Raw genomic sequence first — 271982 nt, forward strand, 5'->3', positions numbered from 1 at the left:
CTAAAATACTGTGTTTTCATGAAGCAAGGAGTGACTGTGAATAATAAATAGATGAAACAACCAGAAGTGTGTTATCTCCATTAATAGCATTTTATTCTTCCACCAAAACCAGATAGTTTTGGTGCTTTTCTGGATTTTCTTTGGCTCTAATTTCAAGTTTGGTACTGCTTTGAAGAAAGATTAATTTTTGGTTTGTTTGGTTTTGTTTTCTTGCATAATATGCACCAACTTACAGGGAAGAGTTTCCATTTTGAAAATCTGCACTGAAAAAATTCCATTAGATACTGATGTGTCATTAGAAGATGTGGCAGTCCTGACAAACCTCTTTTCTGGAGCTGATACTGAAAACCTGTGCAAGGAGGTAAGAAATATTCCTGGCTCACCTGTGAAATAAACTCTAAATAACAACTTTGAATGAAAAAAGAGTTAACTCATAGATGTTACTGAGCCATCTGTAGTATAGGTATTTTCCCAGTTTGCATTGAAAATCCAAGGAAAATGGTTAAAACAGAAGAACTGACCAAGGGTTCATTCTTTAAATAAAAAGTTATGGTAACCTTACCTGGATCTTTATCTCTTGCTAAATAACCATAAGTTATACAGTGCTGTTTTCAAATGCTTTAACTAATGATTTGTTCCTTGTAAAATATTTTAGAGTACTTACAGTATTCTTTAGAATTTAAAACATGATAAGGGCTAAGTTGTTTTTCTTTTTCTTTTAAAGGCTGCTTTGTTGGCATTGCAAGAGAATGGACTCGAAGCCACTGCTGTAAAACAGGAACATTTTGTGAAATCATTGCAGACTGTAAAACCATCTTTAACCATAAAAGACTTGGAATTTTATGAAAAATTCTCTAATCAAGAATTAACCTCTTGAATCTATAAAGGAGTGGCATAAGTATTTTGAAATATATTACAAAGATTTTGAAAAGGTTTGCATCTTTCCTGCTTTTTAACACTGTACTTACTGTAGTTTTCAGGGAGTGTGAAATATAGTAAAGTGTCACTTTTAAAAAGTTCTGTAATTTAAATAATGAATAATAAATTAAAATCTCGTTTGCTTTGGGTAGGTTTGCATCTGATGAAACAAGTAATTGAAATACTTAGATAAAACACTCATGAACAGCTTAGTATTACTGTAGATTTCCTACTTTTAAGTACAAAAAATAGCATAATAAGAAAATTTTAAATGTGTTGTGAAGTCTCCAAAAGACAGCAAATACATAGAAAATAGAAAAGCCTTCAGGAAATTAAATAGGAAGAAGTCTCACTCTATATAAAATGTGTTTTATATGTGCCTGTCTAGGCTTACATTCTTACAGGCAGATTCCAAAATACAGTGGCAGTGAAAGGGTTGCCAGTGCTTAACTCCTTGGTGTAGGTCTGGAAGTCAGGGGTTTGGGGAGTAATTTTGGATTAGTTACTGCTTACTGTACAAACAGGATTTAGTAAGCAGATACCAAGTATGTAATCAACTCAAACTATATTTTCTTCTTTAGAAAAGGGAGTTTGTATAATGACAATTTCTGCAGAATTATTTTCCCCACCCCGCCATTTCTTGTCAATACATTTTTGTGGGTTGCCTTCTAAAATACACAGACACTTCTAAGGAAATTGGTATTACATGTATGTAAGTGTGCATTTTAACTTACTAGAGTAGGAAGGTTTTTGTTATTTTTTATTACCTTTTCTTTTTCCCAGTGAAAATGCTCAAGAACAAAATACACCACTGTCAAAGACAGTTCCTTATTTTAGCCAAGGTTCAGAAATTATAAGCCCATTAACAATTATTTCTTTCTCATAACAGGCACACTAGGGACTGCGCTGAGTGTGGTTTATAGTGAGATGGATCACAAAAGGAACTTCCAAGGCAGTCGGTGGCTGAGCAAGGCAAAAGGCATTAGTAAAGCTATTGTAACCTAGGAAATGGCTCAGATACAAACAACTGCCCTACAGCTTGGCTTTCATCACCAGTTTATAGAAAGGACCATCCTGTAGCTTGATTGGTAGCAACAAATGGACAGTGCTCATGACCTTCCCAAATACACAAAGGTTTCTCAGCAGCAGTGCTGAGAAAAAGTATGAAAACTGTTTTGCTTCCCAGTGTTTGAGAGTTTCCATTGGAATTGCTGCATGTCAGAGTTGTTACAGAAAGATGTTGCCAGCTCCTCCACGATGCTGCTGCTGAATTTCCACACCCGCTCCCTAGAAGGACCAGCTGAGCTCCTTGTGCCCTATCATGCATGTCTGTTCCTTGCTGCTGGGAGTAGCAGAACATGCAGTGCAGGCAGCCTCTCCTTCCTCTCACTGCTTTCCAGTGGGCAAGGGAGAAGGGGAGAAACCAATGGATGGAGTCACCTGCTCTCACCTCCAGCCTGCCCCTGGTAGTTTTGCTCAGAGAGGGATATTGGGAAATGATATTGGGAAGTGAGAGGAGCTGTGGAACACAGGACAGTGATGAGAACCTGGGCCTGGGTTGAGCTTTTGCTTCAGCGCGAGGGGACCCAGTGACACTGGGCTCCTCTTGTGGTCACTATAGGCAGCTCTCCGAGCTCTGGAGAGGCAGCTCTGTCATAACCGGGCGTTTGCCTAGATACCTGGAGGAGGGGACAGACAGGAGGACAAAGGAGAAGCAGAGAAGCCAGGTTGGAGTGCTGCAGGCACGGGGAGAGAAGGGCTGGCGCGGGACCGGCACAGGCTCTGTCCGGCCGCTCCCTCCGGCACCTGCAGGGGGCGCTGCCGGCCCGCGGGCCCGCTTCGCGCTGTGCTGCCCCTCAGGGCCCGCTCTGTCCGGCCGCCGGGGGGCGCGCTGTCCCCCCCTCAGGGCCCGCTCTGTCCGGCCGCCGGGGGGCGCGCTGTCCCCCCCTCAGGGCCCGCTCTGTCCGGCCGCCGGGGGGCGCGCTGTCCCCCCCTCAGGGCCCGCTCTGTCCGGCCGCCGGGGGGCGCGCTGTCCCCCGGGGGTGCGCTGTGCCGCCCCTCAGGGCTTTGGGCTCAAAGAGCGCGGGGCGGGTCCGGCCGGCACCTCCTGCCGCAGCCGGGGAGAGCTGAGAGCTGTCTGAGCCGCTCCGCAGCCGCTGCCAGCATGAGCAAGGGCATCTTGCACACGCTTAGAACGAAAAGAGAAGTGAGTTTGCCTGAGGGGTCGGGGCCGTGGTTACCCGCCCGCCGGGAGGGATGCGGGGGGCTCGGGCGGCTGCACCGGGGTTGACACTTGGTTTCCCGAGGAAATGGGACATGCGTAAGGTTGATGTGTTAAAAGTGAGGTGTGGAGAAGGGTAATGTAGAGGTAAAAGTGAAATTCACGTATTAAAAGTGAAATGCTGTAAAGAGTAATATAGAGGAAATATACAGGAACAGGTAATCCCTGTCTAGTTCTGTGTAACCCTTGCTCCCCTACTCGTGGGTCTGTAGCTGGGACATAAGATCTGCTCTTTTCTCTATTTTATTTTTCAGCTCATTCCCCTGGCCGGAATATTGTCCTTCGCAGCAGCTGGGGCGTTCTCTTTTTGTATCTATTCCCTTTTCCGCAAATCTGATGTGATGTAAGCAAAAACTTATTGCTTGGAGCTTACCCTAACTTGTTTTATTCAAACGAGTATTTGACTATCATGTTTTACACCCAGAAAAAAAAGAAATTGTGCCAGGTACATGTTCCAGAGTGCTGGGAGTACTGATAATGATTAAAGTATCTGCAGATTGTAAACAGTGAGGAAATTAATTAATTTGGAGTGTAGTCCAAGTTATTTCCTAACTTTTGATTTAATAATTATGGGGGTTTTGCTTTAGGTATAAGAAGTTTTAAATGTTACAATTAAGAATGTCATATAATCACATTGGTAGATGAGATGCACATATATTGCAACCAGGCTATTGACTTGTATATAAAGAGCAGTGTTTGATAGTATTCCAATGGCTTGGCTGATAACTGGAGCCAAATCCTACACTCTTAAAGGTTTTGGGAGTATATTTATTTATTTTAAAGTGATTGGAATAGGCATTTTAACTGTTAGGGTAAAAGTCCCTTGTGTCTTTATTCAGTTTTGATTTTTCAGCTTGCTTCTCACAATGGTATGTGAACAGTGCTGGCTTGCTTGGTGCTTTGGAAGCTGCAAAAAAAGCAAGCTATCATTGATTCCTATCCAGATTTTAAAATACAGTGCCCAAACCTGTAAACTTATGTTTTAGGGAACTGCTTACTAAGGTGAACAGTTCTACTGACAATAGGCTGCTCATATGAAAATGTGTTCAAGGACACACCTTAAAACATAATACCTGTTTTATCTTCTTTTAAAGCATTCACAAGATTGGCAGTTCAGAACCATGGGAAACTATTGATCCTGCCAAGCCTCAGAAGGTAATTTGTACATATAATATATGTATAAATAGCATAAATTTCCAACACAATGAATCACTTCTTTCAATGTGTGAGAACTAGTAAAATATGAACAAGAGAACAAGTGTAAAGTTGATGTGTATCTAGTTAAAAGTGGAAACAAATACTTCTTTGATTACTTTATGTCTTCACTGTATTAGCTAATGATAGGCATCTCTTACACTGTAGGTCTCATCTTAAATTCATACTGGACTTCTGGTTGTTGTCCTATGTCCATTCCCACCCCAAACATCCATTTACTCCATTCCATTGATAACAGTGGAAACTTGGAGTATAAGGAAGTGCTGTTTACTCTTAACTTGTTCCTGAATTACAGAATTGAGTAAGAATGTTTGAGTACTGTAGCCTGAAGGAAAAAGATCTTAATTTATTAGAGCACTTAGGATAAGGAAAAGTAAAGTTATTTGGCAGATTACTTAATTATTATCCAAGTGATTTTGTTCAACAAATTATTGTGTCATCTGTTGCATTTTTCTGAAAGGAAAATGTAAAGCCACTAGAACTTCTTCAGCAATAAGCTGGTGTTCGATATGGGGAGGTGTGGGAGTTGAGTAAATGCTCACTGGGATTTTCCTGACTTTCATATTTTCCATTTCTTCCAGCTGGTAACAATCAATCAGCAGTGGCAACCTATAAAAGAGCTGGAAGAGGTGAAAAAGCTGATGAAGTGAGAAGTTTCTGTTGCCTCCCAAAGGTACCCTATGAATCTAGTGGAATCATTTCTGCACAAACTTGACTACTGAAATCAGTGTGCGGAAATGCTTCTGCTACATTTTTAGGGTTCTCCCTACATTATTTGGCCTCTGGATGAGGAGTTTGATGTTGCTTTAGAAGCTGGCATACAGCATCCACATAGTCCAAAAATCTGAATCAAAATACTCATTTTCAATAAGCATTTGATGTAAATTTTTGAGTATTCAGATGGTGATTATGGATCAAAAAAGCCTTCATAGTTTTTGTAGAATTTCAGGATTTGTTTCAAAACACATCAGTTTTGCCATTTTATTAATTTTTAATAAAATAAATTCTAAATTTTTACATTTCATGTAAATTCAAAAGCCTTTCTAAATTGGGAATCCTGGTCTCCTTTCAGAGATACTGAACTTTCTGTTCTGTATTTCAGTGTTGTGTGGAGACTAAAGGCATAACCAGAGGATGTCTTTGTATGGCAGCATATGTGGTCATACAGTACACTTGCATTCCTTGTCTCTGTTAGATGTGGGAACAGATTAACAAAACTAATGTTGTGCTGCAAATATTGAAACTTACCCACTGAGGAGTCCAATAGGTTCTTTAACCTTTTTATTTAATTCTAATTGTATTTGAGACTGCAGATTTAGAACCTCAAAACCTAAGGGTTAAGCGTGGCTAGAAGGAAAATGAAAATCAGGTAAATATTGTTCATGATTAAATTTTTTTGAAGTTACTAGAATTAGGAAATCTGCATCATCCAAAACTACACAGTGTTAATTTCTTATCTTTGTGCAAGGTTGTTCAAGTGCAAGCTGCAATGTACTGCACAATTAACAATATTTTTAAAGATTTCTACGTGCTATTAGGTATATCTCTTTTATCAAATAGAAACTAGCTGATTAAAATTAGGAATGATTCCATGAAGAGGCAGTTCCTCTTTAAGCTTCTGTGTGTTTGATCATGGGTTGGCCAGGGAAAGAATGTAATGGGCAGGGTCCCAGTAAAATCATGAGACAGTAAGTGCATCCAATGGCAGAACAATCCTTTTGTAGATATTTTCTGTATGTGCCCGTTTCCAAGCAGTTTCTCAATCTGTTCCACAGTTTATTTCACAGTGGATGGTCAGAATTCATAATCCTTTGTGCGAGGAAGGGAGCAAAAGTGAAACAACTGCTAATTGGGAAAAGTCCCCTTAAATGAGTAATAGTCAAGTGCTTTAGGTCATTCTGCTGCAGCAAAGACAAGCTTCATTTAGAAAAGCTGTCTCCTTAATTCCAAGGTGGCTTGGCTTCAGAAGCTGTTTTCTTCAACTGAGAAAAAAAATAATCTAAATGTTGCATAAATATTTGTTTATCTAGTAAGGATGACTCAGCAGCATTTATGTTTTAGAGTGAGAGGAACTACTAGTCTTCAGAATAAGCTTGTGTTTAAGGAATGACATTACAAGAAGATTGAATATCACAGAACCACAAAAATACAGAGCTCTGAGGAATACAAGTTTTAAGTATTTTAAAACAGAATATTTTAAAATCTTTCTGTGTATTTCTACTGGACTGTAGCAAAAACAAAATGCCATGCTCCAAGTTGATGCATTAATTGTTCTTCAATAACTCACTTTTTTTAGCTGCAAATACTATGACCTAAGTATCTGTCAACATTGGAATAATAAATGTAAGTAAATTTTAGTTAATTTTTGTATTTAGCCACATTTCAGTGATGTTTCTAGTAGCACATTAAGCAGTGTGACTGCTGTCACACTGTGTGACTGCTGTCATAGGTTGTTGCTTATTTTATCATGTCCTGAAGCATAACAGCTGTGATAATAAATCTGTTTTCCTTTGTAAGCTGTTCTGTTTTTCTTTATTAATATGGATTTCTGGGGAGGATTTTCACACAATCGAAGAAATCAAAAAAATTTTTTTGGCAGTTCAAAAAGATTATGAATATTGTTAAAGCTGTTAGGGTTTTGTGTCTTTTCTGACTGTCCCTAAAAATGTCTCCTGCATAGAATATTTTTTCTTATAAGTGGCATACACCAAGAGCAATTACTGTGTCTCCCCAATCAGCTACTCAACATAAATCCATAAAGCAATGTACAAGTTATTTCCTTGTTCCGCAAACAGTAAAGATTCAACTGGTTGAATTTTATGAGAACAGTAAGGCTTCCCTGATCTGTGTCATGCAAACCCATGAGTCTTAATTCCATGAACAATTTAGAGGCTGTTGAAATTATTTAACAACTTTCTTATTTCTCACTATTTCCTTTGCTGTCTTTAGTCTCCTACTCCATTCTGCTCTTGATTTTGGTTTAGTTGATGTTGACTTTTTTTAACAATCACTATCTCTGCTCACCCTAGCTAGTACATTTACATGGAACTATATCACTTCCAAATTTCATATTAATTATGAAGTTTAATAAAAATGGTCACTAGTTTGTTAGAGTTTCCAGTATAGGTTGGAAGCCATTAGAAATGTGTTTTAATAGTTCTAATCACTATTAGAAATCCACCATTAGAATCTATGGTCATGCTTCTCTAAATTTTTCTATGTAGTCTATATGTAAATAGCTTTCTGGAAGAAGAGAAGAATAGAAGGCTGCTTTTTTGCAGTGTATATACAATGAATTGCTAATTTTTGTTATTACAATAGTTCTTCAAGGCCTTAAATCTGCAGATCTTGTGGTGGTGTGGCAGAGTGTGTTGGGGTTTTATGTTTCTTTGCATGTGATAGCCCCAGTGTCAGCATTTCTCCTTCTGCCACCCTGCATTTCTCTGCCACAAGGTGCTATCAGTGCAGTTCTGCACTGTCTGGTTCCTTCAGTGGTGGCTTTGTGCAGAAAACAGTAACTTACAGAGGGGGCTGATGCACCTGTTGAAGGAAATGGTTCATCCTGCAGTTGTTGTCTGCCTTAGTGCAGAAGGTGGCTGTCCCTAGGACTGGCTGTGGAAAACAAACAAGAGTAATGGGAATGATTCACTGAATCCAGCCAATATTTGGTGTTGGACACTTCTGGAAAAGCTTTCAGCTTAAATAAACACGGCACAGTTTTCCTTTGCTGTCTGAAGCCTTTGCTGTCCGGCACATCCACGTGCCATACAGGAGCACACAGACAATGAAATCCCATAAAAAGTGTAACCGAAATAGAAATCAAAGCACTACAGCTGGCTTGGCCTGGGCCACTGGGGTTGGTGGGTGTTGCCCCCCAGTGCTGATGTGAACAGGGAGGAGGCAGCTTGTGTGCCCACAGCTCTCTCCATGGGGCAGCAGCCATGGCAGTAATGGCCCCTGGGAAGCCGTGAGGCGACACCGCGTCCAGAGCACCTCGGCCTGTGCGCCGCGCCCTGGCCAAAGATCACACACCCTCACCAAGCTGTGCCAGCCCTATTTATGCTGGACCTTGCCCAGGTGAACAAGGGGTTTAGTTTAATTAGCATTTACTTTTAGATAATTTTGTTGTGCATACGTTCTGGCCAGAGCCATTACGGGGGAGGTGTTGCCCTTCAGGACTCACTCAGGATGTGGGATAGCCCCTCACAGCACGGGGAGCCTGGGGCTGGGACAGATTTCACCCTAACAAGGGAGAGCTGTCCTGCAGCATCACCACCGTGCCTGTGTGGGACTGAGGGCCATGTGAGCAAGGTGTGGGAGTGGGGTGGCAGAGCACTGCTTGGGAGCCCTGGAGACAGTTTGGGTACCAGGATATAGACCAGTGCTGGCCTTCACTGCCAGGTTACCAAATAGTTTAAATAAACCCTCATCTCTTACCAACAGGTGCATGACAAAGGGTTTGGTTTGGTGTTGGTTTTCACATTTAAGATTTCCAAGACTTCCTGGTGTGCCAGGCTGGCTCTGTGGCCTCTGTTCGGGGGTTGTGACACTGCACAGCTCTTTATCTGATGCTGCTGCTTCACAAACAAGGAAGTAAATGCAGAAAGTCCTGATCCCTGGTAGTAACAGAAAAATCTTATCAGTTTTCCAAAGAAAAGCAGTCATCTACTGCTAATAAATCACCAATTTACTGCATTAAAAGAAAGGGAAACATGTTCAAGCTGTTAAAACTGTTTCATTTAATGATGCATCTTTCCCTTCTGCTGTGACTTTTATAATTCAATAAATCCTAAATTTTTTTTGAAGACTGTTAGCACTGTGCTGCCCATGCTGTAGCAATATTAAATATGTTAGCATTGTGCTGCCATTACTGCGTTTAGTTTTCCTCTTGGCAAACTTTGAATGAAGCATGCTATGGTCAGAAAAAATTAATTCATCTTCAAGACTGCAATATCCACCTCACTCCCTAAAGCAGAAATCCAAATCCAAAGCACAATCCCAGTCACAATGACTTGCAGTTCTAGTCATTGCCTCATTGCCAAACTTTTGCCCATAATTTCCATGTTACAATAGCATGTTTTACAAAGTAGATGAAAAAACATCAGTTTGAAGTTAGGTGAATGTTTTATACTGATTTCAGGGAGGCATGAAATTAATACAGTAAAGTTTGCAGTGGTTGTGTATTTGTACTAGTATGTGTTTTTTGAAAATTCTCTCTCAAGAAAAATTAAAATGTTTCAGAACTGGGTATGTCTGTGCTCAAGTTCCTGTATTTTTATTAGTTCACAGAGGAGGCGTTTCCATTACACAAATCAGGGTGTTACAGGGAAGTTGGTGTTTGAGGATTTACTGTTGAGGGTGTCACTTCTCAGTAGGTGTAAAGGGCACAGGTGTACACCCTCTGCAATAAACAGAATTACCACCAAAGTCATAGGTGGATTCCCTCAATAAAGAACTGAAGTATTTGACCTTCCTGTCTGCTTTTAGAAATCCCCACACTTGTCTGGCTGGCAGTGCCACAGGTACAACCTGCATTCCTTAAGGAACAGTACAGCACAGGGTATTGCTGTAGCTACAGTACATTTGTTGAAAGGAAGTGTAATCATTTACAAAAAGCAAAGGCTAAATGAAGTTCTTTATCTACTGGGATTTTTTCTTCTTCATTAAACAGATAAAAGAAAGTATGGCAACCCAACAAAGAAGGGAGATGGGGGAAACGCCAATATTCTTTTTTCATACAGTAATGAAAGTCTTTGATGTGGGCTAGACAGGTAAAATATACCTTGTTTAGGAGAAAAGTGACTGTAAAACCGTCAGATGTCTTAGCTGAACTGCACAACAGATCACTTTGCAGTCTGTAAAGGAAATTGGTATTGATTTAATTTCTGACCACCACAATTTGCTCCAGGTACAGCAGTATGTTCCATACTTGGTTGCATGGTAGTGTGATGAAGTCCAATGTTTCCCAGTTGCTATCTGCACTACCCACATGACCTGGCTTTATATTTTCTTCTCTCCTTCCTTTTTTTGTACACAAACACACCTTGTATAATAAACAAAATATGAACTCTTAAAAAATAAAAAGAAATTTTTAAAAAGCCATGCAAACAACCTGCATGTATTAATACCCCTACTTAGCCATAGCAGCAGGTGGGCTGATTAGTAGTGTTTAATTTTGTTATTACTCCAACTCTGTGAGCAGCTTCCTTCTAGCTCTGGCAGCTAAAATTAGGAACTAGCTCTTCTCTTGATCCTCTCCTCAGTGCAATCTCAGATGTAATAAGTCTGTGGAAGAAAAATATTCTGCTTTCATTGCTGCTTTACAAAGACAGTTAATAGAGTTAATGTAACGAGATATCCTGCATAGCTATTCACATCTAAAACATATCTTCATTTACAGCTAAATGCCCATGAACCTTTAACATTTGATAAGCAGAGAGTTACTGTACTTTGATTTTTTTATTATATGACTTGAACTTTGCTCTGTGGCAAGTTGAGGAAGCTAGGTTGCTTGAAAACCATCCTCATTTATTCCATCTAGGTTCTGTTTCAAGCAAATAGAACGAAACCAGTGTGTAACTGGTTGGGCAATTTGTTTCCAGTTTAAGGTGTGTCTCTTCTGCAATAGCTTAGAAAATACAGAATTGCTTAATAGCTTCAAGTAATGAAAGAAGACTTTACTGGAAGGATGTTGTGGTCTGAGTTCATCAGCCTCCCTCATCTGTATTTTCTATCTCTGAAGTCTGTTCCACTAAATCCAAAACCACCACTGTACTAGCAATTCCAGAATGTAAACACAACAATATTTGTCATTTATAATTGTACCTGCCTAGTTTGAAACAAAATTGTTTCCCTCGGTTTATGTTTTTGATTGAAAGTGTCCTCTGATTCTTCAGAAAAAAGCACAGTCAGGAATGTTTCAGATGGAAGAATCTGTTGTCCTGGAAACATGAATTCAGCACCCCAAAGAAGGAATTCTTATTTTCATAGAAACAAAGGGCTTGCATGATAACTTACCTTGTTAGGTATTAATATTAATTAATATAATCTAATTACATTTCAGATATCTATAGCCTCAAATAATTTCTATTAATATGATTTTTTGCTTTTTTTTTTGTTTGTAACTGGAGGAAAGCACTGGAGCATGCATTCCATGTATTTACCCATATATGCCTTCAAGAAGTGTCTAAACTCCTTCCCAGTAATTGATCAGGCAGTCTGTGCTAGGTTTGTGCTTTTCCTTATTGCATCCATTAAAAAGTTAAATCCCCTGTAGCTTTTTTAGGAAAAAATAAGAGGGTTTGGTGAGGGTTTATTTTGAGGGGGCGGGAGTGTTTTGGAGTTGAGTTGCTGTTTCTTTACTGACTAATAAGACATTTCCAGGACGTGTAATAGAATATATTCCCTTGGCAGCGGGAAGTGCCCGTGGCTCTGCTCAGCTCAGAGCTCTTGGTGAACGCTGGGAGCGCTGCGCCATCGTCTGGAAAAGCCGGGAACGGCCTGGAAAGCTCCCAGGGGAGGAGAGCCTTTGTCCATACAGGTGTGTCATGCTTGTTCTCACAGGGGAAACAGGAGCATGAGAAATCTGTAAAAAAATGCAAAATAATTGTGTGCTACGTTGAACTATAGAGCACCATCATGTTCATGTTCATGTTCATGTTTCATCAATTTATTTAGGGATTTATTAAATAATTTCTTTGTGTGTGTGCTTTGGGAAAAGAAAGATTGCAGGGACTTGGGTGCTCTTAATGCACCTGGGATAAATGCAAATTTTTAGTCTGCTTGCCATCTGAGTCCTTTTGTTTATTCATCAGCTGAACTAAAAATCCCTGTGTGTATCAGGACTTAGTTTGCTATGTAAAAAAATGCAAAACACACTCAATACAGACAACACTGATGATTTATGTGCCCTCATGTACTGGCTGATAATGGTCCTGGAGAAACAACTTATCTTTTTACCATGTATAATAATAAGGCAATCATGAAACAGTCACCTTAAGGATAAAATTATACTTTTGCTTATGAAATGGCACTTTTTTTCCCCTATATAAATTGATGCCATAAAAAGTATAAATGCTTCATTGCTGTAATAAAGACAGTTATTTTATCCTGCATACTTAGCACCAGTTGCTTTCAAACTGTGCAATACCGAGAGAAAACAGAGATAAAAGAGCAAAAATACTCAAAAGAGCAAATATAATGATGAGGATATCATCATTTTACAGCTTTACACACAGAAGGCAGCTACACGTGTGTTTTAAGAGCAGATTGCTCTGGTGGCTGCAAAACAGAAAATGGAAAGGATCCATAATTATTCTAGTAGCTCCCAAAGTTGTGTCAGGTATTTCAGAGAATGAAGGAGCATGTAGGGTCCTTTCTAGAGCATTCAGCTGTGGAAAATAGAATAAGGGTAGACCAGCAGGGGATTTTCCAGCTCCAGAGCACAGACACTGTCAGTGCCCAGCACGCTTTGTTAGAGAGGGGAGGAGAGGATGAAACTGGAAAGGAAATTAAGAGTGGGGAATGTGGAGGACGTTTATATTTTTTTTATGGTAGAAAGGAAATCTAGAGGCTTTCAAATTAGGTCTTTCCTGTGAATTAGCAACTTGGTTAAAAGGCTTTATTTTTATTTTATTGATCAAAAAGGAAATGATCTTTGGGCAAAGGCAGGCCTGTATTTGAACAGCAGAGTTCTTGGGGTGTGTTCCACCCCTGGTGCAATGAGAGAAGCTCCTGGTGACCCTGAAAGCAGCAGTGCCCAGTGTGTGCGCTGGACATTATTAATGAAACTGTGGAGATGACAGAATATGGCAAGAAAACAGAGAGGGAAACTGAGAGCAGTGGCATAATGCAAAGAGTTGGTGAAAAATGAACATTGGAGATATGTGTGCTCACTCATGAGAAAACTGAATGTGTTTGGAGCAACCAGCAAGAAAAAAGACCTTGGCAATGCCCTTTTGGATAGAGGGAAGTGAGCTGGATACTTCCAGGGGTTGTCCCCTTCTCTTGAGATCCCAAGGGAACTTCTTCTCTGGCAATGGATTCATTTATTGGACTAGGAAGCTGCTGCAGAATGTACCATGTCTTTTACCCAAGCACTCACTTTTGTTCATTACACTTACAGTGATTTGTAGAGAGAAATAATGCTTTAACAGCCCTGCCTGTGCAGCATCAGTGCAGTGTCCTCATGAGATGCCACCAAAATACCTGAACAGAATCCTTGCCACTCATTACTTGATGGGTGTCTTCTGGGGCTTTTGCTTCTATGTCAGAAAATTACTTTTAAATGCCAGCCTTCTGCTTTTCTGAGTCACTCTGCCACTTGGGAGTGATTCTGCAAGAAATAGCAGATATGTACAGTAGTGAGATAATTGAAGACCAGATTCAAGTATGACATTTTAAATTGTAATTCTGCTGGTGAAGAAAGAAATGCTGCTGGTATTGAAAAGACAAAATGTCAACACAATTAAAAACAAAAACCAAACCACATAATTAAGCAAGGAAAACATTCAGAAACAAAATATGTCTCTGAAAATTTTCTTTTTAGGATAAGAACACTTCAGAAGGGAAGAGGAGGATGTGAGGGTTTGCAGTCTACTCATATGAAAATGTTTAATTGACTCATATGAGTAGGTTGTCATCAAAACTGTATCTGTGCTTCAGAAAAGGATGGGTGACAATCACAGATTTAGAAAGGAAAAGTGTGGACTTTCAGAAGTGGCAGAATTTTCTTGGGATTTCATCTGTTCAGTCAGCAAGAGTATTCCAGCACAGCTCTGGAAACCAGGGATGCTGGTTGTGGAAACCTGCTTGAATCTTGGAAGTTTTTTGTTTGGAAAGAAGTTCTGTCAAGTATATGCATTTTCATTTCAGGCAGAGGATTTGTAAGAAGGAAAAGAATAGTGTAAGAGTGTGTAAACTATCATAGCCACATTAAATAATCTGGCTTGGAAAAACAGGAGGCCTTATTTATAATAATGCCCCTTTCCTCTAAGCTGATACTGAAAACAATCTTGCAGTATCCATAAAAGCTTACTGATTATTTTATTCTTTATTCTCATTTTGTCTTCTGTTGCCTTTTCTCTGAACTTCCAGTCTACAGACCTTGGTAGCAAGGGCCCCTCAAAGGTGAATGTAGGGTTTCAGGAATGTTTTGCAAGTTGCTTCATGATAATCCTTCACCATGCTTTGTCAGCTTACACTTTCTGAAGTGCAGTTATTGCATGTGAAATCACAAGTCTTAAGTTGTTCTGACTAAACACAGACTTAATTAATTCTATGTATAGCATCTGCAAACTGAGTTGAAGCTGAGTGTTCAGACATTTCAAAACACAGCTGCCCTAAGAATCAGATTGCTGTAAGAATTCAAAGATGATGAGAGAGAGAAATACAAATAAATATTTTATAAGACAATGTGAAGTTTAATAATCGATTTAATAAAACCCACAATAGAACAACACACCTTTTTTCTTCAATTAAACAAATGTATAGTAAATTATTAAAAAACTGCAAATACAATACATGTCTACTGTACTTCAACATCGAATTACATCAACTGTAAACCCCAATTTAATTAAAACCCATTTGAGCATTAGTATGTGCAAAATACCTGTTGTTTGTGGTTTTTGCCAGTAAGTTTGAAAGGATGGGATGCACATTTTTAATGAACTGTGATATGGCTTAATTGATGGTAGTGTTTGTATTGCAGCATTACCTTCCCAAGCACAGTGCTGCTTTTCAGCTGCACACACTCCCATGCTGTACACCAGTGTTCCTGTTCCTTGCCCAAACAGATACAATCTGGTGTTATGTGCACTCTGTCCAGATTCTCAATGTGCTGTCAGCTTTCATCAATAAAAATTAATCATGTGATCCCTACCTCCAGAAAGAGGACAAGAAGCAAAAATTGTTACCTCCAAATCAGCCTTATGAAAATGTGAAACCCTAGCGAGTTTCAAAACAGAAAATAGCTGAAGTATTCACAGCTGAATATCACAATAACCATAACTGGCAAAAGCTTTCCTTTTTGATCCACACAGAGAACTACTTTCCATGTCAGTGGAAGTTCTGCATAAGGTGAAAGTACAGAATAAACAAAAAATACTTGAAGCCAAGTTCTTGCCATCTTCTGAACTTTGTACATCATGTTCTTGCTGCTCTTAGCTTCTTGAATGCCATTGACGTCAGAAGCAGGTTAAATCTGGCCTTGTAGGTGAATGATAGCTTAGTGTAAAGATTTATTATCTTGGGTACATTCAGAATACAGGGGTTCCACAATGAGGCCAAACACTTCCACTTTGTGGACTCTGAGCTGCCCAGATGAATACACAGTCTTTCAGGTTGCCTCCTCTCTGTAAATACAAAAGGGCCTTTCTGCCACTGTAGGTTGTTATGATATTGTTGTCCAACACCTTCAGGTTACAGAGCTTGCTTGGATTTTGCTTTCTCCATAAGCTAAGTAGTGGGAAATGCTGTCACAGTGGCACTCCTGTCAGGATGCTGCCACACTGTGCTTAAAGATGAAAGGTCAGAGATTGTGATGGATGGAATTGTGCATGTCTAAAACTTCTGCTCCCCACTTTCCTGTTGGATGCACATATCTGTAGATTGCATTTGAGAGTATTTCCAAGTCAAATAGCACTTCTATCATTTGACTTTTCTTTTAAAACAAAACAATCATGGAAAAAATTATCAATTACAGGACATTTATTAATTACAATTAGAACGCATGCTAATCAACTGGCCTTTTAATGTGAATCAAATGATGGTTTAGACATTCAAGATTATTAATAATAAATTCCTCTTACAAGTCAAAACTTTATAAAATAAATAACCTGTTTCTAATGTATAAATCCTATTCTAAAACACATTAAAGATAACTGATCACTTAAAACACTTTGGGTCCAGTGTTGGGTCTCTAGATAAATACCAGAAGTCTGGGCAAGGATCTTCCTGTCTGGATCTCTGAATGCCCAGATTAAAGCTAACTTTCTGGTCTGGGTACAGTAAATTCTGTAATTTACAGTCTCTCCAAAGAGACAGTTTCCACAAGAATTCAACTTAATGTACATGTTAATAATTTGAGATACTGTGTGAAAATTATTATTGCAAAAATACTGAAGAATGAATTTGGGGATCATGATATATTGTGCAACCCTGGTATGATCAGCTTTAGAGACTTTTGACTGAAATACTGAATGCCTGATTCTCCTTTTGGAGTGCAGGTACTTTGTGGTACGTAATGTTTAAAGGACAATATTGGACTGTAATTTGTGAGGTATCTGCAGAGCCACGTTCCAGTTTGTAAACAATAATCCAAACCCAGCTTTGTCTCAAAACCATAATAAATTGAATAGACCAGTACAACGGAGAGAGTGAAATAAATGTTCTATAGGGCAACCACTGCACTTTTTGCAGCACCGGTTCTCCCTGCTGCATGTCCCATGGTACAAATCCACATATTAATGGTTACTATTGGATAATTTTCATTTTGCATTTATTGCTCTCAGTCTTTGACTACACAAGGTAAAGAATAAGGCAGCAGTTCCCAAAACATATGAAATTAGGCACTGGAACTCTGACAATTCGCACAGGTTTTGCTCATTTCCTGTTTGTAGCTCTGAAGCTGGACAGAGCACTTGTACATTCCGAACGTGTTCAGCAGCAGCTGCCGGGCCTTGGACTGAACGTCCTCCCATTTAGATGAACTACCAGGAACTGCAAAATTAAGAAAAGAATTAATAAATTCACTCCTTGAGAAACCTGAGCAATGCAAATGTTCTCAAACTTATCACAGTGCCACCGTTGAGAATAATTTTTGCTCACACTTTATTAATTTAATATTGTTCTTGTGGTCACTGTGTACTCTCTCTTCATTTTACTCCTCTCTTGATAGAACTCTGTGTGTATTTGATACTATCCCCCCAAAAACCTGAGCTTTCCTACTCAGAACTAATATTCATAGTATAGTTGGATGTCTGAATCAGCACACATTTTGGGCAAAACATTTATTTTTCATGTGTTGATTGTTCCACATTAGAACTTCACCCTTTCTTTCCCTAAACATGTAAGAAAATTTCTGAGGAGAAATTTTTTTGTTGTTTTTTTTTCCCTGCTTTGGACGTTTTGGTATAAAAAATTTTATTTGCACAGTTCTCATTTACACTACGTCTTTCTTGGCCAAGGTATTCTATTCCTTGCTGTACAAAACCAGAGTTAGCAGATTTTCCTTCCCCAGAATGGTATTTTTTGGTTCAATTTAAATAACAATATGAAGAGGAAGTGGTGGGGTTTTTCCTAAACTTGGATTTAATTTAGAATTATGCTATCCAGCAGCTTACCTAGTTGCAAGTGGACTATGGCAGTTGTTTTCCCTGCAGTGAGAGACCAAACATTTAAATCTTCTATAGAATAAACATCCTCAATTTTCATCAAGTCTTCCTTGATGCGATCCACATTTAAGTGCCTTGGAACTCCTGTGATATCAAACATGAGATAAAATTAATTCTGTCTTCTGCAGAGTCTCAGTAGCCTTTAAAATGTTACAACAGATCTCAATGTCAAAGAAATTAGAATTTGTGCTGTTGGAGGTGATTAGTAACTTCCATGTTATCAACAGAAAACGATATGGAAATGGGCCAGTGAAGTCTGGTATGGATACAGAAGTTGTACAGGAATTGCAGAGCTGTCTCAGTGGAATCTGTCCTGTCCAGAATCCACACTCTGGCAACAGCAGCATTAGATATCATTTACAATGATGTACTTTTGTTGACAACTTCACTGCACTTCTAACCCTTAGTAACAGCTTAGGCTGGACTCCAGGATCAAAATCTGTTAAAAAAAAAAAAAAAAGAAAAGCTAGGACCTGTCTCCTGAAACTGCATTTCAGGTACCTGGGATCCTGTTCACAGGCTGCAGTAATCCATGTGCAGTGGTCAACACATAGGACTGTGTTTTACAGAGTGTCCTCTCTGCAAATCAGAGATCAAGTCCTTTTGGTATTTTCAGCAGCACATCTCTAACTTACCACCACATCCTTTTTCTGTACAAAGGGCAAAATCAAAATTTTAGATTATCAACTTGGGTCAAAAACTAATGCAAGTACTGAAAAAACTCTTTTTGAGTAGTTTTGATGCTACAGCAGCTTTTACTGCTTATCTTCTAGATTTATGGAGTTTATGTATACTGAGAGGAGTTCAGCAACTTGCTTCTCAGATTTCTTCAGACTTTTTGCATAACTTCTCTGAACCTGGTGCCTTACTGTCTCTTAAATTACATTATTTCCAGTACTGTCTCTTTTGAAAGTTCAGTGTCTAGGACTGCCTCACATGAAACAAAATTTTCCTTCTAATGGAGACCATCAAAAATGATTTAGCTGATAAATAACTAGCTAACTGTCTGGTATTTGTACAGCTTTCTTTTTCCCAAGAAAAATGGACTTAAATTCTCGTATCTACATCATACTTGTGATGGGCTTCCATTCTGCCTTATAAATCTATATTAAAAGCTAGAATCTCATTGCTTGTGTTGGACAGCTATTTAATTTTTTAATTTTGCATTCTTAGTATAATGAGGAAATGGAAGTTAATACCAAAAGTTGATACAACTTCAAGGGCCTTGGTGTTGCAGCAGCAGTTTCCAGTATAAATGCAAGTCCATTCTCTGGTGATTCTGAATTTGAATTGGAAAAGTTTCCTAGCATGCATAAAGCCCACATACCATCACTTTCAATGACTTAATTAATATGGAGACTTTTATGACAACTGGGATACCTATGCAAACAGCTACAACACAAAATATCTGGAATCTGATACTTCATCAATTTGTCTTATCAGTTTTCTTCAGCTAAATCTGTTGCCTTGGAGCTAATTGAAGATTCTGCAAATTTCATCATTTTTGCCTTCTCAGTAGACTTCTACTTTGTTAGATTTTTTTAAAATCTTATGTGACAGCAAAAGCACTTAACTGAAGATTCTGAGGTTTCTGATTTAAACTTGTTACATAATAAAAGTCGATGGTAATTCATGAGACAGTTAGGAATGTGCAGTTAAAACCTAGGATTTTTCTCCCAGCCCTAATATCTTCATTTTATAAAGTAATAGTACTAGATCAAGCAGTAATAGTTGCCATGTAAGCTGCGATAAAGCAAAGGATGCTGCTGACATGTTTCCCTCTATGTCACACAAGATAAGATCCTTCAGCCCATGTTCAGCTTTTTCTTCTCTTTTTTTTTCTGCATTTTACATCACTCTTAACTTGCAGCTTCCCCTATGGGAAGAGCAGATACACACAAGTAATACAAAGGCACTTGTGGGAAAAGGGAAGACAGGACTGGCATGAACCACATGTCCAGCTATTTGCCTGTGCTTGGTGCCTCCTTTTACCTGCATGCACATTCAGTTTGACTGTACAAGTAATAGAAGTGAGAGTGTAGAACTGAGTCTGGGCAAATGTTCACTTGATTCAGCTGAGAGTCACTGCAGACACACTAGAAAGTTCTGTACATTTCACATCTGCATCTCCTGATGGTAAAGAGTGTGCAGATACAGGACTTGTGTTGTTCTGGCCACAGTGAAAGATACCTAAAAACTGCTGCAATTTAGAGGAGCCATAAAGAACCACCAGACTAAAGCAGCACCAAGACAGACAGGTCTCCAGGTACAATCCACATAGAGATGGGGATTATGATGTCTAGAAATCTGGTATTTTCCATGTAAAGCACTGCAGATTGGGCACAGATCTTACCTTCCAGAATAATAACTCCCGTGTCACACAGAATTCGAACTGTTGTAAAAACCACCAGTATGGAAAACACATATGTACATATGGGATCAGCAATCTTGTATTCTGGCTGCAAAAGGGAAATTTCACAATGTCAAAGGATGTATGAAAACAAGATCACTTACAAAAATGTGACTCAGAAGACACAGTTACTTCTGGCTCCAAGTTTCCACGTTTGAATAGTTACAATATATATAGTAGAGACAGTCTTGCTTAATTTGCATGATGTACGAAGCTTATCATAAAATATCACTAAAAAGCTATTTTTAATAACTTATAAAAACAGGTCCCTTTTGACTTTAACCACCAGAGTGAACCGCCAAGATTCCCCGTGCCTCCAGGAGAGGCCTTTCCTTACCTTAAAGCGGATGATGTAGGCAGCTACAAGCACCCCAATGCTCTGCACCAGGTCCCCCAGGGCGTGCACAAAGGCTGCTCTCACTGCCAGGCTGCTGTGCCCGTGGCTGCTGTGCCCGTGGCTGCTGTGCCCGTGGCTGCTGTGCCCGTGGCTGCTGCCCTGGGCTGCGCTCGGAGAGCTCGGCTGAGGTACGTGAGAGTGAGCGTGGGAATGGGAGTGGGAGTGAAGGTGGCCAGATTGATTCAGCAAAAACCCCATTCTGAAAGGGAAAGGAGAGAAATGCTTCAAGAAACAGGCTTTAGGGTTTTTTGGGTGGGGAGGGTTTGTTAGGGTATTTTCATTTTAAACCAAATAATTGAAAAATAATACCTGGTGTAATTTCTTGTCTTATTTGGGAAAATTAAGAGGTCCAGCAAAATTACATCCCATGACAAAGTTACAGGCCATGACTGAATTAGCAGCTTATTGAGAATACATTAATGAGTGTTAATGGAGAGAGAGAGATCTTACATTAAGTTAACTGCAACACCGACGGCTGCTGTGATGAGCATGATATCACCATTTATTTCATAGTCCATATGGATTGTTCTCTGAACAGCCTCATACAACAGGAATGCCATAAGGATATAGACCAGCAGTACACTAATGATGGCTGACAGTACTTCTGCAAGCAGAAAGGAAAAACCATTATAAAAATGTGCCTCAGATCCATTTCTATTTCCAAATTAGAATGTGGACAGGGCCTCGTTTTAACTATTTTATCCATAAACAAACAAGTTGTGTGATAAATAAAACTTGTAAAATAGGATTAACCAACTGAGTTTCTTCTAATAAACTCCTTCACATGTCCCTGTCATCAGTATATACCTCAAATTACGTTTTCCCTGCTAACTTCTGCACAGGTAATGATCCTGACTTCTTCAGATACCCAGAACATTTGCCTGAGAATTCACAGGCAAAGGCCTTGTCCAGGGATGAGGAGGACAGGTGATCTCAAACATTACCAGCCTACCCACAAATAAGGGAAACCTTGATTTTAAGTGTCCAGTGTATTAAGCTGGGTTTATAAATTATTTTTATATATCCTTTTTTTTTTTAGTTAGGATGGAGAAGAAATGACAAAAAGTTAAAGAAATCAAACAGTATAAATTTGTCACACACTATACTCTTAAGCTCCTTGACATATGTGTTCATAAGTGTTATCTGAGGCAAATTTCAGTTACAAAGGCTTGCTTAGTGTAAGTTTCTGTATTGCTGTGATATGCTGTTCTAACATTATCTAGTATTTACCAAATACTATTATTTAACAAAAAGCATCAGGACTATTATTTTGGCATAAGAATTTTATCTGATCAGCAGGGACTTTCAAAAGGAAACACATATCTAAATAAAGATAAAAATTGCAAAACTAATAAAAACTAGTATTTCATTGTTCTGTGCTTTCTGCTGCCATTTACATCTGTCGAACGTGGTTACAGTTCTCTGTGAGATTCCTGCTGTTCAGATGGGAGTTAACAGGGCTAAATATTTTATAGGTTGGGACTTTTGTGCTGCCTCATTCCCCACTCATGAAATTGTGCTGGTAATAGTACACAAACCTGAGAAGGATGAGTCCACACTACAGTTTTAAGGTCCTACTATAAAGAAAATAGGTATTTCCAAATGGGCCACTAGATTGCTTTTATCATGAATGTACTTTTATCCTCCAGCTTCATATTCTGAAAACTATCGCCTGCAGCAGCTGAAACTTTAAAAAAAGGCAACACAGCTGGCAGAGAAAACATTAGTTAAAGACTGTCTCAGTTATAATCAAGTTAATACAGGGCTTTACAAAAAGCCCTGGGAAAGCCTTAATGCTTGCTCCATTGTATTGCATATAAATCTGCAGCCATGCCTGAGTAATCTGTAATCATTATGCATAATGCTCATTACTGTCACTTGCCAGATGGATCACTGGGATCTCAGCCTTCCTCTGTGAACTCAAAGATCAGAGGTGGAATTAATTTACTTGGAATTGTAATGGTTGTTCTTCCCCCTAGTTTCACACATGTTGTCCTGATTTATTCCCCAGTAAGGGCAAAATTCTGCCCTTGGCTGTACCATAGTTCTAAGAATACTCATCTGAGAATTGTCTCTCTTCTTCCTCTGCTTTCAATCTGTCAGCCTGAAGTACAACTTGGGTTACTGCAGATGTCTTCTCTAACACAGAAGTGTTTTAATTTTATTTATTATTACAGTTCTATCAGCATTTTAATGTCACCAAAATCAGTTGATCCATGCACTGAATTATTAATATCATTATGGGAGAAGAAACTCACACCAACACATTCAGCTGCTGGGTAGTGTGTCAGTGCCTGGATGAGGAACAGCACTACCAGGCAGTAACAAGGCTCTGAAAGTCAACTGTCATAATCTGAGATGATTTCAGAGCAACTTGAAAATCCTGGAAATAGCCACAGAAATGGAAATTATCTTTACAAAGCTGGCAGATTATTCAGGGCAACAGTCCTAAAAATACACAATACATTGCTTAGAAGGTTTTCCAGAATGTTTTAAAAACTTGTGAAGCCATAGCACATTAGCATTTACCAGAGAAATAATATAGTGTGCTTTTACAATCTAAACCCATATTTTCTGCATTGGAAACCAGTGTTTTCCTTGCAGTTTCTTCCAGAGTCACTGTCATGTCAGCATTGTAGATTTGTGCTGAGATCTTTCCCTTCTTGTGAAATGAACTGTGCACAGTCTCAGTGGACTGGCTGATTCTGTCATTACTAACATTGTCTCTGCAGCAATGGACGAATGCCAGGTTCCATATCTGTGCTTAAATCTGCTCAGTGTCTTGCTGAAAAGGAGGTATGGGGAAACTGAACTATTTTTGGCTTCAAGAATTTAATTCTTCTTTAACATGACTACAGTTTCCATTATTTTGTCTTCACTTTTCTAACCTATTCCTGAATCTGTCAGCTTCCTTTTCACAAATGAAAATGGAATAAAACTGAAGATGGAACTTATATATTATGTATTCAAACAGAATTCAAATAAATGAGAATTAGTGCTCACTTCCTTCTGGAATTTGACTAGACAACTAACAGGTCTGTTGCTTTTACAAAGTGAATATTAAGGGAATAATTGAAAATTCATCACTCTGCAAACAAAAATAATAACAATGAACAATATATTTGTTCATTAGAATGTTTTCATGACTACTGAATGGATGGATTATCTTAAAACTTAATGCAGAGCAGGTCAGTGATGACACAGTTCTTGCACATATTCCCAGCTTTAAAGAAATAAACCACATATTCTTCTGTGACAGATACCCAATCTGTACCCTACTTCTAACATCCTGACATGTTTTAACATCTCTCTTGTGAAGTTTAAACTATTGTTGAACTGATATTATTTGCTGACAAGCTTCTTACACATAGGTTACTTGGAAAAATGTGTTACAACAAGGATATACCCTAGAAACTGCTTTGTTCCATTGCCAGCACTCACTGATGTGTGAAACTGGGCCCTCAGGCCACAGCATTCAGACTGGGTGCCTAAAATCAGGCAAATAAATTTCACAAGTGTGATTTTTAAAAATACTGTATTTTGAATTTTGAACCATCAGATCTTCTGTACTTTGGGGGTCCCTGGCAAAGCCTTGACTCACTTCCTCTTCCTTCCAGCACAGAAACTCCTTCCCAGCCTCAGGCTCTCCTGCTGCTCATCCAGAGAGCTGCACTGCTGCTGCTCATGCAGGATGGCTGAAGTGGAAAGGAACCCCTGGAACCTGTGCAGTCCTGCTCAAAGGAGGGTCAGCCACAGCAGCTTGCTCAGGGCTGCTTCCAGGTGGGTTTCATCTATTTCCACTCCACAACCTGTTCTAATCTTTGACCACCTGCTGGCACTGGGAGCAGAAAAGGAGGAGCAATTGCTGCAGAACTGAGAGGCTGCTCCCTGTAGCTGCTCTTAGAGAGAAGAGCAGTACAGATTAATTTTATGGGCCACATCTGGCCCATGAACCACCACTGGATCAGTCTGGCTAGTTCATGACTAGTATTTTTCCTGGCAGTAAACTGGAAAGAAAAAAAACATACAGAAAATGAGGTGGCAGGAATGCTCAGGGATTTCTTCTTTCACATTAATTGAAAAGTCAGCAAAAATTTACAGAACTGAGAATATTTTAATGGTTAAGTAAGGTCCTATTATTTTTTTTAAGATAAACCCCTGTTTTCAGCTAGGCAGATTCAAGGTATTTGCTATTTGATTTTAGAAAAGTTACAAAGACATGTAAACTACCCAAATTATTTTGAAATAGGGTTAAAGTATGTATAAATGCTAACATCCTTCTGGAGAGTATGAGCAAATGCCAGGGGCATACCTGCAAGGTCAGGTTTCAGCATCAGAGGAGCTCCTATCACAAAATTAAAACTTCATGAAAGAAAAGTTTGTAATGGGAAATGCTGGCATTGCTAATGCTTTCTTGCTAGAGCCCCAAAGAGCTTAGCTAGTGTACAGAGTTATGCATTCATGCACTAGTGACTAACTGATGACAAATGACAAGGAGTGATGGAGTTGTTGAATTCTACTGCTGTTCTAGCAGCCAAAATAAGAATTGCAAATATTGACTACACAAGAATGAAATTCCTTGAAAAATGTATGCTATAGAGTGTTATAGAAAACAGGTAGAAAACTGGGACACTAGAAATTATCTATTTAATGAAAAAGATACTTTGAAGTTTTTGCTAAAATGTCTACAGACCTGCAGCTGGGTATTATATCCAGTTAGCAAAAACTGAAAACACCCTTTATCATCATTACATTTCCAAACATGAAGTAATAAATCCTGAAAATATTCTTCCAAGGGTTAGTCCATAATTCTGTTTAATACTTCTTTTTAGAGACACCTAAACTGAACAGAGGTTAAGTAACTTGCTGTATTTTGCAAACGATGGGGCATTTTGACCTCAGCTTTCTGTGGTTTGGGGAATGCAAGAGGAGTCCTGATTTATATGAGCTTTGGCAGGGCAGAGCTCTCTAATAATATGTTCTACATAACTTCTTAGCTGTGGATTAAAATGTAATTTTTCACATTGAATAGGACCATTTTCCGGTATCACAATTCTGCTGAAGTCAAAAGATTTTTTAACTCTTGGGCACTGGCAATAATCTGTTGTGAACAACCACGGGCTGACATGCACAGCTCCTGCACCATCAATGTCACCATGAATTCAATTCCCCGACCTTCCTCTTCAAGAAGGAAGATGAATCAAGCATTCAGAATTCAACTCAATCTGCTAAGTGCCAGTCCCACAGAAATGGAGGGACTTGCCCTGCTCCCAGTGAATGAAATTCTGCCATCAAACTTTTGGCTGAGTTTGGTTTTTTGGTTTTTTTAATCTATTCACTTGTAGCAATACAACCTAAGCAGTGCATCCCCAATGGCCAGTGACAGGACATTGAGAGTCAGTTAAAGCAACTCTTAGGCTTGTTGCTACTTTCTTTCTAGCTACCTGTTCTTCTAGAATTAGGTGCTCTTTACAGTCCTTGCTTCAAATACTCTTTACCAGCAGAATCTGATAGCTACATACCTAAGCGATGAAATCCAAAAGTGAATCTCTTTGTTGGAGATTTTGCAGACAGCCAGAGAGCGAGGAGGGTCAAAATAATACCACTAAGGTCAGTGAGCATGTGAAGTGCATCTGTCATAATTGCTAGACTGTTAGCAACATAGCCACCTGAAAACATAACAGGAAAAGTCAGGACATAAGACATTTTTAATTATTTTACACAATATCCTCTTGCACAGCTTACAGTTATTTCTTTTCAGAATAGTATATGAGAGCCCTTCTTATACCCACTAAACATGGAGGGGTGTTTGCCATTACAAGCAAAATGCCATGCTGTAATTTAAAGCTACCATAGTTAAAAGTGCAGTCAAGTGTGCTTTCTATTAAGAGTAACATAAAAAGGATTCACTCCTGTTTTCCTAACAGAGACTACTTGCATCATAATGTTTGCAAGATCAGGTCCAAAACAGTTTTGTATCTTTCCTCTTCATATTACTGCACATGTGTTTAATCAACTGATTCTTTTGTTAAACTACATCTGTTAAACACTCTGACATAACAGAACGGGAATAGAACTCCATAGATTCGATGACCATGAAATTTACCCTGTCACCTTTTTATTTTCATTACTTTATCATTTAGCGTTAATTATTCCCCATCCTGGCAGAAGTGTGGGAGTTCTTGCAATATCTATTGCAGACAATGACTTTCACTTGTACAGCATTTTTCTTTGTTATTGATTACCATAATTTTTCTTGTAATAATGAGCTGCATTGAGACAAATAACCTGAGATCAAAGGTTAATATCTTTGTTCCAATTCACTTGCTAGAGCTGCTGCTGGATGAGTGAGAGATTTAAACAATGCACCTCTCACCTAAGTATCCCTTATACAGAGGGGAATCAAGGACAGGCTGTGTTGTCTCCCATATGCTTGAAGGTAAGCCCATTATCTCAGAAAAGATCAAATCTTCAGTGTCAGCTCAGCTAATATTTGGTTTCTCTTTTTACCTTGAGATTGTCATGCAGCCTGTAAATTGTACTGAGCAAAGTGTGCATCTGGTGTGCCATTTGGCAGGCTTCAGGCTCCAACTAACATTTCAAATAAAGAAATCTTCATATACAATTAAAATTGTCTTAGTGAAGAGGCTGACCAGAGGAAATAGCAAAGGGGAATTCACAACTGGCTGATGGCTTTTAAGACTGGTCATAAAACCTTTGTGTGTGTGTGGCTGTGGGTGTTCTTATGTACACACCTGCAGAGAGAGCTACTCTCTCCTCCCAGCCAAACACAGAGCACAGCTGCCCTGCAGTACTGTTTGTGCTGTGGCCACCTATCAAATGCACTACATTTCACACAGCTCCTTTCCTCCAGCCCCTTTCTTCCATTGTTCAGAAGTTTCTATGTCAAATTCTTCTGAGGCTGAAATTCTCCAAAAGGCCATCGCAGCTCAAAAACAATGACTTTTTAAGATTTAGCAATTCAGCAGCTTTTTGAGTAAAATGAGTTATGCCTTTCCTTTCTGAATTAATTTGTGTTCTCTCATAACTTAAAAAAAATATTTAGAAAGTGCAACTCAACCTCTTTTATAGTCAACAAAGAAACAATAATTTATATGTAAGGACATTTAGTTCAGCACTTAACATATGTCATTATTTACAGTATATATGTTAATTCTTATGTATTATTTTGAGCATCACTTCATCCAAGATGAGTTAATTCCACTTCAGCTAGCCTCCCACTTTTAAAGATTTTCAAAACAAAAGTATGAGGAAGGAATTCAGATACTGAAGCTAAACATAATGCAGCATGTGGATTAAGAAAACATAATTGCCATTTAGAAAATCCTGAAATCAAAGGTTCTCTGTTTCTAAAGGTATCAGTTCATCACGTGGTTAAAGGTATTGCCTAGGGGCTGTTTAGATACAATTGGAAAAAAATACCTCTGTAACCTTTACAAATAGCTTGATGGCTCACCACTGTTTTCAGTGACCCATGAAGGACAGCAGTTCTCCTCATGGATGATCAATTAGAAATCTCTAAACAGAGCTGAAAACATCAAAACCCTGTGAGAAAAGCTAATTAGGACTTGCAATATGTTTTTCATTTCTTGATGCACAATGGTTTCCCCAAAGTGTAAATTGTTATCTAACTGGTCATCAAATGAAGCAGCAAACACTGAGATAGGCTGAAGTAATGAGTTTGGAGAGAATATGCCAATCAAGATCTCACAAAAAAAGCTGCTGAAACAAGATTTCCTTCATCTTGACATTGGTAACAGACACCATAAAGATTTTTACTGAAAAATGTAATTGTCTGATAGAATCTTCTGCCTTTCATTTAGAAACTCAAATCCGTCAAAGATCATAGAAAGAAGTCAGTTAAAATACCCTACACGATCAGAGTTTCCCAAATACCTGAGCTTCAGATCAATTAATAAAATTTGGAAATTTCAAACCAACCAAAGACAACACAGTACAGGGCTGGAGTGAAATAAATTAAATAGGTGGGACACTGAGCCAGGACTTGGGGGCTGTATCTCTAATTACTCTTCTGCTCATTATTACTCGCCCTGTGACAAGTCATTCAGGTCAAGATCCACAGAATTACAGAGATATCCAAACCCTCTATTTATTCTCTGTGGAAGATGGATGCCTGAATATTTGATGGGTCTGAACTTCAGTGCTCTGATTCTGTGTCCAAAGAACAAAATATGGCTGGGAACAGCACACCCAGAGCTGAGGAGGACGAGTCCACTGCACAGCACTAACACTCTGTGCAGACAAATCCAGCCTGCCCAAGCCCTCTGAGGGAAGAACAAAGATGATGTGACAGTGATCAGAGTATTTTTACTCTCAACATCTATTATTTCTAGAGCTCTCCCTGCACTAGCTATGGAGAGGTCTCCAACAGCATGAATTGGATCCACAGCCCCAAACAGAAACACTCCCAGTGACCTGAGCATCAACCTGCCAACAGCTCAGACATTATTCAGTATGAGGCCCTTCAGATAAACTAAATTCAGTGTACATCAGAACTCTGACACAATCAACTAACATCACTCTCATGTTAAAGGATGTCTAAGCCTAAAATACAACACTATTGCTTATCAAATTTACCTGAGTTCATGCTGAACCAAAATCTCATCCAGAGGAAAAACATGGAGCCAGGGGGCAAATGGAGGCATTCAGCCAAATCCCCACAGGTTTGACACATACTGCCTTAGCCATAATAAGCTGATGTATTGTGGCCTGTTATTAATGACCAGCCACACACTGAGACATGCTGAAAGGCAAAGCCACTTTTTTCCATTAACCCACATTCCTGAAATAAGGCCCCAAATAAAACTGCTGCAGACACAGGCAATATTATGGTCTCTCTCTGAAAAATGGAAAATCTGTTGTAGGGTTTTTTTCCCCCTACATCTGTGGGACAAACTGCAATAGCTGTCCTCTAGTAATTATTTTGTTCCCTATCCATCTTGCACAAGTTTGTCTTAAGAACACGATTCACAGTTGTCCTAGCAAAAGCATCCAAGAGCATGAGCTCACTTCACACAAGTACTCAATTGACTCAATTTGCAGAAGTCAGGAGGAGGATGTAGATCCCATGCTGCTGTTCTTCACTTCCAGAAAGTTTTTATGATTTGATTTTGTGTGTGTGCTTGAATTATGGCAAGTAATTAATCTGATTAGCTCTGATTCAGACTTGAATGTTGAAATTTAAGACATTTAAAAGCAATTAATTGCTATGGAGAGACCTGGCTCAACATACATATCAAGGTACTGGCACTGAGCAGTGTTCCTCACAACTCCAAATCAGGGGACAATGGATGAGAACATTAAAGCATTTTTCAGGAGGCTGATTCACACCCAACAGACACTTGCACTGCATGGCTGTATCCAAAACACAGATAGCAACAGGACACAGTAAGTGAACAGAGATTAACAGATAAATACTGAACTTTGTAAAAATGATAAGGCAAAGGCATTTTAAATCTTAAAAGGCATAATATTTAACAGCTAATCCATGCATCTCAAGGACACTCATACTTTATTTCAAGTCTATGCTGCTATAGCCTATTTGATAAAGCATAGTTGTATAATGTTGGTGTATAATGCACAGGTTCTCCTCATCCTTCATCCTACACAGCGTAGCCATTGGGAGGGAGCAATAAAAGCTGAACTTGAGAAATGGGTTAATTCTTCAACAATCAGGTGTTTATATTGGGAACTAATTTTCAGGTAAAACCCCGCTATACTTCTGCAAGTACTAACAAAAACCACAACTAATTTCATGCAACTACTTGGTATTCCTATATGTTGTAGCAGGAAGCATTAAAGTAATAGTCACTTTAAATGACTGTGCTCATATGATTTATGTCTGGATGGAGCACATGCTAGTCCAGAGCACAGCAGGACATCAAGAAGTTCTCAAGGGAGTGATGTCTCCACTGGATTGCTGTTGACAGCTCAGAACTTGTCTTTTTAGTTCTAAGTAATAGTGTGTGTTGCTGTATCTGGATAAAGATAAATACCCCCAAGTATTACTTCCATTATTATGGTAAATGTCACATTTAAAACTGTATTTTCCTCTTCTTCTCTTGCTGCAAGCACAGCAAGATTTTATGGCCGTTGATTTAAAAATATTGTGATTGAAATTGTTCATGCCACTTCTCCTTTGTTAAAAACAACTTTAAAACTTACAAGAAGAAATAAAATCCATTAGACAAAGAAAAATTTGTATATCTTATGCCACTCCGGGGAATTGATAAGAGATTCGGGTAAGGAAAGTTGCAAATTCTTTCAAGGAAAATACAGACGGACTTAATTCCCTCTCACTTCTGCACGTGCAGCTCATCTCTGTGGTCTCTCTAAAGGACTGATGGTTCAAGGCCAAGGCCAGAGCAGCCTAACGAGCTGTGAGGCACCGCAGGCCCCCGACTCACCTATGAGCTCCCCCGTCATGAAGAGGAGGTAGAGGAGGGCAGCGAGCGTCAGCCGCTTCTTCACCTTCCTCTGCTTGGAGCGCTCCCGCCGGCTGCTGCAGCCGCTGCAGGGGTCCGGCCGGCCGGCCCGGGCGCTGCGCAGGGCGATGTCCCGCTCCAGCAGGGACTCGTCGTCGGACGGCAGCCCCGGGGACGCCCCGTTCACCGGCGTCTCCGGGGCCGCCTCCGACCCGTCGTCCGCCACCACCACACGCAGCTTGTTAAACCTGGGGAAGTCCTCATCCCCCACCTCGTCCGAGAAGTCAAAGGCACTGGAGTCGTTCAGGAACAGAGGGTCCTCGCTCTTCCCTAGCAGGGACTTGATGCTCGCCCAGAGCCCGGCCCCAGCCATAGCGGCGGCGCTCGGGGGCCTCGCCGGGCGCGGCCGACTCGCCGCGGGCGGCTCCGCTGGCGCAGCTGTGCCCTCGCAGGCGGCGCCCCGACCGCTCGTCGTCCCGTCAGGGCATGTCCCCTACATCGCCCCGCCGGGCCCCGCGCAGGTCGGACGGAAAGGGGCGCGGGGCTCCGCCGCGGAGCGCCCCGGCACCGCCGGCCCGCAGCGCCGCCTCCGCGCCGGGCACCGCGCCGCGAGGCGCTGTCACCGCCCGAGCCCCGGTCACCCCGCGCAGCGCTCAGCCGGCGCGGCCCCGGTCACGCCGCGGCCGGGCAGGCGGCGCCCGGCGCGGGGCCGCCTCCCTGCCGGCGCAGGGGGAGCGCCGCCGCCGCCATGCGCGTCACATCCCTCCGCTCCGCGCTCCGCCGCGGCCGGGCAGCGCGCCGCCCTCGCAATCCCTGCGCGCTCCCGGGGCCGCCCCGCGTGCGGCGGCGGCCGCAGTTGGTGGGAGTCGCGTCCCCTGCGCGCCCGCGGACCCCGCCGGCACCGCGCCTGCGCCGCCCGCGCGGGACGGCCGCGGGTTCGAGTCCCGCCGCCGCCGCCCCGCCGCGCCCGCGCTGCCCGCGGAGCGGGGGGACGGCGCTGCGGGGCTCGGGGGGCGCAGGGGCCCGCCCGGAGCGGCGGCGGCACCCGCGCGTCCCTCGGGGTGGCCTGAGGGGCTGTTCCCGTCCCTCTGTGCCTTTGTGTTCAGCGGGTAAATGCCATGCGACGTAGAGGCTCAGAACTGCCAAAGCCATACAATGCAGGTATGGTGGTCCCTGATAGGCAGGAAGCTGTGTTCAGTACGCTGGAAGCCTGAACTGCATAGTTCCGTGCTCTGGCTTCAGATTTTGAACGGCAGAAGTTTGCATTGTATTGCTTTTGTCTTTCTCTTCTGTCACGGCACAGCTCTTTACATTGTTTTAGTAACTCTGTTAAGGTACAGTTGTAGGAAGTTTCAGATGCCTTTCTGCACATTCCTTAAAGGATGTAAGGAGAAACAAACCTCAGAGACCCTGCTGATGTATAATTCCTTTCATAGCTGTGCTCTAACACAATAGCAATTAGCTTCTTGCCTTTATTAATTTTTCTGAGAGGTTTTTCCTGCTCCTCATAGTCTGAGTATTTAAAATTTTCTTCTGAGTTTCAGCCTACACGTGTTCTGCATCAGTTTATACCTATAGCCAAATTCCATTACTGTCTTCAGTCAGTTTGCTAAGCCATAAACGTTTCTGGGAAATCATGCCTGTCAGAGAGAAAGTACATATCTTGCTTTGTTACTGGGTTGTAGGAAGTTACCAAGGGAAGACTTTAGGGCTGTACAGAAGTGCAGGATTTTGGAGAAGGGCACTCCTTTCCTGGCTAAAGGCTGATAGCAGATTCTGGTAGGCATCAGGGTAGTGCTGCAGGACAGGGAGTGAGCCCCTTCTTGGAACTGGCCCTGTGGGAAGGGAGTCCTGTGTGGTAAACTGGCCTTGGGTGGAGGTTGCTTATTGTTGTTCTCTTAATGATGTCCAAAAATAGACAAGTATGACGCTTTATCTGAGCTCCCTTGGCACTTTACAACGTGGCTGTTTTCCTGAGCATGAATCTCAGGTTATTTTTCAAGTGGCTAAAGTGCCATCTCCCGCCCTTTAACCCACCTCATGATTCCCCAGCATTGTCACCAGCACAGTTGTTCAGGGGCCAGACAACACACTGAGTCCCTGAAATGGGTCAGAATTAAACAGTGCATATTGGGAGGGTTTTGGATATATTTGTATGTGTAACTGAGACTGCTTACATGATCTCAGCTTGCACAGACATCCATATGACAAGGAGGGGACAGCGAACAGTGTGGGAGTCAGAACAAGCAGCCAAGGATGGGAACCAGTTAAGCCAGCCTTGCTGCCCAGGAAAGTGCTCCCAGCTGTGTTCCAGTTCACCCATTTTGGATGTTTCTGTTCTCTCTGCGTGATTTAACTCACTCTGTGTTTCAAGAGTTTCACCACTTGTACCAGCACAAAGTGAGTGAAGGACACACAGGCATGAGCAGCCAGGAGGCACCGAAAGAACTGCATTTAAAACTGTCTTAAAATGTTGGGCTTTACACTGGAGCTTTGCCACACCTACAGGAACAGAAAGTTCCAGCACTGAGGAAGGATATTTAGCTGGGGGGCTGACACAGTAAACCAGGGCACCAAGGTTTGCCAGCTCACCTTTTACTGAATAACTAAGACCAGATGTGTTATCAAGTCAAGAACCAGCTCATGCATTGGAAAGATGAGCCTCTGTTCTCTGAACAGAACTGTTTGTACCAGCTACACTCAATTTCTTCATTGTAACAGCCAAGGCTCCACTCTTTCTATAGTCGCATTTACTTAATGAGGACAGAGAGTCTCTGAGAGGTTATCTATTAATGTGAAGTATTTCCTTTTCATGTTGTCATCCCTGAAGTCCCGTGGCACCTCCAATGCTGATGGTTTAAAACATCCCATTTGCTATACAGTTCAAGCAAACTTAACTCCATTTTCACTCACACTTCTAGGCTGGGGTACGGTTACAATAGATATAACTGCTTAAATCAGTTGCAAGCAATAAAATCCAAAATGCCTATGTGACAGTGTTCATAAATGGTTTCTGAACACAGTTGCTACAGCATAAAATGAAACACAGTTATGTGGTGCTAACAGTATTACAAACATAGGCACTTGGGAAATAGTTACTGTGAAACAGAGGACATTTTGCAGAAGAAAAGGAACAAGAAAAGTTTTCTATCGTTCTCTTTTTTGGAACATTTGGGTTAACAAACAGTTAAATTTTAATTTGTCTAGAAAACCAGATAGCAGTTTTCTATTCCAATCCTTAGTCTATTTCTGCAAGACGTGGGAAGGCCTGGAACAGGCAAAGCAGGAGCACAAATCTGAAACTCCCACATCTCAAGTGAGACTATTTCAGAGTCATTATCTCACTTGTTCTTACTAGAAATTCCATCTGGAAACTGCAAAGTCTTTCCCAGTGAAACTTTTAACAAAAGTTGTGGGTTTTCCCCCTTACCAAAAGAAACTTTAAGTAAAATGGCTAACCAGTTGGAATTAAAAATTTGAGTCTCTTTGAGTTAGTTAACAACTTCCTCTTGTTGCTCCTTTAAAAAATCAGAAAAATGGGTCTTTAATCTGATGATGGAATAGTGACATAATTGTGAGCAAAAGTTAATTAGAATATGCATAAGAAGAAAAATGCAAATTAATTTGCAACAATCTTGCTGTTAGAAACGTTAGTTTTAAGGTTGACAGATCACCTCAAAAGCCCCTTTTTTGCCTCAATCTGTTTCTGAAAATCATTAGGGGGACTGCCTGAATTGAATTTAATCTTTAAGGTTTGGGTATATATTAAAATACAGCATTAAAATTTTTTTTCTGAGTGGTCCTTCAGTTTTTCTATAGTTGCACCTGCATTTCCTGAAAAGACCTTTATAGGTAAAAGAGGAAAAAACCCTTAAATCCTACCATACAAAACTGATTTTCATTAAAGAATATATATATATACTTGCAAGCTGGTCAGGGCAGGGTGCTGATAACACCAAGGTGGCAGTTTGATCCCCGTATGGGCCACTCACTTAAGAGCCAAGCCTAATGATCCCTCTGGGCCCCTTCCAACTCAGAACATCCTAAGATTCTGCATGAAGTGATTCTGCTCTTGCACACTGTTGGGGGGATGCAGAGACAGACACATACACAAAAGCTACAAGTACTATAAAGTCTTTTCACGGTTTCTGGCGAATGCAAATCTATAAAATACAAGAGCAAGGATGTCCCTAGGGAAGGGCACCGGCGGTGACAGTAGGTGTTTCCTATGCGGCAGCAGCTCCCTGGGCCGCGCTGTGCTGCTCCCGCCGGGCAGCCGCTGTCCCGGGCAGGCCGGGCCGGGGCCATCGCACCCCGCTCGCTCACGGCCCGGCACCACGGCGGGGTCTCCGCGGGGCCGGAACCCGCGCACGGCGAGGCTCGGCCCCGGCCCCGGCCCCAGCGGCTGCTCCCGGGGCCAGGCGGCTCCCGACCGCTCCGGGCGAGTCAGGCACCCCGGGGAGCGGCGTCAAGGAGCGCCCGGCACCGCCACTGACACCGCGCGAGCGGGCGGGCGCGGCCCCGCTGCCCGGCGCGGCCCCGCTGCCCGGCGCGGCCCCGCTGCCCGGCGCGGCCCCGCTGCCCGGCGCGGCCCCGCTGCCCGGCGCCATCGTCACTCCGCGTCACTTCCGTGCCCGGCGCGGCCCAGGCCCGGAGCGCGGCGGCGGCGGCGGCTCTATGGTGCGGCGGCGGCGGAGCGCGGGCCGGGGGGCGCCGGGCCGGCCCGCTCGGTGAGGGCAGCCGGACCCGCCTGCCGCGGGCTCGGGCGGCCCTGCCCGGCCGTGCCCTGCTCTGCCCTGCCTGAGGGCGCCGGGAGCGGCAGCGATGAGCGTGGCGGAGGGGAAGGAGGCGGCGGCCGCGGGTGACCCCGGGCGCTCGCTGGGTACGTGAGGGGAGCCCGGGCCGGGCGGGACGCGGGGAGAGCCGGGGAGAGGCGGGAGCCGCCGCCGGGCCCGGTCAGAGCGGAGCGCCCGCCGGGAGGCTCCCCCACAGCCGAGGTTACGGGCGGGCTCGCTCCCAGGGCAGGGGCTGCCTCCCGCAGCGATCTCCCCCGTCCGGGACCTGTGAAGGGTTTTATCTTCCACCAGAGGACAAAAAATAATTGTAGCGTGCCCCTACAAAACTTCCAGGATGTGAAGTTCAGTTCTTGGAGTTCAGCGTGGACTCTTCGTGTTTGGAGTGACAGGCGAAGACCTTTCATAGCCTGGCTTTCAGATTTTGAAAGCAAAGGTTGGGGGCTGTTAATGTTTAGGTACTCTTGATACATAGTTAGAACACTGATGTTACCCATTTTTTTCTTCAGTAGACTGGAATACTCAATTTTTTTTTAAAGATATATATGTAACAGTTATATTTCCCTCTTTCTATTCTGCTGCTGTGCACATAAAAGGGTTTACCAGGAAGCCTGTGATACAGGACTAAGAACAAGGAAGGAATAAAGAAGAGGAGGAAGACGAAAGTCAAGTTTAGTTGAAAAAGTGCGGAGAACTTTAATGTGATTTAATGCATTTCATTTTTTGAAAAGTAAAATATAGTTGCTCTAGGTGAAGCTTGAAGTGTGTGCTGACCTGTCACACTACACTCAGCCTTGCTGTTCTTTGGTGTAGGTCCCGGTGATGCGTCTCCAGATGAAGGAGTTGTAGAAGATCTGCCTTTAATAGATGAGAAGGCTGTGGAGCAGCTGACTCAAGGATTGATTTCCCACTATCTGCCTGATCTTCAGCGATCAAAATCAGCACTGCAGGAACTTACGTAAGCAGATTTTTGGAACCAGCTTCATACTTGGTTTGCTGCTCTTTTCAATATAATGTGCCAGCTCCCTTTAACTGGAGGTTAGTTTATCTGCATTTCTGTATCCTGACTCGAGCAGTCTGAATAATGCAGATCTGTGGGAGTAGCAGGGGGTGTGTAAGCTGCAGTGCAGCCTGTGAGCACTATGGCTGAAGAATGTGTAACACTAGAAGAGTAAAATCCCCTAAGCCAGGCAGAACAGAAGACCTAGATTTCTTAAATGATTATTCACTTCTGTAGTGGAAAAGTGTGCTAAAAGCTGGATTGATTTTGGTAGGAGACATGCAGTTTGTATTCAGGGAAGCTTGTAGTGAGATATATTATTTATTGTTCAGTCTCTAAACCATATTGCAAAACACTGGAAAAATACAAGTAGGGAGCTAAACAGATAAGAGTTCTTTGTACACTGATGTGCTGTTGGGAAGTGTGTATTGATACTGTTTTGGTTAAAAGTCTGTTTAAAGGGCTGGTTGAAAAGCAGATGTGGTGCTGTACTTTGGGTTTATGCATCTGTTTTTTGTTTTAGACAGAACCAAGTGGTACTGCTAGAAACATTAGAACAAGAAATTTCAAAATTCAAAGAGTGTAACTCCATCGTTGATATCAATGCTTTGGTAAGTATCACTAATGCCCTTTAAATTCTAGATTAGCATAGATCTTCTTGCTGAAGCATTCCTAGCAACTTGTGTCTTTTCCTTTTTCTTAATGACCTACAGAAGGAAAACCAGCTCAGATATTAGGGACAAACTGCTGGAGAGGGTGGGAAGCAGCATGTTTCCCTTAAATAGGAAGGGCAGTGGGAAGAGTGCAGGCTCAGGCAGGCAGCATTGGTGGCACTGGCTGTTCATAGCCAGCAGCCAAAGCAAATGTACACATTTTTTCAGTAGGATTGAGATTCCACCATGGGCTCTGTGCACCTCTCCAGACTAGCAGGAATGGTGCATGAAACACTCCTGTATGGTGCATAAAATTGTAATATTTTTGTTCTTTTTCATGAATCTTAACTCAGTAGATTACTATGTGCAAGTGTTGAGATGTAGTAGTTTTCTCTATTAATATATGTGATATGTAAATTTTATATATAAACTTGAACATGTTTGTTCCATTATCAAACTGTTCTGGTAATCACTGTTTTTGATTGCTATTTTACTGTGTAGCTTTAGAAAACAGCTGTTCTAACTTGACAGTCAATGCTTTAACAGTTATGGTTTTTAAGTTTTCAGAAGCTAAACACTATCACAACAAGTTAGTGAATATTAGAAATGAAATGATGATGCTGCATGAGAAGACATCAAAGTTAAAAGTAAGTGGGATAAATATTTTCACTTTCCAATACAGATACTTATGTATTATTGACTTCTAACTTTTATTTTGGATGCATGCCGAAAATTCTGATTAAAATATAATTTTATCTTAAAATTATGTTTTCAGTAGCTCCAAGCCATGTATGTTTTTAACCTTTCACTTGCTCCTAATGGTGCTCAAGCATCTTACACATCTGAACTACTCTTTCAGTGTAATCTTCATGTTTAGGTGGTGTAAGAATCATGCCTTGTTTTGTTGCTTTAGTCCACTCCATTCCAAGCAGTTCTCTTTGGTGTTTCAGTTTCATTTCAATGAAAACTAGATTGTCACCAATGTAAGAATTTCTCCTTTTGTTTAATGTACCATGAACAGTGGCATAAGTTCACTGGTTTCATGCTGTGTAGACAGCCTGGTTACATTCTGGCAAGATTAGTCAGTGTGTTCAACAAGAGAATTTTTTCTTGGAGGCAGTAAATTGCATGGTAAGAACCTTGTCAGGTATACCCAAAGGGTGACTTTTAGTGAGACTGAAGGGGCTCCAGTTTGTGTTTTCCCAGTGTGGATCACAAACTTCCCATTTCTGAACAGTAAGCTGAAAGTGGGAGGGATGAAGCAAAAAGGAACAGTTTATGCTACATTCAGTCATAAGGAGGGTGTGTTGGAGAGAGGCACAATGGGAGGGATTTTGTTTGTTGCTTCAAATTAAATATATCTGTAAAACTTACAGTTATTTTCTTGTCTTTTCTGTTTAGAAAAGGGCCCTTAAGCTGCAACAAAAGAGGCAGAAGGAAGAGTTGGAACGGGAGCAGCAACGTGAAAAGGAACTTGAAAGAGAGAAACAGTTAACAGCAAAACCTGCAAAGAGGACCTGAAAACAGAGCATGCAACAACTTGACTTGTCTGAATTAATGATTTCTACATTCACTGGAATTAAGGCAGAGTTTGCTTAAATTGGGCTACAGCTGTTGCTAGCAACAGTCTACTCTCTGGTATTATAAATTCCAGAATGGTAATAATAGAGTCGGTAACATTCACATTTTTTAATTTCAGCCATTCAAGTTGCCTTCTTTTGTAATGCTATGCAGTTTGATATTACAATGTAAGTTAATTTTTATATATATGTATATAGGAGAACTAGGCATCACAGTTTTAAGTATTTATCCATTTTAGTTGTCGTCTGTTCTTTTGGTGTTCAGAATTCTGAGAGATTTGATGGCTGGCACATGTTTTTCAGACAAAATGCAGAGAACTTTTTAAAGTTCAGTTGTCACACCAGACTTTAGCAGCTGCATTTTCACTGAAACTGCTTTGTTTCATGCAGTTGGGATCTGTCTTTGATCATAAATACTGATTTCTTGTGCAGCCTCAGTTTGATTCATCTCTAAAGAACTGAAGAAAATAGCAGTGTATTTTCTTAAAAGTTCACTTCATTGCAGAAATCTTTTTTTTTTCTTTTTTTTTTGTCATCAAGTAACTTAAGAACAGCTTTAAGGTAACTTCTGAATAAGTTCCTAAGTTCCCAGCTGAAATGATTGGCAGGGGAGAAGCAGAACACTAAAGATTGTCATAATTGATGTGTGCACTATGCAAAGATTTATGAATTTGTGCTTTCACAAACATTTAAGTCAAACCAGGAAACTTTTGCTTCTCTAATGGTTTATTAGGAAGACTTTTGTGGTCTAAGCATATTTTTGTGGGATTAGAAGTTGTAATTTCTTTATCTTGTGTGACAAAATAAAACATAAACAAAACTAAACTTTTCCACTTCATGTGAAATTCAGCCACTTGTGGGAAAACTACTGCATTTAGTGTTTTTTTCTTAACAAATGAATCATTTGCACTTCAGGGCTATCCAAGAGATTTTTTTAAGAGTCCTCACCCAGAATGATGATTATATTAGTGTCTATTGATGAGAAATTTGGAATGGAGGTTGATACCCATTTCTCTGAATGTAATTGCAGCACTTGGTGTGGACTGCCATTCAAATGAATGTACAAATTGTCTAGACTAGTGAAAGAGCTTTAAATTATTTGTTCCTACAGGCTAACAAACTAGTTATTTTATAACTGTGTCTCTTTTCCAGTATATCTGTGTTTCTTCTTAAGTAATAATGTAAATGATGTGTTTTGAAGTGAGATAAAAGGTAAGCTATGTAAAGTTTTCCTTAAAATATGTATAGGAATGTCTTACAGGGGCACAGTCCATTTTGTTTTCCTTCTGTTTTAGGTGACTCACACAGTGTGCACCTGCCTGGACTTTCTGTACTATCATTTTCTGAACTCCTAATTTCCTGTTCTTAATATCTGTTATCTTCTTCTGTGAAAGACATACTCTAAGTACCCAGGCATCATGCAAGGTAAACTGGGTTAATGTTTTGGGACAAGGAGAACAAACTGAAATGCTTTTAGTGAAGCAGTATTAGATTAAAACTTTCCCCAGGTATTTTTCCCTGAAGTTGACTCATGGCTGTTAATTGCCAGTGGATTGTTGGCCTCTGCTGTGGTTTGTATGTATTTCTAAGAGAAATGTAAAGAATTTCCACAGTCCATTTTTTGGAGCAGAATGTACATAACTAAATGTTGTCTAAGTATTTTATTTTGTAATGTAATTTCACAATCAAATTCTGGGAATTAAAATCGTTCTCATTAAACTATAACATGAAACTGGATGCCTCAGTATCCAAATCAGGATTGAATTCCTTTGATATTTCTTGATTTGTGTGCCCTCATAGAATCCAGTTTACTATATCAAGTCATATTCTCTCTCTCTGTCAAGAACTGTGTGGTTTTTTCCAAAGAACTGTGGTTTTTGTGGGATTTTGTTTTCTTTTGTTTCAAAAAAAATCATTAATTAAAACTAGAGAATTCTAAGAAATTCATAGAAATTTATACTTTTGAAATTTGGTACATTTCAGCATTTGGGATAATTTCCAGTCAAAGGAGTAAAAGCTGACAGTGGTGCTTACTTGAGGAATCACATGCATGTACATAAAAATGAGATTGATTAATTTTCCCATAAAAGCATGGTAAGATCTGGGTTTTCTGTGAATAAGGACCTAATTTTATTAAATGACATTTCTGTAGTAAAGGGGGAAATTAGTAAAAATGTATAGGATGAAGTTTGTTCCATTTACATAACTTCTATTAATGTGTTCTTAAATTACTTCAGTGAAAACTATAATTCATTATAGTTTGTTCTATAGTTTGTTCTACATCTATAGGATGTTCTACCAAATACTCTTGTAAGTCTTAATGCATAAAAGTAAATGCTGCATTGGATGAAATTAACAATACTGACGTATAAAAATATGTGCTTGCATCATCATGCACAGCCTGAGTGAGCAGTTCTGTTGCTGTGTACACTTAGTCATGCTTGATTTTATAAAAAGTTCCTTATGGAGTAGATAAATGTGGTAGTCTAGGGTTAGGGTTAGGCAGTGTGTGCCCATCCCTCACAGCAGCTCCCACCCTCTCATCCAGCCTGGACTTTGGAAAGGTTGAGGCAGTGCTTGTTCCCTACGGCTGCTGGAGGCCTCTGTGCTGCAGGTGAGGAGTTTCATCGTGTTTGCTTTGTGAGTTTCTGAATTATGGAATTCATCTGAGTAATTTTTTTAATTAAAACTGCAGTCTGTGGGGAAATATGCATGGGAGCTTAAAGAAAATACTGCAATGTTTAAAGGCAGTCTTAAAAATACATGTTTAAAAAAACAGGCCAACAATTTTCTCATGAACAGAGATGAGGATGAACCTCTTAGAACAAAAAATGTGGAAAAAAGGCTGCACTGTGATTATACAAAGGCAGCTGGAAACAGGAAGCTGAGAAACTCATAAAAATTATAAAATGGGCAGTTTGGATGTTTTAAAGGATAGAACTATAAACCCTGGGGCTTTTTTCTCTTTAGAGAAGTCTCTGTATTAACAAAAGGTCTGATCTTTATGACACCCTTTAAAAAGTACTGATTTGTGTCTTCTTTCAGTACATTTTCTGTCCAGTGAAACCCAGGAACTCTGGGTGTTAGCAGCTTTGAAAAGAGAGCCTATCACTGGGGGATGCACTCCATCAGAGCTCATTTATTATTAATTCTTGATCTGATCTAGTGTTTTGGTGTTATTTTACTAAGCTTAATAATTTTGCTGGTTCTCTATGTCTATGGAAAAGGGCTCCTAGATTATAGTTTAGGGCTGGCGCTCTCAGGTAAGAGAAAGAGATATTGAAGTATCGTTGCTCCCTCCATGAAAGTTCAGCTATTGCAGTATCCGTGCTCCCCCCATGGCCGGTACTGTATTAGCGGTGATTCTGCTGTCGGTAACGGCGATGTGAGTGACCCGTCCCGTGCCGTGCCGTGTGTGTCCGGGTGGGACTGCGCTGCTGCCTGGGACGGAGGCCAATGCCGAATGCACGGCTGGGTTACCGGGGATTGGCAGGGGGCCAGGTAAGGACTGGAGTTTCAAACTTTGGGAAGCACGGGTTTGGAGCTGCGGGTGCCACCGGTACCTGGCCCGAGCGGAACGCCCGGCTCAGCCGCTCGCGGGGGTTCCGCGACCACCACCGGCTGCGCCACCCGGCCCGGCCCGGCCCTGCCCTTCCCGGCCGGACGGCGGCCTTTGCCCGCGGCTGGGCAGCACCCGGAGCCCCGAGCTCCGCCCCGCCGCTCCCGGCACCGGCGCCGATCGCACACAAGGAGCGCGCTCGGCGCAAGGAGCGGTGAGTGCGGAGCGGGGAGCGGGCCCGGGGCGTCCGGGCTGCCGTGACGGACCGCGGGTGGCGGCTTGGGCCGAGCCGGGAGGCGGCGGGGGCCGTGCCGGTGGGCAGCCTGCGGGGGCCGTGCCGGTGGGCAGCCTGCGGGGAGCCTGCGGGCCGCAGCGGCCTCGCCTAGCGCGGAGCGGGTCGTGCCCCGGCCCCAGGGTCAGCGCCCTGCTCCCCCGCCGGGCCGGGTGCCCCCGCCTCGGGGCCGCGGAGCAGCAGCGGCCGCTGTGACCGCGGCTGAGGGCTCGCAGGTCTGGAGCCGGCCGGGAGCTGCCCCCGAGCTCGCACACGTGCATGGGTGGAGGGCTTCCACTGCTGATCTGGGCTATCTGCTAAAGAATAGTTGCAATGATCTGTACTTCTTGTCAGTAGGACTTGTCTAACTTTATTTGTTCCAACTTCCTTCAATAAACTGGTCCGATAAAGTGGGCAGTCTTGAGAAGCTTAGCATACGGTAGGTGCCCTGGAGAGGAAGAAATTGCAGTTGTACTGAGCAAGAACTCTGCAGGAACTGCCGTGCTTGGGTGACGTGTTTGTTTAGGCTCTAGTTGAGATACTGAGGTACTGAGCTCTCCTGCTCAGCCTTAACTATGATTTCTTTAAAGTGCCTTTTCTTCATTATTAAACAGGCTTATTCTAAAAACATGCAAATAGCCTTAGAGTGAAAGGGAAAAGAGATCTATAAACGTGCACATTTTAAATAGCTGCCTGCGCAGATGATAAACAGCCTTCTTAAATTAAACTAACTTCCCGTGGATTTGGGTGTTTTGTTCTGAATGGGGAGGGGATGAGAAGAAAATATTTGCATCATGTTTTGCATCTGCAAAACAAAATTAGTAAAATTTGTTTTACAGTGGATGTCTCTGAGATTTTTTCCCTCTGTGTCCTAAATTGTAACTATAAGGATTTAATAACGGGGCATATATTATAAAGAATTCATGATACACAGACATGAGGGATGTCAAGATAGCACATGAAGGTGCAGAATGAGTTGCTGAACTACATCTAGTGTAGTGGAGAATTTTTGAAGCTGACATTGGCAGATTTTCTTGAAAATATTTTAGGTTTCAGGTGTAATTTTGAAATTCCAGTCTGTAAGTAACATAAATGAGTAAATAAATGAAAAAGCTGTAATTCTTGCCTGATGACTTGAAGAATTTATTATTATAATTTTTGCCTTGAAAACTAACCCAGGCATTTAAATAGATACAAATTCTGTCTCCTGTAATTGTTACTGGTGCCTTTCCTTATCTCCTAGCTTCTCACTTAATGAAAGATGTCAGCAGTTGGAGCAGTGTTTTCCTGCTCCTGTCTCCGTTCTGGTTTGTGGCTGCTGAAACCAGGAATGCAGCAGATGAGCTCCTTACACACAGCAGCCAGGTGTGCTGTCAGGGATTATTATGAAGTTCTTGTGTTGGGCGGAGGCGCTGGTGGCATCTCCATGAGTGCTCGCATGAAGAGGAGAGTGGGGGCAGAAAATGTGGCTGTTGTTGAGCCAAGTAAGGTGAGTGTCCCTCTGCTCTGAAGCACTGTAAAGAATAAGCATTTTACATGTGACCAGATGGGTCTGATTCTCATCCCTCTCCAGCCCTACAAGTTTTTAACTCTGGAAAGTAAGCCAACTAACCATCTTTCAAAAGATTACATATTACACTTTCTTTTTTGTGAGATTGGTGCATCCCTGCAGCTTTGGAATGGAAAAATCTTGGTTGTTTATACAGCTTCTTTTGTTAAGAATAGTACAATGCTCAGAGCACATTGCTCCCATTTGGAGTGATGTGCCTTTAAGTCCCTTTAAACAGTTTTGAAATGTCCGTTTGAACTTTTGTTTCAGACTCATTACTATCAGCCCCTGTGGACCCTGGTTGGTGGTGGTGCAAAGCAGCTGGCAGCTTCTGCACGTCCCACAGAAAGTCTGATTCCTTCAGGTGTTGAGTGGATCAAATCTCAAGTTACAGCATTGAATCCAGATAAGAACTATGTCTGCCTGGAGAATGACATCAAGGTAATAATGAAAAAAAAAAAAGTTTTTTATTTTATGTCATGAGTTCTGTCCCTTCCCTGCAGATTCCCTTAGAACTGCCTATTGAGCAAGGCCTCCAGCATCTAGGAGGCTGGGAAATTCCAATTAGTCTTATATACTTGATCCTAATATCTTTTTCTAATAAAAACTGTGGTAGATAACTAGGTTAGAATAACATCAACTTAAAATACTATTATCATAAGCCTTTGCCCTGTTTATGGTGAATTGAAGAGAGAGAATATTTTTGCTCCAGATACCTGGGTCTGTGTATAACAGAGGCTGTGTGGGTAACTCATAATGCAGTTAGCATTTTAACTAGAATTTTTAGAGCCTAATTTATGCTACTGATGCTCCCTGTACCTCTTTCCTTGTGACTCTGTTGCTGTCAGGTAACTGAAATTTACTTTGATGTAATGCTTTGCTTTCTTTGTCTAAAATTCTTTTTATTCCTTACACAACAGGTATCTTACAAGTATCTGATAATTGCTCTTGGAATTAGTCTGCATTATGAAAAGGTATTTGTTTTACAGAATCATATATTTACTAATTTTAATAGCATCATGTACATTCATAAAAGTAAATGGCTTTTCAGAACTGTTTATACTGCAAGGTATTGAATGCTATGAGTTAGAGCTAGAAGGCAGACTAATGTCTTTACTCCTTCCACAGATCCCTGTGTAATAATCCAAATTACTCTTGGGAAAGCCTTTCATGATAACTTTGTTGCATCTCTGTAGCAATATCAGCAGATGGGGCAGTAAGCTAAATCCAGAGCTTTAAGGCAGCTGTAATAATGAGATAATAAGGTGTACTGACTGGAATCTGAGGCATCTCTGATGTACACAGAATGAGGAAAACAGAGCAGTCAGTACAATCTGACCTGCAAAATTAATTTGAGCTACCCTCACCTTTCTTAAAGGATGCACTTCAGAAGGAGCCAGCTAACAGGCTTGTGTTTAAATAGGCCCTGGGGCCCTTCCCTTTGAAATGTTTCCTGTACACTGCACACAGTGACACTCTGAGAAAAATGTTGGTGCAAGAATGACCACAGTGATATGTAGGAGGAGGAAAACACAAAGGCAAGATGTCTGAGCAATTTGACTCTTGTGGTTTTACCCTGACCTGAATATGATGTAGTACCTGACAATATATTTAAGTATCTGTTTGAAAAGCTTTCAAGATATATGTCAAGCAAGAGCTGGTGTCAGTTAGCTACAGTCACAAATAAGCTCTGGTGATTAGGTCAGTGGAATGAGGAGTTGCAGCATGTTCAGTGACCCTCCTCTCAGTCTTTATATCCATTGCTTCAGTACAAGCTGATAAAAATAAATTCAGTGTTCGCTAGTAGAAGCCATTAACACAGTTAATCACACTCTGTAATGCAAACTCATAGTAACTTTAAAACAAAAGTGGACACTTGAAAAAGGGAGATGGTTTCTCTTCATCAGCAGTGTATTCTGGTGCAGACTGGAACATCCCAAACACATGGCAGTGCATGTAACATGACTTCATATTCTCACCGAATTTCTGCAATCCATTATGTTGAAATGGATACCACTTCCTTTCTCACAATCACATGCTCAGGTCACGGTAGGAGTATTAGGGAAATAATTACTGGATGGAGATTGGTTAAAACAAAATCCTAGGCAAATACCGGTATCTGCAACTGACTACAGAAAAGTTTTATTCACCTTATACATTTTCATAAGGCTTTTTTTTAACATTATTTTTACTTGTGATGATGGGGCAGTGACTTTATATATTCTTACTCTGAATTTCAGTCAACAAAAACTTGGGACTGGGTCTGCACTGAAGACTTAGGCTCAGATGTTGCAGACCAATTTCACTAAATGTACATCTACAAAATCATATACTAAATTCTAAAGGAAATAACTGTTTTATTGCTAGGCCTATTTTTAAAAATACCAAGTAGCAAGTAAGTATGGACTTTCCTATTGATAGAAACTTCTTATGTAGTTATTTCTCAGTCTGTATTTAATACTTGTCAATGATGACAAAACTTTTGCCATCTGTACTTGAAACCTTGATTTCTCTTTTCCTAGATCAAAGGCTTGCCTGAAGGTTTTAAACACCCTAAAATAGGTTCCAATTATTCAGTCCAGACAGTAGAGAAAACATGGAGAGCTTTACAAGATTTTAAAGAAGGAAATGCTATCTTCACTTTTCCAAATACTCCAGTGAAGTGTGCAGGGGCTCCTCAGAAGATTATGTATTTAGCAGATGCATACTTGAGAAAAGTAAGTCTTTTACCCTCTCTGCCAGTGCTTTTCCTCACAGTTGGAAGGAAGGCTTGTTCTAAGGGTTTCATATTATCTTTAAAACAAATATAAAAGACATGAGGGTGCTGTGACTCAGGATTATTGAAGTGACTGAGTTGGTTTTTCATTTTTAATATGTAAGGAATGCAGGTAAATGGATTGTACATAAATATTTAGCAAATATTTAATACCAGAGAAACTTGTAGAATTCAGAAATTCAGTTCAGAATTTCATACTGAAAAAATGGCTTGCCCTGCATCTGGTGAGCAGCAGATACAACTGTTCTCAGCCTAATTTATTACTATAAATGTTGCACCAAAAGAATGCTGGCTAGTATTACATCACTCTTGTTACTTTAAGTACTTCATACCTGTTGCCATTTGTCTACTAGTCTGAAAAATGGTTATGCTTGCTCCTTGGGGTGCATTGTCTCAGCATCAGGAGGAGTCTTAGCCAGGCTGTTAAAGCAAGCTTAGTGGAAGCAAAAGACAACTTCAGCTTCATATGTGTTTAAGTTTCATGAGCTACCTGGCTGGGTGAGTACCTGAATTATGCACAGAAGTGAAGATTTTTGAAAGCTTTTTAACACTAAACTGCTTCAAGAATTTAACCTGCATACAGCAGTTCCTCAGTGCTTTGCAGCCACCTCTTCTCACGAGTTGTTTGTGTGAGGTATCTTCAGTACCTCATGCTGAAAGAGTCTACCTTCCAACATGCTGTGAAATATTAATTAAACATTCATTAATAATTGAACTGCATGAATAGTTCTATCAGCTCTTTAGTAGTGCAGCACAGTTCTTTTGTCTGTTCTTGTCACAGTTTCTTAATAGAAAAGGCTAATTGGATCTCCTCCTGCAGACAGGAAAACGTTCCAAAGCAAACATCATATTCAACACCTCACTTGGTGTGATTTTTGGTGTTAAGAAATATGCTGATGCATTGCTTGAAATAATAAAGGACAAGAACATTGTTGTTAACTACAAGCGCAACCTCATCGAAGTTCGAGCAGACAAGCAAGAAGCTGTGTTTGAAAAGTTGGACATACCTGGAGAGACTGAAATTTTTCAGGTCAGGAGCTTTCAGACCCTTCATTTGGTTCTGTTTCTTTTCCTTGTGTACTGCAAAGTAACTTTTACATTGTTAGAATACAGTCTGCCTTATTGTGCATTGCTCTTCCCCCTGAGAGTACTATCTATAACTTTAGCAGAATATTAAAAATTTTGAAACCAAGGTGGAGAGAAGAAAAAATGTCTCATAAATAATGCCTGGAGTCCTGTATGCCATGGGAATGTATCAGGTGTGTATGGAGGAAGGCAAATTGCTTCCAAATGGAGTTGCTTGATAAGGTTCATGTTCATTAAAGGATGCACTTGAAATTTGAGGGCAGATTTTCATTCTATATACTTGTGTTTAAAAATCCAAAACAAACACAAACCCAAGAAACCCTCTCTCCACACTCTATCGCCTTATACCAATAGGTAGTTTGTTCTGATGAACTAACCATTGTCTTTTCTTTCTGTTCAGTATGAAATGCTTCATGTCACACCCCCAATGGGGCCACCTGCTGTACTCATTGACAGTCCTGTCTCTGATGCAAGTGGCTGGGTGGATGTGGATAAGGAGACTCTACAACATAAAAAATATCCTAATGTCTTTGGTATTGGAGACTGCACCAACCTTCCAACATCAAAAACTGCTGCAGCTGTAGGTAAAGTGGCATGTGTATGTTTGTGTGTGTAGGTGACCAGAGTGGAGTCAGTAAGCTTTTTGTTTAGTTTGCTGTTCCTGAGGTCATGACTTCAATTTTGAGCTTTCCAAAAGACCAGAGGCTCCTGGGCCAACTAGCTACCTACAGACCATGTTGATGCCACTAACCCAACAATTCTGTTGTTCCAGATGCCTCACAGATTAGCTAATTCTACTTTTTGTGTTCATAGAATGTCACATAATGAATGACATGTTCTTGTATTACATCATCATTCAGTAATGAACCATTCTGCTTTATCTTAGCTCCTCATGCATGTGCCACCTAACTGATAAGTCACTATCAAAAAGTCACATGTTCTGGCCTTGTAGCCACAGGTTCCACAATTAAAACACTTTAAGTGTATGGTCTCACAACTGATAAAATGCAAATAAGAGCAGAAAAAACCCCAGGCTATACAGTCTGTTATTGATGTAATGAAAGGGTAGGGTACTTAACTCCAGTAAATGGGTCTACAGTTACAGCACTCAAAACGAAACACAACTTCAGTGTGCCAGAATGTCAGTATTTGATAAGACTGAGCAAGTATAATTTATCATAGCAGAATGGGCATAGGCTAAAAATATCAGCTCAAGTTTCATTAAGCTTTAACATGTTCGAAACAGTGAGGCCAAAGCATTAGTCCTTTTTTTTTTTTATCTGGGACAGTAAATTTACATTTAATTTCAATTGCAACTGAATTGTCCAACAAAATGCCTGGCTAATACTGCTTGCTTTAGTAATGACAATTGTTGGCTGAAATAGTCTTAGTACATTTCTATTTCTTTCTTATTTAGCTGCACAGTCTGGAGTCCTTGATAAAACCATTTCTCTGGTAATGAAGAACAAGTTGCCAGTTAAAAAGGTACTTACAGTTCTTGTCTTAGGGAGAAATTCTCTTGAATGTTTTCTCCCTTATGCAGGAAGTCTTGCACGCAGCTGAGTGTGTGAACCAGAAGGCAGGAAAGGCTTTGCCTCTGCAGTTGTGCTAAATGGTTACTTGCTGCATGTCAGAGTAGTAATGGAATTGCACAGTACATACTGCCATTGAAAGTATTACCTCCTTGAAGCCCTGACTTCTGACTTGAGAGAAGGTTAGAGGCTGATTAGTCAGCGTTTTCATCAGTGCCAGTGATTTACTTACACTGTTGAGGTAATACCTGCTCCAGAAAAACTCTTGCAAACTTGTTTCTCCTGCATAGGATATGATCTTCTAAGGAGGTAAACTGAAGCTTCTGTACGACAGCTGTTAAACCTAAATTATGTTCAAATTTGTCCTTGAACCTTTACTTTTATTTTACACATGGCTTCCTTGGGGGCACTAACCTGAATATCCTGCAATTCTCCGGAAGTTCTCACTGCAGTTCCCGTTGCCTTGTTGAAGCAAACACCAGCTCTCACCCAGATCTGCTGGTCACCAGTTCCACTGGTTACACTGACCAGCCATTAATGACATTATGCCCTGTTTTGTTCTAGGTTAGGTCTAATTTAAGCAATGTTAAGCAAATTAAAAAGTAAATTTGAAAGAGTGGCTTAATATTACAGGTAATAAACCAGAACTGGCTTAGCAGCTTTCCAGTTTTGCTGATATTTACACTGGAAATGCTGAAACCTCCTAGAAAGTTATTTTGAAATGTGAATGTTAGCCATGGCCTTTAGGCTTTGGTCAGAATGAGCAGTGGGTTTATTTCATTGCAGTATGATGGATACACATCCTGCCCACTAGTGACAGCCTACAACAAGGTGATTCTGGCAGAGTTTGATTACAATGGTCAGCCTTTGGAGACCTTTCCCATTGATCAGAGTAAGGAGAGAAGAACCATGTACCACATGAAAGCTGATATGATGCCTCTGCTCTATTGGAATGCACTACTTAAGTAAGTATTGAAAAAAACCCAATCAGGTATAGACACCTGTCCTGGTTTAGTTCCTTGCTGAAATACAAGCAAAGTACATCCTCAGCTGTGATCAGAGCAACACTCTAATGCTCATCTCTTCACAGTACAGTATCTTATAAGAAAAAACCCTTTCCCCAGGCCCTACTTTGATAGTATGTGAAAGAACTTTCTGTTTCCAGGGGATACTGGGGAGGACCAGCTCCTGTCAGGAAGATGATGCATCTGAGCTTGAAGTAACTGCTGCTTCTCAGCATTGGTCAAAACCTTCCAAAGAAGTGGACTGGTTTCACATGGGATCAGTACATATCTTCCCTCTTGGAATACCTGGCAGACATTTTTTTTATATCAAGCTTAGGTCAATAATTTACTTTTCCTCCTACTATAGATGAAAGCCTCTTTAGTGCTCTTTTCATGCTCTTTTATGTCAACTGAGGCCTTAAACTACTTCTGTATTTGCACAGGAATCTGACCTTGCCTTACCTTACAGATTACTACAGGAATTGCTACAACAATAAATACTTTCAAAGCTATTCTGCATGCAAAATTTTCTTCCTGAACCTAAAACTGATTTGTCTGCATCCAAAATCAATGCATGCACTGGATTTAACAGTTATTCAGTGCTAGTAAAATGGCCTGAAAGCCTCCAGTTCTCTTATTTTTGAAGAACATAAATCCTAATCTCTAAGCGTACCTGCTACGTAATTCTTAGAGGAATGCATGCTGAGTTTTGAAAGCAAAATAGTCAAAGCAGTGTGTGTATATAGATACACACACTCTCCTAGGATAGCTGAACCACTTCACATCAGTTCCACTATAATGTTTTAACCTGTGACACTAAGAACATCATGAAGAGTCACCTGAGAATGCCTACTAGACTGAAGCACAATTTAGGATCACAGACAAGGGGGAAGTGCTTTTTAATTGTGGCCATACAGAACTCAGTTTTCAAGGGAAAGGTTGAACAAAGTTGAATTTGGGAGTTGAGTCTTCACAGAAGCTGGAACTTTAGAGGCAGTCAGGTAGACAGCGTGGAGCAAACAGGAATTATCTTCACTCACCAAGAATCAGCAGCAGCTTATTTCTAAACAGAAAAATAGATGTGAACATATTTTGAGTTGCAGCTTCATACTTTCCAAAACAGGTTTTAAAAAGTTTGCCTTTGATTTGCAACATAACCTGGACATATACCTGGGTGTTAAGCAGTTCCTCAATCTTATTCTGGATCTGTCCATACACATCATTAAACAGCTCCTCCTTGGATTTTGTCCCATTCAAATGCACTTAAAGGAAGTAAAATAAGAGAACTATAATAATGTCTCTGTAAGCTTGCCAGATCCTCACTTAAAAAGCATGCACCTAGCTGGTATCAGAGAAATATACTCCCTCCACCTGCCTCACCTCCTCTCATGCATTTAACCAGGATGTAATGCACAGGTTTGAAAAGCAATCTCATAAAGTGCTTTTGTCATTAGACTTACCCACATCAACTCCAAGTTCTTCCATTATCTTCCTGTGCTTGATGTACATAGGCCAAACGTGGCCATCAAACAATCCAGGTGGATCCGGTACAGTGTAATTCCTTGAACTGTAAGGAATTGTAACAATTAAGGCATTGTTACTCACAAGTACTCCAATAACAATTCAGGGAAATGACAGATCCTTCATTGGGCATCTCTAAACATTTGCCTGAGCCCATTGACTCCAGTTTGGTTTCTGAGCTTATCAGAAGTTCGTAGTTAGCAAGAGCTGCAAGCATCAACTTACGCAACTAAACTGAAATTTGATGTGCAGGGCCAAAGTGATTAAAATGCAAAAAGAGTTCCCAAGACAGACTGATCTAAATATTGATCCATAAACTCTTAAAAGCTTTAGCAGAGCTTTGGGTAAATTAGCTGTCTTATTCCTCTTGAAATATAATTCAAGTTTTCATTTGCAGTAAGAACAGTGTGTGTGTGCAACAACACAGCCAAATGTAAAACCTCAGATAGTTTGAGACCTGGGAACTGTGTAACTGGAAAACCAGCATGAGAGAAAGCTTAGTGGAAGGTGTGTGCAGAAACTGAGTGTTACATGCATGACACAACAGCTTGGTGGGAAGTCAGAGGTCAGTTTGGTGAAGGAAGCTACAGTATTCTAACTCAGCAGCTATATTTGCCTCTATCCCATCTCATCTAAAAGCTTCAGAAAAACAAAGTCTTGAATGGCTAATACAAAAGTCTAAATTTTAAACTCTTTGAAAAAATTACTTGAATGAGTTAGATGGTATTGGGCTAGAAATCAGGCAAACTTACCTTCTTCTCCTTTTACACTCTTCATATGGAATGGAAAGAAAGTACCGATGGTGGAACACATCAATCAGTGGCCTGAAAGAGACACCTACTTGATTACACCTCAACTAATTAGTAGCAAGACCCAGAAAAGTAAAACTTTATCTATTTCCTGTACTTAGAGCCACCTTTAGACTTGTGACTCCTAAACTTGGCAGTAGTCAATGCCAGCTACTAACTCTGGGTTTAGAAATGTCTTTTCATTCCCTTGGAGGTTTGCCCATTACATAAAATAATGTAAAAATCAAAATGTATGACGGCACAATTGATTACCTGTAGGTGTAAAGTAGGAAGCCTTCAACAATAAGAATGTGGACTGTTTCATCTCCTCCCTCCTTATCTTCCAAGATCTGGGCATCCAGTGTGTTATTGATCCCATGAGAACGTTCAAATTTGACTGGGTTTTTAATCCAAGCATTTATGGTACTCATCATAGCTTCCATATCTAATGCACTAATCACTAAGACAAAAGAGACAACTCTCATTAAGCAGCAATTCAATATCATCTAGTGATAGAATCAGTACAAAGCAGTGCACATAAAGAATCAATATACTCTAAGATTTTGAGTTATGCTTTGCAAACACTAACAAAGGCTTACCATCATACTGTTTAAACCCATCTTCAACTTCGATCTCATCTTGGGGCTGAAACAGTAACAAGAAAAAAAAAAACAAACCTGCATGGTCAGGACAGCTACTGAGAAGTTCAATACCCGTTTCAAAGCAAAATTCAAGATCCAAACCCTGAAGCTTTCAAGGGGAATCTTAACCCTCCACCAGGTTCCTTTGCATGCAGATAAAAGGAGCGGTACGATAAAGCCGCGTGCTGCTCTATCTTCCCACGGACACGAGCGCGGAAGCCGTGGGGTCCCGCTCGGCGCAGCCTTATCCGGCCCCGCCGGGAGCGCAGAGCCGCGGGCAGGGCGGCGCAGGGCGGGCAGCGCGCCAGCAGCGCGGGCGGAAGCGCAGGGGGTCACCCCGCGCCCTGCCGCGGCCTGCAGGGGCCGGCGGCCCCGCTCACCTTGAAGAAGTCATCCTGGTGCACCACGCTGCAGTTGGGCAGGGCCCGCATCAGCCGGCGGGTCAGCGTGGTCTTGCCGCCGTTGGTGACCCTGCGGCGAGAGCGCGGCCGTCGGGAAGCGCCACGTGCGGCCGGTCCACCCCCCACCCCCACTGCGGCACCGGGAGGGGCCGGGACGAGAGACCCGCGCCCGTCCCGCGGCCCGAGCCGCCGTCCCCGCCCGGTCCCGGCTCTCACCCGCCGATGCCGATGATGATGTTCATGGCGCGTCCGGCGGCCGCCCGGCCCGACTCCTACTGCCTGTTTCTGAGGGGCGGGGGGGGGACCCGGTGTCTCCGGTACCGGCCGTCTAGGTGCCTGAGCCGGGACCCGGGCAGAGGGAAGGAAGGGGCCGGAGAAAGAGGAGAAGGTGGAGAGGGGAGAAGCCAAACGTCAACTGCTGGGCAGCGCCATGGTCGCTCAGAGCAGCAGCAGGGCCGGTCCGCGCCGCGCCGCGCGCTCCGCAAAGGGGGGCGGTGCCCGCGCGCGCGCGCCATGCCTTCGCGCTCCGCCGCGCCCATTGGGCGGCCGCCTCCGCCGCGCAGCCAATAGAAAGCGGCGTGACGCGAACGGCTCGCGGCGATTGGCTGGGGCGCGCTCACTCACGTCCGGCCGCGTTAAAGCGCGACCGCTCGGGGGCGCTCGACGGCCTCGCGCCGGGGAAGGGCGGAGGCGGGACCGGTGGGGGCGCGGCGCCCCCTGCTGGCTCCGGGCCGCGCGCTCCCCTCCCGTGAGGGCGGAGTTGCGGCAATGCCGGGTGCTCGGGCCGCCGGCGGCTGGGCCGGGCCCCGCTCCGGACACCGGCCCGGTTCTGCGGTGAGGAGCGGGGCCGCGCTGGGGCCGAGAGCGGCCGTGGCTCCGCGTGAGGGCGCGCGAGGCTCCTGAGGGAGCGGCGGGGCGGGAAGGCCGCGAGCGCGGGGGGCGCCCCCTGCCGCTGTCCCGGGCAGCCCCGCCAGCATCGCTGGGTCAAGGTCACGGCGCGTCCTCGGGCCCGGCCGCGGCCTCGGGAGGCTCGGGGAACACCGACGGCGAAAGCCACACCGAGGGATTCTGTCCTGCAGCCCTCTCTAAATGGCGGCAATTCCTGCTGCTCTCATAGGCTTTTCTTTGGCCGTCGTGTTTGCTCCTCTGCTGTGCCTGGGGAACTCTGCCTTTTCTTGTTAAGGCTTTTTTTCCTTCTGTAAAGGAGGGAAATTTATGATCATAGTTTTTTTTAGTAACAGTGAATTTCATAATTTACAAGCCACTTAATCCGTTCAACATGTTTACACTATTGGCGGTCGATGTGTTGCCAACCATTTGCTTGTTTTTCTTTATTTTTACTGGTTTTTCTGGTAAAACTGCAAGCAAACCTTAGTTGATTTCTCTTGCAGTTGTTTTAACTTCCAAATAGAGCACATACTTTGGTCTCTTGGCATTTCTTCTTATTTTAAGGACAACAGACACTTAGTTGAAAATAAATTTTTATTTTTAAGATTAAGGTAATTTAGCTCATTTTCATTTTTAAACAGAGGGACTGCCTTTGTGGTTTGGGAGGTTTTATGTGTGAGGAGGTTTTTTGGTGTTTCTTTATTTTTGGTTGGTCGGTTAGGTTTTGAAGAATTATTTTTTAAATATATGTCTACTTAGCTTTGGAAAGAAGGGTGTCCTCAGAGAGTACATCCCAATTTCTTAGGTTAAAAATCCTACACAGGTAGGATTCTAAAATCCTACATAGGTAAAATCTTATTCTCAGCTTTCTGCAAAGCTCCAGGAAGGTAGACCAGTATATAAATTAATGATACATAGTGGCATTATTATTATATAGTTTGAGGAATGCATCCCTGTAATCTGTATTTTACATACACTGGTAAAATCAGAATGCTATTTACAGGCAGCTAAGTTCACTCTACAGCATCTTTTAGCTGTTTTGGCCCCAAGGTTCTTCCAAATTCTTAATAATTGTTTTGTACTCTTCACCTTTTTACCAAGCAAGATGCACTCTCCAAGCTTCATTCTCAAAACTCATACAAGTTTTGCTGTCTTTTGCCACTCCTTGTCATTCAAATATGTAAACATACAACAGTTTGAGGCTTTTAACATGATGTTGATGTCAAGTGAGCAAAGGAGGGATAATGAACAAATTAGAAGCCTGGTGGTTTTAGAAAGGCACTTAGGCTGAAATACACTGCTCCTTGCATGAACTCGGTACTGACAGAGCTGGAATGAAGTGGGCCCAGCAGTAATCCCAGTTTAACACTGATTTAGGGCAGGGGGATGGCAGCCTGAGACAATATTCACTAACTGTACCCTCATTGTCCTGCACTAACAGCTCGAGGCAAGGATTTTGCATGATCTGACCTTGAGTCTGAAGGACAGTTGGGAAGAATAAATATGTTTAGTGATGTTATTTATCAACATTACCATGTGTCTCCCCTGTCAGGTTTTGGTTCGATTCGGGCCAATATTTTCTGTTGATATTTTACAAGTAAAATACAGCAAGACTTTGAATACTTTTTAATACACAGCAGTGGTAGAAGAAGTTGATTGTTACACTCAGGGAGGTTTATCGCAGCATTCCCAAAGCTCTGGGGCACTTTAAGTCCTGGGCTCCGGCAGGGCTGTGCATCCTGCCAGCACATCCAGGGCCGTGTCTGCGCGTGCTAGCCATTCCCAGGCCCTTTGTCTCCTGGCCTGGATGATACTGCTGCCATGGTGAAAAACAGAGGGAAAGAACAACAGGATATTGTCCCGTTCTGTTCTGCGTGCCAACTGTGACAAAATGTTGTTTTCTCCTTGCTTTGGGGATTCGTGTTGGCTTTTTCTTTTCTTGGGTGAGCCTGAAAACATTCAGATGTTTTTAAAATTCTTCTGGTTAGTGTGGAAACCTTGAGTCTCTGGGAGCAAGGTGGTGTCCCATGCCCTGGCACAAACGTTCCTGTCCTGGGGGATGATTCTCTGAGTCATGCAGAGGAAAAGAAGCGTTCTGATGTAAAAGACAACAGGAAGGCGTTCAGCACGCCGTGTGCCAGCAGGACACCTGCAGAGCTGCCGCAGGGTGGAAGTGAGCCACAGGCTGCATGGGGAGTGCTGAGAAAACTGCACGGCTGCACAAATCTGACGCCAGAGCAGGGCTCTATTTTTGGTCTCCTTTCTGCGTTTCTGACACCTGTAGGGACGCGTGAAGTGCACAGGAGACTTGTGCAGCACCTCCCGGAGCGGAGGAGCCGCCGCAGGGCATGGGAGCGCAGCGGAGCGTTCTTGCTTAGCCAACAGGACTAATTATAACCCAGGAATATGAACTGTAAATGTGCTGAAGCTGCCAAGACGGGAGCTGGGAGTGTGCCAGCGCTTGAATGAGGACACACCATCCTGTCAGGACTCTCCGGGAGCAGCAGGCAGCGCCGAGGTGCGCACGGAGCCCCACACTGGAGATGGACACGCACACGGGGGTACGGCAGGAGGACGGTAGGCGTTCGGCTGCTGCTTTGGGAAGGGCGGGGGTCCATCAGTCGCTCTGCTTTGCAAATAGGTGATCTCTGTGCACTGACACACTTAAGAAAAGCTTAGCTTTGATGTGGTCTCATTAACATGCAACAAACCCCAAAAATCCACAGTTAATGTGAAGTGCTGGCAAAAGCTTTGACTTGTGCTTGTCTTTATGGTTGTGTGAACCACTGTCCCTCCAGGTGGTGGGCATGAGGTGAAAAATGATAATTGAGGCAGATAATGAATTGTATTAAAACCACCTAGGACAAACTGGAATAATATAAGACATTCTGCAGAAATGTATCATATAGACTACTTAAAACAAAGGGGCACACATTGCATGCTTTGAAAGATAAATCGCAGAAATTTTAAAAATCTGCTTGAAGTGAGACATGATGAAATGTTAGAAAACCACAAAAGTGAAAGAAATAGATGTGGTAATTACATAATTGTGGGACTAATAAGAAATGCCTATGAAGGAGGAAATGCCTCTGAAGCTTATGCTGGTTTGCTGTGAAAGCTTTAGTGGGGGTTCAGAAAGACTGAATTGATGCAATTATACTGTTTAACTTCTGTTAAGCTGTAAACTTCAGAAAAACAACAAAAGTTTCTTTAAATGAACATGTTGTGATATTATTTTAATGATCTGGGGTATGAAAAATTTGATAGCAAAGGCTAGTCTATAACCCAAGGCTTGCTTTGAACAAAGATACATTAAAAAAAAAAAAGAAGTCAGTAACTACTAAAAGTTGGGCTGTCTCACGGTACTTAGAGTCAGTGAGTTTCCTGGTTGTGTCTCCAGTTCATGACTGCTATGTTAATACTTTATACATGTTTATATGTTCTGGGAAGCTGTTCTATGTTCTATGTTTATACATTCTGGGAAGCTCTAGGCTCTGATGCATGGTTTGCTTGCTGGTATGCAAGGCTCTTCTTTTCTCTTTTAAGGGCTATTTGGAATTGTAGAAGGCTCTTTGCTTTGAGCTTTTCCCTAAGTAGAGTAACTATATCATATGTAAGGCCTCAGTTTGTTAATGTTAGCAGATCAATCTGTTCAAAGCTGATTTCTTACAGAACAGTAAAGTTTCATGACTTAAATTACTTATAAAAATAATTCATAAGTAATGGTTACTTATAGTTATGAATGGTTCATAAGTACTCTCTGTAAATATGCAGGGTTCTTAACCCTGATTTCTGATGTGAACATAGTAATTTTAAATTGATGCTCCTCTTCTCTACAGGAATGTTTAAGAATGTAACAGGTTTGTTTTAGTCTTAGGAACTGCCTATTGCTCAATAACTGTTACAAAATTTTGATATATTTTAATATAAATTTAAATATTAATCTCTTTGCAGGTATATTTATCAGATGCATTCTGTGATCTCTACCAGTGACCCTGCACAAGCATTTCCTTTCTAAGCTCACTCTAGGAACTGCACTTGTCCTTGTACTGCTCGAACTCCCAGAGAACTACACTCAACAAGACCTTTTTACCTACTGAGAAATATAATGACTGAGTTCCTGGTTTGTTTTAACTGGTGCAATGGTGAACAGCCCCCACCGGTAGGTAGATGCACAACTGCCATCCTTTATTGGATTTGAAATTTTGTCTTCCAGTTACGTGGGAAACACTTTCATTACTGTTGTTTTGATTAGTTTGGGCAAAGCAATGCAAAAGCTAAAACCAGTCCTGTTAAGCTATGTTTGGACTGTGTTCTCTGCCAGAAACTTAGACAGTGTGACTGTTTGCTGTTCTCAGGCCCTGACTTTCCAGCAGTAAAGAAAGCTTTTGCTAGAATTCAATTAGCAGGAATAAAAGTGACTTTCATAGTGTCCTACTGCGAACAGTCTGACACTTCAGCCTGCTTGCCATGAGGTGTCATTTGGGGTCAGTCTTGGCTATCTATTTTTATCTTGGCTACTTGTTTCTGGCTGAAAGCTGCTGATGTTTTCTGAATAGAGCCCTAAGATATTTTATTTTCTCATAGAAGAGGCGCCGGAGACTGGACCGGAATATGATAGGAGAGCCCATGAACTTTGTGCACACCGCGCACGTCGGGGCTGGGGAGATGAGCAGTGACTATTCCTCAGTAAGTGTGCACCCCTTGAGGGGGGAGAGGCACACCTCTCCCCTCAGTAACCTGCAGAGCAGGTAGCTAATAAAATACTAGGTAATTATAACACAGAGAAAAATCTTGAGGGTTTTTTTTTTATTAATAGAGTAGCATCAGAACAGAACTGTCTTTTGGTTTGTAAATATGAGATACTGTGGGAGGTACACTGAGAATGAAATACTCATTTCCTCAGTATCTTTACATGCGATAAGAACCTTTTGGATGCAGATTCTATGGATGCACTTGATGCTAGAACCAAATCACCTTGAAATCAAAGCTGTGGAGGGTGAGGGATGTAAGAATAAGTGGATTTTGTATAGCAAAATGGATCCCAAAACTGCCTTAAAATAGTATTTAACAGTCCTGTCTTTAGTTATTATTTCGCCCTACTGTTGGGACTCAGCACTGCAAACATATGGCCCACCTGCCCTTTCAAATTGATGCCTTTAATAATTGCTCTGGCAACCAGAATTTATAAGATGTCTTCTAATAGGCTTTTTTTTTCCTAGGCTGTGTCAATTCAGGACCATATGAAGTCTAAAGGAGGCTACACAAATGGCACTTCTGCAACTGTTGAAATATAGAAAACTGAGAGAAGGCTGAAATCTGCTCTGTCTTATGAGGACCCCTTGGACTGTGCTTTCATATTCTCTAAAACCTTGTTGTCATGGAGTAGGGAGAGCACCTGAATTAAAAATAGGTCAGTAAAAGCTTTGGTGTTCTTTGCACAATATCATCTGAAGGACTTATTGTAAATTATCCTTAAAATGGTCCTTCATGGTAGTGTTGTAGTAACAATTGTAATTTGTCACTGTGGATGTCTTCCTAGCTCTGTCCCAAAAGCTTCTCAAAGCTTTCATATCAGTTGGAGGTCAGTATGAATTGTCTGGATTTTGGCATCTTTTTCTCCTCTCAGGAAATGCAGAGGATGTTTAATTCGAAGGTGTTGCATGATTTCTCTTCTTACATAAGCTAAACTGAGTTGCTAAGTATGACCTTGTAGCTGTCAGATAACTTTGGATCTGTTTTTTTGATGCTTTACAACCTAATGCATAAATCTTTGGTATTTTTAATGCCTTTTGATAGTGAATGAACTCTAATGTAGGATAGTTAGCTGAGTCTGCAAAACACAGTGAAACTTCTGCCTTGCCGAGATAACACTTTTGTATCTAAAAATGAAACTTTTGCAAACATTCTGACTCTTAGATGAGACTGAGAGCAAGAGCTGTGTCCCTCAGTGACTGGGCTGTCTCCCATCCATGCACACACACTGCTGTGACTGGCAGCTGTTACTGCAACACAGCTAATTGTACCTGCCAGTTAACTTCCAGTGGTGCTACAACGTGCTCACAAGTGTGTGTTAGTTGTGCTTGACTGCCATTGAATTTTAAACTAAACGCATTTAAGATCCCTTTCTATGTTACCTCCCTGTAACAGTAACCACACAAGGCTTCAAGGGGTATCTTGCTTGTCTTTCTGGCTCCTTAATTTCAAGATTGTCTGTTTTATATGAAATTAATCTTTTCTTGCATGTGGTGTAAGTGATACGGCCATGTGAAGGACACACATTTAAAGAAACTTGTGAAAAGTTGCAGGAGAGTATTAAATGGGAACAGCATTTTGCAGAGTTCCAGCACTTCATAAATATTTAAATAAATATCCATAAATATTTAGACATACTCAAACTACAGTTTATTACTTAGTTCTTATTCATCTTTCTATTAAGTGACATGACAAAACTGCTGAAGCAGAACTGGGTTTTTCTCTTACCCAATCACTGACAATTGTTCCCCAGCTCAAAATTCTGTATGACTGCCATTGTAGAAACAGGAAATCTGCTTGCTCTCATGGGATTAACTAATTATAAGTGTTTAAATTGCTGCCATATCAGCACAAGTTATGCTGGAAGTCAGCAAACTCTGCCCTTGCTCTCGGCAGAAGATCACTTACAAACTTTTCTCCATTAAAAAAAAAAATATATTATAGCAAATCTTTTAACTTGTATGATTCTGTTTATAGTTGTGATACTTCTTAAATCTAGGCTGCTAGCTTTCCTGAATTGTTAGGCTGCCTTTTCTGAGTATATTTGGGAACATAAAACATGAATGGTAGCTCTGTGTTTCTGAATAAGTTCAAAAAAACAGCTTTTCCCCTCCCCCCTATTTTATCTTTTAGTTCCAAAAAGGAAGAGAGAGTATTGCTTTCTGTAACAGTCAACAGCTGATCATAGCATTCTGTAACCACATAAGAGAAATTTAATATCCATGTCTTGCTAGATCCTTATTCTTGAATTAGAATGCACACCAGATATTAATATATTTTAAAATTAGCATCGTTAACTGTACATTTAGCTTTTACAAATTTTTTACATTTCTATCTTCTAACTTGAGATATATTCTAACAGCCTAGTTAAGATACAGAGTTTAAAGAATCTAAATCCTGTATTGTGTTGAGGAAGCAGAAAGTGGCCAAGTTGTTTGAAAGAATAGACTCTAATTAATCTGCTATTACACAGAATTAATGCATTCAGTCATCTATACCTGCCCAGAAAAAGTGGTGATAGGGCACTTGTCATGTAGAAAATGGGCTGTGTTTTGTTAACACTGTAAGAAAACACATTGAACAGGAGTTAGGGTTTCTTGAAGACCTATTCAGCAGATTTAAAATTAGTGCTAGAACTAGGAAAAAAGGAGTTGGTGAATATTTCAGTTCTTCTCTCTAAAAAGAAATGAACAGAAAAATTGTTATTAAACACTTAATTTAGAGAAAAATCCTGGTTTTGATCATGTAAACCAAGTAGCATTATCTGGTGTGAAAGTAACCTATTTTCATCAGGCTATATAGCATTATATAGGATCATAATAAAGTGTAAAATTAATAAAAAGAAATGTTTTGCTATTACATTAAAAGTGTCATTACTTTAAAAAATCTAACAAACATAACACATGTCTTAGGGCTTAGGTATTTTTTGTTCTATATTTAGAAACCTTATGTACTTGTAATCTGTCATGTAACTCATTATGAGCCTATCTTAGCTATAATAAACATTTTGAACTGGGCACTGGCACTCTTTTCATATAGTGGAAAATGTTGATACTTTCTCTGCACTGAAAATCTGTTGGTTAAGTGGATGGATCAGCATGGCTTGAGTTTTTATTGCACAGAATGAAATTTCTCCACTAGAGAGCACAATTTTACATCAAGTCTTCTCTGTTCTATGCAAGCTCTTACTCCGTTGTGGGGTTTGGTGGATTTTTGAGCTTGAGTGAAATAAAATACAGAAATAATAACAATTGATCAAACTTTTTAATCTACGTTGTAGGCTGTGAAGACCTTACATCAAGACAATCAAGAAACACTGCAGCTCTGACATGATGCCATTTTATGGTTTCCCTTTTTTAGTCAGAAGTAAAATAACTTGCAAGCAGAGCAGGATCAACTGGTTTTTATGTAGTCTGGCAGAATCTTAGCACGGTTTGCTTCCTTGGGAAAAAGAATTTGGGGGAGGTATTTTCAATTCTTGCTGTCTTATCCCTTGATGTTCCTGCTAGGCTTTACTGACTGTTCCATAATAGTGCAGGCACCTGTGGTCAGTATACAGAAAATGTATTTGTCTTTTTCACAGCCTAACATGTCTTTTTTATTTCCTGCAGAGCAGCTTTATACAATTACAGGGTGTCAGTGCTATGCTCCAAGTTGCCTGTGATATGATAACTTGCAACCCACACACGTGGCACTATTCCTTTGTACGCTTTTGCCATATTGGACTACCTGGTGCTGTTATAGCTTCCACTCTGTAGAGACAAAACATGTTGAGAGATTAATAAATACTTAATCTAACTATGCCAGTAAGAATAAGCACAATTCAACAGTGTTAAAATCCATGTTCATGAAATTCATTATATGCTACTAAATATAGTATCACTGGAAAAAGAGACTCCAATCTGTCAGTGAAAGATGATTAAATGGCTGCTCCTGACCATGCTTGGATTTACTTTGCTGTCAGCACTGTGACATTGCCTTGAAAAGCCAACAGTTGAAGATGAGAACAATCTTGTCTGCCTTTCATAATTGCTGTGGGACTACAGGAAGAAAACAGTGCTGCTTTACAGTGGTGCTAAGATATTCTCTGGTGAGTGCGTTCCTGTAAGGCTTCCAGATACTTTGTGGTTAATGCTTAAAATTCAAAATTTTAGCTGCTTACCTATAAAGGTGGAGTCCTGAGTGCCTAAAGAGATGCTCTACGTGGTTGGTGCCTGGACTTGTACAGATCAACTGCTCTTCCTTCAGACACAGAGATTTGTCTGACACAGAAGACACAAGGTACTCAGACCAGTAATTTTCCTGTTATATTTATGTGGTTACACTGTACACATAAAAGGTTTCTCATCCTCTGCAGAACAGGTCCTCTCTAACAACTGCTCTGTTGGACAGTTGTTTCCTCAACAGAGCATTAAGCTGTGGAATTAAACTTTTCCTCACACACAGCTCTAAGCCAGTCTTCCTTTGCTATGGGAAAGCATAAAATCCCCTTGTTATTGCTTAACTCTTCCTACTGCAGGGAAGGTATTGAAGAGCCAACAGGCTGATCAGGAGCTACAGAAAAAATGAGGTATGGAAGTGAGGGAGATTTAGCCACAGAGAGGCAATGTGGTGCACATTAATGAGGAAGGAGCAGAACATGCTCGTGTTGACGTTTCTTATCTGCAATGCACAAGACAGCTTTGATATCAGTTGGAAAATACCCATAATATATGCATAATTGGTATATGGAGGAAATTAGGCACTTAAATGCATGACTAAGCTGGGACTTTGAGACACAGATTGCCAATATAACTCTAATGAATGGCAGTATCCTCTTCCTGCAGTGGCTTACAAAGCTGTTTTCAGAAAGTACAGAGCCACCCACAAAGGTAGCTCTGCTTTCAGCAGTTGCAGACTGATGTCACATTTATGTTTGAAAGACAAGAGGGATTCTTCTCTTTTTTCTGCTGTATGTGAGGTTGTAGATGCTCTAAATGGCAAGCCTTGCTGCACCCACTGGAACAGTAGCCAAATAAAAACTAACATTAATACAAATTAGCAGTAGTAAAAGGGTATCTGCCTTTGGTCCACTGCAGTTCCAAAACTTCAGGGAAATGAAGTAGATCCAGCTGATACTCAGATTCCAGGTATTGGGAGGATATGGACAGGTTGGAGTGAAATGTCCTGAAGAATTCCTTGTGCCTGAGGAGGGCTGGGTGACAGTTTGATGGACTCTGCAGACTGAGATGCCAGAAGGTCACCATGGCTATACCAGATTTCCATTAATACTTTTTCTCCTGCTGTTGTGTAGAGAATGGAAAGATGAAACAGAATAGGGAAAGCACTTTGAGTAGACAGGGATGGTACTGGAACGTGTTCTTGTGCCAAAAAATCTCCCAGCTTGAGGTGCTTGATACTGAAGCGCAGCTCCTGTCTGCACCTGGGAGCTCAGAGAGGAACAAGCTCACAACTAAAGCTGTGTCCCTTCAGGGAGGATGAGGTACGGGGCACCCATGGCACGGTCTGCTTTGGCCTCTGCCCTGCCTAAACCCAGCTTATCAGGCATTGCAGGATGGCTACTGAACACCTTGTGGCTGTCACTTGCTCCATACATCCTGTTTGTGTGCATCCCATTAGCATGACCAGTTCCTAAAATGATACCCAAAACCTTAGTTTAAGTGGAAGTTCTCTTAACCTGCTTTTAATGTAAGAGAGTTGTAATGGCTGGACAAGAACCAGAGCTTTGAGGTGTCTGTTGAGACCTCTGCAATGAATTACTCATGAAATTAAGGCTACAAAACTGTGTTGAAACTGCTTTATTCAGTGAAACTTTGAAGTTTTTTTGTTGCTATTAAAACAATATGAAGGGGAAGAATATTCTAACAAATGTTAAGTTTCCTCTAATATTTGCATATGAATCCAAACTGAACAAAACCAAGGTTCTTATTACTAAGGGCCCATCCTAATTCAGAGGAAAAAAAAAACTTGAATCATGTATTTTACTGTTTTAATATATATGTCTTAATATATATGTATATACTTAAACCATCTTAAGTAATGTGTAAGGAAATAAGCCATTCTTTTAAACTGAAATTAGTATGATACTCTGGCATACTGAAAAGTTAAAAAATTGACTTAAAATCTACATTTAAATCATTGGAAGAGAATTGAATGTGCTTTTAAAGCTGACATTGGCTTGTACAAGTGGATGGCTAATTAATTTCGTATTTCTTCATCAAAGAGCTAGAAAAAGTGGTTACAGGATTCTTTTTATTTTATATATAATAGTGTATTTACATGCGTCTGACCTTGTTGGTGCTTAAGAAATAGATGTACATTTTACATAACTTACATGAGTGTGAAGGTGAATGAAGACTGCCCTAATAACCGGTATTTAGTGAGCTGTGCGTTATTAAGGATTCACAGATCTGACAAAACAATGGTATTTATTCCAGTCAGAAATCTATTTTTAAAATTGATCAAATATCTGCAAGTTTGAAAGTCTGGACTCAACATGAGCTGAAGCTGCAGATGAATGGTGAAAGAAATACCCTTTTAAATGCAGTCACCCACATTTACCCCTGCAGTCTCTACCACCAAGGAATATTAAAACCTGACTCAATGCCTTTGAGGGTGTGACTTAAGAATGTAATTCAAAAGTAAGGTTCACAGTGCTTCATTAATGCATGCTAATGGTGCCACATAATGGTATATGAGTCAGGCTTTCACTCATTTCTTTCATCTAGTTGAAACATTACCTTGAAAATACATTTCAATTAGTTATTCTCTCTGCTGCATAATATTCAGTGAACTAGGGTATGTCTTCCTTGCAGAAATTAATACTTACTGGTGTGCAGATAAGGCTGCTGGTACATGGGGAAAAGTTGCTGAACATGTGTTTGTATTAATAAATAGTTCTTAAGTGCTGTCCTTCGTATGTTTTGGATCAGTCTCTTGCCAGGAGATGCAGGTCCCACGGGGCTGTTGCACATGTCCCCATTGCTGCCATGTGTGCCTGTCTCACAGAGACTGCAGGCTTCAGCAACAATGTTTCCTGTACCCATTTCATCAAGAGGTTTCACTGTGTTATTTTGCTGTTTGCTTCCAGACTCCAGCCAAAAAGCTGTGAAAATATGAGGCACTGAAAGAATTAATAGGAAGAATAAAATGTTTTTTGGTCGAGCTATTTACTGAAAAGCCAAGAGGCTGTTCATTATGAAAAAACATAAATGCAATGTTAGAATTAGGAGAACAGCCCTGGAAATGATGCTATTTTGGATTTCTTTCCTTGTGAATGAAATTATTTGTGTTTAGAAGTGTGTGTAAGTGGTGGAAAACTGCTGAGGGAAGGAATTATTCATTATGCCCATGAAGAAGATTTCAATATATACATAGTATTTCTAACCCACACAGTCCCACTGGACTGCAGAATATGTGTTTAGTGTAAAAATGTTTTCACAGTATCTTTAAACAACCATCAAGGCAGGGGACATCAAACCAAACATACACTTTTGAGAGAGCAATTTCCTTTTATTCAGAAGAAATTGTATTCATTTCTCCTTGGCCCATTTTTATTTCCATCTGTAGACAGAGTAAAAATTGCTGTGTTTTCCTGGGGAACACAAGGAGAAGGATTAGTATGTGGCAGGACAGGACATGCTGCCATGGAATCTGGTCCTGGGAGCAGCTACGCACTTGTAATTCAAATTAAACACTTCTTCCATTCCCAAAATACAGTGCAATGTACATACCCATAGCCCATAGCTCATTACAGATCACAGAATGGGCAGATTTACTGAAGTAAATCAGTATTCATTTGTCATCCAGATCTTGTTAGACTCAGAAGAAGAGATAGTAGTTGGCGTAAAGTGTCACGGTTACTCTGACAACAGCACCAGAATAGAAACACACAGATGGACAACGTACTAGCCTGTTTTTTAAATACCAGTTCTGCATAGAATAATAATTATTAGCTGTGTCCTAGTGTGCCATTATCTGTTTAACTGTTTAAGCACATGAAATTGTTAGACACACTTTTGCAAGTCAGCAATTCTGCAACATGCACAAGCCTGTTCTGTTGCTGATATAATGATGAATTGCAGATTGTCACTGAGTGAAATAAAAAGCCTGTCCGTTACCATCAAAATATCAGTACTGATCATAACACTACTTATGTACAGGTATGTAAACATTACTCAGTTTTTACAGCAACAGAACAGCTTCTTGACAATTTGCCATAATGCAGTGGGGAACGTTCTCTGGAGATGTTCCATATGCCTTTGTCCTTAAATGCAGAGAGAGGGGGAAAACCATGCGCGCAGGAATCTCCTTCCTCAGTTGTAATAACTAATAAACACTTTGTGAGGAACTCAAAACTGAGTAACCCACTCAAGGCTTTGATTTACTGATGCTGAAGTTGACCTCAACTCTCCTACTCTCACGTCTCCCTTTCCCTCACACCTCGGCCGTCTCAGTCACAGCCACATTCCCTTCTTCCTACAACAATCTTTCTCGTCTTCACCCCTTCCTCCTCCCTGTGCTGGCTCTTGGGCAGGGGAAGGGGAAGGGGCAGGGGGCGGACCGCGGAACCAGGGCTGGAAAACCTCCATGAAAAAAGGGATCTTGGGCAACTTCCTTCGCTGGTAAATCACGGAGCTGCTTCAGCCCATCTCCTTCCTGGAAATCCCTGCTGGTTCCTACATCTGATGCATCACAGCCCTTTTAATACTTTCGAAACCTGGAAGACATCTCTGAAATGCGCTTGTTGGGTTGTTGGTTTTTTGGTGTTTTTTTGTTTGTTTGGTTGGTTGGTTTGGTTTTTTAAGAGCAAACAACGCAACTTCCTCAGTCTTGTGTTATAGGTCACACTGTTCTGTTTCTCATACTCGTTGCACTCACGTACTGCTATCCTCACCACACCACTCCCGCGAGGCGAAGCACTCGGGTTGCTTTGTGCGGGGAGACGTGAGGCAAACGCGGCCGTTTCCTGTTACTGTAGGGGCTCTGAGGAGTTTCAGTGAGCCCCTCGGTGCCTGCAACACTGGGAGCTGCTGGGCGGATACCGCTGACAGCCACGGAGCCCTGCGGACCGCAGCGAGCGAACGCACTCAGAGTGAGCACCGAGGCGCACACGGACACCGGGGGCGGGGACGCGCTGCCCCGAGCCCGCCCTGCTCCCGCAGCGCCGCCCCGCCCCGCCGGCAGCGCCGCCCCCACCCGCCGTGCCCGCGGCGTCCCGGGACCGGCCGGCAGCGGCGGCCGCCGAGGACGGAACAGGAAGTGGCGCCGCGCCGGGAGCCGGTGAAAGGCTCCGCGGGGCTGTGCGGAGCCCGAGCCCAGGGAGGCTCCTCCCCGAGCAGCCGGCGGAGGACGATGGGGGCGGCCGGGCTGCCGTGGGCCGCGCTGTGGGCCCTGCTGCTCCCGCTGGTAAGGACGGACGCGGGGCCGCGCTGCCGCGCCGGCCGGGCCCGAGCGGCGCCGCTGGGGCCGGCGCTGGCGGATGGCGCTGCTGTCGCTGCTGTTCGCTGCCGGCCCAGGGGCTCCCTGTCCTCGCCTTCTCCTCCGGGCTCGTTCCCGGGAGCTCGCCGGCCGCGGCGGGCACGGCCCGCGCAGCTCCCTTCTCCCGCGGCTCGGCCGGGCTGGGCTGGGCTCCCCCTGCCCCCGAGCTCCTCGGGGTCGGGCCGGAGTGTGGCCCGGGGGCTTTGGGCCTCCTGGGCGCGCCTCGGGCGAGGCCTCTCGGTTGCCCCCACCGGGCCCGGGGAGCTCAGGTCGAGCCAGCTCCGGTCACGCCTTGGGAGCTGAGATAACAAATCTCACGGGTGCCTTCGTGGATAAACACGGTGTTTAAATTCGGATGCGGGGAAGGGGGAAGCTCCTCGTGTGTGTGCGTGTGTATCCTGACTTGTCTCGTTCAGTTTTGGTTTCGGTGTGGCACACATTCGCAGCCTCTCCCTCTCCACAGGTGTACATTGCCGTGGAAATCTGGCTGACCACCTTCTGCCAAATGGGGTAGTGAAATGGGGAAGCCAGAAACCTCCATAATCTGCTTAGGCAGTATAAAGGACATGTATGCATTAAATGCTGTTCCATTAAATTGTTTTGTTGTTTGGTTTTGGAGTTTTTTTAACTTAATTTTTACAGAATTTATCTTGTTTTAGTAAGACAGGATGCAGAATACTTCTTTCCTGTGTAGGAAGTCCCCACTGGATATGTTCAGCAACAGGTGCCCAGCAGTCTCTTAGTACCTGTGGGGGCAGTAACTTGTCTCCCTGGCTTTTCCTGAGTCCCACGTAGCTGTCACTGGCGTGTTGGGGTTTGGCTTTGCCCTTTACCCCAATGGTTTGCTGCTGCTGACAAGGGAAGGGGCTTCTGCCCTCTTATAAGAGTCCAGGCCGTGTCCTGCCTCCTTCTTTACAGATGCAGTTGTAGCAGTGGTGAGCATTGGACCCGGTCATTCTGCCTCAGGGGCAGTATATTGACATGAATAGTGTGGGCAGTTGGGTTTGGGGAAGGGTCACTGCTGCTCTCTGGGCGTGGGCTCCTGTTCTCCTGGGTCACAGTGCCTGGAGGGAGGGAGAAGGGCTGTTTTGTGTGTGTCACAGGGCCACTGTCAGCACAACAACAAAATCATGGTTGTTCTGTTCATGGCTATTACCCCCCCCCCAACCTTTTTATGTTTCTGTGGGTTTTATGTTGTCACTTGCTACATACAGATTACCTTCTCCCTAGTCTGTACCTGTGAGTTTCTGTATGGGTTATTTAGGTACTAATTGTGATGGATGTTGTAAACATAAGGCTTGGTTTGGTCTCTGTCTCCTGGTTCATCTGATTTCCTGTGTTCTGTGTGGTGCAGTTACTGGGACACTCAGCAGTCAGCCCAGGGTTATATCACTGCAGTGACTGGGACACCTTTGGAAAATTAGGGATTAAGAGACAGAAAGAGACTTCTTCTCTATCAAAGATAAGAACTTTTACAACAAAAATTTAAAGATAAGGGAAGGAAATACGATGAGAGAACTACCTGTCAGAAATAGGAAGGAATTTGTTTGGAAGTTATTGGGAATTGTCTGAACCTGAAGGCAAAGGAGATGGTGATGCCCCTTAAGTAAGGACAGCTGTCATGCCTCTTCTCCATTGGAATGCTTTTATGCCAGAACAAATCAGCCTAGGGAAGCAGGTTGATCTTTTCAAGAGATGTTTTTGTGATCACACATTTAGTCTTGTTATTAAGTAACAAAATTGAAAATGTGCTTGGTGAGAAATGTGTGTGTACTGAGAGTAGGATTTGTTCAGTGGTACAGCTGACTGCAAGGCCACCTACCCAAACCTAGCCCTTGTCTGTTGTGAAAGGACACTGAAACCATTAGAAAGTAACAGGACTTTAGCTGGATGCAAGAGGGTTTCCCTGGAGATGTTCCAAGTGAGGCATATCATGTAGTGTTTCTTTTAATTTTTAACTTCTCAATGCTGTCTCTGGAGCTCAGCATGAGTAGGTGTGGCTGCACGTCACGCTCAGGTCCTGCCTCCCTCCACCTGATGAGGATGAATTGTGTGCCCTGATTAATCCCCAGAGCAGGGAAGCTTGCCAAACAAAACATGCATATCATGTAAGCAAGTAATCACTCCTTCTACGTGGATTTATCTTGTGTAGTGTTAACACTTGATTTCCTGGAACCCAGAAGACACTTCTTATTCTATTTGGTGAAGCAGAAAGAGCTTTTAATGGATGTTAACCTTTGGGGCTTCCACCTGTTAGAAGTCTTTACTGCTTTTAATTCACCATTAGCTTGTACTTCTAGGTGAATGCATTTAAGAGGGCAGCTTGATCATTTTTGTGCTGATCATAAATCACGGACCAATTGATTTCAGCTGACAGCTGAAGAGCTGTTCTGTGTTAAACAGTTAATGTGCTCAGGCCCTTTGACACAGTTCTCCCAGCAGATGTTCATGTGCTGAGGCCAATAGAATGGATTCCTCTGAAGAAGGGGTTTTGCTATTCAAACCAGGCAGACATAAACCTCTGAAACAATATCGTCACATGCCTTTATTTTCTCTCCAGCTCTCCCTTGCTGCAGAATACAGATCTTGTAGCTGCAGGAGAAATGCCTCTCTAGCACTGTTAATGCTTAGCATTGTGTATCTAACTGTTTGGGCTTCTCCCCCATACCCATGCCTACTTCTAGATTAATATGTTAGTGGTTTTTCTATACACATCTGAAATTTACAGCAAGATTTTTAAATTTTCTTTTTACTCTGATGATGCTTCTTGCTATTGAGGTCAGTTTCAAGACCAACAGTTGAAATAAGAACATCTTCCAGGTTTTTTATGGGTATACTTCTTTGAGATGCAAATAATGTTTATTTCTTTACACTGCTTTATAGCTGTAGCTGCATCTAATCTTTAGTCTGTTCATTTATCCACTTAGATACCTGACTTTTATTTATTCTTGGGGAGAAGTACACATTCCTAACATTACCACATGTTTTAAAATTCAGCTGTATTTGTAAATAAAAGGAGTCATTATGTGAGGGGCTCTAATCTTAAGAAATACCAGTATTTCCTTGACTACACAAATTCTTCTTAAGGTGGACTAGTTGGTCTCTTTGTGTTTACAATTATTTGTAAGTAACTTGACAAAAATATTTGGGGAATTGTCATATGATATATATATATATATATATATATATATACATATATATACATATATATATATATGTATATGTAATGCATATAATCCCCCACTTTTGTTAGTAGGGAAAATTCTAGAGTCTGTGAGGAAGGAAGACTCTAGAACTTCACCTGTTTTCCATGTACTCTTCTAATTGCTTTCCATGTAAAATTTTACACAAAAAGGCACAAGATATTCTGAAGTCATTTGCTTTGGTTTCTTGCTGGTATTCTGCTTGGTGACATGGACTGTACATATACATAAATACACTGTATTTGCAAAGAGGATAAGCAGCATTATACAGTAACTAGGTTCTTACTAGATTTCCAGCCTGCTCTTAAGCTCCCCCTCTCTCATGGAATCAGTTACTATGTAATATAATGAATTTAATAAATTTCTTTTCTACCAGGTCTTTCCCTTCATATGCTTTTTATTTGCATAACTGATGTTCTGAACTTGGTGGAACTCAGAACTCTGTGATCTCTTGCAGGTGGCTGCTGATGAGGGGATCCTGCACGCCTCTGGAAGTGGAGTGCCTCCAGTAACTAAGGATTATTGCATCATTTACAACTCCAATTGGGTATCTCTTCCAAAAACCTTAGACAATGCTGTAAGTAGCTTGTAGTCATACTCTCTAAGAAAACTAGAATGCAGTATAAATTTGAATCAGTTATAAATGGTCTTCAAAACTTTGAGTTAAATACGTGCTACACTGAATATTTGCTGTTTTGCTTCATGTTGTCCCCTTCCCCTCAAATCACCCCAAAAAAAAAAAATCTATAGTGAACATTTCTATCCTTGAAAGATTTGGCTTCTAGAGTTGACAAAGGGAATACTCTCTCTGTGCTTAGAACTAATTTTTGTATTTGTGTTTATTTATTTATGTGTTTATATATTCATTTTATCCTGTTAATTTTTTTCCCCTTTGGATGTTATCCTTATGTCTGAGTTCTGTATTTGGGAGTTAAATTTCTGTTTATTTGTTTAAAAAAATTGGTAAACTTCTGAAGCTTTTCTTATATTGGCTCATCAGTTTCATGTACTCTTTAATTGTCTTGAAAACAGGTGATTTTTCTGTGTAATCAGTTTCTCATATTTAAATTACAGTACCAACTACTGTGAAATTGCACTTAGAAATGCCCAGATTATTTCAGCTCTATGCTGCTTCAAGTGTTCCTCACTATTGCAGGCTGCAGAAACTGCTGCTGTGATTTTATATTCCTGAATTATTCTTTTCTGTTGCATCTCTTCCTGGCAAATCTCCAGTTGAAGAGCATAGCAATGTAGTCCTCTGGATGAATTTGTTTGTAATATCAAATTTCCTACTTTAATCGCATTCCTTTTGCCCCTCTTTCTCTGCAGACTTTCAGGGCTCTGGAAAACCTGACTTCTACAGTCCTCTGCAGTTCAGCTGAAGTTCCTTCTGGCTCAATGAAAGACAAAGCAGTTGTAGTGATGAGAGGAAACTGCACTTTCTTGGAGAAAGCAAGAATTGCACAAAGCTTGGGTGCTAAAATGCTTCTGATTGCCAGTAAATCTAGGCTGGTAAGTGACAACAAGCAGTTTTCTTCTCTACTGAAGCAGTGTCTTGCTTTGGTGCCATGCAGTGTTGTGCAGGGTAAGCTGAGAGAAGCCCCAAAAGCAGAGGAGCCTGAGCACGTGTGGGATTGCAGTGCAGTCATTTACCCTCCCCACAGAGCTGTGCTGCCTGGGTGTGCAGTGCTGGCTTAAATCAGCTCAGAGGAGCTGCAGAGCTGGATTTTTAAATGCTCCTTGGAGCTTCAAACATGTTTCTGAATGCAAATACTTGTCTTTATCATTCCCTAATTTAGTGCATTCTGAACTCCATGTAAACTTAGGTGATACTGTTTTGTAGATGTGTGTAATTAAAATAAGCTAGGAAAATGTAATCCAAAACTGGAAATCAAAAAAGGTCTTGTGAGATCTCATTGATTTTTGTTCTCCATTGCAGCTGCAAAATGTATGGACAGATATGTACAGTTCGTGAATTTGTGTGATCATCACCAAAAGTTCATCTTGTTTTAGAAGTGTAGAAATTAAAACCAGTTTTGATTATCCCTTGTAATACTATAAAAACACAACAGCAGTATGAATCCAAATGTGTTGCTATTATCACCTGTTGGATTTAAGTACATCTGTCTTTTTTAATCTTTGCAAAGGGTGATGAATGACCTTTTTGGTTTTTACCTTCCTACAAATACACTGAAATTGAAAGAATAATCTGCTTTTAGGGATCTAACCTACTTTGTAAATAGGCTCAACATACTTACCACTTACACTTTCTCTTTTAGTCTGCTATTTCGGATAACAAGACTGATTTTGAAGATGTGACTATTCCAGTTGCTCTCATAAGATACAATGACATAGTAGATATGCAGCTGGTAAGTAACAGAACTTCAGCATTTATGATTGTATAAACTTAGGTATTTGACCAAATAGTTTAGTTTCAGGTCAGGTCTGGATGTCTGCCTGATTTCAATGTGCTCAGATGCTGCTTTCATTCCTAACAGAGGATGGACATAGCTGTGAAAGTACTGGTCTTCCTAATTAGGTGAACAAGAGAGATTGATTAGAACACTGAGACTGGGAAACACAATACCTGACTGGAAATGGGGGACTTTAAAAGTTTCCTGCTCTACAAGATAAGCTGTCTTCCAGTAGACATGGATACAGCTGCAGGTGCCTGACACACATGAAGAGCTGTAGCCTGAGAGTGCAGAAGTTCTTTAGTGCAGAAGCTACAATAGCTGAGCTTATAGCTGCTGGCACCAGAGCTTTCAGGCAAGCAGCACCTGGGCAGGTTGGATCTTGAGGAAAGACTGAGAGTTTTTTGCCTTTGCCATTTGCTGTATAATGTGACAGCATTAGCTGAAGAGTGGTTAGGCTGTGTAGTTTGAGTTTCTGCTGGTGAGGTGCCAAATGCCTATTATTAAAATACAGCATTTGTGCTATCTCCTACACTTTATAGGCAGGAGAGTTTGTTTTTGGAGTATTTGGAGTTTATTTTCCTTGGCATGTAATATTAGGATAACAAAACATTGCACAGGGTTTTAAGGAAAACAGTATATTTTCATCAGTGTGGTTTTTTCTGTTGTTATTATATTGTTGTTTTTGGTTTTTTATTTAGTCTTGAATAGTTTTGCTAAGCAGGAGTTGTGTTGCCTGTTTTTCTGGGGATAGCAGAGGCTAGCACTGTGTAGTCTTAGCTTCTTGAGTTGAATTTGCAAGCTCACTTCACCATTTCTGCTCTTAACCTTCAGAGCTGCCATGGGAGGTTGTCTTAGGTGAGTATGCAAGCTGGAACTGCTGGATTGGCAGGACTTTGGCTGTTTGCTGCCGTCACTGCAGATAGGCACTGGCATGACTGAAGGTTTGTGCTGTCTCCAGACTGCCACAGCCTTGATAAGTGCTCCAGCTGGGTTCAGGCTGTCCTCTGTCTTCAGATTTGTTTCTTCAGTCAGATAGGTGTTGTTTGCTTGCTGGAGTGATTTTAGGATGCCCTCCTAACATGAAAGGGAACTAGAGCAGGTTAGGTCTGGGTCTTCTCTGCACTTCTTTATTGCCCAGTTATGCTTGGAGTGCTGTGATGTGGAATCACTTCTGTACAGCTGGGATAACTCAGCAAAGCACCTCTGCTGTAGGTTGGTGTGCCAGGTGATGTCTCCTACTGCTGCTGAATCAAATAATTCATTTTTGTCTTAGAATAAGACTGCCTTCATAAAAGTAGTGAGGAACACAGCCTAGACTACAAGTGATCTTTCCTGGTTCTGCTCTGCTTTTTTGCCAAAGCCTTCTGTCCTGTCACTGGCAGCTGTTATTTTGAATGATATGCACTGTTTGGAATCCAGCAGCCATTGTACACTTCCAGCTACAGTTGTATTTCTTGTTTAACTCTCTTTAAAGCTTCCAGCTTCCTCCTTTTTTTTTAGAAGAGAGAGACAACACCAGTCTGAGGGAAGTAGTTTGTATAAGCATTCTTTTTACTTGACAAGTAAATCATCTCTGTTAGCCTTCACCCTTAGAGCCAAGTCTGTTAAGAGTTTTGATAGCAATAGCAGAGTGTTACAAAGCTTTTAGTCAGTGCACAGCTCTCTTGCAGGTTTGTTACCTGATGCAGTCTGTTCCATTCTAGTGCTCCCTGTGGTGGAAGTTGAGACTTAGGAAGTTTTTAGTGAAGAGAGGAACAATAGGAGCAAAAGGAAACAATTGCCCTAGATTCTAATGTGAATTATACTTTGTAAGATTTATGAAACTTCAGGGAAAAACTGGATTAAGATATATTGGAATGGAATACTAAAATGTATAAGCCTCTTAGGATTTTTAGCCTCTTTTTGATTCTTTGTGGTGTGTGTTTGGGGTTTTGTGTGTATGTGGTTTGTTTTTTTGTTTGGCTTTTTTTACATAGAGGATGCTATAATTTGAATAGGTTTTTTTTTCCTTTAATGTTATGTTCCACTTCATACAACTACAGTGTTTCACTAGAATTTAATTTTATTCGTTGTTTTCTGAACTTCCATAACTTCAGGCAAAAGGAATGATTCTGACTTCTTTAGCCTGCAGAAAGGTTATTATCTGTAATTAGAAAATTTAGATGTTGAAATGATTCAGCTTTCTTCATCTGTGGCCACTGTATTCCATTCTACCACTGGCCTTCCCATTCAGCCTTTTTAGTGCCAGTTTGATCTTTCTGAAGCCAAACCCGTCTGGCATGTATTCTCCTTCTTGCTTTTATCTCACATGCAGACTGTAAACAAATCTGGGGTTTTTTTCTGCATCTCTGAAGTCTGTTCTCACTGCACAATTACTTTAGATGTCTGGACTTACTTTGACTGCAACAGCAAACTTGTCTTCCCTACTACTTTCCATTTCCTGTCAAATTATCATCCTTTTTTTATTTTTTAAATCTCATCTTTCAGTTAAATGGAAGCACCTTGGGTTTGCTTTCAGGATTTTTGTACGATTCAGTACCAGTTACATCTCCGTGTTCTCTCCCATTTTCTTTTGTGTACTTCAGCTGATTGTTTTTTTTTCCTTAGCTCTTAAATTTTTAAAATAGTGTGAAATTGCTTTCTTTTCTTTTGAATCCGTGTCTCAACACATGTTTGTGTTAAGCTGTTGGTAAATAACTTCCTGCCACCTCGAGCTGTCACTGGTGTTCTGTCTGAAGCCTCTTGTCAGGCTCTGAACTGGGTTCTGTGGGTTTGAGAGCCAGAGGTAGATCTGCTGGTACCCCAGTGGAACTGTGAGTGGTGTTTCAAGGTGGTTGAGTTAGGTGTGCTTTCCTGCAGAGCAGATGTCTTCAGTAGCACTTGGTGTATTTTGGGGAGGTGTTTGGGTTAGAGGCACAACTTCTGAGAAGTGTGGGAAGAATGCAAAGAGGTTCCATTTTCTCTTGTGGTATCTCCGGATTTGCACAGTAATAGATTTGTTTCCAAACCTGACCACCCTGAAAGGCAGCATGGGAAACATTGTGCAGTGAGTTAAAAACTTCCTCTCAGCATTGTGTAGATTAAGAGCAGGCAATCATGATGTACATCTTGTTGGAAAATAAGCAATATAATTTCTTCCCCTTATGAACCAACATGTGTGTTATATTTCAGGTGCTTGGAAATGAAGTTAATGTGACTCTGTATTCACCACCTTTGCCAGAGTTTGACTACAGTATGGTTGTCATCTTCCTAATTGCTGTGTTTACAGTGGCACTGGGAGGCTACTGGAGTGGAGTAGCAGAACTGTAAGTTGGTTAAATGGAAGTGCTTAAATTACATGGACTGCAGAGCTTGTGAAAGCTGTCACTATGATCAGTGAAAAATTATTTTCTTTTAGGTTGGTAGTTAAAAAATTAGGAGACCTAAGTGCAATTAGCTGCTTTGTCATTAAATGTTTGAGCACTGTAACCTTTGAAAAATCACCAGAGGACTTTGAGGAACCTCAAGCATAGATTGTAAAAATTCCTGAGGGATAATGCAGCTCTTGGGAGGAGGCATGAGTAAACATTTTGACAAATTACCAAACACTCTGTAACTAATATTATTCTCCAATATCCACAATAGAAATTAGGTAATTTTAGTTACACTTTCAAGTGCAGTGATTCAGGAGGTAAATACATACTGTTTGTAGTGTCTGCATTGGTAGGGATCTGTTCAGCTGCTCCATCCCAGCTGGCTGTGCAGCACTGCTGTCACTGGGAGCAGTGGGAAGCACAGTTTGGGTGTCTGGCTGGCTCCAGATAAAGTCCAGCCTGGCTTATCTGCTTCAGCTTTTTATTTTATCTGCTGGAGCAGCAGAGCTGGGGCAGCAGCAGCAGCTCTAGGACTGGGCAAGGACAAGGAGGCAGCAGCAGTCCCTGATCAGGGAGGAGGGATTGGCAGTGCACAATGTGGCAAAAGCAGAGGAAACTGGGGGTACTGGGGGTTTCTACTCTGTGCTTGAGGGGTGTGCAGCTCTAAGTTATTACTCTGAGGTTAAACTGGCTGTAGCTGGTCTTTGAGAGCATGGCATTATTCTGCAGTATTTCTTGGGTGGCTGTGTATGCTAAATGTGTTGCTACCTTCAGGGTCTCAGCGGTGTTCTGGTGCTTTGCTCCCCAGCACAACAAGGAGAGGATTGTATGTGATAACAACAGCTTCCTTTTTCCCACAGTTATGCAAATGAGCTGTTTTAAAGAGATTAAAGAAGTAGGAGGAGGGGAGGTGTGTGTGTTTCTTTTTTTAAAGGTTGGATCTGATTATGCTTCTTTTTCACCCTGCAGCGCTGCAGGGTGTGGCTGTACTGAATGCTAAAATAACAAAATGTGGTGCTGTCTCCCATATTAAAAATACCTAGATGTAATTTATTAAACTAGTTAAAGTGCTCTTTCATAAATCTGGGGCAAGCTTTTTTTTTTAAAAAAAAGCTGCTTATTCAAAGCATGTCTTCTGAGAAGGTGATTCATCTAACAAGGTGCCTTGCTCCTGTGGGTTGCTCTCTTTTGAAGGTAGCTGTTTCAGTGCTGAATTCAGCATTTGGCAGGTAAGTCTTGGGATTCCTCAGGAGCACACTATCTGATGGGCAATTTGCACCACGTCTGTACTAAAGAGTAGAAGGGCTCTCTGCTCAAAGAACAAACACAGCAATTTAAGTCTCTTTATTTTGCATGGTGAGGTGTAAATATGAAGTATGCACAGGAATCTTACTCCCAGTGAAAAATCCCCAGTTTTACCACCTCTCTTTCACTTACTCTGTAATTATGAGGTGTAAGAGTAAAAGAACTAGTACTTAGCACGTTTCATTCTCTAACATAAATGGGTTTTGCAGACACTTAATGTCTAGATGAGGTTTTAAGAGTGTGCAATACCTCTGGTTTTGACTTATTGTAGACATATTTATCAGATTCTCCACATTTAGCCCAATAAATTTTCTAATCAGAGGTGATGCATTAATTGAACTCAGTGTGTGCCTCCTGAAAAGCAGTTTAAGAGTGCAGTACTACTTTTCTTCACATGGGTCAGGTTTTTGGTTGGGGATGCTCCCTTAAAGTTGGCAATTACCACACCATTGGAAAGGAGCACAGTTAAGAATCTTTTCTTTGTGATCTGTGCTAGGTTGGAGGTGCTTATCTTTCTTAAAAATGGAGAGAAATTCAAACAAGAACCATACAGTTTTCTCTGGGTTTAAGTCTAATGATAATGTGCGGGACTAAACTGAAACCTTGTCAGTCTAAATGTTCTATAACCATCAATTCTGGTTGTAGCAAGACATTTTCATAATCTGTCATCTGAGGTAAATGTGTTTGTTGTTTTCTTTAAACAGTGAGAATCTGAAAGCAGTAGCAAGTCCAGGGGAGAGAGAGACACGATGGAAAAAGGAAGAAAATGTTACTTTCACCCCTGTAACAGTTATCTTGTTTGTTGTCATCTGTTGTGTCATGCTGGTCTTACTTTATTTCTTCTACAAATGGTTAGGTAAGAAACAATAAATAATCTCATTTGACTTACTTTTGTACATGATATTATGAAGTGTTTAAGTCTAAAAAGCTCGATTTCTAAACTAAAATGAATATAACTTTTTAAATTATTCTCTCCATACATGAGTTCAGGGTTGAAAGGATGCAGTTGCTACTTAAAGGAAAGGTTTCTTCAGCTGTCTTTCAAAGACTGCCTTGGCAGTGCTTGTTCTGAATGAGGTCATTGGGGGGGGGTGACTAATGATGAGCAAAAAAACAAAAATATTTATGTCAACATTCTTGGGAGGATGGCAGTCACAACCTAGTAGTGTTAAGAGTTTGCTTGATGGGAGCATTTTTTGCTAGTCGGGGCTTGGTGTTTGTTTTTAGTTTTTTGGATGGGAGCATTTTTTCTAGTTGGGGTTTGGTGTTTGGTTTTAGTTTTTTGGTGAGGATCTGGCCAGAAAGCAATTCTGACACCTCTGAGTCAAGTTTTTGCTTGATGAGAACTTTGTCATGGCAGAGACACTCAGAATTCAGCATTTTCTGTACTCAGGAGCTGACTGTGGTCTCCAGTGACTGTTGAGTACTGCTCTAAATGTTAGCAGTTTATAGTATGGAATTATAGAATCCTCAAGGTTGAGAGAGACATTGAAGATCATCCAGTCCGACTGTCTACTCAGTACTGTCACTGTAACCCTTAAACCACATCACCCAGTGCCAGTCAGACACCTCCTAAACACAAAATATCACATGTATGTTATTGTGTTTATTTGCTGTTTTCTATTTTTTGGTCCTGATTCCTGTCTTCATTGTTTTGATTTAGTTTATGTCATAATATCAGTCTTCTGCCTGGCATCTGCAATGAGCCTGTACAACTGTCTTGCAGCATTAATAGGAGAGATCCCATTTGGGCAGTGCAGGTATTGTGCACCTTTCACTTATTAAAAATGACAGGCTTCCTCTGGGTATTTTCTGGTTGCTACTCAAGGCAGCATGGAAATACAAGAACAGTTTGATGAATTATTTCCTGTATGGTTTTAGTGTGTGGGATAGTTACAAAAGACAATTACAAGTTGCTTTAATAAATATTAAAGGTATCTGTAGCATAATCAACAGTTAAAGTAGGTGTAGATTTGCTGCATTACCTTTATTTGAAAGCATTCTGTAATAAAATTTGAAAAACTCTGGTTGGCTGTCTGAGCTTGGTTTCACAAAATTCTGGTTGCCTGTCATGTGTGCTTATTGTGTTCATCAATAGGGTGCTCTGTAAGGGGAGGATCCTGCACATTTGACCCTGTTTGGAGCAAGTACTGTGCTACAGGCAGCAGAGGAGTTGGGTTGAGAACACCCTGTCAGCTTAAGGATGTATGATAGCAGGCATGTGTCTTGGCTGTTGCAGGCCTTCTCTTTTAATTCAATTATTTTCTTTTAGGATTACATGTTCCAGCAAAACCATTGAAGTGAGGCTTATTTTCCTTGCTATATTCTGCATAGCAGCAGCTGTTGTCTGGGCAGTATTTCGAAATGAAGACAGGTAAGTGGTGCATTCTACCTTAAGAGTAAGGTGAATAATTGGTGTTAATGAACTTCCCAGCATACAACTAATCCTGGAGTGCAGCACCCTTCTAAACTCCAGTGCCAATTTCAAAAAAAGTCATGGAAGTATTTTGAAGCTTAACGAGCATTGGAGTAATAGAGAACAAAGCAATGCAAATGAGCTGTGTGGTAATTTGAAGTTATAAAAAAACTATGAAGATGAGGAAGAACTAGCTTGATTGCTAATGATTGCCACAGAAGAGGTGTAGAATAAATAGCACAGGGAATAGCTCTGCTCAGCTGTAGCTACAACATCCCTGTGTTATCAACAGTGTTCCCAGCACAAATCCAAAACAGCCCTTACCAGCTATTGTGAAGAAAATGATCTATCCCAGCCCTTACCAGCACAGTTACCTGTTTATGATCAGAGGTTGTATAAATTGACCATCTTGAAACTAGGACTTTTGTGGTTTTGGTAGCAGTAATTCTGAAAAACTAATTAACGTCTTCCTTTCTGAGAAATTTTCCTTGCTATTTCCAGAAAAATCTAGATTCCAGCAGCAGTTTGAACAACCTGTAAAAATGTTTTGCGTTTTTTTTCAGGTGGGCTTGGATTTTGCAAGATATTTTGGGAGTTGCTTTCTGCCTAAACTTCATTAAAACACTGAAGATGCCCAACTTTAAGGTACTGTAAGTTGCTTAACTTAAGATAATATTCTACTGCCATGAACCTGCAAGTTTACTATCAGGAAGTACTGTCTTTTCAATATGCAAGAAATATGTTAAAAAACATAAACTATACCATTTTTAATAATTATTAAAAAAAAAATGAATCCTGTTCTAAATGTTATGCCAGATTAAAACACATGGTACTGCAATGGTTCCAGAATCTAGCTGTGTGATACTTGAAAACCTACAGTAATATTTTCTTCTCTTTTTTTGCCAGTCCTGTGTAATACTTCTAGGCCTCCTCCTTCTATATGATGTGTTTTTTGTCTTCATAACACCATTTATCACAAAGGTATGTCTGTGAATTTACTGTAAGAACAAAAATGTCTGCCCATTGGGAGAATATTTTTGTTTAACAGGTCAGTGTGTGCAGTGTTCAAGGTGAAAAAGCTGATTTCTAGTTTTCCCATGTAAGACAACAGCGGCCTAAATTTTTATGGCAATCACATGGTCAAAAGCAAACCATTCCCACTTCATGTGAGGGATAGTGTGATCATGAGAAATTACTGCCCTCCAGTTTTTGTCCTTCTTTTGCTTTAAACACCCATTTATTGGAATATGCTCTAGTACTTTCTGCAGTGATCACTTGCAGTGTGGTATGAACTGTGTGCAAGTGTAACCTGCTTTTATTTTGAAGCTGAAAGCTCATGGCAGAAAAAGCTGACATGTTTTTATCTAAAATTCCAGCTACATCTAGTGGACTTGTTGTTTGGGGTTTTTTTGACATTATTTTAGGCTGGACTACATGTTTTTATTGTCAAACAATGCAGTATAATACTGTACAATACCAGGGCATTCCCTTTGATATTCAGGATTTTTCCAATCCTGAATTGTAAGTGGAGGTACAAGCAGCTTTTGTCAATGTAGTATGAAAATTTTGGTTCATTAAACCACTAATTTTGAAAAATAACTTTAATTTCAGAATGGGGCAAGTATAATGGTTGAAGTTGCAGCTGGTCCCTTTGGAAACAGTGAAAAGGTATGAACAGTCATTGTAATAAGTGCAGCATTAAAGTACTGACTCTGTGTAGCTAATTCATAGTGTGCTTTTCAGCATAACTTTCTCACAAAATATAGCCAGCTTCTGCTATTTTCTTATAAGTATTAAATGCCTGTTGACTTGGGTTTGATCCTAGAGTGATGGAAACTTGGTGGATGTCCCTACTGAACGCTCAGCTCCCCATGAGAAAGTAAGGATTGTATTTCAGATACTGGATTTTTAAATTATTTCCTCTGAAAAGACTGTTCTTTTGGGGAAAACCTTACTGTCCAAATTTCTCTTTAGGGCCTGGATATCATTGATCAGTATTCTATAGTTAGGTTAATGATCAAGATTTGTTACTCCTGTTACATGGTTAAATATTGTTTTAACTTTTTTTTTTGTGTGATCATATTATTTGTAAATCTGAAATTCCAGCTTACCAGTTGTCTTAAGCTTTATCTACTTTCTATGTTGGTTTCTGGTTTTTACTTCAGGTTCTACCTATTTTGAAGTCTGCATTAACAATAAATTAATTATATTTACTGTTTATTAATGGTTTATTGTTTATTTACTGTTTATTAATAACTGTTTATTAATTCAAGCAACCAAAAATACCCAGAACACCAGAATGCTTTAGATGAGATTTATGTGGCTTCTGCAATAATGTTTTCCAGTTACCCGTGGTTATTAGAGTGCCTAGACTTGAACACTCTGCATCAACACTCTGTGACTTGCCCTTTTCATTGTTGGGTTTTGGAGACATCATTGTCCCAGGTGAGCAAATGGCTTTGGTAGCTAACTTATGAATAAATATTTTGGGTTTTATTCTTAGCTGGCTTGCAGAGTTTTTTCACAGGGTAATTACTGAATCAAGTGCAGCAGTTTGCCTTGATCAATCACTGCAGAATACAACAAAAGCCATAGGAGGAGAAGCTCACTATGCTGTAGAATAATTAAATAGTGAAAGGTTTTTCATTTTCTGTTGTACTGGATTGAGTAAACACAACTGTAGGTAAATCCAGTTGTCAGTATTAACTAAATATCACTAAAATCTCAGAAAGCAAATATTCTGTGACTTCGTAGGATTTTCATATCCTAGACTATGTAATTAGAGGTGAGGTAATGTAAAATATTTTGCCAGGTTTTTCCATCTTTCTCAGAAGAACTGAATTTGGCCGTAATTGGAGTCTTGAGCAAATTGCTTTAATCAAGAATGTGCAGACAAAATTGCTGAATGTTAAGACTGAGCATTAGAATCCTATTGAAGAAATTAAAAATAGGTTGTTACACTTCTGTGTTAGAAAGCTGAAAATAGCACAATGTAATTAGGTTGCTTGAAAACCCCAAACCTCTAATTCCAAGCTTGCTTGGCTCATGTTTCCATTATGTTTTTTTCTCCATTTACTGTAGAATTTCTTAGACTGGTTCTTGCCTTTACAGAAAAAATATTGGAAGAAGATAAAATACCAGAATGTGAAGTCTTACTATAAATTCTTTCATGCTGCTTTCATTTGGATAATTGGGAGGAAAAAAATCATGACTAAACATTTCATTAATCCTCTTCCTTTTTAATTTTTTTTCTCTTCAAGGCCTTCTGGTTGCCTATTGTCGAAGATTTGATGTTCAAACAAGATCATCTTCTATATACTACATTTCCTGCACAATAGGTAAATTGTGGTATTTCAGCATGCTTGATCTTCAGGGTAGCTTTTTTAAAATGGCAGATCTAAATGGTTTTCTTCAGGTAAGGTTCAATGTTGTCAAGAATCTCAGTAGAAACTCTTTTTAGTGTTCCTACTTGTACTTAAGTTGACTTTTTTATGGCAGTGAGTTGCTTGGAAATATAGAGCAACTTACTGTGTCTCTTCAGTTATATTAACAAGGAAAATACTGCTTAAAAAGAAATTGTCTTACTAATCTGAAAATTCTCCTGTTCCTGACTGTGTGTGTATGAATGTGTCTTTATAGCTTATGCTGTTGGCATGGTGCTGACTTTCATTGTTTTGGCACTGATGAAGATGGGGCAGCCTGCCCTCCTCTATCTTGTGCCATGTACACTCATCACGAGCTCCCTGGTTGCCTGGAGGCGCAAAGAGATGAAGAAATTTTGGAAAGGAAGCAATTACCAGGTAGGCTGGAGGCCTGGAGTATTCTATTTATTCTCTTGTTAATTCCTTTGAGTATATGCTTCTCTGAGAACTTGGTGATAGATCACCTGCAACCCAGTTTTTGCAAGTTTTCCTGTGATCTTCTGGAACTAATAAGGAAAAGTAGTCTTTACTCTTAGAAAATCTTAGTCTAGTGGTTGACATGGCAGAAGAAAGCTCAAGGGAGATGAAATAGCTGCTTCAGTCCTCAGGGAGGAAAAGTAATTTGTTCTATTTACTTTGAAATGTTTTCTTGTATTTTAACATTCCCCATCTATCATCTTGATGTGGTATAACATGAGTCACTGAACTAAGCATGCAGACTCCAAACTGCACTAGTTCTGTATTAGAGACAGTTCCAAAAAATTGGTGATCAACTAGAACTTGAGAAACTTTCCATGCATCACAGATGTCCTGCATTATCAGGATTGTATGGAGCATTCAGAAACAAAATAGCTGGGTTCTGTAACTGTTTCCTGTCACAGCACACACTGTGGGCACACTTGCTTGGATATTCTGTATGACCCCTTAGTTATGTCTAACACTGCCCAGGAATTGCAGTTTTTAAACTCTCACCTGTTGACATGCGCACGTTTTCCCTCATGAGATGTGCTGTAGTAACTGGGTGTGCCAGTAACCCTTGTGAGCCGGCATTTATCATCAGACAGAGCAGTCTCAAGGTTATTCTGTGTTTTGCTTGAGACCTAAGTTCAGTATTGTTTGAGTTTACCATCACCTATATCTAGGGCCTGTTGAACTTGGAGCTTGGATAGTCTGTTCTGGGAAAAGGTGGGTGTCATGTTCATGGTGGATAGAAGCAGCTCCTGCTTTTTCAGCATTGGAAAATTTAAGTGGATCAGTGGAAGTCAAGAGTAATTCTTGTAAAACTACAGGCACCAGCTCCTAAAGTATTATCAGCAAAATGCTACCTTTTATTGATCTAATACACCACACCTGCTTCAGCTGGAGGTTGGCCTAGGTGTGAAATTACTCAGATTTTCAGCTTTAACTAAATACTCTGTCTTTTTGTTTACAAAATCAACTCCTCCTTTCATATGTCCAGTGAATAGAAATGTTCCTCTGTAGGTCAGAATGAATTTGATTCACTGTGCATTTATACATAAATTGGTCACTATTTGCTCTTGTAAAATAAACAAAGTCACATTTATGAAGCCCAGTAACTCTGGGTTTGTTGTGGGGAAAACACTTTGCAATTTATTTTCCTCACTTGAGTTCTGAGTAAGATTGGCCTAAGTAAATTTGGCAGGTCTCCTTAGCAACAAAAATTTCTTGTACTTCTTGTAGCAAAACTCATACTTGAAAGAATTATGTTGCCATAGTAGTTATTTCATGTCCTTTCAACTGGTTTCTTGAAGGATTAAAACTACTGTGAACTTCAGCTTGTTTTGAGTTAGATTACTTCAATTCTAGCAGAATTTGAAATGTTGATTTCAACCCCCCACTCCACCACTGAGTTAGACTTGTCTGAGCCTGCAGTTGAGCTCTGTGTAACTTTACTAACTTCTATTTTTCTATAACTTTGTGAAGAATATTTTTCTATTTATTTTTTGTTCTCAGAGAGTATTATTGAAGTGTCACTCTTGAAAAGCTGAAGGGTTGATCTTTCTCATATGTTGTCCTTCTTATCTAAAACTGTATTTTGAACTGTCCTTACTTGACTTACAAACATGCAAAAAAATCCAAGCAAACAAACAAAACCCCAAACAGCCCCAGCCCACACAGCTCCAGGGTTGAAATCCCCAGCTTTCAGTGCTCACTTTGAGGAGGAAAGATATGGAAAGGTGTCAGAAGACAATTTTTTTGCTACATCAGTGGTTGAGGCTCAGGCAGAGCTGCTCTTTGTGTAGAGGTTTGCTTTGCCCTCATGGGAACAGAAAAACCTTGCAGAGTTGTTAGAGCAAAGTGTCCTAAGAATAGGGGTAGAAGAGCATGTAGAGTGCATCAGGTGACTAAACTTCATAATAATAGTCCATTAGTTACCTTTTTGGAGTTTGGGGTTTTTCTGATTTTTTTTTGTTGGTTTTGTTGTATATGATTTTAATAATGGAATGAATTTTATTTAGGTATCGGACTCCTCCAGGACGCCTTTGCTACAAGGTGTGATTATGGCCTTCTTTTAATGCAACTTTATTAATTGTCTTACAGTTCCTTTTTTCTTCTTTTTCCCCTTTTGCTTCCTATTTTCAGTCTTTTTTTGCATCTAGCTCTTAATTTTCTTTAAATTACTTGGTAGAAGAGGGTAGAACTGAAGACAAGATACAAATCTGTATTCACACTTAGGTGTGAATAGGGGTCACACTTAGGTCTTCTGGGGTTTTTCTTTTTTAAAGGAGTGCAGGAAAACATAATATTGAGTAGCAATGAAGCTGTGATTCCTAAGCCTGAAGGCAGGCTTTGTTTGCTTCTCTACCCTCCAGCTTCCCAAACCCTAGGACTGTCTTCAAATATTGCAGTTGGTGTTAGTTGCTCTTCTGTTACCTGTACTGCAGTCCTTCACCTGATTTTTCTGTCACGGCATAGATGTGAAAACCTGCTTAGTGCTAAACAACAATTTTGTTGTCTTGTGTTACAATGCTGAGCATTATGAATTTGCCTTCAGTAATCATGTCTGCAGCTCTTGTGTCACCCTCCTGCTCCACAGTGTCCTCCCTGCTGTCCTGTGTGTCCCTGGGCTGGGGAGCAGGGGCTGGGGTCAGCTCCCTGCCACAGCACGTCTGGGCTGCAGCGAGCTTTGACCTTTCTTGGCAGCAGCTCCTGACTGCTAACACTGATGCCATTTATTTTTGCTGTCCACACAGCTTGCAGAGAGCAGTGCAAGCTTTCAAATTTCAGCTTCTCGTGGAATTTAAGCATTTAAATATAATCTTGAATTATAGTTGCTGGAGTTATACATCTATTTATAAAGCGTAGGGTGTCTGCTCTGCAGACAGTTTGAGCTGGTGAATTCTGCCTGACTGTATCTTAAATTCTCAAATAAAAAGTACTTTTCTCATTAGCTCCTTTCTTCTAAGAAAGAGTACTTTAACAATTTAAGTCTTGTTAAAAAGCCTTAATAATAAAGAAATTAGGTATAAACCAAAGATGATATTAGGAAGTGGGAGGGGTTAAGTGCGAATTAAAAGCAGATGGCCAGACTATTTTTATAACTTGGAATTCTTCTGTCCTGCTGTGCACACTCCAGTTCTTGGATAGGTTGGTTAAAATCACTTTGTTAGTTTCTGCTTTACACGTATGACAAATGCTTGACTCCCCAAGATAGCTCTAAGGTCCCATAATTCATAGCTGAGGTAATTTCTGTTTCTGCATAATGATGCAGTCTTAAATTCTAGTTATGTTCAGTGTGGCTCTTTTATGGTGTAGTCTTGAGCTGTAAAGAGTTGCTGCACAGAAAACATTTTAACTATTCACTGAAGTGCAGAGATTGCTTGAAAGAGTAATGTACTTACTTTCCTGCCATCTAACTGGCAGTATTGCTGCTGTGAAGTGTAAAATAATTCTGGATTGCTTATACTCCTCATGGATGCTTTCATGATAAATTAATTTCATACTTATTTTGAGAGTTATTGATTTAATTTTAGAATACTGGGTTTTGTATCAGTGCAATCTTTGAAATAATTTTAGCAAAATCATGGAAAATCTAGTGGCCTAAGGCAACTTTGAAGTCTTCTACATGGAGTAGTCTTGAAACTTGTTGGAGTTTGTCAGTTTGAAGTGTTTAGCACTTCTTATCTGTCTTTGAAGTAATAAATCAACAGATTTGTCACTGGCATGTTATACAGCATGCACCTGCTATTTAGTAAGTTTTATAATCACTTTTTTAGATTCTTGAAAATTCATCATAACTGGGAGTTGTTAAGAATTCCATGAATTCAACATTATTGCCATGAATCTTGAAAGCAACTGTGTGCATAGGTACTGTGTGCTCTTGCAGGGAGAGACTTGTACTGCCATTTCTAGTTTGGCTCTGTGGAAGTGGATTTTTGGGGGGTGAGTTTGCTGGTTTTAGTTTTTAATGATTCACCATGTTAGTTAGGTTAAACAAAAATGGTTTTGTTACAAAGCTGTCTTAACACCTCCCCCTTAAAAACTGTCAGAAATTCAGATGTGAGAGCAAAGCTTCTAAGTCTCCTCCACTTCAGAGATGTTCATGAGCTCTCCACAATGTACAATCAGATTGCTTTGCCTCATTCTTAGCTTAAAACAGCAGCTTTGCCCAGGAGTGTAGCCAGGTGCCTCCATCCTGCAGCTGGGTATTGTGAAGATTCCTGCAGCTTCTACTGAGGCTTTGAGGAAGGGGCTGTCCTGAGAGCATCCACAGTGGAGACACCTGAGTGGACAAAGCTGCTCAAATGCCACCTTGTGCTTTTAGAGAGGCACCTGTTGTCCCCAGCTTGAAGTTGTGGGCTGTCCTTCTGTGTGGAGGGAAGATTAAAAGTGGGGTGGGGTAGCTTTTTTAGCCTTTAAACATTTATAGAAAAGACACCCCCCCTCCCCTCCCCAACACCTTTAGAGTTTTACAAGGCATTTGGTTTTAAATTTTAACTTCAAAATTTGATTATTAAGTGTAGATTTAGATACAGGTGCTATCTCCAGCATTTGTACAAAAAAGAACATTTTTACTGCTTAGTGTTGTAGGATTACCAGAAGAATCTTTGACTTTGGAATACACTGGATTATTGCAAGTATTTTTACCTCTTATTTCTAGAAACATCTTGTCAATTGCATAGGAAAAGAGTGTACAAAAATGCTTAGCAAGATTACTTTCTCTATGCCAGCCATTAGATGATCCTCCCTAGGCTGAAGGGAGATATATGGCATGACTTGATGTAATATGGTACTGTGGGGAGAGGTTGTTCTTGTTTTATCCTGGAAATGAATACTTTAATCCTCATTCAAAGGGATGGTTTGAGTTCTGTAATTGTAGGGAGTGTTTTGATTTTGGTGACTTTTGATGTGGATTTTGGGTCAATGTAGAGGAAAATTCTGGATATACTGAAATAAATGCAAGATTGTCATTAGCACAAGAGCTGGGCATTCACTGCTGGACTGAGTGTGTGCTGCTGCTCTAACTCAGTCCTTAAGCCTATTGGCAAGACTGGTGCCTGCCTTAGTTCTTACTGTCATTATTCTGGAACGTGAAGGGAGGGTTGTGAAAGGCCTTTTCTGGTCTTAGATGGATATTGTGGCCACTGGGCTCTCCTAAACATTCCCCAATCCCACTGACTTCTTTTTTGGAGCTGTCATCTTGGTTTAACTGCACAGCATGCTGGTGTGGCTGGACTGTGAAACAGCTTATTTAAGCAAAAGTGCTTTTGATAAGGTATGTTTGTGTACTTTCCATTAAACAATTCCGGTGGCATAAAAGAAGGAATGGCACAGAGCTGGGTCATAACTAGAGGAGAAGAGAAAAGTTAATGGAACAAGTCTTTTTACCCTGTACATAGAATTATACCACACTAAGTGTGTACAACACAGCAGTCTCAGAGCCTGCCTTTGTCCTGGCAAGGATTCTGAGCAGGTGCTAGTAAGACAAGAAAATAATTGTGTGGAAATCTGCCTACCTTAGATCAGAACCCACACAGTGAGCAGCTGTTGCACAGAAAGACAGGCAGGATATGCCACTATGGAAGAACAGAAGTAGGGTTTTCTACCTTTTGATGCTTAAAGCATTATCTCTTGTCCTAGTAATCCTGCCACTCTGGGATGAACTCCTTGGCACATTTTGCTTTTTCAGCCTTAGTTGTACTATTCTGTGTCTTCTGTCTCTGGCTGTCAGCTACCCAAACTGTGCAGTTCTTGGCCCCTTGTTAATTATGCTCAATTCTGAAGCCCTCAAACTGATGGGCTCAGTTTGTCACACTAACAAATGTGTGTATTACCTCTGTCATTCATTCAGTGCCTTGTCCCAGGAGAAAAACCAGAACCTTCATTGCCTCCAGCAGTACAACAGTGGATAGGGAAACAGGATAGGGAAACAGGCTGCTTTTTAGTCAGGGCAACTACAAATTTGGTTTGAGTTATTCAGGCAATCCAATCAGTTACATCAATGCCAAGTAGAATCAGTCCATTTAATAATCTAGTTTGGATTCTCTCCTGATGCAGGACTTTAGTTCCATTTCCTTTATCCTTTCTGAAATAAAAGGAAAATTTACAAAGAAATGTGACACTACAGTTAGTTTTGACTAAGTGTAATATAGGTAGCCTTTACAGCCATGACAAGAGAAAGTCTTTTCTGATCAAGCTATTGCTTGAATTAAATTCTGTAAATGTCAGGTAAGATCCTAGAGTTTACTTCCAGTTTTGCAAGCCATATCTTTGAAAAATTTGCTTAACCCCAATTGTTTTTTGTTCTCTGTATTTAATAATTGAGATACTTCTAACTCACAAGTTCATTTTCTTGTAGAGGACTCGGGTCCCTGGTTGGAGACTCCTTTTGTAGTGGAAAGCATTAGCTAATACAGCTTTGATTATTTGGCTTAAATACTTTTCTGTTCTATAAAGGACTTCCTAAATGTACGCTGCTAAAATGCACTCTAACACATGTGTAATTATATTTCTCTTAGCTAACAACTACTTTAGATCAATGGGGTAAAGCAGTATTTCTTTATAAAGAGCCATCTCTTTTTCCTTTTTTTTTCCCCTTTTTTTAGATGATGGAACACCTGGATTACACAGGAAATGAAGAAAGCACAGCATCAGCCACTGAACAGCCTGGAGGACAATAATATGTGGGATATCCTGAATTAAAATAGCATTTGAATTTTTGACAGCTGAATTGCAGTAAATTTGGTGAATTTTACAATAGAGTGTTTCCCACTCTGTGTAAAAGGGTTTTTTATTCCTGCACCTATATTTTTATGGAAAATACTGTTAATAACATAAAAGTAATCAAAATAGAGTTGCATTTTTACAGCCAAACCATAGCTAGTAAAACCGTGCCTTATTTCAATTTAAATAAAAGGATATTTTCTATGCAATTTTCCAACTGTGTTTCTATACAGTATATTTTTATAAGAGTTGCTTGCCCATATCATCATAAGTGAAATGTTCTTTTAAAGTTTTGATTAAAACTAGTTAGGTTTCTTTGAAAAAAAAATAAAGTACCCTTCATATGTTTTCATTCCAGATTTTGAATGCAAAGTTGGATAGTAATGTAACTATAGCAACTGAAGAATGAAACTATAGTTCCATCACTACAAGTAATTCAGTAAACAGTGTGTATGTTGATGTACATTGTGAGCCATTAAATAAATAACAGGGCAAATTAAGTGTGGGGTTGTGAACTCTTCCTCCCCACTTCCCCTCATTGTATCACTGGCTTATGCCTTAATTGTGAAATTTGTTAAGCTTTGATGCAAGTCTTTGGATTATATATATGTCCAAACATTTAAAAATAATAAAAGAGGGGAGGCACTTACACATAATCCTGAATACTTCTGTGCCACTCCTGGAATAGTTGATGGACAAGATGGTGTGGCAGGCAAGAGGTTTTTTGCTCAGAAGGTGCTATTTTAAGGGATGGGATAAAATGTTAAGCACTGGCCTGGTTCTCTCACCTGTTGAGAGTAGGTGTGTATTTGTGGTCTTCATTTGGCTGTGGATCAGTTCAGAGGGATAGGGGAAAACAGGACAGGATTTTTTTGTTGTTTTTTTTTTTTTTTAACCTTTTGCATCTGCACCATACTTTTTTTAAAAGTATTTTTGAAAATTCTTTGCAACTGATAGACAAAACAGGTTTGAATAGTGCAAAGTAGTACTTGTGTTAGCTAAGGCAAATGCATGTGTTTAACTTGTTTAATCTTAAATTGTTTTTGCTTTTGAAGACTTGGAAAAAGGATAAGTAGTTTAAATCATTAGTTTGCATTTAGAAGAGTTTGAGTTTGTTTGACACCTGGTCTTTTTTCAGGAAACTGCAAATTGAGGGGATTAGGCATAGAAAATTTGTATAGCTGTAATGCTAACACTTGACACCAAAGAAAACTGGAGAAGGCAACAAGGGGAGACCACTGAGTTCACTTAGTGCTCATGTCAGGTAGTTGTTAAAACATTTTTCCTGTTCTTTAAATGAATGTCATTCCTATAGCAAGGACAAGTTCAAGAACCCTGGAGAAAACAACTGAGTAAGCACATGCTGGGCAGTGGCCATGGAGGCTTCCCTGCAGTGCCTCCTTTGTTTGAAGGTCACCTCTAGACATTTCTAGTCAGTTTGGGGCATGTCAGCTCAGGAAAATTTACCCTGATTGAATCTAGTTTAGCTAGATTTACTTTGTAAGTATGCTAATTAGGCCAATTGAAAATCTGTATTGGCAGTTAACAAAGGCTAACTGCAAATTTACCTAATTTATATCAAGTTTAAAGTTTTGTTTGCAAGAGTCAGGAGCAGACAAAGGACAGACTGGATATCAGTTGTTGCCATTCACAGAGATTGAGTGTGGTGCCAGTTGATACGGGTAAGATAACTCACCTTGTTTGCAGCTTCCCTAAGAAAATAGAAATTAAAAGCAGTTTTTGTATGTCAGTAGTTCCCCCCTTGACTAGAGCTTGAACTGACAGCCTCAGAGTACAGTGGTCATCTTCTGTTTTATTTAACTGGCATTTCATAATAAATTAAAGCATACCTCAGTGTTTTAATAGCAGACTGAAAATGTGTCTTCTGATGTGTTATGCTTTTTGACAAGCCCAGTATCTGCCAAAGCTCAGTGGTTTTGAAGAAGTTTCTGGAAATTCCTGAAGCAGATGAAGAAGTCATAACTGATTCAAAATCATGTACAATTGAAAATCCTCAGAAGCTTCACAAACCTATGTAAGATGACTTCTTTGTCTCTTTGAAATCTTCCACATGGAGGATTTATTAAATTTTCAGCTGTAAGTGATAATGGAATTAGTATAAATAAAAAAGACCTTTGGCAACATAAGTGTATTCAGCAGCTGGCTGTGGAAGCTCTGTCTTGTTCTGTGCCTAATAATACTCCATGCCTGATCATGCCTGAGGTTTCACACACGTGTTGCCATTTAGTGGGATGTAAACTAACTTTTTTTTTCTTTCAAGTGCTTAGGTGCTTTGTTTACAAAAATTATGAATGGAGTTTAAAATTTTATATAAATAGTAGGTTAGTATTGACTACTGAAATGAGGTTTTTATAAGTTCAGTAGAACTGATTGCAACACTTCTAGCAATTTTGAATGTTTTTAATATTAAATTTGGTTGAGCTAAACACTGTTAAAAGCCTTGTTAGTCATACTTTAATAGAAAAATCTTACTACCTTTTCATTGTACGTTTACTGACAACTGCCCCCTTCCTTATGATTTTTAAGTTATCACCTTAAAAATGTTATTAATAAATGTTACGTGGAAAAAAATAGTTGAGTAATTGCTTTGTTCTAACTCATCCTTTTCCTACTATGAATGTTCATGGCAAAGCAATTAGCACTTCATAATACCAAGTTAAAAATCCATAATGCACCCCCATGGATTTGTAGTTGCAGTTTTTCTCGATGTATCAAAGTTATGATTCCATTTGTAAGTACCTGTGTGATGCATTTGGTGCATTGCTTTTCTCTGTTTTCTCCCCTGGGATGAAGAGGGAGGAAGTGAAGTGAATTGAGCTACATCAGTTTTCCTGGTGTGTGACTCAGGAAATGCTTGTTGTACATTTGTTAGTGCTGAGGCTCCCTGGAAGTACACCTGAGAAACAGTGAGCTGGAAACTTCACAGCTGCCAAGTTCTTGATGGAAACAAGTTCCCTGCAGTCAGCCAGGAACTGGTGCTGCAGAGGCATCGTTCAGCTGAAGGTGCTTAGCCATGAGGACAGGAAACAGCCAAGCCTCAAACTGAAACCCAGGCTGGGTTGGGAGTGTTGGCAAGGAAAGAGAAAAAATCACTGAACCTGAGTGCACTTGATATGTGATCCTTGAGCCATCCCTACAGCCCTGCATACAGTGCTTTGGATGTAACATGTTCTTAGGTATTTAAAGTCTCTTTTGCTTGTACACTGGAGGTTCCAGTAGCTTTGAGTCACAGTAAAGGAGTGCTTAATGGGCAGAGAACACTCCAAGATGTTCTTTGAATTTACTTATTTTAAAAAGTAGAAGTTAAGAAGAACAGACATAGCTGCAATCAGCAAGCTTGGTTTTCACTGTCTGTTCCCCATGCAGTCCTTTATTAAGGCTGTTCCGTCTGACACACTGGCTAAACTGTAAATCTCAAAATTGCAAGTAGAAGAGAGTTTCTTCTAAACTTGACAGTTTAGATCAGTCCAATCTTTACAACACAATTCCATTTAGACACAAAAATAAACTTTCCCCTGTGAGTTTGGTCAAGCACTGGCACAGGTTGCACACAGAGGTGGTAGAGTCTCCATCCTTGGAGACAGACAAAATACAAGTGGCCACAGACCTTGGCAGTCTGCTGGAACTAGGCAACCCACAGAGGAGCATTCCACCTCTACTGGTCTGGTTATAAAGTGGTTGCCTTTTTTTTTTTTTTTCCTTGTTTTCCAGCTCTTTATCACCCCAACATGAGTTTGAGGTTTGGTTGGTTTTTTTTGTTTTTTTTTTTTTTTTTCAATTTGGAATAATTTATACTAAACTGTCAGATTGAAATAGATTTAAAAGTTGTCTTTGGCTTTCTAATGCTTTCAGAAGCTAAAGTTTTGTTTTCAAGTAGCCCGTACAGCACATTTTCTGGGTGAATGCTTTATCTCTACAGTTTTTGAGGAAAGAAGAAGGGCAACTCAGCCTGTTATCCTTTTTGTCAGTGGTGAGCAATCAAAGTTCAAGGTTTTGTGTTCTTGAGAAAGGTTGATGGTGGAAGCTCAGGTATCTCTGGAATTCCTCTTACTGATAAAGAATGTGCAAGATCCTGTTTCTCTGAATACTCAGGACATCAAATAGCTGAGAATAGGTTTTTGCTTGCAGCTCAAAGACCTTTTAACCAAGAAGGTGCTTAGATCAAAGAGCTTTCAGCTTTTTTTGGGGTGTGCTGGTGGGTATTCTGCTGTCTGGTTTCTGTGCTCTCTCCTTGCCCATGAACATAGGACCTCCTTTATTTCCTCTTTTCTATTTGGAGCAGTACCAGCATGATTTGAAGTGACTTTGCACATAATCTTGGACCAATAATATGTTTCTCTGTTCCAGTATGGAGACCATTAATGAGGAGGTTTGATCTTTTGGACTCTGTGAAAACAAACACGGCCATCGTGCCCACCAGCTCAAGCCACCAGTAACAGGAACTTAAAACAAGCTGATATTTTGCATGTGATGGTCCCACTGACTTTCTGGGGTTCCATTAATGATGGTGTAACTGCCAGGCTTAGATTTGGAAACAAAAAAAGTAAGGGTTTTTGCAGTGTCATCAGGCTGAAATGTGTTCATGCTGGTTCTCCCTATATTTTGCGAAAAGGCTGTTGGAATTTGTGAACTTGGGTAAAGTAAATTTACATTATAGTAACTATGGAACCAAGAGCAAATGCATGCCCACTGGTACCTCTTTCTCTAAGAAATGGAGGAGCAAGCTTCTGCAGGACAAAGTGACATTTTTGTCATGGTCACGATCTCGTAAGAATTTCAAATTGTACAATTATGACCTGTCCCATATAGAGTCACCTAAAATTTTATGTTTTGACTATGGGCTACCTATACTTGGATTTGAAAAAACCCCAAAACATCAAGAAGCAGAGCTCTGTGAACTTTCTCTTTTTGCATTGGTAAAATTCAGGTACCTTCAGCTGCTGTTGCTTTCCCTGCTCAAGGTTCAAGCAGCACAGTCCTGGAAGGAGATGCTGCACCTCTGTGTCTTGCACCTGGAACATCTCTGTGCAAAGGCCACCTCACTGCCTGACCATCTGCTCAACTGCCAATGAAAACACAAGAATTTACAGGCTAAAAGATTGCAGCAGAAACAATTTTCACAGGGAAGCTTTTCTAAAAAGCTAAAGGGAGGAGAAGGTTCAGAAGGAATGAAACTGAGATAAAGTCATTTTCGTTGTATTTTTAAAGGCAGGCAGTGATAAAATCTTGCAAAGGGTCACCATTATGTTGTAAATGCACCCATACAGTTCCTGGCAGCTACTGATTTTACACATCTAAATAGAGATGTGTGGAGGCACACCCTTGGCAGTTCTGTGCAAGGCTGTGGCCTTTGTTGGTTAAGCTCTCACTATTTTCTGAGCAGGAAGTAACATATCATATTCCCAAATACAGGATCTGCTTACATTCTACTTTGGATGATGGGTTGGGTAATGTATCTCTTTTTGTGCACTCATGGAGCATGTAAAAGAACATTCTGAATTGCCTGTGCTTAATAACCTCATTAACTTGATATCCCTTGCTATAACTATGGAATATCTTTAATGCAGATTTTTAAACTGAAAACCCACACTCTCTGTTGCATAATTTGGATGTGAGGAGTCCTAGCACAAAGTCGAACTGGAGTTACTGGTTTTGCACTCCGAGCTTGGTGTGTTTGGTCATCGAGCCCTTTGTGCAGCCATCAGAAAGCAGAAATCAGAAAGCCACCCTAGAGTCCTTCCCTGGGTTAGTGGGGATTTGCCATTCCCAGCAAAGCACCGGACAACTGAGAAGCCTCAGGTGCCATTCCCTGCATCTGTGTCCCCAAGCCTCTGTCTGACTTTGCCTTATGCTCTGGCCCTTAGTTAACACTTACATGCAGTTGTCAGAGAGGAGCTGAACTGCACTGGTGGCCTTCAGGTGACAGCAGATCAGCTCTCTTATCTCCAAAGCCATGCCCCCCTCTCTGGGGCTGTGTGGTACAGAGATGCCAATGTTTTAAGACTTTAACACCTGAGCAGTTTTGTTATTTGAATTTAAAGACATCTATTGTCTGTGAGATTGGAGTCTGAATCAGTCACAGGGGATAATTTGTTTAATGACTCTTAAATATACAAAATTAACTTTGTGTACATTATTCTCCTGGTGTATCTTGAATTTACCTTGGGTTTTATGACCTATTTCTGTATGCCTGTTTCTTTTGAGGGAATATGTCTCAGCTGTTAAAGCTAACACATTGCTTAGCCTAACTGCTTTTTGCTTTTAAGGAACCTTGATATAATGCAAAGAGATTACTAAAACTTCAGGACCTCTTCAGAAGATGTGTGACTCTGAGTTGTACCACAAACCAACAAAGTAACTGAAATAACTAAACCATTTAAAAACTGTGAAGTTACAAATTTGTCACAAAAAATCAGCAAGTTCAGCCCAAAAAATCTCCACAGATAATGGAGGGGACCTACAGATCCCATTAATCTGTGTCATTGTATGTTTTTTGCCTTACTTGACAAATTTTAAACTTCCATGTGGGGAAAAAAAAAAGTTATCTTCAGTTTTTAGGAGTAGCAGTCTGGATGTAAACTGCTGAGTTACCACTACAGCTGTAGCTGGAGAAATTATTTACCTGGATAAATCAGAAAAGGACAAACCTGTGGCCATAGAAAAAATAAGGTATTTGGGAGAATTCACCCCTGTTTCAAAAATATGAAAAGTGAATAAATAATAACTCTTTTCTGCCACAGATTACTTCACTGTGGGACCAAAAAAATGTTTTCTACAGAGAATCTGTTTGGCTTTGAGCGGGACATTAACTAGATCTCCTTATCAGTTAGCATTTGCAACTTGTTTAACTGCTTGAACTCTAGAACTTATTTTGAACAACTACAGTTATAGCACATATCTAGTAAAACTTCTAATAGTGTCAAACAAACAAAATCAAAACCAGGTCACTTTCATTTAATGGTAACTCATTCAGTTTCCCATCAAATGGAATGCTGTGTTTTTTTTTCCTAAGCATGAGTCAGTGTTTAATCCATGTGAGGGTGAGCAATCAAAGGGCAGCATCCTGGCTACTGGGCATTGCAATATTGAGATAAGAGCTTCCCAAGAAAAGTTTCTTATCCTTTAGCACTTACATTGAAATCCAGTTACAGTTGGTTTAATGGGATATAAAACTTACTGCAGCTGACATCACAAACTCTACTAGGTCTAGTGATGATTACACCATAAATGTGTCAAGGACAGACTGATAGCTTGATTTGAGATATCAAAATAAGATATGAGAACTGCTGGAGCCACATAACAAAAGGAGTTTTTTTAAAAAAACAGTTATTTTCAATCTGAGATAGCAGAAGCTTGCTTCAGGTTAATGGCCCTTAAATGCCATAAGGTATAAAATAATGCTTCATTATTTCCTTGTCATTCACAGCTGACAGATGTTGATTTGGAAAGAGATAGAGGAATTTTGAGTTGACTTTTGGTGTGAATGAAAGGTAACACTTAGAAGTCAAGTAGCAAATACAAGATTTAACATCTGAATGTACAAGAATTCACCTTTTGAATGACTAACTGCTAGTTTAGGGTCAAATCATGCCATGTTCTGCACGGGCTGATCAAGGTAGTAGGAGGATATGAGGTGACTGTGCCTCACTGCCGGGTCACAGGGATGTGTGTCACTCTGCTGCCCTGTCCTTGCCTCCACAGCACTGAAGGCTCATGCTCCCCCAGACAGCACGAGGCACAGAGGATGTTGATGACTCATTTTCCTTTCATTTTCATCCCTAGCTGTTCCTGAAACAATGTGCTCTTTCCAACTGAGCTTATCGCAGCTGAACTCTGAAACAGTTTGATGTTGATCTCAGTTTTGCAGGATCAACAGGAAAACAAGGCATGGAAATTCCTCACCTTACACACATTCTCCTAAACTAATAGCTTGTACCAGAGAAAACTAATACCCAGGTCGGTCTTCAGCTATTTTTTCCTAATTTCCTTGTCTCTTCTAGCTCTTAGATTTACAAATACGAAACTTAGAGGCCAACATGATAATCACGAGAATCAAATCAGTGTAGCCCAAGTATTGCTGTGAGATGAGGTGAAGAATCTAGTAACAGAAGAACTGACTCATTCATCTAATGTGGGATGTGAGCTTTAGATCAATTAATTAGAAAGGGAAAAAGAGGGAGAGAGGGAGAAGGAATGAGGTGATTTCTCATAAATGCTTTATGGTGTCAACTGAAGAAGTCAAAAATCCCCCATTTTCTCTAATTTGGAAGATTCTTGAACCATTAAAAAAAAAAAAAAATTCTACTGGTCTTCCACTGCTCCTTCTGTTCCTGCTCCCTAAGCCAAGAACTAGCACACGGGAATCTGGGCAGGAACAAGTAGTGGCAGATCAGCAGGCTTGGGACTTCTACACAGTAAGAGAGTGAATGGAGCCTCTTTGTTGTGTGATCTTGTACTCAGAACAGTTTTTCCTGGAAAAGCCTAATTTTCCATTTCTATGGAAATTGAGAGTCCTAAGAGCCTAATTTTCATATCTATGTAAGATAGCAGGAATTCTTCTGAAGTTAACTTAAAACAAGCATTAGGAGCTCCCCTGCAGCTGAGGAACTCCCTGCAACACCCTAGTTTGAGCTGGATGCCTCAGCTGCTGGGGCTTCCCAAATTTGCACCTATTGTCTGCAGCAAAGGTGTTCTGACACCAGAATTTACAACTGGACTTGCCCTGCTAAATGGCTATTAATGCAAGAATGCTTTGTTTCTTGTTAGCTACAGTTGTGTAAAAAAAAAAAAAAAAGGCAAGAAAAAAAAAAAAGGCTAAAGTGGCTGCTGCAAATTAATGCTGGGTTTGATTTCTGATCGTGCCTGTCTGATCATTGGAGCGGACTCTGTTACTCTGTGATGCACAAGCCCAGGGTCCAGGTGAGAGCACACGTCAGCTCAGCCTAACATTAATGCTGGCATTCTGCAGCAAGGGGAGAGAGATAACTCACAACAGCTGACAAATGATCAAACCTGATATGAAACCCCAAAGTTTGGATTGAGTTTATATATAATTACTGCTCTTGTATGGTCATGGTATTTCAAAAAGAGATGAGAGATTTTTCCAGGATCTCTTGAATTTTTTTAATTAAAGGGACACAAATAATTTAAGCCAAACCCAATCTCTCATTCTTCCCTTACAAATGCTGTTTGCTCTAGCACAGAGGTTGTTGCAAAAGCTGTATAATAACATATATAGCAGAAATTATTGTATGAAGCTTTTCATTTGTGGAACGGATTCTCCTAGTTTGCAGATTGCACACAGGGACAAAGAAGACAAGGTTCCTCCCCTGGCCACTTCCTAATCTAAACGGGAAAGTGAGTTGACTGAAGTGGAAGAAAAGCATCCTCCTTTTCCTTCCCAAGCGGAATTTCCTCCAGTTTGGCTCAGGCCTGTTAGAAGATGCCTCCGACGCGGAGCTAATGGCGGCAGTGCCATGTGCGAGCAGGGCTGGCAAGAAAAGCGTGAACTAACGTGAGCTGAGGCTGCTCGCTGCCCTGCGGCTCTGACAGGAGCAAGGCCGGGTCCCCTCAGGGGGCAGAGCCCACGGGATGGAGCCGGGCCGAGGTGTGCGGCGCTGCGGGCTCCGTCCCCTCGGGAACACGCACGGCAGCCCCACGCGAGCGGAGCCGCTGCCTTTGCGGGGCTCCTCTGCGAGCCGCGCCTCCCCAGCCAGCCGGGTTTCTCTCTCGGAAGCTCCATTTTTAACATCTCCGCCTTCACCTCACCGGCAGCACAGGGCAGCACGGCCGCCTGCCCGCCCGTAGCCGCTGACGCCTTCTCCGGGTCTCTCGGGACCCCGCTCGGGGCTCACCGGGGCTATGGAGCGGCCGAGCGCCCCCCTCATACCCCCGGCGAGAGGACCCCGGCGGGCAGCACCGCCCCGCCAGCCCCCTCCTCCTGCCGGGGGCGGTGCGCGCTGACGCGGCAGCGCCGCGGCTCCTCCGCCGGCCGAGTCGCACAATTATGAGAAAGAGGCGCCGGGCCGAGACCGCCGCCAGCCCTGAGTCCCGGTGCGGAGCCGAACCAGCGCCGTCCTCCGCGTCCCGCGCCTCCCTTCGTCCCCGGAGCGTCGTCCTCGCCCGGCCGCTCCCCACCCAGCCCTCCGCTGCCGCCGAGCCCAGCCCCGATAGATGGAGACAGGCCCCGCCACCGCCGACGCCGAACCACGAGCAGGAGCTGCCCGGCGGGAGGAGAACCAGAGTCGGCGCCGAGACCCAGCCCGGCCCTGAGGAGAATGGTGAGAGCCGCGGGCTGCGGGGGTGCCGGGGCGGCGGGGCCGGGCGCGCCCGGCGGGGAGGGGGCAGGGACGGGGCCGCCGGATCAGACCTGTCCCAGCCGGCTGCTGCGGGTCTCGGCCGCCTCCCGCCGCCGCCGCGCTGCCCGGGCCGGAGGGGACGCTCGGGCTCCGCGCTGCCGGCCCCCGCTGCTCTCCCGCCCGCGGGCCCGGAGCTGCCGGCCGGGAGTGCCCCGCGCCGCCGGGCGAGGCTCCCGCCGCCGTCCTCGCCGCGCCGTGCCCGGGGCAGCCGCCGCTCCCGCCGCCGCTCCCGCGCACCCTCCGCGCCCCGAGCGGAGGCACCGCAGCGCTTAGAACCGAGAGCTCCCCGTTAGTGCTGCCTCTGTTCGCCGTGGTGGTCTGGTCTGAAACCGGAATTCGCACGGTGTATTCTCTGGGCTGCAGCAGTCCTTCCCTTCTCATCCTTACACCTATTTCATTTTTGCAGTTACAACGTGTTATGCATAAGGGAGCACATATATACTTAAAGATGTATGAGTGTCTGCAATGAAAACAATTTAAAATCCAGCTCTATATTCTGGCTGTTAAACGGTTGTTCATCCCTATAAGTTTGTTCCGTAATATTTAAAGAATTTAGGGTAGTTTATCGCATCAAGTGCTTTCAAGTAATTTTGAAAATATAAGCGACAAGTCTAAATATATGGATTTCTACAGTCTGCTTGAACTTCTAGTAAGATGCTGTTTCATTTTAAATAAAAGGTGTTTTATTTCACGGCATTTTCTTTAAAACCATGGGGATTCGTGCCCATGAATCTTTCATTTCTGAGTGTATCTGTGAACTGTGTGGAAATGTGGGTTGTGTTCTTCTAGAAACTGCAAATCCAGCACTCTTCTAGGAAGAAGCTGCAAATGCAACCTTCCATTCTGACTTAAGAGTGCTTGGCATCTGCCACTTGCGTGGTACTTGCTCTTCTCCCTGAAGTGGTTTGGTGTTGGGTTAGTTTTGAGGAGTGGAGGATTTGGGTTATTTTATTTCATTTTTTAAAATTTAGCTCTGGTGGGTGTTTTTTTTTTGGTGCGGACATAGCCTAGAAATGTACAGATTGATTTAAACCATCATGGTTCTGTAAATTTGAGGCTCAGCAGCCTTTCTGGCAATATAGTGTGTTTGCAGGGTTTAATATTTGCTGTGTGTTTACCAAATGTTTTGAAACCTCTGTTAAACAGGTGTTTTGGTTGAAATTAATATAGGACATTTTATGCAAGCTCATTTTGCTAAAAATTTCCCTGCTGCTCCATGACTATTTAGCAACTTTGAATAATTGCTGGACGGTGTCCAACATTAAATCAGGAATTATTCTAAGGAATGAGTCGTTCAATGTGGCAATTCCGGCTGTTCAGTCTTAAAAAAATGTGTCTGTGTGGGTGAGATAAATGTCTGCTAGATCATCCTTCATACCTTCTGGTAGGAGGCCATTCTTGACTTTGCTATTTCAAGGCAGGAGGGGGGAACCTTTGTGCATGTGGAGCTCTTTAGGCTGAGTTTGGACTGTTTGTACCTTGGTTTCCTGATGTTGTACTTTGATACTTTTTTGCTTGCTTGAGCTCAGCAGTGGAAGGGTAATGTTCACTTGTCATACAAAGGCACCTTGAAACATCACCTTGCATTTGACAGTTATCTCACACTATCTGTATCAGATCATCTATCTCCCCACGTGGATTGTCTTGGAGAGAGTTGCTCCATTGTGTTTTAAACTTTCATTTATTTTCTTGTCCCTTGAGGCTCTGCCTAACTAGTCGTGCTGCATTACCATTTTCTCTTACCACATCAGCCCAGCTTTCTCTGCTCTGCTGGTGATAGACTGCAGCATCTAAAGCCCTCTCTTTTTCTCATCCTTATCTTCACCACTTGCTGTGCTTCCCTTTCCTGGAAACTTTGGACCAACACCCAAATTTTTCATGCCTCTCTTTCATGGCTCATTCATGAGGTGCATTTCTGTTAACCATTCAATCCTTGTGGACAGTCATGACAGATGAACTTTTCTAAATAGAAAACTATTGTTTTGAACTTCAGTAACTGACTCTGGCACAATAGAGTTTGGCTCTACTGGTTTGCTCTTTGACACCAGAAATGTTGCAAATAAATCTCTAAGAGGACTTGTCAAAAATTGTGTGTGAAGAGAGATGCTTGATAGAATTTTGCAGTCTTGAAAGGCTTCACAGTGGATTTCTATATTGTAAGGCTTTGAAATGCCAAAACAATATGAAATTAATACTTCTCATGCCAAAATATTTAACCTGAAAAACGTCGTTGTCTTTTTTTTTTTAGCTGATATTTATTTCTTTCGGAATTTCAAGTTTCTTTCAGCAATGTCTACGTTGGCTGTGATATTTACATGCCCTGTTTATTTCATGAAACTGTGATATTTACATGCCCTGTTTATTTCCTGAAACAAGCAACATTAGTTCTTTTTCTTTTCCTCACCTTTTTAAAGGCAGACTGATAGTAAAATCAGTGTGTGTGTTTTTCAGAATTGAGATTTTGGTTTTGGGGTGATGTTCATTGTGTCTGTGAGTAATTCCGTCTTGGTGCGTTTTACCTTCAGTGGTTGAAATTTCAGCAGCTGACTTCTCATCAGATAAATTACTGATTAATGTCATTCTCTGTGTGTATTTGGATAAGATACTTGCATAATTATTAAAGCTGTGTCACTTTTTACCTCTGATACTGACAAATGGCTGTGGCCCCTGACCAGTGAGTCTGTGCTTCATTGGTTCTACAAAAAAATACTCCACTTGACCTGTGGTAAACTTGAACTTTTGTTGCACGCTTTCTTTGTGTTCTCTGGCCTGAAGCCCTCTTTCCTCTATTGTAATCTCTGCAGTCTTGTTATTGTCTTTTTTTTAAATTTAATCCCTTTGCTTTCCTCACATAATGAGAACATAGAGGTGCTAGTGTCATGTATCGTGATACAGCCAGTACTGAAAGTGGTCTGTCTAATCTTTGCTTTCTGTTATTTTTATTATGGGAAGCTTGGCTTTTCTTGTGCTTAAATTGTAGGTGTTTTTGTGTTTTAAGTAACAGAAAACTAATCTAACAAAAGAACAGAAAAAGTAAACTCCCAAAACCTTAGTGTTGGCCAGCTTTGCTCCCCATCCTGGCTCAGCACGGGATTAGCTGGGCATCCCTGCTGCTGTGCAGGGGGGCAGGGCAGGAGGGCAGGGAGGATGTGCAGGTGGTTATTTGAGTTTTTGGTAGCAGCTGCACAGCTGCACCTTAACTGGGTGGGACCACAGCCCTGAGCAGCAGTGGGGCGCCAGGAGCAGTGTCCATCGCAGCTGTTCCACTGATGGAAGGAATGCTGGCTTTCTTGAGGAGTGGTGAGTTTCTTTCATCCTTTACCCCTATATTTTGCTTAGCATGTAGAATGTGAGCCACTTTCTTTAACTGAGCCACTTCCTTTAACTGCCAGGTGTGCTGGACCCACAGAACAACCTGAGTTTGATTTTTTTCCCCAGCTATTATAATTTATGCACAGAAGAAGGGACCACACAGGTTGTGTAATTGCTGCTAGGTGAGCAGAGGACAGTTCTTACTCCTGTGTTCTTTCCAAGAAGGAAAGGCCAGTGCACTTCTGATGGGATAATGAAATATAAAAATACAAGAGAGAAACTGTATATGACTTCTTTGTCCTTCCCAAAATTGGGTGAAAAGTGTCCTGAACATATGGGGAATACAGGGAGTAAAATAACTGTATTGCTAATAGTGGTGCTGGTAGTTCTGAAAACTGCTTTGTGAAAGGGCAGAATATTTAACTGTGGCAGGTGGTTTGACAGCATATGGTATAAGGATGTTGCAGGATTAGTCTGTAAGATAGATGTGGTTAATTGCCAAGGAGAACTTTGAGCATGGTACCAAATCAACAGCACATTCAAGCTTGGTTTATAAGTTGTGCAGTTTTTGCCCCTTAACTAAACCAAAGTTCAAATTCTACTGAAATTGTAGGCTTGGATTGAATCTTAATTATGGGGATTTCTGTGTTTCTTAAAAAAAATCCTAAGAGTTGCATCACAGTTAACTTATACTGCTCTTAATAATATAAAGATTAAATAAACTTTTTTCCCTGAAGATTTGTACAAACTCATTCTAGCTTGAGCATTTTGTTGCCGTGATTTCTGTAATGTTTGAACACTGTGTGTATTGCAAATGTGCAATTGCTGAGTTAATGTATGTCAAGCCATCTTTGTTTCATTTGTTCTCAGCTCAAAGAGGATGGAGTAAGATTTGTGTGATGGCATATCTGTTGATTTTCTATAGCAGGAAAATCAGAATTGTAGAGGCTGATTCAGTAATCAAGTTAGTACTCTGCTGCATGTATTTGGACAACTGATGTTTTTAGGTCATCTAACTTCAGAAACAGCTATGGTAAACCCTCTGTGAAGCTTTAATGGGACTTCATCTGCAGCCTGTCTGTGGAGAGCCCTAATTTACATCAAATACAGTCCAACACCAAGTGCTTATTTGGTTTAAATGCAAATCATGTGTTTTGCAAGGAGCATACACCAGGCCAATACACAGGTTCAATGAGTGTAGTTGTGTGTTTATAGTTTTTGAAAACTATGCACCTGTATGTGAGTCTTACCAATGTCTACACTTACTGATAGGAATTTACTAGCAATTTACCAGCTCCTCTTTGATTTGGTGAGCATTGCACCTCTTTTTCAAGATCTGTGACAGCCTGGTCTAGTTCTTTTCCTTTGTCATGACTCCCAGTGCTATTGGATTCTGCCTTTAATTGTTTACTGCTAAACTGAGCAGATGTTGAAAAAAAAAGGAAAGAAGTTGTAGTTTTGAGAATTGGCATATAGCGATTAAGTTCTGGTTTGCTGATTTTAATTTTTTGGTTTGATTTTTTTACTGAGAACCTTTTGGGTGATTAATGAAGTATATTTTTGCTATTTTACACTAAATCATTCTTGCTTGAGAATATTTTCTCAGTTACAACTGTAAATGAGTTTAATCTAGGTGTTCAGCCTTTCACCATAACTCTGTAATCCTCAAAGCCTGGGAAAGTGTCTGTTACAGCTCAGTCAGTGGTAGCACAATGGTTTTTGTAATTGAATCTCAGCTTTGGTGCCCTGCTTTGTTCCCACTTACCTCTACTCATTTTCTTTACCTTATCTACTTGATTCTTGTCACCTCTGCTCAGAATTTTCACTTCGTAGTCCCTGTCCCCTGGCTTATGCTGGGTTGAATTTTGCAGGCTGTCCCTGGCTGATGATTCTTACCCAAATGTCTGCTATTTTTTTCTGTAATGCTGCAGTTTTTGTGAGATGTGGACTTGAAAAATTTGGCTGTAAAAGTTTAAGTTTAATAGACAAATCTACATTTATGCCTTCTGCAAATGGATTTCCAGATGCTTTGTTAGGAAAACTTAATTACACAAGCACTTGTGCTTAAAAATTTCTAGAGTTGGGCTGTCCTAGAGCTAGTGTTATTTAGCAGCCCAGTCCTTCCCACTCTTACTCATTTTATTGACAATATCTTTTCTGACTGACCTGGAGTGCTTGAGATGTGTTGCAGGGTAATTAGCTCAGGGTAAGGGTTGCTGTTCAGGCCCTTTGCTAGCTGTTCCCATATGTGCCAAAGCTCTTCTTAAAGTTGTGTTGTAATCCAGTCAAAACTCCTATAAAACCTGGCTGTGTCCCTTTCACCTGTCCCTTTGTGCTTCCTTGTGCTCAGTCACTGGGGATCTGAATTGAATAAACTTCCCATCACCTCCTTTCCTTTTTTTTTTTTTTTTTTTTTTTTTTTGTGGATTATTTTGTTGGTCATTTCCCTGAACCAGCTTCCATGTGACTGCACAAATGCTGCTGCTGGTATGAGATAGGTTGGGATCATGTGCAGAGGCTTAGGAAAATGGGATCGTGGCACCCCAGGCTTGACAGGAGCTGTGAGGCTGGATTGAAGCTTGCTCCAAGGTGCCTGGGATTTGGTTTGTGCTGTTGCATTAGGGAGTGTTCAGTTCCTCTGTGCATCACCCATGGCACATGGATGTTTTCTGGGTCTCTGCCTTGTGCACAGGCATGGATGGAGCTGTACCAACTTCTGTGGCCTCTTCAAAGTATAAACCAAATTGCTTTTTAGCCTTGTGTAATTGTACTGTGAGCACTTGGTGGCTATTCTTGAGTACTCCTGTATCTAAATCATTGTTCACAGAGGATGTTTTTCTTGACCTGCTTTTCTGAAAGTGTGCTAGCAGATTCAGGATCACTTGTTTTTACCAGATGTGCTGTGCCCCAGTCTGTCTCTGGACTGAGCTGTGCCAAGATGAGTTTGATCCCTCCCATCAGGTTTTTTCTGTTGGGAAATGATTTACTGCTGGTAACTTGTCTCGTGTAACAGAATATTGCTGGATTTTTTTCCAGTGTTCTTAGCATGCAGCATATTTGCTTTTTAGTGCTGTTCCCATTCTTGTTTGATTTTCTCAGGAAGCTGAACCTGTTTCTTTGAGTTAGGAGAAACCAAAGCTGCATTCTACTAATGTATGTGCCAGGGCTCAGCACAGCAGCCATGTGGACAGGTTCAAAGGCAGTCATGGTGCTGTAAACATTATTAAAATTGCATGTAGATTGGCTTTGTGTGGTGAGTGTAATGCAGTATTCTAGATTGTGGCTAGAGCCACTCTGAAAAAGCTGTTTCCTTTCAAAGCCTGTCCCTGGTGCTGCTGCAGGTCATGCAAGTCTTTAGGCATAACTTCAGTCACCTGGATAGGTTAAATTATGCATGTGCTTAAGTGACACATGATTAGAGCCTAAAAATACCAGTTGTGTAATTGCAGAACTGTTAATCAACTTTCTCTTCAATTATAAAAATCAGTTAATCTACACGAGTAGGTGCAGTTAATGATGTTTTAAATGTCAAACTCTTACCAGTTTCTCCTGTGTTCCCTGGCTGCATTATTGTCTGTAGTTTGCAGAATCCTGTTAAACAGAAAGTTTTAACTTCAGCTGTAGTTTATGAAGGAGATTAGAAGAGTGTATATGGCTGAAGGTGATCTTCTAGATGAAGAGTTTGGGAGAGATTCATCTTGAAGGAGCTCCTGCTTGTGGTAGTAACCTTGCACTAGGGAAAGAGCAATAAATGACTGATACCTTAGCTGACAAGTGTCCCAGAGAGCTGTCCAGGAACGTGGCAGTGTCTGGTGAGGAATGGCTCTGGCTGCAGAGCTGGAAGAGGTTCAGTCCCCCTGATTTCACAGGCTCCTCTTTGCTGACCCCGTTACTGCTGCAGGTGTTCCTGGTTTGCTGCCCTGGGGACAGCCCTGTGAGCCCTCACCTGGCCTCAGCCAGGGCCACTAAGCACAGATGTGGAGGTTGGGATGGACTTTTACCTCTTAAACTGGCATCAACTGGCTTTGCAGCCAGAGGCACTGAAAAACAGAAATAGCCACTTGAATAACCTTCGCCCTTCTCATTTGTGCAACTTCAGAAATGCTCTTGATGAGGATTTATGCCCATGCCTCATTAAGCAATTGATCTGTCTTAGTCTTGGTTTCTTTTATAAAGGTCTTATGCAGAAAAATGATTGTTTAATTTTCAGCTGTAGAAAACCCACGGTTTGTGTGCATTGTTATCTGTATAAATTTTACTGCTCCGTGTGCAACTCCGTGACTCCTCACCATTAAATTCCCTGTAATTGTTTCAAATGCTTTAGTGAAACAAAGTGGCCTTTTATGTTGCTGATGTAGGGAAAGAGGGCAGAAACCTCTCATCACCCTTGTCCTGGTTTGGGCTGCCAGCTTGAGTTACAGGTGAACCTTCTGTGGTGCTGAGGGCTGCTAACAAACCAGTCATTGTGTGCATGTATCCTCTGCCTTGCCCCGCGTTCCCTGGCCCTCCAGAGGAATATTTGGTGCTGGTAACATCACAGCACTCTGCTGGACAGCACAATGCAGTCAGCTTCAGGCAGCTGTGCTTTCTTTCTGGTGCAGAAAATGTGCAAGAACAAAGCTTTTCTGCCTTCAGATGAATCCTGTTCTAGGCTGTAGGAGGAGGTTTTCTGGTCACAGGCAATCTGCAGCATCCAGGTAGACTGTGCAGAGAGGGGAGAATTATTCACAAGAGCTAATTAGGCAGTGAGTCCCCAGGCTGGCTCAGTGGAGACCAGGGGGGTTTCAGAGCAGCTCTTTTCTCTCTGCAAAGAGGATGTAGAAAAATTAGCACAGCTGAGATAAGGTTAGTAATTTTGACTATCCTCTTGAGTGTCATTACTGGGTTTTTGGGGGTTTTCTGACAAATATAAAGATCTTGCATGTAGGACAAGAAAAATCTTTAGTAATTAATGTATTAGAAGTTGAATGTTAATTATACCATGAATTAGAACAAATCTTCAATGCCAGATGAGAATGGTGTTCTTAAACACAGGGTATCTGCCCCTCCAGAATGTGACCTTAGGCAATATGTTCTTGCTTCATTGACACCTCTCTGAGAAATAAAGAAATACAGTATTAACTTCCTTTCCTTCCTCAATATCAGGATGTGTGTGCATTAAAAAAATAAATCTTTTTGTGTGATAGATCTGTAGTCTCTCCCTGTGTGCCTAGAGCCTGTGTGCTTTTGGGGATTATTTTGATGTACTTTGGCAATATGCTTAGATCAGCTCAGCTCCTCTGCCAACCCAGTGTCTTTCTGCTACCAAAGGGGATGTCCTACTTCCCTTCTCCCCACCCTGATCATGGCTATGTGATTCTGTCTTGTGCTTTAGTTTTCTGTCCAGTTTACATCTGAATCTGTTCATTCTGACATTAAAGCTACCTATTTTTTTTCCCCTGAGGGTAGTTTGCTGGTTTGGGGAGCCCAATCAATTTTCCAGAGGGAGAGTGCACAACTGCAGGTGGGGGAGAATGGGTGGGACGGCAGAGCAGGAATTTCCTCAGCTTGTCTTCTCCGACTGCACCCTCACTTTATCATTTGAAGAATTGCATCTGTGAAAGCCAATATTTCTCCTGTGTTTCTTGGCTTTGCCAGGACCTCCACCTCGCTGCTGGTGTCTTTTGTTTCTCTAGAATGATTGTCTTCACTCTTCTCCCAGCAGGCCAGGGAGGAGCCTGTCCCAGGTATTAGTCCAGAACAGCTTGGACAGGCCTTTGTGCCACATACCACACAGCATTAGTGAGTTTTACTGGCTTTTAGTATGCTGGAAGAAATTGCCATAAATAAAAAACATTTTCCATGTGAAGTTGTGTTGTGGTCTGTCAATATTATTTAATTAGTTGTTTCCCTTATGCTGGGAAAAAAGAGACAGAAAATCAAAAAAACCCAACAAACCAAACAAACAAAAAAAAAGAGGGTACTTTATTTCTAAAAATAATATATTTAGTTTCTGAGTAATTATTTAGACTTGTGGTATTTAACATAGAAGAGCCTCTGAAAGCATCAAAAGCTCAAACAACTCTCAAAAACAGGGTGGAATTTTTTAAAAGTGCCTAAATACACATTGTATATTATTTCAAACAGTAATTAGCTGCTTTCACATTTCTTTAACAAACCCAGTTAAGTTTCTTCTTTGCACTTTTCTAGTGTAGAAAACAGAAACCACTTGAATAGTTTCAGTGGGGAGCTTTATCTGCTGACAAGTGTTTAGGTTCATGGGTGTCTCTCTCATGCTGCCAGGGTTCTTGTGCCCCGAGGTGGGGCTGCAGTCAGCACTGGGCAGCTGCAAGGCTGACAGAGGGCAGCTGCTGCTTTGTCTTGACAGGAGTGCAAGTAGTGTAACTGAATCCAGCAGCTCTTTGTTATGAGCTGCATTTAAAAATGCTTAAGTCTTTGTAATTCAGCAGTAGGTGAGCTATAGCAAATTCTTGTTTTGGCTTGCTTTGATGCCGGCTCATCCTACTTTCTCCAGTTTATTCTAATTGTTCAAGAACTCTGATCACTTTACAGCTGACCAAAACATTTGCTTCCCCTCCTGTGCCTAACAAATACTGGCACAATTGTGTGCATGTGTGTACAGGCAGGGAGAATCCAAACTTCCAGACCTGTTTCAGCTGGCTCTTTGGTTTGCAGATGGGTCTCTTTCCTAGTTTCAATAGTTTTCATATTAACAATAAAGTTGTTTTCCCAGATACTGTGTCTAAACATAGGTTCTGTGAAATTTCATAATCCTTAGCAGTGGTCTGCTTCCATCTCCTATATCATGTGCCCACTAGTATGTTCTGTTGCTCTTCCTTCTCACTCATGCTGTTCAGAGAAATATTATTGATCTGCCATAATTAATGTGAGCATAGGCTTCCTTTTATTTCTGTAATAGATGTTCAAAGAGTTGTCTGAGGCCAGCTATGTCAAAAATTCCTTAGTGATAACAAGTTTCCATTTCTCTAGTGAGTTAATAATAGCCTACTTAAGTCAGGAGGCACCAGAATCTTTGCTGTGATGATAGAGAAGTGTCTTTCTTTGTACGACATGAAAAATAAGTCAGATCTGTAAATTGAACAGCTAAGAAAGTGGTAGAGCAGGACAAACAGCATCCACCCTTCCAGTCTGCTTTTGTAGTTGTAATTTGCTTCAGCACATACTGAATTAATCAGATGTTCATGCACTTCATGAACTGGAAAGGGAGGACTTTGCTTAAGTCTGCAGCTCAGATATGGCTAGAGTACATCCTTTGCACGAGGTGAGGGGTTTGCAGCCTCTAAAGCTGTCTAGGAACAGCGGCTGCCAGAGCTGAGGTTTCTCATCAGGGAATAAAGCAGAAGTAAATTGAGGGCAGGATTAATTATTTGGCTGGTCACAAGAGCCCTTTCCCACTGCTGTTTCCCGAGGTGGCCACCACTGCCTCCTTTCTTGCGCCTGTGACTTGTGTTCCCTGTGTCAATGGGGAAGGCACTGGAGGAGGACAGCAACTGCATCAGACTGTGTGAGTGGCTTTACTGCTGAAACCATGCCCCAAGCCTCATTCCCTGCAAAAATAAATCCAGAGTTTATAGGATTGTCTGTTCCTACACCCTCTTTGGCACGTGCAAGGTAAGCCCAGCACTTGCCAGAAATGTGAGGTTTGAGCCAAACGAGTGCTTTGATGTAGATCTGGGGTTCAGCAGCCGGCACAGAGTGTCCATCTGTCCCTGCAGAAAGGACCAGGGACAGGCACAGCCCTCAAACCCACAGAGATGTTTTGAGCGACTTAAAAAGACTTGGCACTGTTCTGTGTGTGTGGTGAGTAGGAATGCTGACTCTGCCTTCCTGCTGCTCCTATTTAAGAGTGTGTGTAGGCTTGCAATCTGCATCTGGTAGGTCAGAATGATCACAGACTGCAGCAAAATCTCTGGTGCTGTCAGAGGTGAGGAGCATGCAGGCTGTCAATTGTATGACTGAATGAGGAAGGGAAAGGAGGCTCAATGTTTGAAAATGCAAGAGATCTGCTGTTGGTTTATATGGGTCATTCAACATTATTAAAAGTGAATTTCAAGTGAGGAACCCTATCAGAAAGAAGCAGAGACTGTATGACCAGCTTGCAGACATTCCTATGTACTTTGCCATGATTTTTTTTGTTTGGCTTTTATTTTGTTTTGAACAAAGTGAATATTAAGAGAGAAAATGTTGGCTGAAAAGCTGTAGCTATATTTCTTGTAGTTACAGCCACACACTCTATCCTTTTCTTTCATCCATGGAGTTAAGTTTTAGGGAGTAAAGAATTATTTTCATCTCCTTTTAAACTCACTAGCTTGTTGCTTCTAGGTCATAACTTCAGTATTTGCTTTGAAATATTTAATGGAATGCATCAAAATGTGATTGGTCTGTGAACTCAGAGGAAGTAATTTATAGATTCTTTAGCAGGAGTGAAATTTTTTAGCTTGGTATTTCATTAGCTGAGAAGACTGTGAATGTAAACTATTTAGAAATCAATTTACTTCAGCTCACAGCAATAAAACTGGTTTACCTTCTGTTGTATCTTCTTTTTCCTACCAAAATTCCAAATTCTGTCAATGAAAGTTGTTGGAAAATAAAAATGAAAATGCAGTTCTCTCCTTGCTTCCCCTCGGCTTTTCTGAGGGCATGTTCAGGAACAGTTTGCCATCTGCTGTGCTGCCACAGTCTCAGGGAGTCTCTGGTTTTGGCAAGTTTAATTACTGTAGCTGGTATAGTTGGGCACTTAACCCTGAAGGTGTTTATTGTTACATCAGCTGAGAAAAAGCCACTGTGAAATTACACCAGTGGGTGATTGGCTTCTGAAATCAACTGCTGGTTCATCCCATAGTGACCTGAGCTATCTCATACTGTAGAATCGGTGGTGAAATATTTTCTAGGTGCATAGTAATATTTATTTTATGCCTTGTGTGGATGGTGTATGCATTTTCAAATTTAATACTTTCTGAAAAAGAGGAGTAATTTTATGGCCGGTCTAACTGCAGAACAGCACAGACCTTAAACTATTAAGTAAATAAATTTATTATTTGTTTTAAAACATGCATTTACTCTGAGCTTTCCACTGAAAGACCTGTATTGCAGTTAGAAGATAACTTTCCCAACAAGATGGGTAAAGTTGGTTGAGTTTGAATGTAGTAAAAATATACCAAAAATATTAGGTCTGTGGATTCTATTCTGTGCATCAGGGTTAAAAGGCACCAATTCATAGTGCTAAATGCTATTCATGAATTTAGGGTATTCTTAATTAAATGAATCTGCAGAAAAATATTATCCCTAAACAACTGAATTATCTGCTTTGTAATTGTACAGTGAAATAATTCTCTCAAAATCAGCCTGTTCTCCAAATAGCAGATTGGAATAATTTTCCTCAAGTTTGAGAGAGCTGTAAAAATCCCTTTTGACAAATCCTGATTACCCTTTGCATCCAGAACTGCACGTGGACTCAGGGAGTTCTGTGGTGGCTTCATTACATCAGAGAAGAACTTGATGAAACAATAGCTGCTCTGTTACAGACCTGGATTGCTGTGAAATCTGTTCAGAGCAAATCTCCTGAACTGTTTAATAAAAAATAGGATTGTTGAAGGTTTGTTTTCAGCACTGAGGGAGCCATTGAGAGGAAGATTCTTATCTTTGCTCTCTGGCTCACTTGAGATCTGCTTCCCATGTGCAGAATTGACAGAGGGCTTTCTCTGACTGCCCTCTTTCCTTGCTTGCTTCAACAGTTTTTATTTAACGTAAACCCAGTCTTTTTTTTTTTTGCTGTCAAACAATCTATTTTCAGGACTGTGGTGGTATTTTCACTAGAAAAGTTTTTCAATCCAGAAAATGGGAGCTGTTTGCTTTCTTAGGAGTCCATTGAAGCCTGGTGATCTGTTCTGCTGAGAACAGGATCTTCAGCATAGCTGAGACCCCTTTTGTGCATGATGGGTCTGTCTGTCTGTCTGTCTGAGCTGGGCACATTCTGGGACAAGAGATGCCCTAATGCATGTGGAGAAAAAAGAAAAGAACCAACTTCTTGTAAATGAAGCTGGTTTTAGACTAATAAGTAATCCTGATGCAGCAGGTAAAATATCCTTGCAAAAATTTTCATTTGTAGTGGATTAAACAACAATTAAGATTGAAGCACAGTCCTTGTCATTAGGGTGACATTCTTCACAGGGATACATTAAAGCACTGCAGAAATATCTTCTGGCATTAGGATAATGTCTGAGCCTCTGTTTTTTGAGTACTGCACATATCCATACTTTCTATAGAAGTTAGTACAAAAAATTAAGGTTGACTGATACTGTAGATTCTGATTCAGGAACAAATTTTGTAGGTGCTCTGTGTGTGTTGTGCCTTGTCTGGACAGACAACACTGTTATTCTCTGTCAAAGTCTTTTAAATATAGTTCATAATACTAGCTGGCTAAATGCTTTGTTATCTCCCCTTTCTTTTAAAAAAGAAAGCAAAAACCCCCAAACTAAAATTATAGAAGTATGTAACTTTAAATTGAAGGGAGAGCCAGTAAATTAAATGCCTGGGGTTTGACAGAGCCAAGAGTTTAAAACAAGTGGTAGCAAATATATGACATTAAAGTATCTAACTTTTTTTCCCTTCTATCTGCTTATTTGCTTAGTTAGCTGAAGTTTTGAAGAGTTTCCTCAAGTGATAAATATTTCCTTGAGGAACTGAGATGTGCTCTGCTGATATCTTTAATACAAAATTTTAAGTGTTTTCTTTGGTAGATAGAAGTAACTGTCTTTCAGCTAGCTCTGCCCCCCATACACATTGGCTTGGCTACTCAGCTCATCCTGGGGTGCACATTTTCAGTATAATTCAGTTAATTTGTCCTAAAAACAAGTCCAGGTGCTTTACATGCAGTGTGGTTCTTACTGCCTTAAGGATTTGAAGCACTTACTAGAAATCATTTCAATGAGCTATTCATGTAGAGGAGGCTCTGTAACATTATTAAAACAAACTTGAAACTTTTCATTTGGTGCATTTTATTTATGGCTCCTCTTCCCACAAGAAGCTTTCTGAATTCTAAACTACTTGGTACGCATTAGCCTAATTGAATATGGTATTTATCAGGGCTGTTTGGCTTTATTCAATGTATCTCGCATAAAAGCAATGAGATAGAGGTTTGTCTGGAATTTCTGCCTTTCAGCTATAGCTGCAGGAGCCCAGTGCCTGGCTGGGGCTGGTTGTCTGGGCAGGGATCACAGGTCAGTCCCATGGTGTAGCACGTGCTGGGATAATGGAGTGGGTTTCTCAGATAAGAGATCCTCTGGTAAGTCACGAAGGGCGCTGTGGTATGTATAGTTACATAAGGAGCAGTAACTTCAAGTTGGAACAATGTCAGTGGACAATTCCTTGAATAGACAAGATAAAGGACATTGTTAGTACAGTATGTCTCTTAGAAATGTTTTGAAATTTATCTGGTTGGCTATGAGTGACCTAGGCAGACAGGACTGCTCTGCAGCAGCGCTAGCACGACTGTTCCTGCTGCACATAGTTTCCATTGTGCCTTCTTGTTTTCAGGCTTGAAACTGAAAACTTTCCTGTATTTTCTTCTGTCCAGATGGAAAATAAACATTTTGCAAAATTTGAGGTAGTGGAGAAACATTATAGAGTCTATATTAGTTTTTAAATAAATAAATAAAATTGGCAGACCTTTTCCTTGAGGAAGTATTGCGTGTATTGAACTGCCATATGGTGTAAGCAGAGATTTGAAAGATGAAATATGAGACTGTGTGGAAAGTGATATGATTTCTAAATTTGAAGCTCAGTCTGTGCTATCAGTAACTAAAATCCCCTTTACCAGCCCTCCAAAAAGGTCACGGTTTAGCAAATTATTTATTAATTCAGGTCACTTTGCTGATTCACTGGGGAGCTTTATTGAAAAACTGTCGGGAGAACTGCTGGGCTGGTATGCACTGTGGCAGTCTGCAGGGCAATATAGTTGGGAAAAGTGAAATTTTAGTTTTGTAACAAGTATTGTTACAATATTGTAACTTTTTATCTTACAACAGTACACAGTATCACAAAAGAGAAGGAAAAAAATAAACTGGGATCCCTTTGTGCATGAAGAACTTCAGGATTGCCAGCTACAAGTATTATTTATACCTGCCATTTTTATGTTACTTGAAAATCATGAAAGTAATTTTGAGATCTTGACAAGCAGGCAGACTTACTTTCTATAGAGAAAATAATTCAGACCAAACTTGTTGAATAAACTTTGAGAATTTCACAATGGCTTGATAAGGCTTTGCCATATTGCCAATGCATCAATTGCTAGAACTTAAGTGTCCTTTTATTTTAATATATTACATGAGAGGCTCTTAGAAACACATGAGCTGAAGGGAGGAGAGTGGTAGGGGTTGTTTTTTTATTTCTGAGACCTGATCTCATACTGTACTTCAGGGATGGTTTCTCTTTTTTTATAAATTTTCTTTTTTCACCTGCTGTATACAAAACCTGATTGTGGTAAAAATTTCATTCTACAAAGAGACTTGCTAAAGTTATCCAGTGTGAATTTCAGTAAAGATAACATCAATCTTGAGCAGGTACATTTAAATAATCTCTGTTATTGGGGCATTGGAGTGCTAATGCTATTGCTATGTCAAACATAGTTAATAATAAAATGGCAATGGTAAAACTTCCACCTTTTACAAAAGGCCATGGGATTACCTTGGCATTTAGATACTTCCAGAAGTTGGAAATAATTGGGCATGTTCTCTTGAGTTTGTAGTTCAGCTAGTACTTGTGTAAGTTGTTTCAGATAGCAATTAGAATTATTTCACTACTGCTGAAACTGTTGGAAGAGAACGTATTTATTTAAAATAGTGTTTTATTTAGCTTGAGATATTGAGAATGCACAGGGAAGAATATGGGAAGCTAAGCTTTTTTCTTCCACAATTTTGAAAAGAAAGAAAGTAAATAGTTGAAAAGTAGATCTTTCTATGTTGATGCTGCTTGTGCCTTTTGCTGAAAGGCTGCTGACCCATGTTACCCAGAGCCATGGTGTAAAGTGCATCTTCTAAAAATACACTGGGAAAACAGAGCACTTGGAGCAGCAGGAGCTGCCTCTTACTGGAAACAGTTTGGGGGTGGGGTTGTGTATCCTGTTCAGATGTGAGAAAGCTTTAATAAGAGTAGGCAATTTTTCTTAAACAGTCTGATAACTTGCATATTGATTTTTGACTTCAGACTGGATCTCCTATTTTAACTTAATCTTTAGCTCATGAGGAGTATTTCTTAGAGGTAACTGCTGCAACTAATTTATACTCACCAGTGTCCTCATAGCATCTTCCTTTTTCTGGTCATCACAGGAAGATTATGTAATAATTGTTCTTATTTACATGAAAGGCAATACTTCCTGCATTTTTAATGTGATTTTTACCCATTTATGGGAATTGTCTTTCACACAGTTCTCTTCTCTTCTTGGTTTGTATTTTTTTTTTTCTTTTTTTCTTTTCCTCTCTCAAAAGAAAACAAGACTCTGGAATTAGCAAATTCTGTCTAAAATCTTCTGCAATAAAGATTAATCAGCATACAGCCATGCTTCTAGAGGGAGTCTAGTTTTACCAAGAAGTTTCAAGTACATTTTAATAACAATACAGAGCTTCTTCTACATAAATAACTGACTTGGGATGACTGATAAAATAGTAGTGATGTGACAATATTTGCACTGTTGAAAAATTGAGAGAAATCCTTGGTAAGCTACCTTCTTTAAGAGAAAAATTGATGAATGGTTAGTTGTTTTATTTTGGGGGCTTTTTCTTTTTTCTTTTCTGTTTTGGGAAGTGTTTATTATTGTTATTATTATGAAAAGTGGTGTTGCACATTGTGAGCCAGAGGTCCTTGTCCCCAGCTTTGATCACCACTCAATAATAAAACAATATTGTGTGGAGCAATTGACGCAATTGCTTGTGGTTTATGTTCTTTGGATTTTAACATCTAGCATGTTATGCCTGTGATCTCTTGCTTCAAGGTGTGGTTTTAGCCAGCTGGCTGAAACATCTAAGTATTAAATTACCCTTCTGTATCTTTTTATATTCTGCTGGACCTGCAGAGTTAAGCTTAAACTACTGCAGTTTTAAAGTAATGCTCTGTTATTATCTTAAACTGATAATGTTTTACTGTTACAATCTTAAACTGATGTTGAAGTTACAGTGAGTGAAAAATTCATCCATCTTTGCTTAAGCTTCTTTTATAATCTAAAAAAAAATCTTAATTTCTTCATCACTTCTGCAGACCTCTGATTAGATACCTGTGAATAATATCCATCAGTCTTTCCCCTTTCTTGTAAAATAAAACTGTGAAATTAATAAAAGTTTTCTAAAGGTAAAATGTAAATGTAGAGCATTGCTGTTAGCAATGAAGTAATTTTTATGTCATCTCAGTAAGGATTTAATGTAATGTTGCATAAGATGTAAATTAGCATTCCAAGATTTTTTCATGTTTTTAATTTCGAAAAGTCCTGTCTGTCTTTCCCAATGTATTGCTGAAACATGACATAGACGTTACACATTATGATGTTGTTTAGCAGCTAACGTAAGATTATTATGTGAGATAATGTTCATGTGGTTGTTTAAAGCAACTGAAAGAAATTATGTCCAGTGATTAGAATAGTAAGCATTTGAAGTAGTGAACATCCTTAATTTCATGTTTCAGAACGTGTTTCAAGTTTAACCTTACAACACAGTTCAGAGATCCCAATTAATTTTATTTACTAGAATGAAAAGTGTTTTGATGAAGAACAAAGGTTATGACCTATTTATTGCTAGTTGAAAAGATTGCCTGTGTTGTTAGAAAGCTTTTCTTACCCACAATTTCAAGATGAAAATTTTAAAGAGAGAAATAGATAAAATTAGTATTATCTCAGTTTAGGCGGATAATTTTTTTAAATTTTACCTGATTTTTTTCTTCTTAGCAAAATAGAGTAACAGTGTGTCTTAAAATTGTTTATGGATTGTTTTTTTGGGTATATATTTATTTATGTATTAAAATTTTGCTATTTATGTTAGCTTTAAAAAATATTACTTCTAATTTTAGATGATTTATGTATAAATTACATAACGATTCTGGTTATCTCAACTTTTGGAGAGTTGTGTGAGATGCTTTTTTAAGGTCATACATGGTTTTGTTAGTTTTTTGAGAGAGCAAACCCCTCATATTCTAGCTCTTGTTTCCTTAAAAAGCTTTATTCATAGCAAAGGTATGTGATTTGTATTTTATAATACTGTTAAATTCTTTGTTTTTCAGTCCCAGAAATCCTGGATAGAAAATACTTTCACGAAGAGGGAGTGTGTGTACATTATACCGAGTTCAAAAGACCCCCACAGGTAAATGAGAAATGATGCAAGGACTCATTGCTGCTCTTTAATATTTAAAAAGTCAGTATTTTCTTGAGTGTTGGACTGGATTTTTGTATGAAATACTGTCTTGGGTTTGTGCTTTCGTGACTGGACATTGTTGCTCTGTGAATTGGGTTTTCTTTTTCTGAAAGGACTTTGGCATTGCAGAAATCTCCAAAAAAATGTTCTCCTGTTCCCTTTGCTGCTTGTTACCACTCCTCCTACTGATGTCTGTGATCTGTTTATAGTGACAGGGGTGTGAAAAAGAAATTTCTGAAGTCAGAGAGTCTCATAGAGATGTCCTCTACTGGAATTTAAAAAACACCATTGTAAGTGTAGGGTGAAGTGTGAAAATCAACCTGACAGTGTAGAAAAAAAGGGTGAAGAATTCATAGAAGAATAAAGAAAACCAAGAATTGGGGTGGGGAGAAAATGACAAAAAAATAATGAAGGCTGAAAAAATACTTGCTTCTAGGGAAAACAGATAAATGGGAACTGTTCAGATTTCATATGATGTGTAATAATATTTCATCCTTAAGTTCTTAAAGGAGAAAAAACTAGGCTGAAAAATGGGGTAATGTATTTCTAGAGGGGAGGCTGAGAATATTTAGCATATCTCACATGCTGTTTTTACCTTATCTTAACTTAGAGGTGTGAAATCAAGCAAGTTAGTGCTAACTCTAGTGCATATCTAGCTGACTTTCACCAAGTGTTACAGGTATAATTTAAGAGTTCCTACAAGGATTGAGTTTGACATGCATAGTCATGACATTTATGTCACAGATAAAATAAAGACAAAATGGAAATAGACTTAAAGTTGGTATTTTTAGGCAGTTTTGTCCCCCTGTAATATTTACTGTTGTAATTATGGAATTTAAAATCACCATTTTTTTCTTAAACTTCACATATGTGACAGCAGCTGAGAACCCTTTTTTTTCTGAGATTGAGAAAACTTCTATTTCACTCTTTTCCTTAAAAAACACTTGTAAATCTCTTTTGTTATACTGGGGCAGGTTGCTATTTTTCATTTAAGTACTTTGTTTATAAACAGAAAAGGAACTAAATGCTGTAGAATTTTCAAATTATTGTAAATAATTCACCACATTCCTTGAAATCATGTGACACGAGAAGCTTTTACAATTTATAGCCACAATTGCAGCACATGGAAAATTTGCAAATGCAAACAAAGTAATTAGGAAGCTGTTAAAAGTTCCAGAGCATTTAACAAGGAACAGAATGGTCTTCAACACTTGCCCTTTCAGTTTAAGCTATTTGTAGCTTACAATGGACTTTACAACTTTCCCACCACAATTTGTCCTTCAGTTTCTGAGAATGGCCTATGGTTGTTGGTGAATTGCTCATTGTGTGAATTATGTGAGAAGTTTAAGTCATATCTTTAAATATTTCTTACAGATGCCTTCCAGGATGTCAGATTTGTCAGCAACTTGTCAGGTAAAAAGGTCTTTGTAATTACAATATTTATGAATATTTTCTCATTAAGTGCTTTCATAGTAGGGTTTTCAAAAGTTTTGATCAATATTATGAGTGACAAGTTGGTGAAAGGTTAGATGTAAAATAAATATAACTAATGTTTAAAGAACTGTCTGCAATAAGTAGGTCACAGATTTATAAATGTTATATAAATTACTTGGCTTCAAAGAAGTAATTTCTCCTGGCCTGCAGCTCGCTGCCTTAGTGAGCTTCAGTATTTTGCATAATAATATGTATTGTAATTGACTATTGCTGTAAATATTTATGACAACAAGGCTCACTCTGGAAAAGAGGTTTATGTAATGTGTAGAATCTGTGCTTTCTGAATCCGTTCTGTTGCTGTTGTCAATAAAGGCAGTTCTTTTCTCCTGCAATGGCAGTATTTACCAAGCTTTGTCCCCGGTGTGTGTGCAGGTGCTGCTGTGGCCGCCTGGTCAGACAACACGCTTGTTTCACTGCCAGCCTGGCCATGAAATACTCCGATGTGAAGCTGGGTGAAAACTACAACCAGGACATAGAAGAGTGGTCCGTGGAAAAACACACAGAACAGACCTCTACTGATGCTTATGGTGTCATCAACTTTCAAGGTGGCTCTCATTCTTACAGGGCTAAGGCATGTATGATGTTTTGTTGTTTCTTTTTTTCTTACTCTCACCATGCTTAATTCAACTTCTGAAATTGAAGGCTGAAAATATTAATACGTCTATTGTGATGAACCAGTGCCCTTTTCTACTCTAGCATTTTTGTTGTGATTTGAATTCTTTCTAATTTCTATTTGTAAAAGATTTTTAGTTGTGGTAGAAATTATTTAAAGCTTATGCAGTTACCGGCTACAGGGAGTGCTTGTACAGTGTGACTTCTGTGATCAAACCAAAGTGCTTGAGTGAGGAGCTGTGTTCTTTCTGCAGCTGGCAGAAGCCCCAAGGACAGTCCAGTGCTCGAGGTCAGATCATCTCTGTGAGAGAAGGGCCCTTGGCACAGTTCTTTCATGTTCTTAATAGCAGTGTATGGGTTCCTTTGTACTTAGTGTAGCTTAAAATTGCTGTGAGCTCTTTTCTAGGAGCACAGAAACACCAGGCTGCCCACTCTCGTTTCTGCTTCCTTCTGCAGAGTGCAAGTGGGGTTGCTCAAACCAGTTTAATGGAGTAGTGTTGTTTTGTAATTTAGAACTTCATTCAGGAAGGGTTCTATTTCTGCCTGCAGTCCCCTCCTCTATTCAGTAGCTCATTCTGAAGATGTGTCAGCATTGTAGCTGATCAACCATCTACTTAATCTTAGGCTGTTAAACATAGTGTTAAAAAGTTGCCAGGTTTGAAGTTTTCTGTTGAAAAATGTAGGTTTCCTTCCCACCAGGAACAGGGAAGGAAAACGAAGCAATTGGTTTGCCACTCTTTGCAGGGGACACAAAAGCCTCTCCCAGCGGATGGCAGAGCTTTTATGGATACTTCTGAATTTCATCTAATTTAGAGATCATCCAGTGCTTTCATAGAGTAATTTCCTAGGTCACTTTGCCAGTAGGATGGAATACCATGATCTTTCTGTAGTTGTTTCCTTTCCAAGACTTGCTTTCAAAACTGGCATATCTGGACTACTGAGGATATAAAGGAAGCTTGTGCATTTATTGCATCTGCTGTGTTTTGAGAAAGTGAATTACAGTTTCCATAGCCAGGAGTAAGATAATATATCCTGAAATGCATCCTGGTTCCTCTTTTTACACATCTGAACCTTTTAACTCTGTTCTTGTGCCTGCAGTATGTGCGATTGTCATATGACACTAAGCCTGAAGCTATTCTGCAACTTATGCTCAAGGAATGGCAGATGGAGTTGCCAAAGCTTGTTATATCTGTCCATGGGGGCATGCAGAAATTTGAACTTCACCCACGCATCAAACAGTTGCTTGGCAAAGGTCTTATCAAAGCTGCAGTGACCACAGGGGCCTGGATTATAACTGGAGGAGTGAACACAGGTAAGGAACTAGCAAAGGTTGTGCACAATTAACTGGATTGCAGTTTTATAAGAGCCTAAAGATTTAATGTATGGATGCATTGCTACATCCTAAAACAAAGAAATTTGAATGAGTTTGTAAAATGAAATGAAAAAAATACATTTTGAACATATGTATTTGAAAGTGGGCTACTCTTTTGTATTGAAAAGAGAAATAAGATATAGAGGGGCTGGGTTTTGGGCTTTGTTTTGTGTGCTTGATTGTTTTCTGGGTTTTGCTTTTGAAACAAGGAAGAGTCTAATGTGATTAAAAGGTACAGTAATGTGCTGGAAACTCTTTAGTTCTTGCTAGGCTAATATTTGTTTTGTTGAATGACTTGGTTTCCTCCTAGTAGATGTAGCACAGTGCCTTTTCTTTGGTAGTGTGTCACTAAGTTTCCAGCTCCTTAAAGGCCTGGTTATCTAAATAAAACAGTTAAACACCTAAATAAATATTTGTATTCCTAGTAAAATGTGCCATTCAACGCACTGGAATATTTTTTATGCACGAACAGGTGTTGCAAAACATGTTGGTGATGCTCTAAGAGAACATGCTTCCAGATCATCTCGAAAGATTTGCACTATTGGGATTGCTCCGTGGGGAGTGATTGAAAACAGAAACGACCTTGTTGGAAGAGATGTAAGGAGGAATTACCTAACTGAAATAATGATTTACCTCATTTACTTCTGACACATCTGCTCAAGCATGTTTTTCCCTTGCTTTGCATCATTGGAATACTTGCTTTGCTATGAAGATACACTGACATCTGTGACTTGTGCAAGATCGTTACTGTAAACAAGTTGCAAAATGCAAATGTGCTACAGGAGGAGCTTGTTCTTAAGTACAATCCTTTTTCCTCCCCCACTGATACTATTGAATCAAATAACAAATATGCCAAAGTATTACAGAGAATTCACATTTAGAGAAGATAATAAATTGAAAAATTTTGATGTGGAGTCTTTAGAAGTCACAAATTTTCCTCAAAGACATCCTTTTCAAAGGATCTTTGTTACCCTTCGGAACAGCATCCTTTAGTGATACAATTATCTGCTTCCCTGCACCAAGTTCAGAGCTGCAGCTGTTGGTGTATCCTGATCCAAGGCATGCTTATATGTGTCAGTGCTTCCTTAGATGTGTCAGTGCTTCTTGTTGAGCCACCATTTCTCATGTCTAGTTAAGTTTCACAGAAACAAGTGTGAATCTTTGCAAGTAAAAGACATTTGTTGTGTGCTTGCACTTAGGTGGTTGCTCCATATCAGACCTTGTTAAATCCATTAAGTAAACTAAACGTCCTAAATAACCTCCATTCCCATTTCATTCTGGTGGATGATGGAACAGTTGGAAAGTATGGAGCAGAAGTTAAACTGCGAAGAGAACTGGAAAAAACTATTAATTTGCAACGGATCCATGCAAGTAAGTAATTCTGGTGCCTGAGGGTTGTTACTATGGCTTAATGAAAAAGGTGTTTGCACCAAACCTCTGAATGAGAAAATAAAATCAATTAAACTTTTGTTTACACTTCAAATCTTAAATTGCAAATTTCAGCAGTTGCTCTGGACCCTAGTTATTGCTGGTAGATTTATGATTTCTCTGGGTCCACAGAGGAATCCTTTATGAATGAAGTTGTCTATTTACTTTGTAAAAACAAATGTAAGTCACTTCAGGTCTTGTCACCAAATGCTGATTGGTCTGATTAATTAATGGTGTTGTCACCAAGTCCTGATTGGTCTGATTAATTAATGGTTTTGACGCTGGCAGTTTCAGAGTTTGCAGTATGGTGTTTTCCCAGTTGTGGAGCAACACATGTACTTTGACCCTTACAGGAATGCTCTTGCAATATTTCCTGTCAGTAGAGGGTTCCCGTGTACCTGTGTTCAAACTGTGTATGTGTTGTCACCTTTGGAAATTATGGGGGGAAGTTGGAAGAGGACCTTCAAAAAGAAAAATTCTTCAGTTTTCTGCGTTAGTTCAGGAATGTTTCTGTGAGGAATCTCTTCTGTTTTGTAGATTGTATCCTGTTGTATTGACCAGCTTGGCAGTGCTTGTGTCCCAGCCCAGAACATAAAGTGCTTGAAACTGTGCGTTACCAACAGCTAACGTGTGGCAGACAGTATTTTAATGCTAATTCAATAGGACAAACCTAATTTATTAAATATGTAAAACTGGCCTTAGTGTTCACTATACACTTACAGCATTGTCTGGATTTTATCTTTGCCATTTTCCAGGAATTGGCCAAGGCGTGCCTGTGGTGGCCCTTGTGTTTGAAGGTGGCCCCAACGTCATCCTGACAGTTCTAGACTTCCTTCAGGAGAGCCCTCCCGTGCCCGTGGTGGTGTGTGAAGGGACTGGCAGGGCTGCAGACATCCTGGCCTATGTTCACAAGCAGACAGAGGAGGGGGGGTAAGTGCCAGCAGTGCCAGACTGGACAGAAGCACCGAACAGGTCAGGTGTGAAGGGACCCCACAGTGGGTCATCCCAGAGCACGTGGCACAGGATTGTGTCCAGACACTTCTTGTTGTACACAGATGAATGACAAGATGTACAGATCCATGGCACCTATATGTGTCATCCACAGATGAGTTTTGAGACCATTTCTTCCTGAATCTGTACAAAAGCTTTTTCTGTTTAGTGCAGAAAACACATGCCTGTTTCGAGTGTAGCTTCAAATAATAAAAAGGATGTGCTTGGGCTCCACAGTACTTGGTGATTTGGTGATTTCTTGTTAGTTGTCAGACTTGCATAAGGCCCTTAAACACACTAGGTCCTTGTTGCAGGGGCTGCCTCTGAACCTGGGGAGGCAGGGATCTAATGTAGCTGTAAACCACACAGCTTTGTCCAGCCTGAGATCACAAATGTGTCTTACTCAGATGAGTGACTGCTTATTATTTTGTGCCAAAATCTTCTGGTTGAGAATACCTCAGAACTCAATATAGGAAGAAAAGGGAGAGAGAGTTGAATTACTTTTAGGAGGCAGTAGTATAGAATTGTAGGTTAAGTAGCTTGTAGTTCTTTCTAAAGGTTACCCAAGGTTTTGCCACAGCAAAGTAATAAGCTTATAGATAGCAGCACTTTGAATGGACATGTTGAAACTAATTAAATGCATTGTTGTTATTACTGTTCATCTAAAACAATTGCTTTCCTGTGTGTTTGTTTCAATCTTAGGAATGTTCCTGAGGGTGCTGAGCCTGAAATCATTTCAACCATCAAAAAGACATTTAACTTTGGTCAAAGTGAAGCAGTTCATTTGTTTCAGACACTGCTGGAGTGCATGAAAAAAAAAGAACTTGTAAGTAGATCTTGCCATAAACTTTTCTATGCAATGTGCATGCATTTGTGGATATATGATATGATTTTCTTCTTTTATTGGATCTTTTAGTTCTGACTACTAATAAATGTATAGTATCACTGCATGCTTAAAGCAAAACCACTTTATAGAGGTAATGTGTAGCCTGAGTTCAGGGACTGGTGTCCATTTGGACATCACATTGTGCTGTTCTGAGATAAAAAAATGCCTTATTCAGCTAACCATGTTAATGGCAGGTTAATCTCATGATCTGTAATGGACTGGAGAGGTAAACAGGATACTGTGTTATAGAGAGCAGTGACTTGTAAACGTGGGAGGAAAAGAAGTACAAATTAATTGAAGATCCCCACTTAAGAAAACAAAACAGAATGTACACTGAAAGTTTAAGTTGAACATAGGCTTCAAGTTGCATTGAAGTTGAGGTGTCTTTTATGTCGGGAATTGAAAAAGATTTAAAAGACTGAAGCTAATAACTTTTGCCTGAAAATAAATTTTGATATTTTTTCCCATTTTGGACAGATTACAGTGTTTCATATTGGGTCAGATGAGCATCAGGACATTGATGTTGCAATACTTACAGCATTGTTAAAAGGTGAGACTTAATTTTTTAAAATTATTTGGAACATCCAGCTATTATTGATTACTGTTTATGTGATGGATTTATAATATATCAATAGGAATCGTCAGTTTTTTAAAAAATATCTGTGTTCTCATTGTATCATGCTGTAACATGACATAAATGATGATACATACAGCATAATTCTGTGGTGGATTGCTTGATTTGGCCTTTTTAGGAAGGAAGAATGTTTATTATTATCTTGTCTTATAATTAATTTTAAATTTTCTTCATTGTGTTCATTTCTTAAGGCACGAATGCATCTGCATTTGACCAGCTTGTTCTTACACTGGCATGGGACAGAGTTGACATAGCCAAAAATCATGTTTTTGTTTATGGGCAACAATGGCTGGTATGTAATGGTCTGGATTAAGCAGAATGGTAATTCCTAACAGAGAGAAGCACAGTTTACTGTAAAAGATTAATCTTGACTTTTGTAGAGAGAGACTTTGGAATACTGATGCATTTATTTTGAGACAGTAATTTGGGTGTACTGCATAGCCTTAAAGCTGTTTTGCTGTATTTGAAAATAGTAAAAAAATTATAGAAATGTGCTAACTGTTCTGAATAACTGGCAGAGAAAACACAAAAGGTGGAAGCCGAATTCATGTTAGTCAGGTGCTCTTCCTTCATTACAGTTGCATGGCCCTAAAAAGTTCTTAAGAAGCATCTGGTAAAATGCACTCTTGGCAGCACAGCAGTGTCTTTTGAGGGAGGGACAAAATGTCTGAGTTTTGTAGTTTGAAAATGAGTTTGAGTTTAAGAACTACCTGGTGGCTCTTGCCTTTTCTCCCTGTGTAAAAATAAAACATGAGCTTACTGAGTGTGCATTCAGCCTGTGTAAGTCTTTTCAATTGCCATGATGGTTCTGACATCTTTGAAACAAATTGCGCTTTAGAAATTTTGTCTTTTTTTCTTTTATCCAATATCAGCCTATGAGAACACTTCAATTATGTTAAACCAAATGTCTCCTTAGTCCCACTGTCTCAGTAGGCAGTACCTAGAGAACAGTTCAAGTCTTCAGGGTATTCTCCCATCTGTAATTGTGTGAAGTTCAGGGGATATTCTGAGCAGAGGGTGACATCTGTACAGACATGTGAGGTTTTTCCAGCCCTCCAAATGAAGGAGGTTGATACAGTATCTAAGTTCACTTTTTTGCTGGCTCTCTCTAGGCTCCACCTTTTTGCTTCTTTGTTGTAGGTTGGCTCCCTGGAGCAGGCTATGCTGGATGCCCTTGTGATGGACAGAGTTGCATTTGTGAAACTTCTGATTGAAAATGGAGTAAGCATGCACAAATTTCTTACAATTCCCAGGCTAGAAGAACTTTATAACACAGTAAGTAAATCACTGCTTTTTAAGCTGTTTTTAGAGCAGTATTTTGGTTGCTCAGCCTGTTGTGTCCTGGCTCGTGTGCAGCAGTCTGGAGGTTGTGGGGTGTTGGTAGGCACAGCCCCAGCAGCACCAGAATTGTCTGTCATCAGGGTGTTCATCTGTGTGTGATGGTGGGGATGGACACTAAAGGGAAAATTGCAGCTCTGTGGGCACACAAAGTGTGCAAAACACGGTGGGGAAGAGAACAAGAGAAAGTGACGTGGGTGAAACTGGTGCCCAGAATCTGAGCTCTATAGGGCTTCATTGGATGGATTCTGTCTGTAGCAGCTAACATCGTAAGAGTTCTAGGAAGAGTTTAATTTGCCAACCGGCATAGTTATAATTATTACTTAGAAAAACTTTGTTGCTGTAGGTGTTGATTTAAGAATTCCAAGGTAATTTTGATAACAGTATCCCAAGACAGAACAAAGAACCTTTCACAAAAATTAGCTGATGTGATTAGTACACAAATATGGCTTAGGCTTGTGTTAACAGTTTTAGTATCTGCTTTGACAAAAAAAAAAGAAAAAATAATTCTTTAGCTAATGAAGCTCTGTAGAGAAGCCTCCTTGAGAAGTTTATTTATTACATTTATTTATATTTTATTATGCTTTTATATTCTAAATGAGTTTTTAAAATTAACCTCTTATGGGGCTGCTCTTGCATGCTAATGTCTCATTCCAAATTTTCCCTCTCTTTTGTTATAAAGAAACAAGGCCCAACCAACCCAACACTATTTCATCTTGTTCGGGATGTCAAGCAGGTATGCTCTCCATGTAAAAATCTGTCAAACTAGCAGTTATTTTTTGTTAATAATTTCTTGTGTTTGACTGTCAATTTCAGCTGCAGCTTATTAATTGAGTTTTATTTTAAGTATTAACCTACCTCTGCAGACATTTTGGTAGTTTTCAATATTCCTGTTCTATGCTTGGTGCCCTGCTGCCTAAAAGATGTTAAACCCAGAGTGTTGTCTTTCATTTTTCTTTTGATTGTTTTCCTTCTTGGGGGGATTGAAAGCTGATGCTTCCAGCATGGAGAAATTTTGGCTGTTAAAACAATAGACAAAAACCCCCAGTGCCTCCCCCACCAATGGAATAAGTATCTGTTCTGTTAGGGGAGTTCATGCAGAAAAGATATAACCTGGACTTTCTTTAAAAATAATAACTGTTGAGTCATGTAGATGCTTTTTGGGTTTTATGTTGGAGGGTTTTTTAATCATGAAAGGCTTATTTGTTTAAAAATTATTATTTAGAGCTGTGATAAAACATGTAGAAACACTCTAAGCAAGTTTACTATTATACATTGAAAAAGTAAAAATACCTTTTGTATTCCTAGGGAAATCTTCCTCCAGGGTATAAAATCAACCTGATTGATGTGGGACTGGTTATTGAGTATTTGATGGGAGGAACCTACAGATGCACGTACACGAGGAAGCGCTTCAGAGCGATATACAACAGCCTCAGCGGGAACAACCGGGTACGTGCACTGGGGAACAGCCATCTGTTCCCAACTGGAAACCCCAAATCTTTGTGTTTTGTACAGTGATTGAATCCATGTTGGTTTGTTCTTCTTGTCAATGGACTGGTAATTTTAAATGCAATAGTAATGACTATTAGGGCAGCTGAGAACTGTCCTGGGATTGAGGGCAAACAACAGGTTTTGTTCTCCTCAACCTTATTCTAGTATATCATAATTCCTTCTCTGTGATTTCCTCTTTTCCTGCTCATAGGGGAAGAAAGGACACTACACATGCAGATTCACCAGGGCTTGGGATGCAGATATTTTAGCTTCTTGTGCAAGCTACACTAACCAACAAGTGTAACTGCCCATTTAGTGCCTTCTTAAAAGCAATGAAAACAAACAACAAACCATGTTAAATATTCAGTGAGAATTCTGGTTGTGCTGTTTGTGTTCACCCATGTTTCAATAACCAGACCCCTTCTCCTTGTTGCAGAGATCTGGGCGAAATCCTTCAAGTACCACTCCTCAGATGTGTAAAAGCCATGAGTCTTTTGGTAATAGGGCAGACAAGAAAGAAAAAATGCGCCACAATCATTTCATCAAAACAGCACAGCCGTACAAACCAAAGGTGAGGGCTGTGAGGGGAGCACAGTGGGGATTATTTCAAGGAGCTGAGGGTGGGGAGCCTGCTGGAAACCCAGGTTCCACTGGGGTATGAGTAGCAGCAATTGCATTGACTTTGGTAAAGCTGGAATTTCAACCTTGCTTTTGTACTGTTTCTAAACTGCAGCTTTTTTACAGGGTTCTGTAAAGGGTGTTTCTCTTTCTGTATAGGAGTCTTGTGGATAAGCTTTGATATGTTAGGAACCAAAAAGTTTCTCTTCAACAGAGTTCTAGGTGGGACTCACACAGCTTGGTAGATAGGGCAAGATTTGGCCATGTGTTACTACTACAAGCAGTTACCATGAATTTTTTTATTTGTATGTAGGTATATTACAGCTTTTCTTTGATCTATAATTCAAATTAATTCAGTCTCACAGTTATTAAAATGAATTGTACTCAACTGAAGTTTGCGAACAAAAGTTGCTGCTGCTTTTCAAGTTTTCAAAAATTTTCTTTTTTCTTTTTATAATTATTTATAATCTGTTATTTGATCACTCAGCATTTTATTTCAATTTACATAATGACCAAGTATAGCGACTTAAAATGTGACTTTGTGATTTTATTTTACAGATTGACACTGGTGCAGAAGAGGGAAAAAAGAAAAGAACCAAAGATGAAATAGTTGACATAGATGACCCTGAAACGAGACGTTTTGCTTATCCTCTGAATGAGCTGTTGCTGTGGGCAGTGCTGATGAAGAGGCAGAAGATGGCTCTGTTCTTCTGGCAGCACGGTGAGGAGTCCATGGCCAAAGCCTTGGTGGCCTGCAAAGTCTATCGGTCCATGGCCTACGAGGCCAAACAAAGTGACCTTGTTGATGATACTTCAGAAGAGCTGAAACAGTATTCCAAGTAAGTTACATTCCTGTTGTTCAAAATATTTTCTTGACCTCTGCGATAAAAGTAGTGGGCTACTTATGAACAAAACACAAATTATCCTGTTAGCACACTTGAAGACAATTCTGTTTTGCAAAACGGTTTAAGTGGAACTCTAATAGAAGCTTTATATTAGATATTGCTCTTTCTTGAAGGCTGTTAAAAGTCTTGATTTATAGTCAAATTAGGAGGAAACTCAGTGTGCCATTTTCTTCTGTGTAGTTTCTGTGCATGTTTTAATAGCTGTTTTAGCTTGCATATGTTTTTAACAGAAGTCACAGATGTATTGTGGTTACAAATTACAGCATATCTGTACAGAAGGGACAAATAATAGTCCCTTCAAGTTATGCAAGTTGGGAATTTGTGCAAGAAAATTCACTCGTGGCCATTTCTATAGATACTATCTTTTCTTTTATTGGTTTTTTTCTTCATTTTAGCGAGTTTGGTCAGCTGGCAGTTGAACTGTTAGAGCAGTCCTTCCGACAAGATGAAACTATGGCCATGAAATTACTGACTTATGAACTTAAGAACTGGAGCAACTCCACGTGTCTGAAGCTGGCCGTGTCCTCGAGGCTCCGTCCGTTCGTCGCACACACTTGCACACAGATGTTGCTGTCGGATATGTGGATGGGGAGGCTGAACATGAGGAAGAATTCGTGGTACAAAGTAAGCACTGTTGCAGTTTATTCATGTAAAAATGGTCAGTGGACTTCATGTTTAAAGGGAAGAAAAGTGTGTGTTTAAATGCTGTTAGTGTAAAGCTTTCACAGCTATAGCTTTTATTAATAAATCCTGTAAACCAGTCTCCTGTAACATAATCAAAACTGGAATATTTGTTGTAAACTTGCTTCTTTTGACACTCTATTATCTTTTTAAATAAGGTACAGAAATATAGAAGGCAAAAACCAGGCAAGTAGCCTTTAATCAGAGGCGTAAAGAGATCATGTGAATACTAATCCACTACTAAAAACATAGTAGTAACAATCCTTAACAGATGGAAAACCTGTTGTAAGACTGTAGTTTCATGCATTTTGGCTTTTTACAGGGAGCACATAAGACTTGATGTAAAAAAGCTTTGTGAATATCCTATTTTGGAGGAACTGAGCAAAAAAGCAGGGCAAAAAACCAGAATGAAACAAGGGTAGGCAAATTGGGGACAGGTTTTCCAGTGGTGCCCTTTGTGTGATATAGATAAATTATGATCTAGACAGAGGTAACTGATATAGATCAGTTGAACCAAAATATTTCCTTGAGAAATTAGGTACCAAAACTTAATTGTTGTGAGAAATAAAATTAAAGAAAACTTCCCTACAAAATACCTACAAGCATCATTTAACTTGTGACCTACTAAAATCCTCTTTGATAACTGATTAACTATTTTCTTGCTTGCTTTGTAACAGGCTAATGACAGTAAATAGCTTTCACTTACTCTCTTCATCTGTACCTTAGCTCATTTTTTTACCATAAATTGAAAAAAAAACTCCAAACAAAACATACACCACTCCCCTCTCCCCCCACAAACCACAATCTGGTACAGGCTTTTAAAATACACTTTAACAATACACTGTTCCAAAGCTTCTGGGAGTGGATTAAATAACAGAGTGTGAACAGAACATCTCTATCTTCAGGCTTGGAGCACATTCTTTCTAGTAGCTTTGAATTTTGGAATTTGTTGGTTTTTCCCACTTCCAATGTCTTCAAGTCAAGAAACACACTGTATATGTGATCCTAAGCTCTTAGGTGTATATACAAGTAATAACTAATTATTTTCTATATTTTTCTCTCAATAGCAAGCAAGTGAAATTTAGATAATACATTTCCAAAGGCTATTCTGTGTATTGGTGTGTTCTGATGCTTTAATGGAGTTGTGAACTGTTTACACTTAGTCTTCATCTTTTCCAGGTGATACTGAGTATTCTACTCCCTCCTGCTATACTGCTGTTGGAATATAAGACCAAGGCTGAAATGTCACACATTCCTCAGTCTCAAGATGCACATCAAATGGCAATGGATGACAGTGAGAACAACTTCCAGACTGCAGCAGATGAAATACCTATGGTAATGTGGGGCAGAGGGAGATAATAAAAACAATATTTCTTGCTTAAATAATTACATTTTTAAGTCAAAGAAGTGAGATTTAGTGCCAGAAAGCATGTATTTTTGTGTGGGAAGTTAACAGGTTTTTTTTATTTTAGGAGGTTTTTAAAGAAGTGAGGATCTTGGACAGTACTTATGAAAAGCATGACATGGAGACTCCAGCAAAACCTAAAAGACTCCCAATTACACAGAAGTTCTATGCATTTTATCATGCTCCAATTGTGAAGTTTTGGTTTAATACGGTGAGTTTTTTTCTGTGCAATGTGTATTTTATTTGGAAATGTAGCACAGATTTTTGGGTTATTTTCCCAACATGTATCTCTGATTCAGCCAATGTTAAGCACTATCCAAAAAGCAGACAGAAAACCCCTTACCTTGCTGAGCTGGAAATGAGAAATAGTTCATTTTATGAAACTGCATAAGCACATGCTGTGCCCTGTGGTTTGGGGTTTTTTAATTCTGTTCTGAGTAATTCTTTTCATCAGTTGCTAGCAGGAGCTCTATAACCATGTATTAGTCTCAAGTGCATGCACAGCTTCATTTCAGTCACTGTAATAGAAATGCTAGAATTTGTTCTAAAGGAAAATAGCTGTAATAAGAGCAAAGCTTTGCTAACAATAAATAGCTTGTTACAGCTATTTTTCCTTTTCTAGGACGAAAATGTTTGTATCCCCTTATAAATAATAACTTGTCTGTTAAAAAGGGTAAATATAGTCTTGTAATTCAACTTGAAGCTTTTATTGTATACCATATCAAAAGATTCAATGTACATCTTGAAAGGATCATTCAGTAATTATATGTATATGTTTTATTTCATTTTTTAGTTGGCATACTTAGGATTCCTCATGCTCTACACATTTGTGGTTCTTGTAAAAATGGAAGAATTACCATCTGTTCAGGAGTGGATTGTTATTGCTTACATTTTCACATCAGCAATTGAGAAAATTCGTGAGGTATGGCTGTAATAATCTGGGATTTTGGCCTTTTTTTGTCAGTTAAAAGAGTATGCTTTAGACTATGATTCTGTAAACAAGAAAACTGAAGAAACTTCAAGCATCAGAGTACCCGAGTACAGCTTTATCTTAAAGCTTGGTATAAATTGTTAGATGGAGGCCTTGTAAAATGTGTATTTATTTGTCAGGCAGGCTCTACCACTGTGCTATGACTAAGATATCAAAACAAAAAGAAAAAGCTTTAGTGACACAGGAGAGCCATCACAACTACAATGTTCCTGGTTGGCAAGAGACTGTATGGAAGTTCTGTAATCATTTTTAAATGGGAGAGATGAAGTTAGTCCCTTAACCTGGTACCTCAGGCTCAATTGAAGGCTGATAGGGTTCATTTTTGTCACAGTAACTGCCTCAAAAGAAGTAAAAACATCACCAAAACCCACTAAATCCAAAATTCCTTAATAAATTGTTAATGCAGAGCAAAGCCCTCCTTTCTTTGTTGTGAAGCTGACACAGTTAAACACTGGTTTTGATTGCTCACCGTTTAAGATTTCTCCATTTGAATAGCTGTTTTATTTTTGCAAGTATAAAAATGCTGGTGATTCACATATTTTACTGTTGGTCCCTGTGCAGTAAATATGAGCTCTCCTGACCTCCATTTCTTTTACAGATTTTTATGTCAGAGGCAGGGAAGATTAATCAGAAGATCAAAGTGTGGTTCAGTGATTACTTCAATATCAGTGACACAGTTGCCATTGTCACTTTCTTCATCGGGTTTGCACTAAGATTTGGAGCCAAGGGGAATTTTGGAGAAAACACTTACAGAGAAAATTACATCTTTGTTGCTGGAAGAATAACATACTGTCTCAATATCATTTTTTGGTATGTGCGATTACTGGATTTTCTAGCTGTAAATCAACAGGCTGGCCCTTATGTTATGATGATTGGGAAAATGGTAAGTACTATGTTTGTTACTGTTTTTTTTTTTCCCCAACTGAATCCATTTACAACTTCTCTCAATAGTTTTATTTAGTTAGAAGTTTCTTTTCCTTCTGTACTAGGATAACAACTTGATGTGCAGAATTAGCCAGCTGGAATATACCTTAAAGGGTTTCAAAAAAAGCACTGATTAGAAGGCTTCCTTTATGGAGCTATCCCTGTTACATAAATGTAAAAAATGACAAATCTTCCTTCTCTGGTCTGTTTTGTTCTCAGATGTCAGAGACTTAAGTGAATATGTTGAAACCTGTCTTGATTCAGCTTCCCACTTAGGTCTGAAATCTGTAGCCTTTGTGTTCTTTAGGCCAAAAGTTTTAACTTGTTTAGTCTCCTGAGGCACCTTCATTGTTTTGTGCTATGGGAAGCTGGGAATAGATTGTGCTTCTTGTCATCTCACACAAAAAATACTCAAATTTTTTAAACTTAAAATTAAATAACCTATCTCTACTGTCACTAGCTATTCTAAATGTTAAAAACCATTTAAGGCTTCAGAGCTGTATATATGAATGTGGAAGGGGCTTTCATGTTTCTTCTCTCTATTAAATGGTTCTTACAAATTGCACCCTCTCATTCCTTAAAAACAAGAGCATCAAGTTGCTCATTTCTCACTTTGATTTCTTACAAGAGGTATAGGTTCTCTGTTCCTGCCCTTGGAAATCTACCTCTGTTTTTTGTGCAGCTGTTGAGTACCTTTATGAAGGAATATTTCCTTGTGTACCTAGTAGTGTTCAACTTGAAAGGGAAAAATGCTCAGTTGCCTTTGGCCAAGGGTACTAAATACGTGATAAAAAAGGACAGGAAAAATGTGGGTTTTAAAAATTATTTAACAAAATTTTCTGAGTGAAATATTTGTGTCCTGGACTCTTTTCTTTATATAATACATAGAAGTGTACATTTTCTCAAGTGTAACCTGTCACTGTAAAAGTTTTGAGATCATATTTATGACCTTGTGGATTAACTGAATTTTTTTGTGTTAACAGGTGGCCAACATGTTTTACATTGTGGTGATTATGGCACTTGTACTACTTAGTTTTGGTGTTCCCAGGAAGGCAATACTCTATCCTGATGAGGCACCCTCTTGGACTCTTGCTAGAGATATTGTGTTTCATCCATACTGGATGATTTTTGGTGAAGTCTATGCCTATGAAATTGATGGTAAGAGACTGCAATTATGAAGCAAGTAAAGAGAGAACTTACTCTGATAAGGTCTTATCAATATCTTATGAAATTCCAATTCTATCAAAGTCCTAGTACTGTTGGTATTGATTCCATTCAATGGAATATTTCCCTTTTGTGGGTTGCAGCTGTATAACTATGTGACCTGATTCCTCATTTTCATTTCTAAAACATGTTTGGCTTGGAATGAAAATTACATAATTACAATTTCTCTCAAGGCTATTCGTAGCAAGATTTTGGAATTTTGCCCCACAGCTATCATGACAAAATTCTGGCTGTGATGATGTACTATGCTTTTTTTAAAAAGCCAATAATATGATTACAGCATAGTATCAGCCAGAAACTTTGTCTCTGGTATTTTTCTACCATGTTCCTCAATGCCTGGAGACATTTCAAACTGCAGAACCACTGCATGATAGTTGGTTGCTGCAAAATGTAGGTGACCTTTAGGGATCTTTTTGTGTCTGTACCTGCTGGGAGTTCTAAAAGATGTACATGTCTTCTCTGTGTCTTTTTTCCCAACACAGTGTGTGCAAATAATTCTGATGAAAAGGTTGCTCATCTCTGTGGCCCAGGAACATGGTTGACCCCGTTTCTTCAAGCTGTCTACCTCTTTGTACAGTACATAATCATGGTTAATCTCCTGATTGCATTTTTCAAGTAAGTGTGTAGATAATAGTTAATTTTTGCTAATAATTGGACAAATGTCTATCTCACTGCAATAAGATCTGATTCCAGATCAAAGCAAGCCAATTTCCTGGAAGTTTTTTCATGTTCTAAGGCTGGTCTTTGTGTCTTCCTCACTGCAAGCCCATGACTGAGTTAGGGAAGTGTGTGATGTGACTGGTTTATGTCACATCTGTGAGCTCAGGGGAATCAGAAGTTTAAGGAAATTTGAAGGCATTTTGTACCTTCTCTTTGTCAGAAAACAAACAAACCAAACTTGTTTCTTTGTCTTAATTGACTGTTGTTCCTAAATTCATTTATTGTTCTCCAGTTGGCTGGGTTTAATTGTAGTTTATAGTCTCTGCAAATGTTTGATTTATGGGCATAAGCAGCATATGGGCACAAACACTGAAGAAGGCAGACTGCAGAATTAACATGGTGTGATATAAAATTCTGGGTTTAGTTAGAAATAATTAATTTTTTTGTTCAGCAAACTTAAAATTTGATCTCAGTGTAACTTATTTCTGAGTGAAGATACTGAGCTGTTACCTGATGGGAGAATTTCTTTAGCCCTCTCCTTGCTCTGGATCATGGTATTCTCTTGAATGTGTTTCCAACTAACACAAAAATAATTTTGCAGCAAAAAACAAGTTTATGCTTTTGTCTCTTAACTGGCTTCAGAATTCAAGATTGTTATCAAAGTGTTAAAAACCAAACAATCCAACAACCACTAAACAAACACCAACAACTCCCCACCACCCCAAAAACACCTTGATATGTTAATATTGTTCTGTTCCCTTTCAGCAACGTGTATTTACAAGTCAAGGCAATTTCAAACATCGTGTGGAAGTATCAGCGCTATCATTTCATTATGGCCTACCATGAAAAACCTGTTCTGCCTCCACCACTGATCATTCTCAGCCACATGGCTTCCCTCTTCTGCTGTATATGTAAAAGAAGAAAGACAGACAAGGCTTCAGATGGGCCAAGTATGAACAGTTACCCAAAAAATTCAGTAATGTTTTTGATATGGTTAAAGCCAACTGTCGGAAAAGCACCATGTTCTTGACTATAATGAGTATTGTGAAGAAAGTCAAAGTGGGTCTTAATTTTATGTGTTTTCAATATTGGTAATTTTTTTGAAAATCATCATGCTTTTCCCAAGAGTTTAATGCTAACCCCTAGAAATCTCCACTAAAGCTAACCTATCACACAAACAAATAGATTAGATTTCTTGTTATTTATAATTGAGAAATATTTTATTTCTTTCTGCAAAACTTCTTTGAAACTTTAAAAATAAAATCCAGCTAAGGAATCTAGCTTCTGCCTCAAAGGGGGATTAAAGGGTAGAGTGTAAGGAATGATATTGTGCACAGATCCTCTCAGAATTACTATTTTCATTTTATTTTATTGTCAATCTTTGACCTTGAACTTATGTTTGCAATGAGAGAGGAAGGGTCTTAGGTGGCCATCTGGTAGGATTTTTTGTGTGGTTTGTGTTTTTTTTTTTTTTTTTTTTTTTTTTTTTTTTTTTTTTTTTTGTTTTTTGGTTTTTTGTTTGTTTGTTTTTTTTTTAATTTTATTTTTTATTTTATTGCAGAGTTTTATTGTTAACATCTTTTGTAGAGTTATGACTATTAGTTTTCAGCACCTATACAACTTCACTACATACATCATCTTAAATGTTGATCTCTCTTTAGAACTCTACCTGACAGAAGAAGATCAGAAGAAACTTCATGATTTTGAAGAGCTGTGTGTTGAGATGTATTTCAATGAAAAGGATGATAAATTTCATTCTGGAAGTGAGGAGAGGATTCGAGTCACATTCGAACGGTAGAATATTTACAATTATAATTTCTGAATAGAGAATTAGAACTTTTGCACTTTTTTTAAAATGTACTTTAAAGGGGGAGAAATGCAGCTCAAGAACATAAAGTGTTTATGCAAATTTTATATGGTATCTTTCCATTGCTGTGCAGAAACTGATAATGTGATTGATTCTTCTTGATGTATAGAAGCACTCAGTAAACTGAGGCAATTGTATTATTTGATTTCCCATGAAGTTTTAAGAAACTGATAGATTTCAAAAGTGCTGTAGGCCCTCAATTGATAGCTGTTTTCATTCTGTGATTTAGAAGTATGTACAAATGTTGTATTACAAAACAGTCCAATGCTATCGTATTATTGTGACACTTCAAAGTTATTTTTCCTCCTGATTAAATGGACAGAAAGGGTTATAATCATGGGCTTTTTTGCATATTGAGAAAAATACAATTCATATCTACTTCATAATTTGATTTTTCTTAGGGTGGAACAAATGTGCATTCAGATAAAGGAAGTTGGTGATCGTGTCAACTACATTAAAAGGTCATTACAGTCTTTAGATTCACAGATTGGCCACCTCCAGGATCTGTCTGCTCTAACTGTGGATACTCTGAAAACACTGACTGCCCAGAAAGCTTCAGAAGCCAGCAAGGTTCATAATGAAATCACCCGGGAACTGAGCATTTCAAAGCATTTGGCACAAAACCTCATTGAGGATGGCTCTCTCAGATCATCTGTGTGGAAAAAGCACAGCATTGGAAACGTCTTTGGTTCTTTTCCACAAGGAGGCCTTGAGAGTAACAATGCTTTACTCTGTAACATTTCCATCCGTGATGACAAAGAAACCCAGCATAAGACAATTGGTCAGGAATTGGCTCTGGCTCCCCGAAGAGAAGAAAAAAACTTCCAAGAGGCAGGTTCCTCAGGCAGTGCCTTATTTTCAAATGCCGTTTCCCCTCCAGAACTTCGCCAACGAATACAGGCTGCAGAGATCTCAAAATCCACTAGTAAAAGTAAAAAATTAGGCAACTCATCCAACAGCATGCCACATGTAACATCCCCAACTACAAAGTTTTTTGTTAGCACTCCATCTCGACCCAGTTGCAAAAGTCAGCTGGATTCTTCAGCAAAGCATGAAGAGACTGTTTTCTCTAAGGCTACAGAAGGAGATAATAATGTAGAATTTGGTGCATTTGTGGGTAAGTATAACAAAGTAGATTCTGAATGTCCTGAAGTCATTATTAGCTGCTCTTATCCTCTTGCTTCTGGCTCTGCTTGCCTTGCTTTCACCCAACCTTGTGTTGAAAATGGAGGATACGTTAATTGTGGTTTTATTCATGATGAGAGTGACACTAATGATAACTACAGCTGCAGAGTTGACAAAAGTGCTCACCAGTCCCCTGCCAAGTTAGAGAAGAACAAGCCCCAAACGAAGTTCTCTTTGTCAACGGGCGACTTGATGGCAACAGTCAACCGTGGCGGCTCGCATGGAAAATTGAATATTAAAGATGAACTTTCCAAAAGTCAGCATGTCCATGCAATGGAACTGCAAACCCGAGATTTATGTTCTAACATCCTTATGGGACTGCTTCATAAACTGTGGACCAAATCTAAGCCACAAGGTTTGACTTATCAAGAATTGTATGGTATTTTGGGTGTATTCCGGTTGCAGGTGACTTTACCATTTTGCTCTGCTTTTTTTGCATTTAACATCTCTAATTTCCCTATGTTGCTTGAATGTTTTTTTTAACTGAAATTATAATTTCTCTATAATTCTGTCACATAGACAATATTTTTCTGAAAAACATTATCCAGTTTTTGAGTCTAGCAGTTTTGGGCAATTAGCAGCTCTACAACTTGGTACGGGCGCTGTAGACAAACCTTTTGTGGCTCATTATAAAGCTCCTGCCTTCTGATTGCATAAATCAAAAATATTGTCTATTCCTTGACGTAATACAGAACACTACTCAGGCTGATGGAGTCCTGGACGAATATCTTTGTGGTATCTGTGTCAAGCTGAGGGTTCCTCCTATACTTTATTTCTAAACACTGTTACAGCTGGGATCTTCCACTGTTGCCTAGGCTAACCTGGGTTGGGGTTGTCATTTTGGAAGCTTCCAAAGTCCTTTAATTCAATACAACATTTTGCCTCCCCTCAAGTTCTGCTTAACAGTAAAAAGGTGGATGGTTTTGGTTAGTTACTTATCTATTTGAATGGTAAAACAGTGGCAGATTCATTGCAAAACACAGGTGTGGGTTTACTAACTGATCCCTGTAAAGTACATAATGCTTTAAGTATGCTTAGCGTTTAGTAGAAGATTGTAATCTGGAATTGTCAGGTTGTCTGCAGAGGTGTTGTCTTGCTAAAGTTCTTCAGGGATGTCTCAGTGTTTTCCAGAGATTTGCTGAGGTTGTATAAATTTAAATCTCTAGATAAGAATTTATTCTACTGCTGTGAAACTTGGATTTCTAATAAGTTACCTACATTAGCTATTTGTGTATAAATGCCTCATGGTTGAAAAAAGAAAGCAAGGCTAAACAGAAGTTATGGACAGTGATTGTACAACTCTTATCTAATCTTTAAATGTACTTCACCACTAATAACTTTGAATACTAACTATACTTATTTACTGGAGCCAGATTTTTTTGTATATGGTCCTCTGACATCTCTAGCATTTAGAACATACCCTTCATTCTTACTGTCCACAATTTGCATCACTTGTGATACCATGCAGGTTTCAATTGTGAAGCCAAGTAGATTTTCATTCATTATAGAGCCACATGAATGGGAAAATTCTGAAAAGTATTGCTTTCAACTGGGAGGATGAAGGGTATATTGTAAAAGCTACCTCCAGGAAACTGTCTACTTTCCCTTCATTTGTCAAGGATACATGAAAGTGCTGTAACCCAGGCCTTGTTCCTTTCCTGTGAGGAGCATATGCTTGAGTAAAAATTTAAAATATTAGCTTTACTTTCTGAATGGTGGTGCTCCACACCTCAGTGCAGGAAAGGCAGTAGTTTGATGTTGTTACTCTGATCTTCACTTGAGCATGTTTGTAATGTCTTTCCTAGTGCAAACAGGCACACAGACCCTAGGTGGTTTGTAGCCCTTTGCTATGGTGATGCAGACTGTTGGCATGGTCAGAACGTTGGAGGTTGCCTTTGATTTTGAATATTCTTTTTGAATTCACTGTGTCAAAGGTCACAGAGACAGCATGGACCTACAGCGGTTCAAAGAGGCAGCCAGCAAAATGAGGGAGAGAAGTGCTGATATTGAGGTGAGCATGAAAGGCTTTGTCAAATGTGTTAATGGAGATCATTTTCTTTTGAACTCTAACGTCACAGTATGTTTGGAAAAAGTCTAAGACCAAATAGAATCAAAAAACTTACACAATCATTACAGACTGCACTTTGCATCTGTTTCATGATTTAAAAAAAATCCAGTGAAAACTCATGTAACCTTAACTGCCATCAAGTACTGTTACTTCATAATAGGATACTAGTGAAATAAACAAGCTCTGAGGTTATGAAAGCTAAGATGACTACAACTGTGAATGGAGATAAAATTAAGTATCCCATAATTAGTGTTCAACTAAATGTTTTTCACTCATAACTTTCAAGATCAGCCTTAAGACTAGAGTAATTTGTGTTCTAATTTACAGAGCAAGGTGACAGTGTATATAATTTTCAAAAGTGACAAAAATTGTTCATTATGCTTCCAAGAAGAAAAAGCTCTTTAATAAACTGAGTCATTTCCATTTCCTTAAAGAAATTTCCTTAGAGAATAATAAAAATTACTCAAATGCAAAAGTAATTAATCATAAACCTGCCTTCCAAGTATTATAGTGTGTGTATCTATATATATGTATATCAATACAGTTTTTGCCAGGTAGCTGTTGAATTAGTACATACAAATTTGCAGTTATGCATTCAGGGGAGAATACACCTGAGAATTGCATTATGACCATTTGAAAGGCTTCTATTCTGCTAAGTTGCTGCTTCTGAACCTTTCAATGAGTATAATGTGTGACCAAAAAGCTTTTTGTATGTATTTTTGGCACAGTTTTTTTGGTGTTATTCTTTAAAATTTGCTTTGTTTCTTTGATAGGAGCAGCAGGAAGACTTCAAAAAAGCTATATTGGAGGGTATAGAGACAACCAGACTTCAAGTAAGTAAAGAAAGTTCCCATTTATTAGGAATCTTATTTTCAACAGGTACTAAAATATTCTCTGCAGTTATAAGGGTCTCTGTTCTTATCTCATTATCTGTAAACTGGATGTCTCCTTGATAGAGATCTAAAGTGTTCTAGTGTATAGGGATGTAAAGAAATAGTTTTTATGCACACAACTACACATCAGAAAGACATTTTGGACACACACACACAGAGGCCTGTGTGTGTTTATGTGTGTGGGGTGTATTCTGTAAGAGGAAGGGTGAAAAAGAGTGGCAACAACTTCCTAACTGTTATGATTTCAGGAATCAAACGCAGGGCACAATGAATTTTTATGTTTTATTCACCACTCGAGTTAATAGATGAGTAAGCTCTGTGCCACTCCACACACAGTCCTAGTTTGTCATGAAACCACCTTTCTCCTTTTTTTGCAAAATAAATATTTTATTGTCAAAAGTTGACCACCTCATTACATAGTCCAACAATGTGTAATTGCTATGAAGGAGTATATCCATAAGGAAGTTGTATTCATAACCCACAGGTTTTTACATGACACAAGTTTACTACATTTTGTTGCTCTTTTAAGTGGGTGCAAATTGAAATTTAGTTTCTGCCAGAGCCATATAATTTTATAAGAATTGATAGCAAACAAAGGCACAAAACAGATGAGCAGAATATGGTACTTGTAGGGATCCAGTGTAATTGACATTTCTGTAGTTCTATGCTATTGTAACATTGCCTTGCAAAGAACTCTCTTGGTCTGGGTCAGGATTCTTAATGTGTGAAATATCTGAAAATATTACAGCTGGTGGCTACTGTGAGAAGAGCATTTTAACTGAATTAATGCACTCAACTTGTGCATTTCTGTGCAGTGAGGTATTTGAAGTACATCCAGAAATTTTGAAGAATCCTGGCCAGATTGTGTTCCAAGAGCAGAAGTTGAAAGCAATAATGGCAATGATGACTGATGGTAATTCTTTTTTACAAATTTTTTTTTTTTGTAGGGTCTTCAGACTGACAGTGATCTACAGCAATCCAGTTCTTGTGGTGGCTTCACTGACCCTCTGACAGCCCACTCAGAGCAGTGTAAGTCTGGGCTCTGCTCAGGTCCCCTAACGTTGTCTCTAACTTGCCTTGCTAATGGGTATCCTAAGAAGATGCAGAGGGAACACAAATGGTTGAATAATCTTGAAATATTCTCATGTTTGGTAGTACTTGAACCTTCTGCTTCTTGTGGTTCTCCTTGCTGTGCCAGCTCAGTCCTGTTGCCTTGGATTTACCATGGACAGCCAGAGCTGTAAAACACAAAGTGCACTAGTTAGGACTGCAAACTTCTGCTAAGCTGTGGGTCTGCCTTGTTTCATGAGAGCTTTGTTGAGCTGTTTGTTCACTGTTAGGAAATAGGTGACAGTGACAGCTGCCATTCTTTGTCCCGTTACAAATCTCCTTCATTTGCAGTGTACAGCAAGAGCAGGAGAGCATCCAGTGAAGACACACAGCAAGTTGACTCCAAAGCAGCTTTACTGACGGTTTGTATCAATCTTTTGTGACATTATAGCAAAACTAGAAGCTGAACAAATAAAGGAGAAGAAACAGATAAAGAGTAATACTGATTTGTGGACTTGCTTGTTCTAGGAGGCAACAGGAGACCTGTTTTCACTAAGGGAAGAAGTTGTGTATGTTCTCACTATGAAAATCTGTGCTGTTTTCTGTTTGTAGAAATAAAATCAAAATTCTTTTCTTTTAAGGAAAAGAATTACTTATATAGTCCATAAACAGTAGTGAATATAGACCCTTATTTATTATTTTAATTGTAGTTACCATTTCTTGGTTGTATTTGGGTCTCTCCATTCAACTGCAGTTCAGTACAGCCTGGTTTATTTCCAATAAACAGGCTGTACTCCAAGAGCTTAAAACACATTACACACATTACCACCCCACCTCCAACTGAATCAACTGTGCTTTCCTTACAAAACTGAAGCCCTCTTTGTTTTTCCTCTCCTTTGTTTTAAAGGATTGGCTACAGGGCAGACCTTCAAATAGCAGTCAAATGTAAGTAAGCTTTCTACTAATGGAGCAATTTTATCACTCTGTATGTTGATCTGTTTTTCTTTTTGGTTGTCTTTGGCTATAATGGTATTTAGTTGCATTTAATGAGAAAAAACCCCATGAAGTTTGATTTTTTCTTTCTTCTAATAAATAACCAAATGTATTCATTGGAATCATAGGCTTGTCATAGAATGGTTTGGGTTGAAAGGCTCTCCCAGCCTGTCTCTGGAGCAGAGGGGCTCCAGCCCTCCCAGTATCTTTGTGGCCCCTCTGGGCTCTCCCCAACAGGTCCTTCTTTCCTTGGGGGTCCCAGCCCCAGCTGGGGTCTCTTGCAGAGTCACCCCCTCAGCCTGCTGGCCACTCTTTTGGGATGCGGCGCAGGGCTGGGTTGGCTCCCTGGGCTGCAGGGGCTCATGGAGGGTCAGGCTGAGCTCTCACCATGCTTTAGCAGGTTCTGTTTAGATTAATGGTGTCACACGTTGGAGGGCAAGCATGAGAATGTGTTGACACATAGTGAGCAGCTCCCTTCCTGGTAAAGGTCTTTACCCAGCCTTTTCAACTGTAACCACCTCTGAAATTATGCATTGTTAACAATTAGCCCCTGAGTTAACTGTTAAAGCCATTACCTTATTATTTATCTGATAACAGAAGGGTAAACTGTTGTGAACAAGTTTTAATTAAAGCACCTCTGTGGGAACGAGCTCTTGTGATGCAAACTTAGCATAATGTTGTGCATGACTTGGAGGTATTTAAAGTGTAGCTGTAAAAACATGAGATTACTTAACAGCTTTCCATTACTATTTAGTAATTAAGAAACCTGTACTGCCCTTGAAAAATAGGATAACAGGATAAAAGTGGTACTGTGAGGTTAACAAGGTGACCTAGGATGATGTGGCAAAATCAGGGAATGCAGAGTAAGTTTGAAGGTGACTGTTGTGTTTGGCATTTGACAGGCCATCAGAAGAAGATGCATTGAATGGTAAGTTTTCTTTCTGCTCTGAAGGTGAGAGATTTTTATGTATAACCAACTGCTTGGGTCTTGTATGGGAATATATTTAATTGATGGTAATTTGGAATTTATGGGACACACAATACTGTGATTTTTAGAAATTTAAAAAAATTTTTGAATAAAGAGCCAAGCATAAAGCACTATTTTTTTTCCCCTGAGGTACCATAGACTTAAGTGCAATATTTAATTATCTTCACAGCAGATCCTTTTCAAACTGTAGTGTTGTATTTTAGTACATAAATTAGTAGCTCTTTTTTTCACCTTAATCTCTTTTCAGGCATTGCTTCTCCTTTCAAGCCTATCATGGATATCAATTACTATTACTCAGGTCAGTCCCTCTTACAAACTAATGCTTGTATTTTTATTGACATTTGTAAGATCCTTAAACTTCAACAAATGCTGTAATTTTCCTCTAGCTGTAGAAAGAAATAACCTGATGAGATTATCACAGAGCATTCCATTCACTCCTGTGCCTCCAAGAGGTAAGAATTGTATTTCTTCTTGCTGGTTCACTGTGGTCTTTTGGGGAAGAAAAGCAAACCTTATATGGATTCTAATTTGGTTGGATCCTTCTAATATAGAAGGATCAAGGATATATATTATATATATCTAATATAGAAGGATCAAGAAGGATCTGATATAGAAGGATCAAGGCAAAGTTCACAGTTTGTCACAACAAGTGTGAAACTGAAGTCTTAATGAACTAAAAGAAGTCTGTCTTAGCGCACTCAGAAATATATGTGAGCATGACACCTTTACTAGGGCAACTCACTTGATTATGAAATGTAGATTTAATTATAGTTGTCCTCAGAAATGGTGTTATAGTGATGGGAATATTGTACTAACAGTTTTATAACAAACTCTTCTGGAAGGATTCCTTTAAGTTGTCTTCACTTGTTTGAACTTTAAACATTTATTCAGTGTTCTTAGTGCTGTTTGAACAGCGTCCTTAATAGGTCTAAATAGGAGGACAAATTTTGCAGCTCTGTGAAAAAAGCTGCAGAGGGGTCAATTTTTTGTTAATTCAAGATGTTTGTACTGACTTAACACTGCAGCTTGTTGTAAGAAGTGGTGTGTTTTCAGTGCTTTTAATTTCAAACCTGGCAAGTTCAGCTCAGTGATGGCTTTTGTGCTGTCTGCAGGTGAACCAGTCACTGTGTATCGCCTTGAAGAGAGTTCTCCCAGCATCCTGAACAACAGCATGTCCTCCTGGTCACAGCTGGGGCTCTGTGCTAAAATTGAATTCTTAAGTAAAGAGGAGATGGGAGGAGGGCTACGCCGAGCTCTCAAAGTTGTGTGCACGTGGTCAGAATATGATATCCTGAAATCAGGACATCTTTACATCATCAAGTCTTTTCTTCCTGAAGTTGTAAACACTTGGTCAAGCATTTATAAGGAAGACACTGTGTTGCACTTGTGCTTGAGAGTAAGTTCTGTCTTTGTCAATTATTAAACATGGGCAGGCATTGTATGTTAAACAGGAATTATTTTCTCACCTGTAAACTAGTATATACTTATTAGAATAAGAAAAAAAGTTAGTCTGGGGTTCTGTATGAGCAAAAGGGTTAAAAATTCTGCTCCAGGATGGCTTATTTAATCAAAGAGCTCAAATTCTTAAAATACAGATATAATTTTAAAAGCAAGTAATCTGTTACTCTGCCTTGGGGGAATAGACACTGTTCCCACTGCTGGTCCCTGTTCTGTTAAGCAGCTAATGAGGTGTGGGTTTGACTCGCAGGAAATTCAGCAGCAGAGAGCAGCACAGAAGCTCACCTTTGCATTCAACCAGATGAAGCCCAAATCCATCCCATACTCTCCAAGGTGAGTGTATTTAAGCTGCCATTATATTGCATGCTTTTGGCTCAGGGCAATGCCTACAGGATGTTAATAGATGCATCACATATTAAGATACTGATATGTAGACATATCCTGGAATATTGCTGTGAATGTGGCAAGCAGAACTGTCCTTGGCAGTATTTTCCCCTCATATTTTCTGCACTGATTTTAATCTAGTGGAATAATCTAAATGGCTTTGTGTAATAGTTTAAAAGTATTTAAATTGTTAGTAGATCAAATAAAAATCTAATAGTAATGCTAGATCCCTATTTTGGAACTATATTAATTAAGTGTATTTTTTCCAGGTTCTTGGAAGTTTTCCTGTTATATTGCCACTCTGCTGGCCAGTGGTTTGCAGTTGAAGAGTGCATGACTGGAGAGTTTAGAAAATACAATAACAATAATGGGGATGAAATAATCCCAACTAACATGCTGGAGGAGGTTATGCTGGCTTTCAGCCACTGGACTTATGAGTATACAAGAGGAGAACTGTTGGTATTAGATCTGCAAGGTAAGGCCTTGACTTTGAAACTTGCATTGGGGCCAAGGTCTATGGGTTTTTCTTTTGATAGCATTTTGTTAAGAATTTGTATGTTTGTAAAAAACAACAAGGATTATTTAGTGTTGCTTCTTCTAGTTAGTTAGGATCTATGATTTCCTTATTTCATCATATTATGATAAAGATTGGAAAGGACCTCTAAGAGCATTGAGTCCAACTTTACCCAGCACTGCCAAATCCAGCACACTCCCTGTGCCCTGGGGCCACCCCAAACAGCTTTCAAATCCCTGCAGGGGTGGTGACTGCACCACTACCTGGGCAGCTGTTCCAGGGCTTGGCAGCCTTTTCAGTGAATATATTTTACCTCATATCCAACCTAAACCTCCCCTAGTGCAACTTCAGGCCATTTTCTTATCCTGCTGGTTGGGGACTGGCCCCCACCTGGCTACAGTGTCCTTTCAGGTAGTTCTAGACAGTAATGGGGTCTCCCCTGAGTCTCTTCTTCCCCAGGATAAACATCCCCAGCTCCCTCAGCTGCTCCTCACAGGACCTGTGCTCCAGCTTTTTAGTTCTAATATAGTATTACATCTTACAGCAACACAGAAACTATAAATATATACATTTTCCTAATGAAATGTGCCATAAAAAATGCTAATTTTTGGCACATTTGTGTAGTGCCAATGTGGGAAGCTGGTTTTATCCTGAATTCTGTGCCAGATATTCTGGCAGTGAGAACTGTATAGAAGATTTTGCTCATGGGTGAAAACTCAAGCTAGGAAATGCAAAAAATAGATAGAAGAAATCTGAGAAGTACAAAGTGCTTGCTTAGGAGCAATTTTCTAAGGGTAGAGAATCATGTTTAGTTTGGGTTGTGTTTGTTGTGGGTTTTTTCTGGTTTTATTCTTGGAAAAGCTGAGAAGTCATAGCTAAGGATTCCAAGGCTTTTTAATATTAATATATTTATGTAATCAGAAGTGTATCAGATTTAACTTTTTCTTCATGTGCTGTCTGAAGGTGTTGGTGAAAATTTGACAGATCCCTCTGTGATAAAAGCTGGGGAAAAAAGGTAAGGGTTAAGAAAGACTGAAAGTATTACATAAAACTTTCCCTGGAAAGAGAACACATGCCAAGTGATGTTTATGTGCACTTTGTCTCCAAGGTCATATGATATGGTGTTTGGGCCAGCCAATCTGGGAGAGGATGCAATAAAAAACTTCAGAGCAAAGCACCACTGTAATTCCTGCTGCAGGAAACTGAAACTTCCTGGTAAGAGCTGCAGGACCCTCCTTCTGAGACACTGATGTCATGAGATGATGTGTGATACATCATGAAACAGTCAAGGCATGCTGTGAAAGTTTAACAAGTCATAAACAGCAATTACATAATTTGACTTTAGGCTTCTGATTGCACCTATGATTAAAAAATCCCTTTTTTTGATAGTGCATATCCTGGAATTCCTCTTCAAAAGTGCATTTGCTTATCCAATTCTTTGCTAGACATTTATGACCCATTGATTCTACTAGCTCAAGAAATAGTAATCATTATGACTTTGTTCTGTCTGTACAGATCTGAAGAGGAATGACTACACACCTGACAAGATCATATTTCCTCAGGACGATGCCTCTGAACTGACAATTCAGCCTGGAAGCTGCACCAAAGATTCTGATCCGGCCAATTCCATCCGTCTGATGCTCTGATGATGTGACCAACTCAGTGGCTTCACTCAAACTTCCTGGAACCTCACCAAGTTGTCACTTACCTTTCCCTCACTATAATGAAAAGAAAGACTTGTCAAAACAAGGATTACTGTCTCATAAGTGGAATTTTGGCTGGTCCATACTCTAAGGATTTTACCTTGTGATAACCATCTACAGAGCAGCTTGGCAGCTGATCCTTCTAAGGGTGGAATAATGACAAGTATTTAAGATGTGTTTTTAAAGGGGCTTTTTAAGCAGAAAGTTTTATTTTTTATTTTATTTTGGTTTAGTGGAAGATTTTCTTCCTGTAGTCCTGTGGTGGGAAATATGCCTTCCACCAAAAGGATTTTGGTAGTTGATGTTTTAAGGTAAAGCATTTGTCTTTTTGGCATTTGTCTTACTGTCAATGAGCAAAACCAGGAGAAAGCACCTACCTCTGTAAAGCCGGAGTATTCTTAGAGTGTTTTCGGAAGCGTTCCACTAATATTTTCTCACCAGGTGTCTTTTAATCTGACCTTTTGAAGAGGACAGGGCCAAATGAGGTGTATATAGGATGCCAATAGACTGAAGTTGAAGGTAGGAACGTGATCTGTTCCAAAAGAGAGAGAGAGTCTCCTGAATCAGGATTCTTTCAGCTTCATGACTGTACAACTGGGCTTGGTTGCTTTTGTTTTGTGAAAAAGAGCCTGAATTGTGCATAATGAAATTTCTTGTTTTACACATTTCAATTTTATCAAGTCACTGTCAAATAGTAACAAAGCCATGATAGACTGGTATAATCATATTTAATAGAAGAATTAGTTTGTGCTGGTCCAAATAAGTTGCCTTGTAAGAACACAAGTTGGAAGTGCTTTCCCTTGTACGTATGTAGTGACTGCTTCAGAAGTTCTGCCTTCCAAAGATCTCCTAAAACCAGTGTATCGAAGCCGAATGTACACATAACTTGTAAATGTATTTAAAATTGTGTAGAAAACATCTTTAATGTTATGTTATTTGTGGTACTTACTTAAGAGAGACTAGGGTTGGATTAGCATTGTGTAAAGTACGGGAGATTGCAATGCACCTTCATGCCAATAAAATGTAATTTAACTGTCCCAAATATTGTTGAGCATTCAGCAAGAAAAGAACCTTTTGTCCAACTGAAGTTTCATGCTGCGATTTTTTTTTTTTTGTTACATAGGTACTAATTTGTAATTTTTAATTAAAAGGGCAGTATATAGCTCTATAAATTTTTTATTCAGTAGTGTATCTTATAGATACAGACCTAAGGCACGAACACAATAGTTGTTTAAATGGTGTTTTATGCTTGATGGGGAAAGGTAAAATGTTATAAGGATATAATACTGTATACATTTTGTATATCATTAAATCTTTAAAGAATCTAAAATAAATTTATTCTTGTTTACAGACTTCTGCTCTCCGTCTCAGTCTGAAGGATTATTTTGGTGAATTTAACTCTTTATGCAGAAAAGTAGAATTTACCACGCTGGATCAAAGTAGCTGTTAGCCTTTGAGGTATCACAACTTGGGCCAACACCAGAAACTAGGGAGGTAAAAAAGTGAAAACTGTCATAGCTGCCAAACACATGTGAGGGGATTCATGAGTAAATGAGTCAAAAATAGCTCTTCACAATGTTTAATTCTTCTGACTGCATCACCTCCTGTTGCTGGGAGGGAATGGGCAGATACTCCAAATGTACTTGCACCTTTCTAAAGTAACAGCACTGAGTCTGTAAGCGTGACTGGCTCTGCAAATTGATAGAGATTTCTAGAGGAGTCTCTGGTGTTTTGAAAATGTGACCGAATTTCAGTGTATGAAAGAAGAAAAACATATTGAGAAAATTGCAAGTAATAGCTGGGAAACTTTGTTTCTTGACAAACACTTGACTACGCACAGTTATTTTGTAGCTGTGTTACTGCTCTCAGTAGTTCTGCTTGTGACTCATTTCTTAGCAAAATAAACAGATGTGACCACCTTGTGATGGTTGTGAGTGATCATGGGGAGTGCTCCTTCTGCTCAGTCTTGCAGTGACTCAGGCCTGAAGCTTTTTCAAGACCAAAAGGGACAAATGTGGTTGGGAAATGCCTGTAAGATTTGGAGAGGTTACCACTGTTCACATTTCTGTACATCTGCCTGGCATGAGCTGTAGCTTACTCTGTGTGATTTACAGCTTGAATTACATGAGAAGTGTTTGTCTAAACTGACTGAGAGGGGAGAAACGTGTAACTTCCAGAAGTGATCTGCCTCATACTTGCTGGGAAAAAAATCATAAATGTCAAGTACCCTTTAGGGAAGGAATTGGAAAAGTGTGGTGGCAAAGAACAAAAACAAGTTGGTTTGGAAACGAAGCCTGACTCTGTTTGGACAGTGCAACATCCTGCTGATGTTGGGCAGTAGGAATATGAAAACTATTCCATGGAATTCAATTTGTCTGAGAACATCAAGTGTGGCTCCTCTGCTGATGCTGAAAGCTCATCAGTCTAAAAATGTTCTATAAATAGGGAAGTGTTGTGATCCTTTAGCTTATAAATTTTCTTTACCAAAAAGGAGGAAAGTGATGGAACTGGAACTTCTGATAACTATTCAAGAACAAAAGTATTGGCATATCTTCTTAGAACCTAGCTTTTAAATAGAGGGATATAATTCAAACCCTCTCTGATTATTTTTTAGTCAAAATCTGAAAGGCTTTAGTGAATTTCCAACTAGAAGGGTATTTAAAAGGGTATTTATCCTATAGAGAAATTAATAAGCTACATAATTTAGACTTTGGTGGATTAATTAAAAGTCATTTGTTGACTGCTTTCTTGCAGTATTTAGGTGGTGAAACATTTCAGAGAAAACCAATCCTAAATTCACTGTGGCAAAATATATACAACCAGTTCCTGGGGAACTGGTTTTTTAGCTGCTGCTCAGCAGCCTTGTGGTTTGGAAAAGGAGGGGTTTGGTTTTTATGCCTGACAGTGATTTCCTACATGTTAAATTATTGTGGTTGCATTTCACTTAATGCCGTAACTCTTAACAGTGTAGGAATTTGAAGAGGGGAAAAAGACTACGGCTGTAGATTTGGTAGTATCAGTTCATATTAAATGTTCCTAAAAGACCAGTTGGGAAGAAAATAGGACTTTTCAATATGTAACAAGGCCTCTGAAAAAAGTTCTAATGATTTAATATTTCTTGATTAACACTTTTCCTTGCAATAATTTACTTTGTGGTGAGAGTGGTGGCAAGTTAATTCTCAGCCACAGAGCTTGCAGTTGGTGGCACCCATGTGGATTTGTGGATTGTGTTACATCAAAATAGTAAGTCAACGTCTTGATTCAGATTGCACAAAATGTGGGAATAAACATATCCAGTTCCATTTACAAAACTGAACCAGATTTTGAGGGGTCAATAGCAGTGACAGCTGTCCCAGGAGTGCTGGAGACATCCCTTGAAGTTTTACAAGATGATTAGGAGGTGTTTTACATCACTTCATGGGCCTCTTCTGTGGGTACTTGTTACATTCCAGGTTGTCTGTTAAAGAGGGAAAAACTGCTGCTCTTCAGCAGCATGTGGAATTTAGAGATGAACTGCATTAACATAGCTAATTAAAAGCCATCTGCCATACTTTTTTTTTCTTCCCTCAGGAAAATCCTCATAACACCAAGAAGCTAATTCATTATGATGTTTTGAGGTAGTTCCATCCCTTTATGATCAACACTCTGTCATCACTGCCCTTCCAGCAGAGTATGGCAATAATAAATCCTAATCCAAGTAAGCAAACATGGATAAAGGTGTTGGGCCAAAGTTCCCTGCCCAGTGGAATGGAGCTCTCTTCCCAAAGTTTTCTGTTCTGGCTGGCACAGAAGGACACAGAGGCAGGTCTGGCCAGGTGTGTTCCCTGGCCAGTGTTACCAGGTGACATCACAAGGGGCTGGGGCAGGAAGTGCTGGGGTGACAGGATGGAACACGGGACTGAACACAGGGCACTGCTCGTGTTTTTTCTACGGAGATTGCTGCGGGTTTAGAGTTCTCTGCCCTGCCTCAGAATACAACATCAGCCTCTAAACAAGAACAGCAACATTGGTGAGCAGGTGTGGGTGATGTAGAGTCTTTCAGCTGACTGGGGATGGGGACGCTTTGGTCCAGGACAGACATATGCAGCCAGAAAACAAACATACTAAAATTTTCCTAACATGAATTAAGTAACATTTTATAGCAAAAATCTGAAGAACAACCTGCTTCTAGTAGCATCTGGACTGCAACATATGGTTTTAGAAAACAGGTGAGTACTGTACCCAAGGAAATGAAATATAATGTAATATGCACTATTAAGCATTTTGCCCTAAAAATGGCTATTCACAAGTGGTGGTAGTTTTTGAGTAATTGTGTATGGAGTAAAAGAGCTAATAGAATTTTAGGAATAACTCTTAAAACCTCAGGTGTTTTAATAACACCTCATAATGATGTCTCTTACCATACTGGAAAGAGCTTAGTGGGGAAGATGAAGAGTCTTTGCCACTATAAACCTGGCGAAAATAAATGTGAATGTAATTTTTAAAGAAGAAACCGTAGCATTTTAGATTCCCACTGGTGTGGATTTTCCTCACAGTAGGTGGAAGGATGGCATGGAAATGGAAGTACTCCCCCAGGGAACAGCTGGAGGACATGAGCAGCCTGCACCCAGGGCTCACAGGGCTGCAGAACCTGGAGAACACGTGCTACATGAACGCAGTGCTGCAGTGCCTCTGCAGCCTCACCCCGCTCGTGCAGTATTTCCTCTCAGGGAAGTGGAACACAGCCCTGCACCAGTGAGTCAGTTTGTTCTCAGTACTGAGGGCTCTCTGCTTGGCACTATTTTACTGCCAAAGGATATGTGTTGCCATGAGAACGTCCAAGGCACCTGCCAGCTTCCCCCAGGCAGTTCCAGTCAGATTGACCACCAGCTGGTTTCCTTCTCCTTTGAGAGCCCAGCCCTTTTCCTTGCTGGTCCTTCAGCATGATACTTTTCTTCCCATATTGATGGTAATACCTGTTACTGTTGTCTTGATCATGATTCCTACCACTTTCTGGGATCTGCAGAGTCCCTCAAGCCAAGTGACAGCTGCCAAAGCTGTACTGTACCAGCATCTGTTTTCTCAGTTTCTGTATTGTGCTCCCATTTGAAGGCAGGCACTCTTTTTTCATCCATCACCTGAAACTCTCCCCTTTTTTCCAAGGGAGATCGGAGAGCCTGCGACTGCCTTTGGCTGTTTGGTGTCTGACATGTGGCTTGGAGAGTTTGACTTTGTTTCTCCTGAGGCTTTTCACTCTGTCTTTGGGAAGCGGCACCCAGCTTTTAGCAGCAAGACTCAGCATGATGCACAGGAGTTCCTCATCTGTGTGCTGGATGACCTCCATGAGGCTTTCAAGCAGGTGAGAGCCCAGCTGTGGTGTTTTGGGAACTACAGCTGTTTCCTCTGCATTTCATGACTTGGCATTCCATGTAATAATTGCCTATCATCCTCTTCTGAACTCTATGATGGGGCCACTAATAACTTTCCTTTTCTACCTTTATTTCAGACCCATGGACACACAATTATTAATTTGCTTCTTGTCTAATGCTCCATCAAATTGCAGCCCCATCTAAATGACAATGCTGGTGTAGCTTCACTGTCCTAACCTCTGCCTCTCCTTTCTCCTTCCACAGTTAATGTTCTTCCACTTTCTCATCTGCCTGAAAACTTCACGTCTGCCATGCACCCATGACTTTCTCCCCTCCAGAGCCACTGATAAAGAGCTTTTCAAGCAATTAATGCTATCAAATGTCTGAATTGTTGTATTTTTGTTACTTTTCTCTCAGAAAATGAATCAATCTTAGTCTATATGTATGAACCATCAAGTAAAGTAACAGCATTTTAGAGCCATGTTCTGTGGCAAGACTAACAACTGATCAACCCAGGGAGTGGGCAGCACCTACTAAAACCCAGTTGAAGGCACTTAACAAAACAATTGCTTATCTACATTTTGTCAATCTTTTTCCTTCTGTATAGCCAAGTCAAGAAAGACGGAGCTCTGCTGCAGGAGCAAGCACAAGGAGTAGCAGTGGCACATCTATTGTAGCACACTTATTTGAGGGACAGCTCAGTTATGCCATCAGGTGTCTGACTTGCAAAGCCCTCAGTGACAAACCCGAGAGCTTCACCGTCCTCTCCCTGCCCATCCCCTCCACCAGAGTGTGCTCTCTGCAGGTACAACAGCCAGCACCTTCCTGCTGCTTTCTGCTTCAGCTGGGAGTAGAGGCTTAGACTAATAACTTTTATTGGAAAAATGCAGGGCTTGCTTTAGTTACTTTGGTCTCCTGGGCACTTACAGAGTGTCTTGGATCTGTCCCTAGAGAAGTGGGATGTCTTTACTGGTCTCAGAACCATGGAGGCTGGTAAGGTTACAAGAGCAATGCTCAAGAGTTGCCAGGGGATGAAGGATATTAAGATTATTCAATAGCACCCGTGAAGGTTTTATTCCAATCATCCAAGTATTTCTGCCTTGGTGGGGAGAATGGAAGCCAATGCTGGCTGCTTTGTCTTGTGAATTTGTGATGTCAGCCTTGCTGCATCACACTTCAGTTAGGGGGAGCAAATTCATCTCTTATATTGCTTAGCACCTCTTTGGGTGGAGGGAGATGTGTTCAATCAAGTGATGATTGGATTTTTTTCCTTTGACAGGACTGCCTGGAATGCTTTTTTCAGCCAGACACACTGACTCGGAACAACCAAATCTACTGCCACTGGTGTGGAAGCAACCAAGATGCAACAGTAACAGCCTCCATAACCAAGGCACCACAGATCATCATTTTTCATCTAAAGAGGTATAGTCTAAGTGAGGTAGGACATGGCCAGCTCCTGGGCAATGTGAGTCATGAAGGACAGTCATTTGTGTTTGCCTGAATGGAAACAAATCACTGCAAATAAGTGGGTTTAGTACTTTGGATACCTGAAAGCTAAAAGGGCATTTACACAAATACAGCTGTCAAACATGCAAGTTGCATTCCTGAATTTCATGTACGGTGCTCTGCCTGTGTCCTGCAGGCCACCAAATTTCTCCCTATACTTGGGTTCCCCTCTCCAGAGGGAAGAGAACCGCACCAGGCAGTGACTGCTACAGCCCAGTGCAGTGGCTCATCCAGTCCCTGAATGATCCCTGTGAATCAGTTCCTGTGGCTTGGGTTCCAAAAGCAGGACTGACAGTGGTTTGCTTGCTGCTGCTGCAGTTGAGACACTCTGGTTTTGTTTATCCCTTTACTAAATCAGGCCTAAACAGAGTGGTGCCTCAGCAAAGGAGCACCTGGGTTAGCAGATTTCACTAGCCACACATAGCCAGATGCTGAATTTTTTCTAAAGAATTTTTTTTCTTAACAACTTTCCACCTATAAAGAAAACTACTCTGGGATGATTTGACTTCCCAGAACTATGTTATCTGAAGTTCTTTTTATTTTCCATTCAGCATCTGCTTTTCTCAATATTCTCAAAGGACATGTGGTCCCCAACTGCAGCTCTTGGCCACACTGTGAATGTTTAAAAGTGCAGTGATGTACTCAACGTTACAGAGGGAAGAGGGATGAAGTCTGGCATGAGAGAAGAGCTGACACTGGCACTGCAGTCCAGTCCAAAATGTTTAGGACACAGAGAGAGTGATGCACAGATATGACTTCAGGCTTTGACTGAAGGATCAGGAAGCAAGAGCTTTGCTTTTCTTGCTGAACATGTCATGAGGGTTTGGTGCATTTTCTGTCAGTTTACTGCAATACACAACATTACCAGAGATCTTTCTTTCAAATGCTGGGCAGTCAGTTGTTGGTTTTCCCTCCTCCTAGGAAAGTCAGTTTAGCAATGACCACAACACAAACAGAAGTTGAGGGTCATTTAAAATCGTCCAAAAATTCATTTCAGGTTTGCCTGGCAGGACAAGAACAGAAGGAAACTCTCAACCACTGTCTGCTATCCGTTCAGCGATCTGGATCTCTCTCCCTACATCTCCACATCGTGTAACAACAATACAGAGTACAGCTTGTGTGCTGTAGTGGTAAGCTTTGCCCTTCCTGCTTTTATTGGGAATGCCCTGGCTCATAGAGCAGATGAAGCCTGTGTTGGTTTGGACTGAATGTATAATGATTTATAATTTAATGTATGTTTTGTTGTACGCTTTTTCTACCAGCCATGGACATAATCCAGTAACAGTACGTAACTGAAGGACAGAGACATTATTTCTCCTTCTTCCCCAACATCCCAGTTTTAAAAGAATGCTCTCCTGGGACATAATGCCTCTTTAGAGTAAACTTGCAGGCTGATCCAGCATGAATCCTGGTTTTAAATAAGGCCATAGCTCACAACAATGGGGTCCTCTTATAGTGTCCTGTATTAGGGCTAATAGTTGGATTGCAAATATAACTGCAAAATAAATAAGCATGATCATCATCCATTAACTCTGGTTGAAAGAATTTATTTGAATTAACATTCCCTGCCCTATGCCAAAAGGGGCTAGAACCCTCAGTGCCATCTTTTCCAAGTGCATACATGAAACCATTGCCAGTTCCTAGCTTTGCCTGTAAGGAGACAGAACAGGAGTCTGGTTTTAACAGACTGTGTTGTTTGTTACAGAACCATGCTGGAGATCTGGATTATGGCCACTACACGGCCTTCTGCAAGCACTCAATCACCCAGCACTGGTACAGCTTTGATGATGCCCAGGTCACCAAGATCCCAGACTCTGCAGTGCAGGCTGACACAGCTTACCTCCTCTTCTACATCTCCCAAGGCTACTGACACCCTGTTAGTCTTGAAAAGGAACACTAGGTAGGGCAGCACCTAGAATTCACCAGCAGCATTAGCCAACTCCTGTTTCATCAATAAACTAGAGCATGTGCACCCTGATCAGCTGTTGTGGTCTTTCAGGAAAGGACAGTTACAGCCCTAAGCCATGAAGGAACATGCATCTGCTCCATGTGCACAAGGGCCAGGGTTGTTTTCCATGACACCCTTCTTGCACCCCTCAAAACAACATGGATCTTGAGCACACAGATGCACTTACTTGGAAATTCTTGTTTTTCTGCTGGCTAAGTATAGTAGGTTGTTCTAAGCTGCCTTTCAGGAACTAACAGAAGGATACCAAAGTGAAAGCACACAACCAGACCAGACTGTGCTACAGAAGAGAGGATGGAGTGACCATTAATACAGAAGAAAAAAAAAGGCATTGCTCTACTGATGTCATTTTTGTTTCTCCAGCACTTCAAACTTGTTTGCAGCTTGCAAGCTTCTGGAAAACAATCAGTATTGGTCTTAATTCCACCAGCAAGACAGACACAGACAGGTAAAAGCTCAGAATGTAAGACTTTTGAATACCAACCTTATCAGAAAAGGAAAACTAACCCTAATCCATAGCAGAGAAATATGTAAGATGCAACTAAAAGAAGTTTTTAAACTAATCAGCTCTATGCAAAACAGTATTTTTATCTGGAGAACCTTTAAACTGTGTGAGTATGAGTCAGATTGTTATTATGTACAATCTTGATCATTACATAACAGCTGAGAATGAAAAACCAAACCCAAACATACATTTAACAGGATATATTTTTAAATAATTTCTTCATTAAGGTTTTTAATGCATGTGTACATGAAAATTTATATTAAAAAATTAAAAAGGAAAATATTGTTTAGAATAACTCTGAAGTGCACAAATATTGACAAAAGCTAACAGAAAAAATAATACAGCTCTGCTTTTTTAAGTAGTGTTGCAATTACTTAGAGCTGGCAAATAAATGCAATCCTCTGAGTTTTAGAGATTCTCACAAAAAGGACAACATTTTATTATATACATAATTCTGATGTGCAAGTATGCAATCAATATGTACATTTACATTCCTAACTGTTTACATCGTTCTAGAGTATTCACAGTAGAGTCAAGCTTAAGGTTAGAAATGTGAAAAGGCCATTAACAGTGAAAGAAAAAAATAAACCAAGATATGCCTTGGGATTTTAAGACATTTTAAACTACTTGTTAAAGGATTTCAGATGACTAAGCTAGAATTTAATCTTGGAGCAGACTAAAAATATAGTTCTTTTTTAAATAAACAGTAATGCAAGTATGCTTGTAAATGGTTCCACAGATGGCAGTATGACCACAAGCATTGCCCATCAGTCTGACTGTGAAGCACTGCCACGGCCCCAGCGAGCCCTGCTGGCAGACACCCTGCTCCTCCCACTCCAGTGACTGTGTCTGCTGCACTTCTGCATATTTGTGTGCATTCCCAGGCCTACTTTGCTCTTGAAGAAAGAAAACCAGTTTCCTTAAGCCACATCCCTTTACGTGGCCATGTCTACTGCTCGCTGTTCATAGGAAGTATAAAAGAGAATGTAAGCAGCTGAGGACTTCACCGAGGACGCCGAGATCTCGGACACTTCGTGGTCATCAAACTTAAACCAGCGCTGTTTTGAAGCGTTTTTGCAGTAGGCTGTGTAGTGCCCCCCGTCCAGCCCACCGTAATGATTCTGTGAATGTAAGGCAAGGGTTAGTGGCCTTCAAAGCTGCCATTTTTTCCCTGCTTAGGGAAATAATCTAGAATGTGAAACTTTTACTAAATTGTTCTTTTTCAGAATGCAACTTAATCTGTAACTACAATGCAGCCTGGCTGAATCACACAGGCCACCCTGAGTCCTGGCATAAAGTGCAGCTGGAGTTTGAAATGTGACTGGTTACTCACCGATACTGAGAACAGATTGTATCTCTTCAAGGAAGTCTTTGGACCAATAACATACTGAGAGAGGTCAAGAGTTTCCAGTGGAAAATCTACTGAAGTTTGAAGCTTTTGTTTCCATCTTCCATCATAGGAAAATCTAGAGAATTAAAAAGCACCATGAAAAGCTACAGGCTGTTCACAAGCTATTCCACTGTATTAAGCATGTTTGTTTTCCCTGTTTTTAACCAGGATGTGATCTCAACTTAAGCCCCCAGTTCTGTTAACATTTGCTCATGTGTCTCTTAGCAAAAATAACAAGAGATCACTTGTGAAAGTGCCTTGGTAGTTACAGCCTTATAAAAGAAGCACCAGATGAAAATCAAATTCTTGCAACATTACAACTGGTAATGTATCTGTGACCTTCTCTAAGGTAAAATGCTCAGCCACTGCCATGGAACAATCCAGTTCCATCAAAGCCTGGTCTTTTAATCCCAAGTAATATCCACCAATCACCATTTCCTTACCGTTTCAAGTGCACAAGAAGCACAGGTGGTAATTTCCAAATTTCTATTTTTTTCAAAGAATCCCTTCGAGTTTTGCAATGGCTACAGTAAAATCTATTGTTATCAGTGAGCTTTTCTTCTTTGGAGAACAATCTAAGGCATTCCTAAAACAAAATACAGAGACTGTGAATGGTAGGTGTTTTTGCAAGTATAACAAAAATGCTTGTTTCCCATTTGGTTGTTAACCTGCATTGGTTATCTGCATCCTACATTTCACTGAGGAAAAGTGACTTAAATCTATGTGTGGAAGCAAGTTTTACTGCAGATATTAATTAGTGTCCTTCAAAATGTAGACAATATTTTGTTTAAAACCACAGAATACTTACACTGTGACCTACCAAAGCAAGTAATATACATGCTGCTATTGCAGCTTCAGTATTTCCATCCTGCTTCTAACTTAAAACTTAAGGGATGACCTATTTCTTTAAACTTTAGAAGAATTGAAAAAAAGTGCAGATTCGGTTCTGTTCACGTTTCAGGTCAATGCAAATTAAGCAGAATGCTGACCAACCCCTTCAAGCAGAGGGTGAGCAGCAGCAGCATCACAATCAAGTGGCAGTTTGCACTACAGGAGCAGTTTCTCTCCAGTTGCCCATACCTGCAGAGTGCATTTGCTGGAGGATGCAAGTGGCAATGACAGATACATGAAAGCCTCGAAGGTTCGGGACCTCTTGTGACACGTCAGACACTGCACGGTGGATTTGAACTGCCCTTGGAACAGCGCCACAATGATGGACTCGTTGAGCTGCTTGTGTTTGTGCCAGGCTATTTCTGCTGCACTTGAGTCATCCAGGTGATCATTATTTTCTTCCTTGTATCTTTTCCTGTTGTCAGCCTGGATAGCAGAAGTTTAAATACCACAGCAATATATTAACATATATGTAAGTAAGAAATCTCACACAGGCAAGCATATGATTGATTATTCACAAGAATACTTAAACATGTCAGTGCTGCCATCCAGTTCTTGTCTAGTGAGGCTTCTTCTATGACTCACTCCACCACCTTATTCCTACTACTTCAGAATTCCTACTTTAATTCTGAATAATCACATTTCTTTCTATACAAGGTTGAAGTACCATAATCTTATGGAATAGGAAAGTATTTTAAAAATTTCTCTTGATCTTCTGACAGATATATAATTTGTTTTAAGTGTACTGCTTACTTTATTTAGGTCCTCATGCAAGCCATCCATTAGAAAGAGAAGCAATTCTTGGGAGTCCTGTTGGCTATATCCTGCAAATTGGTCATTAATTTTCCCAATTGTAATTTTGAAGTCCTTTGGACTGATATATTTATACTGTCCTGCCCATAAAGCTTTCATTATTACACCAAACTCTTCAGCCACTTCACCTTTATGCCCCAGGAAATTTGACCTATAAAATAAGAAACAAAAAAAATCTGAGCCGTTCAAATAACTGGGTTTTAATATGAATATTTTTAATTCAAAACATGATCCCAATTTTAAAATATTTCTTTAGACTAAGGAAAACTGGCTATTAGACTGAGTTAAATTATCATCTATGTCAGCCCTGTAATTTGGTACCATATTCCAGATGGAAGGTACAGTATGTTTTGTGAACTATTTAAATATTCAGTTTGGTTTTAAAAGACTCTAGGACACATGTATTTTATGAATGTGGTGACCATAATTTAATTATCATAGTCCAGTAAAACCTGTTTAGTGACACAAATGAATTTTGAAAATGTCAAGGTGTCCAAAAGTTACCATTTGCCTCCTACATAAAAAAACAAACAGCCTCTGATCTTCTTGAATTGGCAAGTATAAAGGCAGGTGAGAGATTGTTACCTGTTAATATCAGCTTGATACAAGTTTCTGTTGAAATACTCAGCCAGGTGAGGTGCATTGCACAGACACTGCAATATGGAATTCATGTAGCAAGTGTTCCCTAGATTACGAAGTCCTGTCAGAGCTGGTCCCGATCCCCCAAACACGGGATTGAGATTGCGAATCTGCGATGCAGAGAGCCTGGAAATTTCTGCTTTAGTGTAACACGCAGGTCTATAAGCAAAAAATTATTTTTTAGGAGTTTCAGACTTGATAAAGTTGTTCACATAAACCAACAGACAGCACACCTCACCCCACCACCCACAGGGATTGGACCATCCTGGCACCAAACACCATCATTTAGGGCACTCAAAACCAGCCAGTGCAACAGTGAGTAGTCCATATACACTGGCTTATAATGAGGCTGAGTTTTAGGCACCATCAGCTGTGAGACTGATATATTTTCTTCCTTTATTTCTTTAATTCAGATGAAGAATTAGCTGTTTAATACAGTCTAAAATGTGAAAACTTGCATTTCACAAACTGTCAGAAGACAGACTTTTAGTATGATAACACAAATAACAGAACTTAAAAAGCAACTGTCATCCAATTAATAGACTGTAACCTCTGAAATTCCTGCTAATACATAACTATGATGAGAGAACTGCTCTATACATTGAACTTCTAGCAATGAAATTTCAGTCTATTACTCATGCATCCTTTCAAACCCACTTAGAAAACAGTAAGGAATTTCAGCTGGTTAAACACAAAGAAAGTCCTTTGTGCTGTCATACTGCCTGAGCTGTGATCTAAGTTATCAAACAAACATACTTATTGTCACGATTGACTGCAGGAGTGACAGGAATTCTTTTCTTGTCTTCCTCCTGGATGGCCTGGGTGATATCTGGGGACGAGTAGGAGCGCTTGAGCTTGGAGTGTTCCCTCTCCCGCTCAGCTGCCACCTTCGCCTTGGCTTTGCGCGTGGGAGGGGTGGATGGAGGAGTGGCTGCAGGAGCCATTTCTGGTGGGTACATCTGAACAGTGTTGGTTGGAGAGTGATAGTAACGATAGGTTCCAGTGATGTCATCCAGGAACTTGGGGAAAAAAAACCAAATAGTTTCAAACTCAAGAGAAAATCCATCATTAACTTACCTATTAACAACAGCACGAGGTTTTCAGACATTGGGATATTAAGTTGTGACTGGCCTCAACATTCAATGGATTAAATTTAGTAGAAGGGGAATTTTCACCAAAATGCCTATTAAACAGCAAAAACCAGGAACAGCAGATGAACTGTCCTAGTTTCATTACAAATAATATTAAAATTCAGAAAGTAAATGTGTGGAAGTTAAAGGGGAGTAAAAAAAAATGAAACAAGATCTAACTTAGAAGTAAGACACAACTGAAATACAGGACAAAACGACACAGAACAGTTTGATTTTCATTTCAGAAGGAGTTACCTTTACCCAACCTGCAGGCAGCCCTGGGACTATCCTTCCCATTTCCTCACTTCGTGCTCTCATTAATGGCTCCCGCTGGGACTAATAAACAAAGAGAAAAGTAAGGTATGTACAGTTCCCTATGCACAGCAACGAGCTGCCTGTGACTTCTCTATGGAGCTACATGATTCAGTGCAAACAGTACAATAAATCCTTGATTACAGATAGAAATAAAATGTATTGTAATGGTAATTTAGTATTTTCTATTGCTCAATCTAAACAAAAAACACAGGAACCTAAACAAAACATTTGCTGACACATTCCAAAAAAACAAGAAACAAACCAACCATTTAGTCTCATGAAAGTCACAAAACTCAATTTTTTCCCTGAAGAATCAGGAAACAGTAGGAGTATATGCTTCTGTTAAATTCATAAGGCTGAGCTTTTTTCTCTCTTAAAGTAGCACCTGAAGGTGTGTGCATGAGATGATGAATGCATGGAGAATGTTTGTTAGTGCCACCAGAAACACATCAAGACTTCTAATGGAAGTTTCAAGTATTTTTCATTCAAATATGACAAGTGCAAAAAAGCAAATGAACACTGTGAACATGGCATAGTCTTAAGATGGTGACTTTAAATAAAGTCATTGAAATGAAATGAAATGGAGTTTAACACAATAATCATAAAGCATCTGTGCTTAATTATTTTGACTACATACAATACATTTGTATTTACTTTAAGTCTTTCAGTATCTTGTTCAGAATCCTCTCTAAGGGGTCCTGGCTTTTGAGCTTCACTGTCTGGTTGTCCTTTAACCCCCATTTGCTGCAAAAGATTTTGAAAGAAGGCTTCAGTTTTCATCTGGCATGTCAGTAAAGAATGCTGATAAAGCAGAATTACTCTTTCTTTTTTGGTTGTTAAATGCATGTACCACAACAAAGTGGTTAAAGCAGGTGATTTTTATTCCTTCTGCATACTCTAGGCAATTCACTGGAATAGTTTTTGAAACTGAATGTTGCATTACAGTTTGTTCTGTAGTTTCAACAGCTCAGAAATAAAATGCAGAAATTCCACCCATGCTACTTCCCACCCTAAAAGTTGTGGGGTTTATAATTTGTTGTTAAACTTCAGGCATTTTTCCCTTTCACTCCTCACTTATCAAACCGCTCCATAGAAAAGGCAAACTGTGAAGCCAACATGAATTTGGTTGATCATAGGCCATCATTTTGGGATTATGTGACGTTTCTCTGTCAGTCAAAAGCTCATGAATGACTGTGCTAAATTTGCACAGGAAGATTTATTTTTGCTTTTTTGTGCATCTGGATTAAACAAACATCAGAATATGATCAAATCACAACTGCAATCACAAAAGCAGAGAAAAATATCCTAATTCAGCTTCTTGAGAAGTGGTTGTAAAGACATCTTTTCCATTGTTAACTTGCAAGTGGCTCCTGTTCTATGATCAGTTGATTTGTGCATTGAGAAATTTTGCAGTTTTTTTCAAGAATGAAGAAAGAAAGAATTGTGACTCTCCTCCCTTCCCCCCAAGGTTTGGAACCGGACTGTTTTCAGCAAAAATCCTAGATGAGGATGTTGCTTTGCTTCCTGTGCCAGGTAACGAAATCCTGTTCTGTCAGTGTTTCTACAGCTGGGGGCACTAAAGAGTTCCTTATGACACCATTGTGTCCTTAACATCACATACAGGACCAAGCTGGCACAAGAGATTAAATACCACCAGGCTTCTATTTTTGAAACAGAGGGTTGCAGTCTATGAACCATCATCTCTTCTAGCTACATGTGAGTGGGAAGTTTTGTTATCCCGTGGGGATTACATGCTGCCCTCCTACAAGAAAGAAACAAGCTTGTCTTGGGGAAAAAAAATCTATTTGTGTCTTGGTTTTAACTCTGTCCTCTACTTTTATGTAAAATGTGGTCTAAGTACACATCCAATTATGTATTTCAAATTGCTAGATTAAAACTGGACTATTCAGAATGATTTAAGTGCATAACTACTTCAACATGTGATGATGATTTTCTTTTCACTAACCTTGCCTGGAACAGTCACAAAGGTCTGAGATGCATCACCCAGTGCCCGTTTCTGTGTTTCTGGTGTTCGAGTTCCCTTTTCTCTTTCTTCCATGGATATTTTGTCAATCTCAATCCTTTTTGCACCAATGTTTTCTGGTTCATTTTTATTTTGCTTTTTTGCTTCTACTGCTTCTCTGTGTGCTCTTTCTTGTTCCTTTTCCTCCTGCTCTCTTTTTATTTCTTCATCCCTCTCCTTCTGCTCTCTGTCCTCTTTTGATTGCTGTAGCTTTTCTTTGTGTTCCTTCTCCTTCTGTTCCTCTTTTGCCTTTTGTTTTTGTTCTTTTTCCTTTCGTTCTTGTTCTTCTTTTTCTCTCCTGAGCCTCTCTCTCTGTTCCTGCTGCTGCCTCTCCCGCAGTTCCTTTTCCCGTCTGTTTTTCTCTAACAGAGCAGCAGTTTCTGCATGGACCCGACTTTTTTCTTCTTCTGTCAGAGTGCTCCTTCCATCATGCACAGGCTTTGTGGAGCGGTCTGGAACTATTCTTCCACTCTCACCAGACTGGCTGTCACTGATTGTACTTGCAGGTTTTGCTCTGTTTTCACTGAGGATTTTTAGTGAAGGCTTTTTAGAACGATCCACCTGTAACACAGGTGCAGAACACAGAGTGCAGAACAATTCACTACAGCTACCTCTACTCTCTTTGCTAAGCTCTTCCTAAGTGAGATTTGTAAGAGAATAAAGATTATATCAAGTTGACTTCTGCCAGAGAGAGATATCTTTCAATTTTATTAAATCTTCTCATTCAAACTGCTTGTTAGTAAAATTAGGTATTCATTCCAGGTGCGAACTAATAAACAAGCCCTGAAGAACCATAAGGACAGCATTATGTACTGATTACCACAACCCTCTATTTTTGAGCTTTCAAAGGTAAACATTTTGGGGCAATCAGGCAGCCTAATTTGGGCTTGGCCCTCTCAATCATGTGACAAAGCACATGTTTAAGGCAGATCTGCTTGATGGGAAGGGGTATTTAAGAATGGTTTATGCTCAACTGTTGTTGTTTTTGAGGCTGGAGTGAGTGCTCTGAAGAAATAAAAGCTCATCTGGTTCAGGGACAAACAGAACTAAGATCTCTAAATTTTACAGTATAGAGTCTCTTAAATGAGATCTATATTAAAGGCTGCATCTAGAAAATGAAGAGCTTTTAGCCATGTCTACTAAGGTAAGTACTATTTTAGTGTAAGAATTCTGCAAAGGTGTTTTTATAAAGTCTTATTCACATGAAAGGAAGAAACAAATTCCTATACTTTCACTACTGGACCCAGAGTGACAAAACACCTAAATGTTTTATTATTTGAATGAAGATGCAGTGGCTGGAAATCAGACCTGGGGAACAGCTAAGGTAAACCATGGCTTGTCCTCTCTGTATTTCATCCTATGTTGCTTTAAGTAGAAAGGTTACTTATAAACTTTCTGAATTAGTGATCAGTTGCTGGCCTTGAATTTCTCACATGCTCATGTAAAAACATTTATGAAAGTTCTGCTATTCTGTTGAGTGTATTTAGTTTCATATAATTCTGTAGATCAGTTACCACAGCTTCACAGACCACCAAGAGTCTCTGTACCAATATACTCATGTACAAGGCTTAAACAAATGTATTGGGTATGTTTACTTGTGGATTTCGAGTTCTGGGTGTGGTGGGTCTCTACCACATTAACCATATACTAACTGAAAAAAAGGAACAGGTAAAAAAGCTTACCTCAGGGATACTTCTTGTAACTGACATGGGATTAACTACAAAAGAACTGTCAGATTTTGGAACAGCAGCATCTTGTATGTTTGGTCTGTTAAGTGATTTTAGTCTCTCTTCCAAACTATCTCCCATTTCTTCATTTTCAGCAACAATGGGTAGCACAGGAGCTGGCTCTTCCAGAGATGGATATGTAAAATCCACTGCAGGAGGGGGGACAGGAGGGAACCATAAGAGAATTCTCAAAACAAAAGCAAAATAAACCCTCCATTCCAATCCAAAATTTAGCTTTTAGCCATAACAAGACTTTCCTAAAAACACCTGAATGAATGAAAGACTCATCCAGTAAGTACAAATGCTTGCTGGAGTGTTATCCTTTGTACTTACAAGAAACAGTCACTGCTTCAGTCCTGCCATGCTGGGGTGGAGTTACTTTAGCATTTGTTGTGTACTGGGGAAAACAAAGGAGCCAGTTTTCATAACCTCCCTCTAGAATTAAAGGTTCATTCTGCAGGATGGTTTTGCTTTCCCACTGCATGGAAAAAAAGTTTAAAGTTAATTGATTTAAAAATAGAAAGTAAACTTTTACAGCTTAATAGTGTTGTTTAAATTCCTGTGCCTAGACATTGAGAGATTGTTTTTTGATATTTTTAAACAAGAATTAGTGGTTGCAAAAATAGGGATCCTCTCTGTGTTTGGAGAATGCCCAGCACAGTTGGGTTCCTGGCTCTGCCTACAACAGGGTGTGAGTATTTCCAGTAGAGAAAGAACCACTTACTGCTACTTCACATAACAATCCTCCATGCAGAAAAGTATTTTTATTACAGTATTTGCTTCAGTTTCTTATCTGGTATGTTTGCTGAGGGATTAGTGATTTAGAAAGCATAACATTGACTTTCTGAAACCCCTTGAGAGTTCAGGGTTCAGACTGCCCTCCTCCTGCTGTCCTCAGTACTTGTTCAGTACTAGTACATGAACAAGACAGTCTAGAGAACAGTCTCTAAAGCAATTAAGAAGGAGAATTGCTGAACTATCTCTGAACCCCAGTGCTGAATGTCAAGGTAACAGAAAGATTTGCAGTCTTTCATAAGAGCCACCACTGTACAGAGGAGGGGCAACACAGCCACAGAGAATTTGACTCGAATGTTGGGCGTCTGCTCACTGTGGAGTCTATAAGCTTCCTGCACTGATGAAACTCAAATTTAAATTAATGTTTACCTAAAAGTCATATTCAAAAATGCAGAAAAGTGAACTTTGCTGAAAATATTTCTGGAGCCTCCTTCATTGCAGCCCCTCCACTGTGGGAAGTACCTGGCTGATAGGACTGCAATGTAGGTGGCCAACCAGTTTCCAGGGATAAGGAATTACTGTTGCTAATATGGGAGAGAAGGTGACTGTTCCTGGGAAACAGGACTAAAAGTATTTTCCCAAAGAACTGTAAGTTGATGAGCTGCTTGTTGAGGAAGTGAGTTGAATCATTCTGCTGTTTACCTGTTTAATAAATTATACTGTCATCTACTAGAGTACAGTATGAAACTTCAAACTACACTTCTGCTATCAAAACAAGCGGGCTTTGAAAACTCAACCAAGTGTCATTAAATATAAGTGCTTCAAGGCCTTATTTACTAAGATGAATTAATTAATGAATTAAAAGATGAAATTTGCCAACCTTAAAAAGTGCATCTTTCAGGCTCTGTAGAGTTGTTCCCAGCTTTAAGTCTTCAGCAGAACTAAACCAGTCTAGCAGTATAACATAATGGAACTGTCCTCTCCTCTTCCATGCATCCCTAGACTCCTCCGGGAGTCTAGCTTCAATCAGGTAAGCAGTATCTCTGAAATGAATTAACATGCATTTAAAGATTCATGTACAAGTAACATTCTGTCCAACAATATATAATCTATAGATGTTTATGTGCTTGGATAAAATAAATATACATTATGTTGAAGTCAGTACATGCAAGAACAGAGCTGTGCAGATACATCTCACCCACTGATCTACAGCAGGGATTCTGACACTAGGTGTACAAGATTAAAAGCATGTATTTTTTTAGAAAATTAAATATTTCACTCTCATTTAACATCATATCTTACCCAGGATGGATAGCTTCTTCTGGGACACTGATGGATTTTGGAATACAGGATTCCTGATAATCCTTTGATTTTCGAGCATCCATTATAAGCAATTCAATATTTTTGTCTGACATCATTGCAAACAGTCTCTCAGGTGTGACTGCTCCTTGAAAGAGAGAAACAATTACATGTAAGAAGCCACATTATAAATGAAGATAGCTATGAAGGGCTATGGTATCTGACTGGTGCAATCAAGACTGCAAACAGATGAAACAGAACTAAGAAGTCCCACAAAGTCATGGAGGTGAGACATTACAGCATGGGCCTTTTACTCCCACTGCTGTAGTTATCAGCACCTGACCTGTTAGATTAGACAATACTGAATATTTCAGTGATTAACAAGTTTAATGTACTGTGGTCTCATTTAAATCAAGCTACATAGGCAAGCATTTGTGAACTACACGCTGCAGATATTCCTCTTAAGAACTCCAGAGAACATTTTCATATACTCATTACAGGAACAAAAAGCAGAAGGTTGTAAGGAGAATGGAAAAATTTTGTATTTAACTGAGTAAGCTGTCATATTTCATCCTTGCCTATCAGCAGTAGAGCTGTTTTTCTCTCTAACCTGACCAATTCAGGACCAGTTCATCTTCCATTACTGAACAGTTGAAAAACTAACTACAGATCTCTAAGTTTATGAGAAGTAATGAAGGCTTTAATACAGAGTTTAACGAATTACTGATTTGTTATAACTGAAATGCAGGATACTAGAATCTAATCAAAATATTTTAACTGTGAAATAACTCCTGAGAAGGACTGCAGCTGTGAGGTGATTAGTGCACAGTCATACAGACATCTTTTTCACATTTGTGCAAGCACTGCATCTCTTACCACTCAGGCTATCAGACTGATCTTTTCTTTCCAGTGAATGCTTTGTCTCACCATTAATCTGTATAAGGGGAAAAAAAAATTAGCATGTAATACTGAGAACTGAGGTGGCCAACAGACAATGACGCTCACAGAGCCTGAAGGAAACTTGTCAGACAGTTAAGCCACAGGAACAAACACAGCACAAGGGACCTGCATCTGAAGATGTGCTCACAAATGTACTCAAAAGATACTGAGGTTGCTGCCCTGCCTAGACAGAAAACAGTTACAAAGGTAACACAACCTAGGACACCATCATCTAACAGAAGAAATTCTTAAAGTATTTGTTGAGAATTAAGTGTTAATTGTTTCCACACTACTGCTAAAAAGTCAACCTTCCCCTAAAATGGAGACATGTTATCCTTAGTATCAGTTTGTCACCATTACCTTGGATTTCTTGCGCTAATTCTGGCATAAAACAGAATTTGACTTAGTCATAAAGCTCAGTCTATCTTATACAAGACTTGGAGGCTACTAGGACTTCACATATTCCAAAGAAATGTCAAAGAAGGGTTATGGAGAGTGTACATTACTTCAAAAAACCCCCACCTTGATTCTGAACTGGAAATAGCTACTAGTAGAGACTAAATTGAAACTATACATTCAGATTGAATTGGAGTTTGTAAACATCTTCACTTACCCTTTGGCTTTTTCCTTTGGAATCCACAGCACTTTCTGAGGAGTTTTTGGCTGAGCTCTTTCCGTCATCTTTTGGTTCTTGCTTTTTCTGCAGCTCTTGTCTGTCCCTCTCTTCAAGTTTTTTCCGAACTTCAGCTTCCTCGTATCTATTGGGGGAAAAAAGTACCTTTTTTCAATATTGTGGTTTTGGCTAACCTTGGATTATTATTATCAAAATCACTAAGTCTTCAGTCAAAATCTTTAAAAGAATTACTTAAATTTTAAAAAGTTAAAGTATTGCCAGTTTTTGTATTCCAACAAACTCCATATTTCTTCCTAACTATGTGGTCTTATTTCTCCAACTTTTGGGTTGGTTTTCTTATTGTTAAAACTTGATTTGAGTCCTATTACATAGCCACTGATTGTAAAGTTATTTTTTTCTTCAAACCTGGGGTCATGCTTAGTTATGGTATCTCTGGATGTTTTTCACTTTCCACAGACAACTGTAGGTACTGGTGACTTAAGGTAAACTCCAATATATTACAACAGTGATCCCAGGTATTTTATTTCATTTTGCAATGGAGCCAGTGAAGAGTAATTTAGCTCAGATATCTAAATTTGCGTTTTCTGGAAGTTGGATCAGAACTACTTGTACAGTAATCACCTACAGAATGTAAGCTGACTCCATGATGTGCTCACCTGTGTGCCTGGTGCTTGTTTCAAACACTGGGCCTACAGGGAAACCAATGCAAGAACTGTGTTCACTCAGGAGTTTTGGGGAATGAGGTCTTGCATACAACTGTCCTTTTCATAAAGCCTCAGATTTGAAAATTACCCTCCCAGCCTTTCACCACTGGAAGGACAATCATGGTATTGTAAGGCAGTGATCTCCAAACTACAGTTTTCAGATCACCCACTGGAGGTTTGTACAGTCACATCATTGCTCAATAGTATTCACTTATATTTAATATAACTGAGTAGTTTAAGGGTTACTAGTATCATAAAACAAAATGAGAATGTTTGACCTAACAATTTGGATGACTGAAGCAAGAAGTAAAACATGAACTCAGAATTGTGCTAGTAAGTGCTCATTTTAACCAGATGTTGTATAATGAGGGTTAAAATAACAATGACAATACAGCTGTATGTTAATAACCTAGATCATTCAAATTCCACCTCCAAGTCTACTGCACTAATTGCCCACTAAGAGGAAGGAGGCAGCAAGTCTGCAATTTTATTTTTAAACAGGTTTCTTGATTTGGCACAGGCATTATAAGTTAGAACTGAGCATTTTATTCCCACTTGGAGTTATTGACACTAAAGCATATTTCAGATTTTAGTTTAATTTGCTCAGTATAAAATATTTACCCATCAATTTCCTATTTATACCTCTGAAGCACGTAGTAGGTCATTCATGCAAGCATTCCTGCCCCTATACAAGTTTCATCACCTCTACTTTTAGTTAACAATTAACATTCAAACTATTTGCTGGCCTACTGCCTGGGGAAGAAATTATACAAATAATTTCCTTGAAACTACTTCTGTAGTTACACAGGAGTCATGTTTCATTTCTGTTACCTTTAAATATTTACACATTTTGCCAGAGTAGTTAGAAGTTACTGCATCAACTCCAAAACCCTGTTCCTTTCATAAAAAGACATAAGCTACTTAAACAACAAGTCTCTACATTTTGGGTTTCTCTGATTCTATCAATGTTTACTCTTAAGAGTGAATTTGTAGCTGTGTTTAATTGTAAGACTCACCTAAACAAAGAAAATCTAAAGATTGTTTCATACACAGCGTCATGAGATCTTTGTGAAGTCAGTCTTCACATGCATGTAACTACACTCACAGTTCACCTAAACTAACTTTATAGATTTAGCACTTTGGAGGTATAAAATACACTTTCACAAGAATACTTGGGAGGAGGGGCTGGGACAAGACACTTGTGAAGGGAAATGTGCCCAGCTGCAGAAAGAGAGAGTTAAAAGAGTGAGAACGTTGCTAAGGATGCAAGAAGCAGAGAAAGCTGGAAATAAGAACTACTGTGCTAAATATCACCGAAAGATAGACCCTACCTTACAACTTCTTACTAACACAATTTCATGGCTTATGGCACAAAGATATAACTTGTCAGCTGATAATCAGGTACCCAAAAGGCCATTAGCATCTGCTCATTTACATACTGGCAGAACTCTGCATTCCACACACATATCTGCAAGTGGCTAAAGAATCAAAACCTGGCATTTCTTAGTGGAAACTACATCCAGACTAGGGGGACTTTTTAGCATATCTGATTATTAGGAATGTTCATTAATGTATTATGTTGAAAGGTTGAGGAAGAAATTGCTCTTGATCATCTCTCCTGTGTATGTACTTCAGACCTTGTGGTTTCTTTTTATCAGTCAATTAACAAAACCAGGAGGCACTGTCAACAAACCAAGGAATTAGCAGAAAGTGTACAAAATGACAAGTTATTGGAGTGTGTGGCAGTGAAAATTATCTCTAGTAAAAGACTTCTAAATAAATTTAAGCTCTCAAGAGTTTCAGGTACCTATGGTTTGCTCAAGTGCAATTGCTTACTACTAAAGAGCATGAAAATCTGCACTTGGCACAGATACAGGCTCGAGGTAAAAGGAATAATGTCTTAGCCATCAACTATATTACATACCTGAGTTTAAGGCTGTCTGACAGTATTTCAGCTTCATCAAGAGCTTTTTTTAAATTTGTAGGTCCCAGAATTGAATGAAAATAATCCTAAAATGACAAGCATCACATAATATAAATATGCAGTTTAACAATGCTTACTTCTATGCATGTCAAGAGTCACTAATGTATGGAGAGCTGATATAATATTAATGCTAAAAAAAGAACTAGTTTGAATCAAAACATTTTCCATTCAAATATGAGTTTGTAAGAAAGACTAAAGTCTAAGTCTAAGACTTACTAAAGTCTTACTTGTCTAGTCTAAAGACTAGACAAGGCAACTTCACCAAAGAAGTCTGACTGATAAAAATTATGGGAATACCTTTCCATGAAAAAATATTCACAGATCTGACAATTGTATAGTTCATACATAAAAAAGAAAACTGTAAAAAAAATTAACATCAGACTTCTCAAAATCAAGAAAGAAAAAAATAACACCATAAGTGAGACAGTTTACTTAATATCAGTGTGATCCTTTGAATGTGTTTTAGTGTAATTCTCTGTACTTCTCATACTTTGACCAATGCAGAAGAGATCAGACAGAAATCTTTTATACCTGCTGCTGCTTAAAATCAGGTCTCTTTCTAATAAGGTTATAAACAGCCACATATTTCATGTATAGGATGTAAGCTTTTTCTTCATCTCCATCCAGTCTGCTTTCCTCTGCTGCCTTGAAAATCTTAAGGGCACTCTGCACATAACTGAAAGCAAAGAAGAGGAGTAAAGCACATAATTGTTGACTTGTCCTCAAACACCTTTTCATTACAAGATGCCATCTTAAGTGTTTACAGACTTCACCCATATATTAAGCATTTGCTTTTATCACCTTAATATCAAGCTTTCATTAACTATGAATTGCAATCATGTTCTTCCAAATAATGTTTATCTTTGCTAGTCTGTTTACCAGCCTTATTTAAAGTCTTCCATTATTAAATACCATAGTGAGATATGGGAAAAGGTACTTTCCCCTTCTAAGAATAACTTTCTTTCTAGGAAAAATGAAGTTATAGTAAGACAAAATTAAATCATCGATTGTCTAAAAATGCTAGAGGCAAAGCATTCAGACACTTGCTAAAGGTTTTGTCATTTTTACAGGTCTGCATTTATGTAGCCTTTCCTCTAAGTATGTGGATTTTCACGGGCATTGTGCTCTGTCCAAGTCATGTTTTGGCAGTATGCCAAGTGGTTTCTGAAGGCAGTAAGCATATCCAATGTGACAGCTGAGAGCCATATATAAGACTATTGAAGATTTTGTATCTAGCAGAAATAACGAAGGAAATTTAGATCCTCAACAAATTTGTTCTGGAACCACAAATATTTTAAGTATTAATTCAAAATCAATTATAACATATATACCTTTTTGTACTGGTCTTTTCAGGTTTTACTTCTGTCTTCTTGTTGAGATCTTTCAATGAAGTAGAGAGGTAGAGCTCCTTAGGTACAGATGCCACAGCAGGCATGTTAATATTGTTACTTATGTCCCTTCTAGGATGTTACAGCTTCTTAGAAGTCTCTACCAATATTTTTCTGGAGGAGGAAAAAAGGCAGGAAGAGCCAAATTATATTCCAATTCCTTTTAGTACAGTAGTTATAGTTACGTGTGTAGGTTTATTACCTAATTCATCTCACCTTATGTGAGCTAGCAGAGTGTTTGAACAATTAATAGTATAAATTAATATTTCAAAGTGACAGAATTATTTGAAATCACTTCATGTAATTGATCAAGAATGTTCAGCAATATCCATGCTAACAGGAAAATTTAAAAAAAAATACTGACTCATGAATGTTCAAAATCATCATATCCAGCAAATTTATTCTACTGAAATGCCAGCAAGTATACTATCAAAAAATAGCTGACTCCTCTGTACTCTGCAAATACACATTACTCCCCCTGAAAAGTGACTTCTAAAGTCTTGCTAAGAGATAAGCTGAGAACAGGGAGGCTGCTACCATTAAAGTCTACTGAAACATCTTGGACATTCTGTAGGTCTTCAACCCCTTGGGGCCATTGACTCTGCATTTTCATTTGGAAGTGCTCTCCAGGCAGACATGAAAGAGTTAAGCAGAATTTGGTCACAAGGGACTGTTACATCATGTTATCTGAGACAGGGAAGTCCAGGAAGTCTCCTGCAGACAGTCTTACCAAAACTCTTTGCATCTAGTACACAGTGAGCTATTTTATTTTAGCCTTGGGGGTGGCAGGGGAGGAACTGAGCTCCCTCACAAGGAAGAGGGGAGACATTCAGATGTCAGCAATACTGAAGGAATGAAGGGGGACTCAGTAGAAGACAGACACTCAAATGCTATCAGCAAGGAAGTTATTTCCTAGTAGAGAAAAGCCACATAGCTTTTGACAAGATGAAGGTAGAGCATTTCTCTTGCACTCTCAATGTGATCAGCATCAAGTGTGACCAAAAAAAACCTGTCAGTGACCTCAGAGGGAAGTTTCACCTGACCAAATTGATCATTAGCCACTCAATGAGGTAGTCCCAATTTCCCTCCCTCTTTCTCATGCTGGTCTGGTACTTCTCCAATCTCTTCTTGGGCCAATTCATCCTGCTGAAGAAGCAGAAAGGCGACACAGCTTGTGCAAGGGCAGCAGCTGGAATGTGCAGCCAAGAATGAGAGGCTAAGGTGGGAATGGGATCATTCCCAAGGCTCAGAGCTGCTGTATTCCCTGAAGCATTGCTGCACAGAGTATCGCCAGGCCGACTCTTGTTGGGCTGGGAACTGGTTATCAGACAAAACACTGAGTTAACACAAGCCTTTGGTCTAAGGTCTGGTAAGCCAAGGTCAGACTAAACAATATCCAGCAAAATAACTTACTGCTTCAACACAGATGCTGTACTTGCTATTTTCCTTGATAACTAGGTATCAGCTTTTTAAAACTGAAAAGTTTGTTAAAAATCCTCTCTTAGTGGACTTATTTCCAGATAATTCTATAACGTAAGTACTGAAGTCCTCAAATACTATCTTTAATACATACAATTAAAAACATATCCCATACCTAACTCATCTTAAAACCTTGTCTTTTGTATATGATGTGTCATTCATCTAATTGTAACTTTCAGGGGGATACTTAGGAGCTGAAAACAAGGCAGATAATTCATTAGAACTGCATGCAGTAGAAACAAAACACAGACATTCCCTGCCACAAAGAAGACCTTTCCAGTACAAAAGCCTTTTAGCCTAAAACAAAGACATACTTTTTGCAACCTCATAAAGAGAGGCTCACTCTTATGAAGATTTCAGTATTGCTTCTCTCATTCTACCTTCAGAGCATGTCTTTACCTGGCTTTTTTTTTTTCACCATGGAACTGTAAATAGACTTTTCCTTTGAAGCTTTTAAGTCCTTTCCAAATATATCTTCAATGTTTGCTCTGTTATGTAACCAGTATTTTCTTAATCTTAAGTGGCAGCATTTGGTTGTGTTCTGACAGAATATTGTAACTAAATACGCAGTCTGAATAATATATGCACATAGCATTAGAGTGCTGTGTGCATATGAACAAAAAAAGCTCAAGATTATGTGCAAGATGAACCATTTAATGATGTCAGTAAATTCTCAAGTGTTGCTGACACACCTTGAAAAGGGCAGATCTTCTGGAACATCATCTATACAAATGCAGAGCTAGTAAATAAAAGCCACCTCTGAGCTTTGGCCTGAAACAAAAATTGTCTTTCCACATTTTCTTATGGTCACTAAGTTATAACTGCAGGTCTTTAAACTGCCATGCAAGTTCGCTGCTGAACTTTTATTTTCTGATTATAAGAAATTTCTATACTTTTTTAAAAACATGAGCTTTTAACCACAGTAGCTGATGAATGAAGTATTACCCTTTGACCTCCCACAACATCACAATTCATACAATATGCTGCAGTGAAATGAGAAAGAACGGATAAGGAATAGCATTTTCTAAACTTTTTAAAAAATCAAATTCTCAACCACATACTTAATTGAAATACACACAGCATATGTGATAAGTTGATATGAGGTTTCAGTTGCAGTTTCTAAAACATTTTCTATGCAGAATTTTAATTTTGGATCTGTAACTAACATTTTCAGGTTTATGCATCACAAATGCCCCAAGTGGATTTTAGTTACTACAGACTGACCATTGTCAACTGCTCAGTCTTAGCTTGTAAGGACCCTTAAAATTTCTTAAGCTTCTACTAAGTTTTAAGATGTTCATTACCTTAATTTTCCTCATACTCAAATGAACATGGTTTATTTCCTTAATTTTTGAGCAAGCTTTGGAAGACTATAGTTTCAAAGTCCAAATCAGCTCCTTCATTGATAAATATTGCCATCTGTTTTTGAACATAATTTTTTTGCAGATATCAGATTCCTAACTGGCCTAGTCTCAGTGGAGGAATCCAGCAAAATCCAGTTGCACAAATGCAGTTTGGAACTAGTCAGCATCAGAGAAAACTGCATCATAAAACCATGAATAGAAGGGACTGAAAAAGTTGTAACAACTGAATCCACTATTAGTCGACCCTATGAGGAAGAAGCAACAACCTATTTCAGGTTTGTCAACTTTTATCTTAAAAATTAAGATCAAACCCAAAACCTGAGATCTTTTCTACCCCCAGCAGAAGTATTATCTCTGGCTCCTTTTTCATACCTATGAGTGCTGAAAACAAGGCCAATATCCCAAAATATAAGTGAAGTCATGCTTGTATGATTATAGGCATTTGACATACTTAGAATGGATAGTTTTACCCTGACAGAGAAACATACCTGTTGGTAACAGGTTTTTCAACATGTAATTATCATGCCAGTTTTACTAAGGATGTGAGTAAGCTTTAAGTGGAATGACTACAGGAAGAACAATGCACAGAAGCAGTTACACTGCAAGCAATGAACACACTAACACATTGAGAAATAGACACAAGTAATGTGCATCACCAATTCAGGTATGTAATAAAGTATTATTCACTTATTTTCCTCTCTAGCACTTGAGCAAGTGAGAAATGGATTTCTCATGAGCATTAAATTACTCAGTTTTCTCAGAATTAAGCTGTACTGTCTGCACTTAGTACACAAGAGTTGGTTTTCTTTAAGGTTATAATTTTGAGTGTAGAGACTGAGAATTTTTCAATGACTGAACTACACAATCAATCAGCATATTGAGTTCTGGGAGTCCTTCAGCTCTCTTCCAGGTATTGTTAATACTACAGGCCTTGGTCCTGTCACCTAATGTGCATAGGATGATTATAACTATTGGGGCTTCTTCTGGCAAGTTCATTATGCTCACAGAGAGTACCCAAACTTTCACTGTTCTGTTTCCAGGGCAGTAACACATCACGGGTCTCTCTGGGCCATGTACCCTGCTGGAACCCGCACCAGCCCGCACTGCCAAGCCTCGCAGGGACTCTGTCCACGCAGTGAGAAAACGCTTTGACAGACAACCATCCCACACTATAAAGTTTCTTAAATACACTGCATTTTCTGCAGGAAGTTTGACAGTAATTCTAAGTAAAACCACAAACAGTTCCACTTGTTATTTAGATAAATGAACATTTGCAAGGCGTAGGCAAACAGCAGAGGTGATAAGAAGCCGGGGAGGTGACAGGGAGGCAGAAAACTCCTTCAAGTTTCCGAGCGGGCGGTCAATAGCGCTGCGGCGGCCCGGCCGGGCTGTGGCGATCTCCATGACACCGCAGCTCGCCGGCCGCAGGAGTGCGGCACTCTGGGAAGCGCCGCTTCCCTGCCATCTTCCTCCGGCCGCTCGCGGGCTCGGCGCGGCTCCGCCGGCCCCGCTCGCTCCTCACTCGGCCGGGTAAGGCTGGGAGGCTGCGGGCTGCCCAAGGTCACAGCGCCGGCTCCCCGCCGGGCCAGGCCCGATCCTCCCCGCGCGGCCCAGACCGGCTCCCTGCCCTCCGCAGCCCCTCGAGGGCCGCTCCTCCCGCACGGCGGGGATGGGCCCCGGGATCCTCCAAGGGCGCCCGCCCCTCCCGTCACTGCCGGAGTCCCCCTGCCCGCAGGCCTCGCTCCCCGCCGGCCCAGAGCCGCCCCGGCCGCGCACTCACCGCCGCGGGGACTCGCTGCCTCCGCCCGCCGGCCCGGGGCAGGCCCATGTCCGAGCGCGGCTGCCGAGGAGACGCTACGCGGCCATGGCTGCTAGGGCGGAACCCGGCGGCGTCCCTCCCTCCCCGCTTCCCTCCCTCCTGCCGGCCTCCGCTCCCCGCGGGGGCGGGGACTGTCACGGCCCTATCCGTGCCGCGGGGCCGGCTCGGGCCGTGCGGGTGCGGGCCGGCCCCGCCGCCGTCCTGCGGGCCCCGCGGGGGCAGCAGCGCTGGGGCGGCCGGGGGACGCAGACCCACACGCCGTGGAGCCGCCTCGGAGCTGGGGTGGCTCCGGGGGCGGTGTGAGAGGAGGGAGACGCGGTGACCTCGCCCAGCAGCACGGCCGGCCCTGGAGAGCGCTCCGGGTTACCTGCCGTTACCCGCCGTGCCCCGCCGGCCTCCACGGGCTGCTGCCCGCCGGAGCTCGCTCCTCGTCTCGGGAGCGGGACGTTTGTCACTGTGGCCAGGGCACGAAGAGCGGGCTCTGGGGGCTGTCACAGTCTGTAGGACATGCCAGCGTTTGTATGGGGTGTTAAACTGTCACTGCACTGTGTAATCTGGTGTAGGAATGCGAGACACCTCGCTTTATAAAAATATCCTATTTTTAGTTTAGAGAAAACTGGATTGCTAGGGGACACTCCAAGTTTTCTGCTGATGGCAGTGTTTTCTGTGCACCTTGTGTTACTACAAGCATCGTGTCTCAGGGATGGCAGGTACGTGTGGATGTGCTGGTACAGTCGTGCTGGGAAAAGGGGAGACGCTGGTCCTGCCGTGGAGACCTTACACAAATGGAGGAGATGCTCTGTGCTGCCACAATCCTGACCTGTCCCCTAACTGTTGGAGGGTGAGGGGATTCAACAACTACATTTCAACCTGGTACTCAGTTTTGCCAATGGAAGTGTCTTGTGAGCTGGAGCAGTTTCCATCAGTGACTTTAGAAAACAGGGAGGTCTTGGAGCCTAAACAGGGAAGTTTAGAAAACATGGAGATGCCTGTCTTCATGTAGCCTTCCCAAATACTTCTGATCCCTTGCCCAGGAAGTTGAATTGTATCACAGCCCCTAGCACAGTAACGTTGGTTGGTACTGGCCACATGAAAGGCGCAGACAATTAATCTTTGCAGGGTGTGTGAGTGATCAGGCATTTGAAAGGTTCTGGGAGCAATGAGAACAGTGATATGTCTCCTTTATTGTGCAGAAAGGTGAATACCAAAGTAAGTCAATAGATTCCAATAGCTCTAAGCTGAACTGAGTAACAATAACACCATGCTCTTGTAAGTGCCTTTTTCAGACCTGCTCTATGTGTTTTAGCCTGGGTGAGTGATGCCAAAAAGTTATGACAAGATGGAAGGGGTGAGTCCACTGATGCCAGAGCTTGGGATGTGTACAAATTCATGTTGACTCTCATACTCACTGCTGTCCAAACTGGACTCAGAGAACCCTTTTATTGTTTCTCTTATATGAAAAAATTGCATGATACAATCTTTGGTTTTACTTGTATGGGCACACCCCAGCCATATATAGAAAAGTGTTTGGGGAGGAGTTGCCTATGCAATTAGCTTTACCCCACTCCAGAGCTTGTTAAAACATGCTAATAATGTTGATTAAGTTATGCTGTGGTTGCCTCAGGTTAGAACACATTTCCCTATCAGCACGTATGTTCTTGTGTAGCAGTATTAAATAAATAAAGAAAATAATTTTAGTAGAAATTGGTGTGCTTTTTAGTAGAATGCATTAGATTTTTAGCTAAAAAACATTTACATTTTCTAAAGCAGGGTAAAATAGAAACCATGCTTTACAGATGTGAAAGATGTTCTGACTGCCTATATCAGACATCCAATGTCTCTCTCTTACAATGGAGTTTTGGTGAATGCCTTAAAAACCTAGACATGATTATTTTGGGATCATAATAATGAACTGATACACAGTACTAATGGACTTAATGTAGACTGCATTGTTCACCTCCATGAGAGATTGTCATTAATATGGAAAGCTTGGCTTTGCTGTAGCACTGCTGCTAACACCACAGTCTTCCTGTTTTACTGGCACACGCCTGTGAGGACATTGTAACGTTTTCTGTGTCTACCACTACTGCGTAAATGAAAGGCATAACATGACACCCTAAATCCTTGTTGAGAGACACAGACGCTTGTCAGCAACGAAAGCGAAGTGTGCTGAAGGTTGGATTCAAGGGTTCCATGCCCTGGGTGACCAGTGGCAGCCCCGAGGTGCTTGGATTTGTTCTCTAGTGCCGCCTTCTGGCTGAGCACGCCCAGAAAAACCAGTCCACAGGTGACAGGAAGAAATGGTTACTGCTTGGAATGATGTTATTTGTATTTTGTACAAAGCTGCATTAGGTGGGTCAAAGGCAAATAATAATGGCTCTGTAAACAGCATTATAACAGGTATTCCTCTAATAATCTAGTGGGTATTATAATCTCCAAAATAACAGGCTGGAATTTTGTCGTTGGTATGTTTTCCTGAAGGATGATGATTCTGAGATCCATGCTTCACAGTAGCAGATGTATGACTTGGAACAGCTTTGGGGAGAATGTGAGCACAGCCATTTTGCATTGTTGAAGCAAAACTGGGAGAGAAATGTTTTGTTTCGGGGCCTGAGCTGTCAGGTTCAGTATGAGCCTGGGACTGAGGGCCAGAGCCATCTCAAAGAGCAGCAACAACCAAAGGCTAGTTTGGAGCTGTCATCCTATCAAGTCCTATTTCTATGATCCCAAAGTGGAGCCTCCTCTGTATTTGCAACTGGTGAGGCCACACCTTGAATACTGAATCCAATTCTTAGACTCTTAATTTAAGGACATTTGGGGGCTGGAGCAGGTCCAGAGAAAGGCAATGAAGCTGGTTAGGGACCTGGGACACAAATTCAGTGAGGAGCAGCTGAGGGAGCTGGGAGTTCAGTCTGGAGGAGGCTCAGGGGTGACTTTATGCTCTCTACAACTCCCATCTTGGACGCTGTGGCCATGTGGGAGGGAGTTGGTCTCTCTCAGGTAGCCATCACAAAAACAGGAGGATAGAGTTTGGAGTTCCACCAGGGAAGGTTTAGGTTGGACACTAGGAATTTCTCCACAGACAGGTTGATTAGACATTGGAACGGGCTGCCTAGGAATGTGATGGAGTCACTGTCCCTGGGGGTGTTGAAGGAAAGACTGGACCTGGCACTCAGTGCCGTGGCTCTAAGCTGACACAGTGATGTTGGGTCACACGTTGGACTCATGATCTCTGAGGCCTTCTCCAACAGACTTGATTCCGTGATTATCTCCACAGCTCTGCCTCACACAGGCAAGGCAGGCAAGTCCATGCTCAGAGATTGTACCCTCGCCTGGGAGCACAAGAAGAGCTCCAGCAGCCACGAGGCGGGAAACGCAAGCTCCACCATCCTGCGCCACAGAGTAACCCGGGACAGCGACCCCTGTCCTTATTCCATAAGCTGCCTCTAGGGAGGCCACCCGGGCCCGCCGAGAGCGCGGGGCCGGCCCTGCCCCCGCCGGGCGGGCAGCGGAACGGAACATGGCGGGGCCCCTCCAGCCCGCGCTTCCCCGCCTTTCCCCGCGGCGGCGCGCATGCGCGCTGCGCGGCGGTGAGGCCGTATCCCTCCGCGCGCCCCTTTTCCCTCGATGTCTGTGTTAATAAGGTAATTCCCGCGCCCATGGTAAGTGCCGGGCGCCCCTCCGGGCCCGCCCGGGGCGCCCCGCGCCGCCTCGCGCCCGCCCGCGCGCCCGCGGCGGGGCAGAGCCGCGCGGAGCCGCGCCACTCCCCTCCGCCCGCCGTGTCCCTCCGCCGGGCGCGGCGCGGACTCTCGTGTGGGGCTCTCGGCCTGCGGAGCCCCGGGTCGGTGCGGCGGCGGCGGTGGCGGCCGGGCCGGCAGCACGGTAAGGGCCCGTCCCCGCGCCCCGTCTCTCCCTCACCCCCCCCGGGCCGGCCAAGCTTTTCCAGGTCAGTCTGCGCCTTTGTATAGGGCCCTGTTACCGGATGTGGAAGTTGATCTCTTCGCTGGTAAAAAATAATTCCACTTCCCCCGGAACCCGGCGCCGCGGCTCCCTCCGCAGCGCCCAGCCCAGCCAGGATTTCCTGTCGGGGAGAGCGGGCGGCCGGCCGGCCTTCCGGGGACCCCGCCGCGCGGGGGGCGCGGGCGGCGCGCTGGGCCCTGGCGGCGGCCTGGGCGGCCCGCGGGGCGCGGGCGAGCGCGACGCGCCCGGCGAGGGACCCGGGAGCTGCGGGGCAGAGCGGGGCCGGGCTCGTCCCGCGGGTTTCTCCGGCGGGCAGCGCGGTGCGGGCCGCGTGGGCACGGTCCCGAGCCCCGCGTGGGCCGGGGGGGGCGGCGGGGCCGCGGCCCGGGCTCCTGAGGCGGCGGGGCTGCGTGCGCGAGCTTGGCGCCAAAGGTGCCCTGGGGAGAGGCGGCTCGGGCGGGAAGGGAGCGGCTTCCCCTCCGCAGTGCCCCTCGCCCGGAGTCTGTAACTCTTGCTTTGGACTCTCAATAAAGCGTACCGTGGGAGCATAACAGTGGGATACGATGTGTTAGTGCGGATTGTCGTTTTTTTGTTCTGATTTCCCCAAATAGTCGAAGTAGTTTCCGTTGGTGGGACGCTGGTGGCACGTCGGTGAAATCCCCTGTAGGAAGTCGTCTGTGGTAGTTCTCAAGGCATTTGTGTATTTTCCTTTGACCTGCGTGCTAAGGTGGCTTTGATTTAACGGCGAATGCTTCATAGTAGCATTAAATGTGCTCAGAGTTGTGAATGCATACTCTGTAGTTCTTCAGCCTATTTTAAGTTACTCGTTACTTCTGAATTATTAGTAAGATTGTGCAGTTAGCTGAGTTTTGTATGCATACAAGTATTTGCAAGGGAACATAACTGTGCCATGTAAGTAAGGTTAAGAGTATATGTGGCAGATCAGCATACTCTAAATAGAGACTTTTTCATGACCTACTTTTTTTGCTGAAAACACTTTGTTTTCTAGTTGGATTTTTTTAAGGCTGTGTGCCAGACAGAAACTGTCGAGGAAGATTCCTCATGATAAAATGGATGTTCTTGGTAGGAGGTGGATGATTTTGATTTGATGGTATTTTCAATCTTAATCAACCTGAGACATTCTCCTAAGGCTGTGGTACAGTTCAAAGGCTGCACCACAAGCCCTTGGATTCTTCATATCAATCACAGCTGCTGCAAATTAACCTTTTTGGTATCTAGTGCCAAATTTATTTGTGAAAACTGTAGGTTGTTGGCAGTGCCAATCCAAATCTTGGTGCCAATGGTTCACCCTTGTTGCATAACACTCTTTAGATGTTACAGATCATGGCCAAATCTGTGCTCTCCTATGCAAAAAAAGATGTAGAAGTCTTTTTTTTATTTGAGTTATTTGAGTTCATTGCTGATTGGTGCTTAAGTTAATGTGTGAGCCTAATAGGAGGGCAGACCTGCATTACTGACAGGCCTGGCTGTCTTTGCCACTAAGCTATTCAACAATGTTTGCTTTTCTGAGATCAGGTATTTTTCATCTGATGCATGTCTGACATGAAGGTCATGTTGCTGTTCAAGCAAACTAGAGAGAATTTAATTACAAATACAACAGTCAGAGGAAAGCAGAAAATACTGGAATTGAAGCTGACTGCAATTAACATATTAGTGTAATTTTCACTATCATGATAGCAGTGTGGATAGTCTATGATATCGAAATCAATATTTGAAGTATTGGTTGTGAAATCATTGTCAAAAGATGTTTGATTCATGTAGGAAACAGACGGGAACTTTTTGAGTTTGTAAGTTGCTATAATCACTGGTAATTGATAATATACATTAAAGTGATATCAGAGTGTTAATGAGATTCTAACTACTCTATGCTGAACTTCAAAATTTTATTGACCTTGGTATGGACAGGCACATAAGATTAGCTAGAAATGGCCATTCTGAATTTCTAGCAATAGTGTGAGATGTTGAAATTAGTAGGGTAGTAGCATTTTTGAAGGTCAGATCTGGGGAAGCAGTTAAATTGGTTTTTTCTTCAGTAGTGGGGAGAAAAGGACATTCTCAAAGGGTGTTATTTTTCCAGATATAATGGATGTGAGAGATGATGGGTCTCCAGCCATCTTCTCAGTGCAATTCTGCCATCTGTCACTTGAGCAGAGAAAAGTGTTTAATGAGCCTTTAATGGAACTTGGTGATTTCAAACCCTTATCAGAGACACTCTGTGTTGATTCAGGTACCTGTGATAAGCTGCACTGCTGCAGTCCATGCTCCTCCAGAGGAAGGGTGTCCCTTTCAGGGGTGCACTGGGCTGGGAGATCTCCATGCTGCCAGATGTTCTGCAGCAGCTGGTGTGGGCCTGTTGATCTTGACCAGCTGATGCTCAGCACTGCAGTGGTAGAAGAGGAGCAGGCCTGGGCTCTGGGGGGCAGGACACCACCCTGAGAGATGCTGAGCCAAACTCGATTTTAATTTGGGCTGCAGTCTCTGCTGCTCTGTTGTCTGTAGACTCTGGTGTGGTAGCCAGGCATCCCAAGCTGCCAGGTTTTAGCTCCACTTGCTTCCCACAGAGCCTGTTTCACACACAGTTCCACCTAAACTCCTGTTGAGTGCTATTCTACACCCTTCTGGTAACAGTGTCATCTTTATTGAGGGTATAAAAACCTGAATCTAAGATGGATGCAAAGAAGTAGTATAATTTTCCTTTGAACATAAGTAAAATAGCAATAATAATTTGATGTTATTTTTAATTACCAGCTAATTGTGGCATCTGGCTAATGAGACCGTGCAGAATACATTGCAGTAATGTGGAAGTTCAGGAGCTGATTGAATCAGAGAAGTCTAAACCCAGCAGAAGCTCTTCCCTATTTACTCACTTGTAGACAAAACCCTCTCCACACATTTGTGTAGGAGCTCTTAGAAGCCTGAAAACATAAAACATTATCACATTGCCATAAGAGTAACTCCAACAGTCTCAAGTCTTTATTTCAGAGCCAGTGATGCTTTTATTCTCCAAAAAAGTCCTCATGCAAAGTGTTACACAGCTGTCATGCTAGCAGAGCTTGATGGAAATGACACAGTGAAGAGAACCCTCAAACACTGTTCAGCAGAGTTGATTTTAGCACTGTGGAGTAGCAGCAGACTGCTCTTTGAAATAGCAATCTCATTTCAATTTTAAATGTATTGTTGTATCTTGCTTGTGGTAGTGTCACTGCACTATTGTAGAGTTGCTGAGCCATCTTGAGAGAGCAGCTGGAAGGGTTTTGTGGGATGGGAGGCTGGGGCTCTGCAGACCCTTCTCACTCTGTCCAGGACTGTGGGTGAGTGTAGGGGAGGTTGTATGTGTTGTTGTCACTGGGGGGTTTCTTACAGTGCCAGTCCTTGGGATGGGCTGCCAAGTGGAAATCAGCCTTGGGTTGACAACTCTTCAGGAATTTTGTGAGTGCTAGTATTCGTTGCTTAAAAGTAAATAAACGTGCATGAGTTTTGTTGGAAATGCCTCTTTGTTGGCTGCTGTTAGTGCATCAGTGACATGGTAATGGGATTTTTATTATTTTAGTTGAACAGTGGAATTTTGTGAGTTTTTTTCTTTTTTCCACTAGATGGCCCAAGCACACTTCAAGTACCCCATGAGAACTGAAACTTGATTCATTTCTCTTTTAACTGAAGTAAAAACTCTACATTGAGAGGCATGTACCAACCTGTGTGATGCTTTGTGTTTGTTTAAAATACAAACACCTTCTATCTACCAAGAGAGTGTTGGTCAATGGAAGGAATATGTAGTAATGAAATGGTTTTTTCCTTGATTAGAACATTTTTTATCAAGTGTAGTATAAAGCTATTTAGTCTTGTGTTGAAAAGAGAACTGGTGTGCTTTCATTGGCTGTGCTCCACAGGAGTTCAGGGAGCCTCTGAAAAGGTGTTGATCTGAAGTTTGTCCCTAACATCTCCTGGGACTGAGACTGGTATTTTGCAAGTCACCATAATTGATTTTTTTTTTGAGGGGTGGCTTGAGTTTTGCTGCACAGGGTAACAGCTTTGCAGTTCATTTCAGTAGTGTATAAATGTGGGCAGTGGGTTCTGCATGGGCTGCTAAATGTACAGACTAATTCAATTCAGTTTAACAGACATGAAGTGTAACTTGTTATCATGAGTGTCTTTTTGGTTAGTGGAGGAAGGTGGATATACACTGAAGGCAGCTCCTCCATGGGGGTTGTTGGACACTGGAATGAGGCTGAAGTGGTAGGATGTTCATCCATAGAGAGACATTCAGAACTCAACAGGACTGAGCCCTGGGCCGGCTCTGGCTGGGATATTGAACTATGTGATCTTGACAGGTCTCCTTCAGCCTTAATTATTCAGCAATTCCAAAATGGGATTTTATTAGTTCCTTTGCTCCACTGCTGTTTAAACCAAAAATAAATGGAAAATGGATAGTTGACTTTCTGAGCAAGCTGTAACCTCAGTAACTCCCAGCTTGCCTTTGCTTCTGAGGGCCTTGATGTGGTGGTATTAGACCACCAGAAAAAGGATGTCTGTCTGTGAGCCTGCTTTTCCTCCTTAACTTGCAATCCCTACTGGGGAAAAAAAAGCCATTTAAAGGGAGTGCTCTATTGCTTCATTTCACTGCTGCACTTGCCAAGTGCCAGCTCTTGCCTTATGTTTGGTATTATTACTTCTGGTGTCTCTTTTTAACAAGTGTAACAGATTATTTCTTACTCCATTTCTTAGGATCTTTCCTAGATTTTCTCTTTTGCTTTTTTCCTTTATGGGAAAGAGACAGCTGTTGTCCCTTCCTCTGCATCTGACTGTATACAGAAATTATATTTTAGGGTGAACAGAAATAGTGATGGACAAGATGTCAGAAAGGTGCTGTGTTTCATACCTATCTCAGTGCATTTACATAGTGGTACCCCCTAAATACATGTAGGCATTTTGGATAAGTGGATTTAGTGCCTTTGGGTGCATGACACAGCAGCCAAGATGTAGAACTGTGTGAAAGCTGGGCCAAGCTGCACAAGGTTGCAGTATCAGGTGAGAGCTTTGAAACCGCCTTCTATATGAGAAATGTTCATCCAGTTCAGTTTAAATTTTGTTTAACTTTACAGCTGCAGTGGTTACATCATTGTCATACTGAAATCTTCAGACTAATATCAGTTCTGTTTGGCTGGCAAAAGTAATTCTAAAATCAAAGTGCTTATTGCAATCAATAAAGCTTGTTCTCATGGCTAAAATACCAAGTCCAGTTTCTGAACTTTTCAGAGTAGTACAGAAATAATAATTTTAAAAAAAGGCAACTTGTATGTATTTAAAATAATGTTAATGTTATTATTTTGTCTTTATATTCCTTTATGTTCTTCACTAGATGTCACTAGTAGATTTGGGAAAGAAACTTTTAGAAGCTGCACGAGCAGGTCAAGATGATGAAGTTCGCATTTTGATGGCAAATGGAGCACCTTTCACCACAGACTGGGTAATGACAACTTTTACAGTGGAGAAAGTAAATCTTACTTTTCTCACCTGAAGAAAGAAATACTATTCTTACAATTCAGCATTTATATAACAGTTTTTCTCGGAATTCTGCATTCACATCATCTAATGTCTAATTCAAAATTAAACATGTCTGTTTCTTCATATGAACTCCTACTGATTTTAGTAACAGACTGTGAATGAGCTCATTGTGGTGACTTTCAAGATGAACTTTGGAATGGTTAATGAGAAAAAGCAGCAATCATCCTCCTCATTACTGTGTTTATGCACTTAGTGTAGTAAGAGGTCTGAATTATGAAAACAGTCCTAACTACCTAATATGTGCAGCTGAGAGTTCCCTGACATAGGGGTACTGGGTTGTCTTTTGGGTGTGCTGATTTTTGAATAGGTTGTAGAGAGAGGTCAGGTACCCAAAATTCCTAGGGTGTTTACAAGCTCTTAAGAGCCTTAATCTGCTTAGTGACCTCACTTCCAAATTAACTCTGTTTTGAGCAGGAGGTTGGACTTAATTGACTTCCAAAGGTCCCTGTTGACCAACACTAAAAATGGGGTTAGACCCCTTGAAATGTTACAAAAAGGCAGTAAAAGAGTAAAAAGAAAGCAACAACAAACTTCCATCCGCCATTCATAATCTGTAAAATCCTCAACATCTTCTCTTGAGACTACAAGGGAAAATGGTTTTGAAATGGCAGCTTGACACCTGTGTTTGGTATCTTCAGAGTAAGAAGAAATGCTTTGTTTTGCCATCTGTTAGAGCTGGTTTGTGTTCATTACAGCTGGGAACATCTCCACTTCATCTAGCAGCACAGTATGGACATTACTCCACCACAGAGGTGTTGCTGCGGGCAGGTGTGAGTCGGGATGCCAGAACCAAAGTGGACAGAACTCCATTACATATGGCAGCATCAGAAGGCCATGCCAGCATAGTTGAAGTCTTACTTAAGGTACAAACTGCTGAAACAGGTCTGAAGTGGGGTTATTGCAATGGTTTATGATCAGATATTTGCAATTTGCTTTTAGCCATGAAACCAGCATTCAAATTACATGAATAGTTAAACTGTGTGCATTGAGAACTTTGTTTTCCAATTGAACTGTAATTTATTTTACATTAAAATCATCATGATTTCAGGTGAATTATTTACTGCTGTTTCAAAATAAGAATACTCCCTAATTTGATATTGTGTTTAGTAATAGATTTTACAAGTAATATGTACTTTAGAGAATCTGTAATGCTTTTGAGATAAATAATGTATTTGGTAGATAGATTGGATTACTTTTAAAAAATATGTAATTGTAAGGTAGCAGGGCATTCCTCATGGAGAAAAACAATTTAGGGCTTCATTCTGTGACCAGCATTATTTAATTGAGATATTTGTAATGACATAATTTATGCAATGATCTTGTTTGTAGCATGGTGCTGATGTCAATGCCAAGGACATGCTCAAAATGACTGCACTTCACTGGGCTACTGAACATCACCACCAAGAAGTTGTAGAACTCTTGATAAAGTATGGAGCAGATGTTCATGCTCAGAGTAAATTTTGCAAAACGGCATTAGATATTGCAGTAGACAATGGAAATGAAGACATTGCAGAAATATTACAGGTAACTTTTAATTCCTCATGTTAAGAGAACTTGCAGCAAAGTACTTGATTACCCATGTCATAAACTCAGCTTTTACTGTAGCAGCAGCAGCTGTGACACCATATATTGATAATGCCACACTCCAGTCTAGTTCATTACATGAAATGAGATTAATGTTGGTAAACATAACTTGGTCAAAGACCATTTTCACCACCTACAAAGTCAAGGATAAGTATTCTTTATTTTCTTAAGTATGAGTGATGTAATACACAGAGGTAGGTGGACTCCTTAAAGTTGAGGTGTAAAAACTCCATTCTCTGACAGTATATTCTGACTATCCCCTAATATTCAGTTAGCTTCATATATGGATATTGATTTCCTAGTTGGAGTTCAGACAGGACAGAAGAGATGTCAGTTTTTCCAGAATTAGAAAAGCTAAGATTGAATTGTTGGAGAATTGATTTTAATAGATAATTCCATGGAAATGTGTGCTCCTTGTTCAACAGTGTTGTTAAAAGCAAAGTAAGTGATAAATCTTACTGAGAAAGAAAGAATGCAAAGCAAATGAAAAATATCCACTGTATGAATTAGGCCAGTGTATAAATCTGTAGCCTCCCTACGTCTTTAAATGTCTGAACTTCTGGTGTGTTCCTTTAGCCTCCTCCTGATTGCAGAAAGGGTGGAGTAAACAGAAGTTAGTGATAATTCATAGACACAAAGACTGCCACGTCCATTTCGTGGCAATTGCAAAGCTGTCAGAGTCACTTTCCATGACATGTATCTGCCCCAGCAGTCTTGGTTCTTCAGACTTCTCTTTTAGATTAGTGAGCTTGCATATCTGCAAGAGAGCCTTGTCCTCATTGTTTACATAACTGGTAGGGAGAAGTAGTGGTGTGTTGTTAAACTCTTTCACTCTAACAGATTTTCTGTCTTTAGATTTCAATAAAAAAAGTTTCTTATGTACTTGGAGATAGGACACGATGTATGTGTATTGCATGAGTGCAGTGAGGGAGCTCCTCCTTGTTTGTGTGAAGCATGCAAGAAGTGTAGCTCTTACACAAGCCAGCAGCTCCTTTGTAGCTGCAGTGGGGATGATGTTGTTCCCTTTGTGTCCCAGATTGCAATGCAGAACCAAATCAATACGAACCCCGAGAGTCCGGACACGGTGACGATACACGCAGCCACGCCGCAGTTCATCATCGGGCCTGGAGGGGTGGTCAACCTAACAGGTCTGGTATCTTCTGCACATCCATCCACTAGAACAGCTATTTAGGTGCCTAAAGGATAGCTGTGGGATTTTATACTTTCACTGATTCTCACCATTTAGTGGAAAGGTGTGAGGAAAAACAGTGGTAAGAAGAGTTACCATATTCCTCGTCAGTGGTTTTTGTGTGTTGTAAATATGTACATACCTAAAACAATGATCTTCACAGGCATAAATTATCAGAAATTCTATTTGCTTAACAAACCTCACTTCAGAATAGCACTTTGGTTCAGCAGAATGCTGCTGAAAATGGAGTGTGTGCTAGAAGTTTCAGTGCAATAAAAATAGAAAAAGGGACTTTGCTGGTTTTAAATTTATCAGCTAATTTTTTTTTCATCCTTCTAGATGAAACAGGAGTGTCTGCTGTACAGTTTGGAAATTCATCAACATCAGTATTAGCTACGTTGGCAGCTTTGGCAGAAGCATCAGCTCCACTGTCTAATTCTTCAGAAACACCAGGTTAGAAAGCTAAGTCATTTAAACTAATTTAATAAATTTAATGTACACAACTTCAAGTTTCTGTCAGCTCGTGAAGTAGTGCAGTAAATAATGATTCTATGGGTATAGATAAGGAAGGAGAGCAAGGAAGGAATAATGACCATATTTTTGGGGCTATTTTTTCTTTTTATATAGAATAGCTTCTTTTTAGACAAAATCTTCCCTTTTCTTTCAAGATTTGAAGAAATTCTAGCCATGTTTCCTTCCAGAACTAAAACCCAACACTGAGTTTGACATTGAAAGATCAGAGCTGTTTGCCACAGCACCCAGTATTGGCACTTCCAATTGAGACTTTTTTGTGACAGTGGCCTTTCTTACTGCTGAGCCTGTACTTGGAAACCAAATCAAGTTCAATAACCCACCACTTACTCATGTGGGAGTTGCTGTTTTGGTTTCCTGAATAAACACTCTGTGAATATTTAAGCAGTGTTATAGGACAGTAATCTCTAAACATAAAGATCTTCAGAAGACAATGTCTGCAATCATTATTTCAATTACAGAGTGATTTTTCTGTGTATGTTACATTGTAATTAACTTAAAAGATGAAAGCTTCAGAGTTTTATCTACCTTCTGTCATCTTGAACATCACAACACAGTCTATAGGGTTTTAATTTCATCTCTGCAGATAGAGAACATTCTAATGTCTGTTATTTAAATCAAAGGCTTTGCTTTTACCATGACAAATTGAAAATAAAATACAGAGCTAGTGTTCTTGAGTTTCCCTGATTGTGGTACCACTGGTTTTGCTCTTTGTCTCAGCATCTTGTTGGATGGTAGCACAGCACCCCATTTGCAGCATACAGTGCAAGCTGGGCTATGTGCTGTAGCTCTGAATGCAGGCTTTCCTTGTCCTGCCTTGATTTGTAGACGTGATACAGAACTGTGGGAGTTCACTGCTTTATACTCATTATTGAATCATGAATTCGAAATTGTTGAGCTGGAATTTTTCACTTTTACCTGTAAAATTATATACATAAAAGGTTTATTTTACTTCTTAAGCTTTGTCTTTCTTCTTCGAAGGTGTAAAAGTGTCAGCTCTGCAGAATTTTTCCTTTAGTTTTGTTTCATACTTTGTATAAGAAATAAAGTTGTTTGAAGTACTCATGGAGTACAGACAAAACTTAAGATTCTCTAGGGGTCCTTTAGTCTTGAAGAGCATTATATTAATAGAGAAATCTAAGCTGGGTCCTGACATACAGTGGCAAGGCATTGGTTCAAGGTAGTATTACAAGTTAATTTCTTTTCATTCTGCTATTAGTATAACTTAGTCCAGCTTGTGTACAATGCAGAAGTTCATTGTGTTGTTAAAAGCAGCTGCTGTTCTTGCTGACCTGTTAACACTGACCCCAATTTTGAGTGGAGTATATCAATATTATTGTATTGAGCAAGGATGGTGTTGCATGTAAATGTCAAAATGTGAGTGCTTTATGTTGGCCTGATAAAAGACTCTATTTAAAATATAATACATAGTAAAGTGTATTACTATGGGGGGGGGTCAAGTTATGAAAGCCATGGAATTAATATTTCTTTAGCTGTACCAAAATGCATTTGAAGTCATAAAATTTCATTCATAAATTGACTTAATTCCTTTACTAATCTGTTGCTAGTTGTGGCCACAGAAGAAGTTGTGACTGCAGAATCTGTGGATGGGGCCATTCAGCAGGTGGTCAGTTCTGGAGGGCAGCAGGTTATTACCATAGTTACAGATGGCATTCAACTGGGCAACCTGCATTCCATTCCAACCAGTGGCATAGGGCAGCCCATCATTGTCACCATGCCAGATGGGCAGCAAGGTGAGTGCACACTTGTGTGATTCCAGCTTGAGGAACTGTTTTAGCTGTAATAATAACAGTAATATTAATGACTTTTTAGGTGCAAATAGCTTGGACCATTTTGTGTACATCTATGAATTCTTATATTAGAGAAGGCTCAGACATAAGCCTCTGCTGTTCAGTGGGTTAACATGTCAGCTGAGCCTCTGCTTTAGGAGACAGAGTAGAAGAGTTACTAAACTGTGGAGGAAACATGGGACATTTAAGATTGCTTTGCCTTCAGTAAGTTTGATTTTTGCAAACTTGTTACAGAAACTAGATGGTGGAGTAAAACAAAAACCTTCCTAATTCTTACACTGTTGCATTGCTGGAAGTACTGTGGGGAGGTGAGGCTTGGATTTAGAAATCTGATGCATGAAGCAACCTCTGCAAGTTCCATGGAGTGTCAGTACACTGGCACACTGACCTGACAAATGTCAGCTCTTACATGCCTGAAGTTTAGAGCAGCACTGGCAGAACCAGTGAAGCCAGAGTGACACAACTTCTTTTCTTTTTGGGCCATATGTACTTTGTAGAAGCTGCTAGTGTGATAAGTCCTTTTTTGTGATGTGTATGCTTTGGGTGGTTTCTTTTAAAGATCCCCTGGCATTATTTAGATACAAATGATCCCTTCTCTGGTTTCTTCATGAGGACTCCCAGTGTGAAGCTTGAGGAGTTGTACACAGGAGGCAAATGATTTGGTTCACAGGCTGCCTGAGCTAGTACACCTTGTTGTCATTGTGAGGGAGTGGCTGTAGATGGCAACTGAGGTGACAGTTACATTTATTTGTCAGATGGCTGTGTGAGGAATTGGAGTATGACTTTACTGAGAACCCCGATTTTCTTATTCGTGGCTAATAACTACTGGATTTTTAGATTACTTAATGTGTATTAAAACAAAAGCAAGATTTGTATTTAGTATTTATTCAAGAAATATTATATAAATGGTCTGCTACAGAAGTTAGAGTTGACAGGCTGGTGACTCTGCTGCAGTTCTCTGCCATGTCTGTTTACTCAGAAAAATGGCAGTGTTGTTCCAGAGCTAATTACTGTAGGCTTTAATAATGAGGAATTTTAAAGTTTTTAAGTAGCATACAAGCAACTAAAGTTTTTAGTAGATTTTCACTGAGCTTATTATGCACTTTATTATACAGATATGTTTTCACAAGCAAAAGTATTTGTATTTTTGCTGTCAATAAAATTCCTTAAAAAATACAAGTTTTATGTGGTGCAAATATTGTTGGAAATAAATGTATTTACATGTACAAATACATTTTCAGTGCTAACAGTTCCAGCAACAGACATTGCTGAAGAAACTGTAATAAGTGAAGAACCGCCAGTGAAGAGACAGTGCATTGAGATTGTTGAAAATCGTGTGGAGTCTGCAGAAATAGAAGTAAGGAGTATATTACATGATCTGTGTTGAACAGTGTTCAGGACTGAGATCTGGTTATGGTTTTTGTATTGTTCAGGAGGTTAATTTCTGTGTCACCACAGAATGAAGTGTGTGAAATGTTCAACTTGTTCAGTCTCTCCTGTAACTGAAACTCATCTTTTACAAAGTTGTTGTAAAAAGAAAATAGGAGGGCTATTGGCTTGATCTCTGGTCATGCATGTAAAATTGACACTTGTTTAGGTATATGAGAACTTTTTTTTTGTTTTTCTTGAAGATCACTAGCTGACTTTTCAAACTGGGTGCTGATATGTTATCGAGTGACTTGACTCTTTCCGCTAGGAGTGAATGAGAGCGCTGTGCCCTCATCCTTCTGTTACAGCCACATGCTTCTGATTGTGAGATCATTTTAGCAATGTTTCCTTTCCATTCATGGTATCTAGATAACTGTTGATGGAAGTGTGAAGCAGTAAGATTCTGTGTTTGTTAATTTTTATCTGTGTGGTGTCCCCCACCTTTTTTTTAAATTCTGAAGCAGTTTGTTATTACACAACTTTGCACCATCTGTTTTTTTAAAAACTATACTGCAAAAGACCTAAGAATGTTGAGAGCTCTTTCCTTTTTATATGACAAATGGTTCAGTTTAAAATTGTAGCTTTTTTTATACTAGCCACAAAAGGTCAACCATCTCATTCCTTTTCCGGTTACTTCTAACTGTGCTGACCAGTTTTGGTCAAAAGTTTATGAAAATTGCTGTCTGCTTTGACTAGACTGTAAGTTCTCATTTTGTCAACTCCATGATATTTCATTTATCCAAGGTTGTATTCTCCAACTTCTGTTCATATTATCAAATTGTGCCTAATTGAATACTTTTTGTTGTACAGTATGTGCTATATGTTATCCATGTCTAATAACAATAATTACCACCTCTCATCATTTACTTTCCATGTCCCTAAGTTGTTGCATCAAATACTTTTGGCCTTTGCAGCTTTGTGGTCATTACAGATTATCCTGACAGTTGAAATTTTCTTGCTGCATTTTTTAAAATGTATGACTGTTAAAATAAAAGCATTTCTTTTGTTCACACTTCTAAAAATCTGCCTGAATTATTCATAAAGGAAATTACATTTCCTTAAGCTTTTTAGTAATTCTGTTAAATTAATTTTTAAAAAATCCAGATTGGTTAAGGGATAAATTGATGTGTTCTTAAGTACAGATAATTGGTATAAAAATACCAATAATTCTTTTTAAGGGAATTACCAGTTTTATTTATATGTGTTGAACATATTTCTCAAATATTGAAAGAAGTAGATTTACATGAGTTACTTGGTCTTTTACTTTTAAGTGGAAGCTTTGATGACTTTCTTGTCTCTGCTTGTACAACTGGAAATGCACGTGCAGACCTCTGCCTCTGTGTGAAGGCCTTGTGGTGGTTCACAGGGGTATACTGCTACTAAAGAAGTGCACACAAAATTGGTTCACTTAAAATTTCTTCATCACAGACAGTAGTCGATACTTAAATTTGATGTGGGACCCTTCCCCTCATTAAAGTATTTAAAAAATATTTTAGAATGTGGAAATACAGAAAATGTTTGTTTTCTTTGCCTCAGTCTAATTCATTATTTTATTATGAAGGTTGATTGAAGGCTGAAGGCTTTTTTCAGCTGTTTTAAGTTCATAGTGTGTGAACAGTTTACTGTAGTTGTAAAGCTTTTGTAGTTGAAAATCCTCTCATCCATGTGAGGTGACAAACTTTCCTGTGAAAGTATTGTGGAACAACTAAAGCTGTAGTGGTGTTTTTAAATTTTCTATTCTGGGTCTGTTAAGTTAAAACATTTCAGCTCATTTTGTAGATTGACAGCAGTTTTCCTAAGCAGTTTGATATTTTAAACATGGGATGGCAGCAAAAAAACCCTGTCACACAGATACTCTGTTTTTCATTTTCATGCATAATTCATTAACATATATTGATCTTTATTTTCATTCTTTAATTTGACTGTTTCTCCCATGTTCCATGTTTGAAAGGTGACATGCATTAGAACCAGGACAATCATTTGATTAGACTAAAAAATAATCATAATTGTAAACTAATTATATTAATTGATTCATATCCTGTGTCTTTGTGTTGTTTAAAAGAATGGTTGATTATTTTAGTTATAGGTATTCCTATTGTCACTGAAAAGTTACATGTATGAAGAAAATTCCCTGGTAAAATGGAAGATTTCTTTGGAGCACTGAGCATCCTCTAATTTCATTTTTGTTGGGGTAGATGATATAAAAGGACTCGAGATCTTTAGAACACTTCTGGTTGTGTTCTGAAGAATGTCCCAAGAACACTTTCTGGGTTTGATTAAATTGGTAGATGAGATACAGTCCTCCTCCCTAAATGTCAAAGGTGACTTCTAGATGTCAAAGACTTCTAAATGCCAAAGTTAGAGAGCCAGTTTTGACCATTGAGTCCACAGTAGATATGTGTGGCTCCTCCAGAAGCATTGGGCTCTTTCCACTGCCGAGCCACACAGCCAACAATAGTTGGCTTCATCTCCTTAACTCATTCTGTTTGTTGGGACTGTGACAGTCTAAAAACTACACCTGTTAGCTGCTGGACTAATCCCTGTGCTTTGAATTGCTAGTCTGTCTGGTAGATACTGGTTTTTTCTTCTGGCCATGCCTTGGAGGTTTGGGTTTTTTCTTCCATTTTTTTCTTACCCTTTCTGTAATGTGCTGTACTACTTTTGGGTATGCAGCTTTAGTTCTCTCTTCTGTGGGAAATACTCTTAAAATGTTGTTCAAGAACCTCCCCACCCCCAAATGTTTGCAGTATGCACACTCCACAGCAGTGATTCCATCCCCAAATGTTTGCACACATTCCATAGCAGGGATAGCCCCTTGCTGTTTGTAATGCACCACAGGACTTCTTGCCAGTGAACTACCAATGGCTCCTATTTCTGTGCAGGCCAGCAGATAGAGCAGCTTTGTTTCTTGACAGTATTAGGTTTTTTATGGTTTTTATAGGACCAATTCATGGGATAATGTCCGGCTCAGTACCTCCCAGCCTTCAAAAAGGAAAGGCTGCTTTCCACATGTGGAAGGATCAATGTTTTGACTAATTCACTGGGATTGTCTTGTAGATCTGCTCACCAAGGCTCTAATTCATGAGGCAGTTTTACATAAGCTGTTGGTCCCCTCATACTACAGACAGAACTTTTGGCTGGGCTGATGCTGGAGGATCATTGGTGTGTTTCAGATCCTCTGAGGTGTAGGCTCTGCTGTTCATTTGGCATCTGCCATGTTAGCTGCTACATGAGCAGACCATCCTTAAAGTTGCCTTAAAAGCAGAATCCAAATTTTCAGAGATGGAAGCTGAACTTCCTTTTCAAATAAGTAGGCAAAATCAGATAAGCTCTCATTTTATCAGCATATACTCCAAATGAAGCAAATCCTAGCCTGCTGCCTTCAACTCTTAAAACCCGTTTGAAAATCAAGTTGCAATTACTGGAGTTTGTTCTATGTCTAGCTAATCTCTTTATAACCTTTTAATATCATCTCCTTCACCTGTTGGTTTTGCTGTTAGCAGTGATCTGACCACCTCTGCCATTGTATTTAAGCACATTCAGCTGACATGTGACTGTGACAAGTACTGAGAACAGGAGCAAGCAGAAGCGAGGCAGAGTATTTTTCTGTTTTTCTTACCATGAGAATATGTGAGTGAAGAAGAATAGGGATGCTGTTATCTGAGTGTGGGGGGCTGAAACTTCTGACAACTGTTAGAGGTATTAAATGGGAATGTGATATTGAACTGCTGGGAATATGGTGAAAAGAGGACTTGCTTTCACTGGACCTCGGTTTTTTGATAAGTTGTTTCTCTGGGAGATGGCTTGTTTCTCTGGCAACGTTCCTTACTGTTCCTACTTAACTACAGTGGAAAGAATGATTTTTTAAATCCAATACTACCTTACTCATAAAAGTATGATGCACTTCAATGAAATGGTATTTGATTGAATATTTGATCAAAACAAAACTATTTCCTAAGCAAATTGCTTTTTCAATTGGGCTTAGAGAAAATCAGACAAAATGACAGTCAGTACCTACATCACTGGAGATGGAAATGCGTTCTCCTCAGTTCCTAAGGCAGCTTCAGAGGATGTGGCATTTCCCCTCTCATTTTGCTTGGAAGCCATTTTATATCCACCCTCAGCAAACTTGTATGCAGGATTTTTGCAGCGACTTAAGGATTTCTTTACTAGCTGCTTTTAAAAGGAAAAAAAGCTTATCTGGCTAATTGCCTGTTAATTGATAAAGATAGTGTCCTTGGGGATGTGGTTAGACCTCTGGATTGCAGAGTATCAATCCCTGTTTGGAAACAGTTAAGTTTATGCTTTGGTCAGTGGGCAGCTGACACTCTGCAGTACAGATGGCTGATAGGTAACAGCTTGTCATTTTTACTGTTTGATTAGATATACAACAGCTAGGGACAAGCCTGTTAGATTGAATGATTGGGGAAATGTTCATATATTCTGTTAGTATTTAATCACCACACTTCTGCTTTTTTCATTTAGCTCTTTTTTGGTGAAGATTTGCATGGTGCCTTTGCAGCTCAGTAGACTGGGGTTTGGTGTCTCCACAGCCCTGTGTGGGGAGTTGGCTGCTTGATAATTGGGGTCTAATTTGCACAGCAGCATTCACACAGGTTTGCCTGAGTAAGAACTGAACTGAACAGCTTCTCCATGATACCCTAACACTTGATCTGCATGTAAAGGAAAAGTATTTGCCATTTTAGCTTGTATTTGATACTTCTTTGACAAAATATTGCTGGTTCTGTTTCTAATAGGAAAGAGAAACTCTTCAGAAACAGCTGGATGAGGCAAACAGAGAAGCACAAAAATATCGTCAGCAGCTTCTAAAGAAGGAACAAGAAGCAGAGGCCTATCGGCAGAAGTTAGAGGCAATGAACCGCCTCCAGACTAATAAAGAAGCTGTTTAATAAAAAATGAACACACTGCAAAGCCTGTTACTTTCAAAAACCTGCAGTACAATCTTGAACTGTACACTATATAGGTACAGCCATGGGATTTCATGATAGAGAAGATGCTACAAGTTGATAACTGGACTTAAGCCGTGAGCTCTGATTGATTTCTTGTAACATAAAAACTCTGAATTTAGAAATTGTGAAAAGTATTTAAAATTAAATACTGTAAATAGTTGGTTTTTTTACAGTTTCAAAATGAGTTGATAAATCTTTTTGAAGGGATCCAGAAACATGAAAAGCCAATGTTTTTGTGAAATTTTTGATTTTAGTATGAATCTAACTTCTGAAAAACAGAACAGTTTTAAGGGTGATGTTGATTTAAGCTGACAATTTGAAATTTGATTATGTGACAAAATTAATTGACAGTTATTTCTACATGATAACAGCTCAACTTCTCTGAATAAGACATTTCCAGGTGGAAATCTTTGTACAGCTTTAAGTAGTTGTCTCAGATTCTCTGAAAACCATTTTTGGGTTTTTTTTTTATTTTAGGTGGTGAAATTTTTATATTTAATTTCAGATATATCCAAGTAGATTTACATGTATATGAAGCTAATATTTTTTAAACTTTTCAGTTTGTACATATGCTGCATGTTTTTATAATTTCTACACATACATCTTGCATAGGTATTTTTCAGCAAAGATGAGAAAAATTATGAGAAAAATGTTTAGCCTATAGGTCATTTGAAGTAAGCTAGCAGCCAGTTTTATTGTGGATGGTATATTTCTTGGAAGAATGTAATTTGTAATTAAGGAGAACAAAAAAGTATCTTAATTTACATATTAAGAAGCAAAATTTGGTAGTGGAGGCGTCGAAACTTCACTTTGTGTGTCTTATGATTTTCCTGTACAAACATTTTAAAGTTCAGTAATGAATAGAAAGGAATGTCTCCACTGGAACACAAATAGTAGCTATTTTAGACTATCCCTGTTGGTCTCTCTTCCCCAATAGTCTTGAAATGACTTCAGTGATACATTTTTTTTAACGGACTTTTGCATTTTAATTACGCAATTGGACGAGTAATTTTTTTTTTTATGTTGTATTGATGCTCTTCCTAGCCAGCATCATTGTTCCTCACTGTGATACTGTGTTTGTGTGTGTCTGTGCAGTGATCTATTATGCTTAAAATTTATATGGCACGTTACATCTTCAGAGCATTGTAAAATCTTTTAAAGAACCCTTACTGCTCTGCCTGAGGCAGGTAAGTGAGTGTTATTGTCTCAATTTTATAACTGGTTTAAGTGCAACATGAGGGAGTTAAATGACTTACCACCACGTGAACCTGTGGTCACCTGGGAATGGATCTCAGGAGTTCCTGGCTTCTAGTCCTGTGCTTAGACTGAGCTGCCTTAAGATTGTTCAGTGCTGTGTTACATTAAATTTTGAACTACTGTGCAGATCCGTTTTTTGTAAGATAAAACTCTTTGTGCTTTGCTTTGTTGTTCCATGTTCACTGCTTTTATGGAATTGTTTATATAAACTTAAGCAAAACGTCTGGTTTATCTATACTGTACACGGAAGAATTACCCTTAAAACTGTACTCTGGCCTACTTTTTCTATTTTACAATTAAATATCTTTTCCACATATATAAAGTGTAGAATCAGTTCAATTGGTTTGTGTGTGAATGAGAAGGTCAAAGCTGTTCTGTGTTAGACATCTGGAAAAACATGAAAAAACAGTTTTGGGTATAAAATGGCTTTAAATGGTAGGAGGGAGGAATGGGAAAAGAATTGCATTGTACCATACAAAACTTCGTCAAACCGGTCAAAATCTGACTTGGGTTTATAGATTTGGCAGTTAGGAAAAATTCTGAATATATTTGTATTGTTATATGTTTGGTAAATTTGATTTTGATTGGCAAATTCAAACTAAAAATAATCAAAAGATAGAAATGGGAAATCTATGGTGATGAGTTTTAGAAGAATTGTTTTCAAGGACATCATTATGTTAGTACTAGGACTTGAAGCAAATCTTGTGCAGTGGTTAACTGGAAATTGCTCTATTTTAGGGATTATTTCAGAAACTATCCATGATGTCATTAGCAGATTGAGGAACCAGTTAACCAAGGGAAATGTGCTGCTTAGGCATTGCTGCAGTGAATTATGTTGTGATGAAAATAATGTTTGTGTCCTCACATCCCACAAATTTAACAACAGTGTAATCTCGGTGATTTCTTAATAATGATAAGAGTGGCACTGTTTGAGTGGTGATAGTGGCAACATCCAAGTGGAGAGTTTCCCACGGTTGTGACAGCAGATGTTGGCAGCAAACAATGAAATGAACATTTTCTATTCATTCTGTTTCCTGTGAGCAAATATTCTATTCCTCATTGTCCATAACAAAACCCTTCTGAGTGCAGTGTAGCTATAACAAAACCTTATTTATCACCAGCAATATTTACCTTGCCTGTAATCCATTATCAGCTATTTTATTTTAGTTCTGAACAGGACCTGCTGTTTGTTCTCTTCTGCACAGAACAAGAGATGAACCCAATGAAGCCATCACCTGGAGCTCAAGTGTAGGGTATATGAAATATTTCTTATATAGTTTAGCTCTGAAAACACTTAAAAATATTGTTCCTTATTTGCTGTTCCAAATTAGAAATATAAATGTAATTAGCTACCATCTGTTTCTTTGAAACATATTTCAAAGAAATTAATCACTTGTAATGAGCTAAAATCAGGATTTTTGAGAACTTTGGGCTCATTTTGAGTTGGTCCTGTGCTTGATGCCTGTCCCTTCTTAGCTTGTTCCCCTTTATGGGATCATTTACAGTGCAGCCAAGAGATGTTCATAAATTCCTATTAAGCATGTTGACAGCTTGTTACTTTTTTCCTAATGTTTCCAGAGCAACATGAGATAAAACAAATATGCATATAGTAGTTTTTTACACTTTTCTCAATGCCTTTTTATCAATTTGGGGTTTTTTATTTCAGTACATTAGTCTGATGTGTGTGTTTCAGAGCATCTTTCTCATATCTATAAAACAGTTCCTTCTCAAGTATCTATTTGCAGCAGAAGCTAGAAAAGGTTCCACACTGTTCTGTAGACAGTGTGTGTGGGAGCAATGTAAAAACTTTCTAGAACTATGTAAGTGGTTGTGCTGCATTACAGTACCTGGGGCAGAGAATCAAAGCTGCTCTGGCAGCCAGTTCTCTCCTGTGACACAACAGCAAAACTGCTGGGAGGTATCAGACACAGGGTCCAGCCTGGCATCCTGTCCCCAGCAGTACCAGCCCCAGGCAGGAGCCTAAGGTATGGCAAGAATTTATTGTATGGGAAATAATTTCCTGGCGCTTAGTCCACAAGTCCTACCTCGTGTCTTTTCCCAGGGCTGCCTGGTGCAGTGTGGAGCAAGTGAAGATGGATAAGGATTCAACATTGAGTAGTGTCAAAGACTGTGCTGCCACAGAGAGGTCAGGATGTGTTCTCAGGTCCTAAAACTGGAACAAGAGGCAATCTATAAGGCTGTTCTTTCAAACTGAGAATGATCCAAGTGGAGGACTTGGAGGAATTCTGGAGAGACAAGACTAAGTCCCAGTGCTTATGCATATCATACAGGAGAAAGGAAAGCACAGTGAGGGAAGAGGTGCCTTTTCCCAGCTCAGTGGTCTAGGGTGATACCCCTGGAGGAACATCACCGTGCTTAGTGTAACCTGCTCTGCTCTGATCTGAAGGGCAGGACATCCACAGAGGATCACTGCTGCTTCACATTGTACTTCTGGAACTGGCAAGAGCTGTGAAGCCTTTCCTTTTAGCAGCATGGACTGACAGCATAACGACTGAACACTTGTGGGGATGTAGGTAAACTCTTTTTGGGGAAAAAAGAGTTCTCAAAACAATTCTTAGGAAAAGTTCCTGTCTCCCATATCAAATCTGTTCTGTGCTGGTACCTTGTTTTCATGGCTACTGCTAGCACAATGGCTGGCATAACATCTTTTAGCTTTTATTTGGTTTTGAAAGCTCTTGAACTTTTTCTCTCCCACAAGTCTCATGTTAATATGACTTATATTCATGGCATGGATTAATGTGAGACTTCTGAAAAATTGATTGAAAATGGGAAAGTGCAGGGGCAGCTCCTCTTAGTGATACACTATCTTACACATCAAAAGAGCACAGATGAGAACATGAGAGATTGTAAAAACCCTCAGCTGGGAGGAGTTAGATAAACACTCACCAATGACCTGCCTGTTAAACCTTTTCCAGAATGTGTGAGTCTGAGAGATAAAGGGAGCTATAAAGGGGGAAGCAGCTGGCAGGGCACCAGACCAAACTGACCACAGCTCCCAAAAGGTTGTGGCCCAGGTTTGGAGAGGTGCATTCTTAAGGAATCAGTATGGAGCCTGAGGAGTACAGACAGAGAGGTGAGTGATCTGTGCCTCTTGCAAATAGGTAACATCTGCTCATGGAGATCAGCTGTTGTGGGGCTGGGAGTGATACCCAAAATAAGGATGGGCTATATCCTCTTTAAGTGTGCACTTTGCCTTGAGACTTGGATCTGCTGAGGCAAAAATATGTCCCAGGGTTGAGTTTAAATTAATGGATTTAGTGTCTGAGGGTAACTTAGCCTTTTTGGTCTTACATCTAAGATGCTGTGGGAAAGCTGCAAAACTGTAATTTTGAATAAACTTGTGCTAAGGGGTTGTGCACAATAGCTTTTCACTGGCTTCACATCCTGAGACTCCAGACTTGGACAGTTCTGGAGATGGAGAGCCAACCTTGGTTCCAGCGCTGCGGGAGATTGCCTTAAAAAGTGGAGAAAGGGTGTGGAGCAATGCAGCTGATTTCAGGGGATGCAAAAGCAGGTTTGCTATAATCACAAGGAAGTGTAGGACATGAAAATTTAATACCTGTGAAATGCAGTTTCAGTTAATTTGTAGGCAAGAAAATCTAACCTTTCAGTAACCAAACAAACTGTACTTGTACCATGATTGTGTTTTACGTTTGAACTATTCAATAATGGCACTGAAAAAACCCTGTGAGGCTGTTTTAGAACATTATTGGATGGGACAAGTAGGGTGTAGGAGGGAGGAGCTGGGAGCAGTATTCTAATGCAAGTAGAATCTCTGTCCAGTGCTAAGGTCAGATTGTGTGGAGTGCCTGTACTGCTAGTTAGTGTTTCCATGATTGAAGCTGAAACCACTGGTTTGCCTCTTGCAGGGAAAGAGATGGTGGATTACATTTGCCAGTACCTGAGCAATGTGAGAGAGAGACGGGTGACTCCTGATGTACAGCCAGGTTACATGAGAGCCCAGCTGCCAGACTCTGCCCCAATGGACCCAGACAGCTGGGACAACATCTTTGGAGATATAGAGAAGATTATTATGCCAGGGGTAAGAAATAAAATACAATCATGGCAGGAAAAAGCCATTACTACCTGGGGTGAGCACCAAATCCTGGGAATGCACAGCTTCTGCAGAATATTGTTCTAAATAAATAAAGTTTCCAAAAATGTAGCATTAGTCTTGTAGATGTTATCTCCACAGTTGTGTTCCTAACTAATTTTAAGGGTTAGATTGTGAGTGTATTTTTAAACTACTTTGTATATAACTCATATTTGCTTATAGGGAAACAAATTAAGCAGTATGAGAAAATCATTAGCTTTACAATGTCTCTACCTGCTGAACCATATAATCTTAATTTCAGAGATGTGGAAACTGGGTATAGCAAGGTGAAACAACTCTTGCCCAGCTTCATGCTCATGCAAAGCTTGTTTCCTGTGCTTTGAATGTAAAAGTCTACTTCCTCTTGTACATAAATACTGCAGATTCTGCTAAGAGAATTCATATTACCAAATTGCATGTTTTACGTAAGAAGCTCTTTCAAAGCCTGTTCTCAAATTTTTTTGTAGATGTTTGCAGAAGCTTGATCTGATGTAGGAGAGGCAATCATATTACATGCACTTATGCTGGTGTCTTACACACCAGCTCATTCAGGTGTATAGAAGGGTTTATATAGTTGTAAATTGCTGTGTGTAGCTAAAGGCAACTTGTTTGACAAAATGAGCAACGTTGTTGCAAGGATTCCCTTTATAAAGATAAGTATTTTGATAAATCTTTCTGTCTCTGGTCCTTCAAACACGGCACAACATTCTTTCCTGTTCAGAATCTTTGTCTGCCTGTTCAATTCAGATAAATGCTTTTGCTGTTATTTGTAATTTATCTGTTAATAATGCAGTGTTATCATCTGCTATGCTGCTCCCCTGTTGATATTATCTCTGCAGCTCTCTGCTGCAGATATATAGTTGCATGTATTATGTTGCTGTAATCCTTTCCTCTCATTTTAAACAGACAGGAACCACTACACCTCATGGAAAGTTTTGTGACGTTTTCAGACTGAACTTCTACATAATTCTGTTCTAGGTAGTCCACTGGCAAAGTCCACACATGCATGCCTACTTTCCAGCTCTAACTTCCTGGCCTTCACTCCTTGGAGATATGTTGGCTGATGCAATTAACTGCTTGGGATTCACATGGGTAAATTTTTTAGGGCTATTTTAGACATTCCTCTCCTGTGTGTAATATGCAAGAGTAGGTCTTAGTCATTCTTTCTTGTTCTCTGAGTCAGTATAATTATTTGTTTTAACCAAGTGTATGTTGTTGCATAAATGAAAATTGTCACTTAAAAAAAAAAACAACCCAAAAGAACATATAAGAACAAGCATTACCTAGTAGTAAGAGCTGAATGAAGAAAATATACTAGAAATGTCTGTTTTCAAATTCTTTGCATATCCCACTGAGCATTGTTCCTTGTCATCTGGTCTCAGTGCCAAAACTCTTACACAAGCAGGGTAAGCAATAGAGCAGCCACCAGCCATGACTGCAGGCTAGATTGGGCTCCATTCCAGTTCTCCTGCTCCTTTGAGAGAGAACACATTTCCTATTTTTCCTCTTGTGAAAATAATTGTTTGGTATCCTGGGCCAGAATATCTGCGTGTTTTGTATCCTCCTGCAGCAGCTACAGAGCACTACTTGCTTATGACTCTGCACACCACAGTAGTTTCTGAAGCCAGTGTTTTCCACAGTGCCAAAGTTGCCCAGATTTTTAGATATGTGTCTCTGTGTAAGAAAGTAGAAGCTCATAAACCTGTAAGAAATTGGTTGGTGTGGTCTCCATGCAGCTGTATCAGATTAGCTCATTGCCTCTCTTAGCTCTCAGTTGGACAAGGGATCAGTGTCCAGGGTGAATTACAGCCTGATTCTCCTTTTTCAATTTTTTCTAGGCCTCCAGCCCAGCCTGTACAGAACTGGAAATGAATGTGATGGATTGGTTGGCTAAAATGCTGGGCCTTCCAGATAAATTCCTGCACCACCATCCTGACAGTGTGGGTGGAGGAGTATTACAGGTAGGGGAGATTAGAGACGGTCTTATCAACATCTGTTTTCAAGTGAATTTCTCTCTGGGTGATAGTTTTAGTAGAGGCAAAACCAACAAAATTTTCTATATGGCTCTGAATCCAAATTTGGCATTATTTTCCCAAATTTTAGTATTAAATGTGGTAGATTATAGAATAGAAACTGCTGTTGCTTTTAGTACTGTGTAATGGACAAACAGCAGGTATTCTTGTGGTCTTTTTAAGGATAAATGAGTCAGATTTCATTTCTTTAATCTGTTTCTGATCTTTCACATCACCAAATTTTGCACTAAAATAATTCTTACTTAATTGGAGAAGGAATCCTTGTCACTATCCTTCTGCCACAGTCCTTAGCCACACAAGAAGTTTCTTTTCCTTTTTCTCATGTGTACTTTTTGTCTCTGAGAGGTGCAAGGTCAAGGCCTGAACTGTTACCTCCTTCCAGAAAGTGTAAGCAAGAGTTCCCTGGAATCAGTGCTGTTTTGTTATTATAAGGGGCTTTGATCATGTTTGTAATTTATGGGAAATACTATGTTTTATTTGTAGAACAAAAGGAAAATGTGGTTTATTTACTGCTCAGAACTCAGTGCTGAATATTAAAATCTACAGCAGTTAAAGTGCTTTGTTTTGTGTTGCTGGCCCAGAGAGCTGCTCATCAGCTAATGACTCTCCACTGTGTCAGAGAAATCAGGAGTAGCAATGAAAGAGGGGGTGGGCGCTGGGCACTTCACTGATTTCTGCAGATCCCTGGCAAAACAGCAATGAAGTAGCAGTTGCAGTAAATGAGCAATGTCTTTGCAGAGCACTGTGAGTGAATCAACCTTGGTTGCCCTGCTGGCAGCGAGGAAGAACAAAATTCTGGAGCTGAAGGTTTCTGAGCCAGACACTGATGAGTCCTCGCTCAATTCTCGCCTCGTCGCTTACGCATCTGATCAAGTAGGTTCTGATGGTTCCAAGGAAGACAAATTGCTTCTGTTGTCTCACTCAGCCTTTGCCGTGTGAAGTCACATTTCTGTGCAGCAACACAGGAATGCCTCACAAGTGTGGACCAGTTCCCCTGCTGCTGCTTTCTGCAGATGGGGAAATAGAATCAGTGTGAGGTGAGGTTTTTAGGGCCTTGGCAGTCCTCAAGAGATTGTTTCACATGACTGAGTTCTGCATTTCCTTCCTGTTTTTCACAAAGCCTTGATCCAGGAACTATGTGCTGAGCTCACGCTGCTTCATCTCGTGTTTCTTCCCAGCCTCTTCCCCTCACAGACAGGCATGCTCAAGGCACTGTTACCCGAATGCTGCTCCTGGCTGTGGGCTCCACTGTTGGCTTTTGCCAGCAAACTTCTGTCCTTGGCCTCCTGAACTGGGCATTACATTCCCCTGGGAAAACTACCACAGGAGAGACATCATGCTCATTCTCTCTTAGTCTAACTAAAAGGAGTGTATCTTCTAAGGTGTTTTGCTCTATCCAGAAGTAAACACACTTCAGGGGATTTATCTTCTTATGGCAGGGAGGAGGGAATAAACGGAGGTTGATTCATGGCTAGAGGCTCCTTTAAGAGCTGAGTTTTGATAAATGTCCCTCCAAACACAAGATGAGGATGCCTATTATTATATTTTAGAAACCAGTACCCAAGTAAATGAAGCATTCTTTGGAATTACAGGGTACAGTTTCTTACAGTTACTCACAAAGAAGATGCTTTCAGACTTGTATTAATAGGGATTACAATAAGGTTGTTATCTCTGTATTTCTTGCCACCACTGTCTTTAATAAAGCCATAATTTATCACAGCTGTTCAGTCTCAGAGCTTGAATTCTTACTGTTTTTCTTATTTTAAAGGCACATTCCTCTGTAGAAAAGGCTGGCTTGATTTCTCTTGTGAAGATAAAATTTCTGCCCGTGGATGAGAACTTTTCCCTCAGAGGTGAAACTTTGAAGAAAGCCATTGCAGAAGACAGAAAGAAAGGCTTAGTGCCAGTCTTTGTATGTTCAACTTTCTGGTTGGGGGTATTGACATAGTGTTATATTCTTAATGTCAACATGAAATTACATATAAAAATTTCTTTTTGTGTTGAAATACATTAGCTGAAGATTCATATGTATACAAGAATTTCTATTTTATTAAATTAAAAGTTTAAATGTTTTGACTGGTTGCAATAAATGGCCCAGTTTTGAAGTGCTGCATCCATGTATTAAAGAAATCAAATCCATTATAACAGATTTTTTTCTAGGTTTGTGCAACTTTGGGAACAACTGGTGTCTGTGCTTTTGACAATCTCTCAGAACTGGGTCCAGTTTGTGAGTGTCTTTTTTTTCCCCTGATTTTGCTCTATGAAAGTATCTAGAGGATACTCTAGTATCTAGAATATACTCTTAGATTTTTCATGCCAAAATGAAGGAGAGCAGAGTGCTTCAGACATGTCTTAGAGATGGCTGAAGTCAGTACAAGACTGCAGTGATTTCTGTAAGATTAGATTAGGATGCTAAAATACATTCTATTTGAGATGGATGAAATTTGCCAACTGATAAATCTTTAATGTGGTTATTCAGGAAATACAGACTGTGTGGTACTGTTGTAGGATGGACACATTAATATTTAATCTAGCAAAGGAGTTTTGAAGGTAGATTCTGGTAGGACATCCTCTGGATCAATCAGTATCACAGGTAATTTTGACATGGTTGCAAAGTCTATTCCAGCATAAATTCTGACCTGTAGCTGCTGAAGACCAGAGGAGCTTTCTCTTATGGGTCAGAATGTGGCTTCTCTTTCTGGGTCCTTTTTTGCTAGCCACTATATCTTTATTTTGGCTTTGTGCAGCTGAGGGGTGCTGGGGAATTTCACTTGGTGAAAGGGTGGGTGAGAAATCAAATTTTAAAAAGACAGTGTTATCCTATATTTTAGCATTATGGATCCACACCTTTAGAATAGAACTAGATTGTCAATTGCTTGTCAGCCTCCTCCAAAACACTGCACCTGGTTTGCAGAGAGGAGAGATTAGCATGCACTTTGATTCCCTATATCCCTTACATAACAACAGTCTCAATTCCAACAGGTGATGCTGAGGGACTCTGGCTTCACGTTGATGCTGCATATGCAGGAACAGCATTTGTATGTCCTGAATTTCGGTTGTTTTTGGATGGAATTGAATATGCAGATTCCTTTACTTTTAATCCTTCTAAGTGGATGATGGTCCATTTTGACTGCACTGGATTTTGGTGAGTATAGTCAAAACACAAACAACACCAAAAAGATAACATGCAAATTGCAAAGTTTTTCACTGCACTTACTTTGCTAAATCTACTTCTTTCTACAATCATAGGGTTAAAGATAAATACAAGTTGCATCAAACCTTCAGTGTTAATCCTGTCTACCTCAGACATGCCAATTCAGGAGCTGCAATTGACTTCATGGTAAGTTATTATTTAAGCTGATATTTTGTATTGCCTATAAAATTTTCAATCAGACTGTGAAATTCCTCTCACATTCTGGAGTATGTTTCTCTTATTGCTGGTCTTACTATGTAAACCAAATTATACTGAGATCCTAATGCAGAGAAAATAGAAAAACTTTGCAGTAAGCTCTGGTTATGAGGATTAATTATAAAATTGCTTTCAGATTGAAGTACTTAAGATTTTTACACAGGTGCAGATCCAGCCTTGCCTTTCTAATGCAAAGGGTCATTTCTGTTTATTGTGTTGCTGAAGTAATTCCTACTGATGCCATTTTGGCTGGATTTCTTTTATCTGTGTATGTAACAAAAGAGAGAAAGGAGTAAGCAATGGAAAAGCCATGCTCTGAAACAGCAGGAGAATTAATTACATTTTTTCTTCAGATTAAAGAATTCATAGGAAAGCTAAGAGGCATTTCACTGCAGATACATCTTACAGCAGATTTCAGTACAGTAATACAAAGGAATATTCACTGCCAATTATTTCTGCTATGATCTCACCCTAGTCCTGAAAAGATAATTGTTTTCTTGAAATCAATAGTGCTTTTCACTAGAGTGGAGACAGGGAGGGATGGAAAAAAGGATATTGAGTCCCTCTTGTGGTGAAATTGGATTCTGCACGTGGTTGTGCAGCTTCCCTAAAATATTCCTTTACATGTTTTCTCACTCTTTTCCTTGGAATAGGTGTTACTTTGTTTGGAACTGCCTACCCCAGTATCAAATCTTGCTGTTTATAATTGATTTGGGAAAATGTTCAGGAAATTACAGGAGTTGAAGCCAGCACTAGTCAGTCCTAAAGTGTAAATGGCCACATCTTGAATTGATTATGCTCTTAAATGCAAAAAGTTGTTATAAGCTTGTAATTAATTTAAAATTCTAAGCATATCTAAGCCATAAATTAAGGGGAATAGCCAAAATCTTATTTTTGCAAATAATTTAAAAGTATGGGGACGCAGTGTTTCTTTGATGGCTGTTTCCTAGGCTTAGCAGATTTTCAGTAATATGACACTATTCATCTCGAGAGGTCTCTGACCTGAGTCTGAAGCAGGAGATGTAGCAGTGGAAGGAGAGCTCACCTTTCTGTTGTTTCTGCACTCACTGATGTTCTGTTTCCACAGCACTGGCAAATTCCACTGAGCCGTCGATTTCGTTCTCTCAAGCTGTGGTTTGTGCTTCGTTCCTTTGGGGTGAAAAAGCTTCAAGCTCATGTCAGACAGGTGTGTGAGTTACCAGAGTGTTTTATGTTCAGTTGTTGGTGGGTGAGATTAGTACACTCAGAGATGCAGAGAGGAGTAACAGGAATCCTCTCACATGCAACGCTGGTGTGAATTCTAAATGCCTGCTGGTTTTACTCTAAAATAATCTGTAGAGATTGACTGTGCAGACAAAACATTTCCTGTCCCCTTCTTGACAGCACTGGACAATGGAAAGGGACTTGATCACTGCCTTCTGCACTTTGCTGAGCCCTAATTTGCAGAAGCTTTCTTTGAGGTCAAGTGGCAGCTGTTTGGGGTGGGCTATGATGAATGACTGAGCCTACCACTATGAAAATGTACAGGCTTCAGTCTCTGGTGGAGTGTAAATAGGAAGGGTCACATTATGGATCAGTGGTTGCTGCAAAAGGACTCTCATATAAGAAGGCACATTCTCTTTTCAAACCTCCTATAGAAAATCCCTATGGATAGGCCAGTTACTCATGTTCATTGTCAAGGCTTTGGGCAAATAGAGACAGACTTTAAAATTCTCAGCTTTGATGTCATTTTTCTGTTTGCTCTTATTCATGCATTTGAGTGATGTGTTACTTAGTAAGGAAAGGAATTCCTTTTAACTACCCAGTTTAGCATCTTACCAGCGGGTTTGTGACAAACAGATAACTTTTTTTCCTCCCTTAATTGTAGGGTACAGAAACAGCCAAATTCTTTGAATCCTTGGTTAAAAGTGATCCACTCTTTGAAATTCCTGCCAAGAGATATCTTGGGCTGGTTGTATTTCGCCTAAAGGTAAAGACTGGCCCCTTTGCATGTCCCTTTGGAATGAACTGACCACAGCTGACCTCTCCCCAGACATGAATAACTGTGAATATATTTCCATTTAAGAATTTGTGATTGCAATTCTGAGATATGTTCAGATGTCACTGGAAATTCTAACTATAGTATTTTTTTATTATTCATATTTAAAACAGGGTCCCAATTGGCTGACAGAAAAACTCCTGAAAGAACTGAGCAGTTCTGGCAGGCTCTTCCTCATTCCAGCAACCATCCATGACAAGTTCATCATTCGCTTTACTGTGACATCTCAGTTCACAACCAGGGAAGATATCCTGCAGGACTGGAGCATCATCCAACACACTGCAGCCCAAATCATCAGCCAGAATTATGGCTTGCACTGCATCAATTCTGGTGATGGGGCAGGAATCCCCACTACAATAGTTCAGCCTACTTCTGATGCCATTAACAATGTTCCTCAGCTTTACTTAGATGGAGGGAAATACAAAATACCTCCCAGAAAAACAGTAGTACAGCCTAAGAAATTATCAGTAAGTCCCAGTAAGTGTGTGATTAGTCAGCAGGTGAAAGATCAAGAGGATCCTCTGGATGACTGTTTTCCAGAAGATGTCCAAAATGTTACCAAACATAAGATAACCTCTTTTTTATTCAGTTATTTATCTGTTCAAGGCAAGAAAAAGACAGCACGTTCCCTTAGCTGCACCAGTGTGCCAGTGACTGGTAATCTGGAGCAGTGTAACCCCAAAGCAGCAGCCACTGACAAGAAGGAGCCTCGTGCAAATGCCAGAGTTCTTTCCAGGCTGCCTGAAGACATGATGATGTTCAAAAAAGGTGCCTTCAAAAAACTAATTAAATTCTACAGTGTCCCAAGTTTTCCAGAGTGTAGCTTTCAGTGTGGCCTTCAGCTGCCTTGTTGTCCTCTGCAGGCCCTTGTTTAACAAGTAAGAGAGCTTGGTCCTTAGAAAGAGAACCAAAGTTTGCTTATTCACATGCAATACTACATGTCCTTTTGCTCAAAATGTAAGCTGTGGCAATGACCACTGAGAAAATGCCTGTGCTTTTACTGGTGAAAACCTCATGTATTCATAGATTAAAATATCAAATAAATCTTATAGGCCTATAACATGAAACCTTCTGTTTTGTAGACTATGGTAAAGAAAATGCCAATTTCTACCTTACCAGAGCTGGTAATGGACAGCTTCCAGCTGGTAGGCTGGAACCACTTTGACAGAGTATGCTGGCCCCAGGAGGTGATAAACCCAGGTCTCCGTTTGCATCTCTGGTTTTGGGTTTTGTGGTGTTCTTTTTCTTTTTCTTTTTCTTTTCCTTTTTTTTTTTTTTTTTTTTTTTTTTTGGAGGAGGAGGGGATGTTGATACCTTGATTTACATTCTCTGGACTGATGTGAGGATCTGTGTGTGCAGTCAATGCCAACATCAGTTTTGAACAGTGCAAAAAGAAGGACATAACCTCTCTAAGAGATTTTGCTGCAGCAGGGCAAATTCCCCAGAGTTAAGCACAGCAGCCCTTCCAGTTCACCTGTTCTAATCAGCTGAGGGAGGCTTTGTGCAACCATGTTACAAAACAGTTGCCCTTGCAAAGCACCTGTGGCCTTTCTCAGCATTACCTAAGGTCTGTAAGCCACAAATGCAGGAGGAAAGAGAGGAGGAATGATATTTCCTTCTCTCTCATAACGAAGAACTAAGGGGCCGTATAATAAAGGGTCTTTATACAGCAAATAAATGTTTTGGTACAAGAGACCAGTGATTTATGTATATAAAAAATTGGGGGGGAGAAAAATCTATTAAGGACAACTTTAAATTTAGGAATAGTACAGTTGAGCCAGGAAACATGTTGATTGATTTATTCTGGGAAAGCACTGCTAGATGCTCAATGCTTTCCTTGTAGCTGTTTCCAGACACCTACAGTCACCCTGTCTTGAAGGCAGTGCACTCAGACAGATGGATCTTCCCTCTGATCCAGAACAACTATTCCCAGGTTATATAAAAAATGAGCCTGGTTAGTGTCTAGGCCCTTATACAAAATCAGCTAAGATTCAGGTGGAGTTGCAGTACTTTTGCTTCTTTAAGACAATCTCTTATTCACACTTTATTTCTGCTAAAAATCAATAACCATGTTTTATATCACTTTTAATAGTGCTATTAAATCTTTCTGTTTACACAATAAAGCAATAAACACACAGTGAAGATGGCAGTCCCTTTGTGCCTAGTCTTATATGTTTAAATTTATATTCAGCAATAGGAAGTACTGCCCTGAGTCAGACACTTGTAATTTATAAACATATCTAATGTGCTAGTGAGTAACAAAAGTGTGATAGAATTTTAGAAAATTATGGAAAGGCTTTTTCCCCACTTCCTGTCCTTTCCTCCACCTGTTTATTTTATTATGTAATTTTATGGTATTTTATTAGACACTAAGAATATTTCAAAATATGTATTGGCTTTTTAACTTGGAGTACTTCCTTGAAAGGATAAGACTTTTCTGTCAGCAACAGACTAGAATGTGTATTTATGCAGAATAACTATGTTGGCTCTATGGCTTTCAGGAAATACAGTGCAGAGGGCAATGCAGTAGATGGTAGAAGTCAAAGATGAACATGGAATGCTGGAATTGCAAAACACTGTTTCAAGGAGTGATTCAAGAAAGAAATCTGAAGCATTGAGCAAAGATAAATAATGTGCATAAATTGCAAGGAGACTGTGGACCTGGTGCTCTGTCCTGGCTTATGGTTATCATAAGGTGCTACAGAGACTGACTGATCCCTCTTTCCTTACTAAATTCTAACTGCAGTTCTACTGCTGTGACATTCATTTTATGCAAAAATATTTTTGAAATGAAGGAGGAACTGATATAATTGCAGTGATCCAAACCATCCATGAAGCACTTATGAGTAATTACCCCATACAAACAATAGCTTAAGTGCATCACTCTTTAACCACTCACATTAACACTTTTACCTGGGATCACCTGGCTTGGGTTAGGATATTTTGGTTACAAAACCCTCAAAACTCACACTACCCAAACCACAGGTCCATAGGTTTCTGGAGAACTGCTCCTTTTTGGTGAGCAGCTGAAGTGCTCACATAAGGTGTTTTCTCTATCCAGTGTAACAGAATGTCAGCTAATGGATTGCCATTGCTCCCCTATGCAAAGGAATGATTAATTCAAGCCAAAAGCTCCTTTGTTTTCCTTGAAAAAAGTTAATGTTAGTATGCAGTGAGAGATTACAGACCTCATTAGGAAAGGTTTTTGTTGGGTTTGCCCCTTTCCTTTATGGTTAGATTTTCAGCAAAATGTGACAAATGTTCCCTGTTATTTAGTTAGCAAACAACAAGAAAAGTTGTTTAATGATGCCTGTGGCACACTGTGTAGCCTATGCAAATATCTAATGACCTGGCACCCTAGAGGTAAATAACCCCCAATAAACTTTCACTGAGATAAATAACCCTTCAATAAACTTTGAAATCCATATTTTATCATAGAGATAAATTACTTTAATGACATAAAAAACTGTATTATTGAGTTCAGCATAGTTATTTCCTTAGTTACTCAGACAATCTTAAAGCAAACTGCAGGAATTTCACCCTTCTGACTGGACCTAATGGCCAGGGCTCTGTCCTTCTTGGTTCTAAACAGCCATTACTGTGGATAAGGATGGCTTTTCCTTTCTTAAAAAAGAATTATTTTTCATTTTATATCTTGCTATATGCCACTAAGGGGACAAATTCCTTCTCTCTTGTTCAGCCTTCTACTGCCTTCTTATGTCAAATCTGATACCTTCCAGCACAAGGTGAGCAGATTCAGGTCATTGATCTGCCAGGAAACTTTTCCACTGCAGATTTTCTTTCCCCTGCAGGATAAATTCCCTTTGCTGTTGGTGAGCTGTGGCCAGCTCTGGTGCAGCCCCAGCCCTGGGTGTGTGGGCAGGGTGGGAGGGAGCAGATCCCTGCACCTCAGAGCTGCTCAGAGCTCCCTGCAGCTGGAACCTGAACCTGGGGATTTGGGTGGCCCAGCCAGGGCTGCCTCCCCTGCTCCCACACTGCTCCCAGGGGCCAGCCTGAGAAAATAAACTGCTTTATGTCTAGGATAAATTTGGACTATCACTAGACATTAGCATTTTGATAAATTAGAGGGGTTTTAAATTTCTTCTGTTTCAAGCTGGTGCCACAGGAATTTTTTAGAAGTTTCTGCACAGCTGTAAACACTACAGAACATTTTTGAAGCTTCATATGTGATGGCAACTGCCTGGGAAAAATAGGAGAAATTAGTAGGCCCTGTTAGCTAGGGTCACAGACAGTATTCCCAAAGCATTGCTGAACTTCCATAACTAATTCCAGCTTCCTGCTCAGTGCGTGTAGCAGTTTTGTGCTATGGTCCTTCAATGGGCTTTCTGAAGAAGTTTTCGTGTGTAGCCTTTTCTTCTTCAGTAACATCTCTGACTTTCTAAGATGGGATGTAGCATTAATTCTGTGACTTCAGTAGGGAGTTGTAATCACCAGCCTGGAGAGCTGAAACCCTCAGGTTTATTGATTGTGAATGTGACATTTTGAAGGACCATTATCTGCCTTATTATTGCGGGCTAATTAGTTTTAAGACTTGAAAATCTTCACACATAAATACTTGGTTTGCTTACCAGCTTTTGCACAATAAGTTTTTCTAAGCTATTCCTTGACATAAACATTTTCCACTGTTCTCCAGCTACATGTTTCTCACAAAGGTTTTCAGCTCAAGGCTTTTGGCAGGTTTTGCCAAAAGGCAAAGACATCTTGCTGTGATCCACGAGATGCCACCAGAGGGCAACAAGTAACTGGAAGTTTGTGTTAAATTTGGATTCAGGCTCAATGTACAGTTAATTAAGAGAAAGGTACTTAGAAAGAGAGTATGGGAAAGCCCAGCACTCCTCATGCTGGCTGACATGGGATGCTCCAGGCTGCAGCATTTTCTGTGCAGAGAGCCTCTTCTTTCTGTTTTGTTATGCTGTAACAGGAGCCTTCACTGCTCAAATCAGGGTGCACCATTCCAGCCAGCTCAAGGGATAATAATCACAGCACAAAGCAACACTTACCTAATTGCTGATGAATGGCAGAGAGATGGGACTCAGACTGGTGGCTTCAGTGAACCTGTGTAACAGGTCAGCTGGGTTTGTTCTTTCTTTGTTTGTTTCACCTGACCATTCCCATGGAAAATCCCAGCTGGGTATTTTTCAGAAGTGCTAAATTGAAGCCTTCAAGCTTCATTTTTCAGTTTCAAATGTCCTTCTGTCACCTTTTAAATTAATAGCTACTACAGTTTCTACTAAAGGTTTATTTGCAGATTTACCACAGTTTTTCTCTAAGGTTTCAATCAGATGAGACAGGCTGACCTGATCTAATTAATTGGTGCTGCCAAAAGGGGTCATTTTGTTTCCCTGTCCTCCTTATGTGACCTTCTAGTTCCACTGCCTCCCTTGCTCCAGCTCTGATGCCCTTCTGACAGTTTTGTGATGGATTCAGCTCACTAAGGCAGTAAAAACCTGTATTTTTAGGGTGAGTTGAATCACTGAGTAGAACTGGTTTATTGAGGAATCATATTAGTACCAATACTAGGATTAATACAGAGGAAGGAATAAGGAAACAATAAGCTTAATCTCCCTTTCCTACATGCCTATGTCTCAAATTCTTTTTCTGTTCCCTGCCCACTTGGGAAGGAGTGTAAAGTATCTATTAACCAAAGTAATTTTTGTAAATGTAAGAAGCAGGTTTGCAGTCTGTGCAGAGATAAATCAATGAATCTACTCACAGCAGAGTTCAAGCCATTCCATTTTCCCCCTTGGTGCCTGGCAGAGGTTCAGGAGATGAAGGTCAGTACATACATGCTCTGGCACTACTGAAACTGTGCTTACATCAGCAGTTTATTGGTATTTTTCCATATCTTTCCCCACTTCTGAGAATGATGCTCACAAATCTGTAATGCATCAGGATTTCTAGGAGATCAGTCAGGGGAGTTGATTTGCTGGTCCAGTTGCAGGTGATTTGACATCACTGGGATGCTTTGCAATCACTAACCTCAAAAAAGTCTCCTTCTAAAGGAGTGAGCCACTCCTGTGAGCAGAATTTCCAAGGAAGCCTTGTCTAGTGGATTACCCAGGTTCCTCCTAAAATCTAGAAATTTAGATGTTACAGGGTGCCTTTACTGTGCTGCACTCTGTTACAAGCTCTTTCATGTTCCTTTATGTTAATGACATAAAATGGTGTAACATGGCTGGGAATAAACAAGTCATGACTCATTAGACAAAGTCATATAGACAGTCCAGATTTGTGTGCTAAAAGTGGAGACAGACAGGTAATCTGCTACACTCCACAGAGATGGGAGGTGTGTGACTAGGGTAGCACAAAATGGCAATGCTATTACTGAGTATGCATTTACTGACTATGGATCTCAGCTACTCCATATCATCACCTGTTATTTAGCCCAGAGGATGGAATCTTTGATACTGTGGTGGTTTCTAGGCTATTGAAGCTAAAATTCTTCAACTACTTTAGATTGAGTGGAGAGCTTAGATTCAGCTCTCTGCTCTTTTATGACTGGCTAAAGAAATTCTAAGTGAAGCTGAGTCACAGTGAGACTCATCTTTCTGTTGCAGAGGTGTTAGAAGCAACTGCTATGAAATTCTAGGAATAAAGTTTTACTATTCTGCAGTGACATGTGAGAGATTCCTGGTGCTGGATGGTAACTAAATTCTTGGCACTGAGCCCATCCTCATCTTTCTTGGATAGACATGGTTTGGATTCATCAGAACAGATGTGCTCTCCAGGATCAGAGGAGGGAGCTGTCAAAGCTCAGGAATTATCTCCTCTCCTTGTAGAGAACCTCACAAAAGAGCCTTTCTCAATTCTCTTTCATGAAGTTCAGAAAATGCTTCCATCCCATGAGCAGATTTTGAATTCTGTTGGAATTCAAACACACAGTGAAGCTCATTCCAGAGCTACAGCAGCAGAGTTAGCTCAGAGCTCAGTCAGCTGGGTTAGTACAGGCACCCCAGTCACAGCAAGCTCTTTGCTCTCTTGGCTGCTGTGAAATTCCCTGTCAAGAACTGGAGTGACCATGGGGACATGAAAGGGTAAGGATTAAGCAGAAAGCTTAGCTGAGAATTTTAAAGCATTAATTTCCACCAAATTTTGACTTTGCCATTTTTTCTTCATTTATGATGGATGAGTAATTGACATCCATGTGTCCAAATCCAGTGTTGTTTTTTTTTAACCACTTACTTAAGCTTGACTCAGATTCAGCATAAAACTCTCCATGAATTTATTAAATCCTCTGAAGGAGACACTCAAATCAAATATATATGCATAATTTGTGGCTATCCTACCATCAAGGCAAGATTATACTCAGCAAACTTCTCAAAGGCAGTGCAGTATGAGCAATGTTCCCAGCTGCTGCCAACAGCAGCATCAAATGACAGGGTGTGCTTATCAAAGAGCAGTGATTTCCTAGAAAGAGGGGAGGAGGAAGAGGCTTTGCTCTCACAGCCTCATTGCCTGGGCAGCAGCAAAGTGAATAGACAAGCTCTGCCATCAGGTTTAGTGCAAGGGTTCTTCAGCCTCTTTCACATGAACAAACCCCTTCAAATTAAGAGAGCAGCTTGCTTACAGCTGCCACTCACACAATGGTTGAAGGAGCCAGAATTTGTATAATATGATATGGCTGCAATTCTAACTAGTGTGAGTGAGCAGAAAACTGAATGCAGTTGTTATTTCAGGGGCACAGCAAAGCTATATGAACAATTTCTATAAATATTCTTCAAGAAAGATGTGAAGCAGTTTTCAAATTTTAAATGCTTACGTACAACAGGCTGCACCGCACTACCATAAATTTGAGATTAAAGAAATTTCAAATGTCCTGGAGCCATGAAGTTCACTTGGCAGCCCTGAGAGAAAGTATTGTCACAGTACTGACCCTAAAAAACGTTGGCAGATTGTGTTACTGTATGCATGGAAATGCTGGGCTGAAGGAAATCTATCCCACCAAGTGATGTGCCTCTTGCTGCATGAACCTCCAGCATTTTTCAGTAGTCAGCACTGCATTGCCTCTGGAAATGACAGAGTGTAAAATGTCAGGGATTATGGCCACCAAATTCTTTGCCTTCATAGAACTTCATTCAGCTCTGTCACCTTTCTATAATAGAAACATGACATCCAAAATTAAAACAGGTATTTATATGTATGCTGAAACTCATCTTTGCATGCACATACAGTGCAGCTAATCAGAATGTAGATTTCTGCAAACTCAGGGAGGAAAAGAAATTAATTATTAAGTCAGTCATTTCTTTGATGTAACATAGTTTATGATTGGCCAGAAGGACAGTGGAAACTCTTATCTTCCTGAAATCAGGTGGATTCAGTCAACAAGGACTATTTTATTTGCTCAAAGTCCCAAACTGGTTTTTTACTACTTTTAAGCCAAAAATTTTGTCTAACAATTATCTCACCATGGCTCTGTCTTTGTGTTTTCTATTTCATTGTAACTTTTATCTCCTCACTGGCTGATGTCCTGCCCCTCATGTTTATGCACCTCTCCTACCTGTTCTGTCTCCTTGGCTCAGTTACTGAGCCTTACTTTGAGTGGGGCTACATAACTGCATGCCTCTATTTCCTTTCAGTATTCCAGCTACTTGGATCCCAAAAAATGAGTTAAATTATTTCCTAAGTTATCAGACATGCTTGAAATTCAGTGCAATGCATATTAACATTGATATATTATTTTGAATTATATATGTTGAAATGTGTTATATATGTTTTTGAGTGCATTTTGCAGTTAATTTCTAAAGAAATTTTAACAGGTAGGAAGAACAATGTTTGCTTACATAAAATAGAAAAATGCACTAAGAATTGCCTCACACCAACAAACTTACAAAAATTTGATCTATTGCTACCTAAGTTTTCTGTAGAAAGCATCTACAGAAGTCATCTACTTTCACCAAAGGAGGTTTGATTTCTCAGAGACAAGGAAGGTTTTGGCATTGCTTCCAAGAACAGGAGGTTACATGGCCATGGGTTTCTATGTGCATCTATATGTGTCTGTTCTCTCCTTCCCTCCCTGCAACTTGAACCTGCTGGCTGCTTTCAAGCACGTTTGGGAAAGGGTCATAGGTCTCAATAGTATTAGGTTTCCATGAATTTCATGATAATAGCTAGCTGGATAGGGATAAAAAGACCCCTTAAATGCCCTAGCAAAAATGGGCAGAGCTACTAGATACCAATATATCCACATAATGGAGATTGCTTATAAAGTCTCATCTGTGATTGCAGTGAATGCGAACATAGGAAATAAATAGTTTTGGTTTTGATTTAGCATTTACCATATGAATTGTACAAAAATATAGGAGCTCAGTTTCATCTTAGCTCTTGTGCTCACAGGGGTGTTTCATTCTGTACTCAAAGCTGCATTGTAGCAGGTTGTGTCCAGTCTGATGGACAATTTGACATTAGCATGTCACACAGGAAGGATGTCCTGACAAGGAGGAGCAGAAAACCTTCCAAGAAGTATCCAGAACTGGCATTTAGCAAAAAACTGCAGGACCCTTCAATAACTATAAAATATAAATAGGCAGAAGCTATGTAGAGTTTATTATGAAGTTTAAACATTAAATAGGGTTTAGTGAAGCTGGGATTAAGGAGAAAGAATTTCCTGCCATTTTATATCTGTAGCTTGTTTAGCTGGATACATTTAATCTTTTGAGTGTAAAGAATGATAAAGCAAGATTTGTATTATTAAATTAGAATAGAAATATCTTTTAAAGTACTTGACAATAGTACACTGGTTTAGCTCTATAAAAAGTCACAAGTTAAAGATATTTCAAGTTAGAGAAAATGTTTTAATTGTGTGCAACAATATTTTTACTGGTTTTAGAGCTCAGAGTTTACAAGAATTTTAAGCTTAAAGGAAGGGGGGAAAGTAATTTTAATGTTTTGAGGTGCATTTATTCTTTCCATTTGGAACAGTTCAGACTTTTGAACTTCAGGAAGTTTGAAACTTGCTTTCTAAGAAGCATACTGGACTCTTCTGTGTTGTTTCTGATAGCTGACAGATAAGACTTGCTGGCCAAATTCTCTTCCTGGGGGTGATAGTCTGTTGGAATTTAGCAAGCAATATCCTTGACAAGGCAGTAGAAGGAAGGAACTGAAGACTCTTATGTTTGTATTTTTTGAGCAGATTAAGTTTCTGTAAGTAACATAAAAACTGTTGAGTAGATGTAAATGTTAAGCCAGCTAACACTAGATTTAACAATTTTTTAAAAATCAGTAATATAGCAGAAATTAATATTTCCTGGTAAGAAAGGGTAAGCTGTTCCTTAACCTTTAATATCATATCTCCCAAGTCACATGTGTTGCTGTACCACACTACAAATCAAAACAACAATTTAGGACCTCAATTGCTGGGCAGATGGAAATTCATATCCAAGCAGTAATAAAATCCATTGAGACTTCTGTTTCTCTAATAGAGATGTGTTAGAGATAAGATAGGTGAGGGTAAGACAAGACATTGTCCTAAAAAATCGATGAGTTTATACTTTGAACTGCAGTAACTCTGGTTTCATTGCCAAGGGTGACTTCTCTCTGCTGTGTCTCCTGCTGCTTTTTCTAGTTCTGTAGTTTTAAACTTGAATTTTAATACTCTGTACCTTATTCTCTCATGCTGTTGGGCCAGAATGTTGCTGTTCAGTAGCTGGACCTACTCTGTTTTAAATGTGTCATTTAAAAATGATGGATAGACTATTAAAAAGCATGCATAGAGCCCCTTTAAAAACCACAACTTGCCAATTAATATTCATAGGCCAAATCTCAGCAATAGAAATGTGAAGCTTTTTCTTCTGTTTCAAGTTAAAATTCCATACAAAGGTGAGGTTTGCAGAGGAAGGAAGTATCTTTGTTAGATCAGCACATAATTTAAAAATAATTGGCAAGCTTTTGGTTAGCAAGGTGAGCTTTCAAGGTGTTACAATAATTCCAGCAATTTTGTGTAATAAAACTAACCATGTGATCTTTATAAAAAGATTTTTGATATGAAAAGCTCCCTGTCTGCTCAGACAACCACATGTTCAGATAAATATCTTGTATTTGAATGAATGAACTTGGCTTTCTCTAAATTTGAATAATCATTACTGGTGTTTTGCTCCTTGATTTATGTCTCTATTTAAATATACACTGCTAGATCAAGTCCTTGTTGTAGAAGTAGAGGAATAAAGAGCTGCCTACCATACAAAAAACAAGAGGACTCTGGTTTTGATGCCAGGGGGAACTGTAAGGAATGACGCTCACACGCCACAAACGCAAACTGATGATGCCTGTATTTGATGTTAAGGAATAAAAAGATGTAAGCAATGAAACAATAAGTAACTGCTTAAGGAGACAAATAAGGGTTTTTTTCCCAGTGGTCCAGAAGATGGTCAAGTGAGGACAGAAGTGTAGTGACAGCTCTAGAGTGCACTGTGGATGGTTAGGGCAGTCTGGGGGTCAGAAAGGCTGGGAGGGAAATGCTATTTACCACAAGTCAAGGCTTCATGGTCAGACTGCAAATGTGCCAGTTAGGAAAAGGAAAAAAAAAACATCTGCTTTGATTTTACTTAGGTGAAGATTGGCTTGTGTCCATGAGGAGCTACCCCTAAAAAAGGAAGAGAGACCTATGAGACAGGGGAAAGAATGTTTCCACTAAAAATAATTCTGAGAGGAACAAATGCAACCCAGAAAAAAATTTTAAAAATGTTAGAGCATTCAGCAAAATCTTGTTGCAGTGATGGTGAGGGCTCCACAAAGCATCAGACCTATCTAGTAAGTGGGGAAAGAAGTGCTGTGCAGAGTCAGAAAAACTATGTAAACTGAGTTGATAAAGAATGACTCAAAGGTCCAAAACTAGCTGATAAGTTGAAAAGGACAGAAAAGGAAGCACGACCTTTGGATTTAGCCACAAGCCAATCATTAATTTTTTTTTTTAGGTCAATGTGAGTAGAGTGACCTTAGCAAAATCAACCGAATCAAAAAGCAAGAATTTGAGCAGAACTAGCACAAACTTCATGGGGGTTTTTGTATTGTTTTTAAAATTTATTTTAAATTAGGTGACAAAAAATGGTAATTAGGAATTAAAAAATATCAAGTGAATTTCTTTTTGAAACTTGAAAAAATAATCCTGGTGTACTTTTTGGTACAAGAATTGTGTTTGATGTAATTATGTTACAAATGAGTCCTAAAAAGCTGAATGAGTTATGAGAAAATTCTGCAATTGTATGAAACAGGGTGATGCATACTTGGTATTATGCCAATTAAAACAATTAACTTTTCTCTGAGAACTGTGTAAGTTCATGGAGAGCTCGTACTGTGTTATTTGTCCTGGGAAGGTATAGTGTTTACCTGTGCCAAAAAGACAAACTGCTGAATGAATAATTACCTAGCAGAATAAAACACAGTTACTTGTGTATCTAAGGCATTTAAAACTGTGCCTGATTTGATGTGTTCTAAGACCATAGCTTATGTCTTAATGTATGTAACCAGTAGTGATATTTACCTTTTCCTGCTATAGAAATGTGTGCTGAGTTCACCAGCACTACCAGCAATTGTGCACGTAGAAATAATGTTAAATGTTGTGTCTGTTCAAGCCCCAGTGTAGGAGCCCTGGAGAGCAGAGCATAGGCTGGAGGAGTGTTGAGCAAGGCACTGCATGGATGATAAAGGCAGAACCAAAAATCATATTGGAAGAAAGACACGGATTTTTTACAACTTTAAATAGAATAATTTGGATAAGAATGATTTTTGGTATGTCTGCTTTTTACACGGCAAAGTGAAATTATTTAAAGTGAACTTATGTGCAAAGTAGAGCAAATGTGGGATATACAAAATATGAGTAGAATTGGTTGCAAACACATTTCTTGTTGAAGACTGTTTCTGTTGAGATAGAGGCATTTTTGAAGATAAGTTTGTTGATTTTACCTTGGAGAGCTTTTGCAGGGAAACCTATGTACTGGTCTGCTAGGAGCTAAGCAGTTTAGGTTTTAATTTTAGGATGGCTTTTCATCATATCACAATATGGATTTTGAGAAGCCAGAATTTGAAATTGTTTGGGATATTCTTGAAACACCCCTTCAGTAATTAAAGAATTCAAATATTTTTTCGGTGAATCAAAAACTCTTCAGGTCGTAGTCTAAAGATCTGAGTTCTTAACCTATGAAATATTGGAATTTTTGCTAAAATTGAATTTGTCCACTACAGGCTTAATGAAGAATATGTGTGCTTGATGACTAGAAGTAACCATACGATGCACTTCAGTACGCATTTTAGAGAAACATTTTTTAAAACGTGACTTTCGCCAAGCCAGGCTGCTGCTGAAGAGCCCTGCGTGGAAAAGAAATCCAGGTGTGTTGGGAGAAGCCGTCGGTCAGCTCCGTGCCGGGAGCGGGGGAGCCGAGCCGAGCCGTGCCGGGGGAGCTGTGCCGGGGGAGCCGTGCCGGGAGCGGGGAGCTAAGCGGGGCAGAGCCGGGAGAGCCGTGCCGGGAGCGGGGGAGCCGAGCCGAGCCGTGCCGGGGGAGCCGTGTCGGGAGCGGGGAGCTAAGCGGGGCAGAGCCGGGAGAGCCGTGCCGGGAGCGGGGGAGCCGAGCCGAGCCGTGCCGGGGGAGCTGTGCCGGGGGAGCCGTGCCGGGAGCGGGGGAGCAGAGTCGGGGGAGCCCAGCCGGGAGCGGGGCAGCCGATCCGGCCCCGCCCGGCTCTGCGGGCGCTGCCCCCGTTCGGGGCGGGCCGTGCCGTGCCGTGCCGGGCAGGGCGCGCATAAAGCGGGGCCGGGCGGTGCCGTGCCGTCGTGTCGGGCCAGCGGCGATGCTGCGAGTGCGGTGCCTGCGCGGGGGCAGCCGGGGCGCCGAGGCAGCGCATTACATCGGCTCCAGGGTCGGTGCCGCGCGGAGCCGGGGCCGGGGATGCTCCGGGACGGGTCCCGCTCTGGTCCCTTCGCGGGCGCTCCGGGACGGGAGGCTGAGGCTCACCCAGCATCCTCCCACCCCAGTCTGCCGTGTTCTGATCTCCTTACCCTTCTCAACTCAGCGTATCTAAAGGCAGAATTTCCTTTAAGCATCTGCTAGGCTGTGAATAAATTAGAATGGCTGTAACCAGCCGTGTTTCTGTTAATAATCCAAATACATTGCCGTGGGATTATAGCGTTAAGGCATTTGTGGGCTGAGCCAGAACTTCTTCTCTTTTGTAAGGCAAGCATAATTTTCGTTCTTATTTTTATTTTAAGCTTCGAGGAGCCTTTACAGGATGGGTGCAGCGAACTTTCCAGAGCACCCAGGCAGCTGCGGCCTCGCAGAACGCCTGTGCTGCCGATGACAAGGCTGCCAGCCCTGTGCCCAAGGACTGCCTTGTTTGCTCCTACAATGAATGGGACCCGCTGGAAGAGGTCATCGTGGGAAGGGCTGAAAATGCTTGTGTCCCACCTTTTTCTGTGGAGGTTAAGGTAAACAACAAAAACTAACCTTAAAAAGAAAATGTATAGAATTTATACCTAGAATTTATACCTAAAATTTACTTAAGCTTTACAATGCCTAAGGTGTGGTGCTTACTCTTGGGAGTTCTTCTTTCAAGGTAGTTTTTTACATTTGTGAAACTTAACAGCATAGCCGTGTTGGTGAGGGATGTGCTTTTTTCTTTGGACTTTCAACTGAATTACCTGTTTTAACAGAAGTCACAAGCAGAGACAACCTCTAATATGTGTGATATAGCCCTGATGTTACCAAAGTACGCATACAAACTTCTGAGACGGTTGCACTGATGAAATTTCAATTTGGCTTGAAGTTAAGTAGGGTTACAATTGAAAAAAAAGCGTTGTTTTCTACTCAATAGTCTGAGCAAGATTGAGTTCTGTAGCTGTAGACCAACAGGGCTATTGTGTCAGACAGCTCTGAAGTAGTTTACTGAAACTCCTGTGTGCTACAGTAAATAATTTGTGGAAATACATAGTCCACTATTCTTTCAGGACTTTTCTGTGCCTAAAACTGCATCAGCAACCTAAATACCTAAATAAATCCATGATTCTTTGTTCTCTGGAATCTTGCATTTAAAACAGTAATACTGAAATAATGGGCTTGCTCCAGATTTTTGTGTTCTATACTTGGACTTTAAAGTCACTGAGTGTGTGTGTTACCTGCATTTGTGGGCATGTTTTGGAATCTCTCATTGTTACAGTGCAGCACTACCTGCAGGGCAGAAGGTAATCCATGGCTATCACAGCAAAATGAGCTGGCACATGGCTTCCACCCAAGTGAAAATTTAAAGGATAACCTGACAAAGTTGACTCAGTTAAAAAAAAAAAGAATTTTTATCTGACATTGAAAGAATGGCAAACAAAGATACTAAAAATAAGTTTAAAGTGCTGCAAGTGGTTGTTTAGGGAAAGTTTGGGATCTACTTGTATAGAAGACTTCTCTTCCCTTAACCCTATATATATATAAATATATATATATATATATAAAATAATCTGTGTTATGTTTTTCAGACTCCATAGATATCCTAGCAGGTTCAGAGAAGGAGATGAATGAGGGTTAGCATTTCTAATATACAAGTGCATTTATGTAGGACTAACATAATGAATGTACAGAAAGAGTAAGGAAAAAAAGGTCTAACATTTTACATCGTGACATTAAATGAGGCAAAATTCAGTTTCTAAGCAGTGGTCAAGGGCTCGCTTTAGCACCAGAAAGAATATTTCAAGTATCTAACTTGCTGAAGTGCCACATGCTATACAGGTTTTGCTGCTATTAAGCCGTAACTGCTCACAATAAGTCAGAACTTCACTTTCTTTAACATGTGATAGCAAAAGCTCAGTGAGGAATGCCAAAGGATAGGATTACCTCTGCAATTCAAATACCTATGACTTAGAGTTAAAGCAAGGTTTAAATTTGCTTTATGTCAATTGCCAAGTCCACAACAAGTAATGGAAACAGAGCCAATTTGAGATGTGGTTTCCTCTAATTTTCTCTGCTTTTGTCTTAAATATTGATGTAGAAACTGCAACAATAACACTGGGAGGGTGTTGCTGAATAATCTAAGCAGTATTCCAGTCCTACCTTGACATTATTATTATTATTAATTAATAGATACATGATTGTTTAGATCTCCATGTAGCCAAGAGGTGAGGTGTGTCCTGTTCCTGCCCCTGTGAGCAGCAAAACCAGAGCTGATGGTATCATGGCCTGTCTGCTGAGTGCATGAGGGGCACTGCTTATGAAAAATGCAGTTTAAAACAGATGAATTCTAATTTATAAGGAAAATTCAAAGCTTTGGACCTGAGACACTTCAAAAAAACGTATCTTAAATTATTGCAGTGTGGTAAATACTTGTATTGAGATTGTGTTTTAAGATTGTATGTGTGTTTATTTGCTAAATATTTAAATGCAGCAAGTATGGCTGCATTCAGCACTCTTCTGCTTTGAGACAAGGGTTTGGTATATTCAAGTGTTTTTTCTGTGATGTGGGAATGATGTGCTTGGCATAAGAAGAAGGAAGGAAGGAATTGAATAAGGAGCCCTGCACCTCTGATGAATATTAATGAGCTGACACTTTATTGTATATCCTTTTCAGAGCTTGAAACAGGCTATGTAGATAAATAGGTAAATACAATATTTGAAAACTTGAAAAATCTTAACATTAAATAGGAAGATGTCCTGTTTAAATCAGCACTGCAATGAAAAATCCCACAACTGAGATGTATTCTGAAGCAGTTGAATCAAGCAGTTGAACTTTATAGCTTTGTTTTCTGCAATGCTTTTCGGTACATTTTGTGAATAATAATGCATTTTGGGTGAGGAATATTATTAACACAGATCCTTATATCTTGAATAAGAAGATGAGAGTGTATACATGTGTTTACTACTGAATAAGGCAATAAGAATATTTATCTGAATTTAAGTTTTAATATCCTAAATTTATTAACTGTCTTTACTAGGTTAATGGTATATCTTGATAATGTTAATTATTTTCCATGACAAATGTTTAAAGTAAATAGCAACGATAGGGAACAATCATGCTGTTTCTTAAGGACAATCTTTCCTAAAATTCTATTTCTGAAAAGAAACAGTTTGTTTTAAATGTTGTCTTTTCTGCGTCCTATCCATGGCCATTTTTGAACATTCTGAACTGACTTGTATGTCTATGGCCAAAGGGGCCTGAAATGTCAACCCTGATTTGCTGTGAAATACATGTCCCAGCCATTTACCCTTTTCCCAGTTATTTGGAAGGCAGGGAATATGAGCAGTGTTACAGTGCTAACCTTTATTCTGTTGTAACTTTGAGATTACACCATCCATTAGTGCAACACAAATGTGGTTCCTCAGGTCTGAAAAAAGCAGAGAGGAGCTGCACCTCTTAGGGATTGATGATATTCACATACACCATGGCTGGCTCTGAAAATAACCAGCTTCAATCCACAGGAAGAATTTATCTCATTAGCAGAACATGTCTCCATAGGAATGCTGAGCACTTCATGTGATCTGCATGTGACTTCTGACCAGCTGGCAAGCTTGAGGTGCTCAAATTACCCAAGCCCTCACTCACAGAAAAAGAACAAATTCCCTCAGGAAGGATGGGAAGAAGCTTCAGTACTGGAGGAGCAGGATGGCCATGCTGAGGCTCTCTGAGTAAATGCTAAGGCTGAATTTTCTTTCTTCTCTTACCTCTATAGCATGAGGCAAATCTCCAGAAGCAGCAGAGGGAACAGCCTGGATTGTTTAAGGGGATCAGGGATGCCTTGAGATGGATGGCCTTGCCTGCTCAGGGCAGTGCTAGCACAAAGGAACACCATCACTCTGATTTTGGGGAGCATTGTGTTCTAGGAGGTGGTCAGGACTGCAGCGTCAGGAGACAGCTCGTGTTTGGAAGGGCAGGTTCTTCTGCATCCCCTTGCTGTCCCTCCAGCTTGCTGTCATTCCAGAAGGGCTCCATGTGCACTTGCATCTCAGCTAACTCTGATATCACAGAGGAACATCAGACACATCAAACTGAAGCAGCATCATTTGTTTTGATTATAAGTCTGGTTTTACTTACCCGTGAGAACTGGGACGTTATTTTGATTTTGTTTTTAATTTAAGAAGGCTATCACAGAATTTCAGCAGAGGATTTAGGTCTGTAAATGTTAAACATGCTTTAATCCAACCCTGGCTGGTGAATTTAGGATCTTTTGCCTTTTCTAGATGGCTGCTGCACCTGGAGTATGGCCCCCCTCTGGCAAATAAAGCATGTTCCCTGTACTTGGGATAGCTTTAGAATTTCTGGTGTCACCATTGTGAGGTGGTAAGAAGGTGACTACAGATGTGTACATTTTGCAGATGAGCTCAAGGTTGTTTTAATTAAAAACCATGTCTGATAGCCTTATTAAATAGCAGAGTCTACAGTGTTTGCCATATTTGGTGTGTTTGCAAAACTGCTCTGTAATAGGGACCAAATGGCCACTTGGCAACACTGGCCACTCAATACTCACTGAAGTGTAATGTAGTCAAAATATTGCAGGAACAGATAAAATGCACACTCCAACATATCAGGATCAAGAACAAGAAACTTTAACAATTGCATCTTATGTGTCTATTTCACTCCAAAATAACTGGTGCTTATTCTTTGTCACTTTATGTCCTTTTGTTCTAGGCAAACACGTATGAAAAATATTGGGGATTTTACCAGAAATTTGGAGGCCAGGGTTTCCCCAAAGACCATTTAAAAAAAGCTATTGCTGAAATTGAAGAGATGTGCAATATTTTGAAGGGAGAAGGTGTTATTGTCAAGAGGCCTGATCCAATTGACTGGTCTGTGAAGTATAAAACACCTGATTTTGAGTCTACAGGTAAATGTTTTTCCATTATTGAAGGTCTTTTCTGTTTAACTCTTGTCTGAGGTATTTTGGATGTCATCTAGCCTACTTTCCAGCTAGGATTATCACCAGCACTGAGGTCAGTGACTGTTTTCTGTAGCTGACTTGGAAGATCTCCAGGGATGGAGATTTGCCACCTGATTTGGTGACTGGTTTCAGTGCTGGGTGAATTTCCTAGTGGAAGAACTTTGCCTGACACCCAGCCTGAACTTCCCACACCAGCACCTCTTGCCAGGTTCCCTCTCTGTGTTGTCACTGCCCCTGCCAAAAAGTGCTAATCTGTCATGGCCCTCAAAGTAGCTGTAGAATGTTTCTGCTTTGTCCCCTCCTTGAAAGCCCAGTGCTCAAAGCCCCTCTGACCCTCTTGATAGCTCTTGATGGATCCTGGAGTTGGATCCATCTTAAACTATGGAAAACAAAACAGTTGAGGCAACAGTTTACCAGGAAGATCCTCACTAGTGACAGGGAAATGTGAATGTCCCTTTACCTACACACATTCCTCCACCTGTGGTTATCTGCAGTGAGAGCACACTGGCTCTCCCAGCTTTGCATCAAGTCTAGTCCTCAGGCTTCTTTCATGTAAAATATATTTTTAATTTTTTCTAGTGGAATTCAAATTCATTGAGGAACAGATAATGTTAAGGAAAAGTCTAATGGGACTGCTTTCTGCACTAGTGCTGTGTTCCATCAAATTCCTCCTCTGTGCTATTTTAAAAAGGATAGTTTATAAAGAAATGCTGTTCAGTTGGTAGATTTGCTGCCCATCATCACTTTTTAAAGTCATTTGGGTAATGCATAAGCCTTGGTCTAGTTAATTTTCATTAGCCAAATTATGAAGTGGAGGCTTGATGGTGGATGGCTTTCATCTAGCTGTGAATCTGTTATGAGTGGGGCTTTGTAGCAAAAGTTCCATGTATTTTGAATGAAAAATATTACTTTGAAAAATTACTGAAGATTTAAGGACCTGACATTATGTGCTGGCTTTCTCACATTGCTTAGAATTATTTTTGCTATTATTTTGGATAGAAATAATGGTAAAAAGAAAGGAAGAAGTGCCTGAGCAGAAAGAGCTGAGAATTGTCTCATTAATGGCCACTTTCCTTTCAGGTATGTACGGTGCCATGCCAAGAGACATCCTGCTAGTGGTGGGAAATGAAATTATTGAAGCACCTATGGCCTGGCGTGCTCGGTTCTTTGAGTACAGGGCCTACAGACGACTAATCAAAGATTATTTCAACAGTGGTGCTAAGTGGACAACTGCCCCCAAACCCACCATGGCAGATGAACTCTATGATCAGGTACTGGTCTAATTTTCCTTCAGAACTTCAGTTCTCATTATACAGAATGTTGTTGATAGTTTCAATGTGACATTTGGGATTCATAAAGCTGTGAGGGGGAATGGCACAAAACAACTCTGAAGACTTGTTTTTCTCCTACTGTATGCAAACATGCTGCAGCCCTTCCAGCTGAAACTCAGTGTGTGCAGTTAGAGAGCAAGGATCAGGAAGTTGTGTCTATTAAATTCCTCTGCTTTGAATTGTTTTGGTTACTGGCTGTAACTGAGCATTACTAAAGAGGAAGGAATGCTAGAAAAACATCACAGAGATTACTTTCAAGAATAAAGAGAATTCCCTGAGAATGTCCATATGTCCTGGGTGCATTGGGAAAGTGGAAAGTAATATATATTTTGTCACAGTAAAAAACCCAACTCATAATCTTTATTTTGCATGATGATTGGTATTTTGAAAGTTACATAAAATAAGTAGTGAAGGATTTAAACTGTATTTACCTTCCAAATATTTTAGTGAATAGTTTTTAAAATTTTTTTCCTAATAATTTTGACTTGGACAATTTTGGTAGTTTCCTATAAGCCCCTAAATGCACCAGAACCTTGGTGACAGCATTTGCAACAAATGCAGTGAACTAGATGTGAAATGATTGCAACTTTCTAGGAACAGTGTCATCAGTGATATAAAGGAGACTTTGTTTGACAAAATTACCTTAGAGTCACCTTCAGTATCAGAAAAGTTGTAGAGCCTGTAATTATTTATGTGGTATTTTCATTTGTGCTGGATTTTTACATCTCACTTGTTCTGAATTGCCTTGTTTAATTTTCAAATTATTTGTAATAATAAAGATCCATCTTCTAGCTTAAAGTTCTTCTCCATTCCAAAATGTGGAAAAGTAAGGAGTCCACATCTATTAGAAATAGCTTCCAGTCCAGTATTTCTGTCAGTGTGCAGTGATTTGTTGGACTGGTATTAAACTCCACTGGTAATGAATACTTTTGATCTGGTTCTGAAGACTAATTAATTTCTTGATATAACTCTTGTCTCTTATCTCATGACCTATTCTTGAATGTGCTTAAAGCCTTTCACTTTTATGTCCACATTTAGATTTTCTTTTCTATTCTAATAAGAAGTAACCAAAACCACCTCCAAGGAACACACTAGCTATCAATATTAACACATTTTCCTAATTTCAAATTATTCCCCACTAGCAAATTATTTGAGAACTTTCTTTTAACATCTCCAACCAACAATAACTTGTTCTCTTCTCTACAACCAGAATTATCCAATCCACTCTGTTGAAGACAGGCATAAACTGGCTGCTCAGGGAAAATTTGTAACTACTGAATTTGAGCCATGCTTTGATGCTGCTGACTTCATTAGAGCTGGAAGAGATATCTTTGTACAAAGGAGCCAGGTAAGCAAAGATTTCTTTCAACAGTTTTGGTATCTCTCTTAGAGACTGGTGCTTTGTCTTTTAAAATTCCTGAGCAGTGCTAAAGTAAGAAAGTTGGCAAAAGAAATTGCTCTTCATAGAATGTTTGATCTACAGGATAAGACTGTCTTCCAGGTAAGGGGTTAGCTGAAGGCACAAAATTCTCTATTAAATTTGCTTTAAATATTTAATTAAATAAAACCTTGGATAAAGTAAACTTGGATGCAGTTTATATTCTAGCCTAGTAAAGCTTAATTTGTCCTGTTTTTCAGGTTACAAACTACATGGGTATTGAATGGATGAGGAGACACCTTGCACCAGACTACAGAGTGCACATAATATCCTTTAAGGATCCCAACCCTATGCACATTGATGCCACTTTTAATATCATTGGGCCTGGTCTTGTGCTCTCTAACCCAGACCGTCCCTGCCATCAGGTGAGTGTACAAGGGGGGGAAAATGTTGTGTGTTTAAAACCCCTCAACTGGGTTCATTCCCTGTTGGGTAATTACTCATCCACACATTCCACTGGGTGCTGCTCCCACGGTTAAAAATGATGGAAGTAATCTAATTTTTAATGATGTATCAAAGCAAGCACCTGGGATATACTATTTCTCTGAACACTTCCACTGCTTAAATATTTTAATTGTATCCTAAGAGAAATTGAAGGGCTTCTGCTGCTCAGATGAGAAATCTCCCTTTTATTTTCTATTTTGGAAGCCTCTGCTTTGGTGTTAATGGAACCAATGGCAGGAAGCTGGTAGTTGCTCAGGCATTCAGCTCTGAATACCTTCTGAAGGGTAGGGAAGAGGAGAGATGTATAAAACCTGCTACTACACTGAGAAAAAGCTAATATCGCTGAGCAGCACAATGAGATCAGAAAACTTTCCAGAGAGAGAGCTCATCTCTGTTACAGTTGTGTCACTGCCTTGCAGTGCTTGAGGATTTTTGAGGATCCCTGTGGTTTCAGAAGCTGTTCAAGCACAGGGAATGGCTGAGCTGACCTGAGCCAGACACAGAGCTGGGTGCTGCCACTGTGGAGCATGTACAGAGCTCCTGAAAGCAGCACTGGCCCCTTCTCAGCAAGTGCTTTCAATGCCAGCGATCTCACTGAATTGCTGCCTCTTCAGCGTCCATTCTGAGAATATAATTTTTAAAACAATCTTATTTTTTCCTCCCCTTTTCCCTTCCACAGTTTTTCATAGTGTCACTTGCAACAGGATGTTCTTCTGGGTCTCCGTGTATTAAACCCATGTTCTGGGACTTTTTTCAGGGAAAACTGCTGTCTGTGTCCATAGAAAAGATAAATGCAGCTTGCTTTCACAGAAACTGGTTTGGCCGTTCTGGGTGACCGGGGAGCGGTGGGGGTGTGTGAATGGTGCCGATGAAAGGGGTTTTTTCTTGAATGGTGCTGATGAAAAGGAGCTTTTCTTTAAAATCCTGGCAGGCCGGGCTGGTTATTGAGGGTTCGGGACTGGGGCTCCACCTCGTGGTAACGCTGGAGCACTCGCCAAGACTCTGCCAACTATTCTGACAGTGAAAAGTGCTCTCCTTGGCCAAATTATCCTTCTCTTAATTTTAACTTAATTGTGTAAATCTTGGAGACATAAATTGTTCCTTGGGACGCCCTTACATTGTTCTCTTTGTTAAATTAACTGCGTAATTATTTTTCTTATAAAGTGTGAAGGAAAGGTAATTTTGTGTTATTTTTGATGGGTTTGTTTTTAGAAACAGCAGTGTAACTCATATTAATGGCTTTATTATCATATGGGAAGAAATAACACCAAAAAAAAGTTGAATATGTTTGAATATGACAAATGCTTCCACTTAACAAGCTCCAAACTGTAAATGCTGTCTTTTGTCTTTAACATATCTAGCATATAAAAAACCAATAGAAATAAATGCTATTGGTATGCAAAATCTAAAAAGACTTTTAAAAATGCTTGTATGAAAGCTGGGTTTGTAGATGAAGCTTGAATGAGGGCCAGAATAGTGAACTGAGGGCAGGGGATATCCTGCATATTGGAGTACTCTGGGAAAATCTGGCATAGCTTGGAGGATACACAATGTGATACTCTAAGAACCCTCTTGAGAATATATTTAAATTGCTCTTCCAGATTGAGCTCTTCAAGAAAGCTGGCTGGACTGTGATTCAACCTCCAGTGCCACTCATCCCAGATGGTACAGTCACCTTTCCTTTCCCAAGGATTCCAAGAATACTCTTAAGGGTATTAGTAAGGAGTAGCACTGGTACAAGGTTTATTCTCCTGTTTTAGAACACCCTCTGTGGATGTCTTCTAAGTGGCTCTCCATGAACGTCCTAATGCTGGATGAGAAACGTGTGATGGTGGACGCCAATGAGACATCGATTCAGAAGATGTTTGAAAAGCTGGGTATGTCCTAACACACTTCTACATACACTAACAGGAAAATTATTGTGCTACCAGCCAGGGCAAATGGAGGTTTCACTCAAAGCAGACAGCACGGGAAAAAGTACTCAAACAGCTGGATTAGCAAGTAAGAACAATTCAGTGATTTTTCTCCTGAATACTGCAGTCGTAGAAATATGGTCTTCTTTTTCCCCCTGCAGCTTGCAGCACATAAAGGTATGAGTAGCAACTAAAGTTATTGCTAGGATTTCTTTGAATGAGCTTTTTAAATGTTAACAGTCCAGTGTGAGGTCAACATCTGTCTTGCAGAGGTTGAGTGCACCTATTGCTGAATGATATAGAGCTGGGAATCCAGCTCTAATCACTGCCAAAATTCTTTCAGATTTTTCTAGTTGCAAACTCATTGTACTTTAAATGTCAAATTGAGATTTATTAACCCAGGTATTTCTGCTCATTTAAGGAGAATCTCAGTCCTGTGAGATGTAACTTCATGATAGCATGGAATTCCTTCAGATATGCAGTGACAGGAGAACTGTGTTTGAACATAAAATATGGAAGTCTTATTATGCACAGCTGCTCAGTCTTAGGTTGTTTTATTGCATGAGCAAAGGGTTGAGGATTTAAAAATACTTGAAAGTACTGAAAGAATGAGGCTATTAATGCTAATAATGACTTATCTTTCACCCTTGAACTTCACAGTCTATGTAAGTTCTAAATATTCTGACAGTTCAAAGTTCTGACTTCTCTGGTAGTCAGAAAGTTTGAAGGACTGAGATGGGTCTACTGGGAGCAAAAGTATTGCTGACCTGGGAGGCAGATTCTACTGAGCTGCTCCTGAGCTCCTGAAAGTGCTGAGAAGCAAAAAAGGCAAACTCTGTAGCAGAGAAATTTTCTGATCCTTCTGTTGGGACTTTCTATTAGCTGAGCCACAGCTGAAACATCCCTCAGAGCTGAAAAGAACAAGTAGGAAGCTTAACCTGGGTAGTAAGAGCCTTTTTTCCCTTTCAGAGAAAAAGGGAGTCAGAGCTATCTACCTTGGATACTTCTTTTCTTGAGAAGCACTTAAAAGAGAACATTCAGTGTCTGAATCACAAATGCTTGCACATATTTATGAAAATGTGTCCTGATCATATATTGTAGCAGAATTTCAGCCAATTCTTCACATACTGCAAAACTTAAATTTATCTTTTTAGTACTGGCACATTATAACACATCAGACACTGGCTGTGCTCCAGGCCCTGTGTAATCCTGAGGGTATCACCAGAACAGACAAGCCAGCTGTGTTCCTAGTTTGTTCTCTGCCTAGAATCTGGGAAAACAAATTCCTAACAAACCAGTAGCAAATGCCTTCCACATTTACATCTAGCCATGTGATCTGATAGAGCATCACCTAACGTTCTGATCAGAGCTTGCCACGGGAAGCCGATAACACAGTTTTGAAGTGTGCCTTGCGTGTTTCCTGCAGGCATTGCTACAGTCAAAGTGAACATTCGCCACGCCAACTCTCTGGGAGGCGGCTTCCACTGCTGGACGTGCGACATCCGCCGCCGCGGCACCCTGCAGTCCTACCTTGACTAGGAGAGAGCCCACAGCCAGCAACGGTTCAGCTTCTGAAATAGGCATAGGAAATGAGCAAATCACTGGCACTCTTGCTAAAATGGCCGCATGAGCTCTAGTGCTTGGTAAGTGGTGTCCTCATCATGGTCTGGGTAATATTTTATTCTTAAATACCCTTCACTTTCAGTAGGATGATTGAAACAACTTCCATCAGCAATACAGGGTTTCTGGCTGCCTTTTTGAAAGACATCCTTCATCTGTGAAGCCTTTTCACGTTGGCTTTGAATGTAAAAGCTTGAAAGGATAAGTAAAAGGTCTTGTTAGAGTAGCTTGGCCACTAAAACTGGATATCTACCTCTGTCTAGTTACCTTATCAAATAGGCAGCTTGAAATGTGAAACTTGAGTAAACTTTTCTTATTCCTTTTAACCACTTCAACTTTCTAATATATTCACGTCTAATGAAGTTGAAATAGATGCAATTGTATAGATCTCTTAGGGAACCAAGTAATTTTATCATGTTTTTCATGTCTAGCCATACAGATATTTACAGAGAATCTTCAGTATGAGCTAACTTTTAAGACATGTTCACTTACTTGCCATGTTCTTCTACGTTTTCTTCTGATGCATGTCATGCACCTGAGTATTTTTATATTGCTTTTTGTATTGCTGAAATTGGGTTTTGTTTAACTTTTAAGTTTACAAATGATAGCTAATAATCTGCTTGTACAGGTTTCACTCTGAGTTGTTTACATAACTTAAAAAGAGACACAAAAGAAAAACCCAACAATAACTCCCCCCCCAACCTTAAGCTTCTGATATTTTACAACCCAGACTTCCTTCAGCTGTAGCAGATACAGAAATATGTATCAAACATGCCTGATGCCGTGGAGGAATTTGAGTTTTGATTCCTGAATATGTACTTTTTATGCTAATAAAGTTTTTTGCATTCTCAATATGTTGCCCTTCTGTTCATCTGTAAGTATGAAATATCTGGATGGATACAAAATATACATGGAGTTTTTTTTCCCCTCTGTAAAACTGGTAACATCTTAAACACTTGCACAATGCAGAAAAGCTTTGTAGTCTATTATTTATATACCATGTTTCTACTTCTGTTTTTCACAGAGGTATGACTGGTAGGGGAAAGTACCACTGATATTTCTTGCTACACTCTGGAGGAATCTGCTCTTACAACATTGTACCCTGACAGAAAAGATGTCAGGCAGAACATGCTCACATACAAGCTGCATGGCCATATTTTAGAGTTGGGTAGGGCTAAACAGGTCAAATATCAACAATCTAGAATGCTTTGACATATGGAAAGAGATAATTAGGCAGCTGCCAGCACTTAATGAGGTAGAGATGGTGCCTATTTTCTCTCTAAAATCAAGGCTTTATAGACAATGGAAATTTGGAAATCTGTTTGTCTTGCTCTAACCAAGCTTTGTTTTCCATGATTAGCACTGGAGCTGCATTAGAGCAGCACACACAGCAGGTCATCTCTCCCACTGCTCTGCATGCTGCAGTGCCAAAATGTCTGTGGGTCTGTGCTTGGCATAACATACCAGCTATGGCTGAAACCACCAGAAACTGGCTAAAAGTGGATTAATAAGACATGTGCACCCTGGGTGCCTCCACGATTTAGGAGACTATATTTTTGTATCATGTTATATGTGACACTCTGGCTTAATAAACATTTCAGCCTTTTCCCATAATTTTTTTTTGTTTATCCCTTATTAATTTTTAAAAAATAATCTTAAATTGTGCACACAGTAGCAAGTCTTTCAGCTTGAACACCACCACTATGTTTCTGAAGTTGTTTGGGTTTCTTTCTGCCAGTAATACAAGTGCTTTTACCTTATCCATGGATCTCTTGACTGGTTTGGGAACAGACTTGTCTCTCTTAACATTCCAGTACTCACTTTTAGGGAGTTTTGGATGTTCACCTCATCTTTTTGGGGCATTGGATGCTGCAGTGACAAACCCAGTGTGATTAAAATTGTAGCCTTGTCCCATGTGAGGCCCTTGGAGAAAAGCATGTTCTGGAAATGGCATGTAATGGGATGAGGGCTGGCTTGTTAGCAGGTTTGGGTGGGTGTGTCTATGTAGCTCTTAAGGCAACCCAATTCCTCCTGGGCTTTCCCTGCAGGGAATGAGCTGGGGAAAGGGTGCTGGGCACTGGTGCCTTGGCTGCCTTGCAGCTGCTCCATGACTTCAGGAGAGCATTAACTGTTTCTGTAAAGTCATGCTTAAACAACTTCTCCTCAAGTTCGGTGTCTCACCCACCCTGTTTCACGTGCTTAATCTTGCCTTCATCTTTTTGTGTTCACCACTGTGGCAGGTGAGTATCTAGCTCATTTATGTACCTATTTTAGCTCATTTATGTACCTATCTGTTGTGACTGTGTGCTGGTTTTGGCTGGGACATAGCTAATTTCTTCACAGTAGCCTGGTCTTGGGATTTGTTTTGTATTTGTGCTGGAAACAGTGTTGATAACACAGGGATGTTGTAGTTATTGCTGAGCAGAGCTTTCACAGGGCCAAGGCCTTTTCTGCTCCTCACAAGGAGCTGGGAGGGGACAGAGCTGTGGCAGCTGATCCCAACTGGCCCCAGGAATATCCCAGACTATCTGGGATATCTATCTCAGCATAGAAAGCATGGGGGGAGAAGGAGGAAGAGGGTGATGTTCAGAGTGATGGTGTTTGTCTTCTCAAGTTGCTGCTAGGTTTGATGGAGCCTTGCTCTCCTGAACAGCCTGCTCATGGAAATTGGTGAATAAATCCCTTGTTTTGCCTTCTTGTGTGCACAGCTTTTGCTTTACCATTGAACTGCTTATTTCAACCCATGAGCTTTGTCATTTTTACCTTTCCAGTTCCCCATCCCACCAGGGAAAGAGACTCCATGGGGCTTCTCTGCTGCTTCAGTGTAAAACACAGCAGTCTGACAATTGTTAATTTTGGGCTGTCTCTACATTGTTTGGAGTCTTTTCCACTGAAAAACCAAAAAATAACCTCTGCATTTGCACTGGTCTGTATTTCCATAATTTGGGAGTTACTGGGCTGTAGGTGCTGTTAACACAGCTAATTGCAAGCTCTCTTTTAAAATATTTGTAGTGAATGGTGGATTTGTATCCACAGCCATCTATGCCTCATTTTGTCCATTAGATGGTGTTGATATTCTGACCTTATTGTGAGCTGTGTCCAGGACAAGAGAAGTTTAACCCTGACCCCAAATGACAAATTTTATCCAGGAAAGGCTGGCAAAGCTCAGTGACAGCAGCACTAGAGGGTGCTGCTGTGACACCAGTAGCTCTCCTCCAGCCTATCCTAAGGGATGTTTCAGAACCATTATTTGTTTACTTATCTTGTTTCTGATGACGTTTGGATCAAAGTCCTTGAAAGCACCTCAAGATTTTTCCCAGCTGTAGTTATAATTTTTGTGATGATACATAAAGTATTATTTCTCAGTATCAAAAAAGTACATATCTATACACATGCAAATAATGGCTCTGAGTGTAGGGACTCAGATGTTTCCTTAAGGGCTGGCTGGATTGTTCAGACTTACATAGCATGTCAGAAATCAAATCAGGGCCCAATAAGGACAACTGCTGCCTTTTTAATACTCCCTCACATGGGCTGAGCACCACATATTCTGACATAGCAATTAACTTTAAAATTATGGCCCAAAAGCCACAGTTATAGGGTCATTCCCTGTTCTTTTAGATAACTTCTTGGGGTTCAGTTATGCCTCCTTCTTTACAGGAAATTAAGACAAAATACTAGTATTTTATTGAGACTCAATACAGGTGAGATTTCTGTGGATGGTGTGGTCTGTCTTGGGAGTTCATGTTCTGTCAGAGTAATTCAGTTAATGAAAAAATACCACTTGCTCTTAAAATATAAAATGTATTTTGAAGAACTAGAATTTAAGATTAACTAGAATCTATTCCCATTACCCTTAAGGAACTCCAACTCATTGGGACAAAATGCAATTTAAGTTTCTACAGAAGCAGGAATTGGTTGCAAATTGCACATTATTTCTTTTGCAGGTTGAAATACCTAATACCTTCTTGGCAGAACCTCATTTATGCTGCACTTTTGAACAGCAAATTTAAATCCAAACACAACCTCTCCTGTTTCCTCTTTTGTTTATATTACTTCTGAGTCAGCAAGGCACTGAAATAATTGCTGGGTTTATAGGGGTGATGTTTATAGGGCTGTTGGGTAGAGTTTGGCCCTATCTGGCTGTAATACTGAGCTGTGCTCAGGGGAGCTGCAGTTCAGTGACCCAGCATTTGTTACTCAGCTTATGCAGAACTGGGGAGGTTTTGTCCTGCAGCTGTCTAGTGAGCAATACAGCTGCAGGGGCATCTGTGTGGAACAGGAAGTGATAACACATTTGGGGTTTTTGAAATATCATTGAAAGTACCATTACTTAACACTTCATCAGTATTTAGATAAATACTTAATACATAAAAGTATTTGGTTTGCCACAAGCTTTTCTCTCATGGGAGAAAATGGTCATTGCATCCTTCAGTGTGGTAGTGGCAACAGAGGGTGTGGGCTTGCTGCTCTCAAGAGTCAGAAATTTTGGAGACTGAGAAATTGCATACATCCCTCTCTGTTTCAGGGTGAGAATTGTGAAACCAAATCTCTTTGGTCTTGTGGTGGGCTGGAGTTTTCTGAGGATTGCTGGCATCAAGAGCTGGCAGCTCATGCTGCAAGGTGTTATGGTGCCCTAGGGAGTCCTTGAAAAGAATGGGAATGATGGTCTTGGTTTGAAACAAGGCTTGAAGAAACCTCATTCTTCTGCAAAGCAAAGGCCTCCTTTAGGAGTCTCCTGCAGCACCTTGCACAAGGTACCCGACATGGCTTTATTTGATGGGACGGGTTTCTCCCCTATTCACAAAGCCCCATTTCTTGGGAGAACTCAAGGGCTGTCAGAAAGATGGTAAATATTGTCATGAAAGGAGGCAAAAGAATTATGGCAAAGACTGAATTACTTGGCCAAAGGTGAAAGAGGAAACCAGACTAGACATGGAGATAAATTCTGTCTTTTATGTGTGTGGCTTGTACTTTACCACACTGCCATTCTCTTTTCTATATATCCAGTAATGTGGTAATTGGGATGCTGGCCAAGGGGAGGCAGGGAGAGAATTGCAGCAGTTGTCCTTATCAATTGTTAGGCAATGATTTCACAATTGTAGCTCATTTTCTTCACTGAGAAGCTGAGAGACAGGCTGTAGTGCACCTCTGCTGTCTGCAAACACCAGCATAATCATATCCTGCTCCTGCTTCTGCTAAAAGATAAGCACAATATCATGAAAAATGAGATTTCTTTCCTAAACAAGAAAAGATTTATAATGGTCAAGCACTCAAGGTATGCCTAGCAAATACCAAAACCTAAATCCTTTGCAATGGTCTTCAAGCTGCTGTCATTTCCCTGATAACTTGGGCCCCAGAGTTCAGCTCACACCCTTTTGTAACTGGAACAAACAGGTTTATTTCAATATACCAAGAGTCCATGTTTTCTCACAGCACCCCTGATCCCTGCCTTGTGTCTTATCTTGGGAAGGAAAAAAAATTAAACCTTTATTTAATGTTGGCTAATGGCATTGAAGTGGCAGCAGGATGTCTATGAACCTGTTCTGACACATCTGCTTGAGGCAGCTTCCATGAAGGGGAGCTTTTCCAGGGCTTGGGTCAAGGCCTGTCACATCTGGGGTCCCAGATTTATGTTTGCACCCACCATGAGCAGCTGAAGGTGCACTTTGGTGAGCTCTGAGCAGTGCTGGGGTGTCACTAATGGCCAGCACTGCCAGGCTCGAGGTAGCTTGGGATAAACCTGCCCCAGCCTGATGTCAAATGCCCCTGTCTGTGACACTGGTGCCTTCCCTTGATGGCCTGAGCTCAGCCTGGAGCCTTCCACTCTGGGGATATTGCAGGACCTCTCTGGTCTGCTGGACCACCTACTTTTGTGAGCCTGATGTTTCCTCTCTATTGAGTTTACTTGAATCTGGCCCCATTTCAAGGAACTCAGGCAGAGCCCACAAGCAATACAGTGCAACTTCCTTAGGAAGCAAAACAAGAAACAGTTTTTAGCTTTCCTTGCTGGTCCAGAAGTAGTAAAAGTAATTTCAGACATGTTCAAGGTACTTTCTGTTTGCCTCTGCATTAGAAGTGCAAAGAGCTGTTTTGTCTCTGTGGCTCTCCATTTACCAGCAGCTCCTGTTCTCCTGCAGAGGTGAGTGTTACTCCTGCTGCTTTCTGAGGCACAAACTCCAGCAGGCTGTGGGCGATCCCAAAATAAAAAAGGAAACTGATACCCAGCTGCAATTACAGCTCTCACTTCCTGATCTCCGCTCCTGGGCTCTACTTCAAAGCCATCTTTAGAGCCATTCTGCACTTTCCCTTTTCTTTTTCATCCTTTATTTCCTTTCCTGGTGGACTTTGACATCAGGACTGCAGATGCACAAACGGGCCTGGTGTTGGGGCTGCATCCTCCAGCTGCAAGTCACCTCCAGATGGGGGAAAGAGCCCTCACCCCTGGTGAGGGAAACCAGCAAGCTGCAGAGACAAATGTGTCTGGCCTGTCATTGCCCAAGAAGCTCGTGACTCATCCATGGGGAGAGTTCTGATTTCCTAAATTAGTTTGGAGTAAACCAAGCTGTGGGCTCTCCTTCCTGTGATCTGACACAACTCGAAACAGATGTCTGCTTTACACTAAAGGTTGGAGCTGGAAACCTTGTGAGTTTGCTTCTCTGCAGCAACCATAGGAAAGTTTATCTTATGTTATGCTGCGTATGTGGAAAGTGTTTCCTTTGATTGCTGTTTCAAATTAGGAAATGGCCAATTCAAAACCAAAAAAAACTGTGAAAATTGCTGCCACAGAATGTCATCAAAGCAGGAGACATAACATGGACACCTACGTGGATAATGAGTTACAGCATTTTGCCTGGTATTTAATGCAAGCAAACTTCGGAAGGCTGGGTTTGCCTCCACGGGAACATAGCTAATGTGTCACTAAATGGGTGACCTGTAAAGGGAAACCAGAGGAAAAACAAAATGCAAAGCAATTTGATATTTTGATCAGGCCGCTTGCCTGCTCTCTTAAAATTCAAATGGCAATTAGTGAGCAGAGATTATTTTGCCCAAGAGAATTAAAGGAATGGAGGGGAAAGGGGGTCCTTGAATAAAAAGCCCTTGTGAATAACTGCGGCAAGGATTGCTACAGTCCCTCGCTGTTCCTGTCCCACAGCCTGAGGCTGAGCTGGCTCCCAGCTGGACAGGGAGGGCTGGCCAGAGGGGCCCTGGGAGCCAGGACTGAGAACCCTGGCATTCTGGGCTGGGAAAGCTCTTTGGCTCTCAGAAAATGACCTGGGCACACAAAATCCCAGGAAGGGACATTTAAACTTGGTGCATATTTGTAGCAGAATCTCCTAGCTGGGAAGGGAGTTCCTCACCTGGTTATCTGCTGGTTTGGATAGTGAGCTTGTGTGAATGATTCCAGAAGAGACAAACCTTGCTCAGTGTTGTTGCAGTGTGCCGAAGTGTGTTGCTGCACTTGTGCATGTGGGGCTAAGTCAGATTTGCTTTTCCTTGAGTTTCTGTGGGCAAATCATAAAGTAGCCTGCCTGGCAGTAGAGAAAGGTGCAAGTTTGTGAAGAGATCAAACCTCTCCAGTGCACTGTTTGCTGGTTTGCTTAACCAGCTGTGGTTAAGATATTAATGCTGAGTATTGCTGGTCTCACAGCATAGGAGGGGAAACTGAGGCACAGGGCTTTTAATTTACCCCTTGAAATCACAATTTCAAAAATCAGTAGTAGAGACAAGCCAAGTTGCTGGTTTCCCAGTCTGCACTCATCTTTTGCCTTGCTCTCTCCCTAAAGACACACCTATGGCCTCCTGATTCTTGCCTTTTTTGTCACATTTGTCTTCCCTTCCTTGACATAAATATATAATCAAGCAGTGTCTACAGTGGGCTCAGTGGGATACACCCTACTGTTTGAGGGCCTGTAGCTATTATCTCCCAAAAAGACAGACACTTCCAGTTACTGACAGTTTTGATAAAATATAATCTCAAACTGCTTAAAAACTGTTGAGAAATATCTCATTAAATCCTATGTGACCAATAATGAGGATAATTGAGCATGTGAACTCTACCAAATCACTTGTACACTTTGTGTGTCAGTGGCAGAAAGAGTTCTAAAAATCAGATTCCTGTATGGCTAATTTTTAATGATGCTGCCAACATGAGCATTGGATTAGAATATGTTATATTTGAACAGAATTAACTTTAATATTACTGCACAGTTGCCACTGTCCCCCTCAAAAAAAAAATTAAAATTGTTTCCTGCCACATACAAAGTTGCATATTAGAGAGGGGGGAAAGTGTCTTAATTTCCCAGAATAGCCAGCAACCCTGGATTCCTCTCTTTTTCTTAAAAGAGAGGCCTTTCCTGAGACAGGCCAAGTGGCTGCCCTGAACATGAAGCCATGTTTGTCTTTGAATAGATGTCAGAGATCACAGTTGGTTTCGAAATTTTAGGGCACCAGTTATCTGCAGTGGCACTGCCTGATACACAGTGCAAACAGAACACAGAGGGTCGATCATTTGTTATCTGCTTTTATTTATATTTATTGTAGCCCTTCTGTCTAACGTGTGCGTCTGTTTGGAGAGAGACGTCACTTCCTAAACTGAGTGTGCTCCTCCAGGCACGTGGGTGCTCCTGAGGAAAATACTCCATTTGCTTGAGAAAGCTCCTGTATGCATTCTTATGGTGTGACCTGATTTTCACTGACTCTGGCAGGGAATGGAGGCTATTTTGTAAATTCATCCCTATTTTATGTAGACTTTTGAGCGTGAGTGGAACTTTTTTAAGCTGAGCATGTGGCAGATGAAAGTCTTGTGAGTACCTGGATGGGAACTTGTGATTTCTGCTGGAAAATATCCTGTGGACATTACCCGCCCAGCCTGTTGGGGTACAGGGTCTATGCATCCTTAGGGAAAAATGCTTAGGGGTTTGGCCCCACTGGCATTCACAAACAGAGCCTTGTGGTTTGTATGTGGCCTGTGAACGTCTGCTGAAAGCTTTGCATCCATCAGAATTTATCTATTTCAGCTCAGAACACTCAGCCCCCTGCCATCTTCTCTGGGCTTTCTTCTAATAAAAACATTTATCTACCCAAGCAAGAAGTTGAATGTAAGTTGGCTTTATTACTGCAGTGACGTTGGGTGGTTGGTTGCTGGGTGACCTTGCCTCTGATTTTATGGTCCAGGCCAGCTCTGGCAGCAGAGAGGTGTGGCCACGTACTTCACTCTGCTGTCAGCTTCTCCTGAGATGATCAGAGCTCCGGTGTCAGCTCTCCTGGGAAGCTGTTTGCCTTTTGTTATGTGAAAACCTGGATCCACCAGGAAGGGCTGGAGGAGATAAATGCCTGACAAGAGGAACTATTGAGGCTTAAAAGAAAGGCCAAGCTCTGTGAAATCCAGCACGGAACCAGGATCTGCAACCTTGGATTAGACCAGTGACCATAAAACCAACGTGTGACTTATTGCAGGGCTTTCACAAACTGGGATACTGGAGCCTGCATGGTTTGCTTTGCTTTTGCTTGGAAGATGATTTAATGTTTTTCATTGGAGAACAAAGTTTGGCAACTATTCAGACATGGAAGAATATGAAGGAGCAGATATTTTGGAAACCAGCTCTGTCTCTAATGGTCCTTGGTGCAAGGTGAGAACTTTTATTCACCCTCCTCCCTCAGCCACAGAAAATATTATCTTTCTGCTGTTTACAAGTGACTTCAGTAAACCATTGCCCTTGGACCAGACTGAATGCAACCTCTGCATCAGCTTTGTAAACAACTTCACAAATTCCTTAGAGCAAGGCTGTGCTAAACATTAGGCACAGAAATGAAATGGTGATGTGTGTGGTTAAGCGTCTGTCATCCACCTCACTGGAAGTTTCAAATATCTGAGTAACTGTAGGTTTCTGTGCTGTGGAAACGACCAAAATAGTGTTTTTTCGGTGCTTGGAGAATCCAGAAACTCCATATAATTTTAGCAAAGCCACTGCTTTAAGATTTGCAGGTCAAATACGTTGAGTAAAACCATAGCAAGCACAGGGTAAGATAAGCATTAACCTGTGCAAACAAATTGGCAATTTAACTGCGTGGAACTCTGTGTCCAGCAGCAATTCCTCCTACTCCCCCAGAGCTCACTGGAGAGCATCAGCCTCCCGAACGGGTCAGCTGTGCTTCTTGTCAAACCCCAGCAGTGACGTTCAGAGATTGTTTTCTGTTTGCTTGTGTTTGTAATCTGATCTCGTGTAATAACATTGTCCTAGGCTCACATCTAACCACGGGGGTAACTCTGACATCCTGCCTGAAAAAAAACCACCTTGTTGATTCCTGTGCTTGATGTTTGAAAGATTTCCAGTTTGGGCAGGTTAGGCTGTTTATATTAATCTCATCCTGTTACTTGAAATTAAACCATTAAACCATCAGCATTTTGGAAGTTGGATGTTCTACTTCCATTTTGGTTCCCCCCAAAATACTGGGGTTTGTTGTCTTCACAAGCTTTGGAGGGGACTGGTGGAAGATTTTCTGTTGCCTGTGCTGAGGCCAGGATGTCAGTTCAGCCATTTGTGCTATGGAGAAGGAGTCTCTGGGAGGTCATATCAGAAATGTGCCAGTTTAGATTCGAGCTCAGTATTGCCTTTTCTTCATAGGAGTTACTGGAAACTAAGGGAACTGAGGAAACTGAAAATCTGAAAATATCTGAGTGCTTGCTACTTCTTGAAAAATATTCTTAGTAAATACAGACGTGTATCTAATAAAAAGAAGTTTGAAGAGCTGGTCAAGCAGAAGAAACACAAACACTTTGTCCTGTTGGAACACCTCAGCATTGATTGCTTGGTGCATGTCCCATGGCACTGCCCAGACAGTCATTCTCTTCAGTGCTGAGGGTCCTTCACGTCAGCCTGTCCAACAAAAACTAAAAAAAATATCCCTGCTGCTGCATTTGCTGGTTGCCACACTTATTTTTTGTTTACAAAGTTGGATATCCAGTGAAAAGGCAGAAGCAATACTCAGGGAAAAAAAAAAAGGGACAAAACAATGAGAGTAGTTTGTAAGCATGAAGGCTGAAAATAATTCACCTCAAATATCTGGCATCAATAACCAAATATATTCACAGAACTCTAGAGCACTTTGCAATCAAAAAGTCTGTGTTTTTCTAGTATATATTATTTATCTCAGATCCTGATTTCTGTGGAGGTGGAGGGCTAGAAACTGATTTCTGGGAGTTGTGTGCTCAGTCAGTTTTTGCTACATCTGCAAGTGTGCCTATTGGTGCTTTTTTAGACACAGATTGTGATTCATGGGAGCCTGGGCAGGATGCATGGTTGTGGCAGGAAAGAATATCTTGAATAACAACATGCACTCTGTCATGGCCTAAAATTTCACAGAGTAGGTGGAGGTTTACATACTATTGTTTTGTGGCTCATAGATTATGATTTTCTTTCTGTGGCCCTGATATTTTCTGTTTTTTTCTTTAAAAAATGGGAAAAACTCCCCCCCCTGCCCTGGGAAAAATCTAGAGGATTTTTTCAACCATATTTTAGTTATATTGGTTGCAGTCTTAAAATTTTATTTCACTGTGATAGCACATTTATTTCTCAATAAATATTGAGAAATAATATTGAGAATAGCTCATAATTCAGCTGTTCAGCAACTGCCTTCACATCTTTCAAGTGCAAATTTGTGTTTGCAAATAACTTTGTCTGCCTCTCATTGTGGGTACAAGTGTTACTCATTAGAGCTTTTTGTCAGCATCCCAAAATGTGGTAATTGAAGAGCCAGCTACAAATATTTCTGTTTGTGTTTCCTATCTTAGTGTTTAGTTTAAGAGGGTTGAATCCTAAGCAAAAGTGTGTTGATGTTCTTTTGTTTATGTTTATTATAAGATCATAAAATCCCGTCATTTTCTGTGGTTGGCCCGGGCTGTGGCTGAGCACAGAGACCTGCACGTGGGCTGGCCTGCACCAGGGCCCGCAGGGCCCTGCTGTCACACAATTCTGAATGCACCCAGGGGCTTTTAAATGAAAAAGAACGGGTTAGTTATTAACTTGAAGAAATATCTGATTTTAGAGAACAGAAGATTACAAAACAAACTGGATTTTCACCAGCTCCTGAAGGGCAAACAGTGCACCACTCTCTGCATTTCCCTGCAGCGTGTGTTTGTGTTGAAGCTTTTTCACTCTCATAGTACTCGATGTAAATGTTAATTAGCACTCCAGGGGAAATGTGTTAACAAATGTACCTTTGACACAGGTCCACAGCTATGCTTTGCTCTGTAGCTGCAGGCTGGAAAGATTAGCTGGTGCAGCTTTTGAGGAAACTCCTCAAACAGGAGCTCAGGGGAGCTTGCTGAGCTCCTGGACTTGGCTGCTCTGCTGCAGCTCAGGCTGCTCTGCAGAAGAGGTGCCGGATAAAGTATGAGCATTTCTAAGAAAGAAGTGCAAACTCCTAGAAAAGGGGTATTTCTAACCATGAAAAGGCTTCAAATGAGACTGCCTGGGCTATGGCTTTCCTGTGATGAAGAAAAAATGACTTAGCACAAACTTTGTGGCAGAATTTATTCCTTCTCCTCCCCCAGTGCTGAGCTTGATTAGCAATAAATAAGGGTGGTAAAGTAATTCCTGTGAGTTGTTAAAGTAGAAAGGTAACAGCAGTGCATTCATAAACGCATTTACCTCATCACTGTACTTCTTTGCCTTTCCATAAACAGCAGGGCAGAGATTCAGAAATGGAAATCATTCACAGGCTGGGAATTTTCAGCAGTATTCAAACCTGCCTCAGCTCAGGTTAGCATGTAGATACATTGGTGGTTTCTGGCCTGATTAATTCCAGAGCCTGCCATGACTTCTGTGAAAACATATGCAGAGCCACTTCTCAAGGCTTGGGCAGTTCAGCTATTCATTTCTGTGCAGCATCAAGTCCTGATTTCTCCCTGCTGAGGAACAGCTCAGATTTAAGACACACTGAGAAGAGTCCAAGGTTATTAACCACTCTCTGGAAATGAGGTTGGTGATTTCAGCCCAGCCCTCCTGAAACTGGTCTGAGGTTTGCAACAGTGATGAAAACTCTGCTGCAGGAGCATGCGTGTGCCTCCAAGAGCAAAGGGAAAAACTGCTGGGAGCTCCCTCCTTTCCTAGAGCAGGATGCTGCATGGTGGATGCTGGTGTTATCACAGGGCTCTGATCAGCTGGGCTAACCCTGGCACCCTGCTGGTGCTGCCCTCAGTGGCGATTTACAAGAAGGGTGCCTCTTACTTTTTTCCTTCCTGTAAAATGGCTTATTTCTGGATTTTATGGCCCTGTGGGGAGTTTCAAACCAGTGAGCTGTTGCTGGTGAGGGGCCATCAGCCTTTGTCTCAGAGCTGACTCTGAGGTTTTCAGGGACTTGAGCAAGAAGTAGGAGGGTGGCCAGGATGTGAGCTAGTGCATATCTGAGTTGTGAGCAGCCCACAGGACACAGCTCAGAGCCCCTGGGCAAGCCTGACCTCTAAGCCCCTAGGTAGCCTGACCTAAATGGAGAGGATTGCTGCTTTCTGCTCACCACATGTGCAGGCTACAAGTGTGAACCAGGCTGTGCAGAGCGAACTTGGGCTCTTTGTCCCAGCCATGCCTTCCCCTTGGCTTGGCCTGTGGGCTGGGACAGGCCTGAAATGGTTTCCTGGCAGAGGGACACTCTTCTTTTGAAGTGCAGGTGAAAGAAAGCCCAACCTTTTCCACAGTGGGAGATCTCCTCACTTTGAATTACTGCTAAATAAATGTGGCCTTGGCTCTGTTAAATATGTCCAAAACTGGATGGAAGCCCTCTGGCAGGGTGCTGCCTGAAGATGCTGCTGCTGCTTGGGATAAAGAGAGTTTCACTGTGTGGAAGGGCTCCCTCCTTGCCCCAGGGAGCAGGGAGCTCCCTAAACCCACAGAGTGAGGCACCGAGCAGGGATGGGGAGCCTGGGGAGGCACCACCACCCCACAGCTCCTGAGCCTGCCCTGGACACTGACTCTGCAGCCCCCTGTGAGTGTGGCTGGATTTTGGCATCATTTGGTGACAGATGTCGGACCTGAGCTGTACTGGTTGTGCTGTGGATGTGTTAAATCACTCCATTAAGAGTGATGGGCTGGATTAGCATCTGGCCCTGCTTCTGCTGCAAAATTCTGTGTGAGAGATGCTGGGCCTTGGGTCTAGCTGCCCAAAGAGGAAACAGCACATTGGCACCTCCAGAGTCAATTAGTGACATAACTGGTCATAACCAAGCAGACTGTCTACTTCTATGTCCTCTGGCAGTGACAAAAGATAGAATTAACTTTTATTATTAAAAACCTCTTGTTTCAATAGCCCCCCTTTCCACCTGATTGCAATTACTTTTCTCAGTTGCTATACTTTTGCTGTTTGTTTCTATATTCATAAATCTTGTCTACCAAATTTTAGCACCAGTAGATATACCAGCCAGCAATTGTCTAAGATCATGTAAAAATTGAGACTTTAGGGACAGCAGTTCCACCCAGAGAGTTGCTGTCTATCTGGCTGCTTTGGTTTTGGCTCTGACTGCACAGATTCCAGCCAGGGGTTAAAATTCAGTTCAAGACAAGTGCAAAACTCTCTCAGGGTTTGATAACTTGTTTGCTGTCTAACTCAGCAATAATCTGCTTCTCGCATTCGAGTAAACTGATCACCCAGCAGGACCTGGACTTGTGCCTTGCTCAGGGATGAATGTTGCTTTAGTTGCTCAAAAGGAAAACATACAAGAAATGCAGAATCCTTGTTGACCCAACAACTGAAAGAAACATCACAACATTTCCTAAATCAACACATGGCAATTCTCAAAACAAAGTCTGAACAGCAGCCAGAAGCTTACAAGGCAGGGGATGATGCTGTGACCAAACTGAGACCTGGAATCTTCCCTGCCCAAGCCACGGGGTGAGCTGGGAGCTCTGTCTGGTGATGTTCACTCGTGTCTCAGAAGAGCTGCTTGTGCATGAACCTACTTGCTTTGCAGTCAGGAAATTTAATTATTGCTTCCACAGCAGCCCTCAAAGAGTACCCTGTGCATGAAGTGTGCATTCATACCTGATATGCCCCATAATTTCTTCTGTTTCCGCATATGGAGGTAAGGTTAATGTTCCATACACTGTGGACAAATAGTAGTTGTCATGGGTACCATAGCCTTGAATTTCCTGTCTCCTGGGTGATTAAATTCCCCACAGTAATTTTACTTCATTGGTTTGTTTCTGTAACTCCTTATTTCTTTGGTTTGCTCTCCTTGATGACGTTTCTCAGGCTGCATGGATCTCCTCAGGCTTTTGCATTTTGTACACCAGTTTTGGGAAGAATTCAGTGTTTTTCACAAGGTGTACGAAGAAGCAGAGTGGAGTGCAGTCCCCCCAGGGGCTCAGTGAGCCCCAGGCTGTGCAGTGCACACCCAGCTTGTTGGAGTCTGTGCTGCTGGAAATCCCAGCCTCACTGAGCAGCCACTCCAGCACCTGTGCAGCCCCAGCACTGCCTTCCTGCTGTCTCTGTGCTGTGCAGGCACCTCCTCATGTCCTGTCTGCAGGAGAGGGGCAGAGCAGCTTCATCTGTTCTCCCCAGGAGCTGCTGGGGTACCAGCCAGAGTGAGTGGTCAGCCTGCCTGCTGGAATCACACAGAGAGTCACCAGGAATCTGATGGGCTTTGGAGTTTCTGTCTCTGCTCCTACAAATAACAAAATTGGCTGATGGGATTTGGGGGCCTTTGCAACACTGCTAGCTGCTCTGCCAGAGCTTTACAAACTGTTCAGATGTTTAGGTTTATTCCATAATCCCGGCCCTCCAGAAAATGACATAAAATAATATTGACATGGAAACAACAACCTGTGTAGCCTTAGCTGGTAAGTAAAAGGAGTAAGTAGCTGTTAAATGCTAAATTTTATGCAACAGGCATAAAAAGACAGTGGGAGCTTTTGCTGTTTAATATATGTTCTATAAATAAAGCTAGGTGGCTGCATATTGACAAAACTGGTCACCCCTAATTTAAGGCATGTCATAGGCAGTGGAAAAAGTGTTCCCATAGACCTGACTAATGTGGATAGAAATAGAGAGCAATTTGGAAAACTGAGGCTAGAATGGCATCACTGTGAGGGCAGACCCTGCAGGCTGGGTGTCAGTGCTGCCAGCTGAGCAGCCCTTCCTTGCACAGCCCCCGTGGTGCTGGCACTGATTAACTGGCACTGCTCACCCTGAAGTCCTGATAATTAAAGCTGGAGTGTCATCTGCATTGTAATTAATATGCTCCTCTGCACCTAATTCATTCTGACAGTATAGATTAATGATGGTAAATGACCAACAAGGATTTATCATGAGATGATTCTTGGTTCTACAGGCTGCCTCAGACAATTGCAGGAAGCGATTGTTAACTCCAGGCTATTGTCCTGGTGTAATCGTGCATGTGCATTCTCAGCGTTGTTTTGCAGTAAAACCCATCCAAGGGCTTCATAAAGATTCAGTTATGGCCCCTTAGAGGCTGAGCCACCCTTGTAAAAGTGGGAGAGGGGAAGCACAGGCTGGTGACACCGCGCTGGTTTTTCAGTATCCCAGCGCGTGTAATCCCCGTCGATACTGGCAGGAGCTGAGACTGAGCACTGTTCTGCAAATCAGATGCTTTTGTAAATACAGTTGTGTTGGGAGGTTGGGCAACAGGGTCAGCTGAGCATTGGGGTGTAGAGCTGGGCTGGGCAGCCTCGTTGGTTACCAGTGCTCTTGCTCTGTGGCAGTGCTGGTGTGTCCCCATCGGTGCCGTGGGGAGGAAGGGCCTTTTCCTACAGGACCCCAGGACTCAGCAGTCCTGTCTGCCAAGCACTGCTGTGCATCTGAGCAATAGCTCAAGAGTGGTCATTATTCTGAGCTACCAAAACACACTATATAGAAGAGATGTCCCCTCAAAAGGAAGGCACTGAGTTCCCTGAAAGCTCAGAGCCTCAGGAGATTTCACTAGTCAGGCTTGCGAAATCTTGACTTTCAAGCCAAACTGGGCACAGCTGGGGGACAACACCATGTCATGCTAAGCAAAAGGTCATGAAAAATGATGTAAATGAAATTTTCCAAAGAATATAAGGTGCTCAAGCTCTGCTTGCTTCTTGCAGAAAGTGGTTTCACCATTAAATTTTCTTGTAACAGCTTCCTTGTGTACACAAGGAACTTACCCTGGCTTATTTAAACTGCATCACGCTTTGCTGCAAGAATACCTGATTAACAAGATGATCGATGTGTGCTGTTCCACTTGTCAGTCAATAGGAATTAATATGCAGGAGACTAGTTCAGAAATGAGAGATTATAATGGAAGTTTGCTTTTCTTTGTGCTGAAGTGTTGCTGCATGAGCGAACAAGTGCTGATATGATGAGCTGAGCTCTGCTGCCTCCCCTCCCTAAGACTGGCATTTTCCTTGACTCTCCCCCCATTTGTTCCAATCCCAAACTCCCTCCTAGGAGTGGTGAAGCTCCTCTGTGCTCATAGTAGAAGCCTGGGATGTTTTTTCCTCTGCCCTTGGGATGTTCCTGGGATGCCCCTCCTGTCAGTCCCACCCAGCCTCCGCAGCACCTTCTGCATGTGGTTGGCCGAAGCTGTCACTGACCCCAAATGTACACCAGTCAGTCTCTGGTGTGGCTGATCTGCCAGCGTCATGCACTCCCATGCCAGACTAAGCACAAGGTTTAGCCGCAAGTGGTTTTAGTGTTTATCGGAAAATATTGCTCCGCTCTGCCCGTGCTGCCCTGGGGACAGCAGCGTGATCCTGGTGGCTGCTGCTTGTGCAACAGAGCTCCCTGTGCTGCCCCTGCACTTGGATGACATCGTATCCTCCACAGCAACCACGTGGGACAGGTAACCAGACCCGAGCAAATAAGAAAGGAGGGAAAAGAATGAAAAAACAGAAACACCTTTTTTTTTTTTTCTTCCCGTCTTCTTCTTCCCCCTAGTAACTAAATTTATTGGTAAGTGGGTGTAGCTGAGCTGTCCCTCCTTCCCCAGCCTCAGAGAGGTGGTGATGAGGTGGCTTTGGAGGGGAGGAGTGTGTGGAGGAAAGAGGAGGTCTCTGGGGCACCATGGCCATGGAAACGTGCAAAGCTGGTGTCAGTGTTTGTTATTGTTGGCTGCAGAGATGCCTGCTCTGCACCTCCAGCCCTGAAGGAACCGGGGTACATCTGAGAGGGTTTATCTGTGAGCAAGAAAATAGGGGTTGAGAGCAGAGCTGGAGCAATGGTGAGTTTTTATTGTTTGCCCTCTGACCCTTCCCCCTCAGCTTTGAAATACAAATATAGGTCTAATGAAACTAAAAGCAGAGGTTGCTTTGGAGAAAATTGAGGAGGCTTAGGAGGAAAATTGTTAAATTTTGCAAAATGTTTTTATTCAGTCACAAACAAAATGCCTGTAGTTGCTTTAAGAGCGGTTTCTGTTTGTCCCCTTTCATTTTGGAAAAGAAAACTCAAACCCAACCCATTTCATTTAGAAAATACCAAAGCAAAACATTTCAGAGAACCATAGAATAGTTGAGGTTGGAAGGGAACACTGAAGATCATCTAGTTCAACCCCTCTGCTCAAAGCATATTTGAATATGCTATACATTTCTTGTTTGAATTTTTATCTGTGTCCACAGTAATTTCCCAAATTTGGTTTGAATTTCTAAACAGATCTGTGTTCCCTCCCCAACTATTTTGGGATGAACTTTGTATTTACTGCTTTTTATTTTCTTAGGCCTCTATTTGGGAAATCTATGTTCTCTGTGCTGGGCTGGCAATGTATGCTGTCCCTGTAGAAATCCAAGTGTCATGGATTCCACATAGCTTCTCTTTTCTTCTTCCACATGGCTTTATATAACCACAAGTGTTTGACTTTATATTTGCTTATTACAGCACACTTGTGACTTAAAAAGATGTGGACATTCATGGGAGCAAAACATTAGCATTTATGTTATAAAAGGTAGTAATATGCTGTCTGGTTGGCTTCCTACCTGTGTCGATACATAGAATCAGAGAGGCATTTAGGTGGGAAAAGACCTTTAAGATCATCAAGTCCAGCCATAAAACCAAGTCCACCACTAAACCGTGTTCCTCTCATCTCAAAATGTTGACCCATGTCTGCCAATGATTTACTAAAGGGACAAGGTAGTGTCTGTCATTTATCCAGTAACTTTTTTTTGCCAAGTTAAAATAAAAAGCAGCCCAGCCCAAAACTGAAAGAAATGTAAAACATTCATAGCTCATAAAGAACAGCTGAAGATGCAGAAACACGAATGACTAGGATGCCTCAGACTTGGATGTTCCCAAAAGCTTACACAAAGCCTTGGAAAAGGTTGCTTTGTGAAATCCATTTGTTGGTGCCTATGACAGTGTCCCCCATGGTGTCCTGTGGGGTCTGACACCTGAATTCCTGCTGGCTGGGAGGGAGTGCACTGTCTGAGCTGCCGTTCTGGCAGAGATGTTAAATTGCAATTGGTGTGATCTGGACACTGGCTGGAGCAAAACAATTGGATTTGTCCCCTTTGTAGTCACAAAGTGCTGTGGGTTGGGACTGTGGAACTGTCACCTCTGTATGAGAACTGCCCTAATGTCAACCTCATGGAAAGGAAACCCTTTACTTCCAGTACAGCATGAAACTTATCCAATCTTTGTGAAACAGAAACACAGTAATCAATATAAGAAAATGAAACTCAGCCCTTCTATAAGTATTTTAATTTCCTTTCCTGCCCTTTCTTATTGCAAATTAAAAAAAAAAAGGCTTAAACTTCAGGGTTCCTTAGCAAAACTATTCCCTCATGCTTTCAGCTGGAGCAGTTTTCCAATAGTGACATGAGCTCACAATATGTTAGTCTGACTGTAAATAAGATTTTCCAGAGTTGGCTGAAGGTTTTGGCTTAGTTCTAGAATAAACTGCTTCAGAAACCTTTCTGGAGTGGATTCTGGATAACCTGGCACTGTTGAAAGGATTAAAAACTCATGCATAATTTGCCCTTTCAAAATACTCAAGGCTTCTAAATTTCTCACCCCAGAAAATATCTTTCTTTTCATCAAACATCAGCTGTTTCCAATTGCTTCGTTCTATTTTGGTCACTCATTCTCTCTTTTCCTTCCCATGCATGACTAAATATCTCCTTTAAATCAACTTGCAGCCATTCGTTTTTCCATTTGGCCGTGCTGGTTTCTTTCACCCCAGGAATGCCCCATGAATGTCACACACTGAAGGAGCAATATCATCTGTGCACTCCTGGGTGCAGAGTCCTTGGCTCCAGTTCTGCAGCTTGGTGCATGCAAACCAGGGCAGCTGCTGGTTTCTGCATGCTTTAACTGCTTCATTCTCTGCAGCCCTGGGCAGAAATGGCTGTACAGCTGACGAGCAGGCACACTGCTCTTCAGCAACCTTCTTTTGTTGTCCTCAGGTTAGAATGAAGCTTCTCCAATCTTTGAGCTCCTGTATAATGTACAAACACCCACCAGATTTCTGAACTGAAAGGAAAACTCATGTGTCACACATGCACACCCATGAGTGTGTGACACATGCATTTTCCTTTCAGTTGATAAACACAGAAGCTGAAATTATCCAGGAAAAATACATACCAAGGCCAAGCATAGGGATAGGGTTTGTTTTGGTTTGGTTTTCTTTCTTTTGGTGAAGTAAAGAGTATGCTGGAGACAGATTTGACAAAGTGAGTGATGCAGATTTCTGTGGCAGTCGCATCCCAGCATCTAGCTGTCAAAGCCACAGCTGATCCAAGCTCTGCTGTGCTCTGCAAGGGAAGGAGTCAGGGTCAGACCTGCCAGAAGGGCCTGAGCACTAAACCCTTCTGTCCAGAGTGGGATATGTAAAGCTGCATTTCCTCAAGACTGCTGCCAAATGACTAATCTTGGACACTTTCAGGCATTCCAGCATGTCTGGTTAGTGGTTACTCCAGCCATTCTATGTGTTTTTGGGAACCAAATGTCTTGCACACTGAAGCAAGGTGCATTTTGTACAAGGGGTTTCTATGTTGGATGTGAGCAGAGTTAGTGGCCAGTGCACAGTGGCTTTACATCAAAGATAACCTTGGGAACAGGAAGCATTATGTGTATGCTCAAAGTCAGACATGCAGGGGAATCAGAGCCCTTTCTTGATGGTTTACTTAGGAGTCATGGGCAGTGAGGGATTTTTAAACACAGGCTGAATGAATTAGTCCATTAACTTCTGTTTTCCTTTCCTGCAAGTGATGACTACCTGTTATGGCCAGAGGTGAGCTAACAAGACAATCAGCCACTGGTCACACCAGATCACACTATTTACAGTGAGAGAGGTCATGATTTTGGCAAAGAGATCCCAGGCTCAGACATTATTCTGCTACCTAACCTTGCTTGTTTGCATTTACTGAGGGACTCCCTAAAACTGGACTGTGGTGACTCTTTCATTGTATATTGAGAGCTGTCTCAAGGTATGCTCCAGGGAATATTCAAGCTTCATCTTATGGAAATTTCCTTTTTGTTTAAGGTGCAACATTATTTGTTTTCAAAACATAATTATATGTCCAGACCCTGGCTACGTCCTGTATGTATTTGAATTCTTTCCTGCAGGCAGGACATCTCCCAGAGGCTACTTCTGGTTCATGTCCATGATCTTTGGGGTTTCACTGTACTTTTTACTTCCATGATAAATTATTGTGGTTTCCAAAGGTTAATCATTAGTGCTGTGCAGAAGAGATGTCCTGTCTAGATAATGTGGTTTCCTTTTAATTGTCTTTTTGGATCTAGCTTTGTTCTTATGCTGTGGGATAATGAGCCAAAGATGGCACTGTGCAGGCTGTGTTGATGAGTTCAACTGTGCTACAAAATACTCCTTTTGATCCTGCTTATTTTTTTTTTTTTTTCTGAACTCCACCAGCTCCTTTTTTTTTCCTTATATAGAAGCCCTTTGCCTTGTATCTCCTGTTTGGATCAGGGCTTGATGGGTTGGATCAGGTCACAGTACTTTCTTGTCTGACTGAGACAGGATGGATGTCCAGGAGGATGAGCTGACCTCCATCACAGCCAGTTATGTGAGGAGGGAGCCATGCACCAGTGAAATTGGCTTCCCAGCCCCAGCTAATACATTGCACTGTCTTGTCTTCATAGGTAACACTGAATTTTCTTATAAATCTCTTCAATTTTATGGCTGCATGAATCTATTGTATGAATCTTTGCTGAGAGTTACAGCCAGTAACCAGTTGCACCAGTGCAAGGAGCTATTGCCATGTCCTAACCTGTCCCTTAAAATACCAGCTGTCTCCACTGAGGAGGCTTCAAAGCTCATTGTCAGGGTCCATTCACCGTGGCTAGCTAAGCCCAACTTTAAACTCATCCAACTCCACACTGTGAAGCACCCTTCAAAAGAAGACTAAATGGCTGCTTTAGGTGGGAAGAAGGAGGGCCTGTGGGTGCCACCCAGCAGTTTCCTGCCTGCCTGGCTGGGCCGTGGAAGGGTTGGGGATTTTCCCCCCGAATGCCACGTCCCAGGCAGAGCAGGGACCCGTCCCAGGGCTCTGGGCAGCCCTCCTGGCCTCCCTGACTCCCACCAGGAAAGGGAGGGAGAGCTCCAGCTGCATCCGGCCCGCCCGCCTGCCCACGGGAGGCCCTTGAAGTACAGAACAAAATAAATTCCTTCAATCCCAGCAATTTTCCCCAAAGCAGATCAGCAGGCAGCAGGCCTGTGTTCTGTGGCTTGCAGTGGGCATCTGTGAGTGTCCCAGGATGCCTGTGTTTGATGGCTGTATCCCAAAGCCATGTCTCTGGTGTTTTTCTGTGCCCACAAACAGCATCTGAAAGACATCACATGGAGAACCAAAATCAGCTCCAGTGGCTTCAGTGGAGCTGCTCCTGATCCAGGAGCTCCTTGCCTGGGTACCAGCACTCAGGCATTCCAGGTGCTCTGGCTGCAGGAGCACACAGCACACCCCTGGGCCTGCTCTCCATCCCACCAGGAACGCTGCTCCCTTGAACAGGAACTGAGCTGATGCACAGAAAATGCCAACAGTTCCACACTCAAACAAGAATTAGGAAGTCTTTTAAACAAGCAGAGTTAAGAAAATAGATGGAGATGAGAATTGTTTCCTTGTACAGCTGTGTAAAGGTCCTTTCCGGGTTTCTGAGCTTCCTCAAAAGTGTCACGTTATTCCCTCAATGCCAGTCAGATATGAATAAACTCTCTGCATGTGCCTCTACAGCCACCCACTCCTTTTTCTGCAGTGGTTCCCCATTTGGAAAAAAGCTGGGAGATTTTCCTTTCTAGGAGCAAACCTGCTACAGTAAATGTCATCTCAATTGACTGTTACTAGCATTTTCCTGATAAACTGACCTTCAGAGAAATGCACTCTTATCAGAAAGCTGTTTTGTTTAAAACCTTTTAGATGATGATTAGTCAGCTCAAGCTTTTCCACTGGTGCAGAGCAAGATGTGCTAACTCTAGAAGAGGCAAAGTGTTGCTGCAGAATCATATGTTATGTTATATGCACTTGAAAAATACAGAATTTTACTTGGCTATACTGTCTTAAATCTATGATTTCCCAGAAACCACTGAAGCTTCAAAAGGTGAAGACTTTGATGAAAGAGATCAGATTACAGCCTTGCTTCTCGGCAATGGCAAATATTTCCCAGGTCATTAAGAGCAAATCACTCAATATTTTCCCATCTCTAAGGAATTAGGATCATAAATCAACCAGTATTTATGATGTGTTCCACTATGTCTGTGATAGGGCCATGTAACTTTGGATAAAAAAGTTTACTTTTATTTGTTATTAAGAGAGAAGGAAGCAGTACAGCATCTTTTCTAGAAGAAATCCACGGTTTCTATAATCTTATCTGAAGTTTTTTTTCTCACTGAAGTGGTTAACAAAGCTGGGATGTAATGTATTCTAACTAACGTGCCTAATTTAGCTGAACACTTTAAATTCTTTCAGTTATATGGCTCCGGTCTGTCTGTTTTTGTTGTACCTTTTTTTCCACTGCTGAGCTCTGTAATTGTTCCTTTTAGCCACAGTCACCTCAGGTCAGGCTGTACCTTGCTAAGGAGCCGAGCTGCAAACAAGGCTCGCTCCATCACGTGTCCCCAGCCCATTCCTGTTATTAATCCTCCCAACTTCTGGACCTAGCACTTGGCAGAGCAACTAAAGTAAACTTTTTATCAGAAGTTCACATTCTCCTCAAGTGGAGGAAGAGCTGGGTAATTCCTGCCTTTATTTTTTTTTTTTTGTTTTGAAGAATATTGTGATGTGGGAGCTGCCTCAGGTTTATTTCAATAATGAAAGGGGCACAAATGTATTGAAAAAAACATTGTTTGTGCAATGTGAATTTAGTGTGATAAAATTCTGTTTCTCTTCCCAAAATGGCTTTCATCAGTAAATATGCTGTCATTGTAACAAATATGATGCTGGCTTTAAACTGATGAGAAAATGGCCAAAGTACGTGCAGTTTATACTCTGACAGGAAGCTGGTCTGGGGATTTAGGTTTTGTCTGAAATCTACAGCATTGCAAAAAACTTTTATTTTTGTTCCAGTCTCTGTGTAGAAAAGTCCTGCTTAATTTACTTTCTCTTATTCATAGAATTTTTGCAGTTTTCATCTCTGCATCAGATAAATGCCTCAGATGGGAAAATATAACTGTAATTATTAATGTGTCGATATTATCAAAAAGGTCTTATATTAAAATAATAAAAATGTGTCATGTGAAAGAGTGAGAAAATTAAAAAAAAAGAAAGATAGACGTAGAAATGAGGGCTGCCAGGAGGAAACACTGAATATTTATATATTCCTCACATAGTATAGAGGGCTGCAGTGAGGTGATGCCATTATGCTGCTGTCAGGACCAGCTGCAGCTGCCCACCCTGCCCAGGATGCTGGGACAGCCCAGGCACTTCCACAGGGTCCTTTGTATCCCAGAGCCATCTTTGGGTGATCATTTCTCTTTTCCACATGTTAAGAAGCAGCCAACACAGCCAGAAAACAAATAAGTAAGTATGCAAAATGAATGTGGTTTACAGAGCACTTACAGTCTTATTTAAACCTGTGTGTCAGTGATTTCCCTGTAATTCAGGTAATTCATACAGTGTTGAAAATCCCTTAACTGTCATTGTAGGCTAATGCCCTTCTCCATTCTCAAATGTTCAACAACCTGAGCTAACAGTCAAGAGAGTTTGCATTTTTCTGGTTTGTTTTCTGAAAACAGCAGCTACATTAAAAAAGTTGAAGCATGTACACCTACAGTTTGTCTCTGAGCAGAGTGCTTCCAAAACATCCCTTGTACACAAACTGTTTTCTGTTATTTAGCTTATAATCTTAATAAAAAATTGAATGGAAATGCTATGAGGGATGGAACTTGCTATATTGCTATTTACTTCTTTAATTTTTCTTTTTGATCATCATTACACAATCAGTGAAATACTTCACAGCTGGACCCAGAGTTTCAGCTGTGAGACTGGGCTGCTGCCTAGACACTAAATTAACTGCAGGTGTACAGGGCCTGTTATATCTCTCCTCTTTCAGTATTTCTGGGGGTTTTGTAGGGATTTGGGGGGGGGGGGGGATGCTTTGCTCAGTCAGGGGCAGGTATAAATCCAGGATAACTGTTGCTATTTTGGGGAAAAACCTGCAAGAGTTGGCAAGAGTTTCCTGGTGTCCCTCTTCCAGAACTTCCTAAAAATTCCCCCTGGGTGGCAGTGGGCAGCAAGGTTTGCTCACCTGTGTGTGATGTACGGGTGAGTCAGGGCACTGGGTGACAACTGATCAGGTCAGATGGCAGCTCTGGGTGCAGGATGAGGGGCAAACCCTCCTGCTGCCCAGAAGTGATCCTCTGGAGAGCCAGGCACAGCTGAGTCACACAGAGCTGCCACCACTGCCTGCCCTGTGCAGCACCCGTCCATGCAGTCCGCACCAGGTAAGCTGAATTTAAACTGTTCTCTCTTGTAGAAGTTTTCTTGAATACCTGTATTTCTCCCCAGAGGAAGACTGATTTTTCTGAGGTTTGCTGTTCCTCCTGAAAAAGAAATGCGGCTGTGTTTGGAAAAAACTTTTATAGTGAGATTATCTTACAATAGGCACTTTATGTACATACTTTTTTTTTTTTTCTCAATTCACCCCCTCTCCTAAAAGGCCACATAGCTTTCCCCCTGTGAATCTGTGAAATGAAGTTACTTACTTTCCTTTTAAAAGGATACTCAATTTAGATCAGATTTTTGAAGACCTAAAGACTCAGCTTTATTTTAAAAAGTGGTTATTTTTTTGGTGCCCAAGACTGTCAAAAGGAAAATGTGACTTTTAGGTGTTTATAGCAGCTGAGCAAGAGGGAAGCAGTCTGCTTGGGGTCTGAAGGGATGTTACGTGCATGGTATGATCCTGACCTTCTCAAAGGACTCTGACACTTGCCCATTGAACTTCCAAGAGTGCAAGGAGATGGATATATCTTCAATTGCTGTGTCCAGATTCGTATACTTGTTGTGGTAGTGAATTTAAGAGTGATTGTTTGGCTTGGTTACATTAATTCATTGTAAAGGTAACGTGTGGAATGGTTTGCTCTGAAACTCCCCAAAAGCAGAAGTGTAAACCAGATCTGGGTTCTGGGGGAAGGTGTGTTGGGCACTGGGGCCTGTGAGAGATGAGGGTTGCTCCTGGTTTCCTGCAGCCACCAGAGTGGGGCCTTTGTGTGCAGGGATAGGAAGTGGGGAGCTGTGCCTGGAGATTTGTCAGGGACACAGAGATGGACAGAGATGGCACTGCAGCTTCTTTCAAGTGAGCACAGATTACAAAGCCTCTTGATGGAGCACTAAGCACCCACCCACTTGGGCAGTAAGTGCAGACCCAGGAGATCTTGCCAAGGCAGATCTAAACCATGAGATCAGCCCCCTCAATTAATCACATCGTTCCCCACCCCATCTGTTTGGAAGTCTCTCACGAATTTTAAAGGACGTGTTTTTAAAAGTATTTTTCAACTCTGTTCCCAAAACATTTTGGAGATTTTTTTTTTTTATTTTTTTTAGTGCTTGCTATTGTGCTTGTGTTACAGAGCCTGTCAACCCCTGTAGCACCCAGCTGTGCTGGACCTAACCATAATTCACACAAACTGCCAAGTGCTGTTCTGCTTAATATGACAGATCCTTCCGTGATAGCTGTGCTCCAGGCAGCCCTGGTGAATGTGCTGGGAAGGATGGTGCCCATGTGAGAAAGATTTATGTTTGTTAGGGCTGTGGTGAGTGAGCCTGCAAGCGCTGCCTTCCCCTTTTCAAAAACTCCCAAGATTTATCTCCCTGACGCATCCTGAGTCTGTTTCTCTCTTTTTTTTACATAGCTATCCCCAGAAAACTTCCATGGCTTGGTTTTTTCCACCTGCCCTCTCCCTTGAGTGTGGTTTCTCCTTATCTCTCCCCTGAGTTGTCATGTCCTCTTGCAATTCTTGTGGTGTTGCTCTTCCTGCTGCCCAGCTGGATGTGCAGACAGCTATGAAATGGAGTTTACAAGAGCCATGATCTATGGGTGCTGTGCCATGGCACCACAGAGATTCTTGTACATCCCTCCTGACAGCTGTCTGTGTGCAGAACTGCATGTTGGCAAGAGACAAGGACTGCAACTTCCCTGGTGGGAGCTTACAGAAATGAGAAAGCAGTTAGAAAGAACAGGATTGGATAAATGCTCTGCCATTGCTGGAAAATCAGAGCCTGACTGCAATGAAAGAATGGATGTGGAACATTCCTGGGAAAAGGGATATATTCAATTGCACAGTCATCTCTGGGTTACCTGTTGGTGGTAGGGTACGATCCCCTTGGTTAATTAAGGGTTCAACTGCTTGCATATCTGCTCCATAGAAAGACTTTACATTGGGGAAGGACTGTACACAGCCAGGAATGACTGAATGTATTTAAAGATACTGTTTTGACCCAAAGAAAAGAAATGTACTTGAGAACACAGCTAGGAGCTGTTCAGTATTCAAATGAGGTCCAGTTCCCTGTGTTATATTCAGACAACTTTGTAGGATAAATTCTTCAGTTGTTTCAGTGATCTAAGAACATAAATCTCACAGCCAAGACATGGGATTTTTTTGCTATTGTGAATATATAATAAATCAGTGCTCAGTATGACCATGGATGATGTATCTGTTCCTTAAATAATAAATTCAGCAACCATGAAAGCCATCTGTTTTGCAGGTGTACAGTCTAGTCTTAATGATTAATTCTGAGAGTTTTTCAGCTCCTGCTGCTGCCATACAGCAAGGATGAGCTGCTAGCTCCATATTTTGTCATTCTCTTTGCCATTCTTACTCTGTCTGCCTTTGGGAAGGGTTAAGGATGCTGGCACAGGAAGGCAGGCAGGCTGCTGGCCACTAGCACTGCTGGTTAACCAGGAGAGTGGGAACCTGGGGGAGACTCAGGGGCAAGGAGTCTGTGGATTTGAGAGCCTGTCTTGAGTGAGTTCATTAGCTTGAACTGATCTTTTAGTTGCTGGGGTAAACAATAAAGACAATAAAAACTAAGAGCTTGTCCTTCCAGCTATAATGGACAAAGAAAACTGACTTACTGATGGAGGACACAAGTTGCTTGGTTTTTTTACTGATTTTTTTTCCTTGTATTGGATCCAGGCAGGCCGCAATGTAATATAAGGGTTGTGGCATTGGGAACCAATTCAGGAGTCTGAAGGGTCCTGAGGCTGTGGTCACTTTTGGGCTGAGGCTGACTAAAAAAAGGATCCAATGCTCCTAGGAAGCAGAGGAACAACAGGCACTTGCAGGGTGTAAGAATTGGGTATACCACTCCACCTAAAGGGACCAATTGTCATCCTTGGTTTAGTTAATCACAAACTCAAAAGGCTGCATACTAAATAAATGTAAGTTGGCTTAAAAAAACTTAGGAAGAGAGAAAGGAAAATTCTCCAAGAGGGGAACAGCTAATTCTCTCTGGTCACAGCTGGCTGCATGGCCCTGTGTAGGCAGACAGATAATACTGCTTGTGAAGCACTGGGTAATTATAGGGGACTGGGTGGGGACCACAGTGCTTTGTTCCTCCCTTCCCCACAAATTTCTGGTCAGCTGAAGGCGAGGCCAGGCAGCTGGAGCTGCTGGAGCTGCTTTGGCAGCAGGTCAGGAGCAGCTGGGTGATCCAGGGCAGCCTCCTGCACCCAGAGGTGCTGCTCTCCCTGGGCTGTGCAGGGCTCCAGGCTCAGGCACTGGGAAGATGTGGGTTAGGGATGAGCATTGGACACTGGGGAAGGGAGGAGTGGGAGGGAGAGCAGCAGCATCTGGAGGCCTGTGCCCAGCCATTGAAGCTGAGGGGCAGAGATCTGCTCACCTTCACTCTGCACCTGCTGTGGAGCAAGTGCTGCTCCTGGGTAGTTTGGGGAGAGCCCACCAAAAACAAAGCAGAGAAGGTAAAATGCTGAGGGA

General features: G+C 40.6%; 15 protein-coding genes across 28 annotated transcripts in view; 11 read left to right on the top strand and 4 right to left on the bottom strand.

The window, feature by feature from the left end:
- AFG2B (AFG2 AAA ATPase homolog B) overlaps positions 1–1009 on the top strand; it is a 6720-nt gene extending 5711 nt beyond the window's left edge. The window contains exons 7-8 of the mRNA XM_058811524.1: positions 236–361; positions 725–1009. Coding sequence (XP_058667507.1) covers positions 236–361; positions 725–877 — 279 coding nt within the window. The 3' untranslated portion in view covers positions 878–1009. The remainder of the gene's footprint in view (positions 1–235; positions 362–724) is intronic.
- Positions 1010–2995: 1986 nt separating this feature from the next.
- On the top strand, positions 2996–11954 carry C10H15orf48 (chromosome 10 C15orf48 homolog). Of its 2 annotated transcripts, XM_058811561.1 has the most exons (5): positions 2996–3124; positions 3454–3542; positions 4294–4354; positions 4996–5087; positions 11828–11954. In XM_058811561.1, exons 1-4 carry the CDS (start codon positions 3083–3085, stop codon positions 5062–5064), a joined length of 261 nt encoding a protein of 86 aa, XP_058667544.1. In that variant the 5' UTR covers positions 2996–3082; the 3' UTR covers positions 5065–5087; positions 11828–11954. The 2 variants fall into 2 exon arrangements, with proteins under 2 accessions (XP_058667544.1, XP_058667543.1); XM_058811560.1 differs by lacking the exon at positions 11828–11954 and having other exon boundaries at positions 4996–6930.
- Positions 11955–14829: 2875 nt separating this feature from the next.
- On the bottom strand, positions 14830–31530 carry SLC30A4 (solute carrier family 30 member 4). Of its 2 annotated transcripts, XM_058811557.1 has the most exons (7): positions 31061–31526; positions 26135–26281; positions 21063–21216; positions 20553–20811; positions 20159–20264; positions 17755–17889; positions 14830–17131 (listed from the first exon to the last, which is right to left on the bottom strand). In XM_058811557.1, the coding sequence occupies exons 1-7, from the start codon at positions 31449–31451 to the stop codon at positions 16977–16979; spliced, it is 1347 nt and encodes a 448-aa protein (XP_058667540.1). In that variant the 5' UTR covers positions 31452–31526; the 3' UTR covers positions 14830–16976. The 2 variants fall into 2 exon arrangements, with proteins under 2 accessions (XP_058667540.1, XP_058667541.1); XM_058811558.1 differs by lacking the exon at positions 26135–26281 and having other exon boundaries at positions 31061–31530.
- Positions 31531–35747: 4217 nt separating this feature from the next.
- On the top strand, positions 35748–42207 carry BLOC1S6 (biogenesis of lysosomal organelles complex 1 subunit 6). 2 transcript variants are annotated; one of them, XR_009275122.1, is made up of 6 exons: positions 35748–35960; positions 36685–36829; positions 37395–37482; positions 38085–38171; positions 38926–41198; positions 41653–42207. XR_009275122.1 is itself a non-coding variant. In XM_058811559.1 (5 exons), exons 1-5 carry the CDS (start codon positions 35903–35905, stop codon positions 39043–39045), a joined length of 498 nt encoding a protein of 165 aa, XP_058667542.1. In that variant the 5' UTR covers positions 35748–35902; the 3' UTR covers positions 39046–41389. The 2 variants fall into 2 exon arrangements, 1 of the variants encoding a protein (XP_058667542.1); XM_058811559.1 differs by lacking the exon at positions 41653–42207 and having other exon boundaries at positions 38926–41389.
- A 347-nt stretch (positions 42208–42554) lies between these two features.
- SQOR (sulfide quinone oxidoreductase) lies at positions 42555–52020 on the top strand. 4 transcript variants are annotated; one of them, XM_058811279.1, is made up of 10 exons: positions 42555–42605; positions 44178–44423; positions 44754–44924; positions 45404–45457; positions 47006–47200; positions 48080–48289; positions 48746–48929; positions 49763–49830; positions 50664–50842; positions 51043–52011. In XM_058811279.1, the coding sequence occupies exons 2-10, from the start codon at positions 44196–44198 to the stop codon at positions 51098–51100; spliced, it is 1347 nt and encodes a 448-aa protein (XP_058667262.1). In that variant the 5' UTR covers positions 42555–42605; positions 44178–44195; the 3' UTR covers positions 51101–52011. The 4 variants fall into 4 exon arrangements, with proteins under 4 accessions (XP_058667262.1, XP_058667261.1, XP_058667264.1 ...); XM_058811278.1 differs by lacking the exon at positions 42555–42605 and adding an exon at positions 42825–42877 and having other exon boundaries at positions 51043–52010; XM_058811280.1 differs by lacking the exon at positions 42555–42605 and adding an exon at positions 43353–43373.
- LOC131561831 (nicotinamide riboside kinase 2-like) lies at positions 51764–54705 on the bottom strand. Its single transcript, XM_058811282.1, has 8 exons — positions 54449–54705; positions 54212–54302; positions 53790–53835; positions 53464–53650; positions 53155–53226; positions 52342–52448; positions 52052–52143; positions 51764–51944 (listed from the first exon to the last, which is right to left on the bottom strand). The coding sequence occupies exons 1-8, from the start codon at positions 54472–54474 to the stop codon at positions 51939–51941; spliced, it is 627 nt and encodes a 208-aa protein (XP_058667265.1). The 5' UTR covers positions 54475–54705; the 3' UTR covers positions 51764–51938.
- Positions 54706–54867: 162 nt separating this feature from the next.
- On the bottom strand, positions 54868–55209 carry LOC131561716 (collagen alpha-1(I) chain-like). The gene has a single exon (XM_058811087.1). It carries the CDS (start codon positions 55207–55209, stop codon positions 54868–54870), a length of 342 nt encoding a protein of 113 aa, XP_058667070.1.
- A 1864-nt stretch (positions 55210–57073) lies between these two features.
- Positions 57074–63684, top strand: LOC131561874 (CDC42 small effector protein 2-B-like). 3 transcript variants are annotated; one of them, XR_009275113.1, is made up of 5 exons: positions 57074–57697; positions 59075–59282; positions 59708–59809; positions 60343–60533; positions 63487–63684. XR_009275113.1 is itself a non-coding variant. In XM_058811357.1 (4 exons), the coding sequence occupies exons 2-4, from the start codon at positions 59229–59231 to the stop codon at positions 60415–60417; spliced, it is 231 nt and encodes a 76-aa protein (XP_058667340.1). In that variant the 5' UTR covers positions 57074–57697; positions 59075–59228; the 3' UTR covers positions 60418–62900. The 3 variants fall into 3 exon arrangements, 2 of the variants coding, with proteins under 2 accessions (XP_058667340.1, XP_058667341.1); XM_058811357.1 differs by lacking the exon at positions 63487–63684 and having other exon boundaries at positions 60343–62900; XM_058811358.1 differs by lacking the exon at positions 63487–63684 and having other exon boundaries at positions 57074–57681; positions 60343–62900.
- A 5382-nt stretch (positions 63685–69066) lies between these two features.
- Positions 69067–92873, top strand: SPPL2A (signal peptide peptidase like 2A). Of its 4 annotated transcripts, XM_058811029.1 has the most exons (17): positions 69067–69283; positions 73016–73135; positions 73888–74070; positions 74838–74927; positions 78147–78280; positions 80338–80489; positions 81297–81393; positions 81906–82007; positions 82613–82694; positions 82956–83030; positions 83661–83717; positions 83875–83928; positions 84395–84494; positions 85310–85387; positions 85689–85849; positions 87952–87985; positions 92539–92873. In XM_058811029.1, exons 1-17 carry the CDS (start codon positions 69230–69232, stop codon positions 92568–92570), a joined length of 1605 nt encoding a protein of 534 aa, XP_058667012.1. In that variant the 5' UTR covers positions 69067–69229; the 3' UTR covers positions 92571–92873. The 4 variants fall into 4 exon arrangements, with proteins under 4 accessions (XP_058667012.1, XP_058667011.1, XP_058667014.1 ...); XM_058811028.1 differs by lacking the exon at positions 87952–87985; XM_058811031.1 differs by lacking the exon at positions 83875–83928.
- A 9873-nt stretch (positions 92874–102746) lies between these two features.
- Positions 102747–153866, top strand: TRPM7 (transient receptor potential cation channel subfamily M member 7). The gene is made up of 40 exons (XM_058811789.1): positions 102747–102957; positions 121630–121709; positions 123135–123173; positions 123627–123825; positions 124965–125178; positions 125711–125835; positions 126438–126609; positions 127422–127596; positions 128359–128482; positions 129020–129092; positions 129368–129468; positions 130317–130451; positions 131197–131250; positions 131823–131963; positions 132442–132576; positions 133182–133462; positions 133924–134152; positions 135389–135544; positions 135682–135825; positions 136408–136536; positions 137204–137488; positions 138513–138687; positions 139236–139368; positions 140179–140363; positions 141075–141207; positions 141682–142397; positions 144400–144476; positions 145307–145366; positions 146374–146455; positions 146828–146898; positions 147384–147421; positions 148372–148397; positions 148705–148755; positions 148844–148909; positions 149570–149853; positions 150166–150248; positions 150569–150774; positions 151777–151828; positions 151922–152028; positions 152329–153866. Exons 1-40 carry the CDS (start codon positions 102955–102957, stop codon positions 152457–152459), a joined length of 5670 nt encoding a protein of 1889 aa, XP_058667772.1. The 5' UTR covers positions 102747–102954; the 3' UTR covers positions 152460–153866.
- A 3196-nt stretch (positions 153867–157062) lies between these two features.
- On the top strand, positions 157063–161240 carry USP50 (ubiquitin specific peptidase 50). The gene is made up of 6 exons (XM_058811088.1): positions 157063–157250; positions 157659–157868; positions 158477–158669; positions 159144–159286; positions 160368–160500; positions 161076–161240. The coding sequence occupies exons 1-6, from the start codon at positions 157063–157065 to the stop codon at positions 161238–161240; spliced, it is 1032 nt and encodes a 343-aa protein (XP_058667071.1).
- Positions 161241–162026: 786 nt separating this feature from the next.
- Positions 162027–183178, bottom strand: USP8 (ubiquitin specific peptidase 8). Of its 2 annotated transcripts, XM_058811339.1 has the most exons (20): positions 183076–183178; positions 178396–178566; positions 177596–177740; positions 177005–177090; positions 174356–174500; positions 173680–173737; positions 172807–172951; positions 172385–172547; positions 171103–171247; positions 170725–170918; positions 168986–169603; positions 167674–167763; positions 166960–167040; positions 166331–166593; positions 165521–165733; positions 164876–165086; positions 164312–164548; positions 163675–163817; positions 163175–163307; positions 162027–162962 (listed from the first exon to the last, which is right to left on the bottom strand). In XM_058811339.1, exons 2-20 carry the CDS (start codon positions 178497–178499, stop codon positions 162777–162779), a joined length of 3360 nt encoding a protein of 1119 aa, XP_058667322.1. In that variant the 5' UTR covers positions 178500–178566; positions 183076–183178; the 3' UTR covers positions 162027–162776. The 2 variants fall into 2 exon arrangements, with proteins under 2 accessions (XP_058667322.1, XP_058667324.1); XM_058811341.1 differs by lacking the exon at positions 167674–167763.
- Positions 183179–186742: 3564 nt separating this feature from the next.
- On the top strand, positions 186743–205733 carry GABPB1 (GA binding protein transcription factor subunit beta 1). 2 transcript variants are annotated; one of them, XM_058811292.1, is made up of 9 exons: positions 186743–186758; positions 192452–192559; positions 193353–193520; positions 193987–194181; positions 195278–195389; positions 195770–195883; positions 197530–197715; positions 199014–199129; positions 203958–205733. In XM_058811292.1, the coding sequence occupies exons 2-9, from the start codon at positions 192452–192454 to the stop codon at positions 204108–204110; spliced, it is 1152 nt and encodes a 383-aa protein (XP_058667275.1). In that variant the 5' UTR covers positions 186743–186758; the 3' UTR covers positions 204111–205733. The 2 variants fall into 2 exon arrangements, with proteins under 2 accessions (XP_058667275.1, XP_058667274.1); XM_058811291.1 differs by lacking the exon at positions 186743–186758 and adding an exon at positions 186833–186996.
- Positions 205734–208436: 2703 nt separating this feature from the next.
- Positions 208437–218210, top strand: HDC (histidine decarboxylase). Its single transcript, XM_058811379.1, has 12 exons — positions 208437–208521; positions 209318–209490; positions 210520–210633; positions 211380–211502; positions 212313–212447; positions 213343–213486; positions 213735–213801; positions 214557–214719; positions 214824–214914; positions 216071–216169; positions 216851–216952; positions 217135–218210. The coding sequence occupies exons 1-12, from the start codon at positions 208494–208496 to the stop codon at positions 217894–217896; spliced, it is 2001 nt and encodes a 666-aa protein (XP_058667362.1). The 5' UTR covers positions 208437–208493; the 3' UTR covers positions 217897–218210.
- An 11825-nt stretch (positions 218211–230035) lies between these two features.
- On the top strand, positions 230036–243478 carry GATM (glycine amidinotransferase). Its single transcript, XM_058811090.1, has 10 exons — positions 230036–230094; positions 230338–230887; positions 231237–231452; positions 235631–235826; positions 236961–237151; positions 238422–238559; positions 238850–239014; positions 240695–240758; positions 240854–240970; positions 242433–243478. The coding sequence occupies exons 1-10, from the start codon at positions 230036–230038 to the stop codon at positions 242543–242545; spliced, it is 1809 nt and encodes a 602-aa protein (XP_058667073.1). The 3' UTR covers positions 242546–243478.
- The last annotated feature ends 28504 nt before the right edge of the window (positions 243479–271982 follow it).

Source organism: Ammospiza caudacuta, chromosome 10, assembly GCF_027887145.1.
Source record: "Ammospiza caudacuta isolate bAmmCau1 chromosome 10, bAmmCau1.pri, whole genome shotgun sequence".
Classification (NCBI taxonomy): Eukaryota; Metazoa; Chordata; class Aves; order Passeriformes; family Passerellidae; genus Ammospiza; species Ammospiza caudacuta.

Excerpts from the sequence above, each read along its gene's own strand:
- USP8 (XM_058811339.1), bottom strand. The coding sequence starts at position 178,499 with ATGCCTGCTGTGGCATCTGTACCTAAGGAGCTCTACCTCTCTACTTCA. Across the intron at positions 177,091-177,595 it reads CTGATTTTAAGCAGCAGCAG|GATTATTTTCATTCAATTCT; the intron begins GTATAAAAGATT and ends TTGTCATTTTAG. Across the intron at positions 173,738-174,355 it reads CCAAAGGAAAAAGCCAAAGG|ATTAATGGTGAGACAAAGCA; the intron begins GTAAGTGAAGAT and ends CCCCTTATACAG.
- BLOC1S6 (XM_058811559.1), top strand. The coding sequence starts at position 35,903 with ATGAGCGTGGCGGAGGGGAAGGAGGCGGCGGCCGCGGGTGACCCCGGG. Across the intron at positions 35,961-36,684 it reads TGACCCCGGGCGCTCGCTGG|GTCCCGGTGATGCGTCTCCA; the intron begins GTACGTGAGGGG and ends TCTTTGGTGTAG. Across the intron at positions 36,830-37,394 it reads TCAGCACTGCAGGAACTTAC|ACAGAACCAAGTGGTACTGC; the intron begins GTAAGCAGATTT and ends TTTTTGTTTTAG.
- USP50 (XM_058811088.1), top strand. The coding sequence starts at position 157,063 with ATGGCATGGAAATGGAAGTACTCCCCCAGGGAACAGCTGGAGGACATG. Across the intron at positions 158,670-159,143 it reads CCAGAGTGTGCTCTCTGCAG|GACTGCCTGGAATGCTTTTT; the intron begins GTACAACAGCCA and ends TTCCTTTGACAG. Across the intron at positions 159,287-160,367 it reads ATCATTTTTCATCTAAAGAG|GTTTGCCTGGCAGGACAAGA; the intron begins GTATAGTCTAAG and ends AATTCATTTCAG.
- TRPM7 (XM_058811789.1), top strand. Across the intron at positions 131,251-131,822 it reads TTGTTCGGGATGTCAAGCAG|GGAAATCTTCCTCCAGGGTA; the intron begins GTATGCTCTCCA and ends TTGTATTCCTAG. Across the intron at positions 148,756-148,843 it reads TATCAATTACTATTACTCAG|CTGTAGAAAGAAATAACCTG; the intron begins GTCAGTCCCTCT and ends ATTTTCCTCTAG.
- GATM (XM_058811090.1), top strand. The coding sequence starts at position 230,036 with ATGGATTTTGAGAAGCCAGAATTTGAAATTGTTTGGGATATTCTTGAA. Across the intron at positions 235,827-236,960 it reads ACCTGATTTTGAGTCTACAG|GTATGTACGGTGCCATGCCA; the intron begins GTAAATGTTTTT and ends CTTTCCTTTCAG. Across the intron at positions 240,971-242,432 it reads GAAGATGTTTGAAAAGCTGG|GCATTGCTACAGTCAAAGTG; the intron begins GTATGTCCTAAC and ends TGTTTCCTGCAG.
- LOC131561831 (XM_058811282.1), bottom strand. The coding sequence starts at position 54,474 with ATGAACATCATCATCGGCATCGGCGG. Across the intron at positions 53,836-54,211 it reads ACCAGGATGACTTCTTCAAG|CCCCAAGATGAGATCGAAGT; the intron begins GTGAGCGGGGCC and ends TTACTGTTTCAG. Across the intron at positions 53,227-53,463 it reads TTCCTACTTTACACCTACAG|GCCACTGATTGATGTGTTCC; the intron begins GTAATCAATTGT and ends TGTCTCTTTCAG.
- SLC30A4 (XM_058811557.1), bottom strand. The coding sequence starts at position 31,451 with ATGGCTGGGGCCGGGCTCTGGGCGAGCATCAAGTCCCTGCTAGGGAAG. Across the intron at positions 26,282-31,060 it reads CATGACGGGGGAGCTCATAG|GTGGCTATGTTGCTAACAGT; the intron begins GTGAGTCGGGGG and ends TTATGTTTTCAG. Across the intron at positions 17,132-17,754 it reads CATAGTCCACTTGCAACTAG|TTCCTGGTAGTTCATCTAAA; the intron begins GTAAGCTGCTGG and ends TTAATTTTGCAG.
- SQOR (XM_058811279.1), top strand. The coding sequence starts at position 44,196 with ATGTCAGCAGTTGGAGCAGTGTTTTCCTGCTCCTGTCTCCGTTCTGGT. Across the intron at positions 49,831-50,663 it reads ACAAGTTGCCAGTTAAAAAG|TATGATGGATACACATCCTG; the intron begins GTACTTACAGTT and ends ATTTCATTGCAG. Across the intron at positions 50,843-51,042 it reads TATTGGAATGCACTACTTAA|GGGATACTGGGGAGGACCAG; the intron begins GTAAGTATTGAA and ends TTCTGTTTCCAG.
- SPPL2A (XM_058811028.1), top strand. The coding sequence starts at position 69,230 with ATGGGGGCGGCCGGGCTGCCGTGGGCCGCGCTGTGGGCCCTGCTGCTC. Across the intron at positions 83,929-84,394 it reads GCTCAGCTCCCCATGAGAAA|TTACCCGTGGTTATTAGAGT; the intron begins GTAAGGATTGTA and ends AATGTTTTCCAG. Across the intron at positions 85,850-92,538 it reads GGAAAGGAAGCAATTACCAG|ATGATGGAACACCTGGATTA; the intron begins GTAGGCTGGAGG and ends CCCTTTTTTTAG.
- GABPB1 (XM_058811292.1), top strand. The coding sequence starts at position 192,452 with ATGTCACTAGTAGATTTGGGAAAGAAACTTTTAGAAGCTGCACGAGCA. Across the intron at positions 194,182-195,277 it reads ACATTGCAGAAATATTACAG|ATTGCAATGCAGAACCAAAT; the intron begins GTAACTTTTAAT and ends TTTGTGTCCCAG. Across the intron at positions 199,130-203,957 it reads TGGAGTCTGCAGAAATAGAA|GAAAGAGAAACTCTTCAGAA; the intron begins GTAAGGAGTATA and ends TGTTTCTAATAG.
- C10H15orf48 (XM_058811561.1), top strand. The coding sequence starts at position 3,083 with ATGAGCAAGGGCATCTTGCACACGCTTAGAACGAAAAGAGAA. Across the intron at positions 3,543-4,293 it reads TTCCGCAAATCTGATGTGAT|CATTCACAAGATTGGCAGTT; the intron begins GTAAGCAAAAAC and ends CTTCTTTTAAAG. Across the intron at positions 4,355-4,995 it reads ATCCTGCCAAGCCTCAGAAG|CTGGTAACAATCAATCAGCA; the intron begins GTAATTTGTACA and ends CATTTCTTCCAG.
- HDC (XM_058811379.1), top strand. The coding sequence starts at position 208,494 with ATGGAGCCTGAGGAGTACAGACAGAGAG. Across the intron at positions 209,491-210,519 it reads AGAAGATTATTATGCCAGGG|GTAGTCCACTGGCAAAGTCC; the intron begins GTAAGAAATAAA and ends ATTCTGTTCTAG. Across the intron at positions 216,170-216,850 it reads TTCAAGCTCATGTCAGACAG|GGTACAGAAACAGCCAAATT; the intron begins GTGTGTGAGTTA and ends CCTTAATTGTAG.
- LOC131561874 (XM_058811357.1), top strand. The coding sequence starts at position 59,229 with ATGACTGAGTTCCTGGTTTGTTTTAACTGGTGCAATGGTGAACAGCCC. Across the intron at positions 59,283-59,707 it reads ATGGTGAACAGCCCCCACCG|AAGAGGCGCCGGAGACTGGA; the intron begins GTAGGTAGATGC and ends ATTTTCTCATAG. Across the intron at positions 59,810-60,342 it reads TGAGCAGTGACTATTCCTCA|GCTGTGTCAATTCAGGACCA; the intron begins GTAAGTGTGCAC and ends TTTTTTTCCTAG.
- LOC131561716 (XM_058811087.1), bottom strand. The coding sequence starts at position 55,209 with ATGCTGGCGGGGCTGCCCGGGACAGCGGCAGGGGGCGCCCCCCGCGCT.